The sequence below is a fragment of the Pempheris klunzingeri genome, chromosome 4 (genome assembly GCF_042242105.1).
Source record: "Pempheris klunzingeri isolate RE-2024b chromosome 4, fPemKlu1.hap1, whole genome shotgun sequence".
NCBI classification, from domain to species: Eukaryota; Metazoa; Chordata; class Actinopteri; order Acropomatiformes; family Pempheridae; genus Pempheris; species Pempheris klunzingeri.
In genome coordinates this window covers 21148990-21437347 of record NC_092015.1, presented here as the reverse complement: position 1 = coordinate 21437347, position 288358 = coordinate 21148990, and the positions used below count along the sequence as shown (strand labels likewise).

The window sequence follows — 288358 nt, the reverse complement described above, 5'->3', positions numbered from 1 at the left end:
ATTACAAGCGGTTTGTGGAGCTTGTGCATCAAAGGGTTAAAAGGTTTTTTTGGGGCGAGTTGTCCTTTTTCCAAACTGAGGGTCTAAAGTGAGAGGGTGTTGTATGTTGTATGTATGCTTTTCCTGTTTTGGCAAAGAGCTTGATTAGACTGGAGCCAACATTGTGCTGTATTTCATTTAGAGAACATGGCGAGGCTGTAATGATCCCTTATACTTCTTCTTATCTTAAACTAGGTGATGGTTCATTGATGGTTCATTTACAGGTTACATGGTCCTGATTGTATGTAGAGACACTGCTGAGACGGTCGTACACACACTGTCTGTGTGTTGTCAGAAAGGTAACTGCACATAGTGTAACAAGTTATTTTACTTATATCACTTTAAACAACTGCTTCATATGAAGAATAATATTTTAAGATGGGGAAACTGTGTATGCTACAATAATCAAATATTTCATGTAAAAAAAACAACAACTTTGGTCTATTAAAGAAACTAGAGAAATGTGGTAAACATTAAGGAAGCTAACAGTGTGTTGATCACTGCTGAACTTTACAATGCAGAATCAAAAGGAATATGAACAGCACATTAGACTAATAAGAGCTTTAAGAAGAAAGCGTGACAGTAACAGGAATCCAGCAATAACTTTACAAAAACAGCATGTAACTTGGCTATAAGACACTAACAAGAAACTACAAGAAGCAAAAACAGTGACAGTGTTATTCGGAGGCCAATTATTTTGTTCCCAATCAGGCCTCACCTGTTCACAGCCTGTCCTGAATAAGAACAGAGACAAGCGATGTGAGAGGACAAAGACCCACGCAATGGTGGCAAGCAGCCAGCCTTACAGCTCAGGAGGTGGCTGCTCTGTAGACGCCCTGATACCGATGACACACGACCTTTTCGTTAAACTTATCTGTTTGACCACACAGAGAAGAACAAGCGTGGGGTCAACAGATAAAAGCAGAAATCTAGTAAATCTTAAGAACTGGTCTTTATAAACTCGCTGTAACGTTCAGAGCTGAAGCATCATTCTACTATCCAGCTGATGAAGTGTAATAGTGGACTTTTCTGTCTCTGATTATAGACTGATTTCATTTAGTTTCAGTTCACGTCAGCCGAGGCTCCCACAGGCCTGTCAGCGCTTTGTTGTTCTATCAAGTTTAATGGTGAATAAAGGTCATCTCTTAACCTTTCACACACACACACACACACACACACACTAACAGACGACTAATTAAACCCAATCTTTGAAGTGTGAAGAGACACCAGCAGCCTAAAACCGCTGTGTGACTCTTCTGAGGAGCCAGTGTTACTATTCGTACAGGAAGTGTCACCACATGACAAACATGTACCGTATCATTTACACATCGGGACGCTAAATACTCTGTGTTCTGTGTTAATATTGTGAGTTATTAAGTACGCATTACAGCAGCACATCAGAAACACAGAAACAGAGGAAGTAACTAGAGAGCGTGACTGACATGAGAAAAAAAGCACTTGCTCTTCTGTTGAGCTCTCACTCTCAGGCTGCATGTTCCAACTCTGACGTCTTGACAGTTTAATACAGTTAAAATGCTTTCTGCTGCGGAGCTTCAGATCCATACCTTACCCTGTTATGGTCAGACATCTATCAGAGCAACCAGACAGAGAGGAGGAAGAGGAGATAGAGTTTTCAGAGAGTCACAGAGAGAAAGGAGGAGATGTGTCTGTTGGGCTCATACTGATGTAGCACAAGAGCATTAGACATAGGATCTTTAAATAAAAGCTTGGTATTCTATATTTCCTAAATACTTGTTGGGATTGCACAGCCTCCTCATTCATATTCACACTGCGTTCTTCCATGAATCTGCAGCATAATATATCAAAGGGTGACTCCACCTTCGCTCCTTTCAAATGGAATCCCCCACTCAGCCGTGAGCAAAAAGCAGTGATGTAGGTTACAGCGCTGATACCCTCCGCACCCTCAACCCCACACACAGACACACACACGCAGTGCACCGACAGTGGGGACACACATCGTGTGTGAGCCAGAGAAACAGGCAGACACAGTCACACACACACACACACACACACACACACATCCAAGCACATACAAGACAAGCTGCGGTGCTCACTGACACACGTCTTGTCCGGTTTGGATTCTCCTGTTGACTCTCTGCAGGCTCGTTAGCCCATTCATTTCCCTTCTGCTCACCATGTCAACCATATTTCTGACGCATACCTGTCCGAGAGCGATACAACACCTGTAATAACCACATTACGTTGTTTGAGGCACTTTGATGCTCTTATCATCTGTTTTGTATTAAAGCATCTGTTGGGGTGGGTGTGCGAGAGCAAACAGCTCATCATCGCACAGTCACAGCGTCTGTCTGTCTAAAACAGTGAAGCTAAACTGTCTGCATCACCACTTCATGGTAACAAGACACTGATGGTGTCATCAGCCATCATTAACTTTGACTTGACTTTGTCTCCTTGATGCTTGACTGGAAACACAGAGCTCTGCACACTGTAACCTGCTGCATAATCTGTTCATTACCACGTTATTATTTGTCAAACCAGTTGGTTAACAGTGACAATAAAACAAGATGAATGGCTCCAGTTAAAATAAGGAAACATGATATTTCTGAATATGTTCAGTAAAGTTTAACCCAGCAGCTGTGATGCATCCTATTTAAACCCTCTCTTCATGTGCTGCAGCAGAGAGCTTGACAGTGACATTGACATGACTGAAGGAGACACAAAGTTTCGTGCAGCTTTGAAGGACAAAGATTGAGGTCGGTCTGCGTGTGGCTGCTCTCCCTGTAGAGTCTGGTGCAGAAGAGAAAGAAAAAGCTGAGGTACAACCACTGACAGACAGGACACAAGAGAGCAGCTGCAGCCCTCTGGCTCTGACAGGAGACATGTTGGGGGACAGAACAGCTGTCCAGCTTTGGATCGGCAGTAAGAGAGCAAAGGAAGATATGGACAGGACCAAAGACTGGGCATCCAACATCCAACAGCCAAATTACACACAGACACACTAAGACTAAAGGCCATGTTGACAGGAAATTAAGTATCAATGTCGTGATTAGTTCACTATTCATGAATTTAATGTTACTAGAAGTCTGACAAATTAGAATCTGGCAATGTAGAGTCTTGAAAAAGAAATTAAATTAAATAGATAATATCACAAATGTTTAACTCTACAACATTTTTTTTACAAAAGTCCAAACTGCCGGTTGATTCTGACAGACTGGGGCACATTTAAACAACAGTAGGGCACCATTTCATTCATTTATGTCTCTCCTTCCTCTCCTTCACGAGAGTGTTTTTGATTGCATGATTTTCAGACGTGATTGGTCCATTTTAGCATTTGTTCAAAGGTATGGCATGTACTATCCCCATACCCTTGCAGTGGTTGTGGCTAACGTCTCCCATCCATCCATTCTTCATAAGGGCTAACGCCACTTTGGTTATACAGCAGTATCAAATTTTGACGAGAAGTACTTCATTTTTTCTTTATTTTTATGTTTCCATTTTTTTTTCAAACAATACAACAAGTTTGTCTCCATACTGTTAGAAGGTCTGTATTTGAGTTAACTAAAATTCATGGTGCAGTAGGTCAACTCTCTACTAGTTAAAATGTGTTACAGTTTACATTTTCTACTGTTTACATGATCATCCAACACTCTCCTGTCAAAGAAACTGATAACTTAGGATACATTTAATAACTTAGAAAGCCTTGTAAGTAATTGGGTGTCATGTAGTCTAATTTTCACATTAGGGAATACACACACACAAACACCACACACACACACACACTTCTCATCTGAGCTGTCAGATGGTGGCAGGACTCCTGTGGAGCTACAAAATATCTCAGGGGAGGAAGAGACACTGCAAAGACTAACACACACACACACACACATGCAGCACTTGGTTTACAGAAGAGTCTTCTATCATGACAGCTCTGAAACTGACTCAGTGGTGCTGAAGTCTACAGACACAGCAGGATGTGGCTGCAGCTGTGTGTGTGTGTGTGTGTGTGTTTGTGTGTGTGTGTGTTGGATTACTGAGCTCAAACGCACAGTTAGCTTCTATCTCATTTGACTGACAGCTGCTGCTGTGGCCCATGTGATGAGACAAATCTCATCACGGCAAAGGAAACACAGCATCAGCCTGTAGAAATGGTTGAACATAAAATGAACAAACACAATCTCACTGTAGTTCTCTCAAACATGGGGCTGCAGAATCACCATCGGATCAATAAACCATATCAACCTTAAAGGTTGTAGAGTGAGTCACATTCTGCCACTTGTGGCTTGTGAACACAAACAAAAGCCTTCATGGTGTCTGTAGTCGTTGCATTCCCCGAAAGCCTTAGAAATGTGAACGGAACACTTTCATTTTAAGTACACAAATATGATCATGTTGTTATACTGTTGCAGCTTGTCATCATCAAGAAAATATACCAAGTCAATCCATTAACCAAGGGCAGAATGATGCAGCTGACAAAATCCTTTTCCATTGATGTGTATTAAAAAAAAAAGATCATAATCGCCTCCAACTGCTGAGGAAACTGAGGACTTTTAATGTCAGCAGAGGCATTTTAACCCTGGTCTACACCTCACTCATTGAATCCATCCTCGCATTCAATATTGCATCCTGGTACAGCTCCCTCTCCACTAAACACAAAACAAAACTCTCCCGTATCGTTCATCAAGCCAGCAAAATCATTAGTTCACCACAGACTCATGTCTCCGAACTGTACAACCGCTCTGTGATCAGGAAAGCCACCCTGATCACAGAGGACCCCTCTCACCCCCTCCATCACTCCTTCCAGCTACTTCCATCAGGCAGACGTTACAAAGTCCCACTGGCCCGCAAAAGCATCTATAAAAAATCCTTTATTCCCATTGCAATAACCACCCTGAACAACATGAAATAAGACACTGAACATTACATATATTTAGCATGTATTGGCTGCTGTTTGCCTTTAACATTTCACTTGTTATATGTGTGTGTGATATGTGTTGTTTTTATTGTTAGAGCCTTGTCAAAGGAGAATTTCTGTCACCGTCTGGGGCAGACAATAAAGTCTATCTATCTATCTATCTATCTATCTATCTATCTATCTATCTATCTATCTATCTATCTATCTATCTATCTATCTAAAGAACAATTAGATATGTCCTACTGGCACGTCAGGCAGCAGAGACTGAACTCTGTGATTGTAACTATTTGATTGGCCTCTTACTGACAAAGTCATGATGTCTCCTTTCACATCCTCCTTTCCTTAACACGCTAAATTCTCCTCTTCTTGCATGTATTTGTTGCTGATGCTGGTGTTTAGTGATCTATGTGCTCCAGCAGACAACATGATTGGTGTGTGTAAACACTACAGGAATCATGACCAACAGTTGAGGTTTTAAATGAACAATTTCTTCCCCACAGGCATCATTAAAGCTCTACCTGATTAGTCCCGGTGGCTCTTTTAGCACTTGTACTAATGATGGACTAAACATGAACGTGCTTATTTTATGTGAACGATCTCATTACAGCACGGATGGTGACAATATTCTGCTGTATAGTCTTGAGCACTGACAGGAGAGTACGACAACAAAGTGCCTACTTTATAGTGATTACTGCAATCATCATATGATCACCATACTATCAGCAGCCACTATGGGACATCTCTCAATGTCTCTGCTATATTCAGGGGATGTTGTGTACCAAATCAGGGCTGGATTTCATTATCTTGTGAATCCTGCTGCCTCCCATGTTAACATGATTGGGGCAGACATGGAAGAGGAGAGTAAAATTCTAACCTAAAGCTTCCATTTGAAATATTGTTACTGTTGTATTTAACGACAAAGTGGCCCCAAATGCAGACTTGGACTCGTCAGTAGAGTAGGAATCAGTTCAAAAGGAGATTTATTGCAGGGAAGATTTAGTGGGAAGCGGATGAGAGGCTGGTGCACCAGCAGCTGGGGGGGCTGATTTGAGGAAACTATGCAGGCAGACGAGGGAATGATCATGGCTGGTACGTGAACTGGCGTGACAGGCAGACGAACGAGTGTGGCTGGTGGGAGAGCTGGTGGGGATGGCAGGCAGCATGCAGGTGAAAACAGAGAGTACGATCCCGGTGGCACAGCAAGAACAGAGTTCAACAGAGTTGTCAAAAGACAAGGGGGGAAAAAAAAAAAATCACGAGAAGAAACTCTGAAATACACAATTTGCACAGCAGCCTGGAGCGAGCATGATCACAGGAGCTGAAAGAGTGATGTGGTGAAGAGCGACTGATGCACTGGGGTAGACAAGCTGCTTGGCTGATGGGTTGAGCGGTAGCAGGTGTGTGACTGGGTGCAGGTGAGTGGGTGGAACAGCAGACTAGAGTGTGAATGGAACTCCTACCGCACTGACAGACAAAAAAAAAAGAACAGATAAGGAAAGACACAAGAAACACAAGGGGAAAACAAAAGAAACCCAAGGAGAAGACTAGAGGCACGACTGCAGCCATGACAGTTACTTTTACTGTTTTGATTCTTTTTATTTTTAACCCCGCTGTCGTCACATGTGAGGCAGTTATTTTTGTGTGTACGGGAGTTCCAAACAAAAGAAGAAAAAAAGAATCAAATGCGATGAAGTATGTTATGTGATGTCATACCATTTCTTAACTGAATTTACAGAACTGTTGCTTTATTGTGATATATATTGTTGCTGTGACATAAAATGATGTATACTGTGAAGGGAGATTTTGGCCACTTCGCCCACCTCTGGCGTCACGCCGCTATAGCCTGATTAATACATTCAGACGGGGAAATAAAAAAGCGAGTAGTTGAAATCATATTGAGTAAGAGACTCAAATGAGCAAAAAGATACATTTTAAAAAACCACAGCCACAGAGACAAAACCCTACTTACTGGTCAGGTGATGACTTTTTCCCTTCTTAATGAAAGGCTGTTTGTTTGAGAAACATGATGAAAAAGAGAAAGATAAGATTTAGTTTTTTCTGATTCCATGTACTGTTCTTTTCTACTATGACCATGATCATGATCACAACCATATACCAACAGTATACCATCCATCCATCTATCCATTATCTATACCGCTTATCCGTCAGGGTCGCGGGGGAGCTGGAGCCAATCCCAGCTGACTTTGGGCGAGAGGCAGGGTACACCCTTTGAACCTTTTGAACTACCGTTCAAAAGTTTGGGGTCACTTAGAAATTTCCTTATTTTTGAAAGAAAAGCACTGTTTTTTCAATGAAGATAACATTAAACTAATCAGAAATACACTCTATACATTGTTAATGTGGTCAATGACTATTCTAGCTGCAAATGTCTGGTTTTTAATGCAATATCTACATGTCAGGTGTATAGAGGCCCATTTCCAGCAACCATCACTCCAGTGTTCTAATGGTACATTGTGTTTGCTAATTGTGTTAGAAGGCTAATGGATGATTAGAAAACCCTTGTGCAATTATGTTAACACAGCTGAAAACAGTTTAGCTGGTTAGAGAAGCTATAAAACTGACCTTCCTTTGAGCTAGTTGAGTATCTGGAGCATCACATTTGTGGGTTCGATTAAACTCTCAAAATGGCCATCCTACAACAGGACAATGACCCAAAGCACACCTCCAAATTATGCAAGAACTATTTAGGGAAGAAGCAGGCAGCTGGTATTCTATCTGTAATGGAGTGGCCAGCGCAGTCACCACATCTCAACGCCATTGAGCTGTTGTGGGAGCAGCTTGACCGTATGGTACGCAAGAAGTGCCCATCAAGCCAATCCAACTTGTGGGAGGGGCTTCTGGAAGCGTGGGGTGAAATTTCTCCAGATTACCTCAACAAATTAACAGCTAGAATGCCAAAGGTCTGCAATGCTGTAATTGCTGCAAATGGAGCATTCTTTGACGAAAGCAAAGTTTGAAGGAGAAAATTATTATTTCAAATAATAATCATTATTTCTAACCTTGTCAATGTCTTGACTATATTTTCTATTATAAATAAAAATATATGAAAAGTGTGACTTTTCATGGAAAACACAAAATTGTCTGGGTGACCCCAAACTTTTGAACGGTAGTGTATATAGTTACATGTAGTGATTACATTTTTAATATGGTACATTCCAAACAGAATATACTGTACTATATACCAGCCTGTAGTCTATCATTTTTTAAGATGAATTTTGGCATAAAACAAAAGGAAAAGAAATGTGTTAATCTTTACAAATCACATTGAAATTCAAATGGAAGACAGAAGAAGTTTCCACCACCACATCTTTCATAAGAGAAGCTGGCTGGTGTATTCATTGAAAAACAATGGCTGTTACTGCTTTTGCTGCGAGCTCTTCTCTTCTTCTTTTATATCCATTGACACATTGAGTGCTGGTTGTTCTTACATTTGCTTTTTCTCATTGACTTTTCGTTTGTATGGGGGCGCATCCGGAACAGATTAACTGAGGGCTCCAAAAATGCTATGGGTGGCCCTGAGTCAATACGTCAATACTGACAGAAGGCCTGCTTTCACCAGACACACCAGTAATTATAAGCTTTTCATTCTCTGGCAAACACACTGACTTGATCATTTATGTGCCACCATGCACAACAAGAGGAGAGAAACCAAGCTCTCACTGAGAATAATCTTCACTGAGAAAAAAAAAAAAAATGTCTTCCTTCATTAAAGAAGAATGATACAGGATCTTTCTCTTTCATGCCTCTTTTAAGGGGTTGCCCCTTTCAGATTTTCTCTGAGGTTTTACTATCATGACGGCCCTCCACTCGTCACTCCATATTACATTTTATCTCTATCCTCTTCATTTATCCTGCATACTGTTAATCTGCCTTCTAATTTCAAAAATATCCCACCAGGAAGTCATTATGCAGCACACTGGGCTCTGATCACAGTCACACCAGCAGATCTGCTGACAGCAACCAGAGGTAGAAGCTACAAATGATCATTATTTACAGTAAGAGAGATTTAGCTGATGGGGAAGGGTGACAGCTCTCTTCACAAACACTCTCAGATATGCAGTAGCTCAGTATGATGCTGATTGGGGATAATCAGTGCTGCTGGACTTCATGTTACTGACACAGACAGACAGGAAGACAGTGGAGAAGTCTCATTAATTGTGCAGAGCAAATTATTAGAATGGGTGTTTAGTTAATGTGAAATAACACAGCATGAGGGATGGCCTACTAATAAAGCAGAACAATGTAGCTGTAGATTTGCTTATACTTTAACGCCATCAGACACAAAGAGACATAAATGTTATTTATAAAGCAGGTGCACTGACCTGGAAGAATGTTCAGAATGTTAAAAACAGAAGAAGCGCACAGGCTGTGAACAAACACATGCAGCTTTGTTCCAAGTCCAACCTGCTCCCATATTTTCAGCCTGATGGTTCATGGCTAAACAAATGACCACACACACACAATACTTCAGCATGAGCAACGCAGGCCTCATGCATGGCAGAAATTCACAAGTAGCCCTGGTGTTTCATACGAAGGTGCAGGAATCAATCGCATCTCTTGAAAGAGGAGCAGAGAGTGACTCTACCTCTAGCACACACACACACACACACACACACACACACACACACACACACATAATAGTCCTTTTTGTCCTTCTATCTTGCTCTCTCTCTCTCACAGCTGGCGTTTCCTTCAGTGGTTATCATTATGTGGCTCACAGCCCAGCTCATATCTGAGGAGCTGCTGATCATCAGACCTGCAGAGATGGAGCCAAATGTAGCAACATTTCACACTGCAGTGGATACACAAGAGGCTGATGGCCAGTCCTCTCTCTCTCTCTCTCTCTCTCTCTCTCTCTCTTGCTGCTGATTCTCCTGCACAGCGACTGGCATACTGTGGCTGCCCTGACTGACATCTTCTAATGAAAATGTTATATCTGTGACATGATTGCTGCTTGGGAGCAATAGTTTAACATATACTGCAGCGCTGCCTGAGTCCTTAGAGCCTTCTTTAGAATATGTCTGCATTTTACAACTTAACAGCTTCCCTCCTCGCAGCAGAATTGCTCTGCGTATTGGTCAAACCATATTTTATCTCTGGAGGAATTTCAATGAGTGGATATAATGGATGACAGCGTCTGGGTGTTACACTCAGTCACATTACTAATTCAAATTATTCTGAACCTTTTCCCATGACAACACTATCTACCAAATTGGTCTCTTTATTACAGAAATTATGCAGACTGTGTTTGTCTACAGAAAGTGCAAAGCTTGCAGAACAGGACGAACTGGCAGCTGGAGACCTTCAAGGAATCTGTTTGAGCATAAAACTAAGAAGAAATGGATTCACATTGTTCAATAAACCAAAACCCTGAGCAAACACTTTCTCCAAACCTTTTTTTGCTCAGCAATTTTTCTTTGTTTCTGTCACTGTGGCACAATTAGTGGTAATATAGAGCAACATTGTTAACACAAGTGACAACACCTAAAGTATTAGAATAGCAAAACGGTAATTTCATCTGGGAAGTGCATTTTTTTGTCTTGTAAAAAAATATTCACAATAAAAGCTTCAATGAGACACATCCTCCTCTTGCACACATTTTAGAACTGTGAAATAAATCATTTTATTACATTAGCACATGCTGCTGGGTTATTTTACGTGGGTAAACCTGCAATTAATTTGAGATCAAAGCTCACATTCCATACTGAGTTTATCCACTGAGTTCCATGTAGTGAAATTAATTCATCTCTCCACTAAAAGGAGTGATTTATTAAAAAAAAAAAGTTAATAGATCTGAAAGTAATGACTTGTCATGCTCTTTCTACGCTCAGCTCAGCCTAGTTAATAAAAGTAAAAATACAGACAGTAACGAGACATTCAAGTTTTAAACGCAAATAAAAAAAAAATAAAAAAAACAGGATAAAGAGAAAAACTAATCAAGCCTGACTGACCGACTGTGGGAACAGATTGTGCCATGAAAAAAAAAAGGGTTGACTGAATTAAATAAAAACGTTCTCCTCCAGCTGCTTGAATTAAAAGCCTCTTCTTCACTGCTTCTTTCTCCAACTCTGTATCTCTCTTAATCTATTCAAATCTGTCTCCAACTTACTCTGTTGGTTTTGGGTTTGTTTTCTTCCTCCTGACTCGTTTTCTGCTTTGGGTGATGAAGACAGCAGACGCAGCACAGATGAAGTTCAGGGAGAGAGATCACAGTTTTCTGACACAGACTCTGATATGAACAGGATGAGAATCTAAGATGAGAAATGATGTTGTTGCACCTGCTGATCTACTGCGAGACACTGATGATTTCAGAATAAAAAACAAAACGCTTCAAGCCGACAGACTGTCAGTCGCTCCACATGTCACATCTCCCTTTTAGCAGTTTAACAGCAGACAGCTGATGAGCTAATAATAAGCAATGGAGAGTGACCAGTGTCTTAACTGACCAAATGCTGCAATAAACTAATAATCTTGTTTAGCTGTTTAGCAAGAAGTCAGTTGTTGATAACTGTGATTTAATAATACATCCCAGCTAAGTCTTTATAGAAAATTAAGCCAACGCAAAACTGTGTAGTAGATTCAGTGTGCAAACAAAATTAAACACAAGGATACAAAGCAAAGTAAAAAGCCCAGCAAAAGCTAAAAGACCCAACAGGCCGACCAAATCTGTTTATCTTGGTTTATCTCATCTGCACTAACTGGCTCTCTACCATTTTTTTCCCAAAATGATATTTTGTCATTACAAAAACCACATTATCGGAATGTCTTCATAAATATTTATCGGTGAGGTGTGAGGGAGGCCAGTAGGGTTCTACTCCCACGTTCCTGCCTGTGAAAATTATACAAAACAACACCTGAATAACAATGATTTGTAGAAAATGAAGGTGACACTGAGGCCTCCTGGGACAGCCCACGCCATTCAGGCGGTATTTGGCAAAGGCGCGGCTATAAGGGGAGGATGCGGCACACCTGAAGCTACTTATCAACCCTAATCACCGCTGCTATAAAATAAATTGCTCTTGTGATGATATTCATTGCTTAATTCTCCACCTGATCACACCACCATGGGGCGTGCAGCCGCCCTTGTCTGCAGTCGGACCACAAGGGACTGAAATATTGTGCCTGTGTTGTGTATCCTTGATGCAGCTTTTACGAAACAAGCTCGTTATTCAAATCTTTTAAAATTTTCAGAATAAAGTAGGTGGAGGCAGAATAAAAAATGTAACAGCATGAAAAAAACATTTCATGCTAGAGTCCTACAGTTGCTGCTGTGTGTCAGAGCGACATGTTGGATGAGTGCGATGGCAAATGCACTGTACTTGTATAGCACAACCACTCTGGTCTTTTCTTCACCACTCAAAGTACTTTACACATTCACCCATCATTCATACAATGATGGCACATTGCCAGTCGTCCATCAGGAAACCACTGGCATACGCTCCCACACTGAAGCATGGCGTCAGAGGCAGTTTGGGGCTTGGGCTTTTGCCCAAGAACACGAGTACATTGGACAGAGGAGAGAGAGGTCAAACTGCTCTGATTGGTGAATGACCCACACTGCCTCTGAGCCACAGCCACACACAAATTCCTGCCTATGGAGTTTCATTTTCGAGCTTTAGTTCATCATCGTTCACCTTTAATGTCATTGTCTTTACATATGTAGTTCAATAGTTACATGTTGATATGAGACATTTCAGTCTTTGCAGAGAACTGAATCTGCAAAATCCAAACTTTATTTCTGGTTGTCAGAAGTGTCTCTAACAGCTTCCTCCAGGAATGAGACGTTAACAGGGTTAAAGTGCTGCCATGTGTGCTGACCTGACCACAATAACTGCCCAGGCTTGGGGCAGCTCCAATAGCTTGTGTTAAGAACCATAAAATAAATGCTAAAAGCTTTTTTTTTTTTTCGGGATATCAATTCATTGTCAGTTCATTGTTGATCCACTGATGAAAACAGTAAAGCAGTACAGCGTCACTGAATCAGCACGTACACTATCACACACAGAGCATCTTCTGCTTGTTATCCATTTGCAGAGGATGTTTGCATTTAAAAAGAAATGAAGCATGTCATCATGCGTCGTGTCACTATCAAAAGAGGAGCCTGCGAATCCGTCCATGTGCTAGCTTTACCTCCTAGAAGGCTCGGTGTGGGAAATGATGCAGTGAGAGGACTGCAGCTGTGTACATAAACAGAAACTGCTTGATGTTCGGATTCAGAGGAACCTGCTTATGTAGAAATTAACCTGTGTTATTGTCTGTGTCTCTCAGTGGGACGGAAGAAACTAACAGAGAAGGAAACGCAAACAAGCAAACAACAAAATAAAGAAGCGAACCCCTGCTGTAGGTTTATACGTCTGTTTTTTCTCTCTCTCTTTTTTTTTTACACCACTCCAGAGAATGATGATTTGATCTACATATATATACCGAGAGTCTCAGTCAATTTCTTGAATCATCATCTGCTGCCATTTAAAATCAAACCCGCAGTCATAGTCAAGGCTTTACAAACTCCGAGTAAACTGCTTTCGACAAAGCTTTTGAAACACCGTGTTAGGGCCTCAATCAGAGGAGATGCCACTGACAAGATCAGCGTTTCTCTCGTAGCTGTCTGGTCTGCATCTAACAGTCCAGGCAGGATGCCAGAGGGCTATCAGAGTATGTTGCTCAATGGATGACAGTGATCACAGCACTGTAAAGAGTCCTCTATAAGACCACTTCAAAGTGCTGAATAAAACATGAGTCGGACACACAGTGCCAGCTTGTCATTTTAAACCTCCATTACCGCCTGTGCCAGTTTAGTGCCTTAGCTTTGGGACACATTTTGCCTCTTTGCTCCCTCACTGTTCCCATTTTGGCCTCTCCTGCTGTGACATGCTGCTCCTTGTCCTTTGCCATGGCTAGTGGCTAGTAATGTCAGTCGGTCACTTCTTTAAGCCAGCCAGCTCTGGCTACGTAGCAGTGTGTGTGTGTGCATCTGGCAGTGGTTGTGTTGTGTTGCTCTCTCCTGGCCTCCCGCCTGCTGTGTCTCTCTTAACATCTTTGTGGGTCACATCCTCTCCAGGAGCTTCTCTTGACACTGACAACATGACACATAACATTAAAACAACAGGCCGTGATGCCAAACGACCTGTGGAGAATGAACCATCAGGTCAGTGTGTCTACAGATCTGTCACTGTGTCTGATGTTTGCTCTCAACTCACAGCAGCTGCTGACAGACTGAGAGGGACACGTTCACTCCTACTACACAAAACACAGCCAATAGTAACAAACGCACACAAATCACAAACATACAAACAAAGACATACACTGTTGCCCATAAAGTTGGAATAAAATGTTTTTTACCTCTTCTCATGAAATGATTGTGACAATGTGATTTATTCTTGATAAATAAAGTGTATATCTTCTCAACTTTGATCAAACATATCACAGTGAAACTTAAACCACAATTAACCTTTGCAAACTGTGTATTCAGGCTTTAACAAAATTGGGGGTATTGAACAATTATTCCAACTTTATGGGCAACAGTGTATTATAGAGAACAATGTAATGTAATGCTATTGTCAACATGCGACAGTCCCTGTAGAATATAACATACAGCAGAGTCTTCAGCAGTAACAGAAAATGAATAGAGAATTATCATATTTTACAGTAAAACACTTCACTGCTCATTAATGTGTGGCCACAGCACACTGCCTTAGATGAGCATCAAACAGCAAAGATAAGTGAGCGTGGCCACCCCTCTGACATTATCTCTGCTGGGATGCTCCAATTTATGGGCATCCTAGCAGAGATAATGTCCAACAGAGGTAATTTCCAGCACTGGTGACTAACGTGCGTTCTGAATTTAAAACATTACAGTGTTGCCAAAAGAATTAAGCAGACCGGACCCACAACAGCACCAAAGCAAACTGAGGTTTGAGGCCAGTTCTTGTCCACTTTTGACTTTTGAGGATGTCATGTAAAGCGCTTTGAGTAGTTGAAACAACTAGAAAGGCGCTATACAAATACAGACCATTTACCATTTACCATTTTAAACTGCAAATCAATCAATCTGTTCACCTGAGGGAGGACTGAAGTTAAAGATAACAGCTAGAGTATATCAAGGGTCTCATTAGTTTGCCGATAACCTGGTGTTGAAATCAATAAGAGATCAATAGGACGTAAATCTATAGAGCATAATGATTAAAGCAGCGATAAGCATAAACGTAGATAACCACAGTGCTCGAGTCACCGGCCCTTTAGCTGATCTGGGTCAGAAATGACTGAGCCCTATACAGCTGTTACCCACTTCATGTACACATTTGATCATCTCAGTGATTTACTCAGCCACACACTCAGCCCTGTAACATTTAGACGAGACCGCTAAGAAATTCTGCTGCCTGCTAAGCAGCCCTACAGTTTGCTCCCAGGGTAGCCTGATGGCCACTGCAGTTAACATTCACACGTCATGCATACATCTTAGCATCACCATCATGTTTACATGATGAAATATAAAGTGAAATAATAAAAATAATGGTACAGCTGGGGACATGAAGCATGAGCTTCATAAAGGTGCTGTTTATTACATGACTATTGTATCTGATCGTGTTACAGTATAGTATATATCCCCTGTGGGATGTTTTAGTGCAGTGTTAACAGAATAAGACCTTTCAGTTTTACATAACTGTACGACATATTGGCCCTGTGGTTCTGTGACTGCAGACTTGCCGGACGTGTGGTTTTCATGTCACACTGCATATTCATTGAAACATGATTAATGTGAGGGGTTTATTGCTCTGTGAAATAAGTGGACAAAAATAACTAGCTTAGCATTAACAAAACAGAACTGGGAACATCATCATCAGCTTTTGAAGCCAAATTCAATGACCGAAAGAACCGCTGTCAACGAGGAGGCCATCGTTGCGAGTTACCTTTTTTTTATAGTGAACTGGTAAATTGTTGTTTTGGCCAATTATTTGGTGACACTATGTGGAGGGAGAGCACTGCCGTGTATGAGTCACTGCCAAAACATGACATCTTAGCACTAAAAACATGTTGCAGCAAGAGATGTAAAAAAAAAAAGATGAAAATACTGTAGTTCAGCCTCACATGAGAGAGAAAAGCAGCAAGTCTGCACAGCTTTTTTAATACGGAAACACACACACACACACACAGCAAATTAAATGATCCATTCAACTGAAATCAAGGTAATATGTGTTGTGTTTCTTCAGTGAATTACCATACAAATAACTTCCTTTGCGTATCCAACTTTGTTAAAAGGGCCTGAGGTCAGAACAGGAAAGAGAAAAAGACTTTCAACAGTTAATGTCAAACATTAGGTCTATAAGATATCACGCAGGAGCAAGAAAAAAACTAAAATGCATCATCAATATACCTTGGAATGAGTAACTATGAGGTATCATATGGTAAAACAACAGACAAGCAGCCTACCAAGCGTCAGAGCACGTGCTCTTGTGCTAGAGAATAAGACGTGCAACTTTAAATATGTGAAACCTCTCTCTCTCTCATATTCAGCTACCACTTGAGAATTATTACTCAGAAGACTCTGGAATAAGTGATATCGCTTAAATATCACAGCGACCCTACAGCTCTTACCGTTACTTATCTCAGTCTGTCTTTGTGTTTTTATTGCGATTTGGTCTATGAGTGCTTTCTACGGAAATATCTCATTTTAATGGCCTTAAATATTTTGAAATTTAACTGGCACTTGACATAAAGGCCTGGGTTTGTTATTTTTTCAGTTTCTGCATAGAAGAAATATGCTTTTGAAGCTGACAGCCAGTTCTGACGGCCTTGATGGTTTTCTTGGAAAATCTGTAGTTACAAGCATCTCTCTTCTTCCAGTTTGAGAGTAGGCTAAAAACTGGGAATGGGAAATGGGAAGCTAGAATCCTCTACCTGAAGGTTCTGCGCAGTATCTTATATGTTCCTAGGATTGTGCTCTTCTGGGCAGAGAACTCAGATGTTGTACCTGGAATCTGCTGCAGCCACTCTCCCAGTTTGTGGGTCGCAGCCCCCAGTGCTTTGATCACCACTGGTGCCTTAACTCTCCACATCTTTTCTAGCTCCTCTTTCAGCCCCTTGGTATTTTTCGAGCTTCTCCCTGATGTTGTAGTCGCTCGGATTGCGACATCTATTACCACCGCCTTCTTCTTTTGTTTGTTAACCAGAGCAACATCAGGTTGGTTAGCCGTCACCAGCTTGTCAGTCTGGATCTGAAAGTCCCACAGGATCTGTCTTCCACTCTGACTGTGACACTTCCGGCCCATACTCAGTGCAGATGTTCCTGTACACCCTGCTATTATGTGCTCAGGAGCATCTTTTGCACAGCCTGCACCTGGTGTCTGGCGTAGTACACCCCCCCCCCCACCTCTACTGATTGTGTGCAAAGTGCCTGCTCTTGTGCTGCCATAATTAGTGCGCCTGTGTTGTGTATCCATTAATCCAGCCTTTTCCAGCCACTGCTTTCTCAGCCACCTCTTCTATCTGTCTGTGGTACATGCCGTGGAGGCGCTTGTCCCTCCAGGAAGATTCATTCTCCTCTTCAGCATTATCAGATTTCTGCTGCCTACGGTATTCACTTAGCAGCTCGTCTTCAGGGGCCACCTCACTGATTTATTTCTGGATCTCGGTTGTTTGGTCCCGGACGGTGGCTCTGATAATCACCAGTCAGCTCCGTTTAGTATACAGTCTCAGGGCGCTGGACTTGAGATGACACCCTCCATGCATTGTGGGGAACTTCCTCGTCTCCTCCTTTGGCCAGTGTTTGATACCAGCAGGGTATCTGATGACTGGCAGGGTGTAAGTGTTGTTAGCTCAGACCTTGTTCTACCATTTCAACAGGCCTTTTGGGACCTGCCTTACTCTGTGTAGGTATTGTGGCCTCCTCGTGGTTCCCATTTGCCAGCGGGATCCAAAGGTATTTGTAGCTGCCATGAAAATATTTAAAGTTGCATACCGTATACTCTGTCACATACACACATACACCGATATACACACCTACACACAGTATATATCTCATTTCCACTCTACTAAACTGTGGATACTCTAATGTGTGATGTGTTTCTTTAGTGAATTACCATATAAATAACTCATTTTAAAGAGCCTGCGGTAAGAACAGGAGAAAGAAAGCGTGAGAACAAGTAGTTTGTGACTCATGTTGAAGGGAGGCATTAAAATCTTTCTTTCTCCAAAACACTAGACAGTCTCTTTGTCCTTCCCTCACACAGCTTCCTCTGGACCGTGAATGGCAACAACAGTCCACGAGTGTGTCACCGCAGTAAATCGTTAACTGGATACAAACTGAGGAACTGCACGCCCTTAATGAAGCAGTGAGAGAGAGGGGACAACAAATGAGGGATGGGACAAAGCAGGATGGGAAACAGGAATACAGCAGAGCAAGGTGTCCTTGCTCTTTCTGATCAACATCAATTTCCTCAGTCAGTCATATCATAAATCTCTTCCTCTGACCTACACAGCATGTCTTTTATCCATCCCGCATCCCGCTTCTTCGTGTACTCATTTAACAGGTTATTTTCAACAGGTAACTACAGACAGCCAAGTCTGTCTCGTGTTTTTAAAAGCCGATGAGGGTGTTTTTTTCTTCAATTTTCCTGGAGGCCATTATCTTGTATAAGGTTCTTCACTAAAGCTGTTTCATTGATGAACAAACTTAGTGAAGGAGAATGGAACAATATTGCCTGAAAGTAATAACAAACCTTGATTTAACTAATTTAATCAAAATTGAGAATATTAATTATGTACTCAGAGCTGACTGGTCCCTCATTAGTTTTTGTTCCATTAAGCTAAGATCCTCAGTTGTTCTCAGAGAGGTTAACTTGAAAACAATGGACTTTTGAAAATGAGTTTGCAAAGTTACCATGTGCAATATATTCATGTTCTGATAAACACACAATACAACTGTTCTTTTAGAGAACTGTTGTTTTAGATTCAGCAGGTGATTCTCAGTATTCTCACTGGGCCTTATTTACCAATATGTTCATAGAAATCTTCTGTGCACATAGGTTCACGTGCAAAATCACCCCCCTTTCTCAACTTAAGGACATGCATTTGCCTAGAGGCATATCACAGAGAAAACAAAAATGTGGAGTTGATGTGAGAGAGAGAGAATAATGGCTCCTAAAGGAGAAAGAATAAACAAACAAATGAAAAAATAAAAATCACAACTGAGGAAACTGTCTGAGGTGGAATCTAAAAAAGGCACTCCTTTCAAAAGTGTGTCCTTGGGAGTAACGATGATAAAAAAATAAGTCTTGTCCCCTCAGGAGTGGACTGTGGCTCTGGTAAAAAAAAAATAAAAAGGATTGATATTCAAGCTAATCACAAATCTGACAAAAAGAAGGAAACAAGTAGAAAAAACAGGATGACAGACTAGCTGCAATTATCGGAGACACATCCTTAGGTGGGTTCATTCCAACAAATGAGGGGTGACCTCAAGAATAAATAAGTGCATATTCTGAAGTATTCTTTGTTTTATTTGCTTCAGAAAAATGTAAATATTCAAAATTTTGGAGCATCACTTTTTCTCTCTTTTTTTCATCTCAGTGCACCGTAGATGCAACCAGCTGAGCAGGATCTTTCTGGCCCACTTCAACCCCTTCACACCTGTAGTTTTTGAAATTAAGCATTTTAACTCACCATCATTACAGATGTTGCATGAAGCTCTGCTCTAGCTGGTACAGGAATGTCATGAGCCTTTGCAATTTTGTGAAGTACACAGCATGCCAGAATGATCCTATGCACCTTCTCGGGGGTATAAAGGAGCTTTCCCCCAGCTGTGTTCAAATGCAGCCAACAGCCCTTGAGAAGCCCAAAGATGCGCTCGATTACAAGCGTGCTTGTGGGCATGGTTGTAGCGCACCTCTTGAGGGGTTACGGGATTGGAAAATGCGGTAATCAGCCATGTCTTTAGGGATAGGGAATTGAAGGGTACTTAGATTTAATAGCATACAAAAAAAAAAAATGCTTCTCCAAATGATTCCTACAGTGTAAAATGGGCAGCTCCAGGCCAGTGTGCTGCAACACTGAGTATGTCACAGGCATCCTCAATAACTACCTGCACGTTGATGCAATGGTAATTTTTTTGTGGTTCCTAAATTGATTGGTGTTGGTAGATGGAGCTCAGATATACACGCAGGAATGTCATGGAAATCCCTCTTCACATCACTCTAATGCCACTGAAAACCTTTGGGATGGCACGAATCAGAAAGGGGTGTGAAATCCTGACCCGATCTGCTATTCCCCTCTGAAGTGTCCCCGTAGCCTGAAGAAACTGATCATGAACAGGACTTGGACCTGAGAAAGTATTGGGTGAGAGCAGTGAGTCTGATGAATTAGATGCCGTTCCATAGAATTGCATGGCTGCAGCAAAACTTGTCTTCGCAGTCGGAAATGGTTGATAAATCTTTCACCCCCCTCTTTCTCTGTGGAGGCGCTCTCATGATGGCATGGGTGGAAATGTCTTCCAGCAAGGCTAGATATGCCATTGTAAAGCATAACTCTGGTATTTTTGGACCAGGGCCATACTTTTACACATTTGGGGTTCAAAATGACTAATAGGTACAAAAACATTTGGAACTGGTCTAGTAGATCGCCAAGAATGGGCGGTAAACAAGCTACACTGGCTGTAGTCCTTTGTGCCATGAAGGATTACAATATTAAAACTACAGCTGTATGGATAGGAGGATAGGAGGACATTTTTCTTAGTAAAAGGAATATTGATCCACACAACAACATATGAAAGAATCCAAAAAAATTGTTGACAACTTAGTATTAAGTGTTCTCATTCATTGCAAAACATAATTGTGTATATTTGTAATACAGAAATGTACCAATACATAAATGGAGGACATGATGGCATGTATAATCTGGAGTTGAGTGCATCTTTCTACAACCCAGTGGAGTGGATCACTGGGATGAGCAGCTTGGAGCTCCCAGCCAGCAGACACATCATCCTCCAGCACTGACTCAAGGTGATTTATGTGAAGAAGAGATTTCATATTCCCCTTAATCTTCTTTGCTCTCAAAGTATGTTTTTGAAGTGTCTTGCATTTTGATCTATGAAACGTGCCGTATAAAAAGAGACTGATTTGGTTGGCTAGCATTTCAAAACAGAGTGTGGATAAAAAAAGGGATTGAACAGAGAGGAAGAATAGAGGAGAAGGAGGAGTTTCCATCATGGCAGCAGATGACGTGATGCTCCTGAAGCACATTAAGCCTCATCTCTGCAACATCAGAAGGTCTATTCACAGATATGTTCTGGTCTCAGCGATTCTTTCATGTGACTCTATTCCACAGCCCGAATCATTAATTGATCAAGACAGCCATGCCTAGTTTGGAATGAGGCGGTTTGCTTTGACCAGATAACCAGATAACCATTATCGCTGTAACTCACCAACCTTTGAAAAGCCACAGTACCCAGGCTGACTTCAAAACACCTTAAAACAGGAGTGCTGTGACTCATCAGGTTCAAACTGAAGAGGGATTAACAACAAATGAATGACAGCTGATTTAGTCATTTACTTTACTTTCGTGATTGGTGGTTCACACAGGACAGCGATTCTACAAACATATATTGATTCTATGGAGCACTGCTGTAGATTAAAAACCCAACACTTTATAAAGTAGTTAAAATGAGCTCAGCATTAAACGTGTGCAGCAATATAATGCAACATACATGTTTACGCAGCAGTGATGTTAATTCGTAACATCAGATTAAACACGTACATTGTGCTATAATGCTTACATGCTTTTACCACAGTGAGGCTGCGAATGCAGAGCTTTCACTTGTGGAGAGGTTCCATGGTGGGGTATTAGTACGTTTAAGTAATGGACATCTCTACTTTGACTAGCGTATTGCGACTTGTGGAAGGTGGGACTTTAAATTAAGAGTTAAGAGAACAATTAGCAACTGATTACTGGGCTGTAATCTTTACTTGCACACTGTGTTCATATTTTTGAGGGCAAGGGCAAGTGCAAAGGCAAGCGCACTGTAAAGCCTGGCTGACTTAAGAGTTTGATTCGGCTCCTCTCTATCCAGTACTGCTGTACATCTCTGGAGAGCCTGGTGCTTAAACACCTGCCTGCTTCCCCTGAAATATAATCCAAGCTGGCACCGTAAAGCAGCTGCGTGTGGTTTAATTTAGGGGAATTTCTCCATCTTTACACCACGAAGAGATCTAGTTCTCAGCTCAAATCTGCTCAATAGGTCAAATTGTGTTTCACTGACAATTCTACCAACTCCAAAATGAAAATAGATGAAAGGAAATGTATCTGTTTATAGATAGGAAGAAAAAGACTTTTGTGTCAAACGATTTAAATTCACCAGGTGTCACAGAATAGAAACTAGAATAGAAATAGAAAGAGTCGGTCAGAATATGAGAATAAAATATTTTCTTTTTGCACAGTGGAGCTCTAATCCCGGAGGAATCCAGTTTATCTCGGCTCTTGACATCCTAAATTCCTTTCTTCCTTCCCTCCATTGTCGTCGAACGTGTTCTCTCCATCACAGTATTCTCTGTCATACCTCTCTCTCACAGTCCCCGCCCACAGCTGTAACATTAAGTAAGCTTTTATCCACATGGTTGCAATATGAAAAATCACACCAATGCTACACCAACAATCATATGAAGTAAAACAACCATTAGCAGCAAGCTAAGTTCAGCTGTGTTGACCAAAACTAAACAAAGTGAAAAAGCTGGCGTCGGATGTGAGTCTGGAGGTTGCATTTGTTTCTGTCATACTTCCTTTTACACACAAGGAAACAAGCAAATTTGCGAGTCCAAACACAACAGCTGATCATGCAACAGTTTCACACCGCAAAACTAGCAAGCAGGGTCTGATGGAGTCTTTAAATTCAGACATCCAAGAATAAGATAAAAAAAATAAAACAAGCCCTGATCAGATGAACACATTTATTCCAGAGACAATTTGATACTTTATTTGATAATTTTATATCTCTAATTTTGCTATGTTTGATTTTTTTTGTATGCCAAGTGTGAGATACTTGATGCTGCTGAATACCCAGAAGCCATTAAGCTTTTTTCCAGGATGAGCGTGGATGTTCAGAGATCTTAACAAAAGTGTTTGGTGAATACATCCCTAATGTCATTCCACAACAGGTACGCACTTGTGGGCTCCTGTCTTCCTACACACTGAATCCTTCTGTGGTTACTTCAAAGCCATGAACTAGTGTAGGATGACGGTTTTACATCATGTGGGAAACCAACTTTTTTTTAAATGTATTTATATATTTATTTATTTATTTTTACACAGAAACAAATCCAGAATATATGATATAAAGATTCTGTTTTTTTCCCCTTAAGTTTCTAGTTTTGTCAGATGGAAATGAGCAGAAACTCAAGCGACCAGCAGCAAGTTTCGATGTTATGACTCCCTTCAAGCTGGAAATGAAGGCACTTCATTTTTTTAGGTTCTATTCTAACAGCTGTGTTATATCACTCTAGCTTGTTATTCCAATTTCAAAACTATCCTTGAGTTCATTTCTGTTTCATCAGAATGTGAAAGACGATATCCAAGTGAAATGATTTCGACTGCCAGTATCTCAAATACACTGAACATAATCCAAATGCAGCTCATTTTGCAGTGAAAGCACATCAGTGTAAACAAATATTTAATTGAATGTGCTGAGAATAAAATGTAGACTCAAATAAAAGCTGCGTAAAAAAAAATGGCAGCTCAGAAAAAACAACTGTTCTGAAATGAGGTGTTACAGCAAACATTCTTAGAATATAGGATACATCCCTAACATCCAGACCTGATCGTAAAATCCTAGTGAGTAGCATCACATACAACACAGTGAAGGAGTAAACCTTCAGTCATTCCTCTACTCCAACATCACACATACAGTCGATTTATTGTCTACGTTTCTGATCGAGCTGCTTCTACGAAAACACTCTTACTAAGAGCAGATCGTGATGTATGAATAGGACCTCACGTTTCAGGCTAGAACAATTAATGTAAATTGTTTTCTTTACACTTTCTCAATAGAAATAGTAACAGTTGTCCTTAGATCCTTAGTTTAACCCTAGAACACTAACCTAACAGTTAGTAACAACATCACTAACGTCAGGTATATTTTACCTGATAAAAAAATACTTCTCATCAAAATATATTAAAGTAAACTGAAGTACCCTTCTTTTATTTTCCCCTATACAACGTCTCATAAAACGAAAAAAGGGTATCATGGGGGGACCTTACAAAAAGGCTCTAAAATTAGTGAAAAATTTGAGAATCGTTAACGAAAAATTCCTAAAAAAAAGAAAATGACACAATCAAACACAATGAACATCACGTGACCACAATCGCGTGGGTGAAAATGAAAATCACCCGACGTTAGTGTTCTAGGGTTCAGTGTCCTGCAAACAGTTTTACAAATGTGACATAATTCCGTGGAATGTTTTTCACATCATAATAGGTTGAGTAAAACCTTTCTTTATTTGCTGATGACATTCAAGTGATTGTGTGAGTTCATGGTGGTGCAACAATAGAAAGCACTGCTTGCTGATGCCTCTGTCTGTCACTGATGTGTTTTTCCAGTCATTAGTTCATTAGTTCTCCAGTTTAAATTTTCTTCCTGTGGTTTGTTTGCAAGGATCTATTCAAATTAAGGGTTGGTAATGTTTTTTTTTCAATATTGGCTCTTGCACATCTTCATCAACAAATGTTTTCTACAATTTAATGATTTCATTTTCATTGACTTTTTACTCTGTGTGTTTTCCTTTTTAATGGGACACTGCTGGTGTCTCTGCTTTGCTGATGAACATTTTCAACCTTGCTTTGCTGATGCTGATTTCTCCATCTTGACTGCCTGTGGCTCTGTGTAATCTTCACATGACTTTGAGTAGGCTTTGGCTCACAGTCGTATAACTGAGTCAAAGCTTAATCTTTAGAAGGAAAAAAAATAGATTTTATTCATCCTGCAGGCTTAAGGTTTCACTGCCCCATTCTGCTGAAACCTCTCATCACTGTCACAGTTGTGAACACTGACACATACGGTCTAAAGGTGCACTGTTCCATCAGTCACCTCTCACTGTCGGCTGATATTCATTCTAAACAGTTTGATTGGTGGTATCTATAAAGGGCTGATCAGAGGAGCCCATCGGAATATGCAAAACAGGTCCAGTTTGATCGACAGGCCGTGTGCAATTTAGCGCAGAGGCCAGCGATAAGGAAAAAGCTGTTGCATCCCTGTGAAGAGGTGAAGGGGGCATGGTGAGCTTATCTTTGGTTTTAGCCCTGGAGGCAAATGGAATAGGGTTAGTGTCCGTTGTGTGTACACAGCGCACAGTAAGTCCCACGCTGTAACAACAGAGGATTATACAGGATAAAATTCAAAAACTAACAAAAAAAGTAAAATCCAGTGGGCAGACGTGCCCAGTGGGTTTTCGGAGTAATTCTAAAGTTTAACATCAAATGGTAAACTAGACAAAAAGTTATGCTCAAAAGGTTGTTGTGAGAAATAAAATAAATAGTGCTAATAGAGTGATGTCTGCTTTCTGAATATTTCTTTATGGCCTTTTTATGTTGCAGTTTTTATGGTGTCTAAAGTTGATGACGTGTTTTGTCAATCTATTGGAATTGATTTTTGTAGTTCACATACAGTTTATTTACAGTTTATATAATTAATTGTTCTAACTTTATGTGTTGTGCACATTTAGCTTTTATTTTAATTTCCGAAAATTGCATTTATATTTGTTAAGCTCTGTGTTGCACCCAGTCAGCCCCAAAATCCTGACTGGAGCACCCTTAATACAGTCAGTGTGTATCTAATCAGTGTTTTGTTAAATTCCACACTGTGAAGTGTGTGACTGAAGTGGAAAGGCAGCACAAAGTTTAAACATTATTCACAACTTTATCATTTTGGTCTGAAAATCTGTTTCTTCTTTGTGATTTCTGGGACAGAGCTCCCACTGGGATGATTGTTCGTGTAGGACTGGAAGAATGAAGAATTGACAACAGCAGGCTGTTGCTTGCTTTTCACTGTTCAGATGATGACTTGGCATCCAAAACAAAAAGTCAACATCAGTAGGAACAGTGGCTGCATCATTTATAAAGATTTTTTTATATATATATATTTGCTAGTATTCTCAGCCTCCTCACATTTCACCAGCACTTTCATGTTGATCAGGCCTGTGAATCTAAATGATGTGCTGTCTTTCGGAGACACTGGTGCACTTTGCCCGACCATTTGTGACACTATTTCTCCTTGGTCTTTTATTCGAATAAGGTTTCAAAATCTCAGTGCCAGTACAGCGGATTCAGCTGTGATATTGAAAACACACAATTTTTTTTTTCCTTTTTATGACCAAGGAAATGGAATACTCTCATTCAACAAGGGCATCGGATACAAGGACAAGGGAGTCAGCATTCACCACCATCCACGACAATCACAAGACCCCAAATGAATGAAAGAGGTCCAGATCAGGTTGTTACAGAAATTCAAGTTTTCAGGGAGAACCGAGAGTTGAATCTCTGTTTATCAAAATTGCCTCACCATTTTTATCCCTTTATTCCTAATTCTGTGTCCCAAACTACAACTTCTGCTCCTTCTAAAGCAGCAGTTTTAATTGTCTTAATGTTTGTTATGGCGGAGAGATGTAGCTTCTGTATGCATCTTGCTTTACGTCAAAGTCAGGTTTAAGTCAAGTCTCCTCAGTGGTGCTTTGGGATGGCCTGACTCATTACAGGCAGCTTAAAACAGATATCGAAACATTATTAAAGATAGTTTGTCCCTTCTCTTTCTTTCTGCATTTTGTCTTTATTGACCAAATGTTAGCCATCGTGGGAGGGATGCTCTGGTACCCTGATGAACGGACACATATGAAGATCGAAGCGTTAAAGGATCTTTGAAAAGGACGGTTACAGTAAAGTAACATAAAGACAGCTCAAGCTGGGTGTCAGTTGCTGGGCAGACGTATAATTTAGGAGAAAGGTGAAGTCATTGTCCCTAGTAGAGCTTAAAAGGCTCAATCTGCTGACAGAGAAAGAAGGCAGGAATGAGCATTCAGATGATTCTAATGAACAGATCAAAGATCATATTTAATGAATAGACAAGGCTCTGGTATCAAAAACAGAATCATTGTTAGCACAGTATGAATCAGTTTCATTCTGTGTCTATATTGGAGGTGATGATCTCTGGAACAGGACAGGTGGTGTTAAAGCACCACCATCTAAATATAACTGGTTGCCAAGTCTAAGAAAGGCAAACAAGGCGCCCTCGCTGACATCTTTATATTGTCAAAGGCCCTCAGAGGTTGAGGTTGACTCCCTGACAGCTAAAAGATGTCAGACTCACTGAAGCACAACCTGTACAGCACTTCACTTGTTTAAAGCTGCAGCCAGAGAAAGGAGGATGAGGACACTTTTATCCTCCACCTTGGGATGTAAAAAACTAAAACCTGTTATTAAATACCTCTTAGCTCCTTTACCTCAGAGGACCACTGAACCTGATCCCTGACACACACTGATGCTGCTATACTTTCTATACGTGTGGTTGGTTTGTGTGTGTGTGTGTGTGTGTGTGCAAACACAGCCTGCCAGGGTCCAGCCTATGAAATATGCAACAACCAGAAGAGCAACACAGAGTCAAAGGTCCTCATCCGACTGACTCATTCGTAGAAAACTGGTGGAGATCCTCTTCCCCAGAGAGCTCAGTGTTACAAACATGCAGACACACAGTCTGTGTGGATGATCGGCTAAACTGTGGAAAGTAGAGACGACTGAAGCTCAGCCACAAGGAGGAATCCGAAGCACCTGCTGAATCTCAGATGTAACGAGGGCTCTAACAGCAATCATCCCCTCATCATCGTGGATGGATCTCCCAATGATGAGAAACAGTCACCAGACAGCACAGTCTTAATGCCAGAGTTGTTAGGACTGCAGTCACCTGTCATTTAGCCACCACGCTGACTGCACGGGGATTTGATGGAAGTCTGTGGGTTTATTTATTCATTCATTCGTTTCATTTCATGCCACGGTCAGAGTGTCAAACAAAGTCAGACAAGAAATTGTTGTTAATTTGCAGACAGTTAGAGGTAATTTCTACCATGTGAAAGCACTTAGAAGAGAGAAAAGAATAAATATTTCAGCAGCACCTTCCAATTCAGGACAGGCAGCAAACCCTACATGAGCTGAATAAAAAGATGATGTGTGGGCGACGAAAAGAAGAGAACAGTACAAAGAAAAGCACCAAGTAATAGTGAAGGGCCACTTCACTGGGGTTCTGTGGCAGAATAATAGTAATATAACAATCAGTCTCACTATGATACATTCAGTCATTGTCTTTGGTCCCTAATTTATAATAAAGACACTGAAGGAAAACAGTGTTCAACTGGTAAAAGACAGTGAAACACAGAGAACTTAGAAGTGTAGAACAACAGAAGGGAGCTGGAGAGCTGATGTCTAAATAGAAACACAACATAACAGAGTATTCCTTACATGGACCTGATTTAAATGTATTCCCTCTCACCCATCGGCGTCTCTCTTCCTGCATTGTCTCCCACTCGCTCTCTTCCCATCCTTCTCCCCTCATACCGTCTCCCCCACTCTGCCCCTCTGTCCCCCTATCCATCTGGCACTTCACACCATCCAGGCTGACTGCCAGCATCAGACCAGTGTTAAAGTGAATCCAATATGCTTGGTCAGGGTGTATGCTTTTCTAGGTAGTTCGGTCCTGTGGGAGACAAAAGAAGCTAATTGATTCAGCTCTCAGCTTCCTGAGATGGGCCAAATCAGCTCTATTAGTACAGTCATGGTCGGCATGAACGGAGATCTGAGGCCAGACGATGTAACTGAAAGGAGGAGGGATTCAGTCTAGACTAAATAAGACACAAAAAAACTCAAGGAAAATATAACAATGACTAAGGTAAGTGGAATTTAGCTCAGTTACAGTACTCCAGCGCTTTTGATGAACATCACTAGTCCTTTGCTTCACTGAACAGATGATGCCTGGTTCTGGTGAGGCAGACAAAATAACTGAGTGCTGTCAGCTTCACCAGCTTCACCAGCATCCACCAGCTAAAGCAAACATTACTCAGCAGCAGTTTATGCCGGTGCAGACCTGTCATTCTGTCTTCTCCACCTGCGATAGAAAGGTATCCATCAGCATCTGAGAGCTTTCAGCTCATAGACAAACCAGATTAAGCTTTTTAACGTACCTGACAGACTCTACATGTGAGCTTATGACTATGAATGACCAGAAGAGACTATTAAATGATAAGAAGCCAGTTGCCAGAGGAGCCATCTATGAGACTCTCACAAAATGCAACAGATTATTGTCTGGATTTCACAGTTACTTGGAAAAGTGCCTCAATGTATTCTTAATAACTCTGAGGCTCCCTACAAAAAAAAAAAAAAAAAAGGCAGACTGTCTTTCCACATGTATGTATGTATGTATGTGTGCCACTCCTTCAGCTCTCGCATACGTTCAGTTTGCAAATGACAATGACGGTTTTGGCATTTTTACATTTGAAGCACGCACGAAACGCGCATCAAATATCCGAAATGCGCAACAGCCAGAAGTCAAACAGCCAGGTGACCACCACAGGCACTAATAAGCACTCAGCGCTGCCCCAAGAGCTACCCAAAGACTCCAAACTGCGCCATAGCACATTAACACGCGTAAACTTTAATCTCCATCTATCAGCCCCGCTGTCTAGGAAAGAAATGACTGAAACAGCAGATCCCTGCCTTGAAAGCCGAAGAGGAAAGCAACGCCGGGGATCCAAACGCTGTATATCCAGAAGTAGTGCATTTCGTCCTTCAGTGGGGTCCGACGGCTCTGCGAAACTTGGTCTCCAGGCGAAGGGGAGGAGGTGGTGGTGATGGTGGTGATGGTGCTGTCCACAGGTACTGTACTGTCTTGACCTCGAAGATCTCTATCCTCACAGGAAAATAATGCCTCGAAGTGGAGCTCAGCAGCGATGCGATGCGATGCGATGCGATGCGACGCGAACCGCACAAGTGCCGGGGAAGTGGACCCGAGCTCGGCGGAGACTCCGTCCGCTGCTGCGCTCATAGGCTGGCCTGGCCTGCCACCTAGCGCACCGCGGAGGACACGGGAGGAAGCTCCACGGGGGCACAACTCAAGCTGCCGTTCATTATTAGCTGAGCTCAATGAGCCACTGCGCGCGTTACAGCGGTCTGTTGTCTCAGTAGGGCTCCGGAGAGCGTGTCTGGCATAAATCAAGGTTAATTGTGGTTGCCATGGAGACGTCTTTCAACGAGCCTGTCCTGGATGATGCTGTTGATCTGTTACACCAAGTTGATGACAAACAGCCTCCCTGTCCCACTGTAAGCCTGGTGCATTAGCATTCAGTAAAAAAAAAGAAAAACAGAACATGTTCATTCATTTATTTGATAAGGAACAACCCAGCTAGAATTAGGACAATGAAATGCTATTCATATCACAGTATCATAGCAGGACATATGGATAATATCATGCTGTTGTCATTCATTATTTATATTTGTTTCACAATTATAAATCAAACCTTTCACTTTGCTTTATTCTGAAAATCTTTGATCATGTTTTGCATAGCATTGTTGAACATTAATGACTCCCAAATGATTTGTTACCCATAGAAAGTTTAAAAAAAAAAAAAAAAAGTTGTTGTCGGGCACCAGCACAGCTTCATCTGCCTCATGCTGATGGCTTCTTGGACTCCACTGCACTACAGATGACATCATGGTTACAGTCAGCAGCATCCTAGAAGTGCCAGTAGCACCTCTGACATTATTATAGCGTCCATGCTGGGGATATTTCATCACCCCAAGGTTGACAGGTATTTGTTACCCGGCATTCAGGACAATGGCACCTGGACCAAAAGACTCCCAAAATATTAGAGGCAATATTGTAAAATGTCAAGCTGAAAATGCTAGGGTGCAAACAGTCAGAAGCATATAGCTGACGTGAGGGTATGTTCGGGGGCTGTCTATCTATCTTTCTTTATATGTCTGTGTACTGTTTATGTCTGTACGCGCCTTTATTTTGTCATCCTCTGCTGTTATGTCAGTGTTTTAATGACAGTTAATGAGTTAGTGCAGACTGATATAAGTGCCTGCTCCCAAAATATTTATGAAAAACTCCCATTAATTTTTGCTGCGAGCTAGTCAGCCAGATGGAATTATCCTTACTTTTAACAAGCTGAAATGTTGAAAAGTAATTACACAAATTAAAGACCGACATATTTGTTACACACTTTGTAATTGGATCTCAGCTTCTCTCTCTCACGAGGATTATTTAAGGATTATTTAAGCTCACCTTTGGAACCTTATATAATCATCCGCCGGGTGTTGTCAATCAAGGTCTCCAGGCAGCATCTCTGCCAACACCACCACGAAGCGCACACTGTTATTTAAATTTGTGGAGAGAGGCAGCGGTAAAGCAAAGCAGCACGGTAATAAGCCAAACTGAATTGAGTGAGCATGAGCCTTGGTTATGAGGCAATCGCTTCTCATGTTGTTTCGCATTTGGGCTTTTGGAGAGCTAATACACCTGCTTGGGATAAAGCCTCCAGAATATCTGCAAATCTTGTCATAAACCGAGTCATTTTCAGTGATCTTGAGTTGCCAAGTTGTTATCCATGCTGCTGAGAGGCCCCGGAGCACAACACGGACACTCTACCAGCTTCAAGGGAGCTTTTGTGTAATTATGAGCTATGACATTTTCGACAAGTTGCTGTGCTTCTACAGTGGTTCAGCAAGGGCTTTGATCTGAGTTTTTCTACAGGCGCTGGATCAGACTATTCCTTGTAGACACAGAGAAGGACACTTATGCTGAGGATAGAGCAGATCATAGACTGTGCAGGAAAATGGCAGTGCATAATCATACAGCAATGCCATAAAGTAAATCCCCCTGAATCAGTGGAGTTCAGGCACACAGTGGACTGATCATCAGTGAGCTTGCTTGTCAGCTGGTACAGCAGAAAAACTGGTTTTTCGGGTTTAGGAGGAAGGCCCTTACATATTGTATGACTTCCTGCTTGTGAGTTCTCCTGTCCTGCTCCCCTGCAGAGAGACACTTCAGGCCCGACGGACCCAGTCGCACTGCATTACATTCTGTTTGGATGTGATGCAAGAGCTTCCTGCAGGATAATGGTCCTCACTTTCAGTGACAGCCTGAAGATGGATGGATTGGTGCTTCACAAATTCGTCCGGCATTCCGGATAGTGTGTCGGTGCATTGCTGCATTACCTGTGAATTTGCATTTAAACGTAGGTCTCTACAGCAGAAACGCATATTCCCGTTTAACAATCATCCCAAATGTGTCTAAATCTTCCATTCAATCTTCCAACATACGAAAAAAAGCACACATACATACCACACTGAACATGTTTGCGAAGAGGCTTGTTGGGTCCCTGGAGGAGAATGCATTATGATGGCAGCGAACACAGCGGGGAAATGTATTTTCCAAGTGACAAATACTTAATAATTCAGATAGCATTAGAGATTGGTTCAACACTTCTCTAAGAACACAGTGTACAGTGGTGCTGAACATTTACCATCAGTCACTTGGTAAATATTAGAGAATTGTAGGTCGAGGCATGAATTATTCAGCACAGATAAAGGCTGGTTATATACACTGTGTCACTCTGCTGAGTACAGAGTGACACAGTGTATATAGCCAGCTTTAATATCAGCACAGAGGTGGGGGGAGGAGGGGGGGTCAGCTGTGCGGGTGAATTAGTGACTGTTTATGCGTGTATGTTAAGTTTCTTTCTTTATTAAGTATAATTTTGCAGCAATTAGATCAACCAAATCTTCTTTTTTTAGCCAGTCTCTGTGCTTAAGAGGCCTTCACACAGACAAAGACCGATGACTGCTTTACTCTGTCTGTGGTTACGGTGATCAAAAAGGGACAAGAGCACTTTAGACACAAAAAAAAGAAAGAAAGCAAAGTTTAGATGGAGTTAAAAAAAATAAATAAATAGTGTTTACGTCCCACCAGCCACTGATGTGAGATTGAATCCAAATGACAGGTTAAGTCTTGTTTGATGTCAGAGTCAAAAAACTACGACAACCTCAGATCTTATGGATGCCATTTAAAGATCTTCTTTAGAACACTAACTGAACGTTTTCATACATGATTGATGACACTGCCACTATTCTCTGTTTCTGTTTCTGTTACTAATAAAAGCAGAGCAACAGGGGAAAAGTGTCTATCTTGTCTCAGAGCAGGACTCGTGTAGCAAACCGAATCCTAACTCTTGCTTTGAACATTTAACCTTTATCCACTCTTAACAGTAAATATGAATTTATTTCGGCCCTGTGCTAACCTCGAGAAACCGCCGAATATAATTCATTTCCTGGTGTGAAATTGTTTTTTTTACAAACCTATTAGTGATTAAGAAAAGTGGTTAGCATGCAGTTAACATAGTGAATTTACCAGTCCATTTAATTTCACACTTGCTCGCAAATCAAAGCATTCTGAGACATTTAGTTAGCGTAGGTTACATGACTTTCATTCTGTCACTGGGGTGAAAAGTCCGATGTTTTGCATAAGCATTTTGTGTCAGCCCAAATTGATGAAATAAACATTTTTGGTTCGTTCTGGTGAGGTAGACTCGCTGAGGTGATGAAACGTGTGTGTGTGAAGGAGCTGCCGAGATGAACATCAAAGTCCAGAGATACTGAACAGAGCAGGAATGGCTTTATGTTGCTGCTAATTCAGAACCCCAGTTCTTGGATAGAGAGAGAACTGCTGTGTGCACTGTATACTGTAATGTATTAGCCACAGATCGACTGTCTCCAGGTTCAGCACCATGGACAGCGACAGCAGAGCAGCAGAGCACAGAGCTGCTGTTCACGGCTGTAAGAACTGTCATAAACAGTATGTTTGTAATCAGTATTAGCAGTTAACCAAAGTACTGATGTATTCACTCATACCTGATATACAGCATGCCTTATTAATCCTCCAGGACACGTGGAAATATGATTTACAGAAGCTGCAGAGAATTATCACCTGAATCTCCAGCTCCTCTCAGCTCAGTGGAGATTTATAGTGAGTTTGGTGGCATTGTTCAGCTGTCAGGTGTGTTATGTCCTGCCCGCCTGCCTGCCTGCCCAGAACTGCACGTCCCATGTGGGAGCATGTGCAGCTAAAGGAGGAGATGCAGTTCTCGGCAGGTCATAAAAAAATCTGCCAAATAAAACATCCACATAGGAACTTTATTTCAGGAGAATCGTATTGTTTTATCAGCTCATATTCTGGGCCAGAGTAAATTCCATTTAACAACGTGTACACCAAATAATGCATCCATCCCCTTAACACACACACACACACACACACTTCACATCACACTGTGACAGAAATGAAATAGTGTTTTCAGCACATACTTTATTTGACTTAGACTGACTGTCTGAATGTTTGTCTGAAAAAAACATACTGATAAAGAGTAGAAATATTAAGGGTTTTATTAAGGTATCAGGTAAATGCTACTTCTACTGAGTCTAGAGAATAAAGCAGCAATTATTCTAAACATCCATAAACTATTGACTTCAGATCTTTTATCATCATCGATCGACCAGACACTGAACAGTACAGTTCCTGACAAATCATTACACGGAACAACACCTGCTGCATCTTCACCGTCTCGGTTCACCTTCATTAATGTCACGGCGTCCTCTTGAGCCACAGTAGGCAGGCAGACGCTTTTAAAAACCCACAATACACAGCAATGCTCAACACTCAACACTATACATTACCTGCTCAGCACCAAACAGCAGACAGGCAGAGTTTGTTGGTTAAAAGAAAGTGAGTACTGGGCTTCCCTTTGCCAGGCGGCCAGAAAAATGGCTCCAAAGGAATGATAATGTTGCCGCCCAATGACTGGATGTGTAAATAAGCAGAAATTCACAACTTAAAAGTAAATGATATGTCAAGGATGTTTTCCACTTAAAAAAAAAAAAAAGATAATCAACAGAAAAACTCAGAACTTAAAGTTTGAAGTTTTGGAGACCCCAGAGCAGTGGATTACTGTAGAAAGTTGGTCTGTACTCCTCTCTTCTTCATTATGAGTAATGAGATGACTGTATTCTTCTGGTTACAGTCCATCAGTATACAGGTGGAGCAAATGACCTGCGTCGTATCAAATTCCAGCCAAATTCTGCTGGTTAATAACTGAAACCCTTCCTCCATATTTATTACCGCCTGGCTTTCTACCACTTCCTCTACCTATCTTTCTTTCTTTCTTTTTTTTTTTTTCCCAAGGACAACAGCCAATATATTGTCCAGTCTGCTGAGCAGGTGATTTGCTGTCAGCTACCCTTCAAAATAGCCTCATAGTGTCAAAAGTAAGCAAAGCACGTGTAGAAGTGCTACCGACCCTGCTCACTGAGGCAGCCAAAACCTCCCTCTGGGATATGGAATCTCTGCATTAATGTCATGGTGATGCCTGCGCCATCTGCCTTCTCGCTTCACGAGAACCTCTGGCTCGCTGCATTCCTTGTCTCTGTGTGTTCGGTGTTTATTCAACAGGCTCGCCGGTTCCGGAGAGCTTCTCGCCTCTCCTCATTACGTGATTGACTGTGTCACCTGCAACCTGTCAGCACAGCTGTGCGGCATTTTTTTTATTAACGCTCTCAGGACATGGAGGGGTTTTTGGGACACCGAGATTGTCTGGGATGCCGGAGTTGTCCGTGTTGTCAACTCTGTTGTTCTCTGTCCAGATTTTGTTTTGGTTATGTAGTTTCTCTTGATTGCCTTGGACTATATTTAAAAAGCATCTCAGATTCACTCCTGGGAATATGCTGAAAAACTGAGCAGCACGGACACTGGGAGTTATCATGAAGCCTCCAAAATCAACTAAAGAGGACACTTACAGAAATAGAGCTTCCCTAGGACACCTGTCTGACAGAAAAAAACAAAAGTCAAACAATTTCATATTACCATATTGACATTAATCTCAAATAGTAGAATTGCTATTTATTTTATTTAACTTTTTTGGGAAACTCATTCCCAAAGTGATGACTTTTGTCCATTAAAGTTTAAAGGAGAACCGAATACTGATCCCAAACACGCCCACGGTGACAATAAGTGTAAGAACAATGAAGAGAAGACAGAAAGAAATATATATATATATATATATATATATATATATATATATATATATATATATATATATATATATATATATATATATATATATATATGTATAAGAACAGAGGGAAAAAAAACTCCCCTCTGGAGAACAGATAGGGTTTGAGCTTTCCGGAAAAGGACCAAAACGACAAGATTGGAGCTGCCTGGAAGGAGGTGAATGAAATCAGAGAATCAGAGCTCCCTTTCTGCCAGATGAGAACAGCTGGAGGGAAATCAAGGCACTTTGGGACAGCTGACAGAGGTTTAGAGAGGAGAGAACTGAAAAGATATGCAAGAAATGTGTTGGAGCTGGCGAGGCAGCTGAAAGTGGCCGTGGGGGAAAAATGAATAGATCACCAGCTTTAAGAATGAACTGATGGCTGTCACAACAGTATATTTGCAGACCTTGGTCTAAGGTAATGAAATATAATGGTAATGATTAAAGAGAGAGAGAGAAAATGTGAATACTGAATGACTGCAAAACCTTGGTAGACTGACTTAAATCTTGATTTTTTTTTTTTGGGCCATTCTGGGGCAGCAGACACTTATGACATAAAATCACCTTTTAAGTTGATATGTCAGTTGTTAACGAACGGATCATTTGGATTCTTGTTTCTGTCCAAAATGTTAAGTCCAACATTTACACTCTTGCTCTGTTTGTGGCTCTTTAGCAGATAAATGATCCACTGTGTGAAACAGCTAGTCGCTGCCTGTATCTTTCTACTCTCTGATGCTGAGCAGGTAGCGTACAGTGGACTTTTAGAGCTTTTTTTTTTTATTTATTGCAGACAGCTGCTTACTGCATCGGAAAATGATGCTGTAGGAGCAGTGAGTTAACCGTAACACTGACGTAGTGACCCCTTTCATGTCTTCACATCGTTTTCACGTTATTCATTTGATACAATGATAATTAGAACAACTTCAGGAAGAAAAGTGTCTGAGAGAAGAGAGAAAAGACTTGGATCAAGAACACTAAACTCCCGAATGTTCAAAATATATGCTTTCATGAACATCGCCTCCGCTGATCATTTTTGCTTGGCAATCCTTATTCACCTCAACGTCTTTCTTGTGTACCAGACTGTAGCACAATGCAATATCCACCAGCAGCTGTCTTATTTTACTGCCACTTGTATAGGGTGATACATCGTTTGATAACCACCACACCACTTTCCTCCCCTAGTCCTCTGGATAAATACAATAAGGCTGCCAGGAAAATGATAAGGTGACAAAATGAGGAGACAAACTACGGCAGAAAAAAGGAAGGGAGTAGATTTAGAACGGACACAGAGGGGGAAAATGAACGGTCCTTATGTGACGGGTGACAAGGCTTTGAAACAAGACTTAAATTTGATGCCATCACGCCGTTGCAATATACTTTCCTCCCTGCAATGCAGTTATCCTTTACTCTTAGCGTCATGTAGGCGTTTGCAGGGAGGTAACATGCAGGGAAAGAAAAGAAAGAGGCTCTCCACTTCGACACTTACAGATAGACGGTATAAAATGGAGCCAGCGATGATCCTATACTTCACTTTAATTGTCTCCCCAAATGCATTTCATTAAAAAAGGGTCTTACTGTACAGAGACCGGATTTTCTCCCAGTCACCTCCTGAGGATAATAAAAAAGTGTCTTATAAGAGAAAAATGTTACTGTAAAAACTCACCAGGATCAGACATCCAGGGGCTTTTAAGTTTTACACAATAACCTCAATCATTTATTTGAAAGTGAAAATGAACACGTGTGAAATTTCACATGTGATTGTTGTATTTCAACACTGCATGTCCACAAGTTACATGGAAAAGGGGCTCAAGCTGAAGCACACAGAAACATGGCCAATATATGTGATCATGAATCATTACATTAAAAGATTCACACTGTATCTCATCCTCTTGACATATTTTTCTTAGAACAGTACCTCAGATTTAAATTAATTTCATATTTATTCTTTTCAATTTCATGTCAAATTCCCTGATCATTGTGAAAGCTCCGCAGCTCTCCTCCGTCCCTGCATCTCATTCTCCATCCGTGCGATCTGATCCCATATTTCTATTCATGACAGAACCATTTCCTTGAAAGAGTCATGCCATTTCATGTCACTCCAATTCCATCTAATCCCTCACATCTTCGCTATTTGATGAGAACCATTATATGCATATGAAACGGGGTTCTCTGTGCATCCTCCAGCAGCATGCAGCAGAATCAGATGCCTCTCGGTTCGAGGACAGCAAATGTCCGCGTGAAAAAAAAGAGACTGGGGTACAATCGCAGCCAAAAAAAAAATGTTTTGACAAGTTCATGAGGAGTTCGTGTCCTAAACTGCGAGCTTGTTGTTCATTTTTCTCCATCTCCAGATTCACAAAATGATGCCTGTGATGGATCCATCAACAGTTAGCACCGTGTGGTAATGTTTCTTGTCATTGCAAATAATCACAACACATTTTTGGTTCAAGAATGTTTATTTTCTTGATTTACATTATGATATCAGTTTCCAATTTGAGTGCACGCATTTTGGTTAACATTTATCATAAGTTTATCAAGCCAGTTTGAGTTAATATATTAGCTTCTCTTCGGTTCTTCACATGTGGCTGAGTTCCTGGAAAAGGGGGAGGCAGCGTTTAAGGTGCCCTTTTATGCTGGAACGAGGAAATGGACTGTCTCAAGTCCCAGTGCTGGGCAGGGGTGCTCAGAGTTGAAGAATTGTCCTATAACATGTGGTATTATGTAGTGTCTAGTGTTTCTTTGGGTTTTGGTTAGTTTAGGTATGTATATTGGTATTATTTGTGTTATGTATTTAAATGGCAGTTGGGTTTATTTTGAGGTGTTAACTGTAAGTTGGAACTCCCCCCTCGTTTGTCTGTCGGCTAGCCCATGTCTGTATATATATACCCCTTTCTCCAGTCTCTCGGCAGGTCAGGTTTGTTCGTTTTGGATTTCTGTTGTCTTATTGGTTTGACCTCAGTTTCTTTAAAGGGCCCTTAGTTAAATATTCGGTTGATACTTTTTTTTGTTTATGTATTTTAATCAGTTTGCAATATTGATTTTCCTTTTTTTGTTTTGGCTAAATAAAGCCTTAATGTTGAAAATGTACTCTTGTGTCCCTGCCTTTACTGTTTGGTCCCTGACAATGCCGATGCTAAACTCAATAAGAATGCTTTAGTAAGATTTCACTTTCACTTTCACACATCCCATGCACACACACACACACAAAGCCTTCGTCCTTTGCACTGTGAGTTTTTGATATGGTGCCTCTAGCTAGTTGAGGGAGAAGCAAAGTAGCACATCTTCAGAATTAGTGTCTTTGAATTACTGTATATGCGCATATACACAGATCGGTGTGTGTGTACATCTGCTCCCTTTTCCCATATACAGTCCATCTGATGCCTCAGAGGGATAGCTGGGCGAAGAGGATGTTTCCAGCCATTGGTCGCAAGGTGAAAGTCAGAGAAGCTGTAGATTATGTTGACGTAGCTAGAAGTTACCACTGTCACGTTACTTTCAAAGCAGTGAGTGAGTCTGTGCACACGGGTGTACAATAAATAGCGCTGTTGCTGTTTTCAAGGATTAGGGTGGGGGCCAGTCCTTGAAATCCTTGATACAATCATGAAATGATCCAGCAAAACAATGCAATATATAAACCCATGTGTTTTAATTAATTCAGTATTATTTGTTGAAGTTTTTTTGTCATTCATTAAAAGCACTAGCCTTGGCTCATAATCTGAAAAGGAAATCCAGTGAGTTTATAAATCTAATTCCTTTTCCTTTCATTCCTTTCCTGTTGTTGTTGCCTTTGTGACTCTTTTCTCTGACTGCAGTGCGCACACAGTACACTGTGAAAAACTGTAAACTATATCCACTGTATGTTTTATGTTATTAGTGTCTTTGGGAAACCGAAAACTCTTTTACTTTGAAAGAGACATTCAATTGGATGCCGTACTGTATATTTTTTCAGGTTTCGAAAGCAAAATAAAGTTTAGAGTTACTTTTTCCCATATCCATTCCCACTAAACTAAGTTTACTGATTTCATCGTACTCTTGATCAAAGTTTAAATTGTTTTTCTGAGCCATTCTTCTCCTCTGAACTCTGAACCTGTCCATCACTGCGCTGAATCTTCTTTCATCACCTTGTTTTTTTTTCCCCCTCTTCTTTCTCTTTCCCATTCTCCATTGATTCTCTCCCAGATGGACCACTTTGACCTCTGACTCAGGGGGTTAACAACATCTATAGAACTTCTGCAAATCTATCAGCCCGGAAAACAACAATGACGCCAAACACACTGTCTGCTTCTCATCTCCCTTCTTTCGTCTTCTTTGTGTAGTATGTGCTTGTAATGGTATTCAACTTGTAAAACAAATTTCCGTTGCTCTTGGCTTTGATTAATTGAATAAATTAGATATAGCTGCTCTTTATTTCTTTTTCATCTTTTCTTCCTTCTTTCCTTTATTTTCCTTCCTCACAATATGAATTGAATTGAAATCAAAAGGCTATGAAAATCAGCATGGCCTACATAGCATAACTTACATAAGCTTCACTGAGAATAATCTTTAAAGTGATTAATTACTTATTAGGGCCCGAGCACCGAGTGTGCAACACTCGGCGAGGACCCTATTGTAATTCAAAGAATTTATTTTTTTTTCCTTTGGACACAAAATCTGCAAACATCATAAAACATGTCAAGTGTGGCGAAGCATTTGATATCTTCTGGGTGTTTTGTATAGGCATGCAGAAATGGCTTGCTAGCGCCCCCTAACAGTTTTCCAAGTCGAAGCCCCCTCCTTTCACTTTGTCCTAGAAAGATGACATTTGGTGAGCATGTATATCACATCAAGACCTAAAAAAAAAGTCTCTTGGACCCGTACCATGAAATACACAGGAAGTCCAGCATTTTGCATGATATGTCAAAATTTGGTGCATTTTGGGCCATTTTTTCATTTTTCATAAACAGTCGAACTAGCTCCAGGATTGTTTTCTTTTTTAAATGTGGCAAGTTTAGTGGCTTTAGTGTGGATGGCATAGATAGCATTAAAAACCTGAAAAACTCTGAGGCACTTTTGAAACTGGCTGTCAATTCACAAGTTGCATTTTAACAGCCTAAAATACCCAGAAAAGATGCATTTGTGGCTCTTTTAACAACTGCTATACAGCAAGAATGCAGGGAGAACCCAAGTGCAATTGGAGGCAGGAGACCGTTGAGGTGTTTTGTTATCATGAGAAAGCAAAAAAAAGTCAAACTTGGAAGGCAAAGTTAGGTGTCAGCAACCAGGAAACACTGACTAGGCATATTTATGCGAATCTTAGGCAACACGTGAGCTCAGCGATAAAGCATAGTATAAGTCAGTGACTGGAAAAACCTGCTAGTGGTCCATCATGTGGACAAGAGATAGCACCTAGGATAGCTACATAGCAACTGAAAACAGCAGGATCAGCACCTCTGGTAGCAGCGGCTGTCATGGGACAGTGACTTCACTAGATGTCTGTCAGGGAGGGTTTTGGGGCTCAGAAGAATGCCCCCCCTTGGCTAAACAGCTGTCAAATGGGGTCTTTCAGTCAATCACTCATTCAGCAACAGTTTTGGAAGCACCCCATTGTTGATGTATTTATTGAGGTTAAACATGATGAACTGACTCTTGACTTTACTTTGTTCAGCTTCTTTTGCTGTGATTACAGTAGAATTATGTGATACCACATATTTGACCATTGTTGTATATATCACTGCTGATTTTAACACATTTTTGCAAAGGTCTTTGCATATCTAGGCTACTTTTATGTACAGGTGAAAGGAATTTGGCGTATTATATGGCATCACCATTTAGTGGGATTATGACTGGCATACGCATTACAAACTGGAAAGCCACTGGACTGTCACACAGGGTTGTGATTTCAGCAGAGGCACAAAGACCTGACAGAGACAGAGAGAAAGAGAGATGAGGCAGCAAGCCAGTTCCACAGCTCAGGGCTATTATGGGATGCCTGCTCTATAGACAACACTAGAGAAGAGAGAACATTTCAGATAGGGCCGTGTAATGGATGTCCAAAGTAATTTCTCAGAAACAGCATTGTGCATTCAGCCTGCAAACCAGAGAGGCTTGATTGGCTGTATTCATCGCCATAGTTGGCCACCTGTCCGCCCTGCTGGGAAATGGGTTTCTGCTTTTCTCTTTTTTTTTCTTTCTCTCTCTCTCTCTCTCTCTTTCATTTGTTCCCATCTCATTGGCCAGTGTGTTCACTTTAGCTTCAGTTAGTGAACCGCAGAATAATGAATAAGAGGACTATCACGAAGATGAATATGCATTCACACATTCTAGTTTTACTTCCTGCACCTACCCTAAATGCTTAACCCCCCAGGTGGGTCCACATCGAGTCCATTGCTGTTTTTCAGGCTGATTTTGACAACCATAAGTCTTTATTTTATACAAAATGTTTTTTTTCCATTCCCTAGCACTAAAAACGATGTTTTAATTAAGACAAAAACATGGTGGTTGAGAGTTTTTTCAGGGTTGTAATATTACTTTGTTTATGATGAATGATAATAGTAATTACCCAGTTTCCTGGTTATTATAACTCAAACTTGGGGATCGTAAACTTGGACTTGCCAAATTATATGGACCTACTTTTAACTAATATTTTCCACAGCACCTCGAGGGCAACAGCTTTATTTACCAAATGGATGCGGTTGTTAATGTGCGCAAAGGTTCATTAACTTTACGTATGAAGGGTGCAATTTACAAATTAAGCCGTGAAACGGGGCAGAGAAAGTGAGAGTTTGAACGCAGACTAGTCACGTACAGCTTTCTACACTATAAAAGATATTTGCCCCTGGTTCACAGAAGTTTTGTTGCCACCATTAAGCACATGGTAGCATTTTGACACTTCAATAAAGTTAAAAGCTTTTTGCTGCAGTCAGCCTGGGCAGGACGTAAAAATATATTGTCTAGACTGGCACAGCCACCTAACGAAGCCTCAGAGGACCAAATAGAAATAAGAATGAAAAAATGAGCAGTGTAACCGATCAAGTGGCCAAATGTAATGTAGCACAACATGCGTATTAAATAGGAGGGATGAGCGGTTTGATAACATTAACTGATGAATGTGACACAGATAGGATGCAAATGAGAAGAAGAAAATGCAGAGTACTGAGAGGAAGGGAGGATGTCTTTGATTCATTATAATTCAGAGAGAACATAAGTAACCCAGGTGCTCTACTTAGGAGTGTGAATTCACACACGTAGTATGCTAAGTTCAACACTCACACGCCCACACACACACACACAGCCAGTGGCCTCATGAGCAAATAATGAGCACAATCCTCCAGAGCTTTGGCTCGCTGCCGTTTTTCACGGCCGTCTTTCCAAAGGTCGATCTTGTTGAGGTTTAAAGCCAAAAATGGCTAAGAGGAAAAGGAATAAAGGAATCCTGAAATGAAGCCACCGCCATTAAGATTGCATTAAGATACAGTTGCGAGTGTCATTCAGATGAATTTAAATAAGTACATTAACACTAAATACATTTCCAGTGGATACCTTTGCCTTTTAAAACAAATGGCTCAGAATTCACTGTCTTTAATTCTTATGATGGGATTTGAAAAGAGCTGTGTTTTGCAAACCCCGGCTGCGGTGAGTTTATAGACACTGCCCCTCAGTGGTTCATTCAAGAGCTGCAGTTCCTCGTGACTCTAATCTAGATACTTCAAATTAATGCTCTACTTTACGGGAAGTGCTGAGCTGGTTAAAATGATCTTAGCTATGTATGAATTAGACCAAATACAAGGCTTGCTCACACAAGGCTTGCTCACACAAACATATGCCCAAGTTCAAAAGTAGCCAACAGGCAATAATAAGCAGAAAAACATTGTGCACACCGACATGGACTTGTTGGTCATTTGTTCAGACCTTAATCAACTACACCATAAGAGTCAGCAGCACCACACAGAACAGTCTAGAACGTGTGAATTAAACAGCTTAACTGGCAGCACTGACTGTTATTAGTGCGCACGTCTTTATTTTCTTGTCCTTGACTACCACTTAACTATGTGCACTGTATTGTAAAGCATTAATTTAGTTTTTTAGAGCTTTAATCAGAATCAGAATCAGAATTCCTTTAATAATCCCCAGGGGGAAATTGCTTTTTGTTACACACAGCTCCAAAAGAATAAGAATAAACTTCAAACACGAAAGTAATAATAATGATGATAATAATAATAATAATAATAATAATAATAATAATAATAATAATAATAATAATAATATAAAACAACATGTACATTCAGAGTGAGGAGCTGTATTATATAATAATAATAATAATAATAGAAATAATACCACTACTACTAACAATAATATATAACAACATGTACACTCAGAGTGAGCTGTATTATATAATAATAATAATAATAATAATACTGTATAACAGCATGTACACTCGGAGTGAGGAGCTGTATTATATAATAATAATAATGATAATAATAATAATACAAATAATACCACTACTACTAACAAACTACTACTACGCACTTTAAGCCTGATGGGCTCCATCCAAACATCCCTGGATCCAGACAACTCAGTGCCGACCTATGTCCTGCCCTTGGAATGCCATATGCAAACAAGAAGGACAGTGCACACACAGACAGACAGGCAGGACCCCACTCCCCTGCCCCCCCAGGATATCTCCCCCACCCCGTCCAGGATGTCTCCATCCCTCACAGCACACAGAGGAGCGCTGCTCACCTTTCTCCTGACCCTGTTATTCTGAGGCATGTGTCTGTCCCCATCCATCACACTCGCCATTCAAGGGGTCAGTTAAAGGCCCTCCTCCACCACACCTACCAATCAAGGAATTAGTTCAAACTGTTCAGTTAAAACAGCTAGAACCGCAGACACCACCACTCAGGTGTTAACTGGAAATTAGACAGGCCCCACGTCGCTTCCTTTAACATACTAGTGATCTTGAACAGCTTGCGACATGGTCAAACACATCATGGCAATTACAGACCATCTGGCACCCTGTCTCAGTTAGCTTAAAGTTGTCAACGTCCAGCTGCAGCCTGTCTGCTTCCTTGTCAAAGGATCCCTACAGCCAGAGTTACTCTCTTTAATTTGAGATCACTGGCTAACAAATCCTTTTAGCGTAACGATCTGATTCTTTAAAAAGAATTTGCACCGTACGTTTTTAGTTAAGACCTCGCCAAAGAGCACTACTGACATAACAACGCCCATAGAGGCTCGTCCTCTCTGCACAGTTTGTGTGTAATGAGTGAATTTACATCATCTCGGTCTTGAGCTCACAGCTGAGTTGGCAGTATTCATCATTACACCAAGATATTCATCATTATTTCTACATGTTCTCAGAGCTGATCTCGCTTGGTTTCACTGGAGATGATTAATCCTACATGGAGAATTGAATATTCAAATGGGAAGAATGAGAAGTTATTGAATAACTCTGAGACACTGATAGTGTTACAGTGTATTAATGACCTATTTCTGCACATCACTCTGTTTTTTTTTTCAAATTACATAAATCAGTTAGTTCAAACTTGTTATGAGTGCTCTTTAAATTACATGGTTGAACAATATATTTAAAACAATATATCTAAATACTGCTGCCTCACTAAAAAGTTAAAAAATAGGTTGATAGAATCTCCCCATGGTTAAACAACAATGGTGCTGATGAGATCAAGAAAATCTTTTCGGCAGCTAAAAGAAAATGGAGGAAAATGAGGCTCACAGTTCACTATATTGTCCAGAGAGAAGCCATGACTGTCTGGCAAAGGATTACTTTTATAAACTGTTAGAAAACCCATACTAAATAATCTGAATCTAGACGGTAATCCATTGACCAGCTATAAGGCCCATGTTCATTAGGAAGATAATTAAAAAGGTAGTTTCAGAGAATATAAACTGCTTCCTTAAATAATATAATAGCAGGTATTCAAGTCAGGTGATATGACTGACCATCATAACTTCTTTAACCTTTATTTGATAGGGATGGTGCAATTCAACATAGCTCCACTACAAAGTTTGGTACTGATAGGATGCACAAAGAGTTTATAGCTATTGCTCATTTTCAACTCTTGTCCCCAGTTGGGCTTTTTACATATACTGTGTAGTTAAAATATACAGATGTCAGCAAATGCCATAAAATCAGATATCCTAATCAGTCATCTGAAAAGTTGGTTGGTTTTTCTAAATGTGAGAAAACATCCATCAAAGGGAAAAAACACATGTTTGAGGAACATGACAAGTGCCTTAGTGATGCACTAAGGAGCTGCTTTGGTCCATTATCATTCTCATAGACTGTGTATAAAGATGAATGATGCGTTTCCACTTTCTCCTGCTGAATAAAAATGAAGCCATAATATCCTGGATACAGGCATTTAATGCTGGTGACATCGTTTGGAGCCAGATCTTGCGTGACAGTGATCGGGGTTAGAGCGTCTGCATCGAGGAAACAGACAATCATGGTTATGGAAAGTTAAAGTTTAGTGCAATTCCCAAAAAGAAGTCTTGCATGTGCCTCCATGACTACGTCACACAGGGCAACTGTCAACCACAGCGTCAGACCCCTGTTTCATAGCTTCAACTAAAACTTATCAGAAAAAATAAACACTTGAAAATGCATCAGTGTGATAAGAAGTACCTAAAATGACACCATCAGTCAGCGCTCATCTTGACTCCATGAAATTAAAGCTTAATAATCGAGCCAGAAACGTTGGTGTTATAATGGATGCAGACCTAAATTTCAATTCCCACATAAAAACAATCATCAAATCAGCCAGAATTAGATGTTAGTCTAAACAGGATACAGAAAAATGTATTCACGCAATTATCTTCAGCAGGCTGGACTATAGCGTCTTCACAGGTCTAAATAAAAAATCAATCAGACTCGACTTAGACCTTACCTTTTACATGCAATTTCATGCTTCTGTGTCTTGTTTTTATTGTATTTTATGTCCCCATAAAGCACTTTGAATTGCCTTGTGCCTGAAAAGTATTCCACAAATAAATTTGCCTTGCCTGATGGTTATAGTCATTAGTGTTTCCAAGTAATCTTTTTTTTTTTATGGTAAATACGTTCTTGTTCCGTGATGGCGATATCTTGAAGTACCTGTTAATATATCTGTTCTGAATATGTATGTCTGGAAGACTTTTCATTGTTGCAGTATTACACAATTTGTCTTGGGAATAAAAACCACAAGTGGATGAAGAATCTAGCACACTTACATATTCTTTGTATTGTTATTCTGTACAGCTCCCTTTTTATGGTTGTCTTAACAGCCTGCAGCAGCACCAGAGGCTCGATGAATGAGTTTCATAGATAACTTGTTGGGAAAAGCCTGAAATGTGTTATTCAAAGCACACTGGCGGTTCCTCTTGCAGGCAATAATAGCCCATGTACATAAGACATTTTTGTGCAGAATCTGTACACATTACATAGTACAACTTCACAATAACGATCCACTTGAAGCTTTACGCAATGTTTTATGTCATTTATCTCGTTTTTTCTCTACCTTTCTTACTTTTTTCTATAATGATTGTTACTGTGTTATGTTACATTCACCTTAAAAGTATAAAGCAGTCAGGAATTTTGTGTCACGCCAAATAATCATACAAAAACAAACAAATGAGAAGGATGCCAGCTAGAATGTATTAACAATATTTATTCACTACAAGTTCCAGTGTTATTTTTCCTATTTCATTTCAACCCAACAGTAAGAACAAGATGTATTTTTATACATATTTACAGATTGGTTTTACTATTGGCAATATATCACATGTCATTATTTATCTATGTACACAACCCATGTACCACCTTGTGTACCACACGCCAACCTATGGCCAGGGTAAAAGATGAGATGTTTATTTAATGGGTAAAAACCTCAGTAGTTTACTACTGATTGTGCTCTCTTCCCTCCATTGCTCCTGCAAACGGAGTAAAGAGTTAAAGAGTAAAATAATCTCAGTTTAGCTTTTCCTGCCTAAAAATTCTCTCTGGGAAGGATAAAGCCAGAGATCTTGGAAGAAAAAAAACAAAACATTTTAATGTTGTCGGCCAGCGTTCAGGGCAGGGACACTGGGGGAGATGGTGAGTAAAACCTGCACAGACAAGTGGACGTTATTCTGAAAACTCTGTCAGACAAAGAGGGGCGAGGTGATGACTGACCTTTGATCATTTGATTCCTTCAAGCCCTACTGTATTTATAAATGAATGTGTGTGCTGCAGATAGACTTAACCAAAGCACAGTAGATCTGCCATACAGTAGACAGCCTTGGGACAAAAAAGAGAAAAAAAACATGTTGGATAAATGTGTCTGTAACGAAGCTGAGCAGGTTTATAGTCGTGGTCAAAACAGGGCAAATGTAAAAAAAAAATGATTGATCATCTCGACTGGTACATATGGCAGTGAATACATAATAAAATTGCAGATTTAAAACTACAAGTAATTTCCTTCATGACTTCCAGGCAAAAAAACAGGAGGACTTTAGGATTATTGATTCTGTGAGTCTGTGTAAACTGCCGACACTACATCGCTGACAGTGTGTACTGGTACTGAGCAGGTCTATTTATGAGACTTCATAAATATGTGAATTAAGGGGTTGACATCAATAACAAAACAGTACATAACCTTGGATAGTATTTATTGCTCATGTTATGCAAATATTTGCTGGGATTAAAGAGAATTTTGTTACCTACGTGCCCAGTCTAAAAAAAAGAAGCTCTACGGCTCTGAACTATTTCCCAAACATCCTAATTTTTTTTTTTTTTCTAATTGCATTTAAGTGTATCTAACACTAACTAGGAAACAGCATAAAGACATAATTTAAATAGTACCCATAAAGTGTTTCTAAAGTCAGTGAAGTCATCTGGATAAAATCCACCATTGGTCAAAAATTGTCTTTGTTAAATTTGGAGCACTTTTTGTAATGTTAGCACATACATTTGTCTGCCAAAGCAGCACATTGAATTAATACTCATGAATGAAATGAAAAGATAAAATTGATCTTAGGAGTAAAACACATTTTCCAATACTGCATGTAACACACAAGTCGTTGCTGTATCAAATATTGCATCACAGCTACATAAAAATATTAGTGTTGTGCATTCAGGCAATGCACGTTAAGAAGGATTGCTAAATTTGGGAGCACTGTAACAGTTCTGTGATAGAATGTTTTTCCACTGGTGAGATTTGGTTAAAGTATAAATACAGCAGGTCAGAAACACAGTGATACTTTCTACCATATACAGCATAGGTGTCTATTATTTATAGTAAAACATATGGCCATTAATGTTAAAACATACTTTACTGAGTGATGAAATGGCAATGAAAAAAAAAAAGAAAACAAACATCCCTTCATTGCAACATATAACACTGTCTGTCAAAGCTTTTTGTCTTAAGAACCTTCTTAAAATTAAGACACGAATATGTTTCAGTCAGACGTAGTGTATTTTCTTTGATTCACAATCTAGCCTACTGTTGTAGTTACATTATGTACAGTAGAAAACAGTAGGTGTTGGCCTTTGTCAAGGGGAAAAAAATCACCTTTAAATATATATTTGTCTCTTTATAAAGCATTTATGACATAAGACATCCTCTTATCCATGTTCTCAAAGCAGCACTGATGCAACGGGAACCGGATTCAAACGACAGCGAAGATGAACATAGCAAAGACTATGACAGGTTCTGCAGGTTCAAGTTTAAATCAGGGGAAAAGTAGCTTTCTGTTGTGAAAAGTGTTGTGCAGTTTTTCTTTGAAAATCCAGGACTTGTGCTATCTTCAAATATCATATATATAACAGTATTTTGTATGTGCAGGAAGGTTTTAATATATGTTGTATGGGTAAAGCATATTAGTAAGCGTCATTTTTCACAAGACAGCAGTTTTTTGATATAAAATTGCTTTGAAAAGTGCAAAAACGTAATTAAATTGTTTGCATTCAATGAAGAAAAGTATATTACGTGATGTATTGCACCCAATAAAACCCCTCTCTCTTAGCTTCTAAGGCCATTTCACCCAACATCATTTCATTCTTTTACTTTCATCCTTTAGGTCACTCCCCATTAAAACATTCATTTTTTTCATCATCACTATCACTACTGTGAAACTCTGAAAATGTTGACAGAAATTATTTGAAATAATGTGGACTTAATTTGTTATCCTAAAACAAGGGACACATGCATTTAAGTGGGAATCCAGGCTCTCTTCTGTCAGACCATGCAGTATGGACACACCGAGATGAAAATGTGTTGCATTGAGTCCAAAAAAAAATAAAAACACAATCATCACAATGATCCAGCCCTGAAAAAAGATCTGGGAAAACCAGGTTCTGCAGGAAATTTCACTCCAGCTTTGTGAAATCATCCAAGTGGTTGAAAAATATTTCCCACCACACCTGCAAGGAAAATCCATCCGATAAGAGGATGGCCAGATTCTGTGTGGTGCTTGTCTACAAAATGGAGGGTCCAGTCCGTCAAGGAATTGGCATTAAATGAACTCTGCACTGTAAAATTCCAGTTTGTTTAGAAATAAAGAGGTTGAGACATACAGAAAGACACAGTTATAAAGGGCAGTGGGCTGCTTCAGCCCATATTCTGTCTGTCAAACATCACAACCAACGCTCATTTAGTCTTGTTTTCAAAGCTCAGTTTACCAAATCAAACTTCAGACCAGTGAGCCCGCTCTGCTCTGGGCGGGCACCATTACGGGCACTGCCCCCATCCGCTCCAGCGTGGCCTGGCTCACCGCGTAGGAGTGCGTATGCTGCCCATGTGTGGACGTCACCACCGGCTTGAGGCTCACAGAGCCGTTGCTGCGCACCATGGTGGGAGGGGATGGGGCAGAGTTTGTGGTGACCACCAGAGTCTTGGGTGGCGGGAGCGTGTGGCTGCCATTGGCAAACGATGTCGTCGTTGCCGTCGTAGGCTGCACGTGGCGGGATAGTGGGACCGAGCCTGGTGCTGTGACCACTGTACTGTGGCCGTGTCCTGCGTTCTGGGCCTGTCCGTGTCCGTGTGCACCATGAGCAGCCGTGGAGAAGGTCTGGCGAGTGTCTCCGTTGTAGCGTGTATATGAGTTGGTGTCGTAGTTGGGTTTGGGGTTGTGCCAGTATCGGCTGTTGTAGGTGTTGGTGGACGTCAGCGTGTCGTTCTCTGAGGATGAGGCGTCTGCGTGGAAAGCCTTTACTGATGATGACCTCTTGGGAGGAAGATCATCTTCTCTGTTAAGCAGATGTAAGGTGATGAAGATGTCAGTGATATTCGAAATGATAGCAGTAAGATAGCTAATTAGTTCGTTTTTAAATATTTAGCACAATTCCTCTATGACACATTAAAAATTCAAAAAGCTTCTATATGCAGTCAAGTTGCAATGTGCTGAGAATCTAAATCTACCACTTATTGATTCATGTTTTGTCTTTGATCTGTCTGGACCTGCTAAATACAAACTGCAACTACAACTTCAACATTGTCCAGAAAACAAAAGAGAACCAAACAAAAAGGGGCTATTGTATCTATTTCATCATGAAAGCTATTCACAATAATGAGTTCATCACTTGTAATTAACCCTAAAATGAGGCTTTTTTAATCAATCAGTTCAAGATATACTTTCAGTACAGTGAATGTGTTGAAATTAAGCTGACAAAAATGCTTTTAAGTTGCACTTTGTTCTGCCCTTGCTCATATAAATGGTGCTTTTTTTTTATGAAGAGAAAGAAGAGGTTGGCCTCTGATACATTCGGCTGAGATAAAATAATTCATTGTGATTTACTGTTAGTGTGGAAAAACAGAGCTGTAGGGGTGGAAAATGAATTAGGGACTGTAGTTGAGCCCAACATTAGGCAGATGTTATCCCAATCAGCCAAAGTGTCTGATATCTGAACAATGATTTATCTCCCAAATGATTCTGGAGTGATTTAGGGGAGAAATTGTAGCCCATTTAACCAGCTGATGGAGCGTCACAGACTGTTGGAAAAGTCAAATTAGCCTGTGATTATGGGAAAAAAAATGCAAACTTTAAATCCAATTTTCTGGGCTGGGTTTCTTCTATAGATGAATCTTTGTGATTGCAGTGCTGACACACTTTTTACACTTGGAAGTACAAAACCACTGCTGCATCGTATCGGCTTTTAAAATACAGTAGAGCACAGATGTGATCTCCACTCTGCCATAGACTGAAATAAATACAGCATGCAAGTAAACAATTTCTGTTTGACTTCGACAGACACACCACATCCTGGAGACTACAAGGGCTTCTGGGTGCAATTCATACGCAATTCAAATAAAAAAAAGAAAAAAGAAAAACCACAAATCCAACCCAAACCTGATCTCATTGGGGATCTCCTCCTCATCGTATTTATTCTTATTCTTCCAGTAGAAGAGCGTGACCACCACTAGAAGGGAACAGATGATGACAGCTAGGACTCCCGTAGCGATGGTCCCCGCTATCAGACCCACACTCTGAGGCTGGGCTGCAGGACAGAGAGACGGGAGGAGAAAGTTTCACGCATTTGCCAACCAATTAACGGCCAGTTCAGTTTCAGTCATCCGGAATCAACCTCGGCTCAGGAGACAGCTGGATGAATTGCAGAAAAGAACTGCAACTTAATACAGCAATCAAATCTTTGCACTGAACGGTCCGATACTTTGTCGGATGACAGTTTTCAAAGAACAAATGCTCCACACATAAGATGTCTGACTGACTCTGACACTTGAGTATTTCTAAACCATTGTTTTTACCTGAGTTGGGCTGTATTCCATGGTGATATACATCTAAAACAAAAAGTTCAGGGGCAACGAATACCTCATGAATGGTTCCACTAATACTCAACTAAAGTAGAAACGATGATGGAACATGGATGATGTTTATGTTTCAAACATTTACATCTGCACCATATTGGCATCACCTGCTTTTAAATGACTGAAACCCTCTGTTATCTCTGACGGACAGACTCAGCAGACTGCACTGTGTTTCTGACAGTGAGAGTGAGCCTGTCACACACTGTCAGATGAAAAAAAAGACTAAAAACCACATTACAGTCCCTCTTGTCAAGCTATCCAAACTGTCTGACCCTGCATGACCCAAACGAACTCTGTCTTTTTCTTTGACTGGTGCAGGCGAGGGGAGTGCTGCTATCTGCAAGATGTTCTGGTCTTGTCCTATGTGTGGTTTTTATTATTTATTTGCTTGTTTTTTCTGTTCCATCCATCTGTTTGACAAGTGTCACTCAACTTCGAACTTTCTTCCCATCTGTCAGTGTTCGAGTGAGACGAGGATGTGGCTTTTCCATCCCCAAATACACATCCCTTAAACAAACACAGCCACGTGTCAGCTTGTCTGTACGTGACAATAGCAGTGCCGCATGGATCCTGCGTGTTTGAGCGTACTTACGTGCTACAACCTGCAGGTTGAGCAGGCAGGTGCTCTTGCCAATAGCGTTGCTGGAGGTACACTGGTAGAGTCCTGAGGTGCTGGTGCTGATGTTTCTAAGTGTTACGGTGCCCTGCATCTGGTCTAAAGGACGCACACAGAAGCCACACAGTAATTAAGGTGACTGAAACACACACACATTGACACACAGCACTATGTAGAAAGATACAAACGTATGACCCAAAGCATATCAAAAAAACATTTAGATAAAAAGTAGAGTAAGTATAACATTAGAGATTTTGAAATGTAGTTCCATTTTTTTTATATTACTGCTGACAACATATTCAACTGAACTAATTTTACTATCTACCAATAGAGGGTGCTATATGGCTTATATACAAGCATGCAGTTGTAAAAGTATACTGTCCAGTATCAAAAGTATAGCTATAGTATAGCTTTTCTTTCACAAATGATGAATGGGTTGAGTTGTGAGCTTACAATCATAGAGCTGTACACTACTGGACACAGCACGTCCCGGGTGTCTGAGTTAGAGGAAGTGAGCCAGATTTTCAGCTGTTCTCTTGACAATTGCGTGACAGATGTCACAGCTGTCTGTGTCAAGCTAACCTCGCATGGAGACAAGAGTGACACTGACAAATCCACGATCTCATTCCAGTTTGAATCAAATGCAAACAGCAGGAGAAGACAGACTCCGAGCCGAGCGCGAGACCATTTGTTCTTCCGATATTAAAGGTTAAGTGTGTCAAAATTTGGTGGGCTCTCAGAGTGCTGTCGTGAAAAGAGGATGTATTGTAAAAAAAAAAAGAAGAGCAGACAGATTTAATGAGAGTCTTGCACAAAACAGTTTGGCCTCTTTGAAGCTCCGAACATGTTAACATATCAAAGGGCTGATTGCCATACATGCCAATTAGCATGTCGCAAATGGATTACTAACATGTGTTCAACACCCTTTGTAGCTGAATTTGCATTTATGATGCAGTTTCTTCAAATTTGCAGTCCTTTGCCAGTGTCATTATTTGTTAGGTCATTAATTGTCTCTATAGCTACATGATAAAAAAATATTAATGTTACTGCCCTGGGAACCTACAATCTGAAACTGAACTTACATGTTGTGTGTTTGCCTTCTATCCATCTGTTGACCAGTAGTGTACAGACTTAGAAAGTGACTGGTGATGAAGATTATTTGACCGTGCAATGGGCACAGCTGGAAAAAGAAAGGAGAGTCCACTACACCAGTACTCTCTGATGCTGAAAACCAAGTACATCTGCAGTACACTTGCTCTTGTCATTCTGAGAGTAGCTGTACGGGTGTTGGGTCACTGCTTGGCTAAAGTTAAAGCAGTATGGTCCTAGTTATTCGACCAGTAAAAACATGGCAAGTGTTTTGAATAAGTTGGAAATGTGTGTCAAAGTTGGTATTCAGCATGAGAGAACGAGGAAGAACATAAAAACACCGCACTCATTCACAAATTCACTCCATCCATACATCATCACCCCTCAGCAGGATCAGTTGGGGAGGGGAGTCCTTCGGGTGGGCGTTATTTCGGGCCTGGCACATGATGACAGGTGGCTGAGATGGTGGGATTGTTGCTGAGTCTGAGCTACGCTATGTGAGTGACATTTACCCGCGAAGGTGGGGCAAAAGGGAACTCCGACGGCCAGCTTGTTTGTAATACCTTGCATGGCGTTGTGCGGCAGCTTGGGCAGCGCGTCCAGCTTCTCCCAGGAGTAGGACGGCGTGGGAATACCTTCATCTGAGCTGCAGATCAGCATGATGTCACTTCCTACATCCAGCGTGCCCTGGATTCTACATGCTGGCACCGAGGGGGGCACTGGCAGATGGAGAGAGTGGGCGGTGTCATGTTAACCACTTCACAAAGCGAATCTAATGTTTTTCCCAAATTCAGAGGAAAGTTCATATTCTAGAAATCTGAGTTACCACATGAATCGAACAGGCTCACATGCTGTTTGAAAAGTCTTAAAGGATTCTTCAAATTCAAAAATAACATTTCAATCCTTTACTATTTGTCATTTGTCAGAGGGATGACTGTGTTTAAATGTTGTGGGTTACCTTTCTTTAGAGCTCTACACTTAGGAGGAAATGCTGCCCTTCAAATTAAGGCGCAAAGCAAGCAAGTTTCATACATTTAATACTGAATATCAGATGAAAGTGCAGTGGAAAAGCAGTGGTTCTAAGAAGAATACATATTTCAAGAAATTGAAATTTTTTGAAACATCTCAAAAATGATATTCTGTGGTGATGTGCAGTTCTTTACCCAGCACGGTGAGCCCGATGACGCCGATGTTGCGCCCCCCTCTGTCTGGGAGGTTGTTGACCAGGCACTGGTAGGTCCCAGTGTCGGACAGCTGGGTGTTGTTGATGAAGATGGAGGCACTTGTGCTTGGCATGGTGGCCACGAAGCCCACACGACCATTGAGGTGGTTGGCGAGGCTGAACACCTGGCCGCCCTGGTAAATTATCACCTGGATCGGGATGCCAGAGCATAGTGGATGTAGAGATGGACGGAGAATTAAAGGAGATGAATTGGTAAGATAGAGAAGCAAAATGGGGAGAGGATGGGAGGTAGGAAAAGACGTTGATGACAAACAGAAAGAAGTAAAGAATTAAGAATCGGCATCCAAGATGTTTTCAATTCATCAGAATAGATACATTAATTAATAAATAAATGCGTTCCTCTTATCCACGGAAACACAGAAGATAGTCCTCAAGTTTGTGCAGCCATTAGAATGCCTTTTGTCATTCTAAACATCTCTATACTTCATGAAAGTGATTCTTGGACTATTTGTAACAGGCCACTGGAGGCCTGTGACAAATAGTCCAAGAATCACTTCACTCTGCAGGTTGTAGCACTTCACTCTCTCACTAGAGGGAGACCTGGTTCTACTAAGAGGCTGACAAATAGACTGACAGCGTACAGAAGAAAGTAAAGGAGCGAACACACTTTTATGTCCTGAGAAAGAAACAAACAAACAAACAGACAGACAGAAAAAACCTTTTATTTATAAATGGTTCTTTCTAGCTCAGTGGGTAGATTCCAGGGTAAGAAGAACATACTAAAAGTATGCTTTCACGGTACTGTAAGCCTCTTCAGATAAAAGCATCCACTATGCATAATTGAAAACTTTTTAACTTGGAAACATATAAACTGCAATCTGATGAATCCAATAGTAGAAATGCAGGGGAGTCGTCCCGCACGAGGAATCAAATCCAGAGAGAAATGAAACCAAAAGGCAGCCTTTTACGTTGCATCAGTGACTTTTAACAATAATCACAGTGAGAACACACTTGTGAGGATGAACTCACAGTTTCAGGTTGAGGTAAGCCCGTCTTGTGTCGGCATTAAAGAGCAATGAAGGATCAGTTTGTTCAAAAGCTTCCCTCGGGCCCCAAACTTGGGCTGAGGCAGAGCCACATGAAAAACAGCTCTCACCCCTCAGCTGGGCCCACACAAAAGATGAAGAGGACACACACAGACACATGGCATGTGCACTCTCTCTCTCACACACACACACACACACACACACACACACACACACACACACACAAAGCATGGATTGGAATCAGAGGGGCTATTCACTTTGGTGAAAAGAGCCCTCATTGAACTGTTCAAAGACCCAGGCAGGGAAACAACCAGCACCAGTGTGTGTGTGTGTGTGTGTGTGTGTGAGTGTATGTGTGAGACTGATAGTTGTGATGAAAGTGCAAGAGTGTGTATGTGACTGTGTCCTCCACCGCTGCTTAACGGTTGTAAATTGCGCGGCTGCAATTTCCTGAGTGCAGTACGCTCGCTTTGTCCTCTTATGTCCAGATGAATAGGCAGCTCCTCAGCTGTGATGAGAGCCTGCAACTGCATCTTCTGTGTGTGTGTGTGTGTGTGTGTGTGTGTGCGTCTCAGTATCTCAGCGTATATTCATTTACTCGTGGGGAGTGTATCAGTTGTGTGTGTGAGTGTGTGTGATTGTTCTGCCTCAGACTGTTTCGCAGTTTTATAACCGCGTGGTCTAACTTATATTTTGCGTTTCCAATCTTTTCCCGTCAAATCTTCTTTTTTCCCCATTTACCGTCCGTCAGTCTGTGCTTACTACTCTGTTTCCCTCCCTGACAGACGGCACCGGTATGACCTGGCTGTACACTCCTGATGACCTAACAATATAATCTGCATGCTCAGTGAAAGTGATCCAATCAATCGGCCTCACATGCAACACACACTATACGTGCGCGTCTGTGTGTGTGTGTGTGTGCATGAGTGAGCAGAGGATTAAAGCAGGAACTAAACTGTGGTGAATCTTACACCTGTCCCTGCTTTTTTTATTTGCTTTTTTTGAATTATTTTTATCTGAATTTCTGCTTTCTTTCTTTTTTTAAGCAACAAAAAGGGTCCAATTAAGATCAGTAGTGTGTGTGAAATGTGCTCTAATGGAGAGATAAATGCATCACATGCCGCCGCCTATTTCCTAGACTTTGTGTATCTGTCCACCATGTTGATGCATCCATATCTATGTGTGTGTATAAATCACCTCATCCTCTCGCGTGACCTGGTTGGCTTTATCGCTGTGCGCAGGCAGAAAAGAGGTCATGGCTGGCACTCAGATGGCGGATGGCCCTAAGAACTCTAGCTGGACTAGCTGGACGTCCCACTGCTGGCCCAGCGGTAAACCTCTGCTACATGCTTACTCTCCTAAAACCCTACATGCACACACACACACACAGTGCAAGCATTCAATCACACTTAAACTACATCTTTCACTGTTGCTCTGCAATCCACCCTGCGAGCATGAACCATCACTGGATCACCCTCAGATACTGTCTCTCACCGTACCATTCTCATGACCATAACCTACTTCTGACTGACCCCGACGACCCCGTTGGCCTCAGACATGAGGGACACTGCCATCGCCTCAGTAAAGCCTGAATAAACCTCTAAACCCACACAGCCTCCCCTCAATTTACTGACTGTAAGCTGCCACTGTTATCTGTTTCTATCCTCTGAGACATGTTCTGAACAATATGGGCTCAGATCCACTCACTGGTGTATCTCTGCTGGTTTTTGCATGATTTAGCCCATGAAATACTTAATGCGTTTATTTTTATTGACACCCAATTTCCAAAACATACAGTAAATGCGTAGAATGATCAGCCAGTTGCTGTGTTTCTGTTGCTCTGTGGTGCATTCAAGGACACTTTTTTAGCAAGCTATCCCGAGAGTGCTGATATAAACAGTCTCACTGTTGATCAGGTCAGATCAGGTTACGTTTATTTCTGTAATTCAGTATCATGTCTCAGTGGGCTTCTCAATCCAACATTGGTAATGATTACAAGCCAATGCAAGCTACCTAAGAGGACAAGTTGGGAAAAAAATATAAGTTTTAATATGTAAAATGCAACAACACGTCCTAACAAACAGTGGGCTTTTACATCAGCAATACTGTGCAGCAAAAAAAAACTGGACTGGAATTTCAAGGTGTTACCAAGGGTGTGAGTGATCTGGATCTGAGAGTGATCCAGGTGGGTTAGTGATCTGTGTCCTTCAATTAAACGCTCAAGAGCTCACGTGAATTAATTCATATACTGAACTGTCCTAAAGAAAGACAGTTTTAAAACCCACTGGTGGAAAAGACTGTGTTATCGCTGACTCTGCATACCGATGTCCCCGGAGGTAGGCAAGCTAATAAAAAGGAATCTTCCAAGTGCCGATCAATAAAAGGTATCACATTATTGTATATGAGAGGGTGCGTTGAAGCTGAGTACATGTATTGTGGTGAAACCGCTCCTCAACCTCTCCACATGGAGGAGTTACAGCCTCGGACAAATCATATGCCATTTCTGACTTTATCTGAGACTGGTCTTCGTTCGTTTTCTCCAATGTGTCCAGCAAAAATTCTTTCTAGAGGCGGCAAGGAGTGAAAAGGGTAATAATATGAGGGCATATTAATGTGGCGTCCATTTGATCTTTGATCCTGGCAGATTGTTGGGTTCAGATAAGGATCACATTCTGATCATCTAAAATACTATGACAGATGTTCTCAATTACAGATTTATTTCATTTCTGCACCACAGATTCTCTTTGACCTCAATTCTACCAGGGCCTTATTTCACTGAAACTGCACAATTTTACTCTTTGAGTTACAAAAATCAACACAGTTCGCTTTCCATGAATTGATTACAACATATCTAATTAATTTGTAGTACTGGAAATCATTTAGGCACAAAAAAGTCATCAGTCCGAGAATGGAAAAACTTTTCTCAACACATTTCTCTCTTCAACTAGAGTTAGTAAGGAGACGATGTGTATCACTTGTATTTCACTTTAAAGCAACTGTGACAATATTAACCTGCCAGGCTCACTGAACACAATGAAACATTTCTCTCAAGTGCTGTATATAGATGTTTGATATAACAACTACTCTAATGATGGCATTTCCAAAATCATTTCCAAGAATTCCTTTCCTCAGGTGGGCTGAGACAAAGGTGAACCTGGGGTTTGTATTAGAAAATACACATGACCCATGTGAAGTGGGTTAGAGAGGAGAACAGCTCCCAAACTTAAAACCATAGTCTAGTGTGTGTGTGTGTGTGTGTGTGTGTGTGTGTGTGTGTGTGTGCGTGCGTGTGTTTATCTGGATTATCTCACACCTAGCGGCCCAGAGGAAAGAGGTCAGGACATTTGATCACAGCAACACTGTGATGGACAGATTATATACAAAGAAACATGCAAACACACCCAAACACACAAGTCCACTCCTCTGAGCTACATGTGTACATGTTGTAATCTGGAGCTCAGCTTGTCAGGTAATCAGAGTAAACAAACAGGACTACAACCACAGCGGGGCGGAAGTTTAGCCAGAGATTCAAAGTCGACCATTACTGTCATTTCTTTGAGCGTAACAACGTCCCCAATTGCTCCTTTGTTCCTCCTCTTAGATATTTCAACTTCTAAAGAGTGTCAACATACAAATCACAGTGAAACCACATCCAGCTAACTGAGCTTAGGTTAGCTTTTTGCTTGGAAACATGGAAAACCAAAAAAAAAAAAAGGGATGCCTCACATCAGCCTAAATGTGTCTTCCAAGATTATTAAACCCACATTTAATGGATATAGCATCATATTGTCAATACATGGTATTTTTTAACCCTCACATGATCAACTTAGTAATCACAACACCCCCTTGAGTTGTCCAATGACCTGAAAACTCAGAGGCTGTAAACTTCATATCTCTACATCATTACACGGACTGGCTGATGTACATTGAGCCATTCGGATGGGCCTCCGACATGATTTTGAATGAGGTGTTACTGACATATCCAGCAGCTACAGAGAAACATTATCATTCATTTGGAATCATGTTTCTGGCCGCCTGGTGAATTTAAGAATTTATTGATTCTCTTTTAGGTCTGTTTTGGTCTCCTCCTACTCCTGAGGGAACTATCTGGGTCTTTAGCTGCTACATGGTCCACTATGTTCATCGCCTTGTAGTTAACTGTCTGTCTATAGATCTGAGAGGAACTGCAGAGTCCTGCAAATCCTTCCACATTACATATTTGATCCAATGTTGAAACAATGTCCATTGTATCAAATTATTGATTGTATCTGTTTCTAAAAATGGAAAGCATTTTAACTGGATGACTTTCTTTTGTTTAGTCTGTCCTGTTTTAATTACCTCAGAGATCAAACATCTAAACAGACTCTAGAAGCACCAGGCTGGCACATTTGCTCCATAAAGAGATGATATGAATGACTCATTAAGTTACATAGCCTATAATGTGGAGTCAACCACGGGGGCTTAAGGTTGTAAACCACAGGGTGAAGTCTTAAACAACATGGAAAAGCCTCAAGCAAACATACAGCAGGACTAATCTAGGTTTCAAAAGCACAGGCAGGTTTGCAGTGTCAGAAAACCCAGCACATCTCATGTTATCGCCCTCAAACAGTGCTGAATAAGTTGCACCGTCTTTTGTTATCTTGAACATGGTATTCAAATTTGAACAGAGTGAGATCTGAGTGGTCCGAGTGCACTCGCTAAAGTGCTAACGCAGGTTGTGAGGGTGTGCAAGTGTACAGAGTTTTGTTCAGTAATTCTTAATGGCTTTTAGCATCAACTGTAATCATTTATGACATCCTTTTCCTCTAAAATGACCTTGTACTTGTACTGTCGCCCCACGCAGCACTTTGTTTCATCACTCACTTTTCAGACAGCTCACCAAATTCACACACACACAACTGGATTGTAGTGCTGTACTTCACCCAGCGTTTGTTTCTTGTGTGCAGCTGCATGAATAGTGTTTGTCACTGTATGTGTATATAAATGTAATGTGCACACTTAAAAACTTGTGTGTGCATCACTGTGCTTGGATCCAATGTGCCCAGGTATACATCTATATGGACCTTGGACTGAGCATATGACATTGTGAGATTGCATTTGGTGTTTTGCAGCCTTCCACATGTATCAGCTAACATCATCACTCACCTGGCATCTAAAAGACACACACATTCTCCCATTAATAAGTACCTCTGCATGCTTGCGTTTACTGCTGTTTCTAGTTTGTGTGTGAACACTAAAATACCTCATCCAACTTATCAGGTGTGCACATGGCAGCATTGCTCTGTGATGTGTGCATTTGTGGATGCATGGAAATATGCATGCCAGTTTTCACACTTTCATTGTGCACTCTGCACGCATGTTATGTGTGAAGCCAGTAAATATATATAAGCCCTGCATGTATGCATGTGGATCTGCAGTGCTTTTGGACCAGCAGTCTGTCTAATGCCAGTTTGTGTGTGTATGCCAGTGTGTGTGTGTGTGTGTGTGTGTGTGTGTGCTTGTGTGTGTGGTGAGAACAGCTGCGATATAGAGCCTGTCGTGGGCGTGAGGTAATTAGTGCAGAAGATGATTGTATTATTTGGACGGCCGACCAGCGCCGGGGTTCAAAGTGAAGGGAGGCAGGTGAGCTTGTACGGCCTGCAGCTGCATGTTAAACAACTCAAATGGAATCACAGAAGTCCCGCAAGGGGGGGAAGGAAGAGTGAGAAAGAGATGGAGGAAGGGAAGGTGAGAAAAAACACAGAAAGAAACCGAGAGTAGGAAGGGACGGTGGTGAGAAGCCAGCGAGACAAAATTAACGGCAATAAGACACAACAAAAACTGCTGCCAGTGTTCCCAAACAAATTCACAACAGTGAAATGAGCTTCTGGACACTTTGCAGTACAGTTGATGCATTGTTGAGACATTGTTTTAAAGGTGGAGAAGTGCCACATGACTTTGCTTGTCCTGCAGTACAACTTAGATAGAGTTAACTAGACTATGGACACACCTTAAGCTTACTACTGCATCTATATCACTCCATTATTGTCATCTAATATCTATAACTAGCTAATATCCTAAAGGTGCGTTCAGATGCACCGGAAAGAGAAATTTAGTGTCTTTGTGTTTATGCAGAATTGACTGTATCGTAGCAGCCACCGCACCTACCATGTGTATACATGTGTATAGCGTGTTAGCATGGGTTTTCTTCGATCATCATCTTGAGTGAGAGTCAGTGAAGTCATGTAACTGCTCTGGATGTCCCTCAAGCCCCAAACACTCTCTCTCAGTGAATGTATTTTGCAAAATTTCTAAATTCTCAAGTTTTTCAACAAGAGCAAATGTGTCCCCGTCTTAATTTTGGTCACTAATTTCAATCTCTGTCTATTTGGCTCTCTTTGGACTGTTCCTTTGGCTTTCTTTGCGACCTCTGAAATTCTCTTTGCGCTGTATCTGAGCACACCTTATTACAGATCCAGTCTCGTGTACCTGCTTTGACTGTAAGGTTGGTGTTGGGAAGAAGCATGGACATCCACAGGACGCGTGTACAGTAATGATGCATTAGAACACAAGTTAAATGCATCTCGGCAGTAAAGCATACATCTCAGCAAGCACCTAAAGAGTGTACAGTAGCTCTGGCTGGACTGTCTCTCACTGATCGACACCTACATCACAGTTGTCACGCTAACATTTGCGTCATCAAAAGAATCAAACTGGGTTGCAGATCTCTGTCACTGATTTTTTTTTAAATGTTTCCTTGCTGAAGGAGCTAAAGGAATGCTTTGTCACTCTGTCTGAGTGGGTGCATAAGTCATGTACACTGTACCTGTTCTGGCTGGTTGGCATTGGACAGTGGTATCACCATCCAGATGATGTTGAGGTTGTTGAGGGCAGCGCTGGTGGTGAAGGAGCAGGGCAGGACGGCTGCTTGACCACGGGCCACCTGGATACTGCTCTGAGACACCGTCACGTCCAGCGCCCGCACAGAGACTGCAGGAGGAAGGAGGCAGTGATGAGCGTCTTGATATACAGCAGAAAAGCAGATACAATACCAAGGTGTAAACAAGCAAAACAAGCAGAGATAGAAGAGCAGACATCTAAACAAAGCAATTACAACTGCCGACAGATGTATCTTGTGCAATCTCTCCTATAGATCTTTGCACTTTGTAAGAGAAGCTAAATATCCAAGTGTAACGTCTGTCTGCAGGCTGTTTGATATTGAAAATCTGCCCTTTAGTGTGTCAAAGAGAGAGACAGAGGGACAGAAGCGTGGACAGAGGTAGGTGAGGTCTGTAAATACAAGTAATGATTAATAAAATCTTTGCTATGTACACGTAAACGTACGATATCAAATCAAAAAGTCACTTTTGTCTCAGTGCGTCCTTTCTCCGCTGCCTTTTCATCTTTACAGCAAAACAAACACGCTTTCCGAACCGAGCTCCTGTTTTGAAAGCTAAACAAACATCTAGACCACACTGTGAACGATTACATGAAATATGTAATAGTTAAATGGGGAAACATGATAGGCTGTCTCTTGAGTTATTCATTTCCTGAAACAACTTGCTTCTAGCTGCTTTCATGGGAACAGAGTCTGTATCAATACATAATAAATGAACATGACAAGTGGGGATAGTGATGGTTATTTTGAATAATATTTGCTGCTTTCTTTGCACATTCAGCATACTAAATAACTAGGATAGCCTATTGTCTTGTGCATCTACGGTCTAACCTCTCAAACTAAGGAACTGAGGAGCTGCTTTGCTCACATGGGCTCTGCTGTCAGCCGTAACAGACCCACAGAGACAAATGTATACATGCAACATCCTATTTCTAGACCAGCTAAAGACATTACAGCCTAAATGAAGTTAGATCTCCCCCGCAAGCATGTATCCATGTCCAAAAACCCCAATGGGAAGTAATCTTATCTAAACATGTTGAGGAGGATGATGGCACTGATATGATTACAGATAATTGATCATGTCCTGTGAATCGTCCTTGTTAGTGATCATGTAAGATGATGATCTCGCTGTAATCTAATGGGAGAAACCACCAAACAACATTTTTGTGGTATGTAGGAGCCAGAGCCAGACCACGAGCGCAACCGTGTATCCAGTTATCTGTATATAAATTCTGCAAAATATAAGGAGTGTTCCATCTACAAAAACTGTGGGCTTTAAGTGTCATTTCTGCCGAATTTGGGTTTGGAATATCACCATATTCTCGCTGACAGACTGCCATGTTGCTCCCTCTCTGTCGGTCCGAAACCTGCTGACTTCCTACGCTTTCCTTCTGCTGGCAGACACCACACGCCCCGCAGGCTCACTGCTGGCACAGGGGAGATAGGCAGGGCTTGAACTGCTCCGCTCAGTCATGGTTTATAATATACACTGTGTTTATATATATTCATGAAAAGACTTCCCCTAAATTATGCAAGGCATTATATCCCACTGACATGTCAATATGGATCATTTACAGTAGTGTGATTCCTCACTGTAACTCAATTGCTTAAATAAGACTGTACGTTAAGCAGCATGACAGTCTGCTCAGTGCGTACGTCACAACTCAACTAATGAGCTTCCATTATGACATCAATAATCTCAGGCTGTCATTATAAATGTAACAAATAGCAAACTCTTAGGTCCCTACTCTAATGTGATCTTCTTCTATCCTCTGTGTACGCAATGTTCACTTTATGTACACAATCAATCTTTGTTCTTAGTTCAGGATTAGCAGCAAAGAGGAGGAAGTTCATACCAGAGGTTACGACCTTAACAGAATGTAAGACTGTATTAGCAGCATGAGATCAGCGTAAGTGTTTATTCTCATGGCCACATCGATATTAAATGGGCTAGATTTGGGGAGGAAGAGAGACGGGACGGGAAGATTGAAATAAAGAAAGGACGAGAGAAAGAAAGAGGTCCTAGAGGAATGAAGATAGAAGGAGCATCTTATCATCCCTAAGCCTCCTCCAAGGCAGCAGTCTCTCAAGCCCACAACAGCTGGAGGGCTCATTTCAAAACACTGGATTAGGGAACCTCTGCGCGCAGAGCCTGTAAGCTCCCACGACCAAAGAAGAAACACACACTTACATTTACACACGCTGGAAATCACAAGCAAGCGCGCAAACACACACATGGTAACGAGCATATGCACACATACTGTACATTCAGCATGCTCATATGCATACACATGCCCTCCAACACCGACACACACTTGACATACCACCCACTGCCATGCACACATATTCAGACTCATCGGTGTGTGAGTGTGTGTGTGTCATCGCTGACATGTACGGTGGCTCTTTAGGGACACGTGTAAGAGACAGAGACGGGAGCGCATCGACAGCTCACCAACAAAACTGTGGTATTGCTAAGCATTGCCTCATTATTGCACACTCTTCTGCCAAAGCTTCATGCCAGCTCTTCGGCTCTACTCTTGGAGCATGTCCGGCAGACAACTGCTCTTCCAGAATGAATACTGTAAAGGGTGAGTGACTCATTGTCAAATATGGCCACCCAGATAAAAGGCTGTCTGTCTAAATTACATTATTCTAGGCACAGGGAAACTGCACTGATTTCAGGAAATACTCTCCAAGACTGTTATATTTTATGCCGTTTCCCTAATTCGGTCTTCCAACATGTTTCTTTGCTGTTGCTGGCTGAGTGCGGCACACAGTTTAGCAGTCTTCTCAACGCCCCCCCTGGTTGATAAGAATGGGTGTAATGTAAATGAGCAGTCCACCTCGTTAAGTTCACAATCCAAGCCTCTCCATTTTTATGTCCACAAACATCTTGTTCCCTCCTGCTCTTTTCTCTGGCCCTGAGCTGCCCCGAGGCACAGCTCAGCAAGACTCAGGCCAGCCTGACTGACAGGAAATGGCCCAAAACCCACCATGCTGACTCTCCCTGATGCTGACCATCCACTGCCCACAGTTATGTATACCTGTCATAGATGAGCGCTGCATTGTTGCCTTATTAGGCCTCAGTCAAAGACTAACACACAGCCATTGGTTGTTACTTTCAAATCAGTTATATATCATTATTTTGATTGACTTTAGTCAACTGCCCAATGACTAGAATGACACATGATTTGAATCAACAAAAATATGTCGATTTCAGCAGGTATCTAAATATAGCTGTGCGAAATTAAATGAACAACACTTAACTGTTGACTCAGTTTGCAAAATGTAGACATTTGGAAGCTTGTCAGTTTATCTGTGCGCTTCAGGCATTCACATGCAGGAGCCTCCTGGTGTTTTTGGACACACCGCCGGTTTGTGATTGGATAATAAACCAGAAAGAAAGCCGTGCATTTGCTGACCTGCGCTGGTAAATAGAAGCCTTTGTACGAGTTTCTTTTTATTCTTAGAAATAGCAACTCATCATCTCCCGTTGCGCTTTTCATTTTGCATGTTTTTATCAATGACAAAATGACAGAATTTGGGCTGTTAAAAGACAAGGACAAGGAAGAAAACAAGCACAAGAGAGGGATGCACCTCTCAGAAAGAAAGGACAGAAGTCAGGTAGGGAGGCACAGAGAGGAAGAATAAATCAGAGAGGAGAGGAGAAGAGGGGAGGAGTGAAATAGGGGCGGATAGAAGAAAGGAGGGAGGATTCTGCTTTTTCCAGAGAGGCCTAATTGATAAAGTCACCCCAGGCATCGCTAGCAGTGCTTATGGAGTGAAGGAGAGAACCAGCAGCGTGGCTCAGTTAAAACAGCTCTCTCTCCTCATTCGGGAGCCAAGTGTCAAAACTGCTGTTGATTAATGCATGAGAAAACCATACACCTCAGAGAGCATGGAAATCTGAGTGTGTTTGTGTGCGTGTGTGTGTGTGTATGATGCATGTGTGTGTCTGCGCTTACTCACTCAGTCAAAGCTAAGGTGCTGCCATGATGAGATGGAGAACAAAAGCAGGGTTAATACAACACTTCCACGCTCTCGCTCACGCAAACATTCATTCTCTCTTGCTCACTCTCTCTCTCTCTCTCTCACACACACACACGCACTGACGATCCCTGTTCGGCAAGTCATTTGCATCCTGTGTTTTTATTCATGTGGCTCTTTTATTCATAGGCTTTACTTTTATTTCAGTTTCAAACAGATGCCCCTGATGCTGTGATGAGCCTCTGGCACAGCTTCACTGGGCGGGCTGGGACACACACTGAAACACAGAGACACACCCACACATGCATACACCTATTTATGTAGGATGATTGATGATGGTGCTGAGCCTGACTAAAGACAGGCAGCAGAACGCACATCAATATATACGTAAAAGGGAGAAATCTCCTCTTCTTCTGACATTAAACCAAGTGTCTTCCTCTTTGCAGGCAACAATAACTTTGACCTCAAATTCACACCCAATTATCAGATATCTGTGTTTTTTTGGGTTTTTTTTTGGTGTAAACCTCATTTTCTCTATAAATTTTAGACCAGAAAGCAACAGTGAAAACATCACAGGCAGCTGGTTTCATACGTGGTAGCCACCTTTTGTCAGCTGCATTTTCTCCTAGTGTGAGACTTCTTAAGAGAGAGAGAGGAGAAGAGAGGAGAAGAGTGAGAGGGAGCGATGAGATCGAGCAGAAAATCATGTATCTCCTGCTTCAGGCGTGACAGTTGGCAGCTCTGATCACATTTCATGTTTAATCTGCATACTTTTGCAATTTCTCTTTGGACTCAAAGGCCGGTTGAGATTGCTTTAGTGCTTTAACCTCCAAGTGCTGCAAGGACAAAGAAAAATAGCAAAAGCATGAAATTAAACACAAGCATGAACACATCTACACATGGATCCATGTGCATTGACACCTGTGCCCACACACAAATGGAGTTCTGTGTCCCTTCCTCTGCAGCAGACCCAGGGGCTTCAGGATGTGCTGTTTGTGTATGGTGGACCCTGTGATGCTGCCGCTGCCCGCGAGGCACCAGGGCGAACCAACAAGCGAGCAAAGACATCCGTGTGAAACTCAGGTGGTATAGTCGTGTACCCAGCTGCTCAATGGTAACTCATCAAGCACCATGCTCAAAGCACTGCCGAGGTGAAAATAAAGTCACAAACCCACTCAGTTTTCAATCTGAAAGGGTTTATAATTACTGTATACTGCTTTAACAACACGTTGTTACCTTTGACATAGAAATTCTATAAATTGTTTCTACTGGATTTTTAATTTCTGAGTAGTTTGGGAAGCTTAAAATCTAAAATATTTTAATGGAATAGTAATTTTAGCACTTGGGTGTGTCAGTGTTATGGTCTTCATATTACCCAGTACCAATGGATAGAAAACCGCCTAACAAAAAGGCTGTTTTGATTCAGTAACCCAACAGTAATGTAGAAATATCACTGATACTGGGTCAGTTTTTTTGATGAACCACTAAAGCTACATCTGATTGCAATACAGTAAACCTATACTCCCTTTCTCTAGATAAGGCTGTAATCAGCTTCCATCAGAGTAAACAAAGTGAACCTTTAGGACGTGCCTGTTTATAACCATAGTCCACAGGGATCACATTATAAAAGGTCCTCATTCATATTTCACAAAGAGTAAAACGCAGGTCCTGTCTACTGTGTACAGAGCACACAAAACCTTGCTTACAAAAGAACGGCATGAACTACAGCTGAATAAATCTCTTCAGCTTCTGCCTGCCTGCACTGTCCTAGTTCAAAGGTTGCGCAGATTTAATTGTAACGATCAGATCCACCGACTACAGCAAATACAAAGTTATGGCGTCCATGCAGCAAATTGGTACATGAATGAATACGTGAAAGATGAGTTACGTCCTCAGTTTAAACTCTCTGGTTGGGAAAACTCCATTGTTCACTCTCATGTGTAAAAAATCACACTCAGTGGGTGAGGGATTTTGATGGGTCAAAGGGAACTTAGATGATGATGTCAGCTTAACGTCTGCCAGAGGTTTTTGCTCACATGACCATTTAATCCCTCCTTTCCTTTCCTTTCCTTCCCTTCTCCCCTCCTCTCCTCCATTTTCCCTCCTCAGTCCATCCAGAAAACCCACACCCAATGAAAGAGCCTTAAAAAATCTCTTGCTCATCCTCCCCCTCATCCCTTTCCCCGCCCCTCCTAGTTGACCTATTAGCCACAACAGCCAACTCCCTAACAGGGCCCACTGACTAGCCTACATAGCTTAATACTCTCCTCTAAACTGTACTGAGTCTGACTAGCCCGGCTTGCACTCCTAATGCACTACTGTAAACATGTCCTACTATCAGCACAAGGCCTCATAGCCCACATACAAGCTAAAGCAAGTAGCATCGATCCCACTATTGGAACACAGCCTTCGCTTTCACAGTCTCACAATCACAAAAGTGAGAATCTGTTTGTTTGTATCTGACTAGAGTTCACTTTCATTTAAGCTAAACCATAACCGGTTCTTTTAGAAGTCTGCGTTTGCACTGCAAGGTTATTAAATTTGCACGATGGGAGCAAAACAGATGTAATTGATGGTGTTTTTGACCTGTGATGATAACTCATGGGAAGGGTTTTTTTCACTCTTTATTTACATTGCATGTCCACCTCTTAGTCTGGTCATGTGTTGTGCACATACAAGCACGCATCACATGAGTGGCAGAACATCCTCACTTCCTCCTCATGAGACGACCAGTTTGAGAAAGTGCAGCTGACTACTCTAAACCAGAATGAGCATGCTGGATCACTGTACCACCCTGTACCCAAAAGATGCACAATAAGCTTTATTTTATTTTACATTATTGTTAAAACAATAAGCTAGATGGCAAAAGCACCATAGTTTTGTGTAGTGTGCTAAGTATTATTTTTAGAATGAGGCTTTTTTTCACTGTTGAAATAAAAATCTGACTGACTGCTAATGCAAATGAAACGGGTGAAAGTTATTATGAACAAACTATCGGGTGATCAACCAAACTAGTGTGCTCGGCTGCGTGTACTGAGCGAGCAGAAGGTTAAAGTAGGCCACTGCCCTCGTGCACAGATAAGCCTGGGCACTGGAAGACTACTGCTAAAGCAGCAAACAGATGGCTCTGCACATGCAGCCCTGGACAAAGCTGCACACACACACACACACACACACACACAATGTCCAAAAAACATGAAGTACCAACTTCAGTGGAGTACACTAATCACAAATATACTGCTCAAATGAAAAAAAAAAAAAAAACATCACTCTCATGCTTGCTCATACAGCATACAGTAAAAAAACACATGCTGTTTTGCAAATTGCCAGCACATGTTGCTCGGTTGCATGTTGTACACGCTTGTTTCAAATGACAGCTGAGGAAACAGACCTGAATTTCCCCAAAGAAAAAGACTCCTGTTCCTGTCAGCCACCAGCTACCTTGCAGCCTTCATACCGTCTCTGTGTGTAGTAACTCCATTCCCTGTCAGACTTGCATGTTTGGCAAACTTGCCACAGTGTCTGCATGTAAATCTAACATCCTGGCAAGCATACTGATCTGCCAGTAAGATGACATGATTGGCAAAGGGCTCTGTTTTGCTTTGGCAGCTCCAGTGCTCAAGTCCCTTTTAAGTGGGTGACAACGGCCTGGTTATGCCAAAGACGTCTAAATGAAGCAACACAACGTCTCTCCATGTCGGGTTCGTACGTATAGCTAATATAGAGGCAAGAGCTAGCAGGATAACTTGGATAAGAACAATAGTGTTTTCTGATTATTCCATAAATTGCACCGTATGGCAGAAATGCCAGAGCTTTCTGTAGATGTTCGAAACATCTTCATTAGAGTCATAAACTGCTGTGTTGTGGAAAAGCAGCAGTGTTCCCCTTTCTGTTCTACATGTCGGCAGGTAAGGCCAGACCCCTGGGACTCTCTCCACTGTCTGCATGGCACAGGTTAACGCAAATACAGTCTAAGCTTCTCAGTCAGCCAGCCAGCGGATAACACAGAGGACTATTTCTGGAACCAGCATTTAGCCTAAAGTAACCTTGTCTGATGCCCTTTGGTTTGTAACTGGCTCGTAGGCAGTCGTAGGTTGCTCTCGCTCTTTTAATCATCTCACTCTTCTTTGCTCCCATCTTTGTTTTTTTCCCCCACTCATTTTGCCTCTTGCTCTCTCTTCCTCTCTGTCACTACAGTAGACCTCTTAAATGAAGGCAGTGATTTTAAGGCCGCCAACGCTGGCCAGCCACCTGGGAGCAGCAGCACTCTTGCAGGTGATTTGGTCAGTACAGTTCTCCGGCAATAAGGGCCCGTAATGATTTATCGTCTGTTTGAGTCCCAGTGTGGTTCACCTTCAGGATGAACTCGCGCTCAACTCAGTTCCACTGATGTGTATTATCAGAGGAAAGCAGGAGAGCGAGGCAGGGAAACACAGCTGAGGCTGTGGCGGGGTAAAGTCCTTACCGCATCTCATTTCAGATTTTAAAATGGTTCAATTTAGGAATCTTTACAGCTTTATATAAGGCGCATTTTAGTTTCTTAACGATAAAGTTACAGGAAAGAAAGACTGCTGGAGTGCTAAAGCTACTTTTTTCAGATATGTTTTGCTGAGAGCGATGCTCTTTGTTATGCTGAACACTCACGTGGTGTTTTTGTCTGCCTTCATACTGTGATCTGACTATGAACCTGAGTATACAGTACCTGCATGTCAGGCAACTGTAAAACACAAAGCAGAGTAATGTAAGATTTGAAGGGTAGGTAAGGAACTGTGTGGGCAAATGCAGGTAGAGATGAATGTGTGAAATGTCAGAGGAAGGTTGGAAAAACTATGGATGCGGTGATACACTTCTTCAACTGCCTGTTCCAATTCTGAGCACAGGTATGAATTATATCATAGTGCGACAGGCTACGCTTTGAGTCATATTGGCTTGGAGGATCAGATTAGTAGATTTGGGAAAATTCTCTGGTACCAAGGTTGTATTTTAGCCTGTTAGCATGCCATCTGTCAGCAAAAACCAGGTATTAATGCATCTCTAAAGCCATAGTGCCAGCGGAGGCATGATGTCTGACCTGTTGTGAATTAGAGTGTGTGTTCTGAGGACAGCAGGATGTCCGTCAGTCAGACGGGAATGGAGTCAGACCAAGGCTATTTCCCCATTGGAGCTGCTGCTACATCTTCCTTTAGCATCTCTCACACTGAAGTGCATATATCATTATTTTATTTTGACAAATCTTTCTTCTTCTTCTTCCTTCATGTAACCTGGCCTTCCTCCATCTTTGATAATTATTAAAGTATCAATCCAGTCAAACTTGTGCAATATCTGAAAGGACTGAAACCTATTGACTGCATTTCTCCAGCTGTCTCTCTCTCTCTCTCTCTCTCTCACACACACACACACACACACACACACACACACACACACACACACACACTCTTGCCCTGAACTTTTTTGCCCCCGTGTCAAAAAGGTTTGCGATCTCCCCTGTGGACAGCTGCTCTCAGCTGACTCCGCCATGACATACGACCAGCCGAGAGATGCGAGCTGTTATTTAGAGAAGAAATAACAACAACTATTGATTCCCTTCTAAAAGCCATTTTAATCCCATTTAAGAAAGAAAAAAAACTGTTTGTTTTCTCCACTGTCTCATTTAGGGCTACCATTTACAGTTCAGCACAGTTATCTTGTGATTATTTTTCTTTCAGCTGTTCCAGGAGCGGAGGAGGGGATGGGCTGACATGGATTTCCAGTTTTTTGTAAACAGGCAATTTTGATGAATGGTGCAACGAGGCACGGAGGGAATCTGTCAGTGGCAAATACACACACACATAAGCGAGGTCATATGAGAATCATACTATGGTATTTAATTACATGTACCCGCAGTACATGCATCATAAAACAAGTTTACATGTAACTATATTTGTACCTGTTGTTAACGGAAAAAATGAATTATTGTCTGAGTGAACAGTCGATAATCTCTAATGGAAATATTCATCTATGGATATGAAACATCAGTCAGTTATCATTGTGATACCGCTGCTGGTGCAATCACTGCTTCAGTCCTGCCTTTGATTTGATCTGTGTAAGGAGTTATTTCACCCGAACCATTTAATGCGTGCTTGTGCCTAGGTGTTGACCAGCATATGGTGATGCTTTCTAACTTATTCTGCTTTTGGATGTTTGATGTAGGTCAAACGCTGGCTCAGCAAACACTGGAAAACGGTCCACATTCTCATTCTGCACACTGGTCAAATTTACATCCCATTTCATTCAGAGGAAACTTTACCGTACTGTAACACATACACACACATATACGAACACAAACACACACACACACACCTCCATCGTTCTTCTACTATTCAGCAAAAAAAAACTGCTCTAAAAAAAAAAAATCAACAAACATGCTGAGTCTGCGCTCTTAAGGCGGCTAGGACTGTTTCTCAGACAGCAAAGAAACCAGGAAGTCAAAAGCACCAAGCTCTGATCAACGAAGAAAAGTTTTCTAACACTCTGATCAGTCAAAGGAAAGGCTCTTTGAGGTGCGGGCCACATTTCAGCACATTCATACATAAAAAGTTTGACTAGAAAAGAACATATCTGACATTTAGTCATCATGATACTTGGCCTAACTCTTCCGACAAACTGAGACATCCTTTTGGCCTACTAGATTCACAAAACCTTTTCTGGCAACCGAATGTATTTCTATACATACATGGTTATAAATGATTCTAAATTATTTACCAAATTGATATGTGCATTATAAGGAATCCCAGATTTAAGCCGGAGACACACTACATACTGACATACTGACTGTAAAATGCTGAATAACATCTTGAGGAAGGCACTCACTGACTTTAATTCAAAGCTCCATTGAGAACTCAGAGGTTCCTCTCTGTAGGTTTTGTCGCTCCTGCAGCCAGCGTGGCTGCACTTTGGGAGTTAGATAATGCTGTTGTCAGTCAGTGACCTCTTCCTCGGTAACAGGCGCTGCGTAAGCTTCTGTGTGTGTGTGTGTGTGTGTGTGTGTGTGTGTGTGTATGCATGTGCTTGATGGAGCACAGCCCCAATGCCGAGCACATCTGCTCCGGACGCCCCTGGCACTGCCATATGGCTGGCAAACACGCCTCCTACTCCTTCTCCACAAAGAGAGAGTTTGCAATGAAAAGAGAAAATGAGTGAAAATGAGTGTGTGTGCATGACTGAGAAAAAAGCGTGTGAGAGACAGCGCGAGGGAAGGAAGGCAGAAGAGAGTAACAGCTGATGAGTGAGGATCTGCACGTGCTGCCCATTACGCTTTGCGGACAGATCCACTCCCCCTCCAAACACACTAATGTTTTAAACACCCCAGCATGACTGCAGTTGTCTCTCCACACCATGGCGGAGTCTAATACTGATTACGCAAGTGCTTACATCTTAGCCGAGTCTTTACCTGATTGGAGTAAATGAGCAGACCAATGGAATGGTGCTTACATCATTATTTTGATGTATATTCATCATTTAACCTGGTTTAAGCTGGACAAGAGATGCAGTCCTTCAAAAAGCTACTGAACCAAGAAGTTACCCAAAATGATTTATTTCTCATAGAATGGAAGGAATCAGGTAGAGTTAATCACTTTTCTTTCTATAGTGACGCTCCACTCCATTTGTCACCACTGATATAGTAAAACACCTGTAGACTTGAAAGGCACGCTGTAAGGCTTTGTTGATTCTTTGTGGACAACAGGGCCTTTGATAACTGTGGATTCATGGTGGTTATGATGGATTCCACTGGTGAGCAGTTTTTTACTGAGAAAAACATCCGCAGTAGTTCTCACCATAGCTGCATTATAGCTGATTGAATAAATGGCTAAATACAAGACCTTTTTTTCCGAATTTCCAAAGTTTTGCACGAACTAAAGCATGCGTGGCATCGTTGCTTCTTGCTTGACAGGCAACAGGTATGTGTAACAAAATATGTCCAATGGACTGCAATTATATAATAGCCCAACTCGTATTCTGTAATCAGTATTACCCATTAAGGTAGTGTCTATATGGTGAGCTTCACTAACACTGGTAACCACCATCCCCCATCTCTTCAGAAGAGCAAGTGAATCATATCGTATACAGCTTCAATGAGTACACATCAAGCTATTCATTTCTAACATTTCAAAGGCTGGGGGCTTGTACGGAAGTTTAGGCCTCGCTTATATCTGACATGTGAATCTTTTTGAGCATGATGTATAGCATCAGAGGCACCAGGCGCAGCTTTACACTCCACCCTCCTCTTCTATCTCCTCTTATCTCCTGCAGCTCCCTCCTTTTCTTCCAGTCTTTCTCTTCTTCATTCCCTTCTCTTCTCTCCTCTCCTCTGCTGCCTGGGGCTTTTCATGAAGGCTGCGTTAATATGAGGAAATCAATACCCTCACTACGTCGGCTGTCGAGGGCCAGGTCAGAGACTCGGTGGTGGGGAATAGGGGGCGGCGGTGTGGTGGAGGTGCGTGTTTGTGTGAGGGAGGGAGGGAGATATGTTGCTCAATAAACACAAGCCCATTGATCTTTTCTGCATGGCTTTGTGTGCGCAAGGGTCCTCTGAGACTCCTCGGGGCCTGACTGACAGGCAGTCAGCTGGTTCTAGGCCTCAGAGACAGACTGAGTGTGTGTGTGTGTGTGTGTGTGTGTCCACGTGGCAGTGAAAGCAATCGCACAAACACTGTTGACGCAAGTTTATGACATTTGCCTACAGGTATCGCTTCCTTTTTTGGGCTGTAATCCTCCCTCTCAATGCAAAGTGTCTTTTTTTATCTAGAGCAGGGGTGCCCAATACGTCGAACGCGAAGGTAGAGCGGGTAGATCGCATGACATGACCCTAATTAGGACCAAGCGGTTTAGAAAATAAATGACTGTATGTATCCTCCCTATGGCGTTTGCGACTTGATTGACGTACAGGGCGTCCAGTCTGAGATCTCTTCTCTGCTACGGTCACGGGCACAGGCATGCGTGGTCAAACGTGTAAATCTAATATTTTATAATCTATTATTTATTATATATATCTTATATTTTATAATTTATATCTGCAAGTCATCAGAGTAAGGTAGTGACCATAAATGTATTGAATGTTCCAATTCCTCTGCAATATTGATAGTTACATCACTGTTTGTCACCTATGTGCATTACTGCTGTCAATTTTTATGTGTAACACCAAGGGTTATGCAGTGTACGCCAACATGTATTGTATATCTAAAGTATATATATAAATGAATACATGTTTAGCATTTTTAATGTAGGTAGATCATTTTGACCTGGTCATTTTAAAAGTAGCTCGCAAGCCGGAAAAGTTTGGGCACCCCTGATTTAGAAAGAGAAACATTTGTTTGTTGTGTCTAACTTTGCTCCGCCACATTCCTGACTGCTGTGGTCTACTCCATCACTGCGGATCACTGGCAAACTAATTATTTCTGCTTGACGTGAAACTCATCACTATTGGAGTGTCAGTGAGGGAACGTCGCCATGGGTTTAAAATCTCCAGTATACTGTGAAACATTTATGTCCCACAATCTAGCTTCAATTAAAAGTATCAATAAATCAGTGTAAAACACTCCGTTGCAACACATTCATGTGGTACTAATTGCCTGTTGCCTGTCTGTTGCATAGTCTCATGTGTTGTACTGTTCTTATTGCCAATACATTAACATGTAAGCAGCTTTTTAATGTACTGCACTGTTTACAAGGATTACAAACCGAGCAATGTGAGCTGCTGTCTCCAAACGAACTGTGTGGTGATAAACTGCACATTTTTGGGGTAATATACACCAAAGCACAATGGCCTTGCACTGCTTTCTGCATTATAACCTAATATTGAGGCCCTGGCTTCAAGAGGGGCCACGTGTCACGCATTCATTTGGCCTTGAAGTATGGGTGGTTCAATCAATGGAATGCATCATATTTTACAAGTTAAAGTGTGTATGTTCATTTTTTTTATTTTTAAAGTAACTACAGCTGTCAGATAAACGTAGAGGAGTATAAAGCACAATGTCTTCCACTGTAATGTAGTGGAGTAGAAGTAGAGGTAAACGGATTGCAGTTATATAACACTTTTATCCACTTCACTTTACAATTTGACTCTCATTACAATTCCCATACCTACACTCACCAAGCTGCTGGCCTGATCAGTGGTGCAGCAAGTGGACAGGAGGTGCTGGGGATCGAACCGCTAAACCCGCCATTCGTGAACAATGTGCTCCAGAGCCACTGCCACCGCTGTCAGCAGAGTAAAATGTAGCGTAGAATGAAAATAATATTGTACCTGAGTACATTTACTCAGGTATAATATTATACCTGGGTAAATGTACTTAGTTACATTCCAGCGAAGTTAAGAGGAATAAGAATCTTCTGGCTCCCGTAGCTTGACCTGAGACTAAGACACTGTTACCCAGAATTCTTTGTGCTTCCTACCTGTCACGTCCTCCAAACACAACACAATGGCTTACAGTAATGTGGGTATATTCAGGGACTAAATAGGGCAATTGTTGCACATTATCTGTCTATGATCTCTGATGTTTCAAGCTCTGCCTCTCTAGCTCCGTCTCTCTCAGCCTCTCGTGCTATATCCCGTCTGTGAAGGAAAATCCATACGAGCTGGACAGCAAGACCGTGGTATTATTAATGGAGCTTAACATCCATCTAAGGGGGGTTTAAAATGTTGAAGGCTTGATGTGTTAGCCTTAATGTTTCACTCAGAGCACAGAGAAATGGTGTTGTCGCAACTGGTCGCTCAATATTTCTGGATTTCTGTGGTCGAAAATGGCGCTAGGCGAGGTGTGCCGCTGAATGGCCAGCGCTTTGGCTAACAACGAGTGCCAGGTTATTTTGAGTTTTTGTAATTGAGAACCGGATATAATTCATTCGTTGAGACATCAGATTTGGGTGCAAGTTCAGCCAGAGTCTCAGAGAGTCAATAGCACACACGCATGTCCTCTTTCTTTGAGATTCTTTGTTTTAGTCTATCTATTCTCATTTCTTCCTACGAGTCCACACACACATATGCACACAAATAACACACCCCTCAATAATCAGTTGAGCTATTCACTGCTCGGGGCTACACACAGAATGAACACATTCATCACATAATTACTGTGGAGGCAGTCACACACTTCATCAGTCTATTCCTGTCTCAAAGAGCCCCGGAGAGAACAGTGAACGCATATGATTTCCAAAAGATATTATGAGATTCTTATACCTCCGTCTAAGGAGAGTCAAAAGAGAGGAGCAGGATTTACAAAGCATCAAAGTGACACCTTCACCAATTCCGACGTCTTCACCCGGGCTGTATAGTTGAAAGAGGAGGATTCAAGGAAGGCGGATGCTTGCATGATCGAAAAGGCCGATAAATCTTTAAAAACCTCCGTCATAGTGAGAAATATCTAAAAAATAATACTGTCTTTCTCACAAGGGAAGATAAGTGGCAATTCAGAGAGGCATCAGTTTGAAGTCGGAGGTACTGAGAGAGCCGTAAAGGCGAAGATGTCTGTAAGGGATATGATGATATAAGGGCAGGGATATAAAAGGTGAAGCCTTAATGTCGGGTGATGTACGATGCTTGGGGTGAGCGGGCCGAAGACTCACATTGGGAGAATACTGAAAATCAATGGTAGTGCAAAAGCTGTGGGATAGCGAATGCCATGTTAGAAGCTGCCTAATAAAACAGAGTGATTTGTGGGAGAGGGGTCGAGTGCAGATGTTGGCAAATATAAATTGTGGATCTATTGGATCTTAAATGGGTGTAACATAGACTGCGAAGAGGATCAATGCATGGATCTGTTAATTGTGGCCCCCCCACGTCTATTCTTTTCTCAGCCTCCTTCTTTCCATAAGCATTCTGATTTTTACATTATATTTTACATTATTTCAAACATTTTTACTTTAAAAAAGCATGCATTCTCTTTTTTTTTCTTTTTTAAAATGTGTTTTCATCCTAAAGTCAGTGCATTTTACATATAACCCAGTTAACCCGTAAAGAAAGAGCTAATTCTGCATTTGCACAGTGGCATTATGTGCGATATATTAGTATGTGTAGCAGATATTAAAAGTGTGGAAGAGTATGGAAAGTATATTTGGTAAAAGGGGTTCTCTAGACATAGAGAGGAGAGGTGAGGAGAGTGGAAAATAGGAGAGGAGACGAGAGGAAATGCAGCATTAAGGGCCAAACATATCGAGGTGAGACAGTAGAAATTTGGTGGTTTTCCAAATACGAGCCCTGCATGGTTCCCCACTTACAGTGCATGAATAAAAGCAGAGGATCTCCGTAATGCAGGGAAACATCCAAAACTTAAATAGGGGCTATTCTAAAAGTTCACCTTAGTGTGGTGCAGGCCGTGCAGCCTGGACTCGACCTGCACTCACATCCTTCGATTTTTTTCACATTGATTTGGAATACAGAACAAAGTGTTTCCTTTCTGTACGTGTGCACAGGTGTGCAGAAGATGACTCACTTCCACATTGAAAGCAACTACTGTATCTCCACCTGCAACATGTTGTGTTTAGACACCTAACCTGCATGGATTTGTTTGACTACATATTGACCAGACCCACGCAGTGCTTCTTTCTCTTGTTATACAGGCAAGAACTCCACTTTTAAGAGGGAAATCCTTTAGAAACGACTATTTCACAGTAATTTCCAACATCTTACAGTCTTAACTGCCTATTCAGTGGCACAAAATGTGCTGCGTTGTTTGAGCCCACCCCCTTTCCCTTAAAAGCCATAGGTGAAGAGGCAAATGGCCCCACTGGCGCAGATTTGAAATGACAAATTAAGAATTAAGACATTTATTGATCAAATCATTGACTAACTCCACTGAGTGACAATGTAATTTCATTATGTTCTGCAGCTGTTGGTGGCTGCAGAGAAAGTAATAGCTCCATATTGTTGTAGCACTTTGTTGTTTTCCTCTCCCTCTCCGTGGACCGGCTCAGACATCAGGGGGTAGCGCGGGTGGTATCGCTGTGTGAAATTTTGCGCTGGGGCCAATGAAAGCTTTTCCATCACAGCATCATTTACATTCAAATTAATTCCATCAAAAGCAAAGCTGAATGCTCAATGAGCGGAGAGTGGGGCTAGCTGTCATCTCCCTCTTCTCTAGAGAGAGGGGAGGGAGAGAGAGAAGAGGGGAGGTGGGGGGGGGGGGGTACAGTGAAAGAAAAGTAAGGTGATGTGAGAGAGAGAGTGAGAGCAGCAGTCTGATTATAGCATTTGAATGAAATAAATGGAACAAAGACGCTCACAAATTAATGATGAGTGACTCCTTTGGAGCTGTTTGGTGCTCAAAATGAAACAATGTAAGTAATTCACTCACAGTTGAAAGCAACGTATTTATCCATCATTCATAGATCACTGTTAATTACGCCTGCACCAGAACAATCATCACTATTGATCCATTTAAATCAATATCTGAGCTGTAAACTCAACCAGTGTCACCTCACACACACACACACACACACATCAGCTTCAGGGCAGGGCAGAGAGCAGCCCAACAGCTTGCCGGCAGTGCCATAATTGCATAGCATGTCAAAAACACAAATAAATAAATCAGTGATTACTTCCCTTTGTGAAGTGCTGCAGCCCCTTTATTGAATATTCATGCAGGAAAATACATTCATCCTAGCTTCTCTCCTGGGTTTTACAGTTTGCTTTTTTGTAGTTTTAAAGCCATCTCCTCTCTCGCTGCACAACAGAAATGCTCGATACACGAGTGCTCTTTATGTGCTTATGCATCGTACACATGCATATTTCAAAAGCTCTCACTGTGTCATCATGTTTGTTCTCAGACTTCTGATAATCTGTGCATATTACTTAGCTTCTTGACCCCTAAGTGATCAATTCTATACAGAAATTCAAAGCAGATTGCTATTGACAGAGGGTTATTGATTCTTGATCCCCGGAGGCAGATATCCGTGTAGCGTGACATACACAGTGTCATTTCCCACTCCATTGTTTCTGTGACATGTCATCGGCACGAGAACGAAATAATACCACCTTTCTGACCTGCTTGTCTCCATTACTTGGTCCCACACCGCTAACACTCTCTCTGCTTGCAGCGTCGCTCTCCCACTCTCTCCCTGTCTCCTCTAATATCTTGATTGCATGTGAATGTTTGCTCCATCTCTTATTCACCCTCTTTCCATTTCTCACATTCTCTGATGTCAGAATTTGTACACGAGCGTGCGTCCGCGCAGCCCAACTTTAATGTATGAGATGCTACACACACATCTACATGCATGAAAACACACACACACACACACACACACACACACACACAAGCATGCACATACACCATTGATGGCAACTTAGCCTGCGTGATTACTGTGACTCTAAGCTGCTTAGGGGTTCTGTCCCATCTGGCTCTGGTGTTTGCGGCATCATTCACCCAGCCCACCCCACACACATCGCCCCTTTCCCTCCCTCCCCCCCCCCCATCCTCCTCCTCCTGTTTCATCTCTAGTCATCCACTCTTCCCGTACACCAACACACACACAGAGGGAGAACAGAGGCGGAGCAAAAGGGATGATAATCCTGCGTAATCTGGGTTTACCAACTATTAGGGCTCTGCAGTGTTTTCTTACGTAATCTAATCATCCGTAGAAACGTGCAGTCATCCACCGGAGTGAGCTTGTGTGTGTATGTGTGTTCAAAGTGGAAGCCGGAAGGGATGCCTCCTCGTGCCACCTGGACCATGTGGGAGGAAATTCACACACACAAACACACACAAGTGCACATATACGGGGCAAAGTTTCACAGACACAGATATAGATTATAATGTAACTGCACACATATTCAGGTTAGTCCTCACATGGGCCTTATCCACATGCCCAAAACGTAGACCTCCACCTCACTCACACACACACACACACACACACACACACAGAGTACATGTGGCCAGGAAAGTGCGTAATTTAAAGTTTAGTGGCACATTAGAGGGCCTTCAGACTCCAGCTGCTCTAATAAACCTCCTGCCTTCTGGTGATGGAGGAAGCACACACACACACACACACACACACAAATAAACACAAAAAACGAAAGTTTCAACCCTGAACTCAGCAGTATCTGCTGACTTTCACAGTTCCATCGCAATGGAAGATCTATTTTTACTGATAACGTCGATATATCTCTGTTAGCAGTGAACTCTTTTCAACCTTTTTACATCATACATCTTTCACATTAAGATGGAGCGAGATTCAAGGCAATGCCTGAATTAACTTGCATTTGAGAAAGCTTATTAATGTTTCTGTGTTTGATTATTGATGAGTCACAAATTGATATGTTTATTCCACTAACACACAAGTTAACAATGTTAAAAGATCACGCAAGTGTTGTATCCTTAAGTAAAATGCCTTCGGAGAAAATGAGCTGTGCCATGCACTGATGCGTCGGGATAAGCTTTGAGAGATACAATAAATAATGTATGTGTAATCTCATTTATATCAGTGTAAGTCAATGTTATTTTGCACTGTGCTCTGCATCCGTCACACAGAAGATCCGAGGTGAAGCAGCTTGTCAGGACAATATATAGTTTCATGTTGTATCCGTGCAACATATGGATAAAAGGGATTATGTCTGTCCATATACTGAATCATGCAACACCGATCTGGCACAGTGCACATGGCCTCTCAGAAGATGTGGGTGCGATACTGGGAGTAAAGGACAAATCTGCAGAAGATTTTTTTGTCTGTTGCAGGAATCGTACGTCTCGTGTCACTTTACAGAAATAATAGAGTGGGGGGTTTTTTTCTACATCAGGGGAATTAAAGAGAGGGTTCACCATTAGCTGCTCTCACTCGCAAAGGGAGAGTACGAGATACCGTGGCAGATGTGGACACAGGTCACACATTTAGGTACATTTGCTGCAATATTTCACTTCAGTCAGCGCCGCACATAAAAGCAACACATGGCAGTCCATCTTGAAGCTTTCCACGCTTTTACTCCAAAAACCTCCAGAGGATTTCCCAACATGACTCTTCCAGATCCTATTTCAGTGAGAGATGTCATTGGGTTTTCTCATTTTTGTCGCTCTGTGTCTGCTTCACTGGCTGTGTTAACATGTCTCACACACACACACACACACACACACACACATGGCTCATGCACTTTCTCAAAAAACTATCAATTTGCATTTTTATTCTCCTTTTGAAAAGCCCTGCTGACCTGAAAGGATTCAATCCAATCAGTTAATATTTTTTTTTCTTTTTACATATGAGACCTCAGTGGTCTGCCAGTGTGTGTGTGTGTGTGTGTGTGTCTGTGTGTCTGTGTGTGTGTGTGGAGGGGGGAGGCAGATTGGGAAACAACTCTTGAGACACACTAATTCTAAGAAAATGATTCAAGCTCACATTTCAACATATTACATCTCCATTTTCTATCATGTGAGCCATTCACTGAATGAAGACCATGGCATGCGGTAGAAAGCTCTTGTAATAAGTAAGTGGACAGTTGAGCTGAGATTATTTTGTCACATTAGAAAGTCAGTTTAGTAGCTGCTCTTCATCAACAGGTGGAATTTGCACAGAATTGTGTGATTTGAATTGTTTGTATTGGGCATTTCTTTAGTTTTGTTCTATTCCGGGGAAAAAAATGACTAAATATGTTGGATGATTTCTATATACTGTCTGCTGCTATCTTTTTAGAAATGTTATGAGAAATTCCCCACTATCGTACTGCTGTCATTCAATGATTTAAATTAGTTTTGTGGCATCATTTAACCAGGTAACCTTTTTGAGATCGAGATCTTTTTTATCAAGATAGATTTGACAACCATGAAGACTTACAGTTAGACAACCACACAGCCAGTATTACCATATTACTGACATTTTAGCGGTAAATAGAATAATCAAGAGCAATGGAATGAGTCATATAACACATCAGATAAAGAAGCTTAACATTTTACAATGGGAATGAAATAATTAAGCTTGGGAGCTGTTTGCATTTCATTTCAGTTCCTATTAGTGAATACGTTAATATTGTGAAAAGCGCTACCTGTGTCCATCATGTGCAGGAGGCTCATATATTCAGGGATATTCCAAGAGGAATCACCTTGTTATTGTGACATCACCATCATGGGCAGCAGGACAATGTGGGTTAAACACCAAACTAAAAAGGCCACGCAGGCTAATATTCATCTAGGTCAGAACACACTGAGTTTACCTGAGTTTGCCCTTTCTCAGACAGATCCAGAGAGAGAGAGAGAGAGAGAGAGCAGCCATGTTGTGTTTACTGTCCCTTGTCAATCTACAGTTCCTCATCACCCTGGCTGCTAAAATTATTTCCAGTATTTGCTGGCAATAAATTAACTTTAAAAATAAAAAATCTGAGAAATCGCCTACCACTGTGAGTGAGTGTGTGTGTGTGTGCAAAAAGTGAGCTAGAGAAAGTGTGGGGGTAAAAAAAAAAAAAAGGAGTGAATCAGTGGCAGAGAGAGAGAGAGAGAGAGAGAGAGAGAGAGAGAGGACAAGATGAGGCACCCATCACGCTAAGAGAGGCTCACATTATGAATGATTCATGCATTCATCTTTAACGATATTTGAAGAACTTTCGATTTCTCAAATGGATCGCTTCACATCCCCCCACTTCCCCAGAAATGAAAATGTCTCTGGTTGATATTTCATATGAGGGGAGAGAGTGATGTGTATCTATCTTGTCGCATTCATATTTTAATATATGTTTAATTCAAGCATTTTTCCCCCCCCCTGACATATATTTCAGAGGGCATTGGCAGCTAATTTGATAGCTAACCTTGAAATGAATACTATAAAGAAAATGTCATATGGGACCCTTGATGGAAATATTTGCATAGACTCATCTGGATGCGATCAAATTAGATTATTGGGGACTGAAGAAGAATGATAGTGGGGGGGTGGGGGTTGCTGCATGAGCTACAATAGCAGAGGTAATATACTGTTATTAAACAAAGAACAGGATTCATTGTTGAGGGAAGACACAGGCTGGCATTCTGGGTATTGTACTGTACATTCATTATAAGTGAGACAATGGGAATGAAACCAGGACAGTATGTGTTTTGAGGGCCAACATTATCTCCATTCACCACTCTCCACAGAGAAAAGATAAAGAAATCTTGGCTGAGATGTTTCACTCTGCAGGAATCTGTCTGAACTGGCAGCACAATGCGGAGACAGTTAAAGTATATGCATGTGTTTTCGTGCTGTAAATGGTACCAAAGTGCCTCGCTAGTCTCTCGTTTCTATTCACACTGGTCCCATGTGGGGACAGCTCCTAATGAAGTCATGATTACTTAGCTGTCTGCGTGCTAAGCGACTAACAAATAATGAGAAAACCAATCAGACAAGGTACTATGTGGCATGCGTCAATTGTAAAATACAGACTAGTGAGGGGTGACAGTGACACACAGCAAATCTACTAGCGTGGGGCGTGCTGTTGCTCCCGTTGCTGCTGCCGCGATCAATTTAATGGGCCTCCATATGGCACAGCAGAATCAATGAAAGATCATTGCGGATTCCTCTCAGCACTTAACGTCGGTGGGGAGCAGGAGAGTCTAAATTTATACTGGAATTCCACTGAGACGTCTCAGAAGAAATGGCGACTATATATGTACAATAACTTCACACACCCACACACACACACACACACACACACACCCACTCCCCGCCCCTCTCCTTTAGCAGAGGGTCAGGGAGAAAAAAGGGGGGAGTACGGCTGCATTCTGAGAGCTTTGACCCATATCTGTACCACAGAACTGTCACAGGCTGGAAAATGAATGGGTGACCTTGGTTGAAACTCGTACCCACATCTTGTCTTGGGGATAGTCCTAGAAAGACTGTGTTAGCTTTGGGCCCAGCAAAGGAGATAAAGGGAAGGATGGAGGTACTGAAGGTGGATGGGGGGGGGGGTTGGTGAGAGGGCACAGTGCCAAGAGACAAAGTAATTTGATTCCCCTTCGCAGCATGTTATGTGTTTATTTGATGGCAATTACAGTTTCTATGGCTGACATTTTCTGGCAAGGAGCAAAGCTGGTTAATCATACACTCAGGTGAGCAGCATGCTCAGTTTAAGCACATGTGGCTTTTTTAAGGCCATAACTGCGGAGAGGGAGAACTGGCTCAAAGAGCAGTCCACACAATATAGATGTGACAAATGTGCCTCTCTCCTGTTGCACCACTTTGTCAGCAGTTATCACTTTGTCCATAATGTATTCCAAATGCCAGGGATCATGGGAAACGATATTGAGCATCATGAGAAAGACAAGTCACAGCAGTGCTTTTCAAAAGAGATTACCTGTTTTATATGATGAATACAGTATGTAATATGGACCATGGTATAACACAGTTACAATATTAGAACAGCAGGGAGACGTCATCTAACAATGCCAAGCATATGAGCCTGTAGCAGTGGTGAACATCACCCCTTAATATCTTGCTTCTGACAAAAAAACTAATAAAAGAGAGAAATGTATCTAAATCCTCTCTCCTGTGGAGCCCGTCCTCTAGGAACTCCTCAATCTTCATGGCGATGCGCTTGCGATTTTTGCTTAGATCGTCAAGAAAAGAAGTTTTGTTGGTTATCCTGCATCGTTTAATAGAGACAGGGTTGCCTCAGGGGTGGAAAGGCAAGTTTAGAATATCAATTAGTATCAACCAGTTCTCTGAAAATCTGCTCGGGGTGATGCAGATTTTTTTTTTTTCTTATACAAAGAACAAGCCGCACTGAAGATAAAAGGCAGGGATGGGGGTTGAGAAGCACAAGGAGATACAATATCTCTGTGTTGCTTAACTTAACTCTGCCTAATGTCTAAGGACCGTCTGAGTGCAATGGGGGTCTTTATTTTTACTGCAAAGATAATTGGCTGGATTGGCACCTTTATGGGTTATATCAGGGACATCATTTATTATCATTATTATAATATTATTATAATTATGAAGAAGCCAAAAGGAAACACACGTACCTTAAGATCTTAATCAGCTTATTTTATGCTCAAAACATTCTTTATCTTTGAAAAATAAAAGACTAGACTTCACAATAAATGTGTCCGCTTGCCAACATGTTTGTCCGAGGAAGCAGTTGGCTGTTGTATAACAAAAATAGAGATGTGTGAGAAAAGCAGTGAATTCTGAAGCCAAATAACATGATTCTCCTGATACATTGTGTGAGAGTGTCATCGTGAACCAATATTACCCAAAGTGATTGCTGTCTTACTTGTACCCAGGTCGTCACAGCAAATTTAAGTATTTAACCCTAGAACACAGTTAGCAACACCATCACTAACGTATATTTTACTTGATATAATATACCTGATAAAAAAAAATACTTCTCATCAAAATATATTAAAGTACAACAATACATGGCAAATTGAAGTACTCTTCTTTTATTTTCCTCTATACAACTTCTCATAAAACGAAAAAAAGATATCATGAGGGGGGAATTAGGGAATCGTTAACTTATAATCCCTTGAAAAAAAAAACATCACACACAATGAAACAATGAAAAACACATGACCACAATCGCGTGGGTGAAAATCACCCGACGTTAGTGTTCTAGGGTTAATCACCTGTCTGATGCTTTGCATTACAGCAGCTATAGCATCATGGGTAAGTGATTTCAAACTGCAGCAGTCCTAACAGACGCTTATGAAGTTAGAGAGATCCAAAGACCCTCCACTCATAATTAATAGTGAAGACAAGAGAGGCCTTACGAAGAGCTGGAGAGAGAGAGAGAGAGAGAGAGAGAGAGAGAGAGAGTCATTTGTCCCGGGGACAGACGGGGGTATGATCAGCACATGATCTGGGCCTATTTGACAAAGATACGCCTTGTAAGCTAAGAGATACACACACACATACTCACCAGTCCTGAGACGCGTAAAAAGATGGAAATGGGGACGTGACTGTACAAAAACACGTAAAAGTACACATTTCTGGGTTGACAGACTCAGCTGGGTGATATTTCATGTCTAGACAAACAACTCTGGAACCAAGAAAAATGCACAGCCTCCAGACAAGTGCAATTATTTAAAATGCTGTGTTATAACAACACTGTTTTCTGCCACATATGCCACAATTAAAAAGTGGAGAAAATATGACAGTTTTTCACCTTGTTATAAAAAAAGACGAAGCACATTCTAATTCTAGCAGCTTGGAAATTTCTCAGTCCTTGTTATTGTGACTATTGATATTCTAGAGAGATATAAAAAAAAAAGAAAAAAGCAGGGTATATCATTTGGGACAAAAATACAAGCTGGTAAAAGTGTCAAGTCCATTCGTCTGTTTGCCGTCTAATGTCTCTGGTGGGACATTAAGGCTATGAGTAACCAGATAGGGGAGAGTGAGAGACACAGAGGGGAGATTGTTAACAAACTTGCCATCTAAAAATAAAAACTGACAGCCAGTTCCACTTTGCGGTTATCTCTCCATCACACACTCAGTTTCACACATGAATCCCAGAGAGGCTGCGATTCAGCCATAAGCCTATACGAGGATCATTTTCAACCCAGTGGAGGCTTAAATCATACACAGCTTCAAACACATCCCACGATAGTTCCCAGGAAGAATCATAAACACCTAGCTATGATAACACAGGGTCAGATTCAAGGCCAAGTACGGAGACATGAGAGGTCTGCTCAGAGACGAGCATTTAGATACTGTATACTGTGAGAATGTACGCTGTGTGAGGGCTACAGTCTCCAAGCTATTATACACTAAAGATAGGAGCATGTGGAGAAAGAAGAAGAGGCCAATGACTCCTGTTATTTAGTATATTGTAAACTTAATAAGGAACATGGTGAGTTCTCCAAAATGGGCTGTATGTATTTATAGATTTTGTTTTCAGTTAACCAGAAATCTGCCCTGAAGTTTCAGAATGAAAGCGCATTCATTAGGCAGGTAACCTAGAGAGGCTGCTTTAGATGAGGGCAGTTCGGAGCCTGGTTCAGTCTCTGAATATAGAGTTGGTGTAATTTCCATCCAATCCTTGAGATTTCACACTCGCTCCTGTGAAAAATCACACTTAAAGGGGCTCCAGTAAGCAGGGGCTTAATTGGCTGTGACGTGACGTGCATAATATCAGCTAACTCCTAACTTAAAACACACAGTGCTAGAGCACACAAACACACACACACACACACACATTCAGCCGCTATTATACGAAACTGCTGCACACACATGTAGGAAGACCACATCTGATCTATGCATCTATATGCAGTGAGAATAGCAGTTAAGAGGCATCGGCAATTCATGCAAATAAGATAACTAACACCTATCACAGCCCGGGAATGAGAGAGAGAGAGAGAGAGAGAGCGATCTTGTGTTGCGTGATCTCGGTTGGAACGAGTAGTAATGAGCAGGTCAACGTCTGTCATAAATCACATTAAACATGTAGCACAAGAAAAACATGTTTGGCCCTCAGCAGAAATACATTATCAAGGCCATTATCCTCTCAACATAGGGAGCAGAAACTGAACCCTTATTTGTTTTAGTTGTTTCACGCATGTGCGCGAAACGCTTCACCTGTAAGATATTCACACATCGGAGCCCTCATCACTCGCCAGTAACTCTGCCCATTAAACTGTCTGAAGCTTGATTGCCGCTGATTTATTACGTTCCCCTTTGATTGACTGCATTCAAGTGCACTCGTGCTTTGGCATGAGCTCTAAATGACTGCAATGGAAATGGATTCTGAATTACAGTGTGGTTAGCAATGACTAGAAACGCATATATTCTGTGTGTAATCCGGCTGGTAATTACATACTTGTAATGTTCTGTAGATTTAGGACTAGTATTAAAGCTATTTATGTATTCACGGTTCACTCTAAGCTGATTAACGAGCGTGGTGAACGCTGGTGAAGACTAATTATTTTGCCCCGTTAGTTCCTTCAGCTCGTTAGGCATGCTGAACGTGTCCTCTGGTGCTGGTGTTTTGTATATTAAAGGACATTTATAAAACACATTTACTTCATTACTGGGAAAAAAAATGGGAGGTCCTTAAATTGTATTTGATTTTATTTGGTTATCCACAGTACATCTTAGGTAAACTACTTTCACAGAAAACGCGGCTCATGAAACGAGCCTTAAGGATGCAATTAGTAAATCACACAGGGTGTCTCAAAGTCATGGCATGCCACTGGAAATGCTATTCAAGGGAGAGATAAACTGAGAATGATAAGAGCATTCTCCGGCTCTGCGGTGCTGTAAATCTTAAGTGATATCAGGTAATGGACATGGCTTATGCTATTGGAAGTTAATTACCGCTGGACCACCAGAGCAGCTAGATATAACACATAGCTGCAGTGATCATAATTACACACCTACACCTCACAGCAACCAGCCACAACCAGGCCTCTGCTAAGACCGAGACGCAGAATGAGACGTCTCGACACATGACTACAGAGGTATGTAGAGGCGTCTGGGAGACGGTTCCGAATTAGCACAGCGTCTTTGAAAGACACACAATCAGACAAGACCAGGCCCGAGCTTGGTATTTCAACATGACAAAGATGAAACAGTACACCGCTTCTTGGAATAGTCACCTCACTTAGCGGCACCAGCAACTTGATCCCCTCCTCACTTTCACTGGGGTCAGAGAAGCTTCTCTCACCTTCTCTTTTTCTGTCTCTCAAATATCTCTCTCTCTCACACACACACACACACACACACACACACTCAGACTCAGTACACAGATAAGTTGGTTTATATGGCCTGGCCTGGTGCATAAAACTCTTAAAATAACCGCTGACACAATTTCCTCCACCATTCAAATGCCACAGCTGCCGTCATGTAAAAATAGTACCCTCATCTTAAGGTGTCTCGAAAGAAATCATTAAGTCAGATGTGAGGTGCTGATAGGTGATAAGAATCACAGCCACTGGATACTGTATGAATTTAATGCTGCTGACTGGCAAAGACATGCAAAGTAGGGATAAAATCCTGATAAAAGCTGGTGCGATGTGGAACCTTTTAGCTGAATGTCGAGTAGAGCTTATTTATGACCTGTGATCATCTTTTATATTCCTCTATATGTGTAGTTTTAGCAGTTCTAGCATACATTTTTTTTTCATGTCTTGTCTTCGTGTCACATGCTCCCCTGGACCAACCAAACGCTGTGCTCTGTATACAGTGCCCCACAGCCACAAAGATACAACTCATTTAAACAAAGAAGCCACTGTTATGGCTCCAGATACTGTTTGAGCAGCGATCCCCTCAGTATTTACATGTGACCATGTTTTTTGTGAGTCAGTCAGACAAACCTTTGCCCAGCATCACAGTACAGAACTACTACAGAACTGCTTTTTTAAAACGAGTTGAACAACTGAGAGCTAGAAACACTTGTCAGTGCCACTGCAGCAATGTGAACAGCACTGAATCCAACTCAAAAAAATACCATTGAGGTACCCTTTTAAAAAATTAGGAAAGAAATGGTTTTACAGAAAAAAAACATGGTCGCATTTTATTTGCATATTATTTTTTTAAAGAAATTTCAAAAGACACCCAGCTTTATTGATTCTGAATTTAAAAAACATGTACAATTGCCATGTAATGTCCATACCAGTGAGTGAATCCTTATTAGACTAAGCCCTGATTTTTTTAAAATTATTATTATTATTATTATTTTACACACTTGTGTGGGGGGCAGGGGGCAGGAGAAGGCCGCACAGAGGTGGTCGGGTGTGATGTGAGCAGATCGATGGGCTGAATGACCTACTACAGGCTCAACATCACACTGTGTGGGGCAGAAGGCAGAGCAGGAGGCTGCACAGTCAGGTCTATACATACTGAGCACAGCAGAGCTGCTGAACAGCTGGTTTAGGTCACAACCTGTAAAGCCACACTGCCAGAGCATCCAACAGGACAGGACAAAACACTGTAGAGCAAAGCAGCACAGTCACACTACAGGAGAGTCCTGCCACAGGGCGGCCGGGAGGTGGCCAGGCCTCTGTGAGTTGTATTTCTCATTATTATCATGAAATAATATTATATAATGTCTGGGGACAAATCGAAATGTGGGCAAACTCTGATATCCTTTTTCCCCCGCTACCAAAATATCAAAAAGTCTGTGATATTTTCATAAAAGTGTCCCTTTGTTTGATGGCAATGTTCTACATAGAAAAGGACGGTGAAATGAGTTTAGCTGGGTTGAACCTTCGCTTTTACTACATCTCTGTGAATATGAATTGCACTGACAAATGTAACTTGTGTAGTGATTGCAAAACGATTATAAAAACTGACAGCCCCCAAAAATTGAAAGACGTGATTAGAAATTTTTTCATTGCACAGTATTCAGTCAACTCTACATTCAACAGGCAGATACGCTTATCCAGCAACAAATTCAAGCCCCCTTTTTCTTTCGCTCCCACTTTTATTGTCGGAGTATAATTATGCAAAACAGATCCGAAATATTCTGAAAACGACCTCTTTCACATTTAAAATTCTATTACAGACATGCCTGATTAGTTAACCAATTACTCAAGACAAGCAGCTCACAGTCGACTTTGTTTCCACCAACACATGGAATAGTGTGTGCAGTTAGTTTGAGCCCCCTGCCTCTTCCTCCAAGGCATCAGTCAAAAAAAGAAAAAGAAACACCTAAATAACAACAGTAAAAATCCGCAAAAGAGGAGTGCAGTAATTATCTCAACTTATTTCTCTTCATTGTTTATCTCACACATACGGCCTGCCCTTTGAAGTAGCTGATTTATAATAATTTACACTTCACCTCTGCTTTCTATTAGTGCAATGCATGGTGTTACACCTTGCAAAAAAAAAAAAAAAAAACACTTTCCTGCTGAAGACTAGTTGAAAGCAGAATTCACACATCGTCTCTGTTGTGTTGGGAGACCAGCAAGGGACGGGTTACAAATAGACTCCAGCATCTGCTCGCTGTGGGGCTACAGCTAAACACATACAAAGTGATGACAACTCGCAGCTTTAAGTGCAAACTTCTAATTCTACCTCTGGTTATTACAGAACCTGTGAGACTGCGCTCAGGATATATGGATTCAATATAAACCCACGAATATTCAATATAACCTCAAGATGCAGACTCTGCCGCCGAGGAAATTATTCAGCTTTATCATCAGCGCTGCTATTAAATATTAAAAAAAAATATAGCCTGGTTATTAGTTTGAGCTGGGATACACCAGAACCGCAGTACAGTGGATGTGATCAAGTGGGAGATGAGTGCAGTGATGAATTCCTTTGGTGAAAAGCAGTGGTGAAACCTGTCAGACTCACACAAAAAAAGCCATAACAGAAGAGAAAATAATGATCCAGTGTGTGCGCGCTTACAGGATATGTGAATGACTATGTGTCTGTGGTTGTGTAAGTGCCACATCTGTGAAGCTTCATCTGCAAAGTAAACCTCGTGAGAAATTGGCTTTAATGTTAGTCATTGTCTTTGAATGAATCAAAAAGAAGCTCAGCCAAGGAGAATTGGTCTCCCTGCTGAACAATAGACGACGATGCCATGCAGTCTAACTGGAGGGACAGTGAAGTGTTGCTATCAGAGTGTGAACCAGAGAGGCTACCCAGAGCCATTTAGCCAACAAGAGGACAAGCACTGCAAGCCAAGCAGAAGAACTGCCTGGAGCAAGAGAGAGACGACTATGTGTATATATGTGTGTGTTTGTGTGTGTGTGTGTGCGTGTGTGTGTACATGTGGGTAATGTGTGTATTGGCTAGCCCACTGACACTGCAGCATTGCTCTCTTTATGTATCTAACTGGAGTTCTGTGAGTGAGCAAAGCCTGCAGTGTGACAGACATAAACTTCAGGCAGCACTGTACCAGCATTGTACATTATTAACACAAGTGATTCTGTTATATTCGGGGAAGCTGGGGGGGCAAATGAGGACTTGGTCTTAATTCCTCGACCCTTGTTAAGTGATGTGTGAGCAGAAACCGGTGACGTGAGCCGATGCTGAGCTGGCACGGACGCAGACAAAAGGTTTCATTCATTTCATCCATCCATCTATAGCTAGTTTCTCTTGTTGTCTCCAGACACTCATCACATCACACTGAGCCATCTGGAAAACACATATTCACACACTTATGCAGAAGCGCATATGAATCACAGATATGAATAAACCTGAACCAACACTGTGATGTAGCTTAAAAGCGCCCCAGCATAGGTTAAGTTTGAAGCAGTTTGTGTCAGCTTGAGTGCTTCTTTTCTTTCTTTCTTTTTTTTTTGTGTTCTTCCCAGTATTGCCATTAATCTGGCATGACACAGGCCATCTGTAGCTGACATCAGGAAATCACTGCTCACATGCCGTCTGTGTGTCTGCGTTAGTCTGTCACAGATACGCTGCAGGGGGGAGGCAAGGGCAGTGGCTTTCTTTCTTTCCTCTCTTGAAAAAGAATTAAAAAAAACAAACAAAAAGAAGCACAGAGTCATTTGCATTCGAACCAGAGAGGACTTGTGGTCGAACTCTCTCAGAGGTGGTGCTTTAATTCCTTCTATGGGGAGCTGCACTGGCTCCGTGAATATGTCCAAATTTAAAAACAGGCCAGCTAACGTCATAGGAGGTTACTAGATAAAGTTAAAATAAAATATGACGTGCCTCTGTTTAATATCCGCCTAGTGGAATAAGAAATAACAGCAGTAGCATCTCTGATACACTGTGTTTATATAATTTGGTTGGATATCAACTGAATCATCTGTCTGTTTTCTGATATAAAATCAAACGAGAAGAAAATACATTGACACTCATTCAGTCTAGCTATACAGTGCATGAAGACTTGTTTGAAAATAGCTGAGATCACTCCAGCACGCAGCATCCACATGCCATTACTGCTGCACAGTATATGAAGCAAGTGATGGCACAGAATAGCCTGCATTGCCTTTCTTTTCTCCCCCCTGCTGAGCTGCCTCATACCGCTGCACAGGGGCGGCCTCGTTACCATTGAGGGCTGATAAATGGCTCCGCTCTCCTCTACCTTCCTCTCATAAACGAAATAAAAACACGGTGGTATTGAACCTTCCCCAATGAGCCTGCTGGGTCAACCTCGTACCATTACATCCAGCCCGCCTGCTTCATTTCAGCTGAGAACCGATAAATGCAAAGACTGTAAGTGGCTTCATCTGTGTTTGAATGAGACAATGCGATACAAGGCAGTAACGTGCAGTACCGGCAGTAACGTCGGCCTCTCTAGTCCAATACACAAGGGTCATTAAACTCCAGCTGGTGATTAATTAAAAGAAATTTGATTTTCTGTCCATACCATCTTGCATGAAATAAGAGCCAATGCGGTCTAGGTTAAGTGAGCCAACTCCCCGTTAAGCTGCTATCATAACCTTCTGCTCCCACTTGGATGAGCTCATTACATTTGAGGGCTGATTAATGAAGGCAGTGTAAATCATTGGTTTTGTTACAGGGAAAATAAAATATGGCTCATCACAAGTGCACATTTTGCCGATCAAAACAAGATCTCAAATTACAAACCAGCAGAAGTTTATTTGTCTAATTGAACAAAGTCAGTAAAAGGACAGCCGTGCTTCATAGTGCTGCACACAGAATACAGACACACAGCGCTCTGCTCGTGCTCTGGAGAAGACTGCCTACATCACTGCTTTTGTCTCTGCCATCCTCCTTCCTTTCTGCTCTCCTCCGCATTTAGAAGATTTAACAGAGGAGTTCCTGAGCTTTTTTTTTTTATTTTTCAGTTGCTACCGTTAATGCTGCCAGCTTTACCTCAGGATTGAAATCTCACTTCCTGAGGTCATCACGGCAAGAGGACGAATAAAACAGCGTTCTTTCCCAAGACAGACAAATGATGATGAGAGATGAGAAGATTGATGCCACTCTCGTGTCTGGGCGGTAAATATCGAGCTAGCCAGCAGGTGGTTACCTTAATTTAGCATACACGGGGAAAAAATGGGGAAACAGCAAGCCTGGCTCTGTCCGACAGGAAAAATAAAAGGGAGGAGAGAAGGTGGGGGAAAAAAAACCCTACCAGCACCTCGAACACATGATTCCTCTGTAAATTTGTTGTCACATCTCTTTTATTAGCATCTATTTTGGTTTTGGACACAACTGTCTTCATGCTAAATTAACCAGCTGCTGGGAGAAGCTGTATATTTATCATACAGATATGAGTACAGCATCAGTCTTTTCCTCCAATTCTTAAAGAAAGTATTTCCCAAAATCTCAAGCTATTCTTTCAAATAATAACGTAATAATTCACTTCAGCTCAATTACATAATGTAATATTCTTTTTTAATTGCAACAGTTAGGCCACTTAAGAGAAGTAATATCTGATAGATAATATAATATCATGGGCATTCATTAGCTGTACTAACAGATATTCTCTGTTTAACATAAGGTCAAACTGCACTCTTTTTCTGACTTTGGATAGTTGGGAAAGATTCCCACAAAAAGAAGTATTCCTTTAAGGACTAGACAGACTGTAGAAATCATAGCCCCAGAAGGTAAAGGAAGCATATTGTATATTGTTGTAACAGTTCTCAGTCCTGTACACAGCCTAGCAACTGCACATTTCTGAGAGGTATGTGTCTGAATTTCCAGCCAGGATCCACTCGTTCTGAGATGCCGTGAACCACCCTGGGTTTCAGTCAAGTCTGAGATGTGTCTCTACACGCCAAACACTAATAGAGTTTACATCAAAGATTTCCCTCCTACTGTGACAGCCGAGCAGATAGACACACTCTCTCTCTCCCCCTCTTGCCTCCCTGTTCTCAACCTATCGCCCTTTTCCTCCCTCTTTCTCTCTCTCTATTTCCCACCTCCAGTGGTGTTGGTAGCTGGATGGAGAGTCACCTTGCTCTGCGCCCACTGGCCTGTGGCTAGATGATGATTTATAGCTGAGGAAAGCGGGGGTTTGGGAGATGAAGTTGGTGGATGGCTAGGTTTAAAATCACTTGTGGCGGTGTATGAAAGCGTAGCATGATAAATGAATGTAGTCTCTGCACGCCAATCAAAATGGTCTTCCTCCAGCATACAGTAGGTTTTAGATCCATCCAGGGGCTCTGGGCAGCTTTGTCTTCTTTTAATGATCTTTTGCTTTTCCCTCCATCCAACACACCTGTGTATTAGAGGGAGCAGGTAGGCAGCTCACTCTCCTTTAGATGGAAAAAGCCCCCAACAATCTTTGAAACAAAAACCGCACAAAGTCAGAAGGTACTATTTGTTCTTTTTGTTCATTCACACTTTGAAGAAATTAGCCACAACTTAAAATTTAGAGCATAGCAGTCCATGGGTTCAAGTGCATCTCTTTGTTTTAATGCCTTTCAGGGTAAATAGTTTGTCAGCTGACAACTGAAGCCCATTGTGTCACATCTGTGACAGAAAAAAAGATGTTGATAGTGAAAAATGGGTTGGTCTGAACAAAAAAAAGCCCTCATTTTCTTATTGTTCTGCTGAAGACGATAATGATGAGAGCATAAAGAAAGAAGTGTATGTCTGTGTAAAAATCACGATTGCTGGCATTAATGTGGAGTGTGGAGAGCAGTAGTGCACCAGGGCAGTAATGACCTGTCTTTTACCTACTCTTTATCACAAATGCCAATATAATAACTCATCTAAACGCACGTTTTTGCTGATATCATAACGAGAGCCAGGAGCAGGCTCTTGTTTAGTATGCTAATATAATTCACAAAATATGTTTATTTTATATGAATAAAATCAATGGCAGCGGGAACCCCTGTGATTTGTGGCTCTCTGTAAGGAGCTGCTCCCCACAGCTCAATGAATAACCAGGGTGCCATATAGAATACGAAACAGCATGTCTCCTGTCTCCTGGACATTTACAGTATGACAGTGGGAAGCGTTACACTGCAAAAAATACACCTCTGAGCACACCCCATAATTTAATATGAAATCTGCAACTATTTCTGTTAAACCCGACAAAATTCGACCTTTTGTGATGAGCTGTTAAACGCAAATGTGAATCTGAATGATTTCAGATTATTGTTGTTTGGTGTGCCATGCATCCTTCATCACTCCTTATGTATTTGAACCACAACAAAATGAGTGAGCAACTTGTAGTGGCCAAAACCGCCCAGCGACCAGTTGTCCATACTGTATGCATAGCGTGTGAGTCATACAACAGCAAGTCGCACGGACAGATTGCGCTCCGCTCTCCATCTGAGTCCATTCATATGTCAGTGATATCACAGCTACATATTGTTGATCTGCTCCGTCGTCTCCCAGTGAACATATTGTCCGTGGTGCAAAACTGGAAATCTGCTGATCGAGGTTCCAACAGGACATGTATTGTTTGTCAGTCATGGAGATATTTTTAACAGGAAAATGGAAACAGTGGTGTTCTTAAAGGATAAATGTGGTGATAATCTATATTTTGTACTCTTAACAAATCCCAAACTCAGCAAAAAAAGCCCAACCCTGATATATCTTATTCGTCTGGCTCCCATTGCTCAAAAACACATTAGAAATGACCATGAACACACACACTGTGATGAACTAACACTTTTGGCTTTTGGTCCTTCCATGGGATTTACTGAAAAAAAGAAAAAGATGCCAGCCTATCCTTTATCATATTATAAAGCTCCTGTTTTATAGAAGTTTGACTCTGACCCCATATTTGTTTCTCTATATAGACGTGAACCAGACACTGCTCTTCTGAAAGCACAAATTTCATTTACAATGAATGAAATAGAAGTCCAAGAATAACAACAGTCAACATGGTAACAGCAAACAACGTCAGAGGCTAAATGCGGACCGTAATAAAGGTGGGGGGTGGGGGGTGTAAACTATGCAATTAGTACATGAATTAAAACAATAAAACAATACTCTGTCCCCCCTCTAGCAAAACATGAAGCCCCACAAACAATATAATACAAGGAATGGCCCATTCAGCTTATAAGTTAAAGACACACCCAACCTAATAACACTGGGGGAAAAAACAGTCTGTCTAAAAGGGATGGAAACACATCAATACAGTGGAAGACTTTACAAAAAATATATTTTTTAAAACAAATAAATAAACAGTATACCTTTCCTTTCCTGACTGGAACACGTTTACCTCCCCCAGACATGCAGATGACTGCAAACTACATTAATAAAAACCCGTGTTAATGTTGCCATTAATGGGTCTAAAAACAGTTAAAAATATTTCTGCTTTGTTTGAGCATACCTTATTTCTTGGCTGATGCGCCTCAAGCAGTCACTCCATGCTTCACCCCCTCACCAAACATGAAACATCAAACACATGATGCATTTTTACTCATTATTTGACAAATCTTTAATTAAATACTTGGAGCGAAAAGACATATTTCACTACTGAAATTGTGCCTTTAAGCATATTTTTCATTATAAAAAGTCAGTCTACCCAATCATGCACCAAGCAAAGGCTGCTCCCTCAGGTGTGTCTCAGACTAGGAAGAAAGGCCCACCTGAGCTTCCCATCCCTTTTTTTAGAAGCTCTGCTCCTTGATTGAGTCCCACTGGTAGACTTCCTATCACCGTCCCTTCCACACAGACGTCCAATAACTCATAACGTACTGTACAGCATCCATCCATACTGCTGGCTGAATTCAACTTTTATGAGCCCCATGGACTTGGTTCTGGTTGGACTGAATCTCTATTAACAATTTGTTTTCACAATTTGCTCTCACAATTGAATCACAAACATAGTGAGAAATTGCGGTAAAGGCTATTTGCAGTTCAAGCTGAGGACGGAAAGAGCTAAATCAGTTGAGCTTGACTCTTTTTCATACTGTGTTGGTTACCCTGTTCTCCATCAGGTTATTTCGAAGCTCTACAACTGGCCCAGTTCCCTGCATGGGGCGACAATAGCGTCACCACGCAGTAATGAATCAAATTAAGTGGAATGTCAGCTAGGCTAACAGAGCTCTCCTTCTCCTCTCAGCATGAAAAGGAATAGTTTCATGGCTCCAATTTGTCTCTCCCTGCCCTCACTGGCACATATTTTTGCGTTTCATATAAAAAAAAAAAAGTGAAAAAAAATTATGCTACTGGCAAAGACATGAGAAGTAGAGTAGAGTGAAAAAATCCAATTGGAAACGTAGAATCTTTATTCATGTCTTGAGTCAGAGGTAGAAGATTTGACTGGTGTAGAGCGAAGCCTTGCCATTTGGGTTTGATGTAAATATATGCGATAACACAAATTATATCCCGGGGGGGGGGGGGGGGGGGGGGACCGCAGCTCTACCTCTCTCTTTCTTTTCCTCTCTCGTGCTTTCTCCCTCCCTCTCACATGTGAAGATTAAAGTACGTAAAAAGGTGATGTGACCGGAGAGTGATACTTTACAGTGACAGAAGAAAGGGAACGACACAGCAATATGCTGATGATATGGTGATAAGATAGACAGAAGATGAAAGTGTAAGAGGAGAAGACAGAGAGAGCAAGAAAGATGGAGCAATATTATAGAAACAGATAAATATGCACCGAGGCCCGTGTACAACAGCGCAAGTGACAGCTCTTATATGCCGTTGGTAATCAGAAAAAGGTTTTACATTTGAAGCAGCTTACTAAGGCCTCTGGATGCAGGAGGTAAACAAATCCATTTGTTTATTTGTCTGTTTCTAACCTCTAGCCTCCTTCTTTTTCACACCAGTTGCACCAAACGGCACGTAATGCAGTTATACAATTACACTAAAGAGTTGTACAGTAATTGGAGGATCACTGTGGGGAAATTCAAAAGTCTGGCAGTTTCTCACGCTGTCGTCCCGCAGGACAGAAAGTAAACCAAGAAACAGAAAATGAATTACGTCTTCCTTTATATGTTAAATAATCCTCGTCCTCTGCTAAAAGTCTGGTGTGATGGTGCCACAGAGTGGAGCTTTTATCAGCCACAACAACCTATCTTGACTTTTGGAGTACAGCGATTGTAGTTGGTTATAGCAGGTGAAATATTTAGCCTAGAGGTTTATGATCAACATTTGGACTTAGGTAGAACCTTAGATAATAAAAAAAACAATGAGATAATAATGAAAAAGAAAAGAAAATCTAACATCTATTTTTGTCCAAAGAGATGATTGACCTTTGCATGTTTTAAATGTCTCTAGTTGTAACTTATTTTCTGTGCTTCTGTCACAACTGAGCAGGACTCTTATAAAGAAGCCTATTTCGAGCTTGCCTATGAAGCATACTTCAGTACATGTGAGTATGATAACGCGACTGAGGTAAGAAGAAAGAAGCACTGGTTTTGTAATACAAATGATCAATATTCTGATTGGCGGCTGAATCCCGGATAGAAGAATCTTATGGTTTACTGAGAAAAGGAAAGCAGAGTGAGGAGACAGGGAGAGAGAGAGAGAGAGAGAGCACAGAAGAGTGGGAATGACAGAAAAAAGGAGGAGGTGAGATTATCCGCGGCTTTTCACTGTGGTTCTAATCCATACTTTACAATATTGTCGCTCTGAGCCAGAGGAGCGTAAATCTGCTGTATGACACAGTCTATATGAACACTTAGCAGACAAATGAACATGAGGGAAAGAGGATATTACACTATGGGCCGTAGTAATCTGTCTCTTGATAAGTACGTTACTAGAAGTCTATGCACACTAAGCACAACAAACATGCATGGGCACACTTACTGCTATTTCATCACAGGGGAAATGTGACTGTTCTCCAATTGCGTGTCACAATGTGACACCCTGAAAGCTAAAAATGCTGCAAATTCATGCATTTCTTCACTGCCTGAGCGAATAAGATCGTGTCATATTTTTAAATTGAAGACAAAGAACTGGGGGTTTACCACTGCAACAGCAATCACCTCCAACTGAAAAGGCCATCTGCAAATCAACCATGAATGTGGATATGTGTTCACCCTCATGCTATTACGTCCTCACAGCAAGGCTCTGTACCATTTACAAAAACAAGCGGCTCCGGCGACTGAATTTTGAAAGCACTGTGATGAGGGAGAGGTTCTATTTGCATCGCCAGTCGCAAACCAAAAGGTGTATCCAATGTCTTGGGGGCGCGGGGAGAAGATGAATAAGGGAAGCGGCATTAGACTGGCTCTATATATAGCAGGTAATCTGTCATCTCATTTTTGTCATCTCCCTTCCCCTCGTTTTTGCTTTGAGGAATGAGGGATTGATGTTCAGAAGATCAGAGGAAGTAAGGAGGGAATCTTGGAGGCTTGGAGAGAGGAGAATAAGAGGGTGAGTGTGTGTGTGTGCGCTGAGCGACTGATGACTGCTGTTTTTGGAGACCCAGTTGCAGCTGGCCGAAGTCCAAGCCAAAAAAGTTCAATTCTCACAGCTACAAGGAAAAAAGGGAAACTATACATCTAACACTTCAGTTTCAAAAGATTTCCGCTGAATCCCATCCTACACTGCAAAAATTTCATTTCTTGTCAACCTGCAACACCACTGCTGCCTGAAGTCAGATATTTCTAAAGTGGATATTGTTTGAAAATCCTGTCAGCTCTGACAGGTTAGATTCCCTGTCAGAGACAAATATGCCTTGTTCACAAGTGCGCACACACTCACACACACACACACACAATTAACCACTCCTGGAAAAATGCTGAGGGGCCTTGTGAAGCTCTTTTTGATAAGGTTTGCCTTGTGGTCACTTCAAAAGAGAGGTGAAGGAGTGGATAAAGAAGGAACAGGATGATGGAGGGAGAAAAGAGAAGGGGAGGATGGAGTAAGGAGCGAGACATGAAGCATTACATCAAGATGGGGGCAAAAGGTGGTAGACTGAATAATGGGGAAGCGTGGGGAAGATGAAAAAAAAAGTGGGTTTACTCGCTAAAAAGAAAAGACAAGGAGAGGGGTACAGACGTGTGATGGAAAAGGTAGCAGGACACACAAGGATGCAGGAACCAAACATGCTGTACACATGAAAATGTTCACGCACACCTGGGGAGATGAATCTGGAACATTAGCGAGAGGTTTGGGAGGCTGAATCTCGCCTCTCTGTGCAAGTCCCAACTAAAGCAAGTTTTTGCTGAGAGAGAATCCTCCTGCTCTCAACCCAGAAACTCTCTGATGAGTAGCTATGGTAAAGCCTGCAGGCACGCACTAATACGTATGGGAGCGAGGGGATCATTAGAATAACTCAACCATTCATAGACGGTAGACAGTTAGCTAGCTAGCTCCATCTAGAAACACTTCCCCTGAATAATTCACAGAGGTGTAAATAAAATATATCCAGTGGCCTTCACCTTAAGAAAAAAAAAGAGAGAGAAACAAGATAGCTGCTATGCTGAGTAATGAGTTCCTCTCTAGCAGATGAATTCAGATATGACATGCAAGTGGATGCGTAACGTAGAAAAAGAACTTGCCTCAAGATTCAGTTATTCACATTGATATCCAAGGAGGGAGCTGTGTTGCTTGATTTAAAACAGAATATTTCATCTATATATCTGCCTTTGATAATGACACCAAAACATGCCATCTCTCCAAACTGTTACTACCAGAGGCACACCCAAGAAGACGGGCTCAAATGCTCGACGCGAGGCAAGCAGATAGCAAGCAGGTAAAAAGGCGCAGTTTATTGTTATGCAAGACTCACAAAGACGAGGCACCAACAAACAGACACAGTCATAAATGTTGCTATCTGACTTGACTCAAAAAGTCTCAACTCTGACTTAGATTGCTGGAATGCTCAACAAAAGGTTATAAGATGATCTGGCACGGGACAGGGGAGGACGCAGACAATATATACACCAGGGGAGGGCAGTCAATCACAGGAGACGCACAAGGGCAGGAAGTCGAGGGGCCTGAAACGAGAGGGAAAAGTCCACAATAAAACCGGAAATACATGAAACACATGAACTAACTTTAACAAACTGGACTAGACATAACGCAAACCGCAAGAAAATGCGACAGCAGTGACTGCAATGATGTCCAAAAGTGCTATCATTACAAAAAACAGTATCTTAGAAACAGTGTTATCCATCGTTGGGAGCACGGCGGGTGCATAATGCACCCTTTAATTTCACCAGAGTAACCAATGATAGCAGAATGTTTAATGCTTTTCTCCTGCAGAGATTGAAAGAGTGCATTTTTTTCTGCATAATGCATGAGTGCCACAACACAACAACCCGAATCATCCTTAAAACAAATAGCCTCATAAAAATAAAAATAGCCAGTCGTCTTCACATACATGACAGAAGCCACACGGGCGGATGGAAGGTGGCAAGGACAAGAAATGCAGCACGCAGTCAGGAGAAGATGAATAGCCCACAGGTTTTTCCACGCGGTGCCACAGTGTTAACACCAGTGCAGTGATGTAGACGTCAACTGTGTGCCAGAACTACAATACAGACTGAGCAGAAATCAATACGAGCTTGAAACAATTCCTCACCGTTGCTCCTGTGATTATAACAATCGCTCCGGGTGGTTGGAGCAGGGATCATGTTGCTCCGCTGGCTCAAGGGTGCTGCTTCTGGCACACAAAAACCTTTTCATTTCCAAAAAGGTCAATCAATAAGAAACTGGTTCATTTCCCCAGGTCATCATTGTATTTCTGAAATTATGCAATAATCGTTTTTGAGCGGGTCTCGTAGGATTGTGAATCTCCCTCAGCACGTACAGTAGCAGAGCATGTAATTGTGCAATTCAAAGTTAAAAAGCAAGGAGAACAAGGTTACAGAGCTTCCAGAACTTTGGATTACAATTTACTCATCTTGCTTGTGAAACCTCTGATCCAAAAACAACTCACCAGCACTTTTATGGAACTTAAATCCGCCACTCAGAGATGTGTAGAGTATTTTTTGAGTCAGAATGAGACATGTGTCAAACAGTATTCTCCAGCCCACTGTCCGCACAGTTTTATTTCAGGACCCTGTTTTCATATCTTTGCACTCCTCTTGGTGTCCAAATGCCAAGGTTGAGAAACTTGAAAGATGTCTCCCGGTTGTGCCCTCAGAGACATGCAACTAAGGACAGCTGCTCCTCATCTTCCCTCCCTGCCCCCTCTCTTTCACTCCTTGTCTTCCTCTCTCTGTCAATCACATACAAACTTTTAACTCCCCTCTTCCAGGCCCACCTCTCCAAACTCACCATATTTCCTCTCCATCTGTTGTCTGTCCTTATGAAGCACTCATGCTCCCCTCCCCTTTCCACACACATATTTTTTTCTTTCCTTTACTTACAATGAATAATTGTTCCATTGAGGCAAATGGGTCAAGTGTGTAGTGTCAGTAGTTAGTCAGCCAGATAGGAAGGCAGACTGTGTGTGAGTGAGTGTGTGTGTGTGTGTGTGTGTGTGTGTGTGTGTGTGTGTGCGTGCGTGTGTGTGTGTGTGTGTGTGTGATATGTATCAAGAGTTTCCTAACAGCTCATATTACTCTGACACAACATTTTCTAAATTAGCCGCCCCGACTCTAACCACTGCCGGAGCCTAAGGGCCCAACCTCCCTCTCACCCGCAATGCCTCCCTCACTTAACACACACCTCAGGTTCGAACTCAAAAGATGTCTCCACGTGAAAAATGGAACACCTTAAAAAAAAACATCCACATCAGACCAAAATGATCCAAATCTCATTATAACTTCCTTATGTGTTGAAAATCTTCCCTGGATAGCTAACATACTGTGAAAATGTGGCTGTAGCTTATATTTAAATATGCATGTGTCAATGGAACAATATGGGCTAACGGATTTTAGGTTTCAGAGAGTGCGATAGCACCACAGTTACTGACCTTGGTAAAAACAAGCACCTGAATGTTGTCACTTTGTGATGGCCTATATAATGGTAAGTCCATACCAAACTGCCTCTACCCTTTGCACCTAAATCACAATTTATATCCTGCAGGTCTCCGATACTTGAAGGTGTGATGATTAATGATAGTGATGTTGACGGTAATGAGCGGAGGGACTGTAGCTCTGCCCTCTTTCTTCCGTTCCTGTGGCTGGCATCTGCCCACCATACACATGTAGAGAGAAAGTAGTCCTATCCCTGGCTGGAGGGCAGAGCAGAGATGGAGCTAACATGCATTATATTCTTGGCACATTGTGAGAGAATAGAATAGCATTTAATGTTTCCAACTATGAGAGACCTTGATACCATTGAACAAGGCCAGGCTAGCCATTTCCCTGTTTCCAGTCTTTGTGCTAAGCTAAGCTAACTGGCTGCCTGCGGTACCTTCATATTGAACAGACGGATATAAGAGTTACTTCAATATTCTGATCTTATTCTCGGCAAGAAAAACAACTAAATGGCGAAGCATTCCATTAAATGCACTGCCTGTGGTTATATTCAGATTACTGTATAGATTTTTATTTTTCGTGTAGGCCTATGTAAAGCATTGGATCACATTTCAGAATGTAAAAGACATATCTAGTGTACTAGGCGTATGTAAATAATGTCATTAAGAGGTCTTTTGTTATGCCAGCTATGAGGAAAGTCAGTGCAAGGACAGGTTAATTTAAATTGGTCATCTGATCACACCGAGAGCTTTCAATAACTAAGTGGCACGTACTGTTAATTCCAAGTGGTGTTTGTATCAACTTTCAACTTTAATAGGATTAGGATATTATAAGACACATTCTGCAGAGCTGCCTGACGAACTTTACGATGAGTTAAGAAGAGCGAGGGTCGCTTGTGCAGTCTAAGGTAAGAGTCACATGTCACACTGCGTAACCTTCTGTTGGTACAGCAGTGAGCTGCTTGGAAAGGTGCTAGCGTGTCCATCGTCATTCCACTCATACTGCTCAGCCATGACCTCTGTCTGTCTCATAAACAAAGGCTTTAGAAACGTTGTGTGTGTGTGTGTGTGTGTGTGTGTGTGTGTGTGTGTGTGTGTGTGTGTGTGTGTGTGTGTGTGTGTGTGTGTGTGTGTGCGTGCGTGTGTGTGCGTGCGTGCGTGCAGCTGTGCGGTCGCAGTGGCGGGGTCGGAGGGTCACGAGAGAGTATGAGAGGGAGTGAAAGTGAGAGAGAGATGAGTGACAGACAGTCCGGAAAGAGTCATCTTGTGGCATTTCATCGCTGCACTGGAGCCATCAGCACACATTGATGCGCCGTGATGTTAACTGTCCTCATTGCAGTATGATTTCCCAGGATACATCACATCAGAAACAAGGTGCATTATTCTACTTGACAAAGCGGCCTCTCTGTGGTGTTTACTACTGGAAACAAAGTAGTCAGCACGTACAACAGTTTCTTTTTCGGGAGCTTGTAGTGTATATAGTATGCAGTATGCAGTAATACGTCATTTTATTTGTTCCTGTATGGAATGCAAACTGTTTTTATACTCATAATATACTTATACAGTATTCTGTTGTATTTGCAAGCCTTTCAGAGACATCCTTTACAAAACTGTACAATATAACAATAATCTTTTTACATCTTACAACATCACTTAGGAGTTAAATGTTGACTTAAATCTTATCTTCGAGTCCCGTTTTTGTTAACTTCACCCTTTAAAGGGCACTCATTGAAATACTTAGAAATTCAAAATTTCAACCCTAGACCATTATTGGTAGTCTTTACAAGACTTTTTTACTTTTGTGAGTTTTTTTTTTTTAAATTAAATTTTAATTAAGGTCAATGAAGTTACCATATATGGTTTCTTGCCGGTCTGTCATGTAGCCTGTTTGTCGCTGATTGGCTTGGACAAACCTTGTAGTTCTACTGCCTCATGGTGAGGCAAGGGGCAGCATTTTGAACTCCCACTTAAATTACCAAATATGGTCCCTTGCCCGATAAAGGGTTAAACTTGGATGAAAAGTACACCATGTTTGAGATCAAGCTATTCATGCTTTTATCTCTTCTAAGATCGATTACTGCAACCGTCTGTTTGCCGGGCTCAGAGGTAAAGTTCACATCTTCATCTCCGCAGTGAGACTCCTAAGTACAACAGGGAAGATGGATCACATATCCCCCTTTGAGATTGTCCTCGCCGGAAAAACGACAGCAGTGGCTGATTGTCCCGATACTGAAAACGACATATGTTTATGTTTTCCTGACAACACACCTCTTCTAGCTGCGCGAGTGTCTGTCCTCTCTTGCATAGCACCCAAGTAGTGTGACATTGTCATCCTGATTCAACACCTTTTAGGGAGGACGCATACACTGCAGACCACGGCTCAAGTTCAATCGCTTACAGTGTAGTGGTTTCTTTTAATCATGATCACCGTGATTTCAACCGGTACAAGGTCTTAAGTGAGCTCCAATTTGTTTGCACATTTGTTTTGTTCTGAGATGCCTAAATACCCATATAGAGTACCTTTAAATCTCCACTTAAAATTAATTTATACAAATTTGCATTTTTACAGTAGGTGTTCAGCCCCGCTGATATGATATTTCTCTTTTTTCAACTCTCTTTTTCAACAATGGAAGCCTCCTCAGCCTCCTGCCACCCATGCCTGCCACCCTCTCCCTCCTAACTTCCCTATCCCTCCATTGTCCTCAGATCATATTATGTGAACTCTCATTACATGGGTGGTAATAGACTCTTCAGCACTAAGATCCTCTTTATTATCTGTCAACTGCGGACTACATCTCTAAGCTGATTAGCCAGAGCTGTCTTTTGAGCATTTCAATTAGGAGCGTTTTGAATAGTCAGGCAGATTGCATGCCTTATATTCATTACTGACATTCTTAGAGCGCTATGCGATGTTCAAATACCGTAATCCAAGAAACACATTGCAGCAGTGAGGATGAAAGAGCTACAGAATAATTTCATCGTGGTGGATTTTATATTGGACTCACAGGGAAATGGCAAAAGTAGCTATTAACAGCAATCCAAAGCAATTTACAGCCGCAGAGAGGCATGCAGTTTTAGCATAAATGGCCCAGCTGGCAATCACACTACTGTCATACACACACGTGCACGCGCACACACACACACATACACACATGGTCGCAGGCACGCACACACACACAAACACACACTCGGTGGCATTCTTGAGGTGGATGATGTTCTTAAATATTTATAATCAAATCTATGATAAAATATTAAATGCTTTAGAAAATATTTCATCATTTCAAAAATCACCATAATCATTAAATGAAACCAAAAAATGAATTAGAGGACAACTATAACCTTGAAGTAACAATCAAGATTTTCATTCAAATGAATGTCTGATAAGTCTATCAGCGAATGAGGTAACACAATGGTGAGGGAGCCCATCACTGCCAGATAAATATCCGTATTTCACAGTATAATGGAGTAAATCTGGTGTCTGGTTTGCCCTTCCTGCACTGACAGCAACTAAAACTATGGGGGAAAAAAAACCTAAGAAGCATCCTCGAAATGTTTCTGATGCGGCAGATAAAAAAGAACCTCTAACTGAATAAATAAAAACTCATGTAATCGACATAAATCATAAACACGCTACAGCAAGTGCTTGTGTTACTGTTGTCACTGCCAGAAGCTGGAGACAAAAGTTCCACACAGCAGGTTTCGGCCTCAACATGCAAAAGATTTTTTAGTAGATGTAAGGATTAGCTTTAACTGAAGTTTTCTTTGTCTATTATATAACTGTCTGCTCCCAGAGGAATGTAAAAAATTGTAAGAACTGATACAATTTGCCATTCTGAGTGGCATAAAGTGAGGCTGGCTCGTTGGGTGCCACTTAGAAAAGCTGCCTCATAAGTGCCCACAGGGCTCTGAACACCTACATGCTTAATCTCAGCGTGCGTCTGTCGCTGGTCATGTCATTTCAGAGCTCACAGAAAATATGTCCCACACAAGGGACCTGATGTCTGGGAACGAATGAAAAGAGGAAGAAGCGGAAGAGGAGGAAATTGAGAGAGAGGAGCGAATGGATGAGGTTGTGACTCCTAGTGCTAATGGATTTGGGTCAGATGACGAGGATATGATCTGCTCAGCGCTGAGGGGTGTATGCGCGTGCATGTGTATGTGCCTGTGACCTCGCATCTACATGCAGAGTGCATGGGTTTGTGATGTCATTAGCAGCCAAGCCAAAATATGATGATCTCAGGGTATTATCAGTATCTGTATAAGGTATCCGGCTTTATCAAATACCCACTTGACACAGGAGTCACCACCATGTTTTATCATTCTGTCTCTGTCCGACTCTCTCGCTTTCATACACACACACTCACACACTCACTAATCCATTCAGTCATTGTTAATCCAGCTGTGTGCCGGTACAGAGATGTGCTGTACATGGCTGACAACCATGTCACTGAGGTGCTGATGTCATACCTGTCTGTATTTTGGTTGCTAATGCTGTCAATGCTGTTGTCGCGAGCCGCTCAGGGACACGCTCAGAACATCTGATTCTATCGAGGGGAATAAACCTTGTACTCTGCCCTTCACATTATAGCAACCTGAATTTCTCCCTCTGGAGATTATCCACGTCATAAATGCATGCGCGCCTGTGGTGACTCAATCAATCAATCAAGAGCAGGTCTAGACCAAACTCTTTAATTAGAGAGAGACCCAACGATTCAGGAATTCAAAATTAAAGATTCAAGAATCCCCACATGAGCAAGCATCAGATATTATATTATATTGAGCAACAGTGGCAGGAAAAACTCCCCTTTAACGGGAAGAAACCTCGAACAGACCCAGGCTCAATGTGGACGGCTTCTGTAGGGGTCAGTGTTGGGTGGAACATGTAACTGAAGTGTTGTCGTGTTCTCAGTTGTACTCATTTGACAAAGAGCTCAGCTTCACTTAGAGCATCAGACTGAGAGAGGGAAGATGGGATACAGTCGCACACACTTGAGGATTTCTGCAGTAGTCATGTACTATTTGCCAGAGAACAACTGCAGCAGAGCAGCAGAGAGTCGAGTGCCTTTTTCCCTTGGCACGTTAGTGGTACTCGTAGAGGAAGATGAGAGCCTTCCATATTTCGAGGGAGCTTTTCCGAGCAAGCAGATGATCTTTTTTACAGTTGTGATTTCAGTCACAAGCCTCTAAACTGCTGCTGTTCTGTGAAACTGGTATCTTTTTCATATTTTATCAGGTTTGAAAATAACTGAACAATGCCTGGACCAAAAAGTGTCTTACAAAATAAAATAATGTAATCAACTTTTTATCCTTGATGGGAACACGTCTGTACCTGTACCTGATTCCTCAGGTACAGTGGTTTGCTTTGCTGAAGCACTGGAAGACACTTGAACCTGGTTGAGTGTATCTGATCAGCAAGTTACTGTACTGGTATCCTGTTAGACACAGCTTAATCCCCTCCATCGGGAAACAGTGTGAATGAGCAGGCAACTTTTAGGATGTTGTATGATTAGTCAGCACAAATTTTAAAAGTTGTTGTTTCCGGCTCTCCAGAAGCTGATTGGTGACCTAGCTTTTAGTGAATTAGTAAGTAAGTTAGTTCACTAAGGGTGGCATTGCACAGTTGATGGTTTTTGATTGGTTAGTGCTACAGATGTTTCCTTGCGATGGATTTACACATCGCTAGCCAAGACATGCCTTTAGTTTTAGTGGGGCAACCCCATTTAGTTAATCACTAGTTTGAAACTAGCTAGTGGTTACTAAGAACTTAAGAAGGACTTTACACACAAACTCAGCGATGGATTTACAAATAGCTGATGAAACCCAATCCTGAGGAGTACTTTTTACTGGTGTAGTGCATATTTAAAATGTAGCTCTTTACACGCTCAAGATAGTAGATTTTCGGAGTTTCAAACCGGAGGGTGTAGTCTGTGTTCATGAAGCCCAGATTAGGATTTGACAGCCTTTGGAGAGTGGTTGATGTGGGCGTGTGTGTGTGTGTGTGTGTGTGTGCGTGGACAGAGAGAAGGATAAAGAGAGAAACACTGAGGAGCAGAGTGTGTGCAGACATCCAGTGATTTAGAACAAGACAGACAAAAAGCAAATATTAAAGTGCGAGGAAGTCATGAGGAAGAGCTCAAGGAAAAGTGGATGGAGCCACGAGGATGGTGACGGAGATCGAGAGCTTGAGTTGGAGATTGAAGAGAGGCATCGCTATTAAAAATTGCAGTCAGGAGGGATAACAGTGAAATACAGAGAAAACATGGAGAGGAAATGCAATAGGAAATAATGCAGAGTGACAGATAGAGGGAGAGATACTGAGGACTAAAACGTAGTAGAGGAGACAGCAGATGGTGGGGATTATTCTGGACTAAAATACTCTGGGATCTACAGAGGGAAGGCCGCAGACATAAACCGTTACAGGCTCCATCTGCCAGAAATAGCCCAAAAAGAGCTGTAGGTCTACCATCACATACTGATCAAATCCTGCCTAGATGGCAAAACCAAAAATGGCTGCAACTGACATCCTAAAGAACAAAATAAATGCTCCTACCATCTTCTATTTAAGGATAGATAAAACTCTAATGTGCTTTTATTCTTGTGTTTTTAGTCAAATCAGTGGAGAGAGACATCCTGTCGAGTCATTATATAAACAAGCATTACCATCTCTCAGATGACTCACAGACAGAATATGGGACATTAACACATCAGGTTCAGTCTTTTTTTGCAGCAGGTGCATGTGTGCTGGAGTATTTCAGTAAGTGTTTGTGTGTGATTATGTCTGATACCATAAGACTTCCCTAATCCACATTTTATGTTCACTGTGATTAGGATGAACCTTCTGCAGTAACTATCTGTGTTAACATGAGTTGGTGCGCGGCGAAAACAACCACACGCTGGTGCACAAATCTCCCCAATAATGCATCTATATCCATTCACAAACACACCGAACACACGTCACTGCGGATCAGTCTAATGCCTGGTAGTCATTGTGACTCCATCAGAGAAAAAGAGAGTGAAGACAGAACAAAGAGATCTGGGAGTACGTTTTTCTTTTTTTTTCTTACCTTTCCCCGTGTGCAGATCAAACTTTGAACCTACGAGAAAAAAAAAAACAGAAGAAAACATAATTACTGCTGTGTTGTGATTGAACACAAGCGAGGCAGATTATACAACGCGCTACCACACTGATGAAGCAATTTTAAACAAAAATCGACAACATTAGCTTCTCTCTGTTGGCAGGCAGAAGCCACGCCAGGCTCAGTTCCTGTCTGCAGCTTTTCTCAATACTCCTCTGTAATTGCCTATTGAGCCATGTCACTCAAGACTTGTACTTTTTGTTCCTGCAACAGCAAGTAATTGTTAGGTGACTCCAGTCTCATCATTAGTGTTAGACTGGCACACGTATTGACTTATTTTATGTGTGTATGAGAGAGAGAGAGAGAGAGAGAGAGAGAGAGAGAGAGAGAGAAACAGTGTGTGTGTGCACATATTTGTGTTATTGACTAATTATCTACCCTGACAGGGGACAGCTAATTAAATCCGTCCCTAGCCCTGAGCATAAAGTAATTATTGCGCATGGATGTATATCCACCAAAAAAAAAACATGTCACATGTACACATACATACTGTATGATGACGATGACAAAAATTTGCAAAACAAAAAAAACAAAAAACTAATTGCAAAACCAAATTTTTGGCATCATCATCTTAATTTTCTTGTGATCATTTGTTCAAAATGGTTGGTCATCTGTCCATCAGCACATCAGCACAAACAAACTAACTTCTAACTTCTTTGTATTTTCCCTGTCCATCTTCCCTTTCTGTCTCCATTGACTTGCATCTGACTGACATGATCTTTATTGCTGATAACGCTGCAATTGGCAGCATTCAACCTATTTGATTTCTGCTTGTGGCTGAATGTGCCAGTGTGGTGGCAGCAAACGATGCTTCTCACTTTCCACTGGTACACTATTAAAGAATAAAGTCTCTTGCAGAGGTTAGGGCGAGAGCACATTAGTTACTTTGTTCCAGTGAAAACTATGGTTCATTGTTTCGGCTCCCTGCTAAAGGGGTAGTAATGCTCACTAGCCACAGAGGGCATAACAGAAAATACTTTGCAGATATGTTTGCATCATCATTTTGATACATAATAAATAATAGATTCACTGGGAATTTGAATGAATGTTTTATACGCTTCTTAGTGCCAAACTGTCCTCACCAACTCTGCCAGAGGTAAATTCCCCAAAACAACATTTTCTCCCCAATTCCCCGAACCACTCTGCCCTCAATTACTGGTTTCCAGTCTGAAGCTAATGCACTCCAACAAACCAGCTCATGTCTGCTGGATGGCAGACCTGTTCTCTGGTTGGTTTGTGTGTGTGCTAACAGATGCCCACTACATCTGCTGTCTGCTAACAGGATCTGCTCAGCGAGAGCGGTCCAGCACTGCCTGTGGATTGATCACTGACATTTTGCTAAGATACAGGGAGTGTTTGAGATTCTTTACCTTCACTTAAAGTGGTTTGAATGTTATCGTCAGTGATAAAAGCTTTTTGCCTGGATGGAGCCGTTTGACATGACTTCTCCTGGGGAACAAACATACTTTTATCTGTGTGTTTTCTATCTCTTTGCTTTCCTCCAGAAGAGCACGTTTCCAAGTCTCCAGACATCTAGTTACCACGTCAAATCGTTTGATCTGCACTGCCAGTGAATAAACTAGTTTCTAATATACTTTTCAATGTCTCTTTTCTTTAACACATAACACTGCTTCATTGTCGAACACTGTAGTTCCATTCACACAAGTGGGAAAAAAAAGAGGAGACACTGGCAACTACGATCTGTCTTCTCTGCTGAAAACCTTTGATTCTGTCAGCCTGAACAAAGACTGACCACCCAGGATACAGGAGGCCTGGAAACAACAGAGGCTGCTGTGGCATACAAATAAGCTTTACAATCTGCTACTGACACACACAGAGAAAGGGAGAGAGAGACGGAGAGAGAAAGTAAGAGAGACTTCCATGCACACGTCTGGGTTTCATACAAAAAGAAAAATGTGTGTACAAAATATATTCAATCGTATGAATCAGATGATGTGTATTTGTCCCTCTGGTGTCTACTGGACTCAAGCAAAGCCTCAGTACTGCTGTTTAATGCAAATAACATTTCATAGAGAGTTGAGCGCTTATAGTCATGCAAACATATAGTCATGCTTTTGCTCAATGGAGAATCTTATTACAACCCCCTCATGTGTGAAAAGATCAAATTCAACAGCAGCAAGTCAAACTCTCTTGAAAAACTGCCTTGTTTAGGTAAAACCCACGTTTACAAATTTGACTCCAAGCAAACCAAAGGTTCTCAATGATGCACACAAAGTAATAATCATCCATATTTTCTGCATGAGCTGGCGGTGCGGGCAGACGTGTGAGGCTGACGCTTCGCCTGGCTGATCCCTTTGGCTGATGTTCACAGGCCCATCAGCGGCAGGCCTCCACACTACCTGCCACATGCGGCTAAAGTGTTCCGCACTTGGAGACGGAGAGGAGCAATAATTTCATCAGTTGTTTAAGCAGCGGTGCCTGACCACTCGCATTTAAATAGGTCTGCCAGCTGGAGCAAAGGCTCATGGGAGAGAGAGGGAGGGGGTGCGGAAATAACCGAGAAAAACAAGTCCTGCACATGCTGTTATCTTAACAGTTAATATATTTGACATAAAGAAAATGTCCCTGCCATGTATAATAGCTTGGATGGAAGAGCAGCGCAGCACAGAATCAAAGTGAGCGCTGTAATGATGGTTGGATGCATTTTTCCTGCCACTAATATAGGAGCAATCAGTGACTATCGATGTAAAAGTTTTTTTTTTATGGATGAAAAGTGATATTTTCTGGAGTGACTGGCACCCTAGAACAGAGGAGCTAAAAAAAAATCATTCGACATGTGATCAACAAGCTATATATTTCTCTGTCTGAATGCCATCAAGCTCTTTCTTTCCTTCTCTCTAAAACAGTGTGATTAGTCACTGCATGAGTCTAGCTCAAGCAGGTTGAATTTAATCTCAACCTCTGAGGCACTTTATGGAGAATTTCAAACCATTATCCAATCCAACAATTGCCACTGCCTGCCAAAGCACCTACAAGGGAATGTCAGTTTCCATGGAGACAACCCCCCCCCCACACACACACACACACACACCTCCAATACACCACCACCACCATAAGTTAAAAAAATTGGTGAAAACCTATTGACAGACACATATCAGAAACCTTTCTTGGACTCTCTCACTGTCCTCGGCCTGTCTCTCTCCGTCTGACATCACTGTTTGTGTTCATCTATGTGTCTTTGTTCTCGGCTCCAGCATCTGCGTCTGTGTTTACCCATGGTAGTAATTGCTCATTTGCAGTTCCTTGGCAGTTTCCCTCGGACTCTGAGAGGTTGTGGTGGAATTGAATGAAAAAAAACACACATTTTACAGACAGTTATAAAGTAATTTGCTAAGTCAGGAGGATAAATGCTCCCGGTTGAGAGCAGATTGAACCTAATTCGAGAGATAACAAAAAGTAGTTTTGACAGTGGCTGTACTTGACTGTTGGAAATATGCAGGGATTAAACTGGCGTGGGGCTCAGCCTAATTTAGCGAACAAAAATCATGTTTGTTTGATCCAAAACTGGCGACAAGTGAATGATATACAAAACACTTGGCAGCCTGTGGTCAGGGCTCCGTCAGTGAGTGATCAGTTTGTGAGGAGGCAGGTCAAAATGTCAAGAATATCAATCAATCAATCAATCAATCAGTCTTTATTTATATAGCGCAAATTCATAACAGTGTCTCAAGACGCTTTCCATAAAGAGCAGGTCTAGACCTGCTAAACTATATTTAGCCAGCCATATTCAAAATACAACCGGTGTGAACCACCAGAGCCTGTATGTGTGGATACATTTTGTAAAGTGGACTTTGGGATGCTTCATCTCAGACTCTGCATATGTTCCTCCTATTGACCAAGAACGCTAAATGAAACTAACTGGAAATAGACAGACCCAAATGTTATCCAGCCACACACCACAAGCCAGAGGGACAGCTTTTTTTTAACATGAGTGTGTCTGGAGTAAAATTTGCTATAAAAATGTGTGTGGTTCAAATGCTGAGAGCTTTTGTCAGGCAGATATTTGAACCGTTTGAAAGAACGATAGCGGAGTACGAGGTAGAGCTTCAAAAGTAAGCCTATTGAACGACGACAGAAATGACTGCGTGCTGTTTTCAGCCCCGAAGCCTGGTCACACATAGCCACTTCATACAGTTTCATTGTATTCTCAACTGTATACTGCTGGGAAACAGACTGGGTACGTGTATCATCTGTACAGAAACAATAAAACAGGTCTGAATCCTTTTTTTTTTTTTTTTTTTATGGCTTTAAAAAAGAAGAGAATGAGTCACTAGATAAAACGTTCATCTAAAAGCTGTCCTGTTATTCAGTTTTATAAATTCAGTGTGCAACTTATTACTGTATCACTTGTGAGTTTGCTACCCTTAAAGATTAAAAACCATAAAAACATGCCACTCTGACAATAATTTGATGTAAGCCAATTACCATTAATTCCATTCTACTACTAATAATAATACCGATGATCGAGCGTCTATTTGCACCCAGGTGCAATGACCGCTATTCAACTATCTACACCCAGTCAGGCCATGTAGTATAAAGAGCAGTCAGAGATGGATGTGGTGGCTGAAAGTTCAGATTCGGGGGGGGGGTTATGGTAGACCCCCACTGTGCACTCCACTGGCAGGCTTTTCTTTGACTTTTTTTTATCTTTTATGAAGTCCCCACACAGCAGCAAGATCAATAATACGTGTCTCTAAATAGACAGGCACTGCTCGCAATGTACACACATGGCACAGCGGCAGTAACTTCATTGTTTATTTAAAACTGTCAGTGTGGCATTGTGATCTTACAATGGCCTCGTTAACCTCAGCGCTTCTCTGCGCAGCAAACAGGTAAGCTCTTCCACACAGATTACAAGTTGATACAGTGAAATCATTGGAGAACAGGATGAATCCAGCACCATCAAAGCCTTCAGTACATTTTGATTTTCAGCAGAACTTCAGAATATCATTTCCGCCGGAGAATCTCTTTTTTTTTCTGGTCTATCAAATGGATTTTTCACATGGAGGTTTAGTTTTGCTGCTTAAAAGCAATAATATCTGCAGTAGTAGCATTACTGAGAACATGGAATTTACCTAATCCCTTAAAAAATAAGGCAACAGATAGTAGACCCAATGATGAAAACACAATGTATTCTACTAAGCCAATGAGTTGCTCTATTGTGGTCTATTTTTACACATGAACAGGAATTTCAGTGTTTTTTTTTAAAACCATAAATTCAAGCAAAACAAAAACTGGCTGTGTGTGTGGGTATTGGCCTATATATTTGGGGTTGTTGTATCATTGTCTGCTAGGACTTCAAAGAGCTTAATATAGAAGGCTTGTGAACATTTAAAATAAAAATGAAAATCCCAATTTAACCCCTGCTGCGCCGCCCAAGTGGCAAAAAAAAAAAAAAAAAAAAACACAGTTCATGAGGGTTTAAATGAGGCAGACAGTCACAAATTGATGCTTTCATCTAACCAATTAAGTCCTGGAATCCAGGAACCTATCCACTGCAATAACACACATCGCTCCTGTCCCATGAACAACAGAAACAGTAAAATAGAGCACAATTACCACATGGAACATCTCCAGTCATTGCACACGCAATGACACACGCATGTTCATATTGCGATCGAGGTGGAGAAACTGCAGCTCAAAAAGCCGAGATAAGCATGAGGTCAGAAAGACTTCTGACATGAATTCATGTATACACAGAAATCTTCTAAGAGCCTAAATCAAACCAGCTTAGAACACACCACGTTTTTATAGTCACGTCCGAGCTACGCACTTACTCTCCCTCTGTAGAATAATGACGTGAATTTACGCACCTCTTTGTTCTTCCTCCAAGAGGATAAAGACGCCAACAAAACAAATCACTCTGGGGCACCTTCAGTTTTGGACACTATTTGAGCACTATTTGGAAAATTATTGCTTAGAGTTCTGCCAGAAGTGAGTGTAAAGGTAAAGATTTGATCTTGATAACCATCAGCTATTATTAAAAATCACTTGTATACAGTGTTTTTTTGTTTTCCTAGTTCACCACACTCGCAGATCTTCTTCTATCTCAGTGAACAGAACTGAAGAGTAAATGAAGAATACTCCTCAGTAGACGGTGAAGAAATGCAACCTCAAGGAGACTTATATGTGTTTCCCAGAGGCAAACCTACACTAGGGTAGAGAGCAGCGATGTTGGAGAAGCAAACTCCCTCAGGAGGTGGAGCAATCCCCAAAACTACGTAAACTGTCTTTAAAAACACATCCTTGGCATAAGTTCACACATGATTTCATGACCCACGGTGTTCACACCTGATTCTCTCCCCTCCTGAGTCTTAATCAAGTTGTTTGTTTGAGAAGAGCTTCATTAGTTTGTTTCTTTGATTGTGTAGGTGTGAATGCCTCTGAGTGAATGTGTGTGTGTGTGTGTGTGTGTGTGTGCCTGCTCACGTGTCTGCGTATTTAGCATCAAAAAACACACACTGTCCTTGAGAGTGGTGCAAACAAGTAACAAGAACCTCTCATGGCTTCATCACATTGATAATTTTTCATCGTCAGCTCTCTTTCTTATTGGGAATACAGGTCATTACAATGCAGGCTGCCGAGGAAAGGGTGTTAAAAGATGTTTTCCTTTATGGAGAATGATTTGTTTGTTTTACGTTCCAGCTCGCTGGCCTCCAGGGCCCTAACCTACATTACAGCACAAAGACTATTAATCATTGATGATCACACCTTTTAATATTGCTCATATAATATGTATCTGCACATGAATAAAAGAAAGAAATAGTTCTGTTCCAAAACACTGGATATCCATTTTGTCTAAAAATCATTACTTGAAGATTATTGAGCAATTACATATATTTAAAGTACTGTAATCTGTTTATGTGGTGGAATATGGTCATTTTGAATGTGTCTGTGGGAAGAAAGCCGTTCTTTAAAAACCCACAGCCCGTATTAAATTGGTACAAATTCAAAAGCTGAACCCTCCACACTGCAAAATCTAGTAAAATTTCTAGTAATATTGTGGCAATATTTCTGACACAGGCTTCAAAGAAATATTATAATTACAATTTAAATGTTCAAAATACATTTAGAAGGTGTGCTCAAATGTGTCGTGAAAAATAATAGCCGCCTCAGAACTTAATGCCCCTTGCAAATCTTTCACATCTAACACGAATTCAGAATAATCATAACATCCACACATTCATTATCAGGGAGAGGGAAACGTCTCCAGAGGTCAATTAACCTCGGAGTGTGAACCGAGAACTCTCGGCGCAGACGTCTAATAAGCCAAGATAATAAAGACACATGCCCACACTCACACGTGTGCATGGTTAAGCAAAGATAACGCACCACACACATGTGCACCAACATGCCAAGATAATAAAGGCATGACACCAAAACACTTGTTAACATTGCTCAGCTCAGACTCACACAGACTGTTTCTCTTTTTATCTATTAAAAACACTTAAAGTCACACTCACTTGCGCATATTACCAGGCAGACTGATGTCCTTTAATCACACAAGTCATGTTTTAATTGGAGAAAGTGTGAAAGAAATACGAGCCGTTAGAGCGGCTCAGTCTGGCACCGATACATTAGAGCAAGACTCTGCTGGAGCCAAGTTAGTGGATTCACATATGCTTTTATCAGAAGGTCATTTTACAGTCAATCTGCAAATGGAGATAGCCAGATTATTTTTACATTCTCTCGCAATCAGGCCACCGTCACATGTCAGAAACCAAAATAGGGTGTTCAGCTTCTTGCTGGAGCATCTAAAATGATTCAGCATTTCCCATTGCGAGTTAGAGCGTAAAACAATTAAGCAAAATGTACATGACAGAAAACATTTGAATGTGCTACAAACTTGACTGCTAAATTCCTCTTTTAGAAATCATCGCCTGGGCATGTTTATTTTTTTGTTGTTTTTTATTTTTTAAAGGAATAGTTAAACATTTTGGCCAGTTTATTTGCTTGAATTATTTGCTTACTAGACAAGAGTTAGATGAGAAGAGTGATACCACTCTTATGTTTGTACGATCACTACATGAAGCTGTGGAACTCACTCATTGGTTTAACCACTTCTACGGGCTTTTCTTTGGGAACTGTCCAGTTCTAAGAAAGAAAGCCAATAAGAGCATTTTCCAAAATGTCGCACTATTCCTGTAAGTCCTCAAAATCAAGTCATTCTGTGATTTCTTTTTTCCTCAGTGTTTGTGCTATTCGATCCTAGAGGGCTTTAACCTTTAACTGCCCACTCCATGCACACAGCTCACCTCCACCTGCGTTCAGACCACAGACAGTAACTGGTGACCTATGTAATGGGGCTTAAGCACACAGTGGAGCCATTTTCTAGGCAACAGCATCTGTCTAGAATATGCTTATTCACCATCGTTTCATGGGTGTATTTAAAGTACCCATTTATACATAATAAGTGTGTGTGAGTTGGATGCAGCCTCTCACAGATTCAAGTCAAAGCATCTCAGTGTTGCTTGCACAAGCACTTTGGAGCGCAGTACACACATGCATGAGCACACATGCGTAGAACCCCCCTCACACATTCACACAAACACATATATCTGCCCTTACGCTCACTGAAGGCTTGCACATGTAGCTTGACAATATCTCAGGTTTGCATGAGCACATGGAGGCGTGCTGTTAGAACCTTTGGCTATTCAGGCCTTTAAATTGGTCCCAGTGAGATGTGAGAGCTCAGAACACCCGGCTGACCTCTAACTCCACGCCTGTGTATCAAAGAATTAGTCTCTGTCAGCTGGATCAATACCCCAACAGCACCAACAGACTCAGCTCCGATGGAGGGAGACTGTTGTAGAGTATTAGCCGGCCAATGATGATAATGGCAAAGGCCATCTGCTTGGCGGTTCTCCTCAGACCACTGGTTTGATTTTAGGGTTGATTTTTTCTGCAGGTGGTCATTCAAGGATTTAATCAAGGAGAGCAGTATAAGGTAATCTGGTTTATTTATGAGTATCTTGACCAACTCTTGATACAAGATGGGCATCATTGTCCCGGTTTTGGGATCACAAAATTTCAGTTAAAGATATTATTACTTAGCCATTCTTGAACTTATCTAGATGAAGATATCAATAATAAAAACACACTTGCAGCACAGACATTAATCTTGACCCCAACCTAACACTACTTTAGCACAGACGTCCTCATGGGTCATTTTAAGACATTATTTATATTTACACTGAGATGCAGGTTTATTATGTACACTACGCTGTGATAAATCCTACCTTCATGAAGGTTATAATGTTGAGTTTTGTTGTTTTTTTAGAGAGGTGTTGATTCAGCTGTATGGTCTTTTTGGAGGTTGTAATTTTAGTGTTGTTGAACTGAGAGGTGTTTCTTACACTTGCTGAGGAACTTTATGGCTTTATCACCTGCCATATACTCCCATCTTATAAGAGCACAACCTGAATATTATATCTTGTCATTCATTGATTATATTCACAAGAAAAACTGGCTTTGTTTTCCAAGCGAAGTTGCCTTTGTTTGTGTTTAAATGATCGCCATTTTTTTTAACAAATTAACTGCATAAGGTACCATATGAAGACTACTGCTAATCAATATGTGATCAATATGTTGGACAGACAAAACAACAACATGCACACACATAGCTTGCACACACACACGCCTATCTACAAACATCTTACAACATGACTTCAAATGATTCACAAGCAAGTGAGGCACCAACTCTTTGGCCTCTCCTCTGTAAATTAGGCTGAAAACAAGAAAACTGCTCAGAACACAAATTATAGCCTAAAAATCAGTTTTTAACTATGTACGTCACCAAACTAGACCCTCCGATAATCTCAATCTTATCATGGTAGGGGGGGTCTGTATGTCCCTGTGATCCCAGGAGCTGCGTTGTAAGGGGCAATGGCTCCTGGTAGGGTCTTCCAAGGCAAATTGGTCCCATGGGAAGGGTCAGGCTAAAAGCCATTCACAGACCCCACATAAATCTGCCACAAGGGAGTTACAGCATCTTGTCTAGAACCGGGAAAAAAACCCTGTTAGAGTTCTTGCTAGAGGATGAGAGGATCACTGTGACTGTTGTTTGTGCCTGTGCACCAAATTGGCACTTCTTAGATGTTCACAGTGATCACATGCAGAATGATGGAGAAATCTGGAAATTTGGTCCCAACCGAGCATGTCTGCTCTGGTCATGAAACTGCAGACCATCTTTTTACCCTCACAGAGTTACAGAGTGGTAATGGGAGCTTTCTCATCCAGTCCAAGGTGACTTTGTTTCTTAGGGTCTTGTTCATCTGTGAGGGCAAAATGGAGGGTGAGATCTGCAGGCAGATTGGTGTGGCATTAGATATGATGCAATACCATAGCATACCATATGGTACAATAAGGTTTAACCTTTATTCATACACAGTTGTTGCAGGAGCAACAGATAAGTAGAAAGTAGTAAAAAGCAGAGTAAACAGCAAAGTAGAAAGCATAAGAGAAATAAGAGATTTATAGAACTAAAATACGAAAAGAATACAAAATAAAAATGAAACTGTTCAAGAACATTTGGAGAAAAAAAAATTACAAGGTAAAGAGCTAGTGGTGATAGAGAGCCCCAGAGAGTGATAGAGTCAACATGTCTGCAAACAGTGTACACTGGACTAATATAGTGTAGTATAGTATGGTATGGTATGGTATTGTTCGTATACAATGGAAAAGTAAAGTCCAACAAGGAGACAATGGAGGGGCATGAGTGGCATGAATGCCTCAAGTATTCCGTTTTTTTGTTGAGTTTGTCCCCCAGGTAGTTGTATGAGTCCAGCCTCTCTACTTCCTCTACCTGGATGATAACTGGGGCCTCCTGTTCCTCTGGAAGTCCACCACCAGCTCTTTGTGCTGCTGAGCTTCAGGTGATTGTTGTTGCATCACCTGATGTAGCTCTCTATCAGTGCCCGTTACTCCTCTCCCAGAAAAGGTTGAAGAGATTATAAATCTCATTTGACTTGGGAACACCTCAGGGTACCCCACGAAGACCTGGAAAATATAGCTAGGCCTATGTGTGGACAACCTCGCTTAGCCCACTGCCATCACTCTTAAACCTTAGATAAGCAGAAGAAAATTGATGATAAATCACACTGGTACTAATATAGTTAGTTTTATTTTTTATGTTGCATCCAACAACTGAGCAGTTATCAGGAGTTGTGAGTGAAGAGGAATAGCCTCAGTACAGTTCCCTGAGGTGCGCCAGTGTTGCTAATCACAACCTCAGAGGTGCACTGAGGTGGAAAGCAAAGTTTTCAATTTGCCAGTCAATCAACATTCCAACCCTTGCGAACTTTGGGTAGTAACCGAAATAATGAGATTGGTGATGCAAGGAGCTGAAATGAGTTTCCTACATGGGATAGCTAGGCTTTCCCCTACAGATAGGATGGGGAGCCCAGACATCTGGAATGAGTGTGGAGTAGAGCTGCTGCTCGTCCAATTTCGAAAGGAGCCAGTTGAGGTGATTCCGACATTTGATCCTGATGCCTTCCTTTAAAACGTTTTGCGGGTAAATCCAACCCCGGGGTAAACCTAGAACGCTGGAGAGATTGTAAATCTCATCTGGCTTGGGAACATCTCTTGAGGAGAGGGATGTCTGGACTACCTTGCTAAGCCTGCTGCTACCACTCCTAAGCCCTGAATGTGCAGCAGAAGATGTGAATGGCTAGATCACACTGGTGGTAAATGTAGAAGTGTTATTGGATTGTACGATATTTCTGTCAATTCTTACATATGCCATCATGCTTATAATTATAATGCTATTGTGAATTGTATATTTTCACATATAATTCAGAATTATAAACAGAATTATCTAAATTCCATAACAAGTCCTCCATCAGTCATTAAATGTTTCTGAATGGAGTCCTCCCATCTCATTCCCACAGACCGATTCCTCGCCGGCTGCTGAGATGCCAGTACAGATGGGCTGAATCGGGATGAGGCCAGCAGCAGTGTCTGTGGAGTTAAACTCCTGGTAAATTGTGCCAGCGCAGAATCGCACCACGTTGGGGCCTGGACGCTGTGGCGCTTGAGCCCTGGCAGAGAGAACAGAGGCGCCCTTGTTTGGCAGAGGCATGCTGACGGGAAACATAATGCATTCACTTGATAATGAGCCAGTGAATACATGTCCCTCGTACTGCCTTGCATTTTCTCCTTTACATATAGTGCATGTCTTTACAGCGATAGTGGGCAAAACACACACACAAATCTACTGTGCGCTGACACAAACACACACACACACACACACACACAGATAGTCACACAAACACACTTGCTCAATCACAAACCCCTCAGTGTCTGGTGCAGAACAGCGTGATCGCTGGTCTCATCACCAAGGAGACCGGCACTAAGCGAGCGCCTGGCAGAGACAGACAGGCATTTAGCATTTAGGACCCCACAAAGCTTTCAGGCAGAGTATACAGGCCTTTTTAATGAAGAGAGGAAGCCAGAGACAGAGATTAGTCACATGGACACATGCAGAGAAATAGATAGAAGAATGAAATACTGTTTGACTCTCACATTACGGAGCAGAATGTTTTTGGAAAGGGGGAAAAATGGGAAGCTGAGAGCAGGATAGCAACAGATACACAAACACGAGCAAAGAGGTAAAAACAAGAGAAAAAGCCATGAAAATGAATAAATTATTCGAGCTAAGAGGCAGAAAGGCAGGCAGAAAGGGAGAAAATGTGATTTTATTTCCTGTTTTATACTAAGTGCTTTACAGCGCTGACTAAATAACCGCTGAGAGTGATGTGTCTAACTAACATAAAACACATCTGTGCGTTAAGAGGCGCATGTGTGATTTCAGCTGACGTCACGAATGAGGGAAGCTATTAATACTCATGCCCACCTGAGTCTCCACCAGGCTGGGGAGAGAAAATGCAGTGCAAATGAACTGTAAAAGTAAAGATTTTTTTACCCCCCCCCCATATTCATTCACAACTCCCCAAGCTGGGAAGAAAGAAAGGAAATGAAAAGAGGGGAAATCAAGCATTTGTCGAGAGCACTCTGAGCCCTCTGAACAGAAAGCGGAAGACTGTGGGATGGCATGAAGCAAACAAGTGTTAAATGGTTTAAGAGAGGGTTTTAGGCTATGGTGAGCTCCAGATGTTTTTGAGTTGATGGGAGGAGGGAGGAGAGGAGGGAGACTTAATAACTGGATAAAATCTACCACAGTAAAACAGCAGCAGAGAGAGAAAATTAATTTAGAAAATTGAACAGATAACTGAAGGTGGACGAGGTTATCATATCAGCCGCCTTTCTACTGAATTTAACTTTCAGGCCGACTTTATTCTTATCATTTCCTCTTATCTCTTTAGACTGTTGTTCTCTTCTCCACTTCCTCTAACCAACCTCTTCTAGGTTTTCCTTCTGTTGTCATCTCACTCCAGTTTGGTCCCATTTCTTTCCCTCTATTCTCGTGTGTTTGTGTTTGTATACTCCTCATTTGCAACAGCAAATACATTTTGAGGGAAACACATTGACTATTTATTTATTTGCAAAATGTTCACTGATAACATATTTCAGTTATTTTCCCTGTTCTTTTGCAATACAGTATCAAAGGTGTGAAAGGAGCACTTTACTCTACACAGATAATAAAGTAACTCATTATTTTAAAATCAAAGTAACTTGCCTAACACTGTCAATTTTGCACATGCAGTCAAGTTAAGTTAATAGATATGTAACGTCCAGTTAGACTTTCAAAATAAGGCATGCTGAGAAACATTTGAACATTTTATGAGTTTTGGACATGAAGGACAGGACAAAATCAGGTGAATGTTAACAATAGTAAGGTGACCCTCATCTTCGTGGTAACAGTAATAAACATGTGGTTAACATTGTGAATTGGTCACAGTTTGGTTAGGTTTAGGAACCACAACTACTTGGTTGGATTAAGGAAGGTTCATGGTTTGGGTTGAAATAAATACATAAATTACGCAAGTCCGTTTTGTCTGTTGGTGGGAAATGAACAGCAGTTTCCTGCTGTGTTTGACTCATCCAAACACCACAACATCCTCCCTACGTCTTTTCTCCATCACCTGACTTTGATGGCATTTGGAAACATTACACTAGAGGGGAGCATCCACAAATGACACTAGAAGGGAACCCAGAGCATCATAGTTTGAAGGACAGAGCCATTTACCATGCTGCTGTATGTGATACGCTGGGAGTGCGAACAGGTTGGTTTAAGCACTCAGTGCACTTGGCTATGGTTAAGGAAAGATCTTCTTTCTTCAGTATTGAAAAAGTAAAAAGCGTCTTGAAGCATGAGATCTGATGTGTTGGTAGAAATACCAAAACCACACCCCATTGTCGTCTATTGTGTACACCCATTATCAACCCAGACCACCTGCCTTTGAGTTCAGTACAGTACAATACTGGAATTACATTTTCCTGAAAATATAATTGGCAAAACAAATTAGTGCAATATAATCCTAATTTCACAGAAACAGGTTCGCAGCCTGAGGACCAGTCCACTCATCCTGCACTATCCTGCCCTCTTCACCCATCCTGAGTCCTCAATCTACTCCCTGACTCTCAAGATCGGCCTCAGCCTCAGACCAACAGTTTAACCAGGCATGAAATCTGTCTGTGTGGCTGATGTACTCCCTCAGCTTCAAATTCACCTCTCCATCTACAGTCAACTGGCCTCCAGTTATTCTCCCACTCACGTTCTTTAAGAGTTTAGCTCTTATTCTGCCACCCCCAGCCTCTCAGTGTCTGCGATGCTTTGATAAGCTGCTATGAAATACTGTATCATATACGCTTCATCTCATCTGCACAGCCAATTCACAGTATTAATTTCTCATCCTAATTTAAACAAGGATTAATTAAAATTGGAGCCATTTTTTTTCCTCCCAACTGTGCGTGGCAGCACTGTAATCCCTTACAGTGTTGCTGCTACAGCTCTTCTGTGCAACCTGTATTCATGAGCTTTTATCTGAGCAATGTTTCACTGTAACAATAGTGAATAGCATCTCATGTGGCTGCGCAGGCATACTGATGGCAGTCTCAATGGGCACTCCTATTCTAGACCATCCTCATTTTAACAAAGAGTATTTTTTCCATTGTGCTCTAATATGCAGCCCACATCTCTACATCTCTCTCATCACCAAGTGGTACAATATTAAAGTCAAGCTACATCTATGTGTCTTTCGAAGCATACATTTCCGTGTCCTGCTTAATTGCAAAGCACAAAAGAGGAAGCACCACACATTCAACTCTGGACACTGGAGACCCAAATTCATATGGGGAAATAATCCTCTAAATATGGAGAAATCGTTCAAAAACAGGACAATGTCCTGAGTTAATAAAGCACCATCCAGCTGAGTACAATGGAGTCATCGATCATCTCATGTCATCGTTAAAACCCTGAGTTTCATCTTACAGCTTTAATAAAAGGAAAATGTCAACTGTTTACAGGCCAGAGAAGATGGATCACTTGATATTCTGCCATTGATTATGAGATATGTTTATGAAGAGTTAGACCTCAACTCACAGATCCCCATGAGGATACTCTCTGTCCTGCTCTCTCAAATTGAGCTTTCCCCTTTTCCCCACCCTGTAGTTTCTATCCATATCAATATTATATAGTGCAATTCACTATCATCTCAGTGCCCTTCTGTCGTCTATACTGACATCACATCACTGTGGAGCAATGACAGAGATCTGTAATTGCACATCATTGTTGCTTTGCCATAATTACAGTTGTGATAGTGCACAAGGGAAAAAACAGCATAATAGTCACTGGGTAATTACCCCAATTGAATAGATTGTAGCTAATTGGATTGTTTGACATTGTGTGGATGTGCACATCTTTCAATGTGTGTGTACAGGCGTGTCTATGTATATGGGAGCAATTGAAAGTAAACAAATAACCACAGGAGACACTATTTGTGGGAACAGCAGGACAAAAGCGTAAATCACCCCTTTTCAACCAACTTGATGTGCATTTTCACTGGCACAGCACATACATTCACACCTCCTTTTACTTTTGACATCCAATGATTTTCACATTGTTCTTCATGTCTTAATTAATGATCTCTTGCATATCAATTGCAGCAATATGTCTCTGTCATTCTGACTTCGATAGAAAAGTCACTACTCAATTGATTAATTATTTCTGAGACAGTAGACAATTCTGACAAAATAAAGTAATTCAAAATTCAAAGATCATTCTTGAATGATTTAAAGCTCAGTTAAGAAATTGTCTTGATTATTTACTAAATTTTCTTCACTTAAAATTATATGATTAAGCTTGGGTGTGCAGCAAGGTTCATTCCTAGGTCCGTTGCAGATGAAGTTTCAAAATGATATCCATAATTATGACTTGTTTAGACAACTCTGCCAAATCTGCATTCCTAGACCATTGGAAAAACCAAGCAGCTGATGGCTGTCTGATTAATGAAAATGATCAATATTAAGATATTTCCAATGTTACAAAATTACAATCTCTACTAAGTTTATCTTATGCTGTTTCATCGACATTCATGTACTTCTATGTTTTCCAGGCTAGTAATCACCACTATTAAAAACCTTAACATATACCTAAAACATATACAAAGCTGCTTCACAAACATTAAATCTCATCAGAGGATGTGGTCACACTTCACACATCGTGATTTCCCTGCACTGGCTCCCAGTTTGAGGCAAATCTGATTTCACATACAGTAGCTTCTACGAGCATATGAACAGTAAGCAAGCTCACAATCATTTTTATCTGATCTCACCATCCCATATGTACCCTGTCACACTATGTGACCACAGGGTACTGGCTGGCGGACTATCACCAACTATCAAGAAGAAAAATTAGTGAGCAGCAGAGCATTTCCTACCAAGCTACGTGTCTTTAGACCCACCATTCCCTCAGGAAGGTATAACTGTGCAAATCTTCAAATCCAATCCTCTGTTTATCTTGTGTAAGACACACTTTCTTCTTTTACTTTAATCTATAGAGCATTAGCATAGAAATCAGCTTTCCACGACCATGTCCAGGGCTGCCTTTTTGTTGCTGCATCATTACACTCACTTCCTGTCCACTGTGTGTGCATGTCTGGTTGTAGCACGTGTCTCTCTGCTTGTGTAGATAATATGATATAAAGGATGTAAAGTCTTTTCAGATATCGTTAAAGGGCTACTATAATACCGATGTGCTGCCTGCAGGCAAAGCTCCCCGCTTGTCATCCTGCTCATCTGGTGGACAACGAGCTGGGTGATGAGCTGGGAGCTCTCAGTGCAAGCGACACGGGCGAAAGGTAAACACTGTTCATCTACATATACTACGGACATTGTAATGATACAAAGCAGTTGAAAATCAGCAAAGTATCCCTTTACGGTGAAGGCCTGTGTAAATCAACTAGACTTGACCTTCACCAAACAATCAACTCATTTCTGCTTTATAATGAACCTGCTAGACAAGTAAATGGAAATAAATAGCAGTTCACATGGAATTTTAATAAAGGAAGGCTTGCTTATGTCAATGTCCAACTTTTGTGTCCGTATGCATGTGTTGCCATACAAAGATCTTGCTTGTGTGTCACTGAACTGATCAAATAAAGCCAAAGCTATCTATAATCTATAAGCCAGGGTGACAGACCAAATGACAGACATAATCTGTAGCAAAGCCCATTTTAGCAGATGATTTGGGCCTTGGCTCAATAGTTTACACATTGTTCCATATTCACAAATCACCTCTTAGCAGACAAGCTGGGGACGGATCAGCAGCCTTGGCTCATCAGAGGAGGAAAATAAGTATGTTACAGCCTCCTCAGTCACTTAACAGCAACAAGGAGGGTTTCATTTGACGAAAATAAAATTACAGCAGAGAGCAGAAAAACGGCAAACATGCTGAGAGCTGCATGTGAATACAAAGAATCAAAGGTTTAATTGCATATTAATGACCTTAGAGTCCCAAATTACAGAACGTCGGTGACACTACAGTATATTGATGGATGTAAATCCATTTTCACAAGCTGTCTGTGATTATGACTCAAATCTCTGTTCTGCTGACAGAAGCCAGCAGCACATCCTGATTACCTCACCTCACTTTCTCTTAAACGTGAAGTGAAGACATTACACTTATGGAGCTTATTTCTTTTAATTTACTGAGAGAAGTTACTTTATGTTAATGCTATGGTGAATAATTTTAATGATCAAGGACCATAATACAAATACTGTATATTGATATTATTTCAGCTTAGACGTTAAAACTGTATGTGATTTATTGACTGTTTTGCAGTATTTGCAAGTATTAGGCCAGATTATGTACTGAAATAGACAGTTGATTGACCATTCATGTCGATTTTTCCATTAAAGATGCTACCATGTTTTTTAATTGTCATTCAATACTACCTTTTTTTTTTTTTTTTTAATATTTTATTTTCAATTTTTTCATTTTTGAACAAAACAGAGAAGAACAAAGTGAACAGGCTCTGCACAGACGAAGACAGACATACAAGAAAGAAAAATTAAAAATAAAAATACTACCTTATTTTTAAGGGTATCATGACAAAGTCACTGTCATTGTCTCTGTGTTTCTACCCTCAACCCTCCCCATAGCCCCACCGATGTCATGTGGGACAAATGCGCATGGACAAACATTCCATTATTGTGTTACGCTTATTTAAAGCCCTTCCAATAGCTGGGATCTACTTAAAAGGCTTTTTGTAGGAGTGGACAACTAGGACACAAGCACACTGACATACACACATAGTGTCAGTGGGGTCTGTGACAATACTACTGTCTGGCATTATCAGTTAAGTCCTCATGATATTAATGCATGTGGGAGGGTGGGGTGATGGACGTTTGTGTGTGTGTGTCATTATGTGTGGGTAGGTAAGTACATCCATGCCTTAAAACATGCGTGTGTTTGTGTTTGTGTGTGTGAATTTGGCCTTTCATATTCTGGCAAAAGCATCTAGGGCCAATTGGATTTGCATATTGAGCACATTACGCATACAAAGCAATGTGCAACACACTGAACAGTGTTTCCCTGCCCCCAACACCAGTTTCCAGGCTGTCAGGGAGGGCAACCAGATAAGACAGTAGAGGCATGGATTAAGGGTTGAAGGGGCACAGGAGCATATGGTGCCCCCTGACATCCATGCCCCTTGTATTGTTGTTAGAATAACACTGCCTACGTGGTCGCCACGAGCAGCAGGTCTCATAGGATGTAAAAGACAAGTGCCCATCTTCACTTTTTTATTCAACCATTAAAGTATACGATAAGTAACAAGTTTTAGTGGCCAAAGAGTCATCAAGCTAAAATAACATACGGGATTGTATATAAAAGAAAAACAATAATGAAAAATACCCAAAAGGGAGCTGGGAAAAATAAAAGGAAAAGATACATTTGAGTTAGTTTGACTCTGACTTTAGGTCCTGATACATTTAAAGCTACAAACTACGGGCAAAAGTGCCTCAAATCTGATTTTTTGGCTCATATACACTTCAGATCTGTTTTTTTCAACTAAGTGAACAGCACAAATCGCATGGAAATTCTGATTAGGGCCATATGTGGTCCTAAATCAGATACACCGCAGTCTGAACAATCATATTAGAATTCATTCACCTTTTACATACGGTAACCTCCTCCTGTAGCCAGCCAATAAAATCAAACTCCTAGGCATTTTCTCAGGGAGATAAACCCGCTGAATTGAGTGCCTCATTGCTTGAAAATTTGTGGAAAGGCGCTGAGAGATGCAGTTAATAGGAGCACTTGGCATTCCTTTTGGGTGAAGTCTGTGCTTCTGTGCAGTCATTCACGTCACAATCTCACCACTCACACTCCGAAACCATACACACCTCCTAACAGCAGCCACTGCTCCACAATAAAATAAAAGCCATTATTCAAAATTTCCTAAACTTTATCCATATCCTTGTTTATCATCTGCCCATGGATGCACTGACTTGCACTGCGCATCAACTTATAAACCAAATCACAAACATTTACTTTAGTAGCATCGATGTTTACTTTCATACCACAGCACGCTCCACGTGACATCTTTTTATTGGTCTTTTGCAATGAAGGTCAGTTCAGGTCCATGACTAGTTCACACTGGAATCTGATATTGGCCACATTTAGAAAAATAATATGAAGTGCAGCAATAAATCCAAATTGAACTCTGAGACTTGCAATGTGAACGTAGCCTTAAAGTCGCTATGTGTCCTGCTACAAGAGGTCACAGTAACTTATGTCCTCTTGTGAAGTTAATTCAAAGGCTAAATTCAATCTTGAGGGGCTATATTAGCTGTTCATGCACCAGATTCCTTCACAAAAATAAAAATTGGGGGGAATATCAGAAATGCTCCTGCTCTTCTCAGCAGCTGCAAGGGCGTATGTTTGATTGACAGCAGCTGACAGGCTGAGCCCCAGCAGGGGAACAACAGACAAAGTAAACAAACTTGCGTTGTAGCCTACGTGTCATGGGCAGACAGTGTGTCGGTGATATCGGAGAATAAGGACCACACCAGCATCGAACTGGACCCATGCAACGCTTACAGGCAAATCTAAATGCTGTTTAAAGTGCTGCAGCTGAGCAGCTAATTAGCTATCCAGTCTGAAAACTGATTAGCAGCGCACTTTCACCTGGAACATGTTCGTTCGATCACAAGCTAGGTGTAGAACACGGTGTGTGGTCAAGTTAGATAAGATTGAATCTTTAGCAGAAAAATTAAGTTGTTCAAAGAGACTATAATATTTCAAGCAAATGATTTACAGAGCAGATATATATGTATAAAAAACATGCAGAGCCTCAATGTTTACAATGGAAATGGTATATTAAAAATCTGATTACATTTTGTGTTTTTGTTTTTTATGTAATTTTCAACCTTTTTATAATAATCAAAATGAAAGCTAATACAGCCTCTCTTTTCCTTTCTATCAAAAAATTACCAAAAACTCTTAATCTCACTAAAATCATGTTCAAGACTCCCTGACAGCCTGTCTGGTTGCACACTATAAGTCTCTGTAACATCAGCATCAGTTAAAATGTCAGCTGTCATTTCTCTATTAGCATACCTACTAACCCATCCTATACCTCTTCGACGCCAAATTGACCTCCCCCAAAACCAGTTAAAACTCCTTGAGAGGCTGCAATGCACAGCTCAGGCTTAAAGACCAAAGCAATCCTTTTACAAATAAGGCAGAATAAAGCAAATACATTGTAATATGCACACTGTGAGTAATTCTGTGACATGTCACTATAAAGATGTTTTAGGTCAGGTGTCTGCGTGTGAATTAGCATGTCTTGTATGCACACAAATGTGCAGCTAAGATTGCCTTTGTATTTATATGTGTGGGCATGTGCATGCATTGAAAACACATGTCTGTGAAATTGTGAAAATGCATCTGAATGTGTGTATAAGTGCACACATAACCTGTGTAAGTGCGTGTTCCCCAGCGTGTCAGTGTCCCACCTGTGCCCCCTCCTATTCTATTGGATACAACAGTGACAATGTTAAGGTGAAGTCTGCTGTAACAATGCACAGATGGGATCTCTCTCTCCCTCTCTCTCTCTCTCTCTCTCTCACTGTGTGCCTTAACGCGCCATTCTTCCTGGCTGTTCACATGCATCAGATTTGACACGCTCATTCGTTGTCTGCAAAGACAGAACAAGCGGGGCTACCACTTTTCAGTCTCATCCTCATCCCCGGAAAGTCATTTGTGTGTCGACAGAGTGTGGGAGGACACAGAAAAAGAGGCAGAGAGAGAAAGAAATTTAGAGTGTGTGAAAGAGAGGCAGAGAGGGAAGCAAAATGACAAAGAAAGACAATGAAAGAGAGTGAAATTGGAAACAGACACGATAGCAAAGGGTACAAGTAGGATAGAGAGACACATAGAGTGATATAGGTCATGATAGAAAGAGAAAATGAAGTTGGACCAGGATTTTGAAAGAATGAAACCTGAGAGAGAGAGAGAGAGAGAGAGAGAGAGAGGGAGAGAGAGAGAGAGAGTATGGCTCTGGGGTGCTGTGCAAAAGTGAGACTATAATGTAACTATGGAGAGCTGCTGCACAGCCACAGGGAGCAACTCAGGCAGTTAGCACACATTTACTGAGAGCCAAAGAGTGTCACACCACGACCTCAACTTCCAGTCCTGCAGGGACATTTCATTTTGGTGTCTTTACTAAGCACATAGTATCAGTTTAGTGGTGTGTACAAGTATGGTGCAACATTAAGCAACAGGCTTTGTGAGCTTGACTCTACATATACCACAGCTGGCTTTTCTTCCTACTGTTTTTTGATTGGGTCTTACTGTCTTAGTTTTGACCGTCCTTCCTAACAGTTATAACATTGTACTAGGAAGTCCTGACAGTTAAACCAGGCAGATAGTAACATTTTCCGCTCTTCCACCGGAGAGTTAAAGTTGCTCAGTGGCGCATGAGGTCAAAAAAGTTTGACTTCCCGGGCATAAAAGTACCCAGATTTTCCACATTGTTGGGCCCATGGAGGATGCACACTAGCAAATCAGGTCTGCTGAGCCGGCTAGCCCTCCACTATAAAGAATGGGAATAAAACAATTTAATTGTGCGGCTCTTCTAGACTTCGGGATTGTGGCACTCAAAAAAATGTAATGTAATGTAATTACATGGTTTGGCCACAATATCCTCCACCTCCTGAGGACTTGGGTGCCATCCACTAAAAACCTGAATCCACCTCGCTGTCCGCCATTGCTATGTTGCCAACATTAGCTCTGGTAATAAGATGTCAAAGGCATAAGAAAAGTACGCATATTATGCTGTTGTATGCTGCTAAAGCCTACACAACATGTCCTTCTACGATCTGTGGAAGAGAATACCCAGCCCCCACTTTCTGTATGGAGTTTGCATCTCCCCATGCTTGTGTGGGTCCCACAGTCCAAAGACATGCAGGTTAGGTTTACTGATCACTCTAAATTGCCCGTAAGTGTGAGTGTAAATGTGATTGACTGGCAACCAGTCCAGGGTGTACCCTGCCTCTCGCCCAAAGTCAGCTGGGATTGGCTCCAGCCCCCCCCGCGACCCTGAATGATAAGCGGTATAGATAATGGATGGATGTCTCTTTAAGGGCAGCATGGTGGTGCGATACAGGTTCCAGGTACAAGGTAGGTTTGTGGTTTGAACCTTTCTGTGAGGAGTTTTCATGTTCCAGCTTCCTCCCACAGTCCAAATCCATTGACCGCCAATAGGTTTGTGGTTTGAACCTTCAACCTTTCTGTGAGTCCACAGTCCAAAAACATGCAGGTTAAGTTAATTGGTTTCTCTAAATTGCCCATAGGTGTGAGTGTGAGTGGTTGTCTGTCTCTATGTGACATTAGGCGAGAGGGTGCCTATCTCAGTGTCATTGGGATTGGCTCCAGCCCTCCGTGACCCTTAAGGATAAGTGGTATAGACAATGGATGGATGTCTTTTTTAATTACTTCAACCACTGCAGTCAAATTCATCACAGCTATAGTTTATGTATAGTTTAGTACATGGCTGTATATAAGATTTGGCTGTGAAACATTTTCAAATCCTGTACGGACTTCAGCTATGCCATCATGTTCCCACACCTCAGCAGTTGCACCATAGCAAAGATGACCAGATTATATCAACCCCAAAATTTACTTTTAACCTTTTCTTTTCCGCCCTGGTGATTCTGGAAATGTGGTTCTTGCCAATAGATTTTGAGAGGCAAGACAGTGAACTAGATTAAAAGATCAAAAGCACAAACAAAACAGTAGTGTTTTACCCCAACAGCCACGTTATGAATTACCTATGTCTGTGAAAAGCCCTGGGCATATTTAATGCAGGAGAATCTGTCCCCTTTTTCACTTTGTTCCCCTCTATTCTCTTTTCTTTGCAGTATGCTACATTTTCACTCCATTAGCAGATGTGAGTGTCAGGACAACAGGCAGTGGGTTTCAAGTTAAGTTCGTCTGCTCAACCTGACCACAAAGGATTCTACCGAACTAACATGCTGCAGTCAGGGGGGGATAAAAACACAATTGAAGACATTTCCACTAACACAAAGAAGACATATACAGCAGCAAGAGGTTTGCAAACGATGTTTAGTTTTTCCAACTTTTTTGAACCCACGCCACGTCTGAGACCTCTGACCATCAGAGGCTTTTAAAAACTCAAAGGGGAGAAGTAATTTCTGTGGGTGCTCTCAGCCAAGCACCTAACATTAGGAGGTAGCCATTACAGAGGGGCACAGACGACCCACTGTGTACAACAGTGAGCAATTTTCAAAATTACATTTCTCTAGAATATGAAATTATCCACAGAGTATTTTTAGAGCCTGCACAATTATCTGGTCAAGACAACTCAGCGGACCACAATGCACTCAAAGCAGGTCACAGGATCTGCATTGTCTCTCAGTGTGACACCAGGCAGTTCTGCCGATGGGTTCATCAAGTGCTGTAAGGTCATTTAGTCGTTGTGTGGATCAATTAACAATCAATTTCAAATTAGTGATGCAAGGCCACAGGACTCCGGGGAGTACAGTTGAAAATACCTATATATAGTCCTCGCTTCAGGATTCACTCGTGTCGGGAAACTGAACTAAAACCACCCACACCTGAATGTGCATTCTTCCTCTAGGTCTGCCGTGAACTGTGCTCCCAGTCCGTCATTATAGACTGGGGATAGACTGCTTGTCTCCTCCACGGCAGCCGTGCGGTATTTGTTTTTGAATTGCCCTAAACACTGTAGCGCTGTAAAAATTTTAAATCCAATGTTCTGGAGCTGTTGTTGGCTACAGAGGGTAGCAAGCAAGAGCAAGGAACATGTCCTCAAGTAACCAGAGAGCATGATTTCATAATTTCAGGAAATGAAATATCAATTCTAGGGAAGAAATTAAGTAATTGGAGGGGATGAATTACTAATTTGGGGAAGTCATTTATCAAAACCATTTATCCACTGGTACATTGCAGGCTCCGAACAATTTAGCACAGTGAGTTTTTGAAACATGCCCAAATATATTTTTCTGTTAATTTCCAAAAGCTATCACTGACCTGTCAAAAAGCGATCTGCACCCTCCTGCGTACAAACAAACCGCTGCTCAACACTCACTCACCGGGAGATTTGTGATTGGTTGATCAAATTGATGAAGACATTACAATCAGGAGGAACCCTTGATCCTTTGGGATCCACTGTAATTTATTTTCCAAGGGAACATGAGGGCCCACACACACACACACACACACAGCCTGATACCACACACTGGAAATAATGTGCGCACAGGAGCGTTTCCTTTGCCATTGATCCGAGCTCATAAAGGCTTACGATGATAAACACAGCACCTATTCTTGGTAAGACCAGAGATCAACTTAACGACCCTCTGGCAGACATTGATTGAGAGCTACAATATATCACACGTGTGAGGGAGTGAATGGTGTGGGAGGGCTCTGGTAAAATATAAGTCAATTATCACTGATTGTTGCAAACATGAAAGTTTGAGCGCATGGCCTAAAGATAGAGAGGATCGCACTATTTTTATCATGTTTGTGAAGATAAGGAAAGTAAGGAAAGCCCTTTATTCCTGCATTCACGTGTAGCCTTCTGATGCTGGCACATAAGTCTGTTAGTTACATGGATTTTGAGTTGCTTGAATGCTTGAATTTTTGTGATATGGATGTAATATTTTTTTTTGCAGGATCATGTGCAAGAGTCTGCACATACACAGGAACAATAATTATTCTGTTAGAGGGGAAAACCCCAAATTGTGACTCGTGTAGAGAGTGCTGACTCACACTCGTGACTTTTTTATTCACGTTTGTTCAAGTTGAACTTTTGGAGCAATCACTCGCAGTAAGCAATGACCAAACTGTTCAACAGGACTGACTTTAGAAACGTAACAGCTTGCTTAAACTCATCAAAACTCTATTTGTATGCCCTCCTTAATGTTATATCTGCCTGTTGGATCCGAATAGATCCAGAGTTACTGATGTGATGTGGGAGTCCTGTCAGCAAAGGTCCTGTCAAGCCTCAAGAGCCAGCAAAGCAAAACTGCTCATTTCCAGGAGAGGATCTTCAGGGTGCCACGACACGAGGAAGACATCCACTTTAAATATGTATAAGCCCAGGGCTCTTCACACACACAACCTTTCTCACACACACACACACACACACACTGAAATATGGTCGCTGCAATCTGTCACAGCATCACACTCGCAACATGTAGATTCACTTCATTTTTGTGGTCTTGATTTGAGTTTTTTCAGCTTTTTGAAATATACCTTCTTCTGTGTTGCAGGACTGTTGTGATCCATTTTTCATTCTTGGGGTATAAAGCTGAGGTGGTGCTTTTTGCAGGTTCTTAACAATAGTGTGATTATCACACTTAATCCATGGAGGAGTTACGTTACCGCTCAGGGCGATGTGGCTCGAGCACACTGAGATGCTACCGGTTACTTCTGTTCTGCAAATGTCTTTACGTGTGACGAAGCCGAAACACTTAATTCACACAATTCCTCCTCACATAATGATACGACTGTGAGACACCATTCATCTAAAATACATGAAGTGTTTGTGACTTTAAGTGTTAGAAATGACAAAACTGAATCTGAAACACGTTTGACGAGTGTACCGCCTGCCTCGAGATGAGCTTCTGTTTTGAGAAGTGACACCCCACTTCCCCCCTTTTTAATAATCTAACCCAAATGCAGTTAAAAACATAAGCGATCACATTTCTGGCATCGGCAGCTCCCTACGCGCTTCGTGATTCACTCATGATTCCCTCATTTGCCACTCTGACTAAAGGTACAACCAACCCCAAAACCTCAAAGCCCCAAAACCCCAACGACTCTGTGAACTGACCACATCAGATGTTTGCCCCAGATGCTTGGCCAACTGCCGTGCAGCAGAGCAGCCTGTGGACTCTTTGGGGCCTAGTTTAATGTGTGCTTAAGAGACCGTGGGACCGGGTGAATGCTGCGCTCACTCTCCTCCAAATATCTACCCATCATTTATTCATTCACACTCCCAGGATGGCCGCTGCCGCCATCATCTGAGGGCCCCGTCGTCTGAAGTTCTCTGCGCCTCCGTCGCTCAAACACACACACACGCATACGCACGCACGCACATGCACTATGCGAGCGGTCCCAGAGGTCTTTTAATTTTTTGAGAGGCTATTTTTAGTGAGAAAAATAATCGAGGTGGAAAGTTCCATCTGTCCAACACTCTTGTTCCAGCTGCTCCTTTTTAGCAGCAGGCGGAAAGAAGAGGGGAAAAAAAAAAACACTACTTATCAGATAAAACTGACACAGAAGGGATTTTTTCAGATTATATGCATTCTGCATTAGCAGGATTTTTTGAATGAGAGGAATGTTCTGAGTGGGATGCTAGGTGCAGTACAGTACTTTACCTGTGGTCACAAAAACTGGCTGACAGCTCTCTGTACCTCTTTAACCTATTTTTTGATCTTTTCAAAGGTCTTTTCACTGTCTTTCTTGCCCATTCCACATCATTTTTGACTACCTGTAAATGTTGCAGAAAACCGTCAACTAATCAGCTTTGCAGAAGCAATAGAAACACAGCAGGTGATTAGCAGGTTCATTACTGAACCTGACATATATTGTAATACATAATTATTAGATGCTGGTTTTGAAATAACTTTTACAAATCACATCCTTACTGCTACTGTAACCCCAGTGTAACTGAATGGCATGAAACGCATTGGAATGACGAACTGATTGAAATGAAATCATCAAACGGAGCAAAGGAGACCATGTAAACAACAAACAGACCGGGCCGGCTATGTAATTTCATTACTTTGAGCAGTGCCTCAAAGCTTAACAAGCTCACAGTGAAAGTGGAGAGGAGAACTGGTCTGAGTTCAGCTTTGATGCAGACGCGAATGCTCCGAATGTCAATGAGCTTAAGAAACACTCCGTGTTGTCTTTTTTTGTTTTGTTTGCTTGAATGTTCTCACTGGACTCTTCATTTCAAACACACAGGACGGTGGGATGGACGCCCCGGAGGCTAAAGCGGACATTTTCACCGTATGCAAATTGGAAATGTTCTATAAGATGTATTATGCAGAGAGCCAAAACAAACAACAGTGGTTGAAAAGTTCAGTCACCACCTCCACTTGAATTTAATTTGTTGAATTGATTGGTCCTTCGGATCGCTCCCTGCAACACCCTTGAGGGTTGTTCTGGGTGAATCGTTAAATTGGGGCATCATGGACAGAGCAGCTCTGTGTTGGTATCGCCAGGGGGGTTCATTGTGACAACAGCTGAACCAATCCGTTTATTAGCATACAGCCTGTGCTGTTTATTCTCCTAACTTTTACAAACTTTCTTCAAAGGTTGTAAGCACTGCAGAGCTGAACGGCACAACTTTTCTTCACTGTGTAACTGTAAGATGCCTCTTTCTAATTGACAAGAAAGGATACAATATTTATGTGTAGCTGGAGAGGGTTGGTGGCTGTAGAAGGACATGACATGTACTTTAACTAAGGCTGAAAGTACGAAGGGCGCTGTCCTGAACTTGGCTGCAGCTGACGCCTGTCCAAGTCACTTATGAATTTTACTTCCTCCTGTCAGGCTCACAGTTTTCTGCTGTATAAAACTTTCCTCTTTTCACTTCTTTTTAACTCTTTAGTGTACGGCCGCGGCTACACAAGCAGGCAAGCAAGCAAAAAAAAAAACACACCCTTTTTTTTGTCATAAAGACGCCGCCATTGATTTTGTTAGAAATATGCATGTGAGAGAAAAGTGTAACTATTCAGGCCTCGCTGTGTAATAAGCCAAAACAAACGGGTGTCCGCTAATATAATGAACACATCGGATCAATCTAGTGACAATGTCTGACATGCAAAAAGTGGAGGTCAGTACACACAGCCAAAACAAGCAACCACAATCAATACTGACTTTGCTGCATCAGAATTTATTTATAGAAACACTGGCAGCTCCCCACCAAGACGCAAGAGGAGGGAAGAAAAACTGTCCGGCGAATGCAGCTTCTTTCTGAACGAGCTGGCTTGTTAATGGAGCTGCTGAGGCTCTCACATGCTGAGCAGTTTGTTCTTTTCTCTAAAGTCATTTGTGGACCTGGATGGACACTCTTTGCTGTGTTTTTTGTTGTTGAGTTGGATGAATGTGAATCACTTGAGGACAGAAATAAAGAATGGCTGGAATTTCAATTTCATTTCAAACTGTTCTATCAGGCAAAGCTTCAGACTGATCACATCAAATGAGCTTGAGTGCATGTGTTGGTGCATGTGTGTGTGTGTGTGTGTGTGTGTGTGTGTGTGTGTGTGTAACCCTGAGTGAAACTGACAAGACACCATACATTCACTCACTCCAGAGGTACACAGCTAAATAACTGAGCAGCGGAGTGAAACACCTGGGCAATCAGGGCTAAATTCAATCCCATACAATTGTTCTGTTCAAATTGACATGTCAGTGTGTGTGTGTGTGTGTGTGTGTGTGTGTGTGTGTGTGTGTGAGAGTGTGAGTGTGAGTGTGAGTGTGTGTGCGTTTGTCTGCATGGTTCGGTGGAAATGCTTTCTGTGTCCTGACACGAGGCTCTAGAGGGACTTGTTTGGCATTTCCGTGCAGGTTTCTGCTCTGCTTTGCTTCGCTTCTTATCTGATGACAACTTGATCATTGTGTGAAAGAAAGTTGAATTTTATTTCAGGAGAACTCATTCATTTTTTTTAAGTCACAGCTATTTAACAGCTTCATAATGTGTTTTGAACGTCTTTAGTCTGCTTTACGCTTGTATGAATGATTTTACAAAATGATGCTCATTTATCAATGGGTGCCATTAATCTTGTCTTGATTCTCTTCTGTTCTTATAAATATGGGATTTTATTTCCTAAGTGCTTCGAACTACAAGAAACCTAAAACCTGCCATTAACAGATTTTCAGTATTTCATTGATATCAGATTAGACAAGAAAAAGCCAGCATTAAGTGTGATGAAGTCACTAGGTTCATTGTTAGATTACTAATAACACAACTGGACGAAGAAGTAAGTATTTAATGTCACACACACACACACACACACACACACTTCCCCGTAGGAGAATAATAGGAATGTACAGTGGTTTTCCTTGAGGGTTGCTCGCTCTGTGCTGTCTGGTCACCACGCTTCTCGTTAACCGGGCGGGTACCAGCGATGCCCACCGTCTGCTCCGTTTCTATTTCAGAACACACACTCTCCCGCTACTGTGCCACTCTTTGATCCGTATCAGAGGTGGCTGCAAGTATTTTTTCTTTGTTTGTGTCTAAAAAAAAAAAAAAAAGCAGTGATTTTTAGATCCTATGTTGTGTAAGACGCGCAGAATCATATCAGGCACGGCAGAGCGCATTATGGGTAAGATGTGCACAATCAAAAGTGCTTTGGAGAGAGATGACATGGCGAATTCTCGGGAAAAGTCATCCTAAATCGGTGCTTTAGTTTTTGTGGAAATGTCGGGGATTTGTCAGCCTGATCCAAACATACAGTATTAAGGATGGGGTGGGTGGGGAGGGAGGGAGGGGGGGATCAAATGGCTGTGGCACGCGCTCTTGGAGAGGAGAGGTTGAGCCCGTGGCACAATTTAATTCCCGATACATCTGTTTTTGCAATCCTGCTGCTGATGTGTCGTAATAATGTCCACACATGTCACATGTACATGTGACAGGAAATCTGTCAGTCTTTTCCAATACATTCCCTGTTATTATTATCATTTCTGTTATTATTAGCATTATAAGAATATTAGAATATTATAAGAGTGTCCGTGTACAAGGTGCATTTCGCTTGTACAAGTTTCCAAGTGTCACACAACTTACCCTCCATGCAGAAAATGACCATCCAGGCTATCCAGAGGTCCGAGTTATGAAACTTCACCATGGTTCGTAACTGTTCGGGGACAGGCTCTCACTTTAGCCCAGTGCCTCCTTCTGTGCGAAATCTCAGCTCCGCTCACAGTCTCCTTGAAGAAAAAAGTAACTGTTCCCTCAAATGGCACGAGCCATGAAAGCTGTCCGGGGTTTTACGCAGCGCACACCTGCGGCAATTCCCAAAGAAAACAACAAGGTGAAATGTTCAGATGTGAGGAAGAAATGACACGAGGAGCATGTCTTATCCAGCGGGCGCGTCTTACTCCTCCTTTCCTCCCGGTCTTCAGTCGCTGCCGGTCACTCCAAGACTGTTTTCTCTCCTAGACCTCTCCACTCAGTTTACGCACGCATGTAAAAGCCCAGTGTCCACCTGCCGATGAACGGAAATCTGCCCACTGCGGCGCAAAGTGACTTACAAACTGATCAGAAACTGGCACTTCTCCCGTCCGCTCGGTGAGTCTCTCCAACGCGTCTTGTTGCGCTCCATGGTTTCTCGTCCGTTCTGCTGAGGCCGAGCGGACCCGGGAGCAAATCACCGAGCTTTGGAAGCAATGCTACTTCCGATTGATATTTTTTCAAAATAAAACATACCTGGAGCAGCTATCTTTCATTTAATCTGATGTGAATGTTGAAAAAAAAAAAGCGTTTGAGGATGGCAAGAAAAATAACAGTTCTGATAAAAACTGTGTCATCGAGCGGCAAAAGAACAGGCTGTCAGGCCTGACGCCGCTCCGCTCCTCTTTCCACGTGTGCTCCCCACACTCCACCACATTCAAGGTGTCATTTCTCAACAATAAAAGAAAATTAAGGAAAAATGAAAAATACTATTCGATTAATCATGTATGAAATAAATACAATACAATGAAGTAAATTCTAATCTGACTTCAAATGGGAGGCTCCTTCCGCTTCACTTCACTTCTCCTTCCTGCAGACTGGAAGACGGCGTCCAGGACACAACTCACCTCGACTCAGTGTGCTTTTATTTTGTAGGTAAAAATCCACGTGGCTTCCGGTTTCAGCCTCTGTGCGTATGTGCGACTTGACGGCGCTCAGCGGAGGATGATTGAGATCTGGTTGTTGCTGGGAGACCGCTGACGCCATTGAGAGAGAGAGAGAGAGAGAGAGAGAGAGAGAGACGTTCGTGCCCTCCTGCGGTGTAATCACAGAACGGCCGACAGAATAGAAAAGAGTAGAGTGGAATAGAACAGAACAGAATAGAATGTCTTCGGTGCACTTTATGCAGAAATAAATGGCACTTGGAACATTTTGATACATAATCAATAGCATGATATATTGAATCATTAAATGTTCTGCCATAATGATGCACTGTTGCTGCATCAGGCCCTACAATCTGAGTCAGCTCCATCATTTGTAATGTAAATATGAGTGAGTTCTTCGCTCAGCCTGTCAGACACCAGGCCCAGCACAGCGGGCACACACAACACTGTGGCTCAGTGGTAGAGTGGGTCGTCCCTCAATCATCGTCCCCCCTCAATCGGGGGTTCGATCCCCAGCTCCTATGGGTCAACATGTCGAAGTGTCCTTGAGCAAGACACTGAACCTCAACTTGCTCCTGAAGCATGGCTTCAGTGCGTGAATGAGTATGAAAATTAGATCCCTCCTGTGTGAATGGGTGGATGAGGATGTGATGTAAAAGCGCTTTGAGTAGTTGAAATAACTAGAAAGGTGCTGTACAAATACAGACCATTTACCATTTACAACACACACCGCAGATAGACTGTAGGAATAATTAAAAAATCTTATTGAATCAAAGAGTTTGCATGTGATTCGAAACAAAAGAGTCACGTGTGTGTGTGTGTGTGTGTGTGTGTGTGTGTGTGTGTGTGTGTGTGTGTGTGTGTGTGTGTGTGTGTGTGTGTGTGTGTATGTGTGGGTGTGTGTGTGTGCGGGGGGGATGCTGTGGCTTTGTGAAAGATACTCTGTGATTAAAAGAATCAGCTGCATCAAACAGCCTGTGTTAAGGCCTCCAGTCATGCTGATCCACTGATCATACTCACTAAATAGCTGCTTGTATCTCCTCTGCCTCACAGGTTATCTGCTCTGTTTGTTTGCCAATAAAGCATCGAAACATCAAAACACTGAACATTCTGACTACAGAATTAGGGAAAATCCAAGATCCATCTATCCGTCCATCCCTCCATTCTTCCCTCTGTTGGCAGAGGGAAGAATGTCAGCTGTCACTGCAGACCAATAAGGTACAAGTTAGAGGATCTTAAGAATGCCCCCGAGGTCTCCACATTCTTCTCTTTCTTCCTGTCTCACTCGCTTTCTCTTCCTACATGAACTTCAAGCTTTCCTTTCAGACGCACCTTCAGCTCCCTTCCTGAGAAGATCATACAGCTTCGGTGTGTGAGTTGCGTCAGAGGAGAAACAACATCCATTGCACCAGGTCAGATCTGAAAAGTTTGACGTGGTAGACAGTGTTTGGTGTTCCAGTATACCTAAAGGATGTCTAAAGGGCGGAGTGGCTTGATGCAGCATAACATTTAAAGGCTGTTTTCTCTGAGAATAAACAGGTTTTTCCACTAATGTATTAATGCAACGCAGAATAAGAAAGACAGTCTTTGTGTCACACATGGCAGAAAACCACAACACAAAAGTCCTGATTGATTATTACTGAGACAAACAGGTATTAGGTTCTGTTACATGTTTCCACTGTTGTTTGATTTTCTCTTTTATTTATGAAGTTCTGTTCATTTTAACCGCTTTTCATCTACAAAATGTCATAAAGGAGTATAAAACTGCCCATTACAATTCCCTAAAGCCAAAACCCACACTTTCAAATTGCATGCTATGTCTGACCAACAGGTCAAGACCCAAATAGACTCAGTTTACTATTTAAAGTTGCAGATTCTCCCACCTGAGAGGCTGGAGCCAGATGTTTGCTGTAAAAAAAACAACTTCAATGATTAATCAAATATCAAAAAAGCTGTAATCTTTTCAGCACCTGTATGTACACCCTTTTAAGAACTGTATAGCATGTAATGATGTGTGTCGGATGTCCTTACCGACTTGTTGATGTGAGGTTTGTTTTCCATTTACTAGAGAATATCACATGGCAGAGGGGACAAAAGTCACGACAAAAGATAGGAAGTGTGTAAAAAGGATGGAAAACATATGATTGTCTGAAAAGAGAGACACATTTCAGGCACGAATTAAACCTCATACATGTGCTGTTTGTCCAGATCAATTCATCAAGAATAATAAAAAAAAAAAAAAAAAGAAAAAATCTTGAAAATCATCCATTGATTTCTCCCGTCATTATTCCCTCCAAGGTTGAAATAAAATAAAGGCTGGAACTTGATGGATGGGTTAAATTGGGTTTCTTCAGCCCCCCCCCCCCCCCCCCGAAAAGATGCATGCTTGATTTATTATTGATTCCTTTATGAAACCGCTCCATTTTTCTTTTTCTTTTTTTCTTTTCTTCTGCAACCCCATAAAAGTTTAACAAGACCTGAAGTAGATCCTCAGCGCTAAATGTTGCAATTCCCCTTTTCCTCTCAGCCCTGGCTGGAGGAGTTGACGAGAACTTGAATATTGATGTCAGATAAACGGCCGAACCTTTGTTTGATGCTGCATGATGTGTTTTCTGAATTACTGGAGACGATGTTGAGACGGCCTTCACTTTTTCTGCAGGGATCATTTTAACAGCTCAACCCGACACAGTGTCCGTCTACTGTGGAGCTGCAACGTAAACTCGGCACATTTATTCAAGTACTGTTCTCAGTGGAGTATTCCCACTGTACACAACTTCATACTTCCGCTCCTGTTACATCTTAGAAGGAAATATTGTCATTTTTAGCCCATTACCTTTACCAGACTGTTAAAAGTTACTGGCTGCAGGTTTTACATCATTTAATATGATGCATTTTTATAGGATTAACTACACAGCAAAGCTTACTACAACTCTAACTCCACCAGTTAGAACATCAAAATGCTGCTTACACGTGAATGCATCAGAATACAGAACAATGGAACTCTGAAGAGGGAGATTCTGCAAAATTCCACTTGATGCTTTAAGGACATTTTGCTGATAATGTCTGTGTATGCAGAGCTTCTATAAGACGGAGACAATACGATTTGATTCTTACCCACGTGAAGTTTAACACATTCATTCTTTTGCCTTTAATTACAGTTACAACAATAAACTACACACACTGTCTGTATTTTCTTGCCTTCTTTAAACATAAATCATGAAAATAAGACTAATTGAATCATCTGCTTCACACTTTGACCTTAAAAACAGACATTGCACTGCCATCTTGTGGTGAAGAACACGCTTCACTTTGCTTCAACCTGACGCAGGCATTTTGCTTGTTTACTTCTAGGAATCTGCAGATTTGTTTACACAAGACCGGCGTGTTTCTGTGGCGGGAGGAAAAGTTTGGAGCTACTGAACACTCAAAGCACGCACACACACACACACACACACACACACACACACACACGCACGCACACTGACTTTGCCAATGGACTAAATCATAAGAGAATAACAGAGCAGCCTGGTCCCCGAGGAAGCATCATTCCTGAAATGACAAAAAGGACAACGCTGTTACTGCAGACAGGAAACATGATTTATTAAAGAACGTCTTGAGCGCCGCGGCTCCTTCTGTATCTTTAATGTATGAGTCGTTGTGGCAGCAGCGTGAGCCCTAACAAGCGCCGAGATGACATTCATCTTTGGGGCGGGAATGTTACGGAGTCTTGTCATGCCAGGACAGGTCTGAGAGCAGCGTGTTCACTTCCACGGATGTGATTAGACAACAACAGCTCTTTTTACGGCTCCCTTATCTGACCCCGTTTCTCTCCTCTCCCACCCTGGGCTTGGCTCGTTCCTCCTTCGCATTAGTCATTTTGCGTGGAAAACGTGTTATTCATACGAATGTTGCTCTGTTTCCTCTGCAGTAAGCTGCAACAAAGTGAGAGGGGTTTAGCCTACAGGTGATCAGACGGTAGAAGTTGCTCTGGGATTGGCTGCAGGTTAACAAACTCAAAATGAACCTGCAAATCTGGAAAGTAGTCAGTTGACAACAGCATGAGCTATAAATGAACACGCAGCAGGGCGTGGTGTGTTCTGATCAAAACTGGCACTGCTGGGAAGACCTGTTGTGGATGTTCTACACGCACTGACCTTTGAAGTGAAGGCGTGACAGGTATGTAGCTTTATTGCGTTTTTCTGTTAAAAAAAATAGTCTCGAGAGCTCCGAGCTAGAGAGGTGGAACGTGGGAGCACTTTCACAGACTGAGCACTGAGGCGTAGTAAAAGTGGGTCTGTGGGCGTTCGATGCGCCAAATCTCTGACAAAGCAAATCCTAGTTCATTAGAATAAAGCTGGAGAGAGATATCTACCTCATCACTGCTGGAGGATGAAGAGGAGGAGGATGAGGTTCCTGATTTATCTCCCTCTTTCTTCTCTTTCTTCTCCTTTTTCTTCTTGTGCTTCTTGCCATCTTTGTCATCTCCACTCTCAGACTTGTCCTTGCTCTCAGACTTGTCCTTAGAGTGAGACTTGTCCTTAGAGTGAGACTTGTCCTTGCTCTCAGACTTGTCCTTAGAGTGAGACTTGTCCTTAGAGTGAGACTTGTCTTCACCGTCAGACTTTCCCTACACACAAAAAAAAAAGCAAAAGTTGTGAGTAAATCATCATTGATTGTGTTGGTTAAGTCTTAATTTTGTGATTGTGTTTGAGTCCAGTAATCATAATTGATCAATGCAGATGGAGAACTGTGTTGGTGTGAAGTCTGCTGTGCCGAAGAGCCGGCGGCAAATGAAGCAAACAGATGCAGCAGAGAGCTTTTTGATATCAGCCTTTCTGGCCACTCAAAAAGCTAAAATCACAAGTAGATTCCTGCCACAAAAGACCACATGCTGCTTCTCAGCACCTGCTCAAGTTCGAGCCACGAGCATCTTTGTCAGGAGTTCACATGTAAAGCTTCTACCTTGTCCTTGTCCTTTTCCTTTTCCTTGTCCTTGTCCTTGTCCTTGTCCTTGTCCTTGTCCTTGCTCCAGGGCCAGGAAAACTCATCTTTCTGAGCTTCCTCCTTCTTCACCTCCTCATCACCCCGACCTAAAGCTGCACAGGCGCAAAAGAGACAATGAGCAGCTTTTCAGCATCAGGCTGGAATGATGTGTGATGTGTAAAAGTGAATTACTGTCACCAAGGGCAGCAGGAGCTCAGCTACAAAATAAATACAGCTTGCTGCCTGTTGTTTCTTTGTTTTACATATTTTTTAATTTTGCTTCTCGGACACACACGACGGATATTTTATTGGATCTCTTATGAAGTTGCCAGTTGAAGGTGCAAAACGCGCTCTAAACAAATACCTGCTGCTCTCCAGCTCCAGTTACCAGGACAACAAACACGAACACTAATCATTTCACATTCCAGCTAAATGCAGGGAATTACCTGACGACAGATCGAATGACATTTTGGCTCTTGCTCTCGTGCGCTTTCCCAAACAAGTGACCGAATGGAGACTGAAGCAGGAAACCTGGACTGACCGCACCTAAAGCACGTGACCGCACATAACCCCGCCCCCTTTTCTGGGTAACTATTCACCTTTATGTCACTTACTGCAGAGATTACATTCAGGCTCAAATTATACTGTCATTATTATTATCTTTAATTGTGTCATGAATTATTCTGCAGCTCATTTAGTCAGCGGTGAAAGAAGAGTTCTGATGCTTCTGTAAAGGTGTCAGTATCACCCTAGTGAGCCTAGAAGTGAATATTGTCAGCAAAAAGTACTCATGTACTCAAAAAATCACTCATTATGCAGAAGGGAGAGTTTCAGAGTATAGAAATATAGCCTTTAATATTAAACACTGTAAAAAAAAAAATCTGTGATAAAATCTGCCATTATAGCCTAGTTAGATTATTTCAACCTGTTCCAGACAAAAAAAAAGTTTAGTTGAAGATTTGTGTGTGTGTGTGTGTGTGTGTGTGTGTGTGTGTGTGTGTGTGTGTGTGTGTGTGTGTGTGTGTGTGTGTGTGTGTGTGTGTGTGTGTGTGTGTGTGTGATAATCTTGACAGGCTGACAGATAGAAGAAAGGATCAGTGTTTCCACCGTGCACAATGGAAATCTACAAAGTTAGCGAAGACAATCAGATAAGTGTAGTGGAGTTAAAAGTACTAAATGTCTCTATGACACATGGTGGAGTGGGAGTAGAAAGTAGAAGAAAATGTGCTCAGTACCTTTTTTACCACTGGTTATGGTCGCATTTCTTTAGAAATGTTGATATATTTCCAACATAAAGTTGATCTCTTTAAATATGGAGTTCTTCTCATTATCAGCACTGAGTCAGTATTATTATTATTATTGTTGTCTCTGGGGATGAAATTTAGAACTTATGGCTATTCTTAAATCTTTTGTGAATGTCTAAGTGGTTAGAATTGTAATAAATATTAGTATGATTAACAGTTTGTACTCTCCTTTTAAAGATTTGAATATGAACATGTTTTTTATTCTCTGTTCTGCCCATTGCTAGTTTGTACCTGCTCCTCTTGGTTAAATGCTTTTGGACAAGTAATGTATTACTGTTTTCTATTTTTTAATAGGCCCAGCCTTTGTATTCATCTATATGGTAGTTTATATTATGACAATTGTTCCCTTTGGATTATTTATGTGATTCGTGCTTTCTATTCGACTAAATGACATTATGATGCTTTAGATTTAAGCATTTTCACTGTCAATAAAAGGAATGGAAGTTTTTTTTTTCTTTTCTTTACCCAGAAACAAGAATCACATGACAGCATGTGTGATATCACACTGCACGCACCTACTAGGCTTAATCAGCATTGGCTCATTGAAAGGAATGGGTGAAGACAAACAAGCTGAACCTGATATTTAGGACAGATGGGTGACGATTGTGCTTTATCTACAGCCTGTTAACATGGTGCTTTGCTCCTTCCACAGAGGCATGCTTTCCTCCCCTCTGTGGGAGCTTCAGACAGCTCTGTCCAGCTCTGCTCTGATTGATTAGCCAGGCAGTTGATTGACTCTCACTCATGCAGATCACAGCCGTCTGAGTGATGGATTTGTTTGTGTCCGCATATTGCTAGATGTGCTTTTTTTTTTTTATTTATGAAGAACTCCGTTAAAGTGAAATGTTGCTCAGTTCGGCTAAATTTGCAGGGAGCGATCAGTGCAGAGTGCCGATCTTCAGTTCGTTCTTTGATCCAGCATCTGTAAAAGTTTGTCAGAAGTGCGCGCCGTATACTGTGCTCTTCTTCACTCAGAGCTCAGCACAGCTCAATACACACATCCAAAGCTACCAAACTGCTACACTGGCCATCATGTTAGTTCCTGCCTCATAAATGAAGGAGTATGTGAAGTGAAATAACAACAGGAATGACAGAATAACAAAATCATGTTGTTTTATTCAACAAAGCAAGAATTTGGAATTATTTCACGTGTCCACCGCAAATGTGCCTTTTCTCACCAATTCAAATGAAATCATCATTTTTCATGGAATAATTATCCTCATTTTCATCATGTCACAGTACATCTTAACCACTAACCTCTGTATTTCACCAGAAAACACACCAAAAAGCTTTTATTTTGCCTGATGAGGAGGCACAGAGCGCATCATTAGAGCATATCTCATCATCACTTTCAACCTCCTCGAATGTCATGTATTGTTTTTTTTCTTTACAATCAGTAACATGTGTCTTGATCTATGATATCACATTATTGGTAAGGCCTGGGTCCTCTCAGTAGGTCACTAGAGGTGAGGTGGGAGCCGGTCGCTCCATCTCCATACCTCCTCGGGTTCCCCAGCAGGGACTCCATAGGGCTGGGAGGTCTGCGAATGGGGGCCCTATCTCCAATACTGAGCGAGGAGATGACGACAGAGGGCTTGGTGACAGTCGAAGGAAGGAGAGGATCCATCTTCACGACGGGTTTGGCGGAGGACGAGGCGAAGGAGACGGCAGGAGCGCCACCGGGCTTTGAGCTGCTGCCACTGGGAGCAGAGAGTTTGCCGCCGCCTGAGCCCGAGGTCTCTGTTTTGGGCTTGTTGCTTTGCTCACCGTCAGGGCTCTCCTGAAATGAAACCAACATCACCACATGAAGGACGCTGTGAATGCAAAAAGCAAGTTAACCTAACAGAGTGTGAGGAAGATTCAAGGCGGCAGCCAATAAGGTTCAGATTTATTTCACCTTCACATGAGACATAATCTGATAATAATCTTATTTTATGTGTAATTCACCTTTTTCTTGTCTTTCTTCTCCTTTTTATTTTCCTTGTCGCTGGAACTATCAGATGAACCCGATGGACTGGAGTCCTGTTCAGATATAAAGCACGCAGCACTCCGTCATCTATCTTATGTCGAGACAAATAATGAGAATAAATGTATTGCTTTATCACACCCCTTAAATACCTTCTTCTTGTCCTTCTTCTTTTTCTTCTTCTTGTCCTTCTTTTTCTTCTTCTTCTTCTTCTTGTCATCATCACTGCTAGAAGAATCTGAGTCCTTCTTGGATGTAAATATGGCAACCGTGTTACTTGAAGATACATTCAATCTGATCATACAGAGAAAATACCAATTACAGACATAGTGAGCAGGAAGCAGCATTGCTTCTACACTGCCTTACCCTTTTCTTGTCTTTCTTTTTCTTCTTCTTCTTATCCTTCTTCTTCTTCTTCTTTTTCTTATCATCACCACTGGAAGAGTCAGAAGAAGAAGAAGAAGAATCCTGGACAGGAAACAAAATAATAATAATGATAATAATACACGTCACTTCATTCATACAGTGGTAGCAAAACTTTTAATTATGGTTAATATCCTCAAAAGTTTGAGTTAAGACGTGGAAAAGAAAACAGATGATTAAAGGTTCTCACCTTCTTCTTTTTCTTCTTCTTCTTATCTTTCTTCTTCTTCTTCTTTTTCTTCTTATCGTCATCACTAGAAGAGTCGCTGGAAGAGTCAGAAGAAGAAGAAGAATCCTGGACAGGAAACAAAATAATAATAATGATAATAATACACATCACTTCATTCATACAGTGGTAGCAAAACTTTTAATTATGGTTAATATCCTCAAAAGTTGCCCAAAACTTTGTAACTCATAATAATCCGTAAGATTATTATGTAAAATAATAATAATATGTAATCATAATAATCCGTAAAATTATTATGTAAAATAATAATAATCTGTAACTGAGTTAAGACGTGGAATAGAAAACAGATGATTAAAGGTTCTCACCTTCTTTTTCTTCTTCTTCTTATCCTTCTTCTTCTTCTTCTTTTTCTTCTTATCGTCATCACTAGAAGAGTCGCTGGAAGAGTCAGAGGAAGAAGAAGAGTCCTGGACAGGAAACGGAACAATGACAATCCACTTCACATTTCATTTTTATCCAAGACTTTGTAACTCAAATCATCAATGAAAAATGTGGAATAGCAAACAGATGATAAAAGGTTCTCACCTTCTTCTTTTTCTTCTTCTTATCCTTCTTCTTCTTCTTCTTCTTGTCTTTCTTTTTCTAGAGTGAAAATGAAAAACGCCCTGCTGATGAATTGTGCAGCCCTTTATCTGTTGACTTTGCAAACTAAGGCGCATAATGAATAATTTACTCAGTAGAGAACGTTCTATTTGTGCCCGTCTCACCTTGTCATCATCACTATCAGAGGAAGAGGAGGATGAGGATGAGGAAGAAGAGGAGCTATCATCAGAGGAGCTGGACTTCTAGGGAGGATGTCAGTCGTGAGTATCAGGAGCGTGACGTTAACCCTCAAGTATTAATATTACAGCACCAAGTTTTCACATGTTTTACCTTCTTCTTCTTCTTCTTCTTTTTCTTCTTCTTCTTCTTATCATCCTCACTGTCAGAGGAGGAAGAAGAGGAGGAGGAAGAGCTGGAGTCCTGTGAAGAGAGAACAGAGAATCATTAAACAGCACAATTACAATAAAGGTAATTTACACAAGTGTTGTGAAGAACCAAACCTTATCCTTCTTCTTCTTTGTCTTCTTCTTCTTTTTCTTCTTCTTGTCCTTCTTTTTCTTCTTGTCATCTTCGCTGTCTGATGAAGAGCTATCAGAGGATGAAGAAGAAGAGGAGCTGGACGAGTCCTGTGGATCAAATCAAACACAAATATTCACACTGACATCTGGAAACATTATAGTAGAGCATGATGCAGTGTCACACAAATACTCCCTGTGTACCCTTTCTTTCTTCTTCTTTTCTTTTTTTAAATCACTGTGGATCTTGATTATGCGGGAACAAAACTATATCATGCATCAGCACACCGTGGTGATGATGCACTATAACTATTGTATCGCCCATTAAAAAAGGTACATGCATCACTTTGTTTAAAGGGAGCGAAGGCTGATCCACTGTCTTTTTAGCTGCAAGTACAGAGCGCGATTACCTTTTTCTTCTTCCTCTTCTTCAACTTCTTCTTCTTATCCTTCTCCTCCCCTCCTTCTCCCTCATCATCGCTCAGGTGGCCCTCCTCAATGCCATCAGGGAATGCCCGTGCCCCGCCTGCTGGAGATGAAACACCGTTACAACCACACCAGCAGCACTTGCAAGATGAAGAAGAAGATGAAGAAGAACACATACCAGCCAATGTGGAGGACAGTTTGCCTTCTTCTGCTGATTTAAGCTCTGTCTTGGCCTGTGATGACAAAAGAAAGCACTGATTTTCCGTGCATTCATGCACACATGTGTGGCGTGCGTGCTGCACGTGTGAGCATTTCACCTTGTCAGCATCTCCGTCTTTCTTTTTATCTCCATCAGTACTTGATCCTGCAGCCTCAGCGCCTGCAGAGAAGGACAGAGGGCAGGGTTTCTATATCAACCTCATCAACAGGTCTGCTTACAAGGATGACTGTTGGTCTGTTGAGGTTTCCAACAGTTATTCCGTCCTTTTTCAGGTCAATAAAAAGTGGAGACACTCACCAGCTGCTGAAAGAGCAGTAGCACTGCTGAGCTCATTCTGCTCTTCATCCTGGGAAAAAGCACAAACATAATCAAGCGTAATCAGGCACGCTGTATATCCAGTGCCTTGTATTTCCGCTAAAAATACACACACTGTAAACAGGGATACGTGCAGTACACACACACACTTGTTGACAGATTGTAAACAGATCCGAGCGCACAGACCGATTCGTTGTCTCTGCAGCAGAATACAATATGAATAATGCTAATGAATGACATGAAGTGTCTTTTCATGCCATTCTCTCACCGGCCCCTGAGGTACCGAAGCTGCTACTCATTTTCTCGGAGGGTGTGTGCACTGGTGGGGAATCTGGGTTTGTTCTTTATCACACACTGAACACACGCTGCTCAGCTGTAGTGCATTAAGGAATGCAGCGTCACCCAGATGCTGCTCAGTTTGGATGCACACTGTGGTAAAAAGTAAACCTTCTCTATGCAGAAAGAAGAACGAGATCTATGACCTAGCTCACCATTCCTACAATAAACGAAATACCTTGTGAGGGGTTCCCATGATGAGCAGCTTGACTCGTAAATACTTACTGACATTTCGAGGCTTTAGGTTCAAAGAGGGGACATTTTTACCTTTTTCTTGTCCTTCTTCTTCTTTTTCTTCTTGTCTTTTTCACTATCAGAAGACGAGGATGAAGACGAAGAGCTGGAATCCTGTGTCAAATAAAAAAAAAAAAAAAAATCCTTTAAAATCTTTTCAACTACACAGATAAAAACCAGCCACTGCACTACCGTTCGCTCTCTGCAGAATCCTTCCAATTTTAATTTACTCAGTAAATTATAGCAGCACAGGCCCCTTTGGTAAAACTGCACCGGCATTGCTTTACCTTTTTCTTGTCCTTCTTTTTCTTCTTCTTCTTGTCCTTCTTCTTTTTCTTCTTCTTCTTCTTCTTGTCATCCTCGCTGTCCGAGGAGGATGATGACGAGGAAGAGCTGTCTGACGAAGAGGAGCTGGAGGCCTGTGAAAGAAGGACAGCAACAATTTACGTATTATTTCTGATCATTTGCATTTCCACAGCTGTAGAGCAGACAGTCGACAGCCTGGATGTTCCCAATGTTGTAGCTCCATAATGTTAAAGAGACAGCTGTTATAAAAATCATACCTTCTTCTTCTTCTTCTTTTTCTTCTTCTTCTTCTTTTTCTTCTTCTTCTTCTTCTTCTCATCCTCACTGTCAGAGGATGAGCTATCAGATGAGGACGAGGACTCCTGGGACAGAGGAAGCACAGCAGATATTCAGAGGCATAAAGGTTAGAAGTGTAATTCATATATTAATGTTTCACCAATTCTCATTTACATATTTAATCTAGCAACATGTGCTGGTCCAATGAAACAGTTAGTTATTGTTGTACAGTATAACCCTGCTCTGTTTGATACATACCTTCTTCTTCTGCTTTTTCTTCTTCTTCTTCTTCTTTTTCTTTTTCTTCTTGTCATCCTCATCATCTGAGCTGAAATCCTTAAGCAAGAAAAGGAAATTCAACAATGGCACGTTTAACAGAGACAGCATGTTTAAAAATGGGACATCATTGGATTTCGCTCTCACCTCTTTCTTCTTCAGACCCTCTTCCATCTGGTCATCCTCACCTGAAACACATGACATGCAGAAAAGCCTAAAGCAGTTGCTTAATTCATGACAAAAAAAGCAGAAAAATCAGTTATATTGTCAGCTGAGGGACGTCTCTGTAGTCAAATAGTCACATTTAGTCACATTTTAATCACAGCTGCTGTCAGGAAAAGGAAATTAATAGACAACCACGCCAGAAATATATGTTTTCAAGTAAATGAAAGAGGCACAAGAGCTTCACAGGCAATCTAAGGAGGAGAGATTAGAACAGAACATTACAAATGCTTTTTCAAGACTTTGCAATCGAAGAATACTTCTAAACAAAAGGTAGGATATGGTGTGCGTCGGTAAAAGCATGCACAGAGGATGCGCAGAGCCTAGAAATGCATTAACCTCAGGAGACTTGGTATCAGCAGGCCTCTGTGAACATCTAAAAACTGCTTCACAATGCCAATGTGAAATGCTGTGTTTCACTCACCAGCCTGAGAAATGCTAACGTTGTCCCAGACATACTCTTTCTTCTCATCCTTTTCCTTCTTTTTCTTCTTTTTCTTCTTGTCATCCTGCAAAGGAAGGTTGATACTTCCATGACTTTTTTTTTAAAGATTTTCGAACATTTCTTCTGTATGTGTGCTAATGCACGAAAGCCAGCTTGCACAGTTAGTGTTACATGTACTCATTCAGGTATGATTAAAGAGAAAAGTCAACAGGATCAGGGTTGGGTGTCGCCTGCTAATCACATAGTAAGACTTTTTTCTTGCTTTCGCTGCAGTTAAATAACCAACATCCACACCTACTGTGGACATACAGCCAAAACCAACACACGAGGAATGATGACCGTGAATAATAAGCTAAGGATCACACATGACTGTAGTGTCATGACTTGCTGTGGTAGATACAGAAGGTGTTTCACACATTTTCTTCTGGGTGTGTTCCCGTCCTGTCAGATACTGCCTGCTATCAGATCCAGGGCATCAGAGCCTCCGCCCAGAGCCCGGGGTGAAATGCATAAATACATTCAAGAATTATGTACACATACTTTTTGTTGCTTGTTGCTCTGCTTTCTTTCTTTTGCTTTTTTTTTTCTTTTCTTTTTGCCCTTAAGGCTTCAAGCCAGTTCAATCAGGAGCAGACAAATGGGGGGTTACACATTTGTGGAATGCAATCTTTTTTTTTTTTCTGTCTCTTGACAGCTTGAAGTGAGGCGAGTTTCTCACTTTTCCTGAGCCTCCTGTTTTTCCACACCCGTGCCTTCAGGGAGCGAGCGGCACACCACGCCACCGCGTGATTGCAGTTACTCAAAGCTAAACGATACTAGACTAAACAACTACTGAAATTTTTTAGGCGTCTGTGTCCTCTTAGAGTTATTTTTTTTTAAAAAATGGTTTGAAACCTGATTGATGTGCTTATCCCCCAACTTGCCGGAAGACATGATAAAAGCTCAGTTTTTAGATTTCAAAAAACAGCCAATTTGACAGCCATTCCACCCTAAATGTGGTCTGAACAGGCTGTATTGTTAGCTTTGACAATATCCTCACCTGAGGCAGTGGCACAATTAGAAGGGACTATCAGTCTCCGGTGAGCTGATGTGAAATTGTTTGTGCTTGTGGCTCGGGACTTAATTTAGCAATGCTGCAGGAAGGATTTACATAAACACACAACTGCACTGTAAACCATTTGTTCTGAGGGAAATATGCGCGTCAAACATCAAGTCCATGCAAAATGATCGATGCAAACACTTCCTTGTTTTGGCGTAAGGCTCGGACAGGGCTGTGTGGTACCCAGAGGTATGTGATGACAGTGGGTGACATGTTGGAGCATGACGGGAGTCACATAGAAGCACTTTTCTTCTTTATAGCTATGGAATCCTTGAGGAGCGCCCCGTGCCATAACCACAACTTACCTCACTGTCACTGTCTGAAGAGCTACTCGAGGAAGAGGAGGAGGAGGAGGAGGAAGAGGAAGAGGAGGATGAAGATGATGAGGATGAGCTGGAATCCTGTTGAGAAAGATGCGGGAAGAGTTATGGCTCAACTCCGTGCACACATTGGACAGGTTTATTTATAACCCGCCTTTGTTGGTGAAAGTGACAAATGAGAATCTAAACGAATGAGTCACTGGAATGAGGCTTTGTTACAGCCGCTTAGGGAAGGCAGCAGAAGGGAGGGGTCCTCCAAGCACTTAGCAACACTCAAAGGAAACTGCAAAAGACACACAGGAGCGTACACACACACACACACACACACACACATCCCAGCTACAGTGTGAGCCAGGCGTTGGGAAAGTGATAGTTGATCTGCACTACAAGCAAACTAAAACCATCCGTAGCTGCCTCTTGTTTGACTGGCTGTTGCTAGGCGCAGCCCACAATGACTTCCCAACTCTGTCAGAAGTCAAAACTCATGATTTCTGACAGAGTTGCCTCACACATGTTGCCTCCAATCAAGGAAAACACCCTCAACAAGCCACGAGATCAACTGACAGATGAGCAATGACCCGATGTCATCTCGTCAGACACTAGTCGCTCCTGACAGTATGTCCAGTTTTCAGCAATGACGCTTCATAGAGAGTTGTCAAGGAAATAATCAATAATGGCAAAAAGCATTTAACAGTGAGCTTTTTGAGAGACATACTTTCTTCTTCTTCTTTTTCTTCAGCTTCTTCTTCTTCTTCTTCTTCTTGTCTTTTTTGCCTATACCCTCGTCCTCGCTGTCCGAGGACGACAGAGAGCTGTCAAATGAGTAAATCTCCTGGTGACAGACAAAAAGAGAGAGCAGAGATCATCTTCCGTGTCCTGTGTCACAATCTTTTGGATCCTGGAATAAATTATACACAAACAGAGCTGATAAGCAGAGCGCTGTTTATGTTCGCTCTTGTTTTTAATGCTATTCGTCATTTTGCACTGAGGGTGCATTTTATATCTGTATGAACAAATGAATGCTAGAGACATACGGTTTCTTGAGTAATTGGTGGAAAATGTAACATGAGTCCATGCACCTTTAATTCAAATAATTGTTCTGTGTTTTTCAAATATCTCTCCGGCTTACCTGTCCATCTCCTGCTCCTGCGGGTTTTCCGGATAGACTCTTGTCTCCCTTCACCTTGCCCAGGTCTATGGGCTCTGCAACCTCAGCAAGGGGCTGCAAACCACCACGAGGGGTCGCCGCTGGCTCCTGGACACCTACGGCGCCTGCTCCACCTGGAGCTGCACAGTACAGGGGGACAGAATTAGAGATGTCTGACACCAGTTACTCTGATCTCTCTCTTTTTTCATTTAGAAAGGTAAAAGCTCAGCTGAGGAGCCACCAGTGTGTGCAATCTTTATGGAGGATCAGCTGTTGCCGCAAACTAGTTTTATCATTCTGGTTGGAATTACACTTCCTTATTGTCCCTCTTCCTTAAACACACAGTAGAAATCAAACAGACGGTGCAAGGTGAATGAAATGATGCCTGCGGATAGATTACTTTTTGGTTCCTTTGCAATAAATCCAGCCAGTTGCCTATTGCCCACTATTCAGAACAGTGCCACACCCTTAAACAGTATAAGGAAGGAATACAAAGTCTTTGTTTTGTGTAAATAGACTATACTAGTCATAGAGCTGCCTCTATAAAACATCAATAAATAGACTATTTGCTTTCTTCCTGGGGTGAGTGTTGTTTTGTAAAAATGCCACCAAGCCTTCACTCATCCAACTGCAAACCAAATAGATTGCTAAAGAAACCATAGTGGGAAAAAAAAGAGCAAACCTTTGGTGAGGGTGGACTCCATGTAGGTCCAGACTTCTCCTCTGCTCAGACGCCCCCTTCTGCTCTGACTGAGCCACCTGTGTACTTTTATAACAAGGTGTGTGTGTGTGTGGGTGTGTGTGAAAGTAAGAGACTTTTATGGGTGGGGAAAAGGGGAGTGTCAAATAACCAAATTGAAACAGACTTCCCTTCACAAGTTTCAAAATTAAGCCTACTGTGACAGTGAATATTTAACATTTTTGAAAATGCACCCTCTATATATTTAATGTCTCAAAATCACTGTATTCATTAATCATTTCTGTTCTTTGCGACAGGACAACTGACAGGTGTGCACTGACTTTTTTTTAATACAGTCTGCTTTATTTTGAAAGCAACAACATCTCTCACTGGTTATTCTGGCTGTGATATCTGATCTACAGGCTGTTTTACCTGTTGGCACAGGTGAAACAGCCTGTTTCACTGTCTGCAGTGACAGTTTTGCAGCCAATCTACCATGTTGCCTGAGTACAAATTCCAGAAGGTCAAAAGGGGGAAGTTTTACTATACAAAGGGCCGATACCACCTGCAGAATTAAACTTGTTTGTCCCTGATCTTGAGCAACTCAGGAGCAATATTAAACATTTGAACTGGGTATCAGAGATGGAAGCTTTTCTTCTCAAAGTTACAACAAACTTAATGCTACCTTTATGTTAACTAAGATATAATGGTGGTCTGTCGCCTCCCAGAGGATATTCAGAGTTAAGACCACAGGCAGTTACCTACTAGTCAAACTTCTTTCTTCTGTTCCTTTCCAGCTTCCGTACTTTAACATATAAATAAAGTCAGCCAGAAACACCAGAGAATCAACGTAGTTCCGGAAAGTAATTATTTTTCAAAATAAAAATAAGGATATTACAATTTAAATGAAAAAGATAAAAGAACAAACACTGGATCGTACATACCTACATAATATAATACAAAACACCTAGCTGGCTCTTTAGATATAGAAAAAAAGAACATAGATATTAACACAGCTGATAAAGCTGGTGAAATTGATACAACGGTTGTATTTTGAAATGTATCAGGAAAACGTAATATTACCAAAATGTAGTCAACTTAACATCTGTGTATCATACAGTGGTGGAGAAGTTGTGGAAGTACAAAACAGTTTTGATTCCTTCTTTTCTGCGACATGTAGCTGCCAGCTCTTAACTTTAGAATGCAGAACAACAAGCTAACTTTAGCATAACTGGGGGAAAGATAGCGCTGGTGGACGGTCAGCGCTCTTCTCTTATGGACCTTCGCCAGAGGAAGTTTGGGGGTTATGAGAGGTCAGTTCTCAGTCGGGCTCCGTGTAGCTAAAAGGAAGATATGACAGCTAGCTGGATGTGCACTTAAATGACTGACAGGTTGCCACCATGCCGAGCCAGACGACGTCCACGCCGCTGACAGTGACCGTGCTGGCCGCGCTGTGGGTCGGTTTGGGTCGGTGCGGTGTGTCCGAGTCTCCGGGGCCAGGGTGTGACAATGGAAAGGTACAGTTAATACTGAGTGTGTGTGTGTGTGTGTGTGTGTGTGTGTGTGTGTGTGTGTGTGTGTGTGTGTGTGTGTGTGTGTGTGTGTGTGTGTGTGTGTGTGTTACACTCCTGGGTTTAAGTACATTTGCTGTGCTTGGTGACTGCAGGCGTTAAAATGCTCTCTCTCTCTCTCTCTCTCTCTCTCTCTCTCTCTCTGTATGTGTGTGTGTGTGTGTGTGTGTGTGTGTGTGATAGCTCCATTTGGATATGGACCTGTCTGTGGATGCCGTTCATTGGCACTGTCCAGTATCTACCTGGCCAGAGTCTACTCAGGTAACTATGGATGCCACAGATCATCATCATCATCATCATCATCATCTTCATCATCTGTGTCACCCATTCTCTCCAAAGCCTCAGTGGCTCCTGTGGGTGGGCCGTGCAACAATACAATGGGTGGCAGGAAGTTTAAACAGTCAATGCGAAAGTACTTGCAGTGTAAATTTGCCCTTTAAACTACTCGGCTTGTCCCGTCAGAGGTTTAACCGGCGTTCACTGTATCTTATCTGCAGAGACTCCCCAGTGCTGACACGGTGTACGATCCTGAGGTGAGTAAACAGTGAAGCACTTCATGTGAGGGGTTTCCCCAACCTCTGACCCTCAGGCATCAATCGCTCAGCAACGCATCCAAGTGGAAAGCTGACAAATCTTATTCTAATGCATGAAACCAATCATGCATTAGAATAAAATCTTGTTTTAAACTGCCTCAGTTGAAGCCTTCTTCTGTAATTGCTGTCTAAAACCAATCTGTGAAACCTTAAACAGCCGCTAACTTACTGTTTGTCTCAGGTGATCAGTGTTTGGAGGGCGAAGAAATAGAATTTACTGTCATTTCTTTCCACTGCAGCCAGCCAGGCAGGTCTGCATGGATAAATCTATTTCCTACAACCACACCATTCCCAACAGGTAAGGCCTTTTGGACACACATGTAATACAAATGCCGCGAGGAGGTGGGGTGTCTTTTATTGTCCTCATCTACTCTTGGTTTCTGTTCTTCACTTTAACACTGCAATAACGTTATCACGAGATGTAATTTTGTCCTGCATATGAAAGCTATTTAGGAAATGAAGATGTGTGTGTGTGTGTGTGTTGTAGTGGAGCGTACAGACCAGTAAAGGCAGAGAGTGGAGAATACTTGTACTGTCCTCCTCAACGGTGGCTCAATAACTTGCATGTAAGTTGCAACATCAAACATCTCTGTGTGCTGCTTCTGCTACTGTCTCCGCTCTCATATGAATCACTGCACCGTACAGTAAATGAATAGATATCTGTGTTCAGGGAACACATGAAGACGCTACAGTTCTTACAGTAGTGAGAGGCAGGCAGCGACCACAGCCGCCACACATCTATATGCTCATTCAGCGCTCAGTCATGTGAGCGTTTAGACATCTTCATCGAGGTTGTTGCTGTGGAAGTGAAAGTGTCAGGTGGTAAAGTACGGCGGGTCTTTTAAAGTTCCAGAGAGATGAGAAATAAATTCTTATTTTTGTATCTATTGTACAGCAAAATCACTTAGAATAACACTTTTATATTTTGGCATGATTCTTTAAAATAGTTTCTTCATGCCATATCAAATAGGCACCAAGACATGCAACTAATAATACCATATTTATAGCCCACCTAGTTTCTAAAAGCCCCAACTTCACAACATTTGCAGTGGCAGCGCGGCATTGCAGTGGATTCACGTAGAATTCCTGATTTATTTTCCTCCAGACACAATAGTTTGGTTAGTGTTTGCAGGCAGGAGAATACAGACTGGCAACCAATTCCTCTCGGTTACCAAACTGCCCACAGTCCCTTCTGTGTTATTTCCCAAATCTAGCATCCTGTTGCAGCCAGACATGCATCAGACTGTGGAGTTTCGACACAATCGGTGCATTGTTTCCTCGATTAACACAGGAAAAGACTGCCAACACTCACATTCTACCTGTCAGGGTCCTTGGTAGCGGGGCTGCCACTGAACACGGATTTATGTTGATTATCAGAGATTTAACAAACAGTAATAGCCTATCAGAACAGTAATGGGCCGTGGCAGAGTATACTATAGGTCACAGCTGATGAAACACATTAGTTGGTGGTTGTCAGCTGTTTTTCCCCCTGGTGATGTCCGCTAGCTGTAAAACATTATTAACAAACACGGAAGGGTTACAATAATTACACTGTTATAAGCACTGAGTCTTTAGGTGAAAACCAAATGGTTGGAACCCCTGTGGTAATGCTAGAGGACGGTCACACGTGTGCTTGTGTTTGTGTCTTTGTGTGTTTTCCAGCACGCAGCCACTGTTCTGCTTTACCATCCCTGTGCTCCTCTCCGCGAGCGTCTACTCCTGTCTGCCCTGGCCCGCTCCTGTCTGCCAGACTTCATCGTTACCCCCCACCCACAGCTTCAGAAGCACAAGGTGAGACAAGCCCTTCATCTCTGTTCTCCAGCAGGACGCCTCGGCAAGGTGTAACTCAATACCACTCTTTCACTAGTAGACCTAGGGACTAGTTTGGTTCCAGGGTGATCAGCCTTTTATGTAAGTGAGACAGATACTTGAAGCTTTAGGTTTCATTTGAGTGAAGATTGTGCAGTGAATGTTCTTTATTTCTCAGCTGAAGATAGAAAATAAGTTCTAATTGCTCTTAAAGCAGCTGTTGTTCTCTCGGTTCTTGTCGCCACTATTACTGCGCTGCTATGTACGTTTCTTAAATCTTGATGCAGCCCTGATTGTGTGTGCTTATTACCGAATAAAACACTACACCTTCATTGTCGTGTTTCCTCACATCCTCTTGTGGTTTTATTTTGGTGAAGTTTGACTGATTCTGTGTGAAACACGCTCTGATGCGACACAAGCCAATTCTATTGTTTCAACCAAGCTCGTTAAATAGCCTCAGCATCATTAACATTATTCATTTTGCAAATACAAACAGTTATTTGTAACATTTCTGTGCTAAATTCCATTCATTTATTACATATTTAATCCTAAATCCTTAATTTATTATTTGCTACATTATAGGAAGTACTTCCAGCATGCTTTCTTTCTGTTTACATGCTGTTTGCTGATGACGGGGGTATGAATTACTTAAGCTATTGCAGTCTGTTAGTGTTCCATGTCTTACTAACAGAGCGAGCGTATGTTCACCGTTTGCTCTGTGCTCAGCCAATAGCCTTGGTGTCCTGGGGTCGCACCTTAGAGCTGTCCACCGCCGCCTCTTCGGATGTCTGCCGTTGGCTGGAGACCACAACATCCACAAGAAATACGTTTGGCGGTGTGAGCCAGAGCGGGAAGTACAACCTGCTGTTAACCTGGTCAGCTGAGCAGCACCAGCAGCAGCAGCACGCACACCCTGAGGAACCCTCGGCTAAAATGAAGGTTGGGAGACTTGACCCGCGACTCTCCCGATGTTGTTTATTCACACAGTGTCAGTTATCAGTAATTGTGCATGTGTTACGATGTCTCTACATTTCCAGGAGTCTCTGAGGCGATGCTGTGAGCAGGCCATCGAGTCCAACATGAAGGCGGAGAGCTTGAAGCAAATTGAAAAGGAAGGCAAAAGCAGGCGGATAAGAGCTGCCATTAGAGAAAAACAGGAGAGTATTAAGGATGAGAAGGAGAGAGGAAACACAGCAACACATGTCTCCAGCGTTTTGTCTCACCAGACCAACAAAACCATTCTTAACAGGACAGCGGACGCCCAGAGCTACAACAGCAGGCTTGGACCATCAGCACATCCTCCTCCAGGGAACAGGACTCTCTCAGATCCTCCTGGTCCACGGGAGGCTCCTTCTCAGTCTAAGATCCAAAACATAAATCAGGGCCTTACACCCAGGCCCGCTACTCCTGTGGGGCCAAAAATGCCTGAGACGACGCTTAGAACTGATTCTTTAGAATTCAAGGCTTCTGAGTCTCAGAAATCACTACAGACGGCAGCACAGCAGCCCGGTCCTAAACATACTGACTTCAGAAAGCTCCAGCCAACTCCATCTGCGGGGCTGGATGTCCTCGCAGATGGTGAACATAACCACACTGCCAGGCCTGAGGCCCTGGCCCTCAGGTCCAAAGATGAAGGTACAGCCTCTGTTAAACACAGCATGAGAGAGGAACATTCTGATAAAGACAAGACAGCAGATGGCACGATGAAGGAGAATGAAGTAGTAGATGTTCAAGAGAGAGAGTTGGAGCATAAGCAGAAACACAGCGACACAGACTCTCGCCACAAAAGTGATAAGACTGGTTTCGATTCTGTCTCCAAATCCCAACCAGAGTCTCCACCCCAGCCAAGACATGACCCGATCCCACAGCCAGCAAGTTACCTGCCCAGCAGTCACGACTGTGGCGGCTGCAAAGAAGGCGACCACTGTGAATGCAGCAAGGACTCGGGGGCCGAGGCCCGAGCCGCCGTCGCGAACAATGGGCTGCCGAGGACCCCCAGGACAGACGAAGCTGTGTGGGCAGCAGCAGCACTGGGCTTCCTGCTGGTTCTGCTGACCCTGTCGGTGCTTCACACACGCCTGTACCGCTTCTGGAGGACCACGCCGAGTCTTTACTGGCACGACCCTCAGCAGGACTATGACAGTGTGGCAGGTGGGTGGACCATGCAGGGTTCTAGCACCAGAGAGCTGTTCTGACCCTCTGACCAATCCTCTTAACTAGTTTGATCACGTCAAGTTAACTACTTGCCGTAACTGTGCCCCCGATCCTGCAATAATAACCACAGACAAACATAACATCTTAGGTAGAGAGACAAGATGCCTTAAGCAGTTAACTCATTATTTTGTGTCTGTCTCTAGATGTGATCCGCAGGAGGCTACGAATTGCAAAGAGGAGGCGGAAAAGGGGCAGAAGACAGGAGTGTGTCCTTCTGCCCAGCTCCTCCAGCTCGGATGAACATCAGTAGAAGAAGGAAGGAAACACCCCCAAGAAGGAACCTCTTCTCTGAGAAGTCTCACTTCATGCAGAAGAGGTGAAGAGGGGACTTTATTTCCTCAAAATATTTCCAACAGCTTATCAATGAAATAGACTGTCTGAACAGATCAGACCTGGGCTAGCAAAATGGGTAACACTCATTATTAGGGCAGCATTCCTATTATTTTCCTATCTATACTCCATGACACAGCATACAGTATGTTGGAGGTGTCTTATCAGTACCTGTGCTGCACCACCTCTATCAAAAGAGGAGAGGTGTTGCTGTGTAACCTGGAAACTAAAGCTGAAATCCCACACAGCTTTGAAATAGTCACTTAGATCAGGGGTCCAAAATGATTGGGCACAGTGTGATTTGTCCTTGGACCTCTCTCATTGGATTTGTGGATTATTTAGATTGGGGGCTGCCATGGAAACATTCTGTTGTATTATGAACAGATGACTTTGTTCACAAAGCTGGAGAGACACCCTGAACCAACCTACCAAGACGGTTTGTGACACACAACCTTCTGCAAAGTCCTCAGTAGAAACTATTGGTAAAGAGGCAGGCAAGTTAAAAATGCTTGGCAGGTGACTGATGATTCACCATGTAATACAGACTAACAGACAAACCATGTAATGTGGTTAAAAGAAATACTCTCCACCCAACGACAGGACACCTCCTGCTATAAACGCCGTCAGTATTTGATATTTTAAGCCATTTAATCTTTGTAAAACTTTCCCAAAGCCTTGAAATCAAAAATGAACCGAGAGCTTCCAGTCTGATTAGTTTTTGTGATGCTACTGTGCCCAGAACATATTTACAAATGAAGCTAGTACAGTCATGAGGTTCTGAATCAGTCCTTTGACCCACGAGGACATCCTTAGAAACATGACATCAATGAGTCCAAAGAGAAGCCCTCAGGTTGTTTAGTGACCCACAGCCCGTTTTATTCACTCCATGTATCTCCATCAATATCAAGTCTTCAGTCCTGATCTTTTTTTTTACTGGAAGATGGTTTTTATTTTGTTACTTTTTGACTGTATTTTGTTTTTATAGGTAATTTTCTAGTACTGTGTTGCTTTTACCTGTGAAGGTTTAGTCTGTGAATATGTAAGTTGCTGTTCTAAGCAACGCTGTGTGTTGTCATTCAAAGGTACAAACATGTCATTAGCTGTATTTTGAGGGTGTTTTTAGACTTTAGAGAAGAATTTACAGAGACAATAAATCCCTTGACAGAAGTGTGTGTGTGTGTGTGTGTGTGTAGTGCTGTTTGAAACGGCTGTTGAGGATGTTTTCTCTTATGTTTAACGCCGTAAGCAAATATAACTATCTGAGCTGTCATAGCCGGAGCGATGAGTGGAGTTTTGAGGCGGCTGCCAATATCAATATTTGAGAGATAACATGAGCCAATTTCTCTTTTTACAGAAACATCATTGATAAGGATCCCTTAAATTTGTTGTGTTAAAGAATTATGACGGTTATGTCCTGACCTTTTTTAGCAGAACAATAGAACGTGTCAGTGCTCAGTGTAATGGAGACACTTTCTAGATTTAAGAAATCTACAAACAACAATGTGGGTTAAGGGCAGGAAATAATTAAAGGCTTCAATTCAGGTAGCGGGACAAAGTAAAAAGATGTGATCAATGTTTTCATTATTTATGAGATCATTACTTGTGAATTGATAAGACTTAAATGCACCTTATACCAAACTGTGTTTAATGACCTCAGCATGACGCAAAAGGTTTTTTCTTTGCTAAGGTTTTTTTTTAAACACCATCATCTGCTTAGATTCTTGCCTTAACAGAGAGCTTTGGGCGCTCCGTGTTGTCTGAAACTGTGCTCATATATCAGAGAGATGTAAATACACACTTGTAGAATGAGCGTCCCTACAGCAGGAAGATACTAAATGCAAACAGAGCCAGGTCAGTGAACTTGTTTTACTATTTTATTACAAATGTACAGCTTATGAGTTTCCATTACGATTGACCTTTGTCATTTGTATCTCTACTTTATACAGTTCTTAACGTCTTCTGATAAAAGATAACTCTCCCGTCACCCATCTCCCAAAGTGTAGAGCTGTGAAGAAACACAGGGACAGCGACAGCACAGGCCACAGTGCGCTGCCCGTCGCCGAGTATCAGAAGTGTGTGTAGAATTCACTGGCTGCAAAGTTTCATGGTTGTACTTGTACAAGGCTTGGTCCAACTGATAAGTTGAGGGTGTGTGTGTGTGTGTTTGATGTTGGGAAGTGTGTGCTGAATTTTGAAACATGATGAAGGTGTAAGAAAGTGTGTTGAACTGACGGAAGCATTTAACATTCATACTAGAGGCACCCTACGTAGTGTCTACTACCTGGGGGAGGGACGAGGCCGTGTGCATTTAAGACCCTCCTCCCGCCACTTTGAGATGACTAGTGCTCAGCCGAAGTGCGCTTCAGACCTTTCCTATTTGCCCCCTCCACAAATCAAACCCTGCGTCCTGCACCTAATGTACTTGAACTAAGACCTTTTGGGGGGAGTGCAGTACATAATGCAGATCCTACTTCACCCAGCTGGTGTTTGAAAATAGTGCAACTTAGACCACACTGTTGAGTAATATCACCTACATCGAGCCGTTCTCCGCTCTCTTTGCTTCCCGTAGGTTCCAGTAGGATCGTTAATATGTACAATAGAACTACATTAGGGCGGGGTGGGGGGGGTAATACCACAGCATAACCGTACTCACAAGACTTAAAATATCTACAAGTACATTGGTGTCGAGGCGGAAGAGTTGAGTGAAGATTTGGTGAATAGATCCCGAAGCCTGAAGCCCACTTGGGCCAACGAATAGACATAAATATCTTGCAGACACAACCCTAACATATAGCTTAATATAAAATATAGCATGAAAATATATGTTCATATATATGGCTCTACTCTAAAACTTGGGCAATCATGATTGAAGGGACAGCCGGCCCTGCCTGTGTGTGTGTGTGTGTGTGTGTGTGTGTGTGGAAGTATTGCTGTTGTTTTAGCAGTCAGTACATCACTGTAACTCAGCCAAACAGGAGGCGACGACTATGTCCAAAAGGCATTCGATTTCGCACAACGATACATTTCATGAGTCTTCGGGACACGATTTGTTTTGACAGCAGTCCAAACTCCCCTACAGAGGCATGTGTGTAACTGTGTGACATACTGAGGAACACTGACAGTCGGCCACCCCAAGTAATGATAAGGGAGGAAGAGTTCCAAACAGAACGTGAATAACGTGGACAGAGAAGTGCTGAAGGGGGGTGTCGCGTCGATCTCTCAAAGTGTTTGGGGCTAATTAAGGTCTAATTGCTTCTCGCTAAAAGGCAGCAACACGAGGAAAAAAAAAAATAAATGAGATGCGACTGATGTCTAAAGGATGAGGTCAATGTTTTAGGCGAGATAATCTAATGTGCAGATGCCTTCTGAGCACTGAGCTCGACTACAGCAAGAGACATTAACACCACAAACACTTTGAGAAACTCAGGATCAGAGTCACGGGGGGAAAGGAGTAGACGTGAATCTAGACTAGAAGAGGACGGTTCCTCCTGGCAGCTAGGAAAGCCTTTTTAGATCCCATGTGCATCCTTTTGTTAAAGATAAGACCACATTTGTTCGGCACAGTACGACGAGCTTTAGACCTACGGTAGGTTAAGTGCGCGATCTTTTTGAAGGAGAAAAAAAACAAACAAAAACATCTTTGTTCCCATTGCTGTCTCCTCATTGGCGAAGTTCAGAGACAGCGAGCTAGAAGTAAGAACTTCTGTGGCCCAGATCAACGGGCCGCGACAGAGAGTCAGAAAACAGGTCGTGGGCTTGATTGTGCTTGCCAGACAGTTTGGAGAAAGAAAAAGAAAAATAATACATAGCAAACTAAATCAAGCACACTTGAGGTGGTTCAATTAGCATGTTTTCTCAACTGAAAGCATCTCTCGCCGTATTTACTTTCCAGGTTGCTCTCCCACAGGACTACTTAAAGCTTGACTGCAACATATCAGCATGTGTAGCAACGTAACGTGACTTGAACATTTGCTAACTAACATGCATGCAAATAATGGCTGTACAAGCACCGAGGGAGCACACCCACCATGTGAGTAGCATACTGCTTTAAAGCAAGACTTGGGGGTTAAGGGGGGTGGGGGTGGGGCTAATCCTCACGTAACAAACTGGACCGAATGATCTTATTATCCTGCTTGGCACAACAAAAATGAATATGGGATCGATTCTGAGATGATTCTCTGTTCGATGAGGCAATTCGTAAGCTAAATCGAGCCCAAAAAGACGGCTGAGGACACGTGAGCGGAGCATTTTCCATCCGGGTCCTGTCATAATGCACGTAGGGGCTTTCAGTCCGACTGAAGAATCGAAACCGGAAACAAATCTCCCTCTGCACCCTCTCGCCTTTGGCAACTTATTCAACACCTTGGCCACAGAGTAAATCACAACATGAGAAAAACACCCCCCAACTGTCACCCAGAAAAGGAGTGTTTGAGAAATGTCGAGGAACCGTTTCACAGGTTGTTTCTTTTCCAAGTGTGTGTGTGTGTGTGTGTGTGCATGTTCGCTTAAATCCCAGTAAGCGGTCGAGCACGCGCTCACCACCGGTCTCCCTATTCCACTAAATGAGAATCATATTTGAAACAATAAAATAAACATACGGAAAAACAGTTAAATCAAGATGACAGTCAGTAAAAATATCAATACAAAAAAAAACAATAGGCATGATAAACAACAACGATAAATCACAATTATTCCAGTGTAAGTGTTTTGTTTGTGTGAGTCAGTCATGTTTGTCCTCAGGTGCAGACCAAACCAATCTGCATATTCAAAAAAAAAAAGAACTAAGAAAAAAGAAGAGAGAGAGGAAAGAAATGAAAACATGCCAGGTCATGCTGTGTACCACCAACATCAGGGGGTGTCGGAGAAAAGCTGGAGCCCCCCCTGAAAGCTAACCCAGGGGGGAGCGTCTGAGGTCCTGGGTGGGGTAATGGAGCGTGGGGCTGGAGCTAGATGGATCCTTCTCTGCGCCACGAGCTCATCCTGTCGTCTGGGACGGGATGGGAGACAGAGGGGGGGGCGGGGCGGGGCGTCGTGTCTGGTTGGAGAGAGAGAGGGGAGGAGAGAGAGAGAGAGGCAGAGGAGCGGGCCAGAGAGGAAAGGAGAGGGGAGACGTCCCGACTCACGGGACGGCGGGACGGAGATGGCGTGGAGTACGTCGTTTGGTTGGTCGGTCTACTTTTCCCTCTCGCAGCGCACGCTTCCTCCCTCCCTGCTTCCAGTAAACACGGGGGGGGGGAGGGACGACGAGTGACGGGTGAGAATAAATTAAGCGGTAACACCTCAAGGTCCAGTTCACTGTACATCGCCACCGTCGTATGTCACGTATGCTCATCACAGTTAAAGCGGTTTATTATACACATCTGATTCCAACAGTTCGGTTAGGTTGCAGCAGGCTGTAGTTTCCACGTTGGATCCTTCCACTTGTCCTTCCCTACTTTCACTTCCACTCCTGTGGAATTTATCCTTTTTTTTTTTTTGTAGTGTTTCTACTAAACAATCAACCTCTTTGCTTCCGTTTGACTCCTTTCCCATGCATGTTCCAAACTGTTCCTTTCCTCATTGCGCTCATCATTCTCTCAATCGCTCCCTCTCCCCCATCCTGCCACTTCTAGTATAATCATCCTTTCCCTCTTTCCTCCTCTCCTTAGAAGCCCCTCCCATCCCTATTAGCCCACCCATGCGTTTATGCGTTCTCTCTCCCTCCTCCCCCTCCATCCGTCCATGCACTTGCGGGGTCACTGTTTCTTCTCACGCGTGGTGATGGTGACCAGTTGCTTGGCGGCCTTGGCGATGTCGTAGGCGCACTGGATGACCTGCTGAGTGAGGAGCTGGTAGTCCACTGCAGGGGCCCCGGGATCCGAGGGCGCCGCCTTACGGCACTCCACCTGCAACCGCGAGGCACTGGAAGCCAACAGGCGGAGGGAGCAGTGGACCGCATCCAACGCCGGGCGCTGCGGAGAAATGGAGGGAATCGAAACTCGATCGTACGGTGGAGGGCGAAGGATGTAAGCCGACCAAAGAAGATAAAACAGAAAGAAAGAAATGAAATATAAATACTTACTTTGGGGAAGAGTGAAGCCATCTCAGTGACAGCGGAGTGGATCTTCTCAGAACATGGAACAAAGCTAAAGAGGAACAAAATTTGTTTTTCAAAAAAAATTGTTTGATGCAACAAGGTTGTCATTATACTACATTATACTTTGAACTAATCTCAATAGACTCTTTACATCATTTACATTTACATGTGTGCACAACTTTGTAACCTCTCAACAGTGGCCAGTGTTATGGGTGTTTAAATGTAACATGAGGAAAAGAAAATGTTTGGCACTAATGTTCCTCTGAATGTGTTATCCAATCACTTGTGTAATTAGTAGTGTTAATGTCTGACATGACCTGTCATTTACTGTGGCACTTTTATCCACTGTGCCTGTCTTACACCCACCTGTCGTGTTTGAACTCCTGAGCGGCCCTGAGCAGTTCCTGGATGTTCTTGGTCACCTGCTCAGTCTTCAGTATGACGTCCTCTGTGCAGGGCAGGGTGGGGTCCGGCTCCCCCGGCTCCCCACCTCCTCCCTCCTCGGGCTCTCCGCGACCTTCCTCCTCACTGCTGCGGCCCATGCTGACCGAGAAGAGAAACACATAACCGCGCTTCAGTTAGCACCTTAGATTAGAGCGGAGAGCTGACCGTCAGTCACAGAGGACATTTATCAGTCTGGGACTTCGGCATCTCAACACTGTAAGTGATTCATTATCGTAAGAGACCGTTTGTTCAGTATTTCTAATTAACAACTGTTAGTAAAGATAATTAACCTCCTTATCAGCGTGTGGCCCAAATTTAAAAATCTGAAATATAGTGCAGGTGCGGTGGATCTGACCTTAGTGAGAGGTCGTATGTTTGTGTGTTGTCGTAGTCACTGTCGGTGCCGCTGCCGTGCTTCTCTGGTTTAGGGACCTGGGGAGGGAAAGACAGCGACAGTAATCCACCAGTGCAACAATCATCCACCTTGCCAAACCTGCTGAGCTGCTCACTCCTGCAGAGCACAGTGGATACCTCCTCCCACAAAGTTCAAGCATTTATTCCCAGTAAATGATGAATGATGATTTCAACAAGAAGTCCACTGAATGAATGATAGTTCTGAATCAGTTGGATAAAGTTGAATTGTGGTTCTTTCTCTGCAAAATGCAAATAATTTTGGAATTTCCTTTCTGGGGTGAGAGGGTTTCTGTCATAAACACTGAGAATCAGGGTCCATATTCAAAGCCCTTGCAGTACTTGTTGGAAACAAAACTATGTAAGCCTATAATCTCAAGTCCCTAAATGGACTGTGTGACGTCGGAAGATCAGTCTAGAATCAAAAACTGTGAGAGCTCACCATGTATCTGCCCATCTCTGTAGATCCAGACAGATGCTGGCCTCCATAAGGAGCAGGACCCCCTGTGCCACCCTTCCTCACCTGTGAAAAGGGGGGAACACAAGGGAGGGGAGAGAGAGAGATGGAGGGATAGAGGTAAGAGGAGAAAGAGATGCGTGGACAAAAGAGATGGAGAAGGGAATGACAGATTAGCAGGAAGAGATGGATGAAGAAATTGGAAAAAAAGGAGTGAGAGGACAGAGAGAAGAGGTGTTTTATAAACAGCAGAAAAACAAGATGAATGAGCCAGTGAGAGCAGCGGCAGATCAACTCGGCAGCTCACCCATCATCCCATCGAGACTACATGCCTCTAAAGATATCTAACACTGAAACTCAAAGCACACGGTCAACTGAACTAACTGGTGATGCTATACATCACACAGAGCGTCTAAAAATGGCTACGCACAAGGTTCACCCTAATGTTGATCTCCATTATTAGAAAGCATAACAAGCAGAAGTGGTGCATAGCTGCGTGTGAGAGAATCCTACATTCGATGAAATGGCAAACAATGACAATGACAGACAGAATGCTTACATCCAGAGGATGCACGGCTGCACTGCAGTGAGCAAGGGACAGACAGGTGAAGAGACAGACAGACAGAAAGAAAACAGACAAACAGGTAAATCTTTGTGTGTGGAGACGGTGAATAGGACACGACTCCACGGAGGTCTCCAGAAAGCTCGACAGTAGTGCTGAGTGGTTGTGTGCTTGCATACCGGAGCTACGTACATGTTGGAGGTAGCTTAGGTGTTAATGTAATGCTGTAACTGGTCACCTAGTAGTCTGATGTATCAGCCACTTTACCAGAAGCAAAAACATTGTTCCAGCACCAGACATGTCGCTCCCTTAGAGAGTGTGTGAGTGTGAGTGTGTGTGTGTGTGTGTGTGTGTGTGTGTGTGTGTGTGTGTGTGTGCTCGTACATGTGTGCATTCATAGCAACTCTTAAATTAAGCAGCTGTCCAGTAGCAGAAGAGCTACAGTATCTTGGAGGTCAAAAGGGTTGAAATGTAAAAGTCAAAGGGTGCAGAGCAGGCTAGAGCGGAGAAATCAGAGGCGTTGCCAGGCAACCGAACCGACAACACGATCCAATTTCAATCACAATTTTCCATCTTTCTCCTGAATGTCACACTTGTGCAGTTTCCCTTTCTGGTACTATACATGAAGATTGAAATCTTGTTGTTTTGGTGAGACGGATCAGTGCTACGTGTTAACATTTAAATGAGGATCGTGCACAACTGGACCTTTCAAAGAGAAGGATCGGGAACGGAGATGCAGGGAGAAAGTGAAAGAGATCAGGATTGGACTATCACCCGTCAATCAGGCCAAAGAGAGCCAATCAGGGCCACCAAAAGGATGGTGGGAGGTAGAAGGGGCCGGGGGAGTTCTAACTTACGCTGGATGTGTTGAGGGGCTGTAGGCGGGCTGCCAGGGAGTCCAGGGCTGGGGGACCATGGGCCGTGGGGCCAGGGGCTGCCCCTGGCTCGTACATTGAGAAAGCCTGGCGATCCCTCCGGTAGGGATGGGAGTGGGGGGCGACCGAGGAGGGCACCGAGAGCCCCGGGGGGTCGGCTCCTGACCCAAACCCACTTAGGCCTCCTCCACCTATTCCTCCTCTCATCCCACCCCCTTGCCAGTGGCCTCCTCCCCCTCCTCCTCCTCCGCCAGGACCCCCTACCCCATGGCCAGCTGCTCCCCCAGCCTGCTGGCCCCCCCGCAGCGCGCTGTTCTCTGTCTGCATCCGCGTGATCTACAGGAGAGGAGGAAGGGAGCAGGGAGGGATGAGAGGATGGAGGGAGGGATGGAGGGAGGGACATGGGGAGGTTAAAGGGAAGGGAAGGGGTGTCAACTGAATGGTCAAAGACAAGCATCCACAATCACAGGTACAGTAAAAGGCTCATACGTATGAACGAATATCAGTACTGGGGAGGGAGGGGGAGGGAATGTCACACTTCAATAGGTTTCATGTCAAGGCAGGGATTAGGTCTTGGGGATGGGGTGCAGGGCTACATACCTGTATTTGTTTTCAGTGGTCAGAGAGGTGAAATTAGGGCTCACCTGCACTGAGATACTGTTGACTACCATCTAATTTGACCACAGCATTTGTGTGTTTGTATGTGTGTGTGTTTGCTTGTACAAGTGCACGCCTGCCTCGACTTTTCACTAAATCCTTAGTTAAGTGACAAAATAAATACATAAAATGGGTCACATAAGCCGACACTGGCAGCCACTAAAGAATACAAGGAGCTAAGCGATGATGACTCACAGGAAGCCAAATGAAGCAGCGATGAACAAATGAGCATCATTAAGTGTCCGAACTAAACATGACTGAGTAAGATGAGAGCGGTTATTTGTAGCACCCTGGCTCCACGTGAGAATTAGTTACCAAATAACAGTGAAAATCTGCCACCAAATACCAGTAACAGTGTAGGAAAATGACACCCTGTCAGGAAAAATACATCAGTTTGCAAAGATATTAAAATATTCACTTGTCTCTCCATCATCCTGGCCTCCTTCTGTCTGAATCAATTGGTCCTTCTCATTTTGCCCACCTGTCTTTGTCACTTTGTCTTTTGTGTTGTTCAATAACCCCCCCGCCTTCATTTAGACATCACTCTCTACCTGATTTTATATTCCAGCTTGTCCACTCTAGGTTTTTATGTTTATCTTTTTAAGAAACGATTCATGCTGACGTTTCTTGCATCATTTCATCTCTTTCCTATCCACTGTTGCTCTCCACTATTATCAAATAAGATTATAGAAATGAAATAAAATACAAGCTCAACTCTCACTTCCTGCTTTCTCTCCTGCTCTGAATTTCTCAGCATTCTGCTGCGACTGAGGTTCTGTATATGGTGACCCCCCCCTTCTGACATGTCCCCCTCCTTTCATCCCCCCTCCGCGCTCCCTACCTCCTTCTGGAGCCGCCGGAGCTCCTCGCTCAGGTTGTTGTTGACCTTCATCAGCTGCTGCACCTTGGCTTCTGAGGAGGCCAGAGCCTTCTTCACCTCGAGGTACTCCTGCAGGGTGATGGGACCGTCTGACAAGTCTGACGAGTCCATGCTCTGGATTGGTAGAAGACACGGGCGGGCAGACAGACGGGCACGGACAAGGTGAGGAAACTGACATCAAGTGAAGCTAATGTGGATCACTTCATTTCTTTAGTGTTTCACTGATTAATGCAACTCATCCATTCTGGTGCAGGCCATCGCCATTCAAGTAATTAATGCTGTTTTTAAGCCAAGTCGACATGGGAAATATGAATGTGTGCTTTTTGAGCTGGATAAAACAGAGCTTACATCTGTGTGAGAGGAAGAGGGCTGGCCTTCAGTCTGGAGGCCTGCACTAGCTGACCACACAGATGTAGACAGTAGAGCCTTAGTTCTTATTCTCAGTCCACCATCTGCCCCCACTTCCTGTGGCTCTGGAGCGTGTTCAACCAGTTCTAATCCACTCCCTAAAACAGAACTATCCAAGACACTTTCACTGACTCCTCTTTCCCGGTCCATTTGTGTTTTATGTCTTATTACTAAAGATGACACCACACATAACTGAATTCAATGCCACTTGACAGCATGACATTCTTTAATCTTACGGGAACAACAAAGAATTGAATGCACATATTTCTAGAGATGAGATGGGGGTGAAACCTCTGACTTGTGGTTTTTGTCACAAAGTTTTGCAATCTGAGTTTAACAAGTCCACAAGAAAAGGAGACAGTTACTGGTTTGGCTGCTGCTTACTTGGCCATTTCTAGCACTCTGCACCATTTTCCTCTCTTTCTCTCACTCAATCTCTCTACACTCTCTCTCTCTGTCTCTCTCTCTCTCTCTCTCTGCATGAACAATGCCTCTCTGACAGGGACCCAGAATAGCTGATGATGTCACTCAGGAACTATGTGGCAGCTCTGACTGTGGCCACTCCCCGCAAAGCATGCTGGGACAAGCAGTACTAAAGAGGACGCCACTGCTAGCTGATGCAACCGCTTTTCTGAGATTTTCAGGAGCTCCTGTGACTACTAGTGTGTCAGTCAGCGTGTGCAGAGCTGTGTGTTAGAATGTTTTGCAGGGCACTGGTTTTCCAAAAGAAGTAGCGTGTTAAAGTGCTGTACCTTCGCACGGTTGCTGCGTTGTGTGTTGTTGTTGTTCTGGGTGGTCAGCTCGCTGTCTGTGTCTTCATCAGAGGCTACGCTGTCGTAGTCGTGCTGGTCATCGTCAATGCCCAGATCCAATGGGTCTGACAAAGGGGGGGAAAAAAAAAAAGTGTGTGTCTTTATCGAATGCTCAGAGTGACAACAAAGATGACTTACTTTCTTCCCGACTTATATTAACGGCGGTCTTCACGTGGGTTTCACAGAAGAACCTGATGTTAGATGCAGTCAAATTTCTGTACGGATGAAAATCTACCGTCTGGCACAAATGTAACTCTTTGACAATAAATCCTAAAGAAATCACCCTGTTTCCCCTTCATCATTAAATTGCTGGACTGGAGCCCGCTCACTGTGCGGCTGCTTGAAACGATAATCACATTAGCCTCTTGACATTAAAGCTCCACCACAATGTGCAGAGAGGTATTGGGACGAGGCAATAAACTGACATGTACGCATCCATAGTTGGTTAAGTTATACACCCTTCTCTTTTGCTATTCTTTAAAACGCTTCATAATTGTCCTTCCTGCCAGTGTCTCACCTGTAGGGCTGCTGAGACCTTTCCCCTGCTGTCTCCTTTTGGCGTCACTCAGGATGTCGATGATGAGCGTGGCAAACTCTCGAGCATTGAAACGGGCGAGCTTCTGACGGCCCTGGGAGAGGAGGAGCGAGGAGTGAGGACTTGACAAAAAGTTCTATCATGAGTTGTGTGGAATACAGATACAATCCAGCCTACAGTCAGTGGTTCGCTGCCTGAGTGACTACTGTGGTCGACGGCCATGTGCTGTGGAAAAACACAGTCATGCTTAACACTCGCAACACACACACACACACACACTCAAATACACACCGTCACAAGTGTGCTCACACATACACAAACAAGAGGACAGACATAAACCATGCAATTATGCTGGCATGCATATAAGAGAATAAAAAGGTCAATTTCCAGTTTCAGAACCAAACGAGAACTACTACGCAGAGAGACGTGCTGTTCAGAGCACGTTGCTTTAGAAAACAATAGAAGATAAAAAGTTCAACTCTGTGCGCCAGTGTGTTTTTCTTCTGTTTCCCACCATAAATAGGCAGTAGTTCCTGACCGCGGTGAATCGCCCAATCAGGGCAGAGCGAACGTGGCGGTGTGTGTGTTTTTTCTGAGCGTGTATGAAAGTCAATGTTTACACTAATGAGCCACACAGATGAGGAGAAACTATGTGAGAGGACACAGGGGATTTCTCTCTCACACTCACACACACACACACACACACACACACAGAGTGAGGGAAAGAGAGGAGGGTGGGGGGGGGGAGAAAGGCAGATGGATTACATCTTTCCTCCTCTTTCACAGCTGAAGAACATCCCCTGTCAATTTCACACTCACTCTTGGCATCTCTCTCAAACATATACACTGTGTAACTGTCTAAGATATCATTAGGATGTTTTTTGGCTTTTTGCTTGGAAGGGTTTTCACCTTAGTTTCTAATATTTCCTAATTTCGTCATCAGGTAAAAGCAATTTGAAACTCAAATGTATACGAGTGCATGCACGCCACCTGTGATTATCTGCATTGTTGCTCTGTGTGTGAGTGAGTGTGTATACCCATACCTGATTGCGTGTGGCAGAGTATTCAGGGTTGACTGGTAGGAAGGGGACCGCGCTGCGTTCTGTTACCAGAGTGCTGTGGTTCTGGGTCGTAAGCCAAACTATGGACAGAAATATGAAGCAAAAATGAAGTCTCTGAGTCTGCATGTGTGTGTGTTTGACATGAAGCATGGGCAAACAACCCGTCCATCTACCCACACATGCGTACAGACATCAACAAAGCACAGTAAAAGCCATACAGGAGATCCTAAAATTAAATTCCACCCCTCTGTAATCCACTGCTGTGCTTTGAGCCTCCCCTTTGTGTATGGCCGAGTGTGTACATGTGTATGTGTGTGTGTGTGTGTGTCTTTGTATCCTTGCCACTTACCTGCGGTGCTTCTGTCAGAAAGCACAAATTTGACTGCTACTGCTACTGAAGGAAAGGGAGGGAAGAAAGGGAAGAAAAGAGAAGGAGACAGAGCGAGAGAGAGCCAAGGAGGAGGAGAGAGACTCAAGAATTTCTGAGGCACTTCCTCGCTCTGCTCTCCTCCTCCTCCCTAACTCACTCACTCTCTCCATTTGGCCTTCCTCTTCACCACTCATTTTCCTTTTCTCCTCACTCTGTCTCTTAAATCCACTCTCTGTCCTCTCACCGTCTACTTTCCTTGTGATTTTCTCCTTTTTTCTCTCTCTCTGTCCTTTTTCTCTCAAAGTTCATGTCAGTGGTGTCTGTGGGGGGGCTTGTACTATTTCTTTCAACGCCTAGTTTTCCATAGAGGGAAAAAGCGGAGATATTTCTACCTCTTAGAGGACAAAAGAAAGAAGTGAGGAGGGAGGAGATGATGCTCACCTGCATCATTTTCTCTGCGATCTACCTCATCATAGACATCCATCGCTAGCTCCTCAAAAAGGCGATTGTTGAGCTGTCACACAAACAAATTGACCCCAAATATATTAACAGGTGTATTCATACATGTGTACACGTCAGTGAAACAAACCCAAGTGTGAAAACACTTTTGACATTTTTCTAAGTGTTGAGGTTTGTGACTCAAGTCTTCCAAATGTTGCTAACTGACCTTCAGGTCTCAGTGAGTTGGGATTACTAATATTCTGTGGGGCTAAACAGATGACCCTGGATAGGACAGACATTACTTTGGTAGGGAACAGAAAATCTTAAACCAAGCAACTTTTTGGCTCTTTTTTTTTTTTTTTTTTTTTTTTTTTTTTTTTTTTTTTAAATCAACTACTTATCTTTTTACATTACATTCAAGGACACAAGAAAATTGGCTCAATCTATTCTCACAACTGTAACGTTGACCTGAGAGAATTATTACCACTGTGTATAAAATTGTAATCTCACATTTTGACCCAACTCACCGCTTGGAGCTTCTTCTTGGCAGCCTTGGCCAATTCGGAGAGGTCCAGACTAAAGAAAAAAACACAGAGGACAACAGTCAGACGGGCACCACCAAGATGAAGTGGAATAAAGAAGCAGAGAGAGAGAGAGAGGGAGGGAGGGAGGGAGGAAGGAAGATGTGGATATGGAGATGGAAGCAAGAGGTGAGAAGGTGAGCAGGGTGCTTGGCAAGAGAGGGGGAGCAGGGACAGGAAGGGAACATGTGGGCTAAGATGCGTTGGGTGTCAGATCAAAAGGGCCTGAGAGCAACTCTGTACAGTTCCTATTACAGATGTGACATGTCAAATGTTTTACTGCATCATCTGAATTACTATTATAGGTTGTCTAACTTAGTATGTGTATATACCATGAACAGAGATGTTCAGTAAGGATATATGCTACTGCACAGTGTGAATATATGGAATTGCTTGGTGTGATTCTCCTAAGCACAGCAACATCTTACTTACTGCAGGAGGAACTTTGAAACTCTATTTCCTAAAAGAGCTAACTGTACAGCTCCATATTCTTGTAATAACAGACGAAGGCTTAATAATCTTGGTAATGGCAAAGCCAATGAAGAAGAGACAGGCTTATTCTGGTTTACAACAGGGGAATCTACAAGAGATGGTGTAGCAGAGAGAGGGGACTGAAATGAAGGAAGAGATTCTGGAAAAAAAGGAACAAGGAAAGTAAAGATACCTCTGTGTCGGGCACTTAGGACGAGCTCTGGCTCCACCAAGCGCAGCGAAATGGAGAGAACAGAAGACGAGTGAGAAAAGGGAAGAAACAGACAGAAAGAGGGGTAGGGAGGCCACATCAAAACAGCTTTAATTGTTATTATCAGGAGGTACCATTCACCAGAACAGAACAGATGCAAGTGGAGTTAGATGGCAGTTCATAAGCAGGACCCACTGAGGTAACTAAGGTGATGCACATTTGTTTTGCTGCCTAACATTTACATTTGTGAGTGTATTTTTCAAGCTGCTTTCTTTGACTTAGGTGAGAAAACCCAGCATCCATCAAATATTTGAGAGAAGCTGAGCCAAGTAATACTGAACTTGATTCATCATAACCTGACTGTGCAATTCTGCACCTCACAAATCAAACCTGCAGTTTAGGATTAATAAACCAAACCCATCTCAGCTATCTAAATCACTGCAGGTACCTGTGCTGGCTAAAGATCGCCAGTCACAGTAAACAGCCAGCTTTGATAGAGATCCCGTTCATCTTTTTAGGGAGGGGTTGCACATACTATGCTGCCACCCTCTGGTCAGAACACTAAACTGCATCACTGTTATTCAATTGATGCCAGGAGGACTCGGTGAAAAGAAGCACGGCAAGTCAGGTAGCTGCGAAGTTCAAGTGTACGAACAGAGATACTTCATGCAATCAAACAATGCAGAGCATGCAAAAACAGGGCACTCACGACCACTTTAACAACACAGTGACGTCACGGTCCGTACCTGTCCGCCATTTGAGGAATGATATAATGGCCATTCTTGTGATCTGAGGAGAGGCAAGGAGAGCAAACTTCTTAAAAAGCTACCATAGTGCGCCACTGAGGTTAACCGCTGTGCCTAAGGGCAAATGAAGAGCACACAAACTGGTACAGTGGGTTACCTGGGCGCCGTCCGCAGAGGTAGAAGGCTAGTCTGTCCGTCAGTTCATACTGACACTCTACCAGCCGCTCTGCTAGCTCTATATGGCCCGCCTGCCTGCAACACAAACAAAGTATTCCATTTCCTTGTTGTGTTTTTTTTTTTACGGTTTCTCTCTTACCCTCACCATTTTCTCACAGCAGATTTGATTTGAGATCAGATTTCAGTGTCTTGTACCTTGCATAGTCCATAGGTGTGCGTCCGTTGATGTCGGGTGCTCCAGGGTCTGCACCGTACACCACTAGCAGCTCAGCTTGCAGGATCTGGCCTGCCTTTGCTGCCACATGGAGCGGGGTGGTGCCTTTCTCCTGGAGGTTCAAGTAGCCACACAAACAGAGTCAGGACGCGAGGCTTGCCATAAAGAGAGTAAGCGAACAGTGCGGCTAATTGCTAGACGGAGTGAGTCAGCAAGTAGATTGTTTTTCTGACCGGATGGAAGAAGTTGGCCTGAGCGCCGAGGGACAGCAGCCGGAGACACGTCTCTAAACTCCCCGTCCGCACACTCGAGTGAAGTTGCTAATAGGGAGACGAAAAAGGGGAGGTAGGGAGGAACAGCAAGTGTGGGAGGTGGAAAGATTAAACATCAGTGAGAGACAGTAACAGGCAGAATCCCCTTATTAGCCCAACGGAGCTCCACAGCATTAGAGATCATTATTACCGCCCGCTGTGTCATTGGGATCACTTCCTGCCAGGGGGGTTTCATCAGTAATTGTGTATGAGTGTGTGTTTGTGTGAGTGTGCCTGCGTATATGCCAATGTGCGTGTGTATATATATATGAAGTCTCCTGCTGGCATCTAGAAATGAAACATCCTCTGTGCTTACACAGGCACTTCTACAATGTCCGCATAGGCTAATTAACATGAACCCATAAATCCTCTATGCCTCGCCTGTAAAACACTGAGCGCCCACCTTACTGAGGTCCTTGGTAGTGACGCCATCATCATCGCGGCAGGGCAGCTTGTGCACAAAGGCCAGCATCTGGTATTTGGCTCTAATGAACTCTGACTTGGTTGGACTGCACGGGAGGAGAAGGTAAGACGGTTAACAAAATTCAAACTTCAGAAAAATCCTATTTGTTTTCCCTGAATGTCACAATTTTAAAAAGCGAATTTGTATTTTGACTGAAAAGCAGTTCAGACATAAACACGACACACAGCACAGTACGTTATGAGAGGTTGTGCACAATATGCTTCTACAGATTTGTGTCATGTAAGTGATTTTTTTCTTCCTGAAGGTCCACTTCCTTATCTCCTGACCCTTCCATGGCCACGTTTCAACCCATAACAAGCGCTACGAACCTATCCTGCAGTGCTTTAGTTATACAAAAACCCTACGAGTACAGAAAACAATTCATTAGGAAGATGATCCACGACTAGGAGAAAACGGTTTACAGAGCATTAAGGAACAACTGGGTGCAATTGCTCTTCGCTAGTGGAAAGCCCCAATTATGTTCAGGAAGGTTATATAACTTTCCTGTGCAGCAAGGACAATATTTTCCCCCCAGCAAAGGTGATTGGGAGATGTGTGATCGTTAAGGTCTGTGTATTTGGAGCCTGCAGGGAGTATACTTACTGGACTTTGTCCTGGGGGTTGGGTTTCCTACGACCGCTCTGCACCTGAGCAGGGTCCAGGAGACTGTGTTCCCATATGGAGTTGGCCCCATTACTGGCCAAGGTCTGAACCATCTGAAACCACACAGAGACACACACACACACACACACACACACACACACGAGTGACTCAGTAATGGTTCACCACGTTGCAAGAAATGTACCACCTTCAGTCCTCTAGCGAGTAAGCCACCTTACTGCCCTACCGTTACACTGTTTTAAATGTACTGCTTTGACACAGGAGCAGGTTTAGGATCTCACATTAATTGAGAAAATACAAACTTAAAAAAAATATATATTAATGCAGATGGTAAAAACTGTGGGAATGGATTTGCATCCTCAGCGCTGAGTCAGATTTCTGTACAAGTCGTCATCCTTCTGTGGTAGTATTCTAGGCCTCAGCTACTGCATTTCCTGTCGTTCTACCAGCCCTTCCCTGCTCCTCTTTCCCCTTGCGTCACTCTTCATTTCTCAGCCTTACCTGCAATAATGCAGGGGGCCATCCGCTGTGCCTCAGGTGCTTGACTATGGAGATATGACGGCCTAAGCTGCGGTGGACTGAACAGCATTCATCACAGATCAGGACCCCTCGGTTGATACTGGTCCATCCCGGGTCTGACAGACAAACAGAAATAGATAAACAGATAAATAAATATAGATGCACATGTGATCAGAAACATACATAATAAATGTGTTTGATGATTAGACTTTGCAGCTTCACTCCAACAGTCGCTTTAGTCCAGGTTGTAGTCCAGCTCTGTGCTCTCCATCTTAAAATAAACCCCTCAACATGCCAAGAAGTATAATGTGGGGGGGGGGGCCTTAATTACAGTGTACTAGCACAGGACTTTGTGGTGCCATTTTTCGTGCTCTACCTACGCTGCCGACCTGCTCAGGCTTCATTCAAGGTCAAATCAAACATATACTCCTTTTAGTCCTCTGTTCTCAGCTGCTACCCTGCAGTAATAAGGGTTTAATCAAATATGTGGATATGTATCCGTATGGTGACAAACATGAAGATGAGTGCCATGATCCTATCACTAACTCCAATTAAGTTGGTAGGTCTTTTACATTTTACAAATGAATGTTTAATTATATATACTATAGTACTGTATCATCCACATCAACAGGACAACAGGCTTTCACTTTAGAGGATATGTATCTTTATAATGAATCAAACAAAAGAGTTAGTATAAGGAATAGGCAATTAGAACAAACTGGATTTTTCTATAATGATATTTAATCATACAATATTTACATGTGAATTTCTAATACGGGTATTTTGTCATAACATGATTATATGAAGGTTATATACACAATAACACTGAATGATCCTCCAAATGATGATTTGTGAGGTGTCTTTGCTGCAGTTAAAGGATGTGATGTCGGCTAAAGCTGGATGATGCAGACAGTGTATGCTAGGTTGTGCTATAATTCCCCTTATCCCAGCGCACTCCATGAATTGTTACTCGCTAATGACCTGATGCATGCACAGAGTGCTTATCAATACAGGGCTCAAACCTAAGTGTTGTACAAAAGTGCGGCAAAACCAATGTGTAGTAAGACAAACTGAGAGTCAAGGCAACACGAGTCCAGAAGATTTATCATCATTTTAGATTTGACTGGTTAGACTAAATATTACTGCAATATTGTATGTGAAAAAGGGGGAAGTAGAATATTTGAAGATTAAAGACAATTGAGTGATTCATTCAAGTCATTCATAATCAGCTTGGTATAAGAACAATGGTGCCTCACTGGCTGCACCAAATGTCAGATCTAGTAGTTTTTGACAGTAGATTGAGGTCTTTTCTAAGAGCATTTGGCATTTATTTTAGTCTGTACATAGCGTGATAGTGCACTGACATACATAAATATATAGATAGAAATATCTGTGGTGAACATCACTTTTTCTACCAAAGACAAGTACCTTTTTTTTTAAAAATTCTAAATAGGACAGATGAGCGTGAATGAGATGAGGATGGAAGGCAGCTAAGGCCAATGCCAGTCTCCTGACACAGGCAGACGAGTCACAGAGTCTGGGTCATGTTCACACCCCCAGGCCTCTGATGTGATGAGCAGCTCACAACTAATAGAGTCTGCAAATATCAAAACAAATAGATGCACATGATGCATGCCTTAACACACAAACATCTACAATCTGCTTTAGTCACTCTCAGGCTGGGATAAAAACTGTCTGGGCTTAGGGTATTAATGGAGCTAAAATAGTCCATCATCAGATGAACTGACATGCTGTAAGTCTTTCTGCCTGCAGAAAAAAGTAGCAGCAAATGCAAAATGGCTTTGATAAGAGCTATAGCCTAGTTTAGAACAGTAGCCCATAGGCTTTAAGGCTGGACTGCAGCAATTTAATTCCTTAATCTGCGTAATAAATATAAGAACTCCCACAGGCTACACTATCTGCTTGGCTCGCTGGATCAATATGAGGCTACACCATTAAGCTATTAGACTATTGGCAGCAGCATATTGGCCAAATCTGCAGCATGACATAATTCAGCCTGAAGTTGGTCTAATTCATCAATACAACATAGACAATTGTTTTGAGAACTGTCGCTTAAGCCTGCATAAACATGTATTGTAATGAGTATCAATGGTGAATGCTAATATTTAGGGCCTAAAGTGTGGAAAACTCTTGCTCTCTTAATATAAACAGTGGTCCTTGCTTTTCATACTTTGACTGCTACATTTCTACAAGTGATAAATCTTATCACTTCACGGGTGAATTCATATTTTACACTTGAAGAATCACACACCTCTAAATATTCATTTCACCATCTAGGAGCAACCTATAGGTCCACCTACTGGCCCAAGTCTCCACTAGGTTGACTGCAGATCATAGACACAGTCTACCAAACACGGGTCGCAACATCGCCCGAAAGACTTGACAATATGGCATGATCCAACTGCTCTAAACACTTGCAAAGAGTCTCAGTTCCTTATAAAGTTGCATCTGTGCTCAATAAAGAGTTTACTATCGTGACAACATGATTCATTGTTGCAGATTGCCACGGCGTGATATTAAAGCCTCCCGAGGCTTGGCTAGGACTGGAAGTATCAGTTGTCCTTTGTAGCCATGCCATCGAGTTATCCCCTAGTATGACACAAAGCTGGGTAGTAGGGAGGTGGCCTGTCACTAGCGGCTAGGTCAGCACTTTGCAGATCACACTGCGTGTGTGTGTGTATGTCATCACAAGGAGGGGCTACAAGCAAAGAGCTGATGGTAGCAGAAGAAATATTCAGTAACAGATACACCAACACAAACAAGTGGACCACCATTATCTCTTTTTTATCTCAGAGAACCTATGTAAATAGATTACTGCCTTACAGCAAACACACATCTCTTCCTTTTTTTTCCAAATAAGATTAATTTATCAGAGACATTAGGCATTAATCATACTGTGAGTTGTGAAAAAAAGGGCGTTCAGATGGCGCTGATCAGTGCTGGGAGGATTGTGAGGTGGGAAAAGTGATTGAGGGGGCAGGAGGATGACAGAGGCTAAGTGTGTAATAGCGGCAGGGAATAGGTGCAGGTCATAAAGCAGTAGCAAGCAAGGTTTTGAACACTTAGTGAGGCCCTAAAGCTTGTAGAGAGTTTTGAAAACAAATTGCTTGTGGGGGGGGGGGGGGGTCAGCTGTGAAGAGAGCAGCTGTTGTGATGCATGTACACATGAACAAATACAGGCACCACACACACATGCACAGGAGCACAAACAGTCAAGTGCTTCAGACCAAACATGAGGTCATGTGAGGCAAGAGGGGGGACACCAAGGTTGTTCAGGCATCACCTCTGCCTCACTTTGCGACAAACACATGAAACTAACACACAAATATAAACGTCCATTGCAGTGGTCATATGTCGTGCACACCTGTATGAATAACACATTACTCTCATCTGACAGGGACAGTTTGAACAAACTTCAGGTTGGATATTCAAATGAATTTGCTCCTGTGTTTTCCCTCAGCCTTAGCAACTATTCCATTGGTAGACTGTGGAGGAGGCTAAATACACTGGGAAACCAGTGAGCTGAATATATAGAAAGCTTCATTTAAGTATGAAAGCTCTTTCGGGGTTCGCGCAACAGCTACATAAATCACCAAAAATCAATGCCAGGGACCGTTAAAGACTGTCCGGTAGCTGACGCCAAATGTTAGCTGAATCGGTTTAGCAATAACTTGCCGTTTAGCAAAAGTTAGCTAGACTAGCTAACGTAGCTAAGCTAGCAGCGTTAGCTTGGTACAGTATCTGAAAGAGCCGCAGGCAGGTGGTAACAAAAACACAACGGTTTTGAAATATAAATATGATATTGTTTGTTAGTGCGTTAGGTGTATTCTCGGGGTTTAATAATAGACAGCAACGCAGAGAGTCAAAATCGCCTGCTCGCTAGCCAGGCTAAGCTAACGTGTTAAAAAGTCAGCCCCGGTCACAAAAATCAAAACAAACGTCTCTCCGAGTAGGAAGGCGACATAAATCTGACACACAGATTTCTCCACTGCAGCAAACTAACTGCTAGCCGCCGCACAAGCCCTCGGTCAGATAAATATACATATCAGGCTACTCAATGGGGCACTTTAACGTTGGGCAGCTATTAGCCAAAGATATTTCCCGTAGTGATAACACGCCTATTTTACACTGTTTATTTTGGGCCTAAGCGACGCTTGGGAGCCCTGGCCGTTTTCCTGCTCTGTGAACCCGCTGACAGTGACAGCAGCCTCGGCCCTGTTGTCCCACCGTGTCGCCCTTCCGACGTATTGTTCCAGTGTGGTGGTCTATTTTTGATTTATTTTCCTCCTCCCTACCTGGCGCACTGCAGTCGGCGCAGACTTCTGTCCTTTGTAGCTTTCTTGACATCTCGAAATCAGCTGAAATCGAGAGGTGGATGTCGGCGATGATGTGGTTCGCCCTTTTTCCCCCCGAGTTACCGACCGACGTCTGCCGTCAACCGATGCGGCCCCTGAATCCCCGGAAGCCGGGTGGTGTGATCGGCTTTCCCGGCCAGCTGACAGTTGAATTTCCCGTTTGTTCCTGCGGTCTTTTCGCCCACGTTCACCACTGAAGTCAAGTCTAGAGCCGAGTTAAGTGGACATAGTCAATCCGGCTGATTGCATGAACCTCATATCGGAATATTTACTAAATCTCGTCGCTGCATTGCCTGCAACTCACCGAGAGACGGCAGCTCTCTACCTGTCAGTTTCCGCACTCACACCCAGCATCCCTGCAGCCTACCTATGGAGGGGCAGGGAGGGGTGACGGGGCAAAAATAATCCTGTCATTTTTTAAAGGTGGGGAGGATTTCACAGGCAGATCAAAACTGAGAAACATATAACAAGTCAGCTCACCAGTGTCTAAAATCCACTGACCAAAACGTTTATGTTTATGAACAGGATGTAAATAGAGGGGATCCCATTGACCTAGACCTACTTTGGTGTCTCCCTGAAGCCCCAACAGAAGGAATCGTGTTATTTATCGTGGGTATTTCTTATCTGGGAACTTTTAGAGCAATCGCCCATGTCATTATTAAAGCCAACAAGCAACAGATGAGAGTATCAGGGTCCTTGTCCGAGCTTGTAGCGGTCACACTGAAGAGCATATTCCTTTATCAATCATTTATGTATCTATCTATTGGTTTATTTAATAAGGGTCATGTTCATTTGTAGATTTGGTTGCCACCGGATCAATAACGCATTGTACGCATAGAAATATGTAGAAAAATAATTATGTCGCTGTGATAATAATAATAATATATTTATTATTATTATTATTATTATTATTATTATTATTATTATTATTATCACTATTATTATTATTATTATTATTATTATTATCATTGTTGTTATTATTATTATTATTATTGTTATCATCATTATTATTATTATTATTGTCCAAATACAAAAATACAATACTAGGAGAGACCATGAACTATACATTGAACATAAATAAACCAAACTTTAAATAGAATGTAACACAAACAAGGTATTATTCCTAAAACGGAAGCATGGAATAGAAAAACACTAAATCAGTAAAGATTCAGCTCTGATTCAAATTTAAACTTGACATTATATATTTATACAGTATATATATATATACACATATATCTTTTTTTACTTCTATATACAACTAATAGATTCCTGTAGGGGGCTATGCTATGTAGTTTCCTTTCACACATTTGTCTCTGAATTCTGCGGTTCTTTTTTCACGAAGCATATGTTTTATCACAACATCCCTGACAGAGGATTGGCTGAGTGTGCGCACACTTCATTGCAGCTTGTCAACGCATCTTTCTCAGTCACCAGCGGATGGGAGGAGAGGAGGAGGATAGATGTGTTAGAGTAGGCAGAAGAAAAAGAGAGGGAGGCAAGAGGTGGGGAAGCCGGTGGTTAAGAAACAAAGGTGTAGCCTGATCTGGTGAGACAATCAAGCGAGGAGTTTATTTCTAGGGATGCTGTTCGCCGGGCTCTGCTGTTGATTGTGAGCAGAGCGAGCCGGGGATCATTCACTGGTCTCTGACGCGTGAGGCTGCCCCTATACGCCTTTGGGCATCACCGCCGATAAAGGATGATAGGCTTGATTAGGCTATACGGCGCGCATTAATAACAAAGTATCCTTACAATCCACAGTGAAGACAGAGGAGGAGGCAAAGTATGATCCGAGGATGATTTCTGCCAAGAAAACTCCGGAGAAGAGTCGTTATCCTGTCCACTATTTGGTGTGGCACAACAAACACCGACAGCTGGAGAAAGAGCTGGCAACGAACGAGCAGGTGAGACAGCGAAGAGCGACCAAACACATCTCTCCTCACAGACAGCGGGCCTGTGCCTTGATCATAAGCGTTTTATATGGGCGTGTAGGTGCGTGGATTTCATAGGTGGTGATACAGATGCCATCCGTGGAGCACCTCATCCAGGAACCTGGACAATGACTGGGGATAGCGCAGTTAATTGATGTCTGGAGGGGTGGAGGGGAACACTTGTAGACCTTCTCCAAAATGTTCTTTTCTTTCTTCACATTTTGAAATCACGGTGACATAACAGATTCATTCAGCTATGCCAAGGATCTTTGTTATTTACTGCATCGGGGCTTGAAATATTCATCCAGGTATTTTAATATGCATGGGAAGTTGTAGCTGGAGTTTATTCCTGGGAGAAAAAAAAATGTATATAAGTGCAAATGACTATAATTGCAGATCCTGATGGAGTTGAAGTCTATGTGTGTGTATATATATGTGTGTGTGTGTGTGTGTGTGTTTGACTCAGTGGTGCTGTATGCCTGTGTGTTAGCAGAATTACTGCGTGATCTCCTCAAAACTGTAGGCTCACTACCTTCCCACCAGCACCTAAACCGCTTGTGAGTGGGTGAGACAATGCAGATGCCGAGCATGTGGGCGAAACAGTTGCCAGCCACCACAGTAAATACAGTAATGGAATCATTAAGGTATCGCATTAGGTTTCCAGAGAAGATGGTTGTCATATTCAAAAGCATGGAAAATCATTTTCACCCACTGACAAAATTGGAATACTTCAGCTTATGGCGAGGGACTCGATAATGTGATAAGAATTATGTGTGTGTGTGTGTGTGTGTGAGAGAGAGAGAGAGAGACAAAGAAGGGTGACTGTGCTAGAGCATGCATGCGTGTGAATTCAGTTTTTTTTTTTTCTTTTCAAATTGAAGCACTTTTCCATTATGTAAGAGATCCTCTGCAGGTTTGCAACTAAACAGATTTGTGAGCGGATGCATCATGCAGCGGTCTCAAGATATCACACTTCCACACACACAAGTACACGCAGTTGCCTACACATGCACACTCTTACCTCCTTGTGGTTATGAAATCAGAACCGTGGAGGTCTTTTCTTTACACCAAAGTAGTCAGCAAGTGAGGCAGCCCTCAATAAGTTTACCACAATCCCCTGCATTTACAGTGAGGGAGTGTGGTAGTGACATTTACCATTTAACCCCTTGACCTTAATTATCACTAATGGGAAGTAAAAGGAAAGAGCACACCTCACAGTGACGACTGTGTGAGAACAGACGAAGACCTCTGGTATTCAGGTCAGCGTCAGAGGTAACACACTGTATCTCATACATAGCCCCTTCGGACCTGATTTTTTTCTGCTGAGCAAAAAATTTTGTATCCAGTTGCTTTTTACTCTTCTCCAATATAGAAATGCAGGGAGAAAAAGACATTTTTGCTAAGTCAATTTTTTATTAGTATTTTTACATGTCCATTACAATGGACACCACTGAATGTCATAAAAACTTAAGAGAAAAAGGATATGTTTTTGACATTTAGAAGTGGATGTCTGCATGTATGTCTATGTGTATGTCTTTGTGCAGGTTCTGGACATGAACAATTTGAACAACCTGTGTATGATTTTGGGAAACAAAATCAAGACAACAGTTTTGATGTCTTTGTCAGTAACATTTCATGAATGCATTGCCGTACTTTTTAACATAGTAGGCTGCATGTAGAAATTGATCACACAAAGAATTGGAACATTCATCAGCTTGTGGATACTTTTATCTAGTCACTCATTTCCGATGAGTGGCCTTGAAGCAGTTTCTGTGTGGCACAAAGCACAGGTGGATATTGCATTTGTCACAAAAGACGTGTGTTTTTCCCCATGCAGTAGGGCCTCTTGCATGTGGTGGCCTCCCTCTTATCGTCATAATTTGGCATGTGGTCAACCATGTCTAACTGCACTTCAGGTAGGGGCCTTACATCCTGAATGTGTGGTCTGTGGTGGACATGCTGTGGTTCTGGAGACATGCTGGGTCTTCCACGTTCTGCTGCCACTGGTTTGTGGATCCTCACTAGACACTGGGCCACATTCATCTTGAAGTGGAGGAGATCGAGAGTGTCTTTGGTCTTTATTTTGGCACTCTTGGCATCCAGCCTATACTCCAACCAACTGTTGACCACAGAGAGGTCAAAAGCATATGTGATCATTCGGTACAGTATAGACTGACAAGTTGATCGAGCAGGTCAACACCACCCATTGCTTCATTGTACAACTTGACCACCTCTGGACGGGGCACATTCAAAAATCGGGCCTGCTTTTTGTCCCACCGTTGGACTTCAATATATAAATAAAAATAATATAAATAAACTGTCAAAGTGTAGCTATGAAATGCTCACAGATATTCCATGACTTTGCATAGTGACACTAAATAATGTGACACTGACACTGTTGGCTAACATCACCCAACTCCTGATGTCCATTGGAATGGACACTGAACTTTAAAAAAATCCTGTACTTTGCAGTTATGAAATATATTCAGAATAACATAGAATATCATCACTTTGAATTGTTTGAATTATGCTGAGTGCAAATTGATTAGGCTACAATCATCATAAATGCATATTTATAAGAAAATAAAGGTGCTTACTCCTCGTCCTGTCAAGCTTCAGAGCCATGCTTGTCTTGTCTGATGTCTGCAGCTCTCTTAGATCAAATTACCAGTCATAACTTCATTGTGACTGGATAATCAGGAACCAATCAGCAAGAAAGCATTATTCAGATGACGAAATTTCAGATATTTATGGGTCTAGACCCATAAAGACCCAGGGTCTGAAGGGGATAGGGAAGGCAGAGGAGACTGCAAAACCTTTTCAAACTTATGTAGTTTTGCACGTGTTCAATACTTGTTTTCATGCCTTGCTGGCTCAACACTAACTTGAAATAAGCAGATGACTCTTCAGTAGTTTTTTTTGGTTCAGAATTAATTATTAACTTCATGGGTTCAGTGTAGAAGGATCAATCTTTAGCCAGAAGCTACTCTAGCACCATGGCTTGTCAAGTACCACCAGTTGGCCCAACGCTTTTGCTGATGCAGAATGCCTCTAAAACGAATGGCCAAATTCCCAAAAGCTCCGTCTTTGTTTTGTGATTCAAGCCGATGCAGTGTGGACATCTTGTGCTACACCAGCCCGTCTTTGCCCCAGAGAGGCACTGCAGCATTCTACCAAGTTTGTGAAACGTAATTGTCCATCATATATTGGCAACAGCAGGTCTGACGGCCACAAAGTGGCATGATAATCTATTATTACAACTAGAATCTCAGTTCAAAACTGGCACCCATTTATGAAAATGGCTCACCCACCATACAGTATATATGTTTTTCTCTGCTTGGATGATAAATACATTATAGTGTCTTTTTCTGGGAACACCAAATTCTCTATAAATTAACTATTATTAAAAAAATAATGATAGTAATAAGAAAAGATGCTTTCATAATAGCAGTCTGTACTTTATTTTCTGTACTGCTTTATATGCTATATGGCAACCTTGTATTTGATAAACCCTTTAACATAATCTTTTGATTTATTTTTAGTAATTACAGCATCACCTTTGAAACATGATGACTATTGCTGTACTTGGTAATTAAAAAAAACATTTTAATGTCTAATTTATTTCCACATCCATCTTAAAAGTTGACTAGTCTTGTAACTACATGTTTGTACCAGTTTGTAATGATGCTGTATTTTATCATGTACAGTAAAATTGTAATTTATGGGCTGCAATCTAAAATGTTACCAAAACAGAAATAATTTAAAGGGGAATAGATCAAATTTAAGTTCTTTAAACTGAACTTTAGTGTGTTTGGTTTACACAGATAGACTCAATAAACTAATACTCACAACCCCATCCTTTTTCCAGGAACTTTTGTATCTATAAATATTTCACAATGCAAATTTTATTGTCCCTCTGCTGTCCCTTTGAACCCAGGACCTTTATAACTTTGGTCTTTTTACAAACTGAGTCGACAACCTGCCTCGTAGTTCTTTTTGCTGCATGGGAACCAACACAAATCTGTCGAACATCTCAACTAAAGTGAAACAAAAAAAAAATGATGGTGATCCTGAGTAAGTCAGCCTGATTAGTCACCCTCCTGTTGTGCTTGTCGAAGATAAGGACTTATTTTTATTGTAATGCTTCAACGTAGATCTAGAGTGCAATCTCGACCAACCATAATGGAAAACAGATATAGTGTGTAACGTTGTTCACCTCCAAGAAGCGGCAACAAAATAGAAAAGAGGGAAGAAGGCAGAGAATACGACTTCTTCCATTTTTCACAGCGACCATTATTCCTTGCTCTTTTCCTGCCAGCTCCAGGAGCACTCTCCTAGACCTTAAACCTCAGCTATCAGCGATCTGTGTTTGATGGTAGATCAGAGCAAGTTGTGAGGAGACAGGTAGTAAACAACAGCTCAAACGAGAGCTTCACTTCTTTCCTCTCTTGTTCCCTGTCATTTTCGATGAACTTCTGCTCAACCTCACCTACAACTATTCAAACTACCTCTGGGCCAATTGCTCTTTTGCTTATTGTGTGTATTTGTATGTGCGTGGGTCTATGCAAGCACATGTAAGTATATATATCGTGGTTTTGCATGTATTGTATCACCAGTTTGTTTTGTTTTTGCATAGTCAAACATTTTATACTCTACGTGAATTTATAGTCAGCTACTAAAGTAATAATGTCAGCATCGCAACCCAGAACTCACTTGGCACCCTCTTAATGACATACTTTATATGTTAAACTGAGCCGCCTAAACTAGGACAGCACACACACGTCATCATGCTCCAATCCTAGGTTTCTCAGTCAGTCACACACACATGAAACACGCATGCATACATGCGTGATACTGATGACAGGTGACAGGCATTCTGAGTAACTGGTGGACTCCCATGGCTGTGGTCGGTTCAACACATTTTGACAGCACAGGGGCATTTTTCTTTTTTTTTTATGGCTGCAGGCAAGTGATGGAAGGTGAATGCTGCAAGAAGAGCGAACAAAGTTAACTGTAATTAAAATGTAAAATGTAAATCTCTCTGCAGCTTCCAAAATGTCCACTCCAGTAAATCAGGACTCCAATATCACCTTGCCAAGTATGTCCAAGCCCTAGTTGGCGTACCTGCTGTGCATATTCAGGACACTGTATCATATGCTTTGACCTGCACTTAAAATGTTGATATTACTCACATGAAAAGCAAGCCCACCAACCCACATTGTGACTGATCTATGTGACAATATCTAGCTAGGCTGACAAAATGAGAGAAAGCATGGAGCAGCAGTTAGATGAAAAAACAAATTGGAGATTAGGTAAACCATGTAGCTGTACTGACAGTGTTCTATTAGCATCAAGGAGCCAACAAAGAGTGCAAATGGTTCAAACCAGCTCTGTGTCGTGTTTCTTATTAACAGTATATTGTGGGGAAAATTGTGGTTGGAGTTAAAACATTTTTTTGAGAGACTGTATCATCATTTTCAGCGTATACTGTAGTAGAAAGTGTGGTGGATTTGGTTGCAGTGAGCCCACTGAAGGAGTGAAGCCAAAAGGAGGAGACGTGTCTGGCTGATTAAATCCAGTTCACACAGAACCTGATTGTCTAGTACTGTTTTTATAGCTATCCTGATTGTGATTGGATAGCTGACATACACACTTGGCATACTGAAGTGAGTTCATAATCCACTCTTAGAGATAGATATCTATTGTGAGCATCGACCATGACAGAAAGAGGACAGGGGGAGCAAAGAGAACAAGGAGAATATTAGAAAGAGATATGCATAACCCTGTTGCAACAATATATTATTACAATACAGTGTGTTCTGACAGTTCCTATGATATCACATTATAGGCATTAGGATATCACATTGTGTCCATGCTGTTAGGGCCCAAATAACAACAGCATCACTGTGCAGATATCGCATGATAACTTTCGGTCTGTGATAAATTGCCCACTCAGCCTCGGAAGAACTGTATAATATCACTGACCTCTGCATGATGCCGCAGTAAAATAAAGGTAATCTACAGTCGTCTCCATATCAGAGCTTTTTAAAGCCTGCCCAGCCTTTGGTGAAATGATGAGACTCATTTCATTTCAGCACGTACATGCACCAAATATCCAGAACTGTGTCTGATCTTATTTCCTTCTGGCACAAAAATACAATGAATGGTTGATGCACGGCTGTGTTTTTTTGAATGTATGTTTTCCAAACTATATAAATACATGTACAGACTCCTATGTTTGCCCAATCTTACATATGCAGCACATAAAAGATGGTGAGTGAGCGAGCGAGCGAGTGAGTGAGTGAGGTAAGGAGGAAGGGACGGGAGCAGAATTTCCACAGCAGGCTATAGTGGAGTAAATGGCACATTGGATATCAATATTGCGATGCAAAGCTCGAGAGAGGAAACTGAACATAGAAACAGTGGTTGAATAAATGCCTGAGACACACAGCTGACCACAGATAGAAATACAAAGGGGAAGGAAAATATGGGAGGAGAGGTAAAATAGGAAGAGTAGCAAGCAGTGGGGGATAAATCAGTGTTTAGCAGGTTCAGAAAACAAGGCAGATGTTAAGGAGAGAACTAACAGCCAGGTGGGTAAAGAGAGGTAAAATAGTGAGAGTGAGGTGGCGACGTTGGCGGACCTAACCAAATGTAGTGAAGCCACACATAAGACGATGAAGGGTGTGAAGACAGAAGTGAAGAGGAGGTGGGGGAGGAAATAATGACAGACTTTGACCATGAACAGAGTCTGTCAGGGTTGCACACAGACACGATAGCAGTGTGATTGAAAAAGAACAGTGCCATGTAAAGAGTGATGGTCTGTCTCAAGACAAAGACAGGAAATGACACGACGATCTCTGCTCTTTCTCCTCCGTTGCTGTTTCTCGTCCTCTGCGTGTCTCTGTGTCTGATTATGGGGCCCTCGGCAAGGTGCTAATGTTAAATCAGCATTATGAAGTTTTATGCTGGGTAGCTGGCATGAGGGAACGGAGGCATGAATTAAGGCTCACAGGTTCATTGCCCTCACTTTAGGCCCCAATATTTACGCCAACCATCTGCTATCTGCTTGCACCTGTCAACTACAAGCTTCTCTTCCTCTCCTCTCAGCTTGCTTTCTCCCTGTTTCCTTTAATCACATCCACCCACGTATAAAGTTTGCCTTGTCCTCTTTCCTGGTGCCTTCTGTCCCTCTTTACTTCCAACCATCCGTCTAGCAACCCCACCCTCACCCCTCTTTACTTTTCCTCGATGTAATGAAACCCAAGTCCTAATTGCAGCACAGCAAAGCCACAACGAGAAGCCATGAGGGATCAGATTTAGTTAAGTTGCTGAAAGCTTTTAACAGAGAGAAAGATACACAGATTGACAGTAAAATGTAAGAGGACAGGCAGATTGTTGATAAAATAACGGAAACAAATTATACTGATGAGGAAGGGAGACAATTTTGTAGGGAATCTGATAGAAGTAAATGAAAACCTTTTTGGAGAGTTCTAGTTTGATGTACACGGAAGAAACAGGCATAATTATGCTTCATGTTTAGGGTCACTGGATCCTCTCTGCCACAGCTTAATCCCAGTATAGATGATGTACCACAGTTATTTCATTTCACACCTGCTGTGCTACTGATCCTGTGAGCGTCACCACCTCCAGAAAAGGCGAAACATCCCCACATCTGAATATTTCAACCACCTTGTTTGACCGTAGATTTTATGCGCTGTATTAGTTTTTCAAGCGGTTTTGTCAGCCAGCCAAGCACATCGTAAGAGGTCGTCATCACCCAGGCTGTGCTCAGCATGAGCGCAAATGTCCTGACTTCTCCTGGTAATATTATCAAAACTCTTGGCAGCTCTTGAGCCGTGTAATCGTGCCTTTCATGCAGAGGACGGCGCTGAAAGATTCTTATCCTGAGGAGGTTAATGTGGAAAAGCTAAGTCCAAGTCAAGTTCATTAGTTCATGATGGCATGGCACTGATGATGAATTATCCTAAAACATCCAGTGGATGTTGGATGGTTGTTGTGGTTGAAAAAAGGGTGCCAGAGTCAGATTCAACTCGCAGGAAAGTCACCCAGTATAAAATGTATACAGGATACTGGGGGCAGGCCTAAGATTCCCAAGGAACAATGCAGCTTTCTAGCCCTGGGACAGTGGATCACCTTTTACCCCTTCATAGGAGTCTGTCAGACCTATTCAAGGTGTGATACTATGGGCTTTGTTCCTTCTCCTGTTCATGATTCAGAGTTGGGTAAGCACGGCAGCCCTCAAATGAGGATAATCAGCTCGGAGACATGTCTTTGATATTCACAGATGATGCTATTTCTCCAGCCTCATTTGCCTGCACTCCACTGTGCAGCAGTCTGCTGTTTGCACATTGCAGCGTCTGAGCAGCAACAACTAAGATGAGGGTTTATTCTTCCAAATCTGAAGCCATGTTAACCTCATGGGAAAAGTTTGTTTGCCCTGTTGAGGTACCAGGGTTTGCAGCTGTCCCAGGTGGAACATTTCCAGTATCTCATGAGCGCAGCTGGTTCTATCAGCTGCAGTAATATTGATGCTGCTCTGGACCAAGGTAGTAAAGAGGAAGCCCGAAGATGTGGCTTGTGATTAATCTGTCAGTTCCTGTCGCGGTCCACACCTGTGGTCATTGGCTGCCTGTTCTTTAGGAACAGATGCAGAGCTCAGCAATTTGGGAAGACATCTGAACTTTTCTTTTTCTCCTGTATGATAAGACAAGGTGTACAGGGAAAGACCCTCACGTGGTGGAGGTATAATGGTATAATGTTAAAAACAACATTATTTTTCTTATAGCAGACATGGCTGCTGCAGCTGATTTCAGCCTCTGTCTGAACGCTCCGCTTCAGAAGAACAGAGCAGATCTGCTGGTTTGCTCTCGCCTTTGATATCTTTGTGTTACCAGGAGCTGGTGTTAGTGAGGAAAACACACAAAGGTGGACAGCGAGGTGGATTCAGGAGGTGTTCAGTGTGTGGTTTCAGTGGGCCTGCTGCAGGGCTAGAGGAGGTCACATGATCAACAGATTCCCCATTATCACACACCTTTACTGAAAGATAAAGGAGAAAAAGAGAGAGTGTGGTCTGTTCTGATAGTTTGGCGGTGTCTAGACACATTAAAGACATTTAAATGTGCATTTTGCATAATAAGAGAACTTTAAAGGTGCTTTTTCCTTCAGTCTCTTTATATTTGGATGAACCCATGAATATACCTTATGGCTTTTGTGCACATAAATAAGATTTGTCCAATTGAGTCCAATTGTCCAGTGTAAACAAGTTTGAGCAAGCAAAATTGTCAATTTACTGAAAGATTTAGGGGTTTGTCTTGATGGTTTACCCCCTGGTCACGAGGGGAAATGCCAACTATGATGTTAGAACCCATTGTAGCATTTCGAGGCACTCAAACTTGTCTAATTGACAAGTAGCATTAAATGAATAAATGTAAACAAGTGCATTTTAAGCCATCATGATATTTCTTTAATTTGCCCAGCACATTTTCTGCCAGTTAAATGCTCAGTGTCCCAGAGAAAATCACCCTCTGATTTCATTATCAACCTAGGCTAAGTGCAGCCGCCTCTTGCCAGACCACTGGGTTTACCTGAAATTGCTACATAATTCACATGCTCACATACACACACACACACACACACACACACACACACACACAAACGCAAGAGAGAAAGTGACAGCTGTGATGTTTCACTCCAATAGGCCTCAGCAGCTACATTATGTGCTTATGCTCTTTCATAGCGTATGCACTGTGTGCCTCATTCCAACAAAAGATTTGCTCTTTCCATCTGTGCAGTCTTGTGAGTGTGAGGAGTGAGAATAAGTGCTCTCCTTCTTCCCTTCGACCTGCATTCGTGTCTTTCCCCCACGTTTTTTTGGTGAGGTCTGTCAGCTCACCGCAACAAACAGGTGTCAGCACCTTCAGATAAACATCAGAGAAACTCTCTCTTTGCTTCTGATGCTATTCTGACAGGCCCATCAGCATCCCACCCGTTTTGGGCTTCCTCTACCTCCGCGTGTCATTCTGTCTGTCTGCCTAGTTATCTGTCGAGAGCGGGGGATGACAGTAAACAGAATAAAGTGCAGTGAAACGGAGAAACATTACATATGCTAGAATGTAGGTCAGCATTTTCACTTGGAAGACTCAAATTCACTGCACTTTATTGCACCTGCACAAGTAGAAATGAGCCATGGAGGAGCTAAGATGAGTTTGAGACGGTGTGAGAGGTTTTGTTATACTTCTTTGGGGTTATCATTGCCATTTGTTCTGCTCTTTCCATCATCTGAGACAGGTTTTGCACTGTCCTTTTATTTCTAAAGCAGTGTCACGTTGAACATGGATCAGGGTTTCATGGCGGTATAGCGTTTGTCAAAGTCTCCACTGAATGTAAAATCACAGAGGCGAGAAGGGAGGCTGAGGGGAGGAAAAGTTATTTTTACACTCCTCCCTCCCATCGCCACCCTCTGCTCCTGTGCGCCCCATGCACAAACATTTTGGGAAAGCTGCTGGATGTGTATATGCACAATTTTGTGTGTGTGTGTGGTGTTTGTATGAAAGATTGATGTTGGCCTAAGTACCTGCCAAGCTGCATCAGGCCAGGCACACACTGAGCAGGGGGAGAGAGGGGGGGAGGGAAGAGGGAGGGAGGAGGAGCGAGAGAAGGAGCAGATGCCACAGATAGAGATGCCTATCAATAATGCAGCCTCCACTGAGCTCACTATTGAGGGAGGGCAAGATGGGAAGGGGCGAATGGAACTGAGGGAGGGAGGGAGAGAGGAAAGGAGATGGGGGGGGGAGGAGAGGAAAACTAGAAAAGAGTTTAGAAGATTATAAGACATAGATATGGGTTCAGGAGAGTAAGAAAAGACAAAGAGGAATGGTACATAGAGATTTATACATATTAAAGAGTAAGTAGTGTGATGGAATGGATTGTGAGGGTGACAATGAAAAGAAAAGTGTTAAATAAGTTTTGGAGAGAGGAAGGAAGAAGGTATATAAAGATGAAAAGAAGATAAATGGAGGCAAGGAAGAGAGTGCATGAACAGTGTGCTTTCATGAATTCAAACTTGTATGTAGATTTGAGAAAAACGAAATTCTCACCTCCCATTATAAATGCAAAGTTTTCTTCTTATAATGAGGAACTATGTCATCATAATGAGATGATTCTTATTATCAGAACCATTTGCTATGATGCTGATGCTGAGACCGTTTTCTTAAAGACAACAGAATCTCAGAAACTACACTAAAGCAATAATACAATATCATAGTGTCGTTTATTTCTCCGGTTGAACAACAGAGCAAACAAAGTGCTTAGTAGTGTCTGCACACTAATGAGAGTCTTATCCATATTACTTGAAAAGCAAAAGGTTAGAATGGCTCTGAAAGTAAATTCGTTCAAATGGACACACACACAGCTATCCCCGCAGTTGCAGCAGTAACACGTCTTCCCCCTTTACAATTCATTTCTCTTTCTGATTGAGGTTTTGGATATTTCCTTATGTAGGTCAACATTTTGGGAAATTCACTTGTGCACTTTCTTTCCAAGACTTAAATGAGAAGACTGATGCCAATCTCATGTCTATATGGAAAATATGTAGCTAGAGCCAGCACCTAATTTGACTCAGCTTTAGCGTTTTATATCTTTTATCTTATAAGCAGTCTATGTTTTTACCCATTTTCAGTGTTTGTCATTGACGGTATATAAGAATTTTTTTGGAGCCAGAAGTGACATTCTCATTCATTCTAAGAAGACCGTCTCTGATTGGCTAGTCAGAAGGTTGTCCTATCCCTGCTTTATCACCTATTTTACTCAAACTGGGACTATAATTTACTAAATGAACATCATTTTGTATTGGAGAAGACTTGAATCTACCAACTGTGATCATAAAAGCATTAGGAAAGTGTTTAATGAGGTAATAAATCAAGTGAGAAGTAGGGTCTGGCAAAACCAGACGTTTTTACACTTCGCTTTTCATACAGATAAATAACATATTATATAGATAAATAACATATAATAATAAAGACATAGCATTTGAAAGCTGTTGTATTGACAGAAATTTGGAAGAGGCAGAATGTTTTTGAATGCTTCGCAGATATTGTCTCATGTTTTATTGTGTTTATTGTCTGACTCTTCGCCTTCCATTGTTTGGGTTGCTTTGCAGTGTTGACAGTTCTTGCCAATACTGGAACAGAAACTTAAACTGCAGGACTTTCCACCATTGAATCTTTCTGCGATGCATTGAAGCCAATTTATGCCAATGACGCCACCGGGCCCAACATTTATGGGAATGAATGGGACCCCGTCTTCAATGCTGTATCCAGTTCTCTTCATACATCCAGAAGTTTAGTTTTCTCTCAGACTACGTGAATTACAATATGTAATGTTATGATAGACCTTTGGCCCAGTGACACCAAAGTAAGCTGCCCAGCCCAGTTTTATTGGTGCTCTGTGGCAGATTTCAATCATAGAACCAGGCTAACCTTTCCAAACTTTGTGCTAAGCTAAGATAACCGGCTGATTTACTCAACAGATGAGAGTGGTATCAGTCTTCTTATGTGCCTCCCAGCAAGAAAGCAAATAATCTTATTTCCGTTATTTTTTTGAACTGTAGAAAACAAATAAGTACACTTGAACAACAGTCTAGGATCAAAAATAAAATTAGATTTCTTCTTGTTCTTGTTATTGCTTTCCTTTTTTAAAATGACAATACATTGTTCTAATTTTTCTCCTAACAGAGAAACAGTTTGCATTTCTGTCATTACAGGCATTTTTACGAAAGCCATTTTAAGATGCCACAGTAGAAAAAGCAAAGGTGTAAATAATAAGATTAATGATGGCTGAATTCCCTTTGGCTGAAGCAGTTTTAGGGCTCTGGTATTGTGCATGTTGGCTCTTGTCGCTCTGTAGTGGCTTATTTGAACTGAGCCATCCCTAAGGTTATGGTTATGGTATGATTTTCATACTGTTAAAGGGTTATACTGTCCTTTAAAATGATTAACTCACTCTGTGTATTACACATTCCCCGCTATTTATCTGTTGTCAGTCTGTAACGCAATTGTTTTAATGATTTAACACTTTTCTTTAGTTGGTCTACCAGCTCTGGATTTAACCACAAAAGAAAAGAAAAATACGTCATTTCACCAGAAATGTTCCACTGAGTGTCAGCACCTCTGTGCCCCACCCGTCATCACAGAGTTTATGTGACCGCAGTATGCCCTCCATTGTGATTTCATTGTTGAGTGAAGTGTGGGCACTAAGAGACGAGCCGGGATGACATAATGTCCCTACTGTAACTTCTGAGCCACTACTGCATGTGTGTGTGTGTGTGTGTGTGTGTGTGTGTGTGTGTGAATACATGGCCCATTAGTTGTAAACAGCTATTTCCCAGAGAGAGTTCGTATTTTTGTTAATGGGGGAGGAGAATGCAATGCTCATCATGATTTAGTTTTGAGTATATGTGTGTTTGTGTGTGTGCACATGAGCGTGTGTGTGTGTGTGTGTTTTGTTTTTCAGCTGAACATTGTTCACATGTGAATAAGTAAGTATGTCAGTATGTCTGCAGGCCAGCGTGTAGTGGTGGGAGGACGTTAGCTTTGAGTGGTTCTGCTGTGTGTGTGTGTGTGTGTGTGTGTGTGTGCCACTCACTGTGTTGCTGTTCGGCACACTGAAATGCTCGATGAGTAGCTTAGCATGTCGCTGTGTGTCTCCGCTGCTCGCTCACATCCCCCCTCCATTTTATCATCAAACAAGTTTGCAATGTCTCCAACTTTATCCAGAATTCACAGACTAAATTATAGCTCTCTGTGTGCTCTGTCAACTCTGACCGCCGTCTGCCACCATATTCAATTTCTGTCTGTCGCAGCTACTTCTGATGCAAATTGGACCAAATGAGCCAACAGCAAATCACTGAGGCTCCAGTTTGGGACTGACTGTTTTCTGACACAGCTAGAAGGTGTCATTGCAACACATTTCTCGCACGCTGACTCGTATTGATTTGAAAATTTGACATTTTGACATTGTGTTGGTTTACCAGTCATAATTAAGAAATAAAGGAACCTTGAAAAAGGTCCAAAAGGTTTTTTTTTTGACACGTACTCAGTAACATTACAGGCTTTAATCCATTTCATATCCATACTTTAGGTGACTTGCAGTGGCGATAGATGCAGCAAACAATGCTGTGTGCAGTATAATGCAGTGCTATAGGGGTAAATATAAGCCAGGAAGATGGATGAAATGCATTCTCCCATTCTTGCTCTTTTAATCCGTCTTTTACGAAACACAGGAGCTGCATCCGGTGTAGTTGAGGAGAGGGGGAGCAGCTGCAGAAAGTACTCTTCAGTGGGTTGTTCTGTTGTCTCCCTGTCACCCTGTGTTATATATTGTACATACTGTTTTCTGGCAGCATCCTGCGCTCTCTCTCCGACCTGTCTCCTTCTGCATCCTCCCTCTCTTCTGTAATTACCCCACGGCTATCCTTTCTTGACTTTCCCTCCCTCACATTCTGTCTCCGTCCACCTCGCTGCATGTTTCTCTTCATCCTCGCCCTTATTAGCACCCCCTCTCTCACCCCTTCTCCTCCCGCCTCTCCAGCTCTCCTCGGGTCTTCATGCTGCATTTCAGGCGTTCGCCCTCAGCTCTCAGCGTTCGGAGTAGTTGAAATTGAGTACGTCTGTAAAATAAGCTTAAACTGATAATCACCAACATGACACGCAGCCACTTAAAGGGGGGGGCAATGCATGAAAGGACAGCTGTGAGACAATACAAGTGCCAGAAAAAAGACCAAATGAAAGAGACAACTTGCTCTTTTTTCTCTTCTATTGCTCTTTTTTGATTTTCTTTTACCATCAGCTTTGTTCCAGTCTCTCTGTTTCTCTCTTTTTCCTCCCTTTCATGTGCTCACAACAATATGCGAAGGGAATCTTTCCAAAATACCCTTTCCATTTGGACATTTTTTCCAAGACTCAGTGTTAATATTCAGCTGTGGGCTTTGCTTGCACAGTCTCTCTCTCCCATGTTGTTTAAATGATGGACACTTTACGTTAGACTTCTCTTCCTCTGACAGTGACAGTTCTTCATATTTGTGCTGTCTAAGCATGTGTTGCGCGTCCTTTGAGACACTGCATGTGCTTAACATGCACACACACAGCACTGACGGTGGCTGTATTTGCATGCTACACCTGGACACACATGCACACACACAAACAAAGCTGCTCTCTTCTTCTTCTTCTTCTCTTCCCCCTGCGTTGCTATAACGCTGCCTCCCTCTATTCCCCCGTCTCCCACATGTTGTTGTCCCCTTCAGCTCTTCTCTCCGCCTCCTCCCTACTAACTCTCTCTCTCCTTCTGTTCTCTCTCCTCATCCCTCCCCACATCTTTGTTTGCCACAGCCATCACTTGCAACGGCAATCTGTCGATCTCTTCATTTTCTCTCTTTCACCATCTTAGCCCGTCTTACATGTTACAGTTGTTGCTGACAGCCAGTTTCTCACAAAAGAAATGTCTCTTGCCACATTATTTATGTCTGTTTCTTTTTTCTCACACTCCTTCTCTTCAGGGTTGCTTTTAAAAGAACCGTAGAGAGCAGAGAAATGTTAAACAAAGAGGGGATGGTTAGAGATCATACAGAGACACACTGGAACCATGATCCCAAGCTCAATCCAGTATTAAGCCTTGCAAAATACGTGAATGTCAGTGTCCTTGTATATGTGAACTTGTGCATGTATCTTTCTGTTTTGTACTTGCATTCACACACTCATCCCTGTTTGTGTGTACCCCATGTGGTTTTCCTCATTTCCCTTGCAAATACCAGAAACAGAGGGCTTCAGTAACTGATTGCTAACGTAACTGCTGAGTCTGAGTGGCTCTGCTAATAATGTTGGTTTCTTGGAGTGTAACAGCTGACCTGCGTTGGACTGTAGCTGCCAATCACTTTTCATTAGGATATTATATTCGTATTATGTCTCACTTTTGTTGTCTGATCTATTCTTAGTTGCTAAAAGAACTCACCTTTAACGCTTTTCTTCCTCTACTGCTTGGATTTAGAAAGTCACGTGGATCAATATGCACAAAGGCCTCTTCACTGAATTCACCTGCTCAGCCATATTTCTGATATAATGCAAATATTAATGTTAGAAAAGGCACCATAAAAAAAAAAAAAAAAAAAACCTGAAATCCACACAATGGGTTCATTTTTATTCCTAGAACTCTCCACAACTTCCTCTAAGGCCTTTATTAAAGTGCTGATTCTGAGCTGCGCAGCACTTATCTTCAAGAGTAATCCTTAATTACAATTCAAGCTCACAAGGGACTGACAGAACTGACCTTGGATCAGCCTACGCTCTGGATAATGGCGACTGTGATGACAGATCTAAGATCAGTGTTGTAGGAGTTGCTGATATTTGGAAGGAGAGAGGAAACATGGACGTGTGGGGAGTGGACATAGAGATAGAGAGGGATGGGCAGTTTCATGCACAGCAATACAGCCAAATGATTTGTGTAGAGATATGATATCTCATCAGGTGGACAAGCAGCACAGCTGGTGAGGTAATAAACGGTGTAAGTAAGTAACGTGGTTGCTGTTGCTGTTTGACGTGGCAGCACTTGTAGGTTTCTAAGTCCTCCTGATCAATAATGACATGCTATTCTATGTGATACTGTAGAATCTGTGTCAGAGGCTGCCAATAACAAGTGACTCATCCAGTCATCTTTTCAACATGCCAACATAAAAATGAAGCACAGCAAGACCAGCAACACAACAACACTTTTATTTATTCAAGTCTGAAATGTACAATCAGATGATACATGATGTGGAATGGGACTAATTCCCCTTGACATATAGCCTGCAAGTCAGTCATTCATTGTCATTTTAAATGAGTCCTTAATACGATTGATTATTATTTCATTCAGTGCTTTTTTTTGCTGAGACTGAGGTGAGAAGGTTAATACCACTTTCATACCTGTATGCTAAATATGAATCAACAGCCAGCAATTAGCTTAGCTTAGCATAAAGACTGAAAGCAAGGGGAAAGTGTTAGCCTGCCTGTCAAAGTTAAAAAAAAAATAGATCTGCATACAAGTTTCTCTTAAGCTCACTTATTAACACTGTCTACCATGTTTGTTAAATCTGTGCTAACTTGAGTAGTTGTGGTTTTACTGCTGGTTACATGCAAGTGTTACTTGCCAGGCTAGCTTCTGCTTCCAGTCTTTAAACTACATGAGCGTTTTTTTCCCCAACATGTCAAACTGTTTAACTCAAAAAAAAGCTTGATGCAGGGCTCATCATATTTCTATTTTAAAATAAAACTTAGCCTGGCATGGCTCAGTAACCCCCTTTTTGATTTATTTGTTTGGTTTAGAGATGCGCCACAAACCAGACGCATCATTAACTCAGCATTCTTAACATCTAAAATTATCCATAGCCTAGCAAATGTCTTTTGATATGTCTCAGAGGGTTTTAAAGGCCCCCTGCGATGATTCTTTTTAATCCACTGGTCTGATTGATATGGCAGTTTAACACTAATGTAATAAAGCTGATAAATGAGGTCTTGTTGACATGCTTCTAAATACAGAGTGGAGCTGAGTGAAGCCTGAAGCATTAATTTTGCTTTTTGGTTCTCAAAGTTGTTGTCAGACTCACACAGTTACAGATGATAATGTATGTAAGAAAAAAAGAAAAAAGAACTTGGTGATGTACTTCTCCTTATTTACTTTACATGCTCACATCTCCCTGCCAGGATTCAAAATGGCATCTTTTCTTTGAACCTATATGTTGGAAGTCCTGTAGAAGAACAGACAGGGGGCTTAAACAGCTCGAGGCGTGGAGGCCTGTTTAAAGGAGTGGATAGTCCTGTCTGTTGTTGAGCTCAAATATCCACCCAGACCAGAAAATAAGTGGGATACAGGAGTGTAGTACCCAGACATGTTTGAGTGGTGACAGATCAATTAGCACCTGTCCCTGTCTCTCTGATGTCATCTTCACGTTTGTGTCTCTATCATATTTTTCTGTTTCTCCCTTCCCCTCTGCCTGAGCTAAAAGAGCACTGCACTGATATGCAATTAACCTCTCTCCTCCTACTTCATTTCTCTCTGTCTGCTCCTCTTCCCTTCTCTCTCACACACTCTGCCCTATATGTGACCGCTTGTTTCAAAATGTTTCTTGTTTCCCTCCTCTTTCTCCCATCTGTTTCCTACTCTTTCTCCTCCTCCTCCAGACTGATTTAGAGTCTCTAGACCCTCGTGGTCGGACTCCTCTCCACCTGGCTGTCACGCTGGGCCACCTGGACTGCGCCAGGGTCCTGCTGCAGCAAGGAGCTGACGTTAGCAAGGAGAACCGCAATGGATGGACTGGTGAGTTTGTGTGTGTGTGTGTGTGTGTGTGTGTGTTTGTTTTGGGGAGTAAGCAAATACTATTGCATGTGCAATGGGCATTATACACAATACATCATTGGGCGGTGAGTTGGTGTGTGTTTCTAGATAAATGTGCTACAAGCAGCATTTTATACAATGATATATCATTGTAAAAAGTATTTATGGCACTGCAGTATAGTAATTGTAAACAGGGAGACCATAGTGGAGACAATTGGTCGTTTGTATCTCACACCACTGATTCAAACATTTCCCAGGAACCCTTTTGCCTCCTTTGAAGCATGAAAAGTTTATGAATTTACAGATGCAATCCACTACCCCTGACACCACTATACCCCCTGTATGCCATAGACATTCTCCCCCGTGCAATAGATATACCTTATGTGCAATAGACATATCCGTGTGCTATTATTGTTTGAATTGCATATACCACTTGAACTGTATATAGGTTTTATTGTATAGCTACTCTTTATTCATCTCCTTTCTTTTTTTATTCATCTATTTATCTATCTATTTATTAACCCTGAAGGGGCATTGAAGGCGAAAAGGCAAAACAAGAATTTCATTGCGCGGTGAAACTTGTTTTAATCTGTGCATATGACAATAAAACGATTGAATTGAATTGAATTGAATTTCTACTCCTCACATTATCTATCATTGCAAATAAACATGAAAACTAGCTCTAATTGCACTAGTAAAACGGTGCCATCCTTCCTTAACTGCCTCTCTACACTAGAAGAGATTTCACACAATGTGGCCCAGAATCTTGCTGTCATCTATTTCATACCATTATATCTCAAAATAATGTGGAAATGATTTATGGGGAACACTTACTAATTTTGTAAATTATACAATCACAAAAATACAAAATCTAGAATAGTTACCAACGAACAAACCAGGGACTAACCGCTAATTAATATATGAGTAGTTACAAGTGTAAGTACAGTAACTGCAGGGAATGTGGGAATGTGTGCGTCTTTATCGTACAGTGCCTCCATTTACTGATGTTAAAATGCTACCTGCAGCACCATTGATATCAACAAGTTCTTTAAGTGGCATCAGTCCGATCATGAAGACTCAGTGGAAGTCAAAAAGAGGCCGCTTTATCTCATTATTCAAAAAAAATATTTCCAGAAAATGTTCTGCTTATGAAGAGCGTTGATGCGTGCTTCCAGCCAGAAGAGTTTATAACAAGCCCAAAATGGCCTGTCAGCTGCAGTAACCCAGTGAAAAACCCAGTCACAAATGCTCTGCTGCAGTTTTTGGTTGTCACAACAAGAGGACTGTAAGTAAGGGATAATGTACAACGATCCAGTCATTATTGCAACATGAACCCCGACAGGGCGATGCAGTCTTGAAACAAAATACTGACTTAAAAAGATTTTATTCATTTAGAAATAATTTTATTGCTTCCGCTAACAGAACTGCGCCCATAGCAATGAGCCGTAATAGATGGAAACGGCCTGCTATACAGATATATTGACCAATCCGAATCGAGTATTCAACAAAGCCGTGTAATAGTAATGCATAATGAATGATGTGTCATGTGATTGGTGTGGAAAATACAAACCAGTCATTATTTTCTTCACCAACCTCTTTCGCAGACCAACTGTGGCTTCTACCAGGCATCTATCTGCTGGCAATATGCTAATGTAGTGTGGAGGCAATGGGAGACAAATGGAGCATGAAATGAATTCATTTTTTAACCTTGAAATTATATTGTCTGATACCCCGCCCTCATCCTTAGGTTTTTGTTTGTGCTGTCATCTTAACTTTTGCAACACTTCATGTAACAGAAGGCATTTTGTCTTGATGATGATGGATTAAGCGCCATAAAAGTGCAATCTTTGTCAATGTCACGAATGCTTCTGGGATTCTGGTTGTGGAGTATCATTAAGTAATCCTCTTTTGTTTCTCTTAATCGGATTACTGTGTCTTGTCAGCAATAGATTACACTCATGGGTTTTTACTATCACATTATTAGAAACTAATTGTGTCTATGTGTGTGTGAGTGTGTGTGTGTCTGTCTTTACTCACATTTACTGATAACAGAAGAGAAAGGTAATTATTAAATAATTGTTCAAGTGCAGAACGGCCGGTAAGATTAACAGCAAAGTGGCGGTCTGATGAATGATGGGCGAGCTGCAGTAATTGGTCGTCCCAGCCTTTCCTTTGGCCTACTTCAGTTTCGGCAATCCTCGCTGCCCCCCTTAAATTGCTCATGCACATAAATTTTAGATGAGGCCTGAGTGATTGGCTCTGTTTTACTCTCACTCTTCCTCTCGCAGTTCTTCAGGAGGCAGTGAGTACCAGGGATCCGGAGTTGGTGCGTCTCGTGCTTCGTTACCGTGACTACCAGAGGACTGCCAAGAGGCTGGCGGGCATCCCCGTCCTGCTCGAGCGACTGCGCCAAGTGGGATTTCACACAAACACACACACAGACTCAGACACACGCAACAACACTTTGATGCACATGTGGAAAAAGATACTCCCATGGCCACACGCAAACAAGCATGTACGCAGAACACACACAAAAATTACATACATGAGACAAAGCACAAACAGACGCAAAGATCAAACATCAGGGGGTTTGCGAGCACAGATGCTTTCATTTGAAATGTAGATTCATCTTTTTTGATATTTACATCTTTGTTTAATGGATAAAAATATTCTTGGTTTTGTTTGAAGGTATTAATATCTTTGTTTACCATTTGACAAGGGAAATACCCTCAAGTGATGTCTCCATGTAGCAAACCCTCTGCCTCTGCTAAATTCGAGCTGTCGCTCCTCCCTGAAGGGGTACGGACTGATGGGCAAGCTGAGACTGGAGGGCCTGAAGGTTGATAATCCTGGCAGGAAAGCGTTGAGGGGCAGCAGATCGTGTTGAAGCTGCTGCAGCATTAGAGCTGCATAGAACAGTGGCAGAGATGCAGGGAACTGCCTTCACACAGTCTGTCTTCCTGTGTTTCTGCTCCAGCTGGCTCCCTGATAAACACACACACACACACACACACAATCACACACACACTCCAGCATACCCACATGGTAGACACAACACCCTCACACTTTGAAAACGACGATGAGTACTCGCACTCCAGCGCACGAGCATTCGCAAACATCGCGCACATAACGCAGTTCTTCGTCTGCTGCCGCTCTCATCCACATCATCGTCCTCTCCATCCTGCCATCTATCAGTTCTATTATTAACCCACACACACACACACACACACACACACACACATAGACACATAGACACTTTTCTGTGCCAGTCTCCACATCTTTGGAGCAGACAATGAAGAAGCATCACCGCATTTGTTCCCTCTCCCTATTTGTCTTTTTCTCCACTTCGCCATCCTCCTCTCTCTCTGTCTATCCATCTTTAAATTCGTCACTCTCTATCTCCCTAATTCTCTCTCTCTTTCTCTATCTTTCTCTTCATCAGTGCCCGTTGTTTTCTCATTTGTCTTCCTCTCTCCCCCTTACTGTCTCTTCGTCCTCTCTCTGCCTCTTTCTGCCCAGGCCCAGGACTTCTACGTGGAGATGAAATGGGAGTTCACCAGCTGGGGTGAGTTCAGTCTTTGCGTCATTTCAGTCAGCAAAGGGGTCCAGTGCCGACCAGTCAGAACTAATCACGTTATCTTCTTCCTCTGGGGTTGAAGAGGCCTGTTTCTTACGCTTGCACTGGACACTGATGCTCACACACTTCCTGCCCCGGCAGAATCAGAATGTATGCCTGGCTTCGGTTTCAGAGTTAAACAGCTCGTGGTTTTGATCTAAAGTGCTTTCTGAAACCACAAGTGGATGTATTTGCGACTTGTGACTAATTGCTTGTTTTTGTGCACATACAACTGTAAAAATCTGTCAGTTGAAATTGGGTTTATCAGAGCACTGAGCCCAAGAACTGCCAACATGAATCAAATGAAAACACTGGAGAGAAAACTGAGAACTGCTGCATTCACTTCTCCGCTAGAAACGTTTGACTTAAAGTGTATCTGTGTTTGTCTTTAGTGCCCCTGGTGTCTCGTATCTGCCCCAGCGACACCTACAGAGTTTGGAAGAGTGGTCAGTGTCTCCGTGTTGACACCACTCTGATGGGCTTTGAGCAGATGACCTGGCAGAGGGGAAACCGGAGCTTCATTTTCAGGGGTCAAGGTCAGAGGTCAAACTTTAGACTTTCTGTGTGTGAACGAGTGTGTGAGTGACAGGGTACATTTAGTTATAAATCAGTTCGAGTCTTTAAGTAGTTGATATAATACAACAAAAGCAATAACATTGACTGAACTATGGGAACAAATGCACAGGAATAGTTTGGGGAAATACCCTTAATATTCATTTTCTTTGCCAAGAGTTAGATAAGAAGATTACACAAAGCCAACACACCCGACCCAAACAGGACACATAATACATGACCTCCCATAAAACCACAACTTTTTAAGCGTTGACTTTCATAGGGATTAATTGAATGAGATATTACATGGTAATTAGTGAGCTTTAGAGGTTCTACTAGGTGATCTTTACTTGCCATTGGACAGAACCAGGCTAGCTGTTTCCATTTGTTTTAAGTCTTTGTGCTAAGCTAAGCTACTTCACTGTTCGCAGGCTCTTACTGTACAAACATGAGAGTGGTATTAATCTTCTCATCGAACACGGTGCAAGAAAGTGAATATGCCTCTTTCTCAAAAATATCCTTTAACATATGACGCCAAGTTATGCATTGCTAAGTATCCCTATCCTTTCTAGTCCCCTGTGTCCTCTTCATATCTGCATTCAGTCCAATGCAATAACCACCAAAATATACTTATGTGATATGATTGATCTGATGTAGGTGTTAAAGAAACACTAAGCAGAAAGATTATGATCACGGTTGTTATTGTGATCATGTATTTACAGTCAGACAGCACATGGTAAGCACCAGTTCTGATAGAATGTACCCTCACAGGCCAGTCATATGAATTCACAAGTCCAAGTTGAACAAGACTCCATTCCCAGAAACACAGTCCTGTATTTACTGTATATGTCACACAGGCTTTCATTTGACGTGATTCTGAGATGGAGCAAATATTCACAAAGACTGGTGCAGGTGTGACTGCACCTTTCCAGGGTGATCCTCTCTCTTCCTCTCTGCCTCTTTGTAGCCACATTTTGCACAGCTGGTTCAACTCAGTGAATTCTTCACCGGCTCCTATCTGCATTATTTCACCCAGTTTTTCTTTTATTTTTATCTTTCTCCCCCCTCACCGCTTTTGATTATTCCCCCTCATATGATGTTTTGCCTGGACTTTTTTTTAATGTTCTCCCTCTGTGTTACTTTGGTCTGGTCCTGCCTGTGAATCTTTAAATTGCTCTTTCCATTTCTCGATCTATCTGCAGCATTCTGCAGTCCCTTGATATCAATCATTGTCTCTCTTGATTTTTCTTTACATGTGCATTTGTATGTTTGTGTCTTGCAGCCTGTTTGTATTATAGTTATTTACTATACTACTCCACTCTCAGTTTCTCATCGTGCTCGCTAACATGGCCCTAATTCTTCTCTCCTGCCTGTCATCCTCATGCCTCTCAGACTCCAGCGCAGAGGTGATGGAGGTTGACCATGACAGGCAGCTGGTGTTCTGCGAGACCTTGTGCGTCTCGTCTCTCACGGCGCTCTCACCTGGCCGGGTGAATGGCGGCGCAAGCAGCAGCAATGCTGCCTGTTTGGGCCTTCTGGGGGCGGTGCAGCCCAGCGACGAGCAGGTAGCAGGCAGGCTGTCAGCCCCCGTAGTCACCACTCAGCTGGACACCCGCAACATCGCCTTTGAGAGGTCAGATGCAATACTGACATACACAGAATATGAATATACAGAATGTTAACCTATAGTCTCTTATAAACTCAATCAGAGCGACATACTGAGTAGTCTACCTTGATATGTAAGTGGTACAAAATACCTTGAGTTGGTTGGAAATCAAGGAACCTGTGGTTTCTGTGCAGAAATTCTTTTTCAACTTTTTCATTTTGTGATTAACTAAGCAAACTTAAATCTCCAATGCAGCTGTAACACAAAATCCAACAGAAAATCTACATCAAGAAGGATTTCAGCCTTCAGAATCAAAGAGCAGGGGCTTCTTTCTAGTCTCTACATTTTGCAACCATGTTCAACAATCACAAAGGAGGAAATCTTCCACAGAGGAACCAAAAACAACTATTTTCTCCAACATCATGATACAATTCAGCCACAGGACATGTGCTGCTCTGAGTGTTGGATTTTATTTTTTTTTCCTCTGGTGGAGAAAATCGCTCTTTTGTTGTTACCGTTGAATTTCTGTCACTCTTTCACTGTTTCTGTCTCCTACACTACAGCCCACAGCTGAGGGGAACAAGTTCAGGCACGTTCTCTGGTGGCTGTCAAAATGCATTTCGCACACTGTAGGAAAACAGTAACAGAAGCGGCAGTGGTAGGAGAAACAGAGACAGCAAAATGGAACTAATTGCCAGAGTTTGTTGAACACCACATATTACCGTTAAACCTGATAAGGGGAAATGTTCCGGCAATGAAATTACAGTAAGCTATTGAGTTAATTCAAACATCCTGTTCAAAAAGTGAACAAAAATAGAAAAGCTGAATTGATAAGTAGTATAACACACCCTTACTCATCTCTATACACTTATTTGCTTTGCTGCCACAGCCATATATACATAGCTATTGCTGTGTAACTGACTTTACTGAGTCAGTTTGTTGCCCTTATGATTCTCCCCTATTTGTGCCACTGTTACACTATTAGCACTGATTTAGTATATACTATTTTTAGGGGGAAACTCATGAAAATCATCTCTTCAGGCAAACTCCAGTGTTTCTGGGACAAATAAACACATAAAACTAAAATTATTATCTTGTGATTCTTCTGGCAACATTTGGAACTGTTCAGCAAAAGCTGCACTGGCCCCCTTTTAGCCATTGCATTTTAATCTAACCAAAAATACTCTCAATCTTGATCTTTTGTGAATTTTGTGAACTCGAGTGGCTAAAATGCCAAAAAAAGTGTCAGGGGCAAAGCGTGATGTGGAGGTAGTGAGACACAAAATAGCTTCAGGCTGTGTGAATCAGGCTCACGCCACTGCAACAAAAAAAAAAAAAAAAAAGCTCACTCCAGTGCAAGTAAGATGCAACGGTGAACATGGAGATGGAGAGGCAGATAGCAGAACAAAAAGACACGGAGGAGGCAGACAAGACTTAAACTGACTAGAGGAAGATGGAGAAGAATGGAGAGAGGGGAAGAAGTAAATTGGATGAGCAGCTGGCTTGTGCGCAGTCAATTTAGGAGCTTTTTATTATGCTAACGGTACAGTTTTACAGCTCAGTTTCACATAAAGTGACATAGACGCAGAGATGAAAAGCAGCGGAAAGGAGGACAGATGGGAGGGAGAGTTGGGCCGAGCGGGGGCATAGAGGACAAAACTCATCTTATTCTGGTCAGGTGGTGAGATAAGACTAATGTGACAGAGAGAAAGAGAGAGGGATGACGGAACAAGGGAAGGTTTGGACAGAGAAGGATAGAGGGGCGAAAGTGAAAAGAAAGAGGACGGAGGGAAAGATTTAGAGGAAAACGGGATGGGACAGAGTGCGATGAGGGGAAACAGAAGACACACAGAGTGAAACAGGGAGAGAGAAAGATGAATGAGACACAAGACTACGGGGGAAAAAAAAAAAACCACAATACATGAGCCAAAACAGGGGGTGTTGATGGTTTTGGAAGCAGGAAGCGAAAAGGGAGAAAAATAGACAGCAGACAGACACAGTGATAGATTGTGAATTATGGAAAGAGACCTGGAGACAGGAAGTGAATGTTAACAGATAAAAAAGCGAGAAGACAGAGAGGAGATTGGCACGGAGAAGTGAGCGGGGAGAGGTGGTGGTTGGAGGTGTAATCATCTCCCTGTCAGACTTGTACCTTGGTGTCACCTCTGTGCATTTTCCCTGGTCAGCACTCCTGTCTACATGCCAATAATCTATTTATGATGCTTTAGAGCGAACCACTTTGTCAAGCTCCGCAGACAGGACATCCACCTCTGGAGTTAATCTTTATGCAGCCATGCACAAAAACTACAGCTCTGCAGTTTTGCTGCTTCGGGGCTAGGCTAACAGGTTTACTGAAGCTTCAGTAATTGACCCATAATATAACTACAAAATTCAGGCGGACGTAACTTTGTCTGACATTAGATTATTTGGAGAACAGGACTGAGGCTCTGCAGCCATACTATAGCAATTCTATGACATTGTACTTAAAAGCTAATGTTAGCATGCATTCTGAAGATTAGCATTTATACCATGATTGCCATTTTAGTTTAGCGCGTTAGAATGGCAACATTTGGTAATTTGCACAAAACACAAGTACAGCCGAGGCTGATGGGAATGCAATTAGTTTGCAGGTATTTGATCATTCCATCACTAATATGGGGCATTGATTGGGGTGCTGACATAACATCATATGGTGCTGTTAAGATATGATGCACAGTGTTGCAAAGGCATCATGCGAGTCTTTTGTGCCCTCCCAGGGAGATCAGATGCCAGTCTAAGAAGTTTCCTCTCGCTGGTACTTGGTTGGTGTTTGGTCAGAAACCAAAGTATTGGACAAATTTGAAATTTTGATTTGATTATAGTGTTGTTTGATTATGGATGAAACTAACAGTTAGATGAAACTAAAGTTCTTACAATTCATTCTGAGACGAACACAGATGTCTCTACAACATTTCACGTTCAATCCACCCAGTAGTTGTTAATATAACTCTGAAGTTTGGACCAAAGTGGCAGACTTCCTGACAGACTGACTCACTCACTTTCTGCGATTTGGTCCACAAGGAGTTCAGTGATGTGAACAGATCACAGAGATGGGATATGCCTCACTAACTTCTGGGCAGACTTCCTAATTGCACACTGAACTGTTGATCTTCACTGACGACACACAAGGACAATGGCTGCAGTGTTTTCAGTCCTAATATTATAGAGAAAAAAACAGAGGCCGTGACTTGCAATCTAAGGGGAAATGCTTGATTTCACTCTCCAGTGTGCTGCATTTTTGATTTTCTCTCAGGTTCATGTCTGCAGATTGCTTTGGATGGAGAAATATTCTATAATAAAACTGGAAGTCGAGACCAGAAAAAGCTTATGTGGGATGTGTTGAACCTCTGTTGCAGGAATAAGACGGGCATACTGGGCTGGAGGAGCGAGAAGACCGAGATGGTGAATGGATATGAAGCCAAGGTAGAGCACAGGCTGCTCAGACGGCTCACTGATCTCTCACGCTGTCCAGAGAGACCACTGCTGTCAGAGCTCAGCTTGATATTTCCTGAAAGTCCACTTCACATGAAGAGTTCAATTTCCAAAACGTATCACTTCCAAAGTTATGTTAAAACCTTTGCTTCGGACATCTGTGGACATAACCTTCTACATTTTTAAACAGTGAATTTCTGGAACCAGACATGATATTTATTTAAATGCAGCAGTTAGGTATGAATTCTTTCGTCTGGTACTCGGCACAGAAAAGACCAGATGGCCTATCAAATTAAGTTAGAAGAAGGAGGCTATCTATCGTGCAGACGCATGCATTACCTTGACCCCATTTGTTTTCACGACCCCCTGGAGGGATCGATAGGAGACAAGTGTCAGACACATAGGACCATCTGTCACTGGTGGTTTAAAAGCCCTTCAGACAGGCTCTACAGTAAAATACTGCTGCCTGAAAAGCATCTATTTTCTGCATCATTGGTTTAGAGTAAACATAAACAGACAACTCTTGTTGAGCTGCTCTCCTCCTGGATGCGTTTTAGCTCTTCCTTTCACTTGCGGGTCGTCCAGTGTAAACTTAGAAAGAGCAGCATGCTTAATTTTTAATCGGTTTTTGTGGACACTAGTGAGGAATTCCAGTATTCAGCTATGGAGTGTAGCTTGAGGAAGTTGGTTGCATCATTCAGCTACAGACTAGGAACAAGATTTCAGTTCACAGTTTTGCATGTTTTTGGCATTGTGACAACAACAAAAAAAAAAACATTCATTGTCAGTGAACATACAGAACATTATTGTACCACATTTCTATATACTTTATACATGTTTTTTCTTGATTTGGAAAATGTAAATAGTAACTTATTGGCCATTTTATTGTAAAAATGAAGGCACTCTGACACATATTCACATATGCTCCATAAGTAATCAAGAATACAAAGGCAATGTGTCTGTTTTGATCCAAATTATAACTTTTTTGGAACCTCCTGTAGAAGCGGTACTGTAGAACCATACAGAACATTATTGTAGCACATTTGTACTTCATAACTTTGAAGTGATGATGTGTTTCACAAATCCATTACAAAAGATGATGGATTACAGTACGTCTCGGAGACCCAGGCTGTAAAACACGGGTCAAGACAATGGAGTTTCATCTGCTCCATATCTGCGATTGGTGTTGACCATACTAGTTCTACTAGCAATATTTCTCTACATATTGGATCTTTAAAGGGTTGATTTTGCAGAATTATTATTATTCTTCTTATTATTATTATTATTATTTATTTTATTTAATTATTATATTGTTACATGTACATCAATGGGGCTCTAAACAATGATGAATGTCAGCAGAACACAAAATTAAATAGTTTCCTCCTCTTTCAGGTGTACGCAGCATCCAATGTGGAGCTGATCACCAGGACCAGAACTGACCATCTGTCAGACCAAAACAAGAACAAGACAAAAGGTCAGCCATTTCTAATTTGTCAACTGTGCTCACTGCCAAATCAGCATTAGATATTGTCACTTCTCAGACCATAAGATGCAGCACCTGAATTTCTCCATCATCCCCTCTGTGCCGCTGTAAACCCTGGGCCAAGTGCTACGACATGACTAATAAAAGAGTCACTGATGAGTAATCCCTCTCACCTGAGCTCGATGAGATCACCCCGAGGCTCCAGCTAACAGCCCGTAACGTTCGCTCGGTGGCTCTGTCTCGTTTTCTGGTTCAAATCATAAATCAAATAGGATTAGCAGGCTTCCCTCCCTGGACTGTCGCTGTCAGCCAGGATCAACCATCACATGCTCCTCCGAGTGCTTCGCTCTCCCGCTTTGCAGTTCCCATCTACCCTCTGCTGATATGCAGGAGGGAAGCGTTACACTGACTTATCCATCATGCAATACCACCAGGGAGGCGTCTGATTGGCCCCAAACTTATTTTGCAGCAGGACAGCGACCCCAAACATACAGCCAATGTCATTAGGAACTATCTTCAGTGTAAAGGAGAACAAGGAGTCCTGGAAGTGGTGGTGTGGCCCCCACAGAGCCCTGATCTCTGCTAATATGCATGAGGGAAGTGTTACACTGACTCCTGAATCAGTGACTCACTTCATTTGCCCTTCACTTGTGCTACTTTTTATTTTATTACATTGAAATTTTTGGGCGCCATACACCCATATTTTCTCATATACTCATATCGCTATACTCGTATTGGTCATACTGACCCAGACATCCGCGTCAGATGTTGGAGAACCAGGGCGAGCTGATGGGAAATTGACTACTACTATGTATATATGTGTGTGTATGTGTGTGTGTGTGTGTGTGTGTGTATATATCCCAAGAGAGATGCATAGCCTACATACTTTATGTAGAGCCACACACCAACAAGCTGGTGATGCTCTCTTTGCTGCTCATCTCTCTCTCACATCTAAATAAGTAGCAGGTATCTCACATACAATAAAAAGAAAGGGTGCCTTCATTGTGGGTTCTTTTAAATATTTCTTTTAGAAATATGGTTTTCTCAATCAGCCTTTTACTATCAGTGATGGGATCCTATTATTTTTGTTGCTATGTGGTTTTTCTGTCTGGTATGAAGAAGGCAAGGCTCAGGTGGAAGCGTTGCATTCTGTGCACCAATCAGGACCAGGCAACATCTAACTGAAAATGTGTTGACAGTGGGTGGGTTGTTTGGTCACTGTCAATCACTGTCACACCCATACAGGCCTAATGAAGCAGATTTCCATCCATCTAGTGTCTACACCGCTTATCCTTAAGGGTTGCGGGGGCGGCTGACATGGGGGTACTGTTCGCTAGTCAATCACAGGGCTGACACACAGAGACAGACAACCACATTCACACCTAGGGGAAATTTGGAGTCACCAGTTTACCAGTTAACCTAACCTGCATGTCTTTGGACTGTGGGAGGAAGCTGGAGCCGGAACCTTCTTGCTGTGAGGCGACAGTGCTAACTGCAGTGCTGCTTTTTGAGAGTTAAATTCTTATGAGGTATTGCCTCAAAGTGTTTTTGAAAAATTGATTGTTGCTTATTTAGTAATGAATTCCTGATGTAGCGATGTACAACAGATCTGAGCCAGTTTTTTAGGGACACGTCCACTCAAACATTGACTAGGACTAGAACTTCACTGTGCAGAATGATGTGTGGACAGAGTTTGACACTAAAAGGCTGCTTTCACATTCATGCGCTGAAGGAGGAAAGTTTCTTCACGCTCTCCTTTTATCTCAGTTGAATACATTTACGTATGGGCGGGATTTTGTGGCATCACAGCTAGTTTGGAAACGAATTATACTAGTACTAATTATACTAAATATACCTTTCAGCACTCATAAGCTTTTGAAATGAACAATGCAGTTGCATATTTATAGATTATGGATGTTTCGATGTGTGAGAGGGAGTGGATGATGTATTCCTTTATGTAATGTATCATTCACAGCAGAGTATTTTTGTTAAAACAAGTCTTGAGGGGATCTTTTAGATCCCAGGAGGACAGCTCTACACCCAGAAAAAACACCTTCTTCCTCCAATACCTACTGTGGTTCTTTAAGCCGCTGCAGTCTTAACATCTCAAAAGGCTTTTAAAAGAATTGTATGGGTTTTCATCACATACTGTACTTGTTGCTATTACAGTTCAATCTAACGGTGACAGTCACTGACACATGTTGCTGAATGAATATCTACTGTATAATGCTGTGATCATTCAGGTGAAGTGGACTGTAATATGATTTCAGCTGTGGAAAGATGATGTTTAAGGTCTGGAGATACATTGAAGATAGTTATACAGACTGAACAGTGTACACATCTTTAGATGTGACTTTCAGGCATTTTGTTTTTCATGAAATTCATTTTGTTGGCAGTTTCAGAAACTACTCTGAACTATTTAGAGCCTAATTTAGATTCACTCTGCTCATATTTTGCTGCTTAAAAAGTATATTTTACTACAGTTTCATTAATTTCAGCACAAAAGCTTGATATAATGCAATATGTTGTCTTGAGCAAACCACTGTGGAGTAAAGTGGCACCGCAGACAGTTTCAGTAGAGATTAATGAGCCCACGCTTCATCATCTCTTGATAAACACGAGTTAAGCCAGCTTTGAGTACTCTGTAGTGTACCTCAACCCCAGAGGGTTTATAGAACTCAGACTAACAGAACGGTTTGAGTTTGAACATTGTGACTGTGCAAGTGCACTCTCTCGGTGTAACTCATCGCTGCTGTGTGCCTGTGAGCAGGTGGGAAGACTCCACTGCAGAACTTCCTCGGGATTGCTGAGCAGCACATGGGGCCCAACAATGGGGTAAGTCCACAGTGTATTTAGAGGTTCCGAAATTTAGTTTGCTTTATGGGTTAAGAGCATTTCATAGATTTAATTTCAAACCTAATCTAGTGGATTGAAAAAGCATAGCGGTGAGCTGGAAACACGTATGCATGGATTAACGGTGCTGACGTTATGATTGGACTTGGATGAACTGATATTTTGTGGACAGCCGTCACGGCGATAACAGCGACAGTAATGTGATAATCAAAGCATGTGAGTGAATCTTCATCTCCAGTATTAGCACCATCACCATCAGCGCCCCTGTTTGGATGCACACTGAGTGTATGAATCCACTCTGTCAACAGCGGAGCACGCCTGCAGAGTGAAACAGTAACTCAGAGGCTCCAACCTGCTCTCAAATATTGATTATGTTTTTTAATTGGTTTCTGCTGGAGAGCATCTATGACTCATGCCCCCCCCCCCCTCTTCTCCTCTTTCTGTATTCTGTCTTTTCACTTGTCCCCCCCCTTCGCTGTTGCCTCTGCTCTTTGGGACTTTATGCCTCTTTATCCTCTCTGCACAGCACTGAGGCACACACCCTCAGTGTTTGCTCAGCACAAGCTTCTTTTTTTTTTTTTTCTTGTTTTAGTTTCTGCAGACAGTTTGTGCAACTACAGCTGTTATCTTGTTTCATTCCAATGTTGCCAAAACCTTAAATTGATTGTGATGAAATGACTGCAACACGGAAATCATTTTTTCTTGTGATTACAAAGTCTTTGGCAGCCTCCACCTCCTGCAGTAATGGTGGCCTACCTTTAAGAGGTTTCCTTAAGTTGGGCTTTTACATGTACGCTGTAGCTAAAATATGCAGATGTGAGTAAAATCACATTACACTACAGATGTGGAATTACAATAAAATACACAAAAAACACATACAGCAATAATAATTTAGAGTAAAATGAACTAAAATGGGTAAAAACTGGCTACTATCTTCTATGATGATGTGAAATGTTAGGATAAGAAAACTGCTTTGTCATCTGTGTTCAAGTTTCGGCTTGAGAGCCAAAAACTTGTTCTGTTTTACTGATCTGTTTTTAAAATGCCGACATGTGGTTACATCAGGACTTTAAAACTTCATCATCACTTTCTGCAGGCTCTGGTGACACAGATGTCGTGTCCTGCGGTGACCAACCCCGCAGCACTGACGGCAGAGGAATACTTCAACCCCAGCTCATCACCCACTCAGAGGGACATCGGCCACCCGTGCCAGCTCACCACCAAGACCCAGAGGTGACACAGACAGACAGGCAGACAGGAAAACAGACAGGCAGCCGTGCATACAGTGAAGTCGCCCTCCAAACCCACCGCCAAGTGCCACAGCTGACAAACTGATGGGCAGAGACAAGGCAGACACACACACACACACACACACACACACGGGCAGAGTAAAGTTAGCCGCCCATGACAGCCGACCACCAAGGTCCTGAGGTAAAACAAGGACAAATAAAAATGGGAAAATAGACACACGCACATATTCACACACTTGAGGAGCAGATTTCTGTAAAGCTGATGGAGAGTGTACCAATTACACAGCCAGTCTCTGCAGTCTGTCACACAGCCGTGGCTTGATGACTCACGACACATCGTCTTCACTTCACTGTGGTACCAGAAGAAGCAAAACAGAAAATGAAAATGAAGGAATCCTGCAAGTGTCTCTCAGGATATTAGGAGATTTGTTTTTTCTGTTATTGTTTGTAATATAGCTAATGGTATTGGTTTTCAATATCCTGCATCTCTCACCCACCTGCCAACCTGCCTGTTACATCATCAGCCCTGTGCTCCTGTAGCTGAATATCAGCCTGCCGTTTTCAGTATTCAGTTTCACTTAATAAAAAATGACAGGACATCATCTGGATGAAGTGCTTGAAGTTTCAGGGCCGCCTCTCAAAGCTGCGTTCATTAGACAAGTCAGACTATAAGCATTGATTGGCCTCAATTTGAACACGACTCAGCAGCTTGTGGCCAGTCACGGTTAGCTGATGTAATCAATGTCTTTGTGTACCTCTGGCTGGAGAAGTAATCACTTGAATGAGGACATAAATTGCTTCAATTGTGCTTTAGCCAGAATTGTATGTGGAAATATTCATCAGAAAGCTCTTGCCTTATTTCTAATCAGCTTATCAGCATCTTCGCAGTGTGTGTGTGTGTGTGTGTGTGTGTGTGTATGTGTGTAACGTGTGTGTTTTTCTTTTCTTTTTCCAGGTTTAAAGCCAAGTTGTGGTTGTGTGAGTCCCATCCGCTGTCCCTGGCAGAACAAGTGGTGCCTATCATCGATCTCATGGCAATCTCAAACGCCCTGTTCGCTAAGCTGCGTGACTTCATCACTCTGCGCTTGCCGCCTGGCTTCCCCATCAAGATCGGTGAGAGCTGGGAGAGTGAGATGGATGGAGGGAGGGAGGTAAAAATGGTGGCCGGTTAAATAAAGGGGATGGTGGGAGAATGAAAAGTGAATAAATACACAGATGGATGGAGAGAAATAAAGACAGAGGGAGAAGGTGAACAAGAAGGACAGAGAGAAATTGCAAAATTGCCTGCTGAAAATAAAAGAATTGATGAGAGGTAACGCTCAGTTATCTGTCGGATTACACTGAAGCCAAAAGACGCAAACAGTTAGCAGATAACTTCAATGAAAAATGTCATCTTCTGCTCCATTTCTCTCCCTGCAGAGATCCCCCTCTACCACATCCTGAACGCCAGGATCACCTTCAGCAACCTGAACGGCTGCGAGGAGGGGACGGGCGTCCGTGCTGACACCGAGGTGGGGGTGGAGGGGGACGGACAGAGGGACGCGCCCAGGACAGACACCCCGTCCCCTGGCAGTGACTCCTCTAGTGTCTCCAGTTCCAGCTCCACCAGTGAGAGCACGCTCCCATTCCAACAAGCTGTTTTATGAACATTTACTGCTCAACCTGGGCCGTATTTTAGTTTTCAAACACTTTACAGTGAGGCGATAGAGTTATGATCAGTATTTATCACTGTTGTTGGATACAAAGTTATGTTCTTTGTGTTGAGCCTGAGATTATGACTTACTTTCATCATCCTATCACCGGATCAGAATCCCAACAACCACGTTTAAATCTGCAGCCATGCGGAGGGGAGATACAATTTATTGTGTGACCGCTCAGAAGGAACCTCTCTGGAAATCCTTGATGTTATCATGCAGAAATGCTCTACTTAGAGTTACAGCGCCGTGAAAATAAATGTAGTTGAGAATTGGAAATATTTTGGCAACAATAGTGTGGAGGGGAAAATGAAGTGACACAGCTTAATACAGATTTCTTTCCTTCCACTCAGCAATGACTGTTTTGTTTCCTTTCCTGTTCTTCTCCTTTAGTCTAGTGTAGTTTCCTTTACTCTTAGATAACGCTCCCTCCCATCTCTTGCCCTTTGCCTTCCCCCCCCGTGTGCTGCAGTGTCATGTCGAGCCGGAGAGATTCCCCCATGTGTGTTTGAGCCTCCGCCTGGATACACCATCCTCGGAGGCAAACAGAGAGACAGCATGAGGGAGGAGGAGGAGGACCTGCTGCAGTTCGCCATACAGCAGAGTCTGCTGGAGGCCGGCTCCGAATTCGATCAGGTGGGCTGAGAGATGATCTTCTGTTCTGAAATGAAAGAATCCCCAGACATCTTAGAACAAGACCTTTATTAACTGACTGTTCATGAAGCCCCGCCCACCCCTGGTTACTGCTGATACGCTTGTCAAGCTTTCCATTACATGAACACTTCACAATGATCATAGTCAGTGGCAGATTTACTGTCTGGAAAATGTTTTAAACCGGAACTAAAAAAAAGGTCTTAAATTGTCAATGATCCATGTAAATAAATTGTCTTGCAAAGCAGAGCTGGTTAGCCCCAGTACTACAAGCATGATGGGAGTTATTTATATGCTAAGACAGGGGTGCCCACACTTTTCCCGCTCGTGAGCTACTTTTAAAATGACCAGGTCAAAATCTACCTACATTAAAAATGCTAAATTCATTTCTATATATACTGAGTATACTTTAAATATACAATATATGTTGGCATACACTGCAACTAATGTAACCCTTGGTGGTATTACACAGCAGTAATGCACATGGGTGCCAAACAGTGATGGAACCATCAATATTGCACACAAGTAACAAGAGTAATTGGAACATTCAATACATTTCTGGTCACGACCTTACTCTGATCACAGAGTTTTGCGGTAGCTAGCGCGTTTGACAGCGTACAGGTCCCTGCCCGCGACCTGTTGCAGAGAAGAGATCTCAGACTGGCGTCAATCAAGTCGCAAACTCAACTTTTTTTTTTTTTTTTTTGATGTCACGCGATCTACCCGCACTACCTCCGCGATCGACGTATTGGGCACCCCTGTGCTAAGATAACCTTGCTAATGTGGATAGTTAATCAAATGCTCCACTAGCTTTAAATGATGCTCAGTCACTACTGTAAGAAGTAGGTTAGTTAGCTGCACATGCTAACGTCTGCAGCTTACAGTAGAGCAGAAATAGACTATATGATAGAAGTAGACGTAGCTTTTGGGTCTGAAATGGGAAGCCAATGCGAAAGTACGTTAAAGCTGGATTCCTTCTATTGGTCTACGAGAAAATGAGCCCACTTCTCACTTGATTTATTATCTCAGTAAACATCTTCCTAGTCTCTAGTTTCTTCAATAGAGTATGATGTTCATTTTGTAAATTACGGTCCCTTTTAGAGAAAAATAGTCTATGAAGCAGGGTATGCTTTATCTTCAGATGATCTACAAATCAAAGGTGGAATGAACATCACTTCTGGCTCCACAAAAACCAAGATGGAGACGCCCTTGAAGCCAAACTTTAGGCTTCAAAACAGTGCTCCACAAACCATTAGGTGACATCAAGGTAGCTACACCCACTTCTTCTAGAGAACCTTAACAAAAGGCATCTTCCACACTCTTTAAATGCTGAGTATCTCTCATGCGGCAACATGCACAGCGCTTTAACATGTTAAGAAATCTAAAGCTTGGCAGACCTGCCATGCCTAGTTATCGTTGCTAAGCTAGGATTGGACAATCGCTGCTCAGGGGAGGGGCTTAACCAACAGTCAGTTTGCCCCTTATTTCCCCTTTGATAGTGTTGAATACTTTGGCTCTTGCTCTTGTACGCGAATATATATGCTTCTACTGTTTCCTTGTGAAGTACTAAAAGAGCACAGTCTTCAGAGAGATTCACAAAGCCATGTTGCCATATCAACCGAGGTGCACAGTGTTCCCCCTATGAAACACCCAGTACAAATTACAGCAATAAATGCACCAATAAGTCAAGCAAGACAGGACAAACAGACACACTGCAGTAGGGAAAAAGCGACCAGTTTCAAAATAAAAACAATCGATACTGAAGTAAAATCAATAAGTAGAATAAATTGCCTGTGATGTGTGGAGCCCGGACCCATTCCATTCAGCACTGCCTCAGGATAGGTGCTGTTCTGAAATCCCTGAGATCCTGGTCCTGATAGTCCTTGGCCTTCTTCCAGAGGTACAGAGAGAGAAGTATAAATAGGCTCAGCCGCAAAGGTTAGAGAACATCCTCAGAGTTTTCTTAGCGTGGATGCAGGAGGAGAATGCAGAGGAGACAGAGGCAAGGTTGCAGCTGAAGATTCGTGCTGTAGTTTGTACAATCACCCTCAGCAGCCCGCCGTCCCGAGCCGCTGTACTGCCGCTGCGAACGGCGATGAAAAAGGTGATGACACTTTTAATTAAAGACAGGACAGGTGTTAAAGGACTGCACTGCTGACAGCGCATGTTTTACAGCATTAACTGCTGTACAAATCAAGCTTCCATCACAGCCTGACATCCTCTAAAACATCCCATTAGGTTGTAAATTGCCAGCTTTCATTCACAGTTTCATTTAATCTTACAACAGTGCGAAATAACATGTCGTGTCAATGAAACTTTACTCAAAGTTTACTCAAAGACGCCGGGAAGACTTTATTATTTTCTGTCCTTGTTGTCTGGTAAAGCGGACAGGGGCTTCTCTGAGAACTCCAGTCGACCCTCATCCACAAATGCACTGCTAGTGCGGCATTAGCACCAGATAGTAACGTAGTCACGGAAAATCAAGATTCATTCACTGAAATAAAACTAGAAACCAGGATCAGGGTCATGGTGGTCTCGGGGCAAGAATGATCCAACTGAGCCCCCCCCTAGATACACATAAGCATAATATGAAGTAAAATACTAAAGGTGTTGAAACTAGATTTAAAAAAAACCAGCCCTCAAGAGTAACGACGTTCTGTTTCTTTCAGTTTCTGTAATCTACAATAAATCTGAAAATGTGTGACGTGCTGTTCAAAATGATCGTTAGTTGTTACCGTCATGAAAAACAACCGAATGAGTTCAAAGGTGCTGTGCATGTGTGTGTACGTGCGCTATAAGTGTAGCGGCTGAAGGTAAAACTTCATTTTTGAGCGCTCAGCGATATTAAAAGCGGTATCAGTAGCGGTATTAATATTTGGCGTGTGTGTACTAAAGAAACAAGGCCAAGCTCAGTCTAGATTACACTCAGCTTGTTCATAATTCATAATCAACCAGCTGGCTGCCTCTGTGCTGTGTGTGAGAGCTACTTTAGCGCACATTAAACAGGAAGAAGCCACTCTCTACCACCACCACCTCTATATCTGCCCACGTCCTGTTCTCGCTCACTCACTTCCTCCTCTTTGTGTCTAGGTGACCATCTGGGAGGCGCTGACCAATAGCAAGCCAGGAACGCACCCCCTGTCCTGTGACCCAAGTCGTGTGGAGAGGTCAGACGCTCTCCACTCTTCTTTTTCTGTTTTTTTTTCCCCGTCCTGCACCCTCTCCACATCTCCCTGCCCTCCATCCAAAGTCCCTGTTTCACCAGGAATCAACCAGCATCAGCTGTTTAATCGTCTTTCATGTTCAAAGGAGCTGGAATCCTCAAAAAAGCCTAAATCTGATGACCGTCAGGACCAACGCTGTATTTCCTTCACCCATATTGTCTCTGGCTTCCTCTCACTCCTCTTCTGTGTTGTTATTCTTCGGCGTCTTCCATTGTATTTTTTCCATCCTGCAGATCTTTTCCCTCCATCCCTGACTCACATCCTGCATTCTTGTCCTCTCCTACTCTCTATTCTCTTATCCATCCTGCTATTCTCCTCTCATCTCCTGTCTGCCGTGCACAGCTTTGTGTGTGTATGTGTGTGTGTGTGTGTGTGAGAGAGTTGCTGTTGACTTTAGCCTGTTATCTTTAGACAGACTTCGACTCCCACAGTCTTCCCTGTTTGTAGATGAGTGGATGGATAGACGGAGACGGCCCCGTTCCCTCTTTTTGCACAGTCGTGCTGCAGCAGCATTTACTTACATCAGTATATTCCTCTGTTCTGTTGGGGGGGAAAAGTAGGTGTCGAAAACATTGCTGCAGACCATAAAAACACTAAACCCAACTTGCATACTTAAATTTTAGGATACATAGTGTACTAAAACCTTTAGTATACATTGTAAACTAAAATCATGCACGTTTTTATGGCGTCCTTTCAGTCGCACAATCTTTGCTGTTTTAACTGAACTTTTTCTAATAAATCAATGTAATAGTTTGTAAAAAAAAATGGAAAAAATTCCATGTGTTGTAGAGACTTCTAACTATTTTAGAGTCCTTATACTGTATTTCTTGTTATTTTAAACTTTTCTCTTTGTAACAAGAACAAAATAATCCAAACAGAATGAGGCCAGTGTGTCTCTGTATTGTGGGTTTATTAGCTGATACTGATCAATAGTTGTTGTTTGGGTTGCCAGGTTGTAAAAAATGGCCAGCATGACACTCGCTATGTGTCTTTAGGTAGCTCAGCATGTCAAAGTCAGCAAGCTGTTAATATAAATAAATGTCCAACTGAATTTTTTATTGGCTTTTCAGATCTGGAATGTAAAAGTAGAATAAATGCTTAATGTTTCAATATTTTCTTTAATGGTTGCACCAATACCGCGGCTACAACTGTGATTAAATTCATCACTAAGGCTTCTCGGTTTCTAATAAGCCGACAGCAAAACGTAAAACTAATTCTACAACTAACAATGATAAGCCAGTCTGCAGTTGGAAAAGAAGTTCAGAAATGAGTTGTAAGTAGCCATAATTGGAGGGATCTTACTGATCAATCCAAAGTAATCCTTTAGTAAATGTTATATATATAACCGATAATTCTATAAAACCTTTTTAAAGGGGACTGTGTTAGAAAATAGCACAAATAAAAATGTGTAATTGAAATGTATGTGGAGGTCCTACAACAATAGTTTTATACAGTTTAATGTTCAAAAAACTCATTATTTATTACTCTCCGACTAAACATGGCTGCTGCAGATTGACATCGCTCTTGTTTGACATCTTTGGAGTGGAGACAATAATAATGGACAGCGAGGTGGATTCAGGGGGTTTTCAGCATGTCCAACAGATCCCTTTATGACATCATAAAGGGTGCTAAATCTGAACCACGTGTTTTTACACACATTTCCTGAAAGATGGAGCAGGTAAAACAGAGAAAGGACACTCTTTTCTCCAGAGTCTGGCAGTCTCTAGGTCTCTAGGGACACATATTTAGGTTGAAAAGACATTAAAATGGCATTTTGCTTTATATGGGACCTTTAACTTACACTTGTGAATCCGCAAAGTGACATACTTTCAGTCATAGAGCAGGTACGTCAACCTGTGTTCTTCCCTCCACCACCTCCCCCACTATTCCTCACCTCAGGACCCCCCAGCACAAGCCCCGTGCCCCCTCCAGCCTCTGCTCTACCCCCTCAAAGAAGAAGCCCACCAACTGCAGCTACGACGAGCAGCTGCGCATCGCCATGGAGATCTCAGCTCGGGAGCAGGAAGAGGCGGAGCTTCGGCGGCGGCAGGAGGAGGAGGAACTGCAGCGCATCATCCAGCTGTCACTCATGGAGAAATGAGAGCTGAGTGGCCCGGCAGGGTTCTAAAGGGAGGGGTCTGGACCGAGGTCGTGTCGGAGAAAAGGGCAATAGAGGCTACTTTAAAATTTAAAGCACACTCTGTAAGTGGCTGGAAATAAATCATCATATTGCGTCCAAAAAGCCTCCTCCTTTCTCTCCCAAACACCTTAGCCAGACCTTTCCCAAGAAGCCATACCCACAATGCAGCTGTCCGGCCTCAGACAGCCAGAGGGGGACGCCAGCTTTCTCTGTCTGGTGCCACATGGTACTGTCCTGAGCAGTGCCAGTTTACAACCAACAATACATCTGATACAACAAGTTTAGTGGAATGCCTCCTTGGATGAGTGATTTCTGTGTGTGTGCAGGTATGTATGTATCTGTGTGAGTGTGTGCGAGTGTGTGTGTGCATGTGTGTGTGTGTGTGTGTGTGTGTGTGTGTGTTTCAAAACCAGCTCTCTGCACAGGGGTCAACAGATCAACCTCTGTCCTGAAAACGTAGTGTGTTAGGCCAACTCTCTGCTCCAGCACTAACACACACACTCACTGAGTCCTCTTGCCACCGAGTCGTGTTTTTTTTTTTCCAGTCTTGCGATTAAAAAAAACACGGCTTTGCGTGAAAGGTGCAGTGACGAGCCGGGAGCAGCAGTGCGGAGGATACAGTAACCTTCTCGGTCGAGTTGAGTTGAATGTCGACAAACCATCTGACTTCCTCGGTTTTTAATGAAAAAAAATAAAAAGAATAAAAAAAAAACCAAAAAAACAAACAGACTGGTACATTTTATTTGATTTGCACAAAATCCAGATGTACTGTACTTAGCTTGTGGGTGGATCACATTATATATGACTGTTAATGGATGTAGATGACGAGCTTGAGCACAAACTACACTCAGGCCAGATCTGCTGTAGGTTTAGCCTGACGTTAGTCTGCAGGAGCACAGATGCGACGAGACACGACGTGTACTAACTAACCTGTAAGTGACCGTGAGTGAGTGTGTGGCAAGGCCTGTGTGTAATACAAACAATAAAGGGACATGATAGTAAGTGGATCGTGGAATATAAATGTAACCGAAAGAGATTTTCTGTATATTCGCATCTTCTCACCTTACATGAGCGGATGATTTCTGTATTTCTGTGTAGTCACGGTTCAAGTGTGTGTACAATATTTCAGCATGGTCTGCACCCGTGTGAGGTTCATTCTGTCCGAGTCTAGCCCGGAGACCTGCAATAGCTCTGAGGAAAAAGACAAAAAAAAAGAAAAAAAAGAACCAGAACCCTGGTAGAATCACTGTAGAGGCTATTGATGGCAATTTTAGGCTTCATTGCACCCTGATAGCAAACTGGTTCTGCAACAAAACATGCTGAAAACTACAGCAACCACCCCAAAATACAACAAATGTGAAGCATTCGGTTCTTGGATTGGAAAGATTGCTCAAATCCTGCCTCACGTAATTGTAAGTAACTTCATATTGCAGGGCTCAAGGCGAGCAACACTGGGATGGACAGGGACAGCTGGTTTTCTTCTGTTGTTGTTGGGTTTTTTTTTCCTTTCTTTTTTTTTTAATCATTTGTTTGAAAGAAATGTAAAACTTTCACACTCCAATATCAGCACAAAGTGAGGAGAACCACCTTGTGTCTCCTCTCTGATTCATAACTAAGCTTGCCTGGAAAAAAAAAAAACCAACCAGAATATTCATTTTTTTACTTTTTAAAAAAGTGTTGCTGAAAAGAGATGCAGCAGGATGTGTTTGTGGATGGATTCTAATAAAGAGACATCTTTTGGAGCAGCAAAGCGTGAGTGGGTTATTTTTTCTTTAAAAAAATCAGTTCCAGCCGTCACGTGCTTCAAATCCCTTGACCCCGGTTTTACCTGTAAGTTAGTTTTCCAGTCCTCTCAAGTGAGGGATGGTGACAAAAGCAATTAACTTCTCACAAGATGGGGAGAGCTGCTGCGGCGCCAGAGAGAGCGGATCTGTTTTTAGCAGCTTCCACCTCCATCATCCTCCCCGTGACATGGATTCCCAGCACCTCGAGCCCGATCCAAGGGTTTTTTTTTTGCCTGTAGTTATTTTGGGCTTGACAGGGGAGGAAAAGGACAGCTTAGAGACTCTAAACCCTCTAAGAAACACCACTCAAAGCGCCCGTGCTTGGTGGTGGATTGGGAGAGAATGGGAGAGGAGAAAATGAAATCATTTGAGTGAATCAGCAGCTGCAACTTCTCCGGTGGCCCCCCGAGTCAGCCGACGTTACGACCAACATCAGGACGGTGGAAGCACCAAGCTGCATGCGTGTGTGTGTGTGTGTGTGTGAAGTGAATTTGTAAAGACCCACAAGGTGTGTGTGTGTGTGTGTGTGTGTGGAGCGAGAGACAGAGAAGCCGAGGGCATCAGTATGCAAAGAGGAAGGATGCCAATCTGAGCCGCCGCACCCAGGGAGACAAACAAACCCCCTTTTTCTTCTGCTCCACTTCTTTTATTCCTCACCATCTCCCTGTTCATGACAGTTCAATTTGGAACACACACCGAATAAAAAAAAAATAAAAAAAGTCCTTCTTTAACCCATCTGCTCTACTGATGTAGATTTAATTGGTGAAATCATCAAAGGGATCTGAGCTTTCTTCTTGATTCACTTACTTCGGCGTTTTAACACTCGTAACACGGAGAATGAGAAAATACAGAGCTTGTGAGTTAAATGTCTGCTCTGTGCCTGGTCAAGTCCTTTAATGTCACTCTTTTCCCAGTCAGTGCTGCTATCTGATCTGTGTGTGTGTGTGTGTGTGTGTGTGTGTGTGTGTGTGTGTGTGTGTGTGTGTGTGTGTGTGTGTGTGTGTGTGTGTGTGTGTGTGTGTGTGTGTGTGTGTGTGTGTGTGTGTGTGTGTGTGTGTGTGTGTGTGTGTGTGTGTGTGTGTGTGTCTCAGCAGGGGGCCCCGGTGGCCTACATCTCAGTGTTTAATTACCCACATGAAACAGTAGGTAAAATGTCAGCCTGAAATAAGCTGCGCCGATGGGAATCATTTCCCCTCGGAGACGGGATTGACTTGTTCAAAGGAACAGACTTGCAGATAAAGACGACAGACAGGAGGTATTTCTACCAATAATGAGCTTGACTTTCACCCATTAAAAGTGGTTACATGTGGAATAGCTTGGATGTAACTCCTGTAACTACACACTTTTACCACATTTCATCTTTTTTTTAAACCACATCCTCTTGTACATGGAGGCGTGTTTAAAACTGTGCTTCTCTGTCTGGCCAGCAGGTGGCGGTAAAGTCGGCGATACGTTTGGAAACGCTTTAGCCTCTGCGGCTCAGTCATCTCTGCTCTTCTCAAACGAAGCAGAACTAGACGCAAGAAAAAGTAAGGAGTCAGTGCAGTCAAAACAAACCCACCATATTTATTTACTGCTAAAGCACTGAATAAAAAAAAAAACAACAAGATATCAGCTTTGTCCTGGTTCAATTAAAAATCTGAATAAAGACATATCTGTCCACTTTGAAAACAAAAACACGCATATAGAGACAAGTCTGCTGAGATCAGTGCAAAAGAAGCCTCCCCAAGGTAAGAAAAAGATTTCAAATAAAAGAAAATCTACATAGTAAAGTGCATGTATTGAGAAAAAAAGCCCCTCTTGTGGTTTTAGAAACTCCGAACAGGCAACGAGGGTCAAACACTGAAAACAAACGCTTCTTTAAAAAAAATAATAATAATAATAAAAGGGAGACAGACACATGGGAGTGCGTACGCTGTGCACTGCTTCAGTCTTAGTTTGGACATTCATATTTCATTACTCTACATACAAACCTGAACTCCAGTTGAAACAACACATCCAGTGGTTTACATGCAAACTTGTGTTCATCATTCAGTTCTTACACACGATACGCACATCAGAGGTTACACGAGGTCTACGATTTGCTTGCTACACAGTCATACGCATCATGCAGCCTCTCTCGCACGTCCACGCAGCTCCAGTCGTGTCCCTTCCAGTCCGTTGCACTGAGGTTACATGGTATTATATAGCACAGTGACAGTTCGCTGCTTTTTCTCGGCAGACGCTCCGCGAGAGCGTCTCGATGAGTGCCCCCTCCCCTGCTGACGTGCCGTAGCGGGCGCGCAGCTGCCGCCGCCGTCTGGCTGCTCCCTCTCGCCGGTGTCATCTTGTGGACGACGCTGAGGGGCGGGGGAGAGGCCGGTGGGTGGCGATGAGGATGAGTCGCCCGGATCGCGGCCCCCCGGGGACAAGCCAGTCTTTTCAAAGCAACCGTTTCGAGACAACACTTTCTGCTTCTTCCAGGTGTCGTCACAGTGAGACGGGGACATGCAGAAAGAGCCCTGGGAGTGCGACGATGTCGTCCTGGTGTGCGGCCTCAGGTCCAAGTCGCTCAGGTCGTTGGCTGACAGCTCCAGACAGTCCAGTTTAGCCAAGGACGCTGACCTCTTCATGAGAGACGGGGGGGTGAGGCCTGCCTGGCGGATACGAGCCTCGAGCTCCATGGCTCTGAGCCACACTGTTGGCTCCAGGAAGCTCTTCCCCTCCTCTCTCTCTCGGAGCCGCTGCCCTACTTCCAGGCCTGGAGGGGTCTGTTCAGAACTCGCCCCTTTACAAGGTCCTGGCTCTGTGTCCATGACGTCTCGGGGCCCCCGAGGGCGCCCCAGTTCCTCTTCTTGGCCGTCTGTCGTCTCCAGGCCGACGCCCTCGTGGAGGAAAGCCTGCAGCTCTCTCAGTGTCTGCTGAATCCTCTCCAGCTCCTGGCTGCCACGAGCCAGCCTGCTCTGGGCATCACAGCTGGGGCTGCAGCCCCCTCCCCCCCGCTGGGAACTGGAGTCCAGCCTCTCATCAGTGTCTGACTCCTGCACTGTGACCCCTTCCAGAGTGATTTGGTCTGAGCAGGCCTGGGGGTGGGTCTGACACTGCTGGCTTTGGCTGTGGAGCTGGCTCTGTCTTTGGGACTGGGCTGAGGTATTTAGAGATGATTCTTCCAACTGACTAATGGAGGCCAGTGATGATGTCAGCATATGGCTATTCGTGGATGAGTCCACAATGGTCGGTATAGCACCAGAGACTTGGCTGATATTTGAGTCAGGGGAGCATGAAGGGTCTGGGAGGTTGTCCTTGCCTGAGGAGTCGAGTCTTTGAAGCTCTGTTTGTGACCCAGCGTGCTTCTCTCTGTCTTTGGACGTAGCAGATACAGCCGTGATCTCACCCTGAGTGATGCTTTGTTCTGCGGAGTGCTGCGGGGGGCGAAGGGGAGGCTGTTCAGTGCTCAGGGAGCACAGGGACAGCCTGACAGGGGGATGTTCAGCGCTGGGGGAATGCAGCGGGGATCGCTGAGACGCCGCCATCTCCATTTCCTGCCTCAGCTTCTGCTCCAGCTGCTTGGTGGCGCGCCGCACTGAGCCTGCCGGCCAGTCGCTCGGCAGCATGGAGGGTGACTGCGGGTGCGAGGGTGGAGTCAAAGAGCCGTTCGCGACCCCGGAAGTCTCGGCCTCCATCGGATGCTCGGGTCGGACGAGCTGAGGGCTGTGGGAGGACGGTGGTAGCGACGAAGAGGAAGACGGGGAGGAGGAGGAGGCGGGGTGGCATATGGCTTCGATCTCTGTGACAATATGGCGGACTGATACTCCGTTGTCATGGTGAGTTCGGTCAGGGCTGTTGTTGTCTGGGCCGTCCTCAGACTGTGGAGACATCTGAGGGACAAGAGAAAGATGCACAGATAAAATGAGTCACAGTGATAGCCGTAATCATATTCATATTTTTAGATTTCTTAACTTCCTAAAGCACCATGGCTCGGACAGTGTAATAGAAAAGCAGCCAAGTGTTCTTCTTATTATCTGGACTATTCCCTCATCTTCCAGCAGGTGTCACTATGAGTAGGCTCTCTAGCCCCTACATGCAAGTGCTGGTCCAGTCAGATTCTGGTTTCAGTTCCAGTCTGATTAGTATCATATACTTATCACACTGACCAGCTATATGCTGCTTATGTCACAGACTAGCGTGTTAGTGAAACTGTGTGTGAACCTGAAATGAGACTTTTACATGAATATTCCGTGGGGTGAAGCTAAAACCAGCTACAGTATACCGACCTACCTATTACTGATAGAAGGAAGGATGCTGCTCGTTAATGTGCTCATGTTAATGGTGAAAATAAAAGGAAGGAAAAAAAAAAATAAAGTTATGAGGCTTTCTGCATGGAGCACATCATGCTAGCAAGGACACAATGTTGACAGAGTGATGAAGCTGGAGGATCCTGTACCTGGCTCGTCCCACTTCCCGGCTCCTCTTCCTCCTGAGCCTCATCTTCTCCGCCTTCCTCGAGTGACAGAGGCGTCCTTTGTAGCGCCTGCTCAGAAAGTGCCCGGGGTCCGCCATCTTGGGCCAGGCCCAGAAACTTTTCCCTGGCGCTGAAGAAGTCGATGCTGTCCGCGCTGTGGTCGGACGAGCCATCGGCGTCGCCGCGGCCGTCCAGCGCGCTGCCTAACTGTAACTCGCTGGGGTTGTTGTTGTCGTCGCTGGGGGCGAGGGAGAGGAGCAGGGCGAGGGGGGTGGTGTTTGCAGGGCTGAGCGGGCTGTGTCTGTCGCTTGTTAAATCTGATAATGACTGATCTATTATGTCTGAGTCTGTGGAGTCCAGAGTGAGAGGAGAGACTTCTTCCGAGCTGCTTCCCTCGGGCAAATTGAGAGACAGTTCCGCTGGTTTGTGTTTGGGCACCGAAATGGACAGATGTGTGGGAGGACCCCAGTGAGCGCGCTGGAGCTCGGGAGTCGGAGGTAAGATGTGGAGCGACGGCGGGGGGTGGGGTAGAGCGACAGGCACGGTGACGGCCACACTCGCCGAGTTGTCCAGTCTCTCCTCTGGGACGACGGTGGCCGCTCGGGGTCTGGGGAGGGGAGGCACGGGGGGGTCTCCGCAGTCCGATCTGACCTCCCCCTGACCAGGTGAGTCACACACGCCGTTGGAGTCTGCGTGTGAGTCAGAGGTGTGTGCGGTGTTTGATTTGGCAGAGTGTTCGGGTTCAGCGCCGAGCGCTTGCAGCACGGCCACGCCCAGGAAGTGATGTAAGGAGGGGGAGGAAGCGTTGTTGTTGTTGTGGGAGTCGGAGCGGCCCAGGGAGTGAGAGGAAGGTTTACACATGGACTCTGGGCGATCTGATAGGTCACTATCAGAGTGGGAGCGCCATAGCTTATTATGCCTTTGTTTGCTGTGGAAGCAAAGACAGACGACAGGTTATTGGCACCGGGACGCCGTGAAGAACGCTCACACTGTACAAAAGCCTCGACATGAACACACACCTGGCCAGCAGAATTCCCTGATACTCCTCCAGCTGCTTCATGAAGGAAGGGTTCGGTTTGGTGACGGCCCGTCTCTCTTTAACGTAGTCGAAGGCCGTGTCCAGGTCCCAGCCATATTCCTTCATAGCGTAGGCGATCACCGTGGAGGCCGAACGACTCACGCCCATCTTACAGTGAACCAGACACTTAGCACCGGCTTTCCTGAGAGCAAGAGAGAGAGAGAGTGTGTGTTGGATTACAAGAGTGAGAGAGAGCCCGAGGAGAAGTTAACGAGCTTGTGTTTAAGCCTACTTGGCTTTGGTGATGAACTTGTAGGTTTCGTTCCAGTACTCCAGCAGGTTGGTGGCCTCTTCGTCGTACACTCTGATGTTGTGGTACTCAAACATGCCTGGGAAGAAGTTGTCGATCTCCCTGGTCACGTTCAGGATGTAGCGCACTCTACATTAGTGACGAGGAAGAGGCAAGGGCGACTTACTGAGCTGTTCATGTCAGTTAAACCGTCCTCAAATGATTCAGATAATGAATGCTTGGCTGATACCACACAGCTCAGACACTGCTGCAAACTATTCGTGGAGTTCAATGTGAGTAACAAGAATTGAAAAAAGCAAGGAGCTGGTTCCTTATAGGGGCTCGTAGGTGTATATTTTAACTGTGGATTTGATTAACTAGTGCAAACAGAAAAACATCACCCCAAAATGATGTCAGTGAAGACTGAGGTAATGTTGTGGGCTGTGTTTGTGATTATTGTGTCAGACAACAATTCCCTTTGCAGCAATATTTTGAAGGTCGTTTCAATTAACTTCAGTTACAAAACATATGTACTACATGAAGAAGTGTCTCTCCATTGATTAAGATTCAGACGGTGATACTGGTGAGTGAGCCTTCGGTTTACTGTCTGAGCTCTTACCCGCTGTTCTGCAGCTCGTCCATGTTAGAGGCATTCCACTCAGAGCCCTGCAGACATCACAGGTCGGGTCAGTATCAAGGTGTACACAAACACATCCAATTATTCTAGGCAGGATTTGACAAGCAGCACACCAGAGTGCCGCCTTGTCCAAACCAAACTCGCTTGGCTAACACCGCATGACTACAGAGCTTCTTACCAGGTAGACGTGCTCAAAGATTTCCGTGGGGCTGTCCATCTGTCCCAGGATCACTATCATTTCGTTGTCTATGAACTCCTTAAACTCCCTCAAGTTGCACACCATCTGCATCTCCAGCTCTGTTCGGATCTGGGAAGAAGACGAGAAACAGTTCAGGGGAAGCACCGTGACTGTTGGTGGCGCTACTCACTCGTGCTTCAGTGTTAAATCTGTGACAAACACTGGGATTCATTCAAATGACTTTTCTGGTGTAAATGGTGAAAAACTGTCCGTGATGTAAACCGAACTTCGCTGTGACTTATTGAACTAGGTGCCTCTCACCTCCTTACAGGTGACGTTCTCCAGGTCTTTCTGCATCATGATCTCTCTGAGGCGCATCTTGATCAGCCTCTCTGTGCGTTCTCTCTCTGTGGGCCTGAACACAACACAGACACAAACACTATTATGAAAAAGCGCCCTCCACACATTTTTTTTCTTAGCCTTAAAAAAACTATTTTGGACACAAAGTACCACCTTCAATGTCATGCTAACCACACTTTCCTTCTGTTCACTGACTCATTTTCACTTTAGTCTCAATGAGATTACTTGTTCCACGAGAGAATTGCCACTTTGTCTGATTCTCAGAAACTGGAGAGGGAACAGAAAATCTGAGAGCGTGGCCCATCAGCGATCCACAACAAAGTCCCCTTGTAGAGTGTGCCTGTTGTTGTGCCTGGCTCTGTTTCTAACCACTCTGCTGGGGGACGCATTTAGCCTTTGGACGTCACACCGATGACACCAACAAGTGGCCTAATTACCTCTCTGGAGAGAAGAGCTCAGTTTGTCTCCGAGCTTCCCCTTCTTACCTCGTCTAATTTTCTCTTGTTTTGCTTCTAACTGGATCCGAGCCATTATGGTACACAGCTGTGTGGGTCAGCAGTCACAAAGAGGAGCAGTGTGATGGCTTCAGGTGCGTAACTGCAGACTTACTGGAATCTGCCTTGCCTGTTTATCTCAATGCTGAAAACCTTAATGACCCTTGAGAATGAGTCCACAGAGCAAAGAGAAAGATAACATATTTACACCTGCCAGCAAATACCAGTTAGAGAGTTTAACTTCATGACGAGCCTCAACTTCCCAAAAGAGGGAGGACTGACTGATTAGACAGAACAATAAAGCATGATATGTGATAAATGGAACACATGGAACGGTGCGCCAATGAGGAATGAAAATCCCCTAACACTTCCTTGAATCCCTGATAGAGGAGTATCGGGAATTCACAGTAATTGTCGCTGATCATCAAACGCGAAAACACGCCAACATCGAACCACTTCCTGCTACCTCTATCCATGACAACAAACCCCGGCCGATCAGGTGGCTTTTCAGAAGACAAGCAGGAGCGTCAGGTGTTTGGATGTGTTTATTGGAGCTCATAAAGTGTGGGTGGCAATATGGAGGATGGGTGCACTCCAGTGCGAACACACCTCTTCTAAGAGAGTGTCAAAGTATTTCTGTCTCCAGGCAGACGGTAGTGTTTCTTGATTGTCTCGTTTTATGAGGAGCTTGATTTCTCTTTCTGTTCACACATCTCTATTCTTTCCATCCTGGGGCATCAGGTGCATGCAGCAGCAAAAGACCCCCCCCCCATCTTCCACCTCCTTCTTTCTGCCTGCCACCTGCTTCTGTCCGTCCTGGTGTTGGTCTACCTATTTGTCTGTCTGGATTCCATTTTTCCAAAATGTAAAATAAGCCGGCTAAAGCCTCAGCTATTTTGGACACTGGAGAATCTCTGAAGTGTGTGTGTGTGAGAAAGAGAGACGCTCCAAAGAGGTAGCGAGGCACGTGACTAAGCAGCAGAGAGGGGAATTTCCCTTCCATTCGTAAGGACATAAATCCTGCAGCTCTTGTCGTTCCCTGTGCTTTCAATGCTCCCTTGTGGTTCTACTGACAACTTTATATCACAAAGATGAAAATTCATTGTGCGTGTGAGTGTGTGTGTGTGTGTGTGTGTATCATTCAGCATTTGCCTGCATGTGTACTTTTGTCTCTGTTAGTGCCTCTCTGTGTTGCTACTAGCCTGGCGCTGGGGTCACAAGCTCTCAGAGGTCAGAGCTAACTGATCGCCTGCAATATCCTGCTGCACAAATGCAACAACACTGCCGGCACGTGAGGACAGGCTGGCTAATGCTGTCATGAACATCCCACTGAGCGCATCTTATTTCTGACCCAGCTCCTGTGAGACACACTGGGCTTTCTGTGAATCGGTGATGCAAGTGTGTGCGTTTGTGTGTGAGATATGCTTCAAGTCTTTACTGTTGTGGATTTCTGGGTACACATATGTCTGTCCACATGTGTGCATGCATGCTCTTCCTATCCCTTTCACGTGTTGCTGGAATGCATGTGCCCCTGTCACCATCCCGGTCATGTAAAGCTTTAATTATAGGCACATCTCTTCTTGCTTTTTCTCTTCACAACTGTTGTCACTTTACCATTTAGAGTGTGTGTACGAAAAAAGGAAGGGATAAAGCTTTTGCCTTGTTGGTCGTACCTTCTACATTTTGATCCATCAAATACAGCACATGAAAGTCTTTGAATTCTTGTGTTACAGCTACTTTTTGTAATTTGGCATTTTGGAAAGTTGTAGGTCTTCGACAACTATTGACAGACTTAACAGTTTTGTGAATTTCTGCTCATTTAGTTACTTTAGTTTATGAATTATACATTATGTGGCTAACATATTATAATAATAATGATTATAATAATGAAAAATAGTGTTTTATTGTGGGTACTTTAGTGAATCCACTTAGAAATGCTTGCGCCACACATCAATATGGGGGACGTGCATACAAATGCCAACGCGGACCCCTACAGAAGCCGCCCACACTGAGCCTGGGTCTGTTCGAGGTTTCTTCCCGTTAAAGGGGAGTTCTTCCTGCCACTGTTGCTCAATATAATATCTGAAATTCTTGAATCCTTAATTTTGAATTCCTGAATCGTTGGGTCTCTCTCTAATTAAAGAGTTTGGTCTAGACCTGTTCTTTATGGAAAGCGTCTTGAGATAACGCTGTTGTGAATTGGCGCTATATAAACAAAGATTGATTGATTGATTGAAATGCATCAAAAGACCACACATTCCATCATTAGTGTCAACTGTGGATTCGCATAATGTGTGCGTGCATTCATGTGGCCAACCCTTCTCTACTCACAGGTCTGTGAAGAGCACCGGTGAATTGGCACGGTGCGACTCGACATCCTGCATGGCGTCCCATTCGTTGATACAGAACTGGTTGGATGAGACCCTGCTCTGGTAGTAGCTGACCCAGGTCAGGAACAGGCTGCCTGGGTAGTAGTTATGACAGCGAGCCACCTCGCATGCTTTGTGGAGTGACTGGAGGGCTGACCTGAGGCAGACAGTGAGAGGGGAAGAGGATTCACACTTGAGAGGTTGTCTCATGCGCAAAGAGACAAAAACTACTGAAGTGAAATTAGGACAGAACATGACTGCGTTCTTCAAATGACTGGCTGAAAGTAAAAATGATTTAAATCTGGCTGCAACAATGGGCAAAGAGGAATGAAAAGGTAAGAGGGAGGGAGGAAGTATTTGTAACGGAGAGATGGAGTGAGAAATGTGAGGGATAAATAATAACACATGGATGTCATGGTGGGCTGACTAGAGGTGAGAAGAGAAGAACAGAAACATTACAGCAACAAAGAGACAACACAGAGATATTGGTTCAGATAAATGAAGGTATTAGAGGGTATTCATGGGAGGGGGAGGTCAGGCGAAGAGCAAAGCAACAAAGGGACAAGAAAACGAGGAAATGAAGAGGCAGCGGTGGCATGTGAGGCAGGCAAAGATAAAGAGGAGACTGGAAGGCAGAGAGATAATGATGGAAAAAAGCAAGGGGAGAAGCAAGATAAGACACAGAGGCAAAGATAAAGACTGGAGGTCAAAGTCAAAAGGGTGAGTGCAATCTTAACCTTAGTGCAACTTCACACAGCTGTCATTTGTTGAAAACAAAAAAACAAAAGAAAGGTTGCTCACCACATGGCCTGGACAGAAACTGGCTTGAAAACATGAACCCTGTTGACCGTCGACACGCTAAAACCACTGAGAGAGAGAGAGAGAGAGAGACAGAGAGAGATTAAAAATGGGATACACAATAATAGCTTACAACCATTTTCCAACACAAACTTACAACAAAACGGCTAAATATGAGCAACATGTAATCAGTTCATGAGAGAAGTCTGTCAGCTCCCCCCCAGGGAGCAGTAAGAGGAAGCAGGAGCTAGGTGTGGTGTCTTACCCGTCTCCATCCAAGTGGATCAAAGTGTCACTCCACAGAGGTAGAACCAGACCCACGGTGCAGCAGCTGGTAGGAAGATCAACATGTTGAACAACAGCACGGCACAACAGGACGCACTGGTTTTATATAATACAGGGATGTGTCCGGGTCAACATTAAAGAGCAATACGGTAAAGGAAGTCAGACGTAAACAAACGACACAACAAATGGACGGCTAAAAGCACTGACCTATCAGAGGAGACAAAGTCCACGCCAAGCACGATGCTCTCCTCTGTGTCCTGTCTACCATTGGTGGAGACCACCACCATGTAGCGGGTTACCTGAGGGTAGGCGCTCTCCAGGCGCACAGCCTGCAAGACAAGAGGGAATGGGGACATGAAGGGAGGGGAGAAAGGAGACGTGAGCCAAAAGAAGAGAGCCAGGTTTCTGAATGCATTAAAGAATACAAATATATTGTGAGTACATTGAGTTGGATTGTGGAACTTAAATGATTTTGGAGCTTCCCCCTTACAAGGGATTCATTTCGAGTCCCCTGACTTTATAGAAGTGCAATACTAATTTGCTGGAACACCCCTTTACCAAAGTGAAAATGGCAAGAAACTAACATGCTTCAGTTCTTCTTCTTTCAGACAAAGAACTGAAACCAGCTCCTTTGTCTGGAACATAAACTCACTGCCACCTCGCCTCTGACCTTTTCGAGTCAGTGTGTGTGTGTGTGTGTGTGTGTGTGTGTGTGTGTGTGTGTGTGTGTGTGTGTGTTACTAACCAATCGGATGGTGTCCTCTGGCCGCAGCACAGTGAACATGGTCTGGAGATGCTTCTGGAGGTCGCCTGGACAGAAAAGATTTCAACATCCTCATTTAGTTTCAATTTCTTTTGAACATCCGTAGCATTCAAAGGCTGACATAACACCCCCAATAATGTATCATTTACCCTATGGCAAGTTTCCAGTGCGTTCACACTGGAGTCTCCTTCACTTAGGCCTACATTCATCCCCATCTCTGAACACATCTGAGGGAAAAAAGTTATTTCTGGAAGTTTCTGATGCTTTTTATAGCAATCAGCCCATTTTAAATCACAAAGGTGAACCACACCTCCAACTACACGGGCTGTCTTTGTCCACTCACATTTTCAGACTTTTGTGGTGTCTAAAAGTGTTGAGATATTTTAAGTGTGGGTTCTTTGACGACGTGCAGTGGTGAACTGACTGCACTGAGCTTATCTGCCTTGTTGTGAAACAGCTTCAGTGAAGTTAACACCAGCTGTTCCTGGTGATGCTGCAGAGGAATGCTCAATTGAAAACACAGTGTGCTAGTTCTTCTGTGGAGTTCATTTCTCACATTGAGCGTCAAACGGAGTGGAATGAATCGCTGGGAGATGTTGCAGCTGTCGTTTGTGTGTACAAGTCTTTACCTGTGTGCTTGTTCCTGCGCTGGCTGATAAGAGGTGCAGAGTTTGGGGTCGGGCTATTTCCCCTGGGAAGGAACAGGGCTGCACCTTTTACAGTGAGGAAACTCTCACTGATACTGGAAGGGAAAAGAAAAGAAAGAGACATGAATAGAAGTCTAAAACACAGAGACCTCTGCCAAGTTATCTGATCATGTTTGATTTTTTTGTGTTACTTGTGAAATTATAAAAATGTTCTTCATTTGTTATCACTCGCTTGCATATGCTGACCCCAGTTCCTCATAATAAGCACAAGAGGAGGACAGGGAACAGGCGAATGCTGTCATGGGCTTATGTCAGTGTCACAATGCTCCATTCAGCTGACCTCTGGACTGCAGGCTCCCCAAATCTGAGCTGACAGGCCGATGAAAGTAAACCAAGATCCAAGCCCCAATGTGAACTCAGAACACAATGTTCTCTGCTCCTCCACACAGCTGGATTACACACACAGACTTACTCACACTAACAGCTGCCAGTAGGGCGGGATGGGGGGATTGGGAGGAGACTGGGGGTCTGAGAGGGAAGACGGAGCGAGTCCCCTCCTCCACAGTGTTTCAGCAGAGATAAGAGCTGGTCAGCACGCAGCGCAAAACACCAAAGCAGGTCGTATCAAATGGGGTTCTGTTCCTCTCTGGAACACTTAATCTTATTAGCTGTGACTGAGGTCACTGCATTGAGGAGGAGGACACATAATAAACTGAGGTCAGTGTTTCAACTGGATACCAAACAGTGAGAGTGTGTGAGCACCTCTGCTGCGCTTGTATGTTTGAATAACTAGGTTTTTGTTTAGAGTCTCGGTGGCACACTAACCTAAGTCATACAATATACCAATAAAACAGGTTGGAACCCACTTCTGCAGCCGCTTATATCAGTGTCAAATGACAGCCATGGGACCAGTAAACCATAGCCATTATGATGCTGAGCAAGAGGTCTGCAACTTACCCAGCGGGTGTGTTTGTGCGATAGTGCATCTCCATTTATCCAGTGGATGCAGAGAGCACAAAAAAGGACTACTGCTAGAGAAAACTATGCATTTTAAATATTTAATCGGGATTTGAGAGAGCACTTGCAGACCAAGGAGGAAGCCATCATAGTACCAAAAACAGACCGGGTGTTTTGGCTCTGCATTTTTTGCCATTACTGAGACCACAAGTCAAGCTGGCAAGATCTTAGCCTATATTAGAACAGGAACATGTGCAGCCTCGCCAAAAGTGAATGTTAAACAGATTTCTGCAGGAATCCCTTTTTGTTACATTTGCCTTTCAATAGTATTTCTAATTATCCTTGACTTGAATATACGCAGCTGTTGTTCATTCAGTATTTTACACAGTACATTAGCTAAAAGAAGCTAATGTGAGGTCTGACGCAGTAACTGTCAGTGAAAGCTTGAGCTCGCTCGTCTGTCCATAATAAAACGCCGCAGATATTGAGTGTCACTTGAGAAAACAATGAACCAGGGACTTGGTCGACCTGTTCTGCTAAACTAGAATATGGGTGGTTTCGCAGCCTCAGGGGACAGAAAGTACAACAAGGAACTGACAGCGACACACGCAAACAGTGAAGATCAGTGAGAGCAATCAAAGGGAGGTGATGACATCAAAGCCAAGTATATCTTTTATGCAAACACTTTTTTAATATGCTTGTTTTGTGTTACATAACCCATCTCGCCCTTGGCAGCAGGCTGCAGGTCTACACTCACTGAACCCGACTTGCACAGTTCATCAGGTTCTACAGTTCTTCAGTTTCACACTGGGGGCAAAAAAAGGCTGGTGCCATTTGCCATTTAGGTTTCCTGTTCACCCCATTTCTCTATGTAACTTCATCTCTCCATCCTTCCAGCCACCCAACTGCCCTTTCTGACTTTTGCTGAGACCATGGATGTGCAGGATCAGGAGACACAGACAACAGAGACAGATAGAGAAAACAAAACCGCAGCCTGGTGCTGAGCTTATTTCCCATAACCCATTCACCCTTGGCCCAGCTGTTTCCTCTCACTCTCCCCTCTGTCGCTTCCTCTTTTCTGCATTCTCCACAGCTTCGTCCTACTTTTCATTTCTCCTCGATTCCTGCTGCATCAAATCCCACTGTGCACGCACACAGACTAATGTGCTGTACTTGGCAATGACCATGTATAGCAGTGCTACTGTACAGTGTCATCTGTAATATAACACTCGTACTCTCTTAGAATCACTCATGGAAGGCCATGCACGTGCATGCATGCAAGCACTGTGAGCTTTTACGCCTGCACACATTGAGAAAGTGGAATCTAAGCCTGACGGCTGGAAAGATGGGGGGGTTGTCAACGACTTTCAACTACAGGCTCTAAAAATACAGTAGTCCTTTAAAAGTCTCAGCTATTGATAGACTGCTTTCAGAAGAGCATGGCTGACTTACTGTACATAGAAGCTTCTCTTTGATGGGGCACAGTGATAGCTTACTGCAGATGTTTAACACTGAAGCCTGCTTGTGCTTTGATTACATGGACAGGATCACACATACATAGAGGTATAGCCAAGAAGAGGCAAAACTAAACTACATTAAACCTGCAACAATTTGTTATTTTCTTCACCATAAATGATTATAAACTGAATATATTTGGACTGTTGGTTAATTAAAACGATGAATCTGACTATATCTTCTTGTGCTGTGGCAAATTATTATCACACAGCTTTCACGTTTTTCTGCCATTTCATAATCACAATGATTAATCAATAATGACAGCAGCAACGCAGCTGCCCGTGGACTGGATTGATTTGGAATAACAAGTCTGTAACATTGTAATGCAACCTCAAAGACTGATAGCAACATTAGCCAGTCTGTTGGAATATGCTCAGATGAACTACATTATGTGAACGTTGACCTCAGTGTCAAGAAACATTAGAAAAAACTGCCAAGTCAACTGGAAAGATGCTCTTTCAATCAGACTAGCTGATGTAGAATACAAAGTGGGGAAAGAGGGCAACGAGTTATACTAAATTTAACTTCACAAAGTATGTGAATGAGGAGTGGGCAGTGGAGGGTGATAAAGAGAAAGCGAGATGACCCAGTCTGAGCTTGTAGCAGAGAGTGGGGTGGGTCATCCTTTGGCATTCGGCCATCCCAGGCTTTGGGCAGAAGTGAAGCCGTAGGTACTTGTTAGGGCAACAGTTACAGACACAATCATCACTATGTAAGGACCACTCCACATAGTGGGCAGATAACTGGGTGACCCCCTCCCCCTCGTGCCCATGCCCATATTAGTCACTCTTCGGAGGAGAGTGGGATAAATATAGGGCCTGGCTCTATGCAGGGCAGGCCCCACTAAGGCCTTATGAGTTTGCACCCGAGACAGATACAGCCCAGGGGAAAGACAGGGAGTTAGCTAGTGTGTGTGTGTGTGTGTGTCTACATGTCCACAGGTGTGCGTTTAGGCCCTGCTGCTGGGACACATGGCCATGGAAAATGTGTCACAAGCAGAAGACAGTGACAGATAGATGAGAGGAGAGAAAAGCTAAGTTCACAGGGCATCATGAAGTAGAGGCCTGACCGCAACATCCTCGACTCGAGTCTGGCCAGGGTCCTCTGTCTCGCTCTCCACCAAACAGTCCAATACAAGGCACATTTCCCCTAGAATTGAGTTCAAGACTCATTACAATCATTAGGCAAAGAATTAGTCGAGAGAAGGCCACAGATGGGGGCAGCTACAGAAGAGGAGGCTCAGGACTGATGAAGAGAAAGGGATTCCAGGTCACACAAACACAGACTTTCATCCACCGGCATGAACAGCAATCACAGTTTGTTTGGCCATCAAGTGTTCATGCTATGGTTCAAACACCAGCCACCTTGGTGAACTTATCGTACCTGACCCAGACAGGCAGTGCTATTCTAAGAAGGCTTCAGATTACATTTTAACTCACTAACTACAGGCAGAAAAACAGTTCTGATTATAAAATATCATTTAGGCTGATGCCGGTCAAATAGTGATGGTGGTAACAATGGCTGAATATGGGTTCCATTCCCATTTTTGGAAGAAAAAAAAAAAATGTATCTGTGCTTTATAAGGTGGAATTTGCAGGACACGCATCTATTAAACACTATCAGATGAATAGGACTAGCTGTGAGCCAGTCTGATCTCCTACCATTTACTAAAGCTATTTATACAAACTTGAACCATGTTATGTGGGTTATTTGATTTTAGCTACATCACAAGCACACAGGCATAAGTAGTGACCTATATCCAGCTGCTCATTCCCCCTGCTCAGCTGCTGAAGTCCCTGACTTCAGCACACACACTACAGTTAGTCACGTTTCAGTCTTATCTGCTTTATTTGGAAAGCACGCACACACAAGAGCGGCGGAAGAGAGGGGTTAAGAGAGGTTTACTGGTATTGCTAAAATTGGTGGGACACCAGTGGCGTTTTAGGTGCCATTTAGCCACAGGTAACACTTAGCTGCACAGACAGCCTCGAGGCCTGTAATCACTCATTCAAACCCTGGTTAAACATTAGAGTCCTGCTGACATCCTGGCACAGACAGGTATTCACACTATAAACAAACACACAAGTGTACACAAACCTTAAACCTACTTACACGCATGTACACATGCTAGGTGCTATAAATCAAAGGATGCTAAACTCTCCTGCGTAGTGATGACGGCCCTGTTCCATCCTGAACCACACAAAGGAGCGGTGACTAAAACAGTCAACAAACATCGTGCAATGCGACCAACAAAACCAGGAAGTCAGCTGATTCTCACATCTGCCGCTATTTACTAGACACACGCGAATGCCAGCATGCACTGTGTGTAGGGTGCAGTAATATCTTCCCATAAACCTCTTGTGCAAACACAGAATAAAAAAAAAAAAAAAAAATGCATTTCCTTAAAGACTGGGTGCAGCCCTAATCAAGACTCAATGTTCAGTTTACTCAATAACCTCACTGTGCAATCATGTGTAAAACAGCTGAAAAACTATGCAATCAAAACGCAGGTTGTCCTTGAGTTTCCCGAGAACCACGATAGAGGGCCGATTCTCAAACAGGGCACAAGCAATTACCGACTGCATGAAAATGTTACAAAACAACAGGAAAACACAGATGCTGGAACTAAACTCTATAAATTGATTTTGTGGAAAATTGAGTAATGTTGATTTCGTCATCTTTTAATCCAGTCACAGTCATTTCTACATTGATTTTCTGAGCTTATCTGAGCCAGCTCCAAATGAGAGTTTGGAAACACTGGAACAGACAAGCCTTTGATCTGTCCTGAAGGGCAAAACTTGTCTCCACTGCATGTACAAGTCAACTAAATCCTTTAACATCTCGCAAGCAAAAGGAAGCCTTTACCTCGCTTTGCCTTGAAGTGTGCAGACACAGTAGATCACAGATGAGATTAGTAAGATACACTGATGTTAACTGCCTTGCATTACAACAAAGACGGTCCCTGCATTAGTATTAACAAAGACAGAAACGTATATAATATTTAGTTTAATCAATCAGTCTATTGAACTGTGGGATAGAGGAATAAAAATAATGCAGAGCTTTGTGTCTAAGGTCAGAAAATGCTATCTTATCAGTGGCCAATCATGTAAGTGTTTTTAGTGTAGTTACAGGGTTAGAAGGAGATCTGTTGGCATCATCGCTAAGGGCTGGATGTGTAAAAGTGACAATCACTTGCTCGTTTCCTGGTTTTCTAATCTAAGTGACAGAAGCCAAGAGGAGGAAGGTCAGTTTTCTTGGGTCGCTCTCTCTAAAAAAAGCGTTATGAGAAACCAGACATTATCTAGAGTTGCTGGTATATGGTTAAACACCACATTATGTGCAAAGATATAGAAATCTTTTTCTTATTGTTCAGGGCTATTTAGGTTCAGAATGTTTCTTTAAAGCTTGATCAACTTAATAACAACTATTGTCACGCCAAAAACCCGCATGTTCAAACAAACAATATACCAGCCTTGGACAAACAAAACAGGGAGGGACAAATTGGCACACAAGAGCTCTTTCTATGGCGATCAGGTGATGCATGCTTGCATCAGTAAGTCAGTAGCACAGTGGCTTCCATGCAACAAATGTCTGTCTGGACCTGTGAAGCAGGTAGGGTGACTCACACTCCATGCAGAGCCGTATGTCTTAGTAAGGTCAAAGAGGAGCGCTGGGATGACTAAGACCCGAACACATCACCAGGAAGTACATTCAACACGGATGTTGCAAAACTGTAACTAAATTGCCAGCTTACTCACAGCATTGCAATGTTAAAGGTTCTCCACTTTAATAGCATCTACAGATACACTCCACACTGTGTCTGGGTTTAAATACTGTATTAACTGTAATCTGGTGCTGTAGTTGTCTTGAGTTTGAATGGAGACCCTGTCACCCCATGTCACCTTTAACTGTCTGTCCTTGTCATAGATCCTCAATGTATCAGTGTGTTCTCAAAGCACAGCCTATCCCAGAGAGCATCTGACATTTTTCAAACTTACAGTTGGTTGATCTGATTTTTGGACACCACCGCGTCGTCGCTGAAGTAGGGCACCATCTTGGCCCCGCAGCACGAGCAGCAGCTGACCGCCGACGAGCTGTCGGATCCGGACACCGCGCCGAGGGTCATGCCGGCGGTGGGAGCGCGGAGGGCGGAGGGTGTCAGGTGGCGTCAGCCCGACAGAAAACTTTTAAGTGTCTCCCACGGTCATGTGCTCTGTCATTTCAACACGACAAAACCGCAGCCTTCCTTATGAGCTAGTGATCGTAATATAGTAGTAAATGACGCAATATTCCGCGGAATAGGAACTGCAAAAAAAAAAAGAGGAGATGTTTCCAAATCGTAATTCTGTTGTAATAGAGTAATCAGGGCAACAAATCTAGCACGGTGTGTCCCTGGTCCTGACAGCAGCGCCCGGCTGCCCAAGATCTCCCAATACAGCGAAAACGAGTCTCATATTGGGTACGTTTCCATACGGTTCTCTAAACATCATCCACGCCCGTTCCTGAAGCCAGTCTCCGCCGCACTGTACAGTACTGACACATATGACTTGGGTCAAACTCTCCCCGCACAAGTTCTAGGAGGGAGGAGCTGGACAACATGTGGGTTTGGGAGACGTGGGGAGCCAATGAGGACAGCAGGGAAGTACGACTGCCCACATCAAGCAGCCCTTCTGCAGCGACACCAGCTGAAGCGCGGCAGTTTGTAAACAGAGCGCTGGCACCGTGGAGGTTCCTACTCCAGCAGCTGATTAGACGCTTTAGTTCCTTGTCTCTGGCTCAGGGTGTGCTTATCAGTTCATTCAGTGCTTCTAGTGTTTGTTTAAAAGCTGCAACCTCTTCGTACTGCGTGGCACGAGGTGGCCCATCTGTGATTGATTATATAATACTGTGGGCCAGACTATAGAGCAATACCTTTTGATAGTATTAATAATATGGTAACGTTGTTGGAATCATCTGCTGTCCAACAGCCAAGCGTCCCACTACAACGGGGTTAGAAGGGAATGTGTTCATTAAGCTAATGTCATAGAGTCAATTAAACCCATATGGGCTTTTGGTTTGGCAGACTGCTCACTAAGCAGACTTCACTTGTCTCCTCTCCACCCTTTTCCCCCCGACATCACAAAGCTTGTGGTTGAGTTACACAAGGAGCGAGGACAAACGAGAAGCAGGCTGAAGCGATCCAGACTGAGCTGCAGCGGCGGCGGGCCTGTGGTATCTCCACAAAGCGGAGATACACCGGAGCCTGTCTTTTCAAGAGAGTCTGGGGGAGAGACCCAGGGCCCTTCGCTTTAAGGTACTCTGAGGATATCAAGTATCGCAGAACACACTGTGAGATGGACACAGTGTTTTGGTTCATTTTATAGCCTATTAAACATTTTATATTGTTTTGGCGTGCCAACATGTAGGGCTCTATGTAAGCTGACAACAATTTGAAAAACACTGTAAAACTACACTCCCCCCCTCCCTCATCATAACCACACCAGCTGAAACAAAAAAACTAGAACATCTGTGGCAAATGACCTCTATGCAGTGGATCCAAACTTTATTGCCATGTTTTGTTTTGGCTGTTTTCCAGAGCATAGCAGTTATCAATAGGGAGCTTGATGAGAGATACAGGGCACTATTAAGAATGCTGTTATACAGCACATGTAGTGGCTCAGTATTCACAAACCCTTCAGCCACTGGGATCTGCACAGTATACCTGTGTTCTATGCTGTGGGGAAACTGTAGCTGAACTTAACACTGATCTAGTACATGAAGGCCTAGACTAGGGATAGATCTGATTATAGTTTCTAGCTAATGTATCCTAACCTTGTCCAGCATGCAAACCTCATATTTTCACACATGCCCAGGTTAGTTTCTGGCCAGCGGCCAATCAGTTTGATTGCAGTCTTTTTAATAATGGCCAAAGGGGGACAATTTGTAAAAGCAGAGTTTCCTTTACACATTGTATCAAAAGAGTTGTGCCATGAAGTTGTGCCAACTTCCTGTGGTCACAACAGACTGTTTGTATACCTGGAAACCTCTGTAATACAGGAGCCCACAATAGCAGCAAAGACACAGAACATGTATATGTAATAGTACAGGACTGTCTATACCGAGGTGCTGTAGGCTTGGAAAGTAACCAGACCTAACTAACCTAGTGAGGAATTTCAAACTTCAGTCTTCTGTTAACACGTCTTAACTGAGCATCATTTTAACTGAGCTGAGATACAGTGACATTAAACAGAAATGTACACTATACTAAGTGATGCTGTTGTAGTTTTCATGTTTAACCTTAGCTAAGATCTAACCAGGTGGAGTGGTCCTGCATTAAGACATTTCTGGAAAACATATTCTATAGTCTAAATATCCACCACAATGACTAATAAAAATCAGTTCTGGGGGTTATTATAAACTATTTTATTGAACAGATTCAAGTAGATAGCAAACATGTACCAGGTGACAGTGTGTATTTTGTTAACACTAGACTCCACCTGCTCTGCCTGGAGCTAAACTTATATATGAAGCAAACACACCAACACCTGTGCTCCAGCTGTCACACAACGTTTTCCTCCGTCTCACCTTCCAATAGATAACTCTTGTGCTACAATACACACTGTCCAATGAGCTCTGCCAACAAGTGTGACCACAACATCCACATGTGCATGCACACACACACACACACACACACACACACACACACACACACACACACACACACACACACACACACACACACACACACACACACACACACACACACACACACACCAGCTCTAGTGCTCTTGTCATGTGGTTCTGTTTAGTGTTGTCAAATTTACCAGCACTCAGTGGGAACTCAGTTGTCTGTGGGCTGGTAACATGAGAGTCTGTTGTGGTGTTTAGCTGAGCCCCCGGACAAGTTGCACAATCATCTTCTGCCGTGTGAGTTCATCTGGTCTTAATTGGAATGGGCAGAAACATGCATGTCAATGGTGCTGTAGCTTGTTTGTGAAGATTTAAAAGTTTGTGTATGTGTGTGTGTGTGTGTGTGTGTGTGTGTGTGTGTGTGGGAGTCCCCCTAGAGTGAGCCCTACCATCCTGCTGCCTCCTTGATCAGTGCAGGAAGCCAGCTGTTTACTATATACTGAGCTGCAAATGGGCTACTGTTAGCATACTGCTCTATAAGGGGAGGACACACCAGTTGAGTCTGTGCTTTCATCTTTGCAACTATATAACCTGCAGTATGTTGTGTGATAGAGTTGCACCGGTGGCTAAGAACACTTGCCTCAAAAGCCTCCAAACAAACAACTTTTCGTGATTTAAGAACAAAGCAATGCAAAGGACAGCTGGACTACAACGCCTGAAGTTCAAATATTTGCTAAGTACTCAGCCCACTCTGCTGCGATAGGAGCACTTAACCTTGGAGAAACAGGGAGCCCACTGAGCAGCCAGATAAGACGGACAAAGACAGACCTGTTAGCAGAAAGTAGCCTGTGTACAGTAAACCAAACATGTACTGTAACGAGGAAGCACAAGCTGAAAATCTGCACCTGTGTGTGACACCTTACAGGAGTCATCTTTGCAATGCTGCATCAAATACTGTTTTTGAAAAGATGCTTTTTTTATAATCGTATTTCTCCACTGTGGAGAGCACAGAGACACATGCTGCATTTTCAAATTAATATTCTGTGGCTCAGTGTGTGTGAGTCACTTACTTGGTGCTTTATGGCAACTTTGTCACATTTCACTTGTTACACCACAAAATGAGGGGAATGAATTTGGACTGATCATAAATATTATGTTATGTTACCATTTTATGTGTAACACAAGACACATCACATCATGCATCTTTGTGAATTCTGTAGAAAAATGGTACCAAATTTTGAGCACACAATGCCCTAAGTGCCACACAGTCTGCATTTTGTGCGTGCCTACTGCATGTACACCTATGCGCCCTATATATAATTGTTCTCTTTTTTAGTGATGGGAAACTGACACATAAGCCCATGCAGTCACTAATCTAGGACATCTGGATCTGGATCTGTGTTCAAACAGCAGGTGTAATCTAGGAAGACAGGAGGCAGGTGTGGTATCCACCGTTGAGTGTAAATGACAGAGGAAGAGCTTATAAACTTAAAGAGGCATGTCTCCACATGAGGAGATGGTTTGCCCCCAGCTTGGAGTTCGTTACTGCAACTTGCCCTTCTTGTTTCTCTAATAGCAGACTCATTAACTTCTTTTGGTCCGATGAACCTGTTCTGTGTGCATCTGGGTCACAGCTGAGTCCATAACACGGACATTTAACAATGCAGGAAGAGACTTGGACCATAAATGATTCTGAGCAATCAAGAATGTACAGGTTGCTGCTGATAAGAAGTGGTTCATGTCATGGTTCATGCAGTATATAACTCTTTATTATTACCCCAAACAAACAGCACACACTATACCACGAACCTGAGCTCAAATCAAACAATACCATGACCTGTATTGCATTCTTTAAAAGGAAATGCTCTACTGTAGGGACACAATGGACAGACAAGGTCAGAACAGCTAAACACCACCCCTCTTTCTTCTCATGGGCTTTTCTCACCCACAGCCTGCTTTTGCCTTAAGGAGGGACAATACACTGACATAGTTCAAACTACAGTAGCAGTGGTGTTTCTTCATACAGAAATTCTATGAAATGCAAACCAAACAATCTGCCATTGACATTTCGAGTGGGTCAGTAAAGGTATACAGCATGAACTTTTTTTTTTTTTAAAACGACTACATTTTTGAAAAAGACTCGTAGGCCAGGAAACATGCAAGCTGTAAAAAGTGGACCATGTAAATTCATGGGGATACATTAACTCATGGCCTATATTTTAGTTTTCGTCATAGGGACGTTTGCGCAGCAATCTGTAATGTCAAGTCCTCCACTTTACTGGACATTTTATGGTGAGCATGTGTGTGCACAACGTTTATAGCGAATAAATACTCATAGTCCAGGTGGGCTTTATCTAAAAAAAAAAAGCTATATATTACTAGAAATAATAAACAAATGTGACCATATAAGCGGAATGTTTCAATCTTGTGATGCTGCGACCTTTGACTGGCATGCCAGGTCACATGGTATCTCTGCAGACAGTCACAAGAAGGGCAGGGAGCATCTCTCTTATTCAGCAGCCAAAGCAGAACTAATTTCAACAGCCTTTTACAACCATGTCAAGATTGGTTTTGAATAGAACGAAACCTTTAAATGTTGGTTTCGTAACTCTGGATAAAATAATAAATAAATAAATGAATGGAAAAAAAAAAAAAAAAGTTTCTCCAACAGCGTCCTTGACAGTCGGTGTCAGCAACAGTCAGCAACAGTGTGTGGCAGAGATTCATTATTGCACTGCAGTAACATTATACTTCATTGGTGTGGTGCAGAGAGTGCAGGCAGCTGTTTGTGTGTCTGTGTGAAAGCAGGGAGAGACAGAGGGAGAGAATAAGAGGGAGAGATACGGGTGTGAGTCAGTGAGTAGGCAACTGAATGGCCGAAAGAGAAGGGAGACTCTGGAGAAGAGAAATTAAGACCGAGCGAAAATAATATTGTGTGCAATAACATTGCACTGCAAAAGCTCCTCTCTGTGTCCCAGTGGCCCCTATACAGCATATTGGCCCACACTGTTACTCAAATCCATATGTTGGGTGGGGAGCATACCTTTAATTGGACCTCAGCTCTTATGTAATACGCATTAGGGGTCACTCAGCAAGGCCCCTGGCTGCACCCTGCGTGTCTGTGGGAGTGTGTGTGTGTGTGCTAACGCTGAGCAAATGGCGAGCTGGGTAACTGAGCCAAACGGTAAAACATGACTATAATGTTGTTAGGCGTATGGGGAGTAAGCTCTATGTTTGTGTGTGTGTGTGTGTGTGTGTGTGTGTGTGTGTGTGTGTGTGTGTGTGTGTGAGTATGACTTCACCAGCTGCTGCTGCTGCTTTGTTGTGTTACCTAACAGATAATTGGGACCACATGTCTTTCTTGGCACCATTGGGGTGTGTTGAAGGCTTGCAAGAGTGATGTCACCAAGTTTCAATTTTTAAATATGTGTGACATGGCATAAAATCTTTTCTAGGATGTTCCACCATGGGTTAAACTCCACTCTGGTCCAGGTTTCATGCACAATAGGTGCACAACATAACATGAGGCCCTTGGAATATCTGGGGCCAGTTGCTGTCATAAACTGAATACTGTCATATGGTTTGTATGGGTATTTGACATTATTGCCACTGCCAGTGAGGTCATGCTTTCAGACCAGTTTGTCCATACTTTGGTGAGCAAGAAATCTTGTAAACTTGGAAGCAAATTTCAATGACATTTGGTAGGGGGTTAGAGCATTAACCAAGGTTTTAGTTTTAGATGCAGTATGATGCAGGAAGTTTATTAGAAATGTTCCCATTGAACAGTTGAGAGTATAAAACATTCATGTGTTCACTACTTTTCTGTCTTGCTACATATCCAAGAGAGTAGATTGAGCACAAGCACATTGCTACCCATCCCTATATGTCTCTGCTCCACCAGAGGGTCTAAACAGGCGACCTTAGGTAACATACGTACCTACAAAAACACCCACAAAGATGGTCTTTACTTTGCTGTGACTATGAGTCAGTTGTAGATGTAACCAGTTCAAGGTGCCGCAAAGAATCACCTCACTCGTGTTATGGCTTTGTTGACTAATGCATTAATGCAGAATCTAAATTTCTTTAGCCTCACAGTTAGTGCGCATTATCCTGCTGTGTGCCTGAGCTCAGCACTGGAAGCGCCGACCCTCCCAAGGACTCTAGACCAGTCGGAGCCGGACCAGTTTATTCCAGATGCATTTGTTTTTGCCAGGCAGGGTCTAGCTGGGCTCATGTGCTGTGAAGAGTTCCAAGACACGTATGAATGAAATCTGAGCGATACTGGGCAACAGCTAAAGCCCTAGGGTGAAGAAAAAGAAGTGACGCGGTAGAGAGGTTCAGTGACAAAGTAGAACTGTCTGCTTTTGAGCCTCAGCCTTCAAGGCTAAGCCAACACTGGTACAGACTGAAAGGTAGCTCTTTTCCAGTCAGGGCGGGACTCTGGTTGACATCTGCGATTATCTGTTGTTACCGGTGGACCTGACAAACATCTTATAGTTTGTGCCAATCATTTAGTTTGACCCTATATCTGATGTCTACAAACTCCTGACAGAACACTGTACTGCCTGCACTGGCCTAACAGGGGATATAGAACTAAGATATGAACTGTCTGTCAGTTTAGCTGCACACTGTGAGAGTATACTTGTCAGGTCTTACTGCAGCGCCTCATGACCTGCAGTATCAAACAGTCCCGACACTAATAAAAGTAGTAATTCAACAATATCAGTTATTGCTGATAACATAGGCTAATATATAATACGTAGAAACCGATAATCAAATGACAAATCTAGACTATAGATTGCACTTCAAAGCTTAAAGATGGAAAGGCCATGGCTTTGATGTTCCATTCCCTGTTTAATGATTGTGTCCACGGATAGACTGTAATGCAAGGATAACATTTAAAGTGATAGGAGACTCTGCGTGAACCTTCAGCACAATGAAGACAAAGTTCTGTGTTCAGCAGTAGCTGCTTAAAGGCAAAAAAATCAGTCAAACACTGACACAAGGACAAAGCTCTTGTGATCAGCTTGTTTTTCTGAATGAATTTCGTTCAAATTCTGTAGAGGGCCTTGGCACAGGACACAAAGACAAAGGCAGCCGAGTCGTAAACAAAAGGACAAAAGCTGTACTGATGTCCTTGCCTTTTTTGAAGACATAGACGCACTCGTCAAAAGCAAAGCATCCACTTCACCACAACCACTGGGTAGGATCATGCAAATCAAACCCCAGCAGACCAAAAATTTAAATGAAAACTATTTGAAAGCCATTGTTAGATTGTGGTATTATTCCCTGTTATGTATTACAGTCTTGGTTTAAGGCTAAGCAAAGGTCAAGGGTATAAACTGCATTAATAAAGTGGTTTTGTTCTGATTAACTGATTTTATTTGGGCATAAAAGTTGACCTTTTGCAGATAAAATGAAGTTTTGTGCCACATTATGTAAACTTAATGCAACAATTGCATGAATGCTTTGGGAACTGTAGCAGAAAATGTGGCTGAGGAAGAAGCAGCACAGTAAATCTGATGTACCACCTCCCCCTAGTGGCCCGAGCCTCAAATGACAGTTTCTTGTACAGCTATTGAATGGCAGTCAGTGACGCTACAGAGTTATTCCAGGAAACTGGAGAAAGAGAATGACAAAAAAGGAAGCAGTCTCACCTCCTGGGCTGGGAGCGGCGGTCATCCTCACCACTGCCTGAATCCTGCAGAGGCAGAAGGACAGAAAAAAACAAATCAACACCAAAGAAAAAGGAATGTTAATTTAATACCTGCATCACTTCACATCAGTCCTGTACCAGCAGCTAGCATTTCAGAAAGAACTGTTTCACATTGACCAAAGAGACTTGGGAGGCCATTTCCATCGCACGCTGACTCAGACTCAATTAACCTTGCATTAAAGGAGTGCTAAATGGCGGCTACGTCAAACCTTTCATCTGTGACATCGGTCACAAGGCAGGGCCGGCGTGGTATTTTAACCAAGGCTCAGAGCGGGGACCAAGGGGGCTGAAACAGACAGTGTCCGTGCCTTTCCCTCTTTTTTCAAAATGCAATCATCCTTCCCCACCACTGCAACCAGCACAGTTTGCCACACACACACACACACACACACACATAGTCAGTTTTAATCCCAGCCTGTTTGGGTAATCCCTCGCAAAACTGAGGGAACTTTCTGTTTGGCATCAATCTGTCAATCCTGGCTACTACACAGGCCAAAACATGCAAGCAAAACCCCAGATACATACAGTGCGGATGAACACACAGGGATGGGCCCACACATGGGACACTGAGCAGTCATGGGCATGCTACAGTAATGCTGGGGCTGATGAATGATGTCGCATGATGATGAATGAGAAAGATTAGGGAGAGAGTTGGATGCAGTTGGCCAGGAGGTGCAGAGCTTGAGGAGGAAGGATAGAGTTTTCATCTATTTTCTGTGTCCACTTCCCCAGATGTGATTAGGCCTGGAGAGGCAGCTGGCTGAATGATGCTCTCTGCATCAGCAGCCTTCAAAACAAAATGTGGTGACACGGGAGAAATAGGAGTCCATGCACGGATTCAAACACTTCCCGCACACACACACACACACACACTCACACACACACACACACACACACACGCACACCTGACAAAATGCCTAGCTCAGCAGATTTCAAAGGCAAATGTGATACCAGTATCCCATTACGCCTCTGCAAAGCACTCACTCACACATTACTGATGTATGCAGGGGCTGTATACTTCTGATATGTGATTAGAACAGCAGACCATAATAAGCCAGGCCATGGCCATAATGTACAGGCGGATCACCATGGTTACCATTCCACCGCATGGATGTGTAGGGAGTGGTCCGACGGCCAATGAGAACAGGGGATCTGCTGTGCTGCTAGGCAGATTACTGTATAATACCACTATAAGGTGGCTACTCCCCACGGTGTTTAAGGCTAAATGCTATGCGTATGAATTGGTTGGTCAATAATCTGAAAACTGTGTTTGATTTTGAAAGATGACAGATTTAGGGGGCATCAAATTGGAAACAGCCTGCCACAGATGTGCTGAGGTGGATATAGCATTCCAACTGTGCCTCTCATCATCATCTTTCTATTCTCATTGTCAGCTCTTTCCTCTGTGCACTGTTCTGTTCTGCTCTCCTTTTCCCAGGTTTCTGCCCTCTATCCTACCCCCCCCCACCCCCCAGCACCAGACATCTCACAAGAGCTCTCACATGGCTGCTTCCCATCATAAACGGGTCTCATGACAAGCAGCTGGTAACCTCAGTCTGGGATCCTTTCACCGCCTCAAAGCTACAAACCCTCAATGCTGGGTCACCGAATTATAAATTCAGTTTAAAACATAAGTCACATGTGCAGCGTGTCTTTGATGTGGCACAGGCTGGTCAACATTTTGAGTGTTCAAATGACTCCAAACGCCATAATCAAATGAAAGCTGTCAACAGCTGTGTTAATAACATCCCCATTTGTGTTTTTAGGTTCATGAATCAGTAATCATTTTTCTTGAGGCTTTTCTAAAACGTCCTCACCACAAGCATAGTTCTCTGCAACCGCTTCCAGCCATTATATGTTTTACCATGTTTGTCGACGTACTCTGCTGGGGATTTTCCTGAACCATTCTTCATCATTTGCATGGCGGTCCCATGTGATTCTCCATCACACTGACCTGGAGCACAGTCAGCCGCTGAGGAGCACTGAGGTCTGATTGAGCTGCATGTGGCTGAACTCTGCACAGCCTTGTGTTTATCAGAGGTTCAGGATCTTCAGAGACAATGAGTCTTTTTTTTTTTTTTTTTTTAACATTCTGTGTTGTCAGAGGGCGATCTGACACACAAGCAAATATCACTGTGGGCAATTTATTATAGCCTTGGGTGAAGGCATGGGTCTTCTCTTCCCCAGCCAGACGTGGGAAGCCCCGAAGTGTCAGAGGGGATAAGAGGAGTGCCCCACTGCCTCCAACAGGGGCTGACAGGCCTGTCACACTAACCTGCTTTCCGGGCAGATCCTCTCGATTCACTGTCACTCCACTAACCTGCGGTAATAGTACTCAATGTGTAGATGTGGTGCTGCCATGACAGGCAATTTAGACACAGACACAGAAGGCAACATATTCCATGCTTATAATCACAGAACAAACATGACCAATAGTGACCTTTATGAACCCGTTCCAGTCTATCTGGCGGCTCCCCTGAAATGACTTTAGGCTCCAAGGGAGGAAGTGAGTTAGCAAACGAGCTCTCACTGCTAACATTATCTTGCTAAGTTGGAATTACTTTGCAAAAACTTGACGCCTTCAATTTGCAACCGGTCCTGTTTACTTTGAGGAAGGCTAAATAACTTCCCTGTGCAGGACTGAGAGGTAACTTTTAGGTTACAGTATGATGCTAGCAGCTAAATTAGCCACCCATGTACAGTACATAAACCCCGAGCAGAGAGGAGCGGGCTAACGGTAGAAACTGAGCCGAAATGTCAACCCAGTTCACGGATACTCACAGACACACAGGGGCTGGAGGTAGTGCTCGGTGTAGGCGACCGCTGGACGGTGACCAGCGCCATCCCGGATGCTGCTGCTCAGACCTCGGTCACCTCGGAGAGTGAAGCGCCGGCACACCGGACATTATTTTGGGCAGGAACTACAGTACGCCGAGCTCCCGAGGTTATTTCTCTGGTCGTTGCTTAGTTGCTCTGCTGCTGTCAAGATGAACAGAGTCATTACGCATATCCGGTTTTTTACTTTTTCAAAATAAACGTTTGTATTCAGGAAGCGTTGCATCAACTAAAATGAACATTATGAATGAACATTATTACAATTGTGCAGGAGATATGATTTCACTAAGCATTCGCATGACATTCAAATTATCAATCAATCAACCCTGTGGTTTTATAGGCCTTCGTAGTTTATATTTCACTCTCTTTTAAAGCAGGCAATTCTATGCTTTTAATTTGAAAGGTAAATCTCGTAACTTCCCCTACTGTTTGCCGCATGCTTTCTTGTCAGGCTCTGGTAAGGCATATGGTAAGGCTGCCTTGCCGGTGTCCGGCGCATGCGCCATAGCGACCAGCTGTCAAACGGGTTTGCTGACTGTTTGATGAACACTTGCACCCTCATTCATGCAGAGGTCACTAGCAATCGATCAATTAAACTGAAAATAATATGGATCAATAAGGTAGGTAACATTACTTAAATGTAGCTGTGGCGTGTGTGTGTGTGTGGACTGAGAAATTACAAAGAAATTATATATATATATATGTATATATTATAGAAATTTTCTATTAGAAATTAAAAACCTTGTTTCTTTCTGTTCTTTCTCAGGTTCTGCAGCAGGAGAACAACTGACCTTACATCTTCGTGCTTCCGTGCTTCCGTGCTTTCCTGTTACCAGCCTCTCCTGGGAGATGAGATGTGGGGGTGGGGGTGTGAAGGCAGAGTCAGATGAGGTTCATGAAGGGGAAAGATGAGAAGAGATATACAGCACCATAACACAACTGTTAGGGTCAAGGAGCCTTGAAAATCCTGGAAGAAAGTGTCAAATCAGGAAAACAGCAAATAAACCTACCTTTCCCTCAACTTCTCATGGTCACTGCAATTTTTGAATGAGCAATTAGAAAATAATGCTGCACACACTGGAGCGAGTGTCCGAGACAGAAAGGAGGGTGAGGATGGGTGTGAAGCTGAGGTCTCCACGGGGATGGGAGGCTCGTTTTGACTCCCTTCATTGCATTATCTGGGTCAATGCCTCCTCCTCTTCCTCCTCCTTTCCCCGTCCTTCTCAGCATTTCTTCCCCTCCTCCACCGTTTTCTCCTAATGTCCCTTTATTGATCATCCAACTACCCTAGTGTTTAAAAAAAAAAGAAGAAGAGAAAGAGAGTGACAAAATCAGAGCAAAACTGATTAGGAGGTACTTAGGTGGTGTGGAGAGAAAAAGCAGTGATTGCATTGCACTTGAAGAGCATGACAGGGGGGAAATGGTGGAAGATGGAGTGAGAAGAGACTGATAAAACAGCAAAAGTAGAGGTAGAAAAAACAAATGATAGAAAATGATTGCAAATAAAGGAGTAACAGGATGATTGATGACCTGTCCTTCTCGCATCCTCCCCCATCCACATCCATCCCTGCAGATTGGGTGTAGCCCATCAGGGCTTCCTTACTTTGTATGTGTGTGCGCGAGCGAGCAGCTGTGCATATCTGCCTCTGTTTGTTTTCGATTATAGGGGTTATATCCCCGCTCGGCTAAAAGTGGAGACAAACTGTGCGTGCAGATCGTTTCAGCAGAGCTCGTAAATTCGCCTTCTTGGCTGATAACACAATATCCAGACCACATTTATTAGAGCAAAGTGGACGACGAAAGAGCAGCTGTAGAGGGAGTCAAAGAGAAAGGGGGGGGGGGGGGGGGGAGAGAGAGAGAGAGAGGAGGAAAGAAAATGATATAGATCCTCTGCAGACAGGTAACCACAACATGCTTGCAAGAGACTGGAAAAGTGAGTGTGTAGGAGAAAACAAGATTAGGATTAGAGTAGTGGATGAGTCTACTTCAGGGACTTAGTGTCAGGACACAGACAGTGGGACTAAATACAATCCTCCCTGTAATTAAAGCTCTGCTCTCCACAAGAGACTGCATCACTACCAGTGTGTGTGTGTGTGTATGTGTGTGTGTGTGTGTGTGTGTGAGAGAAAGGTTGGTTACTTGTTTTTTGTTTTTTTTACTGTATATGGTAGATTGTGTGAGTAAATGCAACAGGCAAAAGCAAAAGTCATATTCTGACCCCATTTATCACTTACCCACGACAGTTTACTGTGAACATGGTGATCACATTATGAACAATAAATGTACAGTGAAAACATCCCTGCTTGCATCTGTAAAATGTTCACAGACACACTCCGTCATTCTCTTCTATCAGTTCAATACCTTTTCCCTCCATTCTAGTAGTAAATCAATGATGACGTCACCACCCATTGCTCAAATCACTCTTTTCTCCCCTCTTGCATCCGTGAGTCCACACCCTGTCCCCCCCTCCCTCCCTCCTTCCCTCACACCTCATCTCTGTGGAGCTCCAGTCCCCCTAGTGGTCAGCTTCGGTCAGAACAAGCTACCCTGACTGCAACAACATGATTTCCCTTAAAACCAACAGGGGGTGATATGACCCCATTAGAAATCAGCTTACGCCACAGACTGGGATCTTGATTGAAAAGGCTCTTGATGGCAGATGGAGGAATCAGATGCCTGTCGATACCACTTTATACCACATGAGATGTTAAAATGCTGTTTGTGTGATTTGTTTGTATAATACTGTGTTATCTTTTTTCTTAGATCTGCAGTTCTGTGACTGTAGTAAGGTAAGGCAGACGGACATAAAGGTGCAATGTACAGAAGAATTCAACATGGACTATCTTATGAAAAAGCAGCATATTCATAGTGAACTTGACATCAGACTGTGTGTTCTTCACTCTTGTGTTTGTCCCTGGTGTGTGTGTGTGTGTGTGTGTGTGTGTGTGTGTGTGTTCCTGCTCTAGCCTGCCTGCAATCAGCTCATCACCCTCCTCAAGCCAACTCATCTGCCACCCATCAGCTCGCCAGCCCTGCAGTGTATCAACCCCGGCTTTCCTCCCACTGCTTGTCAGATCATTGTCATCCAGCCACAGTGAGACACGCTCGGGCTCGGTTTGAAAAGGGAAGCCAAAGCTTTCCTGTGCTCCTGTTTCTGTTCCTAATGCTTGTCATTCGCTGCGCTTCAGGATTCCAGCCAGTTTGCCTGTCTGCTGACTCACCCTCCATCTCCATTCACCCCACTGTTCCCAAGCCACCTGATCTCCACAAATAGACACATGCAGACATAAGCTTGTTAAACTTCACTGTGTTCTGCACTTGAGCCTACCATCGAACTTAACCGTACCAACATGATTTGGAAAATGGTTCTCTAAGACAATCATTTCCCAAAGCAAATGTTCCGAGAATCATTTCCTGTCTTCCAGACATTCTCTGATGTCTCGATCATTTATTTCACCACAGCATGAAAATAAACATGGGCAGCCTTGAGACCAGCTAATCCATTACAGTGAATGAGTCGCCTTTATTTACCCTTTCAGTAGCTTCCATGTAATGTGACGCTGTGACTCCAAATCAGTATCAAAATAAATCAATACATAGAACGCACCTTTTTATAATGGATTTTACAGCTTCTTTTTGCATTATTCATATGAATATATATATATATATATATATATATGTGTGTGTGTGTGTGTGTGTGTATAATAAATATATTTTATGGAAAATGTTTTCTTAGTGCTTTAGAGTGACTATAAAGTATTAATATCCAATATAAAAATGTCCTCAGTGTGGTAATAATTTCTGATATTGATTCAGAGTCAAAGCCTCACATTACATGAATATTTTAGTGTGGGTCCTTACAAAGTGTGTGTGGGGGGAAATATGTGGGAATCCTGGATTGGGCAGCTGTTTGGTAATACTAACAGCTTCATATGTTGATGATATTTTAATTTTGTGTCTACAGATTGTTCAGCCAAGTGGCTTCTGCTGTTTTTCTGATATCAAGCGTTTGAAATTTGGCTGCAACAACATACAGTATCTCACTGGAGACAATGAGCGTGTCAACTTTTTCTAATTGGCAAAATTCTTGCAACCGATGCCTCAATCCAATGTTTGTCTATTAGTTACAGCTTTGTTCTTCCTGCTGTGTCCTTTGCAGTTCCACGTCCTACTGAGTGAGCTTGTGCTCCAGTCGTTAGGTTAGTCTGAAATGCTGGAAGATGATACTGGGCCCAGACCAAGCTAAATGATTAGTGGGTTCGTTCTACTGGAACACTAATTTGAGCACCTTGTCACTTTATTAAAGAACAGTTTACATTTTACAAGACTGTGCTCTAAATACAAGCTGTTACATGTTAACAGATGATATCAGTTGGTTACACTTTTTTAGCCTGTATAGTTGTTGTACTATGTAGAAATAAGGTAACTTTGACACACACACACACACACACACGCAAAAGCTTGGAGAATAACTGGAGAAGTAATATAATCCGCTTTGAAAAAGTATGCACCACGTGGACTTGCTGTATCCTTCTACAGTGCTGTATCTTATCTCTTATCCCTTTATTGCAGTCAGAGTAAGAAAATAAATGTACATACTGTTCATCAGTACAGCAGTTATTTTGAGCCACAGCAGGCAGGCCAAGAAAGATGATGAAGAGATCTAGCCAAAGATGTGCAGCAAACAACTAGAGGCCAAAGGACAGCTCTGCAGCCCCACTCATTTCCATCCTTATCTTCCCTATCTTTATTATCATTAGAATTGTAGGTGGAAAAGCACCATCTGAGGCCTGCTGCAATACGTCGTGAGAACATTACACTAAAATATGTCTAATATCCACCTGGTTCAGCTGTTTTAAGGCTTATGATGCCTTTTCACCCCTCCCCAAGCTCTGAGGTACATTTGGTGTGGTTGCACATGTGTGCAAATGAAATGGAAAAACGAGAGAGACAAAACAAATGCGTCGCACCATTCGTTGAATGGTGTGATGAATGCAAAAAGAAAGTGAATGATGTGCCATGGCCTCCACAGTCAGTGTGATCTCTACCCTGCAGCCAAAGACTGAAGAAAATCCTTTTATACTGAATACAAATATACATCTATTAACACATTTTGAATTCGTACTAGTGGCTGACATTGAACTGAACAAAACAGTGTTGTTCTGTTCTGCTTTTATTGCACTCTCCGGGCACGCATGGAGGTCCTTTGACACGACATCATTGTACACACACTTTTAAAATACATAAATAACGGAGCCGACGTGTGTCAGAGTTACTATTAAATACAATTTCTTTCTCTCTGTCTTTCTCATCTCCTCACCTTTAATGAGAAGACAACAGATCAAGGACCTCTCAGTGTATCTTGGCAACAATTATATGAAGTAAGAAGGCAGGAGAAGCGAGCAATGGAGAAAAGAGAGAGAGAGAGTGTGTGTGTGTGTGTGTGTGTGTGTGTGTGTGTGTGTGTGTGTGTGTGTGTCGGAGAGAGAAGAGGGCCCACTCTGCAGAGATAAGATGGTATTCTCCCTTCGTGCAAAATGAGTTCATTAGGGGAGTGAGAGACAGCCATAGCTGGAAATCAAGGTTTCGGTGTGATAAAGGGCGGGAGCAGCAGATTGAAGGGAAAAAAAGAGTTTCATTTCCTGTTCTTCAGAGGCAGCGGCAGTATCAGGGGATCAGCGGAGAGGCTGGGTAGGGGGGGAAAAAATGGAGAGACGGGGAGGGGACAGATGGAGCAAGGTAGAGAGGTAAATGCCAGGATTTTTCTGTCAGGAAAAGGGAGTGACCCTCGGGATCGCTGTCAAAAAGTGTTTATATCGAGAACTGAGGGGAGACAGACAGAAACAGAGTTGAAAGATATGTCAAACTGAGCTGCTCTCTGGAAAGTGGAAAGTCACAGTGAGCTGCTGCGATGATGTACCGGAGTTATCACAGAGCAAAAGGCTAAACAAAACCCAAGAGGGATTTCTCAACAGCATCCGTAGTCATATTTGAGAAAGTGAGTATGCATATACAGGCCGGGTCAGCTCGCCCCAAATTAATATAAGAAAGAAAAAAATAAGAAGATATGAGAGCTGGAAAAAGAGATGAAATGAGCTGGAGGGCTTGATAGACACCTGATAGTGAGAGAGGCAGGCAGGCAGGCAGCTAGACAGATGCTGAGATGACAGGTACAGCAGAGGTAGAGGGATACGCTGGCTGTGCTGCGCTGTTTAATATAGATCTGCAGCGATAAGGCAAGACAGAGAACACAGGATGCGTCCATCAGTCAGAGGAGGGGAACTTACAGAGGAAATTACCACAATAAAGCGCACACACAGACTCACACATGTGGGAGGAACCCCCGGCACCCAGCTCAGAGTGTGGATGAAACTTCAGGGAGGTGCAATTAAACCAAAAAAAAAAAAAAAGTCCATTTTGAGTTTCATTTCAAACCTGGCAGATAGAACCGCTGATGTGTGGAGACGGAGAACGAGCACGTGTTGAAATGATGACACGTCTCCAAAAGTTTTTCCTCACTGCCTCAGGATACACTGTACTCACTGGCTACATAATGTAAGACTGCACGTCTGCTGTACGGTGGCTGGAAATCATCCTCTCAGTGATACTGGAATCAAACACTCATGCTCTTTTACCTCCTTCTCCAGTATGTGTGTGTGTGTGTGTTTGCTAAAGTTTGCTAAAGCTGCTGATTATATATTTCAGTTGTGGGATTAATCAGTGCTGACATGAGCTATTGTGTTGTGCAAATATGTACACACACACACACACACACGCAGATACACTCAGGTTGACAGAAAAGCAAAGATTGTCCTGGCAGGTTTTGAAAGCCAGCGGTTGAAGAGGCTCAGTGCGATGCATCATTTGGCCTCTGCTGGAGCCTTTCATCGAGGTGACTCTCGCTTCACTCTGCTGTGTCGGTCTACTTTTACATCACTCGGCTCATAATGCAGACAGAACACGCTTTTTCCTAAATGAGACCGCCGTAATTGTTTTCACATGTTTATCGCTGATAAAAACATAGCGTTCCAGATGCTGTCCCGTCTCACTCGAGCTGCGTGCTAAATCAGAGCTGGCAGCTCATTATGCAGTCGCTCAGAGAGGCTTATAGAGTTGTTACCTCTATAAACACACTGTCAGGAAGCAGCGACACACTGAGAAAACCTCACAACGGGCCCCACGGTGCCCACTTGATACAGCATTGCCAGTTGCCACACGTAGGCCGCTGTTTTAGTAGTTTCGATCTGGCGGTGCTGTAGCTGTTGTATTGAAAAGCATTCAGTCCGGCATGTTTTGGTGGATTTTGCTGCAGATCATCCAGCAGATTCAGTTAATTTCTGTCTTGTTGCTGCAGCACCAAACCCCCGAACCTACGGCATATCGCTCAGCAGTCGTGGTGTGCAGCCATGTTGATAGTTTTAGATTTATTTTCTGAGGTTTTGAAAGAGGAAGTAAAAAGAATGAAAGAACATTATTGCATGAGCAGATTCTACTTGGGGTAACGGGCAAATCAGTTGAACTAACCCTTTAAAAAGCTGTAGCCCTGAGTAGGTGTCCTCTGTCACATAATTACTGAGAATCTCAAATGTTTGAGACAAATTACTTGCAATTTTTTGATTCTTATATATTCACGGTGCTTGTTTTAATTATTTAAGATAAAATACTAATAATTAGTCAAGATAAAATACTTTTCACAAAATTAATATTCCCTTCATCCAAACTTTTCGGATCCTTCATGGTGTCCCATGTCTATCTGTGTTTACTTAACTTCCATGATGTTCATCATGGAAGTTCATGTTTCTAGATGAATGAAAAAAAAATGCGGTGATCTTTTAAAGAATCAAATAAAAAAGAAACCAAAGTTGACAGGTCATTTCTTTCCATATATCTTTATTATCTGTTATTTCCCATATATTTATATATCTTTATTCTATACAGGTGTATTTCTCAATACAGTCTTTTATTGACATACACAGATCTTACATAAGCTTGAGAGGTACGAGAGATAGAGAGGCAACAGGGAGTTTACTTCCTTCATAAGATATTTTGGCAGTTAACAAGACAACAGGAGATCACATTACAGACACACACACACACACACACACACACACCCTCCCTCACACACACACACACACATACACACTTGAAGTACAGTATACACACACATCACGGCATGCACACATAAAGGGGCCGAACACCTCTAGTCCTTTTTTTTTTTGCACAACCACCCATATGTGCACCAACACACTAATCAAGGTGCACACACACAATCTCACACACACACACACATGCATGCATGCATTCAGAGAGGAGACAGATAGATTACACCGATACCAGACTGACTAGTAAATACACATGATGTACAGTACTCGCCATATTTTAAGTCCTGCTCCTACATACACTCTCACCAACACACACACACACGCACGCACACACACAGGCACATGTGTAGACACACACACACACAAACACACTATTTTTTGGTAAAAAGTAAAGAGCAGAAACGCTGATTTTCAGACTATGCCAGTGACAATGTTATTAGCTCTGATCCATATTTGGTTTCTATTACTGACAGTGATGCTATATGATAACAGAGTGCAGAATGTCGCCGTGATGAAACAAGGACCATCAGCACTAAGTCATGTTGTGTTTGTGTCATACTGACAAGTGGGAGGTCAAAATGACAGCAGTGATACATTATAAAATAAATACACATATTGCAGTTATAGAATGATACACTTGGTTGGTTCTGTCTGTGATCTGTTTTTCCACTAGACATTATAACAGTCTGTCTTTTTTCACATACACACATACACACACACACACACACACACACACACACACACTCACACCACTACCAGACAGTGCTTCACAGTGTAAGGAACGCATTGCAAATCTGTCGTTCGTTCAAGATGCCACCAAATGAACACAGACTGACAGTCAACACAACGTAACGCCAATTACAATATTGAAACGTCTTTAGAAATATGAACAGAACAAATATCATATATATTTGGCTTCAGTAACAGAAGTAAAAAAATACCTGAATTTTGCTACATATAAGAATGCATAACTTAACGGCATAATATGCAAATACAACCATGATCTGTGAGAGAGGATTGAGATGTAACTAACTTGTTTTCTCTTTTTGTTAATGTGCAGTATCTCCAGATTATTGTCTACGTGAACATAGATTTTATATGATTGTATAAAATATTTGTTACAACTGTATAACCTGAAGAAAGGTCAGTCACTGAATGTCCTAGGTGACACTTGTGAGTGGAAAAACAGAGAGACCATGTTTGATGCTGAAGCTGAAACTAAGCTCTGGGCTTTGCAAGTAACACCAGAGAACTCCTTCAAAGCTAAACCGGCATAAGGAACCAAACTAAACCAAGCGCAACCACCACAGCCTGGCTTCACCTCTACGTCTGCGTCTTGGCATGAAACAGCTAAAAAACAATGATAAGGGATGTGTGAAACGAGGCAAAGACGGTGAAAGGTAGCCCCCTTGTCCTGTAGTTTAGCAGTTTGTCCAGAAGAGGGCCCTCTATGTAGCTAGAGCGGCACCTTTTGGTCAGGGTTTGGTCAGACTGCGTTGGTGACAATGAAGTTTCTGTGCTGCTCACTGCTGGGCTCTGGAGTGATGCTCTTCAGCAGACGCTGTGAAGAAAGATAAGGGATAGAGTCAGAAAATGAAGCTGATATAGACCCTACTTAACCTGGAAACTGACGAGGATTAAACGAGAGAGCAGGCGTCATTATTATTATGCCCATGACATTATTTCAGTGGGTTCTGATTGACATGTCTGCATTACAGACCAAAGCCTTAATCCCTTTGAAGAGCTATGAACTTAAATTAAATATTCAAGGACTAATGTAGTCAAGTTTATTTAACTGGTGCTGAATTTCTATGGTATGCATTGTTTTAGTAGGAGACCAAAAACATGGCATTTCTATAGATTATAGGTACTATTTCATAGTAGTTTGACCCAAGAACTAGTGAATTTTTTGCTTGACAACATGACTTAAATGAGAAATCAATTATCAAAACTGTTACAGATTACATTTTTTGATGATCGACTGTTCCTTTTAGGCCTAATCTGAAACACACCTGACTTGCTCAAAACATTGTTTGCCTCAGAATCGGGAGGAATGACACGGGTATCCACGCCTGTAGTGAGTTCACAGGGCAGCGAACAAACATTACAGATGGCAAACACACACTCTGCAACGCTTTGACGTCACTCGGCCTCGTCTGTCCCCACGAGTTACACTCACCTGCACACAAAAACACTCCTGTGTGTTGACAGTGTGTCTGTTTCATTGTGTGCCCTGGCAGCACTGTCAATACTGGACAACAGCCAGAGGAGGTCTGTCTACTGGCCTCTTTGATGTCCGCCTACCTTCTGTCAGCTCTAACAAGATGATAATAATAATAATAATAATGATGATAACATACAGACATTTTGTATTTGTATTTATTATGTAAATAATTAAAGCTTAGCTTAGAAATAACAAGACATCTCAAACCTGTCTTACATTTAATCTGTGTTGCTGGTTTGGCTACACTAAAGTGGCACAAGCCTGCTCTCCTGTAGCTTTAGCCTTCATCTTCAAATCTTGCAGCATGACAGCCGAGACATGCGCTGCAGAATGTGGACGTGTGCGTGCGTGTGTGTGTGTGTGTGTGTGTGTGTGTCTTTATGAGAGGCGAGTGTTACGTGTGTGTCATCAGGTAATGCCCTGTATGCACGTGCGTATTATGGGGCCTGGAAGTTGTCATGGATTTTTTTTTTCTTCCCGCTAATCTCTGGCCTGCGCTGCCTCCGTGCTCCTTTGATCTGATCTGATCTCCAGTCATGTGCTCACTGCAGAGGGCAGACCCTGACAGTGCATGGAAAGGAAAGTGAGGCAATCCCTGTCCTTGGAGAGGTGTCAGTAAGAGAACAAAGGACCGAGCAAGAGGACATGTGGGAAACCATATAAGCAAACACGCTTGACATCGAATGCAAAATAAGAAAAAGGAGAAGAAATGTTGAAAGGACCTGTTTGAATGTGCCCTTGGCATTGAGCAAGTGGTAGACCATATAAGCAGGCACGCAGATGAATGAGGACACGCCGATGCAGTAGCCCAGAACAGTGGTCCATGGTGGGTACTGGTAGTCAAACAACCTGACCTCTGGAGGGAAGGCCAGGAAACTGATGATAATGAACTGGGCACAGGAACAAAAGCAGAGGTCAGATATAATGAGGACCAAACATCAGGATAAAGGTGACAAAACTATTCTGAATAAGACAACGACAGCAGCTTAAACTCCTGTACTGTATCTTCACGTGTGCGCTCTCTAATTAGCACTTTCCTGCATTTGACACAACTAATCACCCTTGTAAGAGTGTGTGCAGATAGTGTACATGAGCCTCACCAGCAGAAAGCAGGGGCAGATGGCCACCCAGCAGACCCTCCAGAAACAACCCGGGTAGAAACCAAGCATGAGCTGGATGTCATTACAGAAACGGTTGGTGCCTGGACACACACACACACACACACACACACAATCACTACAAAGTCCCAGAGATCAGGAGTGCATCTTTGTGTTTTCTCTTATGTGTCTGTGGCTAAAACAACACACACAAAGAGAAAACAGACAAAAAGCTGAGAGGATTACAGTATCGCATTAAGTCGCCGCCACAGTTCACCATCTGCGCTCAAAAAAGAAACGCTGACACAGTCACTTTGCTGTCATTCAGAATAAGATCGCCATCATCATCATCATCATCATCAGCACGACCAGCATCGCTCAAACTCACCGTAGAACCAGGAAACAGCGATGACTTCGAGCAGGACCACGGTGATGACCGCAGGGCCCGTAGCGTACTCCTCAAACAGCTTCACCACAAACGCCCCTCCCTGACGCAGGAGACAAGACGTGGGACAGAGAGAGGAGGAATGTCTGTAAAGCTCTTTACAAATTCCTCTTATGCAAGAGGCTTTAGCTAGAAAGTCTGAGACAATTATTAGGGAAATTTGTTGGGGGGGGGGGCGCGTTTCCTTCGAGACATATGTTGGTCACCATCTTATTATAAAGAGGGTTGGAAACAAACAGATGCCTGCCTAGAGGCGGCTCTAATCTGATTTCAGCTGATTGTTAACTGCACTCCGTCACAATACCTAAAATACAGCAGTAACATTAATATATTTGAGCAATATGAGCTACTTTATTGGTCTTTATTGGCCTTGAATACATGTTTAATTGCAGGTGGGATAAACAATTGACTTTATCAGAGGTATTTTTAAATGGGAACTCATTGAGGGTGATGCTTTTATGACAACAGCAACCTAGTATGCAATGTGGCTATTTCACTTACATATGTGAGTGTGGAGAGAGCCCCGAGGTAGCAGACACAAACCAGGCCGAAGACAAACCACTCTCGTCTCTTAACGAGGACATGAGGGAACTCATCTAGCATCGCTGTGATCACCCCCTCCAACCCTGCAAACTGGAGAGGGGGACACCGGGGGAGGGAGGGGGAGAAGAAATAAGCAGAGAAGAATGAAAAAAAAAAAAAAAAAGGAGGCAGAAGATGGAGAAAGCTGATACAGACGTATAACTCTCAGCTGAGATCTTTAAGAATCTAAATATCAAGTGTTATCGTGATGCTGCTTTTAGCCAATCAGACAAGCAGCAGCAGATGTCTTGTGTACCACAACTGTTGCACGATGACAAAAAAAAATCCAATCCGACATGACTCCAGGTATACAGCTATGTTTTGCAGTAATATCCTCAGTCATAAAATGGAGGAGCAAAGCAACCCCCGATGCTGATTCTACACTGATTATCAGTACGCGATAAGAGCCTTACGGGTCTCTCCAGCTGGCTGCCTTCGAAGCCGATAAACACAGGCTCGTGGAGACAAGATCACCACACAACAGTGATATGAAAGTCCTATCACATTGTTTTCGTTTGTTTGACTCTTATCCAAAATGAAGCAGAGAGGACAAATAATACCCGACACCTTTATGGAGCAACGAGCACAACAGGCAAACACAAGTCAAACAGACCAAGGCGTTTGGCAAATAGGAAACCTCTGTTTCTAGGTTTTGAGAGAGCGCACGCAAGAGCGGGGACCTGGGCAACAAGAGAATCAGGCGGTGAACAGCAATGAGAGCATGTGAGGATACAACAGCATTTAGCAAACAGAGCACTGACCCGCGTGTCTTAGCTTTTGCACTGAAATGAGTAATCAGCAAACTAACCGTGCTGTCCAGACCCAACATAATGATCATGAGGAAGAAGATGATGGAGAAGAAAGTAGCAGCAGGCATATTCGCTATGGCTTCTGCATAAATGATGAACAGCAGACTAGGGCCTGGAGAGGGCAAAAAGAGGCAGGTTAAAAACAGATTTTGATGAATTCATCCTTTATTTTGTAGTCCTAAAGCTAAAGATGTTGCGCAGCAGGCGCTTCGTTCAACAAGTTTCAGGAAATTCAATCTTGGGTGCGCGTTTCGTGAACGTGAGACCGACTAAACAGAAGGATTGTGTTTGGGACTGCGTTGGCGTGTTGTCCTACCGGCATCCTTCGCCACCGCATCCACGTCCTGCTGCCTCATCTCAGCCATGTAGCCCAGCACGGTGAAGATGACGAAGCCAGACAGGAAGCTCGTGAGACAGTTCACAGAGCTGGTGACCAAAGCATCTCTGAGATGGAGAAAGGAGAGGTTTGAATGGTTAAAGGGAATGTCTGTAAAACATTTAATCTTTGAGAATCATAGACTGTCAGGTTACGGTTCTACCTGACACAATTATTTCTAGATAAACATTTTCTATTAAAAGATTAAAACATTTAAAATTTCTGCAGCATTCTGGGAAGGAGCCCCTGAAGGAGAGTTTGGCTGGTTAAGCACGTAGGTTTCATTGTGGTACTATAAGAAAAATTCTCACTTGTAGCAGTTGTTGTGAAATGGGTTGTAGCTAGCAAAGGCAAGCAGCACGCCGAACCCCGGACCCAGTGAGAAGAAAATCTGAGCTGCTGCATCAATCCACACCTTGGAGAGTGCAGAGGGGTTGGTGATGGTGAATGTTGGACGTCAACACAAGTTTGGTTGTTAAAAGATAACAGCAGCATGGAAATGTCAAATGGAGACAAAAAATAGACACATTTGTTAGATTGCACCGACTGACTCACTGTAGTGCTGAGCAGTTTCTCCCAATCAGGTTTTAGATAGAAGACGACGCCCCTCCAGGCCCCTGGCAGAGTGGCCCCACGGATGAGCAGCACCAGAAGGACCAGATAGGGGAAGGTAGCAGTAACCCAAACTACCTAAAAGAGAAAAGAGGAAAAGCAACACAATTCATTTTCCCCTGAAACCGCAGCAGCACTCCCCAATGCTGCTAAACAGACTTTTATGTGTAAAATCAGTGGAATTCCCCTTTAAACTATATTCAGTGGCTCAATGTAAGGACAATATTGGATAAAACAGCTACAGTCGGGGTTTTAGAGACCACCACAAATGAAATCAGCCCTGTGAAACACAGTTAGGATGTTAGGTGAGCTATTGTGCTATACCGTGTTCTATGAAGCCATCACTCCCCATCCATCCCCTGATGTTCACCACGGTAAACAGGATGTATGGATGGGAACAAAATGTACAGCGTTTAAGCCTTGGAGGGCCAGAGGCCCGTCTGGTCTTTGCTGAGCTCTGAACCACAAACCTATTAACTTCAACTCCTTTCTAACTAACTTTTCTACCCGTGATGACAAACGATACAGAGGCTGAAGACATGGAGACAGGAGAACAGCCGCCTCTTTGGCTCCATCAGTCCATCCATCCATCCATCCATCCACACACTCTAACTGACACCCCCATCAGCCATGCAGGCGCCCCTCCAGATACCTTTCCAGACGTCTTGACTCCTTTCCAGACGCTGAAGTAGACGATGGTGAAGATGAGGAGCAGGCAGAGGGCCAGCTGCCAGCTGACAGAGCCCAGCTGGTGCAGACCTGGGGAGAGGTGGACCTGCAACACCTGGCGACTGCAGGGTGGAAACAGGGTGAGAGGAGGGGGCGGGGTGTTGGGGTTGAAGTGAGGTCGAAGGAGGCACAAAGACGTCAAGTGAAGAAACATACAGCGATAACAAGAAAAAAGGTTAAGATTGCATATGAGGAGGAGAGAACAGGAGATGGGGGGGGGGGGGGGGGGGAGTCGTGGAAATCAAGGAAGAGAGCAAGGGAGGAAAGGGGAGGTAAACAGACGGAGAAGAATGTGGAGAATAATAAGAAGTGACAGAGACGATAAGAGAAAGTGAGAATACAAAGATGAAACGAATGGAAGAGATGTCAGACATTTGGAAAGTCGAGAAAAAGGACGGAGACGTGTTGTGGAGAGGAAAAATGAGAAAGCAGGAAAACATCAGGAGGTAAGATAAGGTGGTGAGAAAGAGTAATAAACAGGAGAGAGGGGAAAACTATCGAAGTATAAACTTAAAGTCTGCGTTAAAATCTGAGAAGGACACAGTCTAATCCCCCGACACGTACACACACATACATCACACTGTGCACAGAGATTAAATGAGCAGTAATGAAAGTTCACATAAGGAGAACTTTGAGAGATACGAGGGGGGGGGGGGGCTTGGCTGACTTTATAGCAATTTTATGTCAATAAACAACATTTACACAAGCCGAGGTAAAAAACGCATGACAGGGCGAAAAAGGAGGAGGCTGAAATGAACAGTGGGGTTAACATCTGGTCACAGGTTAAGCACACAGAGCTCGGACGATAAAACAGAGACGTGATTTATGCTGAACAGGAAATTCTGGCGCCAGAGTGAGTTGGGGAATTTTGTTACTTTTAAACCTGCATTAGGAAAAGTCAACTACGGATAAACCCTGAATCTGTCTCAGTGGACGGACACGGACACGGTCTAGTGAGCGGCTGATAAGACTAAGAGCCGGTAGACTGCAGAGTCCCATGGCAGGCAAGAATAAGAAAGGCATTATTCTGACACGGCTCGGCTTTTTTTTACATTACAGCGAACAAAACTTGACTGAGTTGAGTTGATTTACTGTGAGTGCAGCAGGCCAAAAGTTGGTTGACACTTAATAATAATGATAATCTTAACATAAATAAGTTTAAAATCGTGTAAGTCTTTTTTTTTTTTTTTTAAATAAAAGAGCTTATTTATAATCAGGGGACTCAATTTGGTATAAAAATGTTCAATTCTGCTCCAAAGTTTTCTCACTACCTTCTCATCTATCTTTTTATCTTCCCATAATCCAAAAAGCCATCAAGCTTTCTCTCTCTCTTCTTATATCTTTCCTCTCGAGCCCCCACCCGAGCCCCCACCCCCCCCTGCTCCTTTAACTAAAGGGTTAGTTCATATCATGGCATACTAACTTAGAGTGAACTGTCCATTTAAGCACTACTTGTTGGCTGGTAAACAGAAGTGAAAACGGAATTTCATTTTTTAGCGACTGGACTGACCCTTGATTATCTGCACACTAACGCTGATATATTCTAAACTCTTCATGCTTTGCTATCAGTTTGTGTCCATGTGCCTCCATCAAACCACCTCTGATTGGCTGCTGGTAACACAGTAGGGCGAGTAGAGCAGAGTCAACGACAAAGTCTATCAAATAAAGCTTGTACATCCTCGCAAACAAGTGTTGTCTTTCCTAATTGAACTTGATTCTACCTAAATTCCTAAACTATTCCACAAGTGTTGAACTTCTCTGTGCACATCTTCTTTATCAGCACATCTCCCGGGGCTCTTAAAACACCAGAACCAACCCTGTAATCGCTCCCTGGAAGTCATCCTCCCTCCTTCCACTTGACGTCTCCCTCCTGCGTAGCTCTCCCCCTACGCCTCTACATCCGACTTACATGCACTTACGTATAGAACTCCTCGGCGGGGGAGGTGGAAGAGTTGGACCATGACACATTGTGGTCGGTGGACATGTAACGGTTGCAGTTGCCGGTGTTCCAGCTGTTGGTGCAGGTGGTCCAGGGCAGGGTGGCCCGGAATGACGACAGTAGGTAGTACAAGGCCCAGGCCATGATGGTGTTGTAGTAGAAGGCTATGTAGAGGGCGATGATGCAGATGGCAAAGCCGATCCCTGGGTGATAGTTGTTAAAACAAAAGAGTTAAGAAAAATTAGACTGAATGTGTTTAGCTTGACATCAGTCACTCGCTCAGACTTCAGTGGTGTTTTCAAGCTTATTCAAGTTGCCATTGGGTAAGTGGGTGACATTTCCTAACAACAATAATTTACATACTATCACATTTCTGAGCATCTGGCATTTGGCATGGAAATGTGACAATTTCCATTACAGAGAGTCAGTGCATCTCACTAGATGTACAAGAAGCTGGGGATGCTCTTCAAGGGAGCTGTACAGAGGGGGGACCAGGAGGTTAAATGAGCCGTCTCTCGGGCTCTGACGGCTCGCCACTGTCTGTCTCCGTCTTTTTTGTTCTCTTACTGCCAATTTTCCTGTTATTATAAGCGCCGTTCTCTCATGTTTTCCTCCTATCTCTCTCTCAATCCAAAAAGCTATTGCTATTAAGCCATTTCTCCATCTGCTCCGTTACCTTTGAAGATGGGGCAGATGTGTTTCCAGATGGAGATGCAGCCGCTGCGGTGGAACTGGCCGAGAGCCAGCTCCATGTAGAAGAGCGGGACGCCTCCAAACACCGCCATCAACAGGTAGGGCAGCAAAAAGGCACCTGGGCAGAGACGCAAGGGATGGAGGAAGTTTGGGGATGAGAGAGGGAGATTAAGGGTGGCCATTAGGAGAAGGAATCAAGTAAGGAGAGAGAGGGAGAAAAAATGTTGGGAGGATGAAATGGGGAAAGTAAGAGGGGAATAATTGGAAGAAAGAGAGAGTTATGGACGAACGCTAAAAAGTCAATTACACTCATGAGAACTGGTTCACACTCAATCTGTAATCTCAGTCGTCCTCTCAATGACTCCCAGCGAGCAAGAACCAAGAACATTAAGAAGCACTCTGTAAAAATCATTAAATATCTAAGTACCTTATCATTTACAGTACCGTAGTCCATTCAAAAACAACAGTGCATGCTTTCCCAGCTTCACATCACGCTGCATTTCATTTGTGGAAACACAGTAAGTGGGCAATTTTGTCGAAACTCTACAAAGACAAATCAGGGCTGCTGCAAAGTTGGCTTCATTATTGCGAAGTGAGGAAAGTATAAAAATGATGAAACACCGAGGAACTGAGAAGCTGCAGGACGCCAGATCCAACCTAACGTGCAGAGTTTGATAACACATCTCTTTCTCTTCTTACTTCCTTTCTTTCTTTCTGTTCTGTTCTGATTATCAACTTATTCTATGTGCATATGTGCATTTGTGTATGTGGGCGGGTCGCCGTGCGTCTCGCGTCTTTGTGACATGAAAGCGAAGATAAGGGTTGATTGAGCAGCTGCCTGGGAGACAGGTTATTAAGCAAGGAGAAAGAGACTGAAGGCGCTCTCATAAAAACCACAATTAATACTGTTGCCTCTATCAAGTGTCTCCCAGTCCCCATCTCTAGCTCGCTCTGTGAGACACACACAGAACACAGGAAATTGCAAAGATTTTATTATTGCAAATTCAATAAAAGTGGAAAGGGAGGCCCTGTTTGCTGCAAGGTGAGGACTGTGCACTGACAGAGCGCAGGCAGACTTTGTGAAAACACAAGCTTAACTTTCTGTACCTTAGATTGTGCAAGAAATGAGCTGAATCAAAAGCTATTCATAAACAAGTGTATTAACTGTAGCATTCCTTATAGGTGTACGCCCTTTTTTATTTATTTGTTTTGCAGATGGTCTCCCCATGTGCCAGCAACTTTAATGATGGAAATAGTTCCAGTGCAGTAAATTTGCAAATATCAGCTGCAACAAATATTGTGAATTATTGCTTTGACCCACAGTACACGCTGTGCTACAATTCAAACAAGAGCCTTTTCTTCTCTCCAATTTGAAATCCCGCTTACTCTCACATGGGATCTCCCGTCCGCTGATCCCCAACCCTCCCCGCCCCTTATCTCCCTCGCCCTCGCTCGAACACCTTTCGCCTCCTCACCTCCTCCATTTTGGTAGCAGATGTACGGGAAGCGCCAGACATTTCCCAGGTCCACAGCGTAGCCGATCACAGAGAGCAAGAAGTCCATCTTCTTGCTCCAGGTTTCTCTGGGCCTCTCCAAGCTGGTTTGCTGGACCACCAGAGTCCTGAGGCCTCCCAGCGGCGCAGAGGACCCGGAGCCTCCTCCTCCAGGCCCGGAGGCTGTACCTCCGGAGCAAGCAGCGTTCCCTGGTCCCTCCCTGGGGCTTTGAGGGGTGGATGTGGTGAAGCCATTGGACACCTGCTGTCCAGAGCCGGAGGTCAGGTTCTTGGGTCCTCTCTCTGCGAGACCATCGGCTAGCATCAATCTACCATTTTCCTGCTGCGTTCCCTCCTCTTCTCCCCCCACTTCCTCTCTCCCTTTATCCCCCTCTCCCTCATTCTCCCCTTTGTCCATTGTCAACATGCTCGTCATCATCATATCTTTTGTCTCCATTGGATCGTGCTGATGTTGGTGTTGGCGAGGCGGTTAGGGGTGGAGAGAGGTTCTGAGTGACAATGAAGGGAATGTGGCACTGCTGTCTGATATGGTGCCCATTAGGGGAACAGAAGGGTTAGGAGACTGAGGGAACGCTGCAGTGACGGTGTAGGACAGATTTGGCAAAAAACGGGATTGTCCTTCTTGGACAGGTGAAGGAGATGGGGACCAGGAGAGCTGAAAGAGGAGAAAGGGGCCAGAATGAGGGGAGGTGTGTGTGTTCGCGAGAGAGGACTGAAATGTGTAAGAGTCTGTTGAGCAAGAGGGAATAAGAGCAGGCAGCAAGGACAGACAGAGGAGGGTACACGAGAAGAGAGATGTGTTTGAACAGGATGTGGCCAGCAGAAAAGTTACAAGAATCTTGGATCTTCTCCACAAATTGTTCGTCTTCTGAGACACTCGGTGATGGGGCAAACTGCAACACACACAGGAAATATCCACAGATAAGTCACAGGAAATAGCTAAGAAACAGCTCCAAATGACTCGGACTAAGACATGATATAGAAAAGCGAAAATGAATCTGAGTCTGTCTTTCATAAGCGCCTGAACTATGACAACAAAATACGCCCTCAGTGGTGCAAATTGAGGGGATTGTGCCGGGGCATGCCGATTTACTTAGCTTTTCCTCATGTTTCTCATTTCACGCTATCTCTTAGTTGCATAACCTGTTTCAAAGCTTATCTGATCAAAGCTGAATAATGGGGAGAAATTAGGGAATATACGCAGGCACCAGGCGCATTTTTGCAGGCAGGAAACATGACACGAAACCTCGAAAAATAAAAAAACAGAAGTGGACATGTTGACATTGTGGTCAAAAAGAGCTCTTTTTGCTACCAAGAGCAATATGACTTAATATAGATAATATAAATCTCATTTGTTTATCTGATTTGCCCATTTTTGTGTGTTTTGTGTGCATGACATGCACTAATTAGACCGGTTAGTAAAAAAAAAAACAATTTTTATTAATTAATTTAAATCGCGGCTTGAAAACTAGCTTACTGCCGTTTGATAATGAGTTCAAACAAAGTTCCCTACAATATTCATTTGACTATATTCAGTACGTATGAGTACAATTCAGATGTTTTAGCTGAATGCAGAAGAATTACCTCCTTTTTTCCCCTTAATTAAAAATGCTACATCTTAATTACTGTACAAAATATGTAAATGCTATTCAAACACATGACTTCTGTGAAATTGTGTACAGATCACTGCATGAAGTCTAAGTGGGGAGCCATGAATACACAGCTTTTGTCTGTTTTATTCAGAAGGTAAAAGAAGTAAAGTAGACACAGCAGAATATACTAAGTGTTCCTCAGCGGCTTCTTTAAACACTAAAATGAATTCTAAACTTTGAAAGGAGGCTACTGTACATAAGTCTTGAACACTGACAACGCATTTCACTGACAGGACAATATAGTCATTCAATTTCCAGCAGAAATCTCACTCACACTCAAACGGGTCAAACTGAGAGAGCCGTTTACAAGTAGATTATGTTGTTTGTAGTGTTAGCTCAATTAGTAATGAATGCCAGAATGTAGGAAGACTCAATTTACGTGGAATGCCATTATCTTAATTAAGAACGAGTGTCCAGCACTTTTACACGGCACGACATTCGCTCCACACTAACAGCTGACCAAGATCCTGTCGCGTACCTGGACTCTGACGAAGAAAAGAAACACTTAACCTTTCGTTCAACACCAACTTTGTTTTTTTTTTCCATATAAACCACACGTTAATTTCCTGATGAAAGAAATGATAAGTTGTTCCTCACAACCATCTGAATCCTCAAGACTGACAAAAGTACAGTCCACTCCTTCTGGAACCGTTTAAGACTTAAAGAAATGAGAATAAACAGATATGTTCTAATCTAATTTAACACAAAAATGATGTGACAGAAAAATATTACCCTCTTGACTACACTTTACACACGGATCCCCACAGAACAAACAGTGTATCAGCTGTCGGTCACTGCCTAACAATAGAAGGTCAAGAAAAACAAACACCGGTAAATGGATTGATGAAATACTAAATCTGACCTGCGTGTGCAGACGCACTTAATCGCTGTTTGAAAAAAGACAGAAGAAACATACATACATAATTCAAATAAAGTTTGAAAACTGTTTTTTCCATGATGCATTATTCAAAAACCCACTCTACAGAATGAGCCTGCGGTATAAAGTTTAAAGTCACTGCATATCAAACATGATTCCTCTTGATCTTTTAGCGCTCCACAGAGAAAACTTCAATAAAGAAAAAGGAGACAGTAACATCAAGATCCAAGCAAAGACAGACTGAGAGAGGACACGCAAGGAAGAAGTCAAGGAGCCGAGATAAAACAACCCAAATTAAAAATGTAGACGCTCGGCTGATCTATCTCTTATCTCAAGAAAACTCTGCTTAAACTTTAGACAAACCATCAGTCACCCCAGTGACAGTTTGGAGGTAAATACACCAAAATGAACAGCAAAGACAACCAGTGGTTTAGTATCCCAGCTCACATCCCATACGTTACCTTAAGAGATGGCACAAATGAGCGGCGGCAACTTCTACCCAAAACCTAAAGAATCCCGTGGTACTGCAAAAACTTGCCAGAGAAACAGCGTGCACTAGCACATCAGGACACTGTGTTTGCCCATTGAGCTCTCAAACCTCTCTCATTTCTCTCTCTCTCCCTCTCCCTCCCTTGTTGTCCCTCTCTCACTGACTTGCAGCCGCACACACTTCCACACATGCCGCGTTTCAGAGACGCACAGCGGCGCAGAGATGGATGCATGGATGCATGCGCTCAGACAGAGGATAATGAAGACACATTAGGCGAGCACGGACATGCACACTTTGAAGCTTGGTTTGATGCATACAATGGCCACACAAACAGCAATAATGAACTCAACACAGTATGGTCATGGCAGAACTATCATCAAGGCACACACATACACGCACACACACACACTCACACATACACACACACACTCACTCACGCACACACACACTCACTCACGCACACACACACACACACACACACAGTGCAGACAGGGGAAGTCCTACCCTTGAGTAGCTGTAAGGCAATGTGGGGCTACTCGCTACCGTCTGTCTTGCACACACACACACACACACACACACACACACACACACACACACATTCATGGTAAAGCCATGTAGGAGTTCTCACACTCCCTCTTTTTCTCCTTAACCCATTATGTTTAACAATTGCTCTCATCTGTCCAGTTTGTTTCTCTCCAACTTTTCAGGCTCTTTCCTCGTGTCATCAGGCACACCTGCTGTGGAGAGATTAGAATTTTATTGTTTTGTCCAGAGAAGTTTTGAGACTTGATCGACGCCAGCATTCAAAGACGCATTCTGCGATCAGCAGCCTGCATTTGCAAGCGGGACTACTGTGTGCTTAAAATGTGTTCTCTCCGCTTAACATACTCCACACGTCATGTTGGACAATTGAGCTTGCCGCTGGTGTTACTGCAAGGTCAAGTCCCTGAATCATCTTGCTTGCTGCACTCAGTGCAAGGCTGCGGTAGCGCTGGGCTGCTCCCA

At 42.6% G+C, this 288358-nt stretch overlaps 8 protein-coding genes across 15 annotated transcripts; 2 read left to right on the top strand and 6 right to left on the bottom strand.

Annotated features, from left to right (window-relative positions):
- Positions 1–50370: 50370 nt before the first annotated feature.
- Positions 50371–144209, bottom strand: igsf11 (immunoglobulin superfamily member 11). The gene is made up of 8 exons (XM_070829614.1): positions 144139–144209; positions 113297–113326; positions 63584–63747; positions 55713–55920; positions 55113–55268; positions 53437–53559; positions 52369–52516; positions 50371–51268 (listed from the first exon to the last, which is right to left on the bottom strand). Exons 1-8 carry the CDS (start codon positions 144197–144199, stop codon positions 50713–50715), a joined length of 1446 nt encoding a protein of 481 aa, XP_070685715.1. The 5' UTR covers positions 144200–144209; the 3' UTR covers positions 50371–50712.
- Positions 144210–148334: 4125 nt separating this feature from the next.
- Positions 148335–150659, bottom strand: LOC139200442 (uncharacterized). Its single transcript, XM_070829738.1, has 5 exons — positions 150617–150659; positions 150150–150283; positions 149560–149814; positions 148645–148736; positions 148335–148610 (listed from the first exon to the last, which is right to left on the bottom strand). Exons 1-4 carry the CDS (start codon positions 150636–150638, stop codon positions 148731–148733), a joined length of 417 nt encoding a protein of 138 aa, XP_070685839.1. The 5' UTR covers positions 150639–150659; the 3' UTR covers positions 148335–148610; positions 148645–148730.
- Positions 150660–152617: 1958 nt separating this feature from the next.
- Positions 152618–161560, bottom strand: LOC139199688 (cylicin-2-like). Of its 3 annotated transcripts, none has more exons than XM_070828787.1 (24): positions 161473–161560; positions 160773–160930; positions 160359–160475; positions 159629–159724; positions 158204–158288; positions 157705–157745; positions 157540–157617; positions 157263–157367; positions 156987–157118; positions 156733–156813; positions 156112–156160; positions 155912–155973; positions 155773–155827; positions 155579–155697; positions 155154–155279; positions 154984–155073; positions 154818–154895; positions 154636–154692; positions 154416–154517; positions 154054–154158; positions 153807–153908; positions 153593–153688; positions 153422–153496; positions 152618–153254 (listed from the first exon to the last, which is right to left on the bottom strand). In XM_070828787.1, exons 1-24 carry the CDS (start codon positions 161492–161494, stop codon positions 152901–152903), a joined length of 2385 nt encoding a protein of 794 aa, XP_070684888.1. In that variant the 5' UTR covers positions 161495–161560; the 3' UTR covers positions 152618–152900. The 3 variants fall into 3 exon arrangements, with proteins under 3 accessions (XP_070684888.1, XP_070684890.1, XP_070684889.1); XM_070828789.1 differs by having other exon boundaries at positions 154636–154686; XM_070828788.1 differs by having other exon boundaries at positions 154818–154892.
- A 1034-nt stretch (positions 161561–162594) lies between these two features.
- On the top strand, positions 162595–169418 carry tp53i13 (tumor protein p53 inducible protein 13). 3 transcript variants are annotated; one of them, XR_011584151.1, is made up of 10 exons: positions 162595–162986; positions 163224–163301; positions 163538–163573; positions 163873–163931; positions 164121–164199; positions 165296–165424; positions 166169–166381; positions 166480–167593; positions 167800–168706; positions 168749–169418. XR_011584151.1 is itself a non-coding variant. In XM_070828791.1 (10 exons), exons 1-10 carry the CDS (start codon positions 162870–162872, stop codon positions 167904–167906), a joined length of 1737 nt encoding a protein of 578 aa, XP_070684892.1. In that variant the 5' UTR covers positions 162595–162869; the 3' UTR covers positions 167907–169418. The 3 variants fall into 3 exon arrangements, 2 of the variants coding, with proteins under 2 accessions (XP_070684892.1, XP_070684891.1); XM_070828791.1 differs by having other exon boundaries at positions 166480–167077; positions 167273–167593; positions 167800–169418; XM_070828790.1 differs by having other exon boundaries at positions 167800–169418.
- Positions 169419–169842: 424 nt separating this feature from the next.
- On the bottom strand, positions 169843–190976 carry git1 (G protein-coupled receptor kinase interacting ArfGAP 1). 2 transcript variants are annotated; one of them, XM_070828876.1, is made up of 20 exons: positions 190606–190976; positions 186272–186405; positions 185753–185865; positions 185090–185195; positions 184609–184695; positions 184357–184487; positions 184142–184236; positions 183985–184027; positions 182503–182551; positions 181976–182048; positions 181147–181244; positions 180086–180197; positions 179509–179633; positions 178310–178462; positions 176794–177147; positions 175360–175440; positions 174862–174938; positions 174429–174605; positions 174048–174111; positions 169843–173937 (listed from the first exon to the last, which is right to left on the bottom strand). In XM_070828876.1, the coding sequence occupies exons 1-20, from the start codon at positions 190655–190657 to the stop codon at positions 173722–173724; spliced, it is 2340 nt and encodes a 779-aa protein (XP_070684977.1). In that variant the 5' UTR covers positions 190658–190976; the 3' UTR covers positions 169843–173721. The 2 variants fall into 2 exon arrangements, with proteins under 2 accessions (XP_070684977.1, XP_070684979.1); XM_070828878.1 differs by lacking the exon at positions 176794–177147.
- Positions 190977–192182: 1206 nt separating this feature from the next.
- Positions 192183–233539, top strand: ankrd13b (ankyrin repeat domain 13B). Its single transcript, XM_070829147.1, has 15 exons — positions 192183–192566; positions 210824–210959; positions 213266–213390; positions 214497–214542; positions 214986–215129; positions 216538–216778; positions 220147–220213; positions 221615–221696; positions 224476–224540; positions 225655–225791; positions 226764–226921; positions 227228–227416; positions 227975–228138; positions 231244–231320; positions 233277–233539. The coding sequence occupies exons 1-15, from the start codon at positions 192459–192461 to the stop codon at positions 233476–233478; spliced, it is 1941 nt and encodes a 646-aa protein (XP_070685248.1). The 5' UTR covers positions 192183–192458; the 3' UTR covers positions 233479–233539.
- Positions 233540–236842: 3303 nt separating this feature from the next.
- ssh2a (slingshot protein phosphatase 2a) lies at positions 236843–265259 on the bottom strand. Of its 2 annotated transcripts, XM_070828840.1 has the most exons (15): positions 265159–265259; positions 262319–262362; positions 247563–247675; positions 246916–246980; positions 246378–246499; positions 246151–246216; positions 245889–245954; positions 245050–245244; positions 242186–242279; positions 241865–241993; positions 241669–241715; positions 241053–241199; positions 240762–240962; positions 239725–240670; positions 236843–239158 (listed from the first exon to the last, which is right to left on the bottom strand). In XM_070828840.1, exons 1-15 carry the CDS (start codon positions 265219–265221, stop codon positions 237473–237475), a joined length of 3984 nt encoding a protein of 1327 aa, XP_070684941.1. In that variant the 5' UTR covers positions 265222–265259; the 3' UTR covers positions 236843–237472. The 2 variants fall into 2 exon arrangements, with proteins under 2 accessions (XP_070684941.1, XP_070684940.1); XM_070828839.1 differs by lacking the exons at positions 262319–262362; positions 265159–265259 and adding an exon at positions 254051–254577.
- Positions 265260–273097: 7838 nt separating this feature from the next.
- slc6a4a (solute carrier family 6 member 4a) lies at positions 273098–287475 on the bottom strand. 2 transcript variants are annotated; one of them, XM_070829461.1, is made up of 15 exons: positions 287325–287475; positions 285167–285227; positions 284296–284989; positions 282804–282938; positions 282108–282330; positions 280112–280250; positions 279403–279537; positions 279159–279262; positions 278788–278915; positions 278471–278583; positions 277582–277713; positions 277024–277123; positions 276639–276739; positions 276261–276428; positions 273098–274875 (listed from the first exon to the last, which is right to left on the bottom strand). In XM_070829461.1, exons 3-15 carry the CDS (start codon positions 284768–284770, stop codon positions 274801–274803), a joined length of 2028 nt encoding a protein of 675 aa, XP_070685562.1. In that variant the 5' UTR covers positions 284771–284989; positions 285167–285227; positions 287325–287475; the 3' UTR covers positions 273098–274800. The 2 variants fall into 2 exon arrangements, with proteins under 2 accessions (XP_070685562.1, XP_070685563.1); XM_070829462.1 differs by lacking the exon at positions 285167–285227.
- Between the last annotated feature and the right edge of the window lie 883 nt (positions 287476–288358).

Coding starts and splice junctions, on each gene's coding strand:
- tp53i13 (XM_070828790.1), top strand. CDS start 162,870: ATGCCGAGCCAGACGACGTCCACGCCGCTGACAGTGACCGTGCTGGCC. Junction 162,987..163,223: donor CAGGGTGTGACAATGGAAAG/GTACAGTTAATA, acceptor TGTGTGTGATAG/CTCCATTTGGATATGGACCT. Junction 166,382..166,479: donor AACCCTCGGCTAAAATGAAG/GTTGGGAGACTT, acceptor CTACATTTCCAG/GAGTCTCTGAGGCGATGCTG.
- igsf11 (XM_070829614.1), bottom strand. CDS start 144,199: ATGGTGAAGTTTCATAACTCGGACCTCTGGATAGCCTGGATGGTCATT. Junction 55,921..63,583: donor ATGCCAACCAGCCAGAACAG/GTACAGTGTACA, acceptor ATCCCGATCCAG/GTGATAATTTACCAGGGCGG. Junction 55,269..55,712: donor CATCGGGCTCACCGTGCTGG/GTAAAGAACTGC, acceptor TCCATCTGCCAG/TGCCCCCCTCGGTGCCAGCA.
- LOC139199688 (XM_070828787.1), bottom strand. CDS start 161,494: ATGGAGTCCACCCTCACCAAAG. Junction 157,368..157,539: donor AGAAAAAGCAGAAGAAGAAG/GTATGTATCAAA, acceptor CCTCTGTCCCAG/GAGTCCTCGTCCTCATCTGA. Junction 155,828..155,911: donor AAGACGGAGATGCTGACAAG/GTGAAATGCTCA, acceptor TTGTCATCACAG/GCCAAGACAGAGCTTAAATC.
- slc6a4a (XM_070829461.1), bottom strand. CDS start 284,770: ATGGAGACAAAAGATATGATGATGACGAGCATGTTGACAATGGACAAA. Junction 277,124..277,581: donor CTCTCTCCACACTCACATAT/GTAAGTGAAATA, acceptor CTCCTGCGTCAG/GGAGGGGCGTTTGTGGTGAA. Junction 274,876..276,260: donor CCAAGGGCACATTCAAACAG/GTCCTTTCAACA, acceptor CTTTCTTCACAG/CGTCTGCTGAAGAGCATCAC.
- ankrd13b (XM_070829147.1), top strand. CDS start 192,459: ATGATTTCTGCCAAGAAAACTCCGGAGAAGAGTCGTTATCCTGTCCAC. Junction 214,543..214,985: donor ATGGGAGTTCACCAGCTGGG/GTGAGTTCAGTC, acceptor GTTTGTCTTTAG/TGCCCCTGGTGTCTCGTATC. Junction 221,697..224,475: donor AAACAAGAACAAGACAAAAG/GTCAGCCATTTC, acceptor GCCTGTGAGCAG/GTGGGAAGACTCCACTGCAG.
- git1 (XM_070828876.1), bottom strand. CDS start 190,657: ATGTCAAGAAAGCTACAAAGGACAGAAGTCTGCGCCGACTGCAGTGCG. Junction 180,198..181,146: donor ACTCTGCCACACGCAATCAG/GTATGGGTATAC, acceptor CTCCTCTCCCAG/GGCCGTCAGAAGCTCGCCCG. Junction 175,441..176,793: donor AGCCCCTCAACACATCCAGC/GTAAGTTAGAAC, acceptor CCCTTTTCACAG/GTGAGGAAGGGTGGCACAGG.
- ssh2a (XM_070828839.1), bottom strand. CDS start 254,178: ATGACCCTCGGCGCGGTGTCCGGATCCGACAGCTCGTCGGCGGTCAGC. Junction 246,500..246,915: donor CAGAGGACACCATCCGATTG/GTTAGTAACACA, acceptor CTTGTCTTGCAG/GCTGTGCGCCTGGAGAGCGC. Junction 240,671..240,761: donor CAGGGAATTCTGCTGGCCAG/GTGTGTGTTCAT, acceptor TTGCTTCCACAG/CAAACAAAGGCATAATAAGC.
- LOC139200442 (XM_070829738.1), bottom strand. CDS start 150,638: ATGTCATTCGATCTGTCGTCAG. Junction 150,284..150,616: donor GTCATTCGATCTGTCGTCAG/GTAATTCCCTGC, acceptor GCGCCTGTGCAG/CTTTAGGTCGGGGTGATGAG. Junction 149,815..150,149: donor AGGAAAAGGACAAGGACAAG/GTAGAAGCTTTA, acceptor TTTTGTGTGTAG/GGAAAGTCTGACGGTGAAGA.